At 39.4% G+C, this 288,358-nt stretch overlaps 1 protein-coding gene across 1 annotated transcript; it reads right to left on the minus strand.

The window, feature by feature from the left end:
• Positions 1-21,292: 21,292 nt before the first annotated feature.
• Positions 21,293-235,178, minus strand: DNAH5 (dynein axonemal heavy chain 5). The gene is made up of 79 exons (XM_041731659.1): positions 235,155-235,178; positions 234,893-235,027; positions 229,863-229,947; positions 226,814-226,974; positions 225,442-225,663; positions 223,731-223,868; positions 222,809-222,985; positions 221,748-221,861; positions 220,514-220,621; positions 217,587-217,709; positions 216,827-217,042; positions 213,387-213,494; positions 207,646-207,731; positions 206,539-206,860; positions 205,421-205,627; positions 199,637-199,808; positions 196,877-197,022; positions 194,487-194,652; positions 191,574-191,813; positions 189,844-190,034; positions 189,672-189,756; positions 186,310-186,443; positions 181,970-182,171; positions 180,988-181,223; positions 177,285-177,503; positions 176,185-176,247; positions 175,659-175,897; positions 174,269-174,509; positions 171,657-171,856; positions 168,830-168,983; positions 166,587-166,750; positions 163,381-163,537; positions 159,921-160,133; positions 158,905-159,129; positions 157,356-157,528; positions 150,185-150,363; positions 149,616-149,803; positions 149,085-149,279; positions 145,190-145,324; positions 144,246-144,353; positions 142,577-142,730; positions 141,300-141,446; positions 138,658-138,899; positions 135,050-135,226; positions 134,432-134,633; positions 133,226-133,368; positions 132,471-132,605; positions 117,582-117,704; positions 117,180-117,393; positions 115,653-115,876; positions 113,668-113,866; positions 104,256-104,428; positions 99,556-99,686; positions 95,592-95,745; positions 93,941-94,208; positions 88,003-88,234; positions 86,746-86,860; positions 86,325-86,501; positions 83,298-83,501; positions 80,629-80,808; positions 76,723-76,860; positions 64,280-64,415; positions 63,410-63,726; positions 62,683-62,838; positions 61,585-61,767; positions 54,293-54,536; positions 52,994-53,108; positions 52,315-52,505; positions 49,178-49,299; positions 47,250-47,399; positions 42,806-43,051; positions 39,559-39,778; positions 38,207-38,412; positions 37,402-37,605; positions 34,720-34,935; positions 32,918-33,130; positions 30,127-30,279; positions 29,478-29,709; positions 21,293-22,176 (listed from the first exon to the last, which is right to left on the minus strand). The coding sequence occupies exons 1-79, from the start codon at positions 235,176-235,178 to the stop codon at positions 22,025-22,027; spliced, it is 13,839 nt and encodes a 4,612-aa protein (XP_041587593.1). The 3' UTR covers positions 21,293-22,024.
• Positions 235,179-288,358: the final 53,180 nt, after the last annotated feature.

Consider the following 288,358-nt stretch of genomic DNA (forward strand, 5'->3'; position numbering starts at 1 on the left):
GAGTGCTTAGAACCCAGAACCTGAATCCCAGGCTGGTGCTTCACACAGTATCTACTGTATCCCTGGTCCTTATATTTGGGCTTACTATTTATCCTATGAAAGAAATGATTCATATTATATTGTGGATTAACATCATTCCTTACTTCAACTACTTGATTTATTAGATGCTAAAAATGGAATATATGATCTGGGACAAATCTGGGGGAAAATGTATTAATGCATAATCAATAACCACAAATTTAATAGCCTAAAACAATACCTACTAATTGTCTATAGTTTCTATACATAGTTTCTGAGGTCAGGAGTCAAAGCACAACTTAGCTATGTCTTCTGTTGTTGTTGTTTTTTTAACATTTTTTATTTATTTATTCATGAGAGACACAGAGAAAGAGAGGCAGAGACACGGGCAGAGACACAGGCAGAGGGAGAAGCAGGCTCCATGCAGGGAGCCCGATGTGGGACTCGATCCCGGGACTCTAGGATCACGCCCTGAGCTGAATGCAGCACTACTAAACCGCCGATCCACCCAGGCTGCCCAGTTATGTCTTCTGACTCAGAATCTCCCAAGGCTAAAATCAAGATGCTGTCTGGCTGTGGTCTCATCAGGTTCAACTGGGGAAGGATCTGCTTCCATACACTTCTCAGTTTGTTGGTAGAGTTCATTTCCTTGTAGCTAGCTATAGGATGAAAGGCCTCATTTTCTTGTTTTATAGGACAGACTGCTCTCAGCTCCTAAAGACTTCTTGGAGTTTCTTGTCATGTGGGTTTCCCTAACAAGGTAGCTCACTCCATCCATGGCAGCTTGCTTCTTCAAAGCCAGCAAGACTCCACAAGACAGTTTCATGTAAGACCACCACAGAATCATGTACATGTGATCACAAACATCCCATCTTCTTTGCCACATTCTACTGGTTGGAATCAAATAATGTGTTCCACCCACATATAAGAGAATACCAGGAGGCAGGGATCTTGAAGGCCACCCTAGAATCTTTCCCCCACAAAAGAGATCTAAAAATACCAAACTCACATTCATATCCAACTTGCATTTAAAAAGCAGAAAAGCACCCACATGTATAATTTTGCCTTGAAAATGTAAGTATGTTTATATTTAATTTAATATAAAACAACACCTAAGTAGTAGCTGCTGGTAACCTTCCACAAATGGAACAGCTCCAGTGAAGGGTTCCAAAGTAAAGGGACCTCTGGCCAGTAATCATCAAAAACCATAAGAATGGGGTTGTGAATGCTCTTCAGGGACAGATGATAGATGTGGAAGAGGAAAGCTTACTTCAAACAGCTACAAGATAGGAAAAAAAAAAAAAAAGAACAAAACAAATCTACTTGCATGAGCCCTATAGACACATGACTATTTTGAGTTTTAAAACTAATTCTTCCATAGGAAGTACCTCCAAATACTTATTGCTATAGTATACCACATTTTTCAATGCCCATTTCAATTGTTTTGATTGCATTTTAAAATAATATACATTTGAGAAGCTTCTACTATGAGCCAGACAGTTACAGTTTTGTCAACTTATTTGTCCTCCATTAAATCTTGGAATTCATGGACTTGGATTTGACCATAGATAGCACTAGAACAGATGCAGGGAATGTTTTATTAATGCAAATAAGCAATGTGCAGTTGTTTCCTATATTGAGAGAGTTTGACTATGGCAATATGTGAGGGCAATTTTGCGGGCTCTAAAGATGAGTTACAACTAATTAAGCATTGACTCGGCCATGTTAGCATACTGCCAAATTGATAATCTATATTCAATAAATGTCATTTAATCTCCAAATAACCTTGTAAGTCACAGTATTACCCTTACTTTATAGATGAGGAAACCGATGGTTAGAAGTTAGGTAACCAGCCCACGGTTAAGCAGATAATGAGCAGGACTGTTCTAACTTTATACCTGGTGCTATTTCCATCATAGGATATCTACCTAATATTTGTATTTTAAATTAATTTCTTATGTCTAAAAATATGTAAAGGAATTATCTTTGTTTCTAACAGATATGATTTGCTGGAATTGGTTAAAAATCATATATATATATGTCTATTTTAAGTTGAGTGTGAGTGTGTACTTCACAATTATATCTTTTTAAATAACCCATGGATCGAAAGATGAATGGATAAAGAAGATGTGGTTTATGTATACAATGGAATATTATTCAGCCATTAGAAACGACAAATACCCACCATTTGCTTCGATATGGATGGACCTGGAGGGTATTATGCTGAGTGAAGTAAGTCAATCGGAGAAGGACAAACAGTGTATGTTCTCATTCATTTGGGGAATATAAATAATAGTGAAAGGGAATATAAGGGAAGGGAGACGAAATGTGTGGGAAATATCAGAAAGGGAGACAGAACATAAAGACTCCTGACTCTGGGAAACGAACTAGGGGTGGTGGAAGGGGAGGAGGGCAGGGGGTGGGGGTGAATGGGTGACCGTCAATGAGGGGGTCACTTGACGGGATGAGCACTGGGTGTCATTCTGTATGTCGGTAAATTGAACACCAATAAAAAATTAATTTATTAAAAAAAACTGATTTTAGCCATGAAAAAAGAAAAAGAAATGAATATATAAAAAACAAATGTCCTTGGCTATCCAAATATTTCCAGGACACTGGTCTGCTGGGATGGGAGGTTTCAAGTTGAGCTCTTGGCTACTAGGATTCACAGACTGATTCCTTGGGGGTTGTGAGAGTCAATCCAAAGGGCTACCTAGAAAAGTTATAGAGCTTTCATGACATGGAGTGCATTGTAGCAAATAGTAGAGTGATCTGTCCTCCATTTGCTCTGTGTGTACAGATGGCGGTTTGGATTTCAAAAATGATATCCATTAAAATCAGCTGAGGAATGATAAATTATTCAATAGTTTCTGTGAAATAGATTCAAAAAATAGCTCTATTTCACACCAAAACCAAGTTCTTATCACATTAAATGTAACTGTAAACACATAAAAAATATTATACACTTGTATCATAAAAAGGCCTCCTTAGCATATCACTTAACATGTGTGTGCACACACACACCACACACATGCACAAACTGTGGAGATATTCTGTTGTTCTTGTCAATGATCCTTCCTTCCTTTTTTTAGTAAGAGAAAACTTCTGATGCTTTCAGGAACCATTCCTTCCTATTGCTTGGTGCCCATGACTCACCACCCTACCTTCCAGTGCTAGATCAAAACCAAAACTGACCCATCAGAGCCACATCCTTCACGCCACTTCACATTCATGAGGATGTAAACTGAGCCTTCCAAAGACTTTGCTGGAATTCTTGGGAGAAAGATTCCCTCTTTGGGGTCTTGGGAACTAAAAATATAGTAAGTCTTATTCTGCTACAGGAGTGAAGGGAGAGGGGGAAGAGAGAAGGGTTCAAAGCAGGAAAGAAGGAGAGCAGGAAAGATAAGGAAGGGAATGAAATATGAGAGAGAAAAAGGGAAAGGCAATGATCAAGAATCCTCTCTATGCAACATACCTTTGAAATAAATGTTCTAGCCTTGGGATGGTGTTTGAGCCCCCAAATTATTTTGAATTATGGAACAGAAAGGAATTTCCAATTTTCAAGGGTTGAATTGCTTTAAATAGCTATATCCAATTTTTCCATATCGGGAAGTCCCTCAAAATGAAGGCAGAAAAATGGACCACTGATGGGAATGAAAAATACTTACATTAAGAAAGGAAGCTGAGTGTGTGTGTTTTCTATTCTGCTATATCCTATACAGGAGTCTAGCTAAGAACTCTCTTCATTTCCCATCATCACTCTCTATTGAAATTCATGGACTTTAAGGGAACTTTTAAAGATAATGAGGAGGATGTGATTTATTATTATTTAGAGAACTTTAATGATCAGAGAAACCAAGACCTTATGCTAGCATAAAATACTTAACATCGCATTCTGTAGTTACCAAAACAGCTGCACAATTATGTCAACTAATTTCTACTTAATCCATTGTTGGAATAATTTATTTATGAAGATTAACTTGAATAGCACTGCAATCAGTAGGAGAACTGGGATGGGGGAGAGCATAAATAACATAAATAAATAATGAAGTGAAATAATAAATGAGAAGAGACTATGGAAACAAGTTAGTGTTCGGTGTTCTCCCTTCATATGAGAGAAGAATACAAAGGATCTCATGTTCAAATGTCCCTGAAATGTGGAATGGGGTGAGACCCTGGGTTTCAGGGAATGCTGTATTTTACACCAACTAACCACTGTCCTCAAACATATTCTGTCCACATTCTTGTCCCTGCCTTTTTTGCCAGTATTTGTGGAAGGATCTATCATTTTCTAGTCATTTTAACAACCTCATTCAGGTAACTGCCAATAGCACTTACTCTGCACTTTTCACATGTCCAGGTGGAAGAACAGCCATTAAAGGAAGCTCTCATTTGTCTTTTCTGCCTCCCTCATTACTTCTGGAGTATCACTTGTCCAGTACTGCCTGTGAGTACTGCCTCTGGGTAAGTTGATTCTGGGATAACGTTTTAGCAAAGCTATGTGAGGACACACCAGAAACTTCATTCCCCAACCAGCTTTATTTGTAAAAAAGTTGAAAAAATGATATATTTTTAAAATACCTCTGTCCAACTTTTGAATCAGTCCATCAGTTAATTCAGACAGAAATCAGACAAGGAGGAGAGAAAGTAAGTGTTGTCTTCTTGAATCCCAATGATTCAGTCACTAGATTCAGGGCCTAATACTATATCTAATTCAAAATTTCTCTTCTTCTTTCACTCAGGCTTGACTCATTATCCACATGCCTCCAATGTGGACTGCTCTCCTCTCCTCTATTCGCTAGGCAATGACCTCTTTCCTGATTTCTGTGATAGCCCTACTCAACTCTCCTTCCTCACACCCTACGGTTCTCTCATCTCAGGTAGCTGCTGTCTTGGGTAGGTTCTTCCAAGATGGCTTGAGCACAGTCACCCATCATGAGAGGCAATATGGCAGCCAGACTCACAGTATTTCATTCACTATCCACATGACCTTGAGTAAGTTTCAGTGACCCACTTATAAAATGGAAAAGATAAAATACCAATATCATGTGGTTGCTTTGAGCTTAAATGAACTAATATACCTTGATATATATATATATATATATATATATATATATATATATATATATATATATGTATTTGGAACAGAGCATGAAGAATTGCACATCTAAGTATAAAAGCCATGCAGATATTGGTGACAACTAATTAAGAAGAGCTGGTAGTTCCATGATAGTGCAACAAATAAAATGGAAGAGCACAGAAGGTTAACAAAGAAAGCCAAGGAAAGAGACAGCAAAGGAGAACTCAAGGGTCTCAGCTCTGGATGTTGGAAAGACTGTGTACAAAGACTGCACCCACTGAGGAGCAACCAGAGCAGGATGTGGGATAAACTTGAAAGTATTCCCTAAGCCACAGAGAGAAGCCTCAGCAAAGAACAGAAGCCTTATTGGCTCAAGAGATGTACAAGGCTCTACATGTGACCAAATACTGACTAAAAAAATAAAAGACGACTTCTAGGAAGCTTAAATTAAAATTAAATGGCACTCATTCTTGGTGATCTGAAAAGCTGTGTGCATGTTCAGGACTGCACCAACCAAGCCATACATATATACAACCAGCAAATCCTACCAGGCTGGGCAGCACAAGCACAGCCTTAGTCCAATGACTCAGGAGCTGACTCAACAACTACCTTAGGCAGCTACACTGAAAGACAAAAACAAGGAGAAAAAAATCGAAGCAGGGACTTCAGAGCCTACACACGCCCAGCAAATAGACTTCACAGAATGTATTCAGCCAAGTCTCTTTTTTTTTCTTTTTTGTATATTTTTTATTGGAGTTTGATTTGCCAACATATAGTATAACACCCAGTGCTCATCCCACCAAGTGGCCTCCTCAGTGCCCATCACACAGTCACCCCATCCCCCTGTCCACCTCCCCTTCCATTACCCCTTGTTCGTTTCCCAGAGTCAGGATTCTCTCATGTTCTGTCTCGCTCTCTCATATTTCCCACTCAGTTTGCCTCCTTTCCCCTATATTCCCTTTCACTATTTCTTATATTCCCCATATAGTGAAACCATACACTGTTTGTCCTTCTCCAATTGTCTTACTTCACTCAGCATAATACCCTCCAGGTCCATCCATGTCAAAGCAAATGGTGGGTATTTGTCGTTTCTAATGGCTGAGTAATATTCCACTGTGTATATAGACCACATCTTCTTTATCCATTCATCTGCCAATGGACATCAAGGCTCCTTCCACAGTTTGGCCACCGTGGACATTGCTGCTATGAACATTGGGGTGCAGGTGTCCCGGCGTTTCATTGCATCTGAGTCTTTGGGGTAAATCCCCAGCAGTGCAATTGCTGGGTCATAGGGCAGGTCTATTTTTAACTCTTTGAGGAACCTCCACACAGTTTTCCAGAGTGGCTGCACCAGTTCACATTCCCATCAACAGTGCAAGAGGGTTCCCCTTTCTCCACATCCTCTCCAACATTTGTGGTTTTCTGTCTTGTTAATTTTCACCATTCTCACTGGTGTGAGGTGGTATCTCATTGTGGTTTTAATTTGTATTTCCCTGATGGCAAGTGATGTGAAGCATTTTCTCATGTGTTTGTTGGCCATGTCTATGTCTTCGTCTGTGAAATTTCTGTTCATGTCTTCTGCCCATTTCATGATTGGATTGTTTGTTTCTTGGGTGTTGAGTTTAATAAGTTCTTTATAAATCTTGGATGCTAGCCCTTTATCTGATAGGCCATTTGCAAATATTCCATTCTCACATTCTGCAGGTTGTCTTTTATTTTTGTTGACCACTTCTTTTACTGTGCAGAAGCTTTTAATCTTGATGAAGTCCCAATAATTAAAAAAAAAGAAAGAAATCAAAGCCAGAGTTTATTGAGCTATTAGCAGCCAAGAATCATCTGATAAACTGCAAGAAAGGTTGGGCTTCACACTGCATGTAAGATGGGATTTAGGCCAGTTTTAACTGAATCTTCAGGGACAAGGTAAAAACCAGCCAGGTTGCAACTCTTATTATAAATTCAAAAATGGATAATTCAACTATTGCCCAAATTGTACTAAAAGCTTAATGGAAAAAGAACTGGGTCCTAGTTGCACTTTCTAAACTTGATACATGGCTTCAAAATACATCTGAACAATGAGTTGCAGAGCATATGGATTCATACTGCATGCCTCAAATAAACGTTGTGTGTTCTTTTTCCTTTTGGGGTGATTTAATTCACATCACATTTTTGCATAGGGGAATAGGAGGAAGGTGAACTTATAACCATTATTTCTGCTGTAAGATCATTTCCCCATCTTTCAATATGAATCTTCTCACCAGTGGGAAAGGATTCCAAACTGCTTGGCTGTAGACTCACTTCATAATACATCAAAGCCTCAGCTCGACCCCAGCAGAGAGACATTTCAGAAGGACCTGTCATTCTCATCATCAGCAATGTCTCCAAAAATTGTGTACTCATTTTGTTCAATGTGAACACTTTTGTGTAAAAGATAACCCCTTTTCAACAAGGATTCTTATAAAGAAGAAACTCTGTGAATAGTAAACAACTGTATGTCAATGAAGAGTGAGCTGAAGCCACAGGAATGTTTTTGATTGAAGAGAATTTCATCATCAGGGATTTGATATTTTTAATGTACTGTTGCAACTGTCTTCTTTTCCTCTATCACAATGTAAGAACAGCCTTTCTCTTGAATGAGATTTCCTAAAACTATTCTTCCTAGAGTTAACAAGCAACCTGTGGCCAAGACTCAGCAAGGCCAAAGAATGTTCTAAGAAATGAGCCGTGTAGGCTCTTTGACCCTGAATGAACCTGAAGATCAAGGAGTAACAGAGAAAGGGTTTGGGTCTGAGCTGCATTTCAAGGCAAGCTGATAAGGAATAATTCAGATTAATGCAGGCGATACGGACTGAATCCTGAGCACCCAGAGGAATGAACATGAACACTGCAGTCAGAAGCACTCCACTATTCACTGGCCATGTAACCTTGGCCCGTGGCAAAGTTAATTTCTTGGCACCTCTATTTTCTCTTATGTAAAAGGAAGATAGGATTTTTTAACCTCATAAGATTGTTCTGGGCATAAATGAGACACTGGGTAAAACACCTATATACTAACTTGGCAGATAGAGGTTTTTCCGGGTGAATAAAATATATCTAAAATAAAATGTTTACAAATAAAGATTGAAAATTCCTCTTGAGTATTTGTTAAGAACACTGTTTTTGTTAATAAACATGATGTGGAGAATTCATGGCCATAATTTATGATTGGAAGGAGGTTTGCAATGAAAACCATTTTTGATGCTTAAAGGACAGCAAAGGGAACACTCATGTCACCTAGAAGCATCACACCTAATATCACTTCCTGAGAAGCTATTAATTTAAATCATTAAACCCAAAGTTGTTGAGAGACAGAAAATGCCACAGAGCCCTTGTAAGTTTGTTCATAGACCACAAGTAAGTTCCCACCCTCTTGTGTAGTGTCTGCTAGTCCATTTTTTTCATCTATGCAAATAAACAGGAGGCAGATGGCAAGGGTTATATCCCTGTTCTGATTCTAATTGGCACTTTCATTTTCTGCAAAATAAAAGTCACTTCATTAACCAATGCTCAAGCAATTGACTAACTGCTCCTTTCAGCAAGTCTAGAGAATTTATCTAGGATGATACTATATAGAAATGCTGTTTTCAGGGAGCCCCACAGGGCTATATTGAGTAACTGACTAGCCTGGAGGAGCCTGGAGTACACTAGAAACTCTTGGGACTTATAAGAGCTGCCAGAAAGTAGGTTTCCTTGTGTTTCTAATGAGTCAACAGCCATTGTTTGCTGTATGAAGAGGCAGGAAATCAGATAGGGTTAATGGTACCAAGTAGGAAAAGCCGATCTGGCCTAGATTATAGGATCCACCCCTGCTAGCTAAGTGGCTTTGAGCAAATTACCCAAACTTTCTTTTTTTTTTTTCCCAAACTTTCTTAATCTTGTGTTCATCATCTGTGAAACAGGTGCTGACAATAATGCCTACAATAATAATGATGAACGTTAAATACATTAATATGCAAAGAACTTTCTTAAGCCTTAATGTTCAGACAAATCAGTAGGAATCTTGCTAAAGTGAAGATCTTGACTGAGCAGATGTGATCATGCATTTCTAATGGGCTCCCAAGAATTTCAGTGCTGCTGGTGCTAGCACAATCTTTCTAGGAGTCAGTCTTTAAAGATGTTGTCTTGGGCCTGGCGCATTATAAATATTCAGTAAATATTTACTTTATGATGATGATTTTTATCCATTAAAAATCCCAAATCAAAGAATTCTGCATACTGGCCCTCCTTTCAGCTATGGAATGCCTTGAACTCTCTACTAACCCTCAGGAACAGTGATGTTCAAGAAAAGTTTACATACAGTAAAATAACATTGGGGCAGTAGGCTAAATACTTCACACCTGTGTTCAGATTTGACTTCATAAGGAAAAGCAGTCTTTGCAGATATGAGTCAATTTAGAATTCTGAAATGAGGTTATCCTGAACTATCTGAGTGAGCCCTAAATGCCATTGCAAGTGCCTTCATAAGAAAGTGACTGAGGGAAATTAGATGCACATACAGAGGAAAAGGTGGTATAAGAAAAAGGCAGAGAGAGGTGCCTCGGTGGCTTGGTCAGCTAAGCATCTGACTCTTGATTTTAGTGCAAGTCATGATCTCAGGATCATTTCGAGGATCAACCTCTGCATTTGTGAGGAGTCTGCTTGGGATGCTCTCTCTCCCTATCCCACTGCCTCTCCCCTTGAGCAAGCTCTCTCTCTCTCAAATAAATAAATAAATCTTTAAAAAGAAGGAAACAAACAAACAAGCAAGCAAGCAGATAGTGGAATGAGGTGGCCAAAAGCCAAGGAAAGCTGGCAGCCACCAAAAGCAGGAAAAGGCAAACAAGGATCCTCCCCTAGAGCTTCCAGGGGGAACACAGTCCTGCTGACACCTTGATTTTGGATGTCTGGCCTCCAGAACCATGAGAAACCATATTTCCTTTGTTTTAAGCTGCCAAGTTTGTAATACTTTGTTACAGCATTCATAGGAAATGAACACAACTGGTTTAGGTGTTCATATATACAAGCAAAGTTCCAAATACCTCAAAAGCTAAGCATTTTACAAGGTAAATTATTTTTTCTTTACTTACAGAAACAACCTGACCATCAGAAAAAGCCAAAAGAGACTGAGGTATTAACAATGAGTTTTATTTTAGGGAATTAGAAAAACTCTATATTCTGCTCTTATGTAAAATACAGAAATTTTTGAAGAAAGTTGCCCCAATTCTAAGCATGACAAAATACCAGATAAACCATAAAATTATAACTTTTATGAAATAGACACCTAAAACTGAAGAGACATTTGTGTCTTCACTGGCCTACACTAATCTTTCACCATTCCAGAAACATTTACAGAATTTTCAGTGAAGCATTTCTGTAGTGCAGGGGGTGGTTGACTCAGAAGGCATCTGATACCTTCAATGCCCCCCAGGCCCTGGAAGAGGCAGGATTCAGTTGAATTCAGTCTTTCGCATCAGAGAGTACCAGGTTTTATCAGAAAGCACCCTGCCTGGGTTACTTGGCTATCACAAATTTAACCATATATAAAAAGGAGTTTTAAAGAAAAACCCAACAACCCAGAATTCTATACACAATGAAAAAAAATAGTTGAAACAGGGACTTTTCTGGACAATAAATGCTAGAATATACCAGCAGAAATGTTCTTCAAAAAGTCCTCAAAGATGTTCATCAAGCAAAAGAAGTCTGATGGCAGATGCAAACTTAGATCTATAGAAAGAAGAGTGAGACAATGGAAAAGGTAAACATAAAAAGATATTTCTGGTTTTAATCATTCTAAAACACAGTAAGACAAAAAGAGTTACAATGAATGATGGAGCCTCTAACACCAGTAAAAGTGAAATGGGTAACAAGAAAGGATGGAAAGGAGGGACCATATGTTTCTTACACACAAATAATGTAATTTAAAAGCAGACCGTGATAAGCAAAAATATATTTTGTAAATTCTTCTATAAGAAGAACTGCACTACACACTTGTTAAAAACAGCAAGGAAGACTTTTTCAAGACTACAGCAATAGGGGAAAGAGATTGAATTCAACTCCATTGGAACAAAAGGCAGGAGGATTTTTAAAAACTGGGGTGAGCCAATGGAAAAGTCCTAGAGGACACTGAGAATGGCTCATCAATGTACTTGGGCCATATGAGTTTGCCAATTGTTGCCTGTTGAAGTTACACTCCCGCTTCCCACAGAGACCCTACTTTTCTTGAGGGTCGTGTTTCAAAGGGATGGCTCCCAGGTCCTTGAGAAAGACTGATATCTCAAAGGGGCAGAGATAGGACTTATAATTACAAGTTTTCTAAATAAGCAGTCTATGAAAAGGGAGATCCAGAGGCCCAGAGTCAGGAAGAAGCCTGCACAATATTTCCTTCAAACTCCAGAAACAGTAAGGCCAACTGGGCATTGGTCACTCCAGAAATCCTCCAAACCAAGAGAAAAAACAAATGACCTTGAACTAATAAGCCAATATTAGAGATCAAATGGGATCCTAAACAATACTCAATACAAAAGCAGGCAGAAAAAAGAGAAATGGAATAAGTAGAAAGCAAGTAGTAAGATGGTAGGTTTTAATCAAACCATATCAATAATTACATGAAATATAAATGGTCAGTACACCCCAATTAAAAGAGGTTATATGATTATACTAAAAAGAAGATTGGGGCACCTGGGTGGCTCAGTCAGTTAAGTGTCTGCCTCGCTCAGGTCATGATCCCAGGGTCCTGGGATGGGATCCCACAAAGGGCTCCTTCCTCAGCAGGAAGTCTGTTTCTCCCTCCCCCTGCCCCTCTGTCCCTTCCCCTGCTGTGCTCTCTCACATGCTGGCTCTCTCTCTTTCTCATGGGTAAATAAAAGTGTTTTAAAAAATAAAAATAAATAAAAAGAAGATTGAATTAGGGGCTTCCAGGTGGCTGAATTGGCTAAGCCTCCAACTCTTGATTTTTGGTTTAGGTTGTCATCTCAGGGTCATGAGATCCAGCTAGAGCAGGCTCTGCACTTATCACAGAGTCTGCTTGAGATTCTTTCCTCCTCTCTCTCCCTCCCCCTCTGCTACTTTCCCTCACTCACTTTCTCTCTCTTTCTAAAATAAATAAATAAATAAATAAATAAATAAATAAATAAATAAAATCTTTACAAAGAACATTCTCTCCTTCTGCCCCTCCCCCGCCCACTTTTGCACATACTCTCTCCCTTCCTCTAAAAGAACAAAACCAAAAAAAAAAAAAAAAAAGACTGAATTATATAAGAAGCTCACTTTAAAAATAAAGACAAGATAGGACAAAAAGAAAGAAAATAGAAGGATAGAAAAACACAATCAAAAGAAATCTGGAATGGGAATATTAATATCAAAGAAACATCAGAAGAAGGAATATTACCCACAGTAAAGAAAAATATTACATAATAATGAAGGCGTCAACTCACCGTGAAGACACAGTGATCCTAACCATGTATGTATGTAAGGACAGTGCTTCAGAATCCATCAAGAAATGTGTGGTATCATGTCAGCAGCACTGGTACCATCTGGGAGCTTGCTAGATGCAGAGCCTCAGGCCCCAGCCCTGCTGGTTAAAATCTGCATTTATAACAAGATCCCCACATGGTTTTAGAGCATTTTAAAACCTAAGAACACTGATAGAGAGCATCAGGCCATCAGGCCACGCTTCCAATAGAGAATAAATGCTCAGGTAGTGTATTTTCATAGCAGTTCTCAGCACAGGCATGAAAAAATGCTAACTCTGTGAGGTGATGGATACATTGATTAACCTGATTGTGACTGTGTCACAATGTGTACAAATAACTCTTTAAGTTTTACTCCTTGAATATATATAATTTTTAATCGCCAATTACTCCTCAGCAAAGCTGAAAAACAATTAAAATCTATATTATTCCACAAACTGTTCAATGTAAATACAAATAAGATAAAACAATTCAATGAACCTATTAACAATTTAGCCAAATAATTACAATTTTTAAAAATTCTTTAGAAAAGAATCTTTTTTGCCTCATGGGTTCATAGAGGATACAGAATTTAGCAAAAATGTTTTATAATAAAGATTTGAAAGTTGGAGACTAAAAGTATTAATATGAAAAACATTTAAAAGTATGAGAAACATTCTAAAATCATGTTTTAAAGGTACTTTTAATCATCACAACTCTCTAGTTAGGTAATTGCTCCAAGCTGTTCGAACCACAAGTACAGGTTTCCCATTGCTTTATTGATGAGCATCAATAGTCTGTAGTTGTTTACACTTTCAAGTAGTCATTCTGGTTCCATGCTGCTTTAATGGGAGGCCCTGGCCCTTCCCCTAGATATTTTGATTTTATTAGACTGTAGCGAAGCCCTGGTAGCTACAGTTTTTTAAAGGTCCCCAAATGACTCTAATGTACAGCCAGGGTTAAAAAAAAAAATCTTTATTTTAACAAATTAAGAGTTTTGGAGGTTTTTTTTGAGAGAAAATGCATGTGCGTCAATGTGCATGAGTGGGGGTAGAGGCAGAAGGAGAAAGAGGATCATTAAGCAGGCTCCACACCCAGCACAGAGCCTGATGTGGGGGCTCAATATCACCACCCTGAGATCATGACCTGAGCCAAAATCTAGAGTCAGATGCTCAACTGACTGAGCCTCCCAGGCACCCTGCAAATTATGGTCTTTTAAAAAATACACAAAACTAATAACTTTGATTGCAACCCAGTATCTGTTGTTCATTTTACTTCTCCATTTTGTCATTTCACCACGGTTGGTAAATGAAAAAAAGAATCTGTCGCACTAGTCCAGACAAGCACAAAGAAATAGTATCGTTGACTACAGCGTAACAGCATCAGACATCAGCATTTAATGGCACAATAGTATACACACTTTGTGTACTTATGACACACCATGCAGAGAGAAACTGTAGAGATTACAAAGCTTTGCTTCGGATTTACTTACAAACACATGCACAGCAAAACAATATGGATTAAGGAAATCAGTTCCCTTTTAAGTTGAAAACAAGGAGGAAATGGCATTGATGGAGTTAAAGTTGGGCTTATTGGCTTATGTAGAAGGATGGCACCTGCTGACCATCAGGATCACCACCTTAGAATGTACTCAGGCCAGGAAGCAGCAGCCTGCTCCACTCCTCCTTATGCAAATTGACCTATAACAGGTAGGGGAGAGGAAATCTTCTTTGCTGAGCATTCCTGTCCTGGGCACTTTCTGGTTGTCTGTCACTATTGTCCCTTGCAACAGCCCCTACGACCTACAGCATGGAAGCTACTGTGTACCCATTTTGCAGATGGGGAAACACTACCTCAGAAATGCTAATCAACTCCACCAATTTATCCAGCTAATAAGTGGTAGACTCAATCTGTGGGTCTGAACCAATCTGTGGGCTCCAAATGCTCCTCTTTCTCTGGGCACCCTGATATCTTCCAGGCATCAGAGTGGTGGTCAAGAAAGAATGTGCCCCTGTCCTGTGCATTTTAGGATGTTCAGTAGAATCCCTGGCCTCTGCCTCCCAGATGCCAGCAGCACCCATCCACCAATGGTAACAACCAAAATGTCTCCAGACTTCACCAAACGCCCCATGGGGGACCCAAGTTACCCTTGGTTAACAACCCTTGCCCCAGATACAGATGGCCGACACATGGAAATATGCTCAACATCACTCATCATCAGGGAAATGCAAATCAAAACCACAATGAGATATCACCCACACCTGTCAGAATGACTAAAATAAAAAACACAAGAAAGAACAAGTGTTGGTGAAGATGTGGAGAAAAAAGAACCCCCATGCACTGTTGGTGGGAATGCAAACGGGTGCAGCCACTCTGGCAAAGAGTATGGAGGGCCCTCAAAAAGTTAAAAATAGAGAGAGAGAGACAAACCATAAGAGATCCTTAAATCTAGAAAACAAACTGTGGGTTACTGGAGGGGAGGTGGGGGGAGAGGATAACTAGGGAAAGGGCATTTAGGAGGGCATGTGATGGAATGAGCACTGGGTGTGATATGCAACTGATGAATCATTAAATTCTACCCTTGAAACTTAAAAAAAAGAAAAGAAAGAAAGAAAGAAAGAAAGAAAGAAAGAAAGAAAGAAAGAAAGAAAGAAAGAAGAAAGAAAGAAAGAAAGAAAGAAAAACAGAAAGAGAGAAAGAAAGAAAGAAAACAAAAAAAGAAAGAAAAGAAAAGAAAGAAAGAAAAAGAAAAAGAAAGAAAGAAAGAAAGAAAGAAAGAAAGAAAGAAAGAAAGAAAGAAAGAAAGAAAGAAAGAGCCCAGGCAGCCAGCTGGGGACAGGGAATTTCTCAGAGAAGAAATTTTCCAGGCAGGATCTCCAGAAGCTAGTTATTCACACTCCTATTCCTATTATGCCCCAGAGGATGACAGCCACTACAAGGTGATCTGAACTGGGCAAGTAGATGGTAAAGGTGGGAAAACTAGAACCTTCTGCTGAGCAGGGGTGGAAGTAAGGCCTTGATATGGGGGTGTGGGTATTAGGATCCTCACTTCGAACTCTGACTTCTTCCCATGAATGTTTTATCACAGACTAGGCTCTGTGCCGATGATTAGTGTTATTACTATGTATAAAGATGCTCAGAGTTAACAGAGCCTTTAGTGAGCTGGTTGGAGCCCAAGTAATATGACCAAATGGAGCGACTGATCAGGACAGGAGATTCCAGGTTTACACCTGTCATCCCAGGGTGCCATTTGTTTTTCACATTCCTGAAGTTCTCATTTTAAAACAAAATAGTAGTAATAATAATCCTATTGAATTAGGCCAGGATAGGTTTGAACCTCCAGTTTCTGTCATGGTCTCATGCATGAGATGCAGTTGTCCTTTTAACATGGGATTAAATTTGAAAGACAACCTGTACTATTTGGGGGTTCAACCATGCCCCACATTTTAAAGATGTTTCCATGAAAACTTTGGCTGTGTTTCCTGAAGGAGAAAAGAACAGTCCAGGCCTGTGAAGTATCACATGCAAAGGTCTCTATAAGTCTAGGTCTCTATCTAAATGTAAGGGTCCTCCAAGGGTGGCTCATATTTCACTATTTGCTAGAATAGCAAAACAAGTTTCAGTGGGGCATACAAATGATCGGTTTTCAAATGATAAGACACTAAAATATTTTATAAGCTCTTTTTCCAGAGGTCTCCAGGGATTTGCTTTAAGTATTTGCACAAATAAGTTATAAATGGATACATCACAGGAGACTCAGTGGAGCAAGGAGGAGGCTCCACAGAATGAATTTTAAACTGCGTCCACACTAAAGGGGAGTGCTCACTATCAGCCAGAGCACAGGCTTTGCTTCTTAATCCTTTACAAATCTCTCCATTCTGTGACTTTCCAGGTAGACTCTTGGTTGGGCGTCCTTCATCACATTTAATCTTTCTCTCTTCTCAAGTACTCATGAACATGGTATGTGGCCTTATTAAAATCGACTCCTGCACAAGTCATGGGGAAAACTTAATTGGCTTTCCAGGCAACTCTCTTTGTGATTACATTTAATACGAATGTTATGCATATTAGCCTGAGTGAAGAAATACATGAAGAAAGGTATTAACAGTAATCATAAAACCTTACCAGAGCAGGGGCAGAGCATGGTGCTGCACAATATGTCTTTGCTCTACCCACATGATACACAGCAAGGAGCAATAATGTGCGGCCCAATGAAAAATGGCATTTGGCATGCAAATTAAAGACAGAACAAGGCTCCCAATCTTGGCCCTGTACGCACCCAATATAAACTCAAACCTGGAAACAATTAAGCTTGCCTATAAATCCAGAGCCTTGGGAAACTAAATGGAGCCCTAAATCAAAGAAGAAACAAAGAAGGCATAGGAAGAAGACTCATTAGCCAAATTCACACAGTGGTTTGATGAGTGTTGCTAAGAGGTAGGAGCTGATAGGACTTTTATAAAATCTCAGATCTACCCTTTAAGGCACCGAAATTATAATGTTAGATCTTTAACATTTTGTAACGAAAACTCTAAAGTCCAGGGGGTAAAGAAAGCTATTTTTTAAAGGCTCTTTAACTCGTCCATCGTCTTGATCACCAGAATTACAACTAATAATTGCATTCTAACAGTGTCTGAAAATAAATCTGACCCTCCTTCTTATTCATCACCCCACCCCACTCAGGATACTTCTTCTCACCCTCAGATCCCTTCCTTCCCACCAAATCTCTACATTTTCATTTCTTCTCATCCAAATGAGAGTAGGATCCAACCCATAAATACTGTCTATTGGGCTGCTCTGCTGTATGTCTTTCCAGGCTGAAGAACAGAACCAGGAAAGCCTCTGGGGTGCAGATTGAGCCAGCAACACATTCTGCTCTTACATCAATCAGGTTCATTGTATTTCAAGTGCAACACAGAATGACACTCACAATTTACAATAAGTGAGAATGTGTTCATGGATTCAGGGCCTTAGCCAACCTCATCGCTAATTCCAAAGCTGACCATTGAGTTCTCTCCTATTTTTCACTGTGGAGGTAGGTATGTGTGGACTCTTAAAATGCATATGTTGGGTACAAATGTCAGTCAATTGCCCAGGATGCATAAACTTCAAAAATTAGTACAACTACAACCCAGCAATTGTACTACTGGGTATTTACACCAAAGATACAGATGTAGGGAAACACTGGGACACCTGCACCCCAATGCTCATAGCAGCAATGTCCACAACAGCCAAACTATGGAAAGAGCCAAGCTGTCTTTTGACAGATGAATGAATAAAGAAGATGTGGTCTATAAATACAATGTAATATCACTCAGCCATCAGAAAGATGCATACCTACCATTTACATCGACGTGGATGGAGCTGGAAGGTATTATGCTGGGTGAAGTAAGTCAGTTGGAGAAGGACAATCATCATATGGTTTCACTCACATGTGGAATATAAGAAATAATGAAAGGGACCATAGGCGAAGGGGGAGAACTGAGTGGGGAAAAATTAGAGAGGAAGACAAATCATGAGAGACTCCTGACTTTGGGAAACAAACAAAAGGTTGTGGAAGGGGAGGTGGGTGGGGAGATGGGGTAACTGGGCAATGGGCACTAAGGAGGGCACATGATGTGATGAGAACTGGGTGCATGTTGGCAAATTGAATTTGAATAAATTTTTTTAAAAAATTACTATGACAAAATGCTACAAAAATTATAAGCCAAAACTACTATATTTCCTCATGTTTTCATCATCTACTGATTTGCTTATTGGTCTTCCAAAGCATTTATCCAATCTTGAGGACCATATTTTAAATACATGTACACCATTTGTTTACCCTTAAGAGGAATTCTTTTGATGGATTGTTGGGGGCTACTCATCAACAGTCTTAAGTCACACAATATAATTCTTAACAATCACTCTGAGTACTTGCAAGAGAAAAGTGTTTAAAATTTAAAAATAATTATGCATCTCACTGAGGCCTGACACAGGAAAAAAATATGTTGCAGATTCGGGGTTGGGAGGGGAAATTATATCTTTAAGAGAAAACTGCTCATGTATATATTTTATTACTTTCATCATTACTAATGATGTTTGTGTAAACTACAACTACAAATGCGTAAACTACATTATCAGTATACATTAACATACCTATTTTTTTTATAATTCTACACCTTTGAACAAATATGTATACTGGTAAAGATATGGCTGTGCCTTTTGTCTATATTGGAGAATCCTGCAAGCCACTTACCATCTGTGGTTTGCCTCATCCTGTCTCCTTTTTTTTTTTTTTTTTTAATTTTTATTTATTTATGATAGTCACAGAGAGAGAGAGAGAGGCAGAGACACAGGCGAAGGGAGAAGCAGGCTCCATGCACCGGGAGCCCGATATGGGATTCGATCCCGGGTCTCCAGGATCGCGCCCTGGGCCAAAGGCAGGCGCCAAACCGCTGCGCCACCCAGGGATCCCGATCCTGTCTCCTAATGTCAAACTCTTTACAAGACTTTTCCATCACAAATAGCATTTAACATTAGGAAATACTTCTAACTCCAGTGACTTAGAAACACATGATTTCCATTGGCCACTACTCTGTAGCTGGCAGCAGTCAAGCAAGGTTTGAAATTCCATTAGGAAGCAGCCCTTCTCACGCCTCTCACTCCAGGCTGGGTTTCCTGTCACCCTTCCTGGGCTCACTTTCTCTTATGAGGGAGCAAGAGAAGGCTCCCCAGTCCATGCAGGTCTGAGATGTTTTCCTTGTCCTTCAGATCTAAATTTAGAGGTCACCTCTACAGAGCGCCCTTCCTTACAGCCCAAATTAGGTCTCTGCAGGGAAAGAGTATCCATGATTGAGAGGTTGCTTAAGAACACCTGGGCCATAGCTTTGCCATCCACCGATGGGGACCTGACCTCACTGATGCTGAATTGGTACGATGCTTGTCAACACTCCCTTAAAGAGAAGCTCAAATAAAATGGAGATAAGTGGAAAGGTGATGTAAAGCCCCATGCATAACAGGACAGTTCTAATGTGGCAAAGTGGGGTTTTTTTGTCTCAATTCTGGAAGGATTTTATACATGCATAGAATGAGCCACTGGCAGCTTAACACGGGGGACCAGGAAAAGCCAGACAGCAGCTGCTATGGCTCAGGGGAGCTCCTTGCTGCTGTTATGCTTTGTGTCCTTCGTTAAAAATAAATGGGGACGCTGTCGTGTGGCTTCTGCCTACTAATCCGTGACACCTGAATGGCTGTGGTCTCCTTCATGCTTCTCACTCCTAGCATCCAGCAGTTTCCTTTGTAACACTACACTCCCCATCTTCATACCTCCTACGTATCTCACACTCATGTCACATAATACATTCATACACTGAGATCAAATAAAGTTACATACTTGAATAGTCGCTTATTTTCTGTGTCTAGTCCTCTTAAGCAAAGTCCGTGAATCGGGGAATGTGAGCATTTTTCTCACCATCATTCCACCACTGCTTGCGCCAGAGTGCCTGACACACAGGAGTCAGACACACTTAACTAATTTTCTAAGTAGATCAATGTTGAGATGATAACAAAGACTCTGCAATGGTACCAGGACACTGGGTGTTGTTTCCTCCTCAGCCAAGCAGTGGGCAACTATCCCCATCACCAGGAAGAGTCAATAAGTTGGTCCTCTCTTGCCCCACTTCCTGATTCAGTAGAAGCTGAGAATCTTTCCATAGGTGGGAGCTACAGGGTAAGAGATGGAGGTGAGGTAGAAAGGTGCTTCCCTGGCTCTCCACTCCTTCAGTGACATTTCTCATTGAATCAGTACCTAAAAATTTCTAGTTGTTTCCATGGTGTCCTTTTGTACATATACACCAACAGGATATTTCACAAAAGTAGATAAATTAGACATTTTCAAATAACTTTATAAGAAACCTAGTTTTGAAGGCTTATTTCTGGATACTCAATGGCACTTGCCCCCTGGCTAAGAAATAGCAGTTACAATTCAGACATTCATTAACAACTTTTTATTAATTCACATCATTTCTACATTTTCATTATTTGTTCTTCAAAATAAAATGATTGTTTTAGCATAATTCACACAATCAACTGATATATGTTAATTCAGACCAAAAGAAGCTGTTCAAATGAAAACAGTCTTGTCCAAGACTAATAGGTGTCACATGAAGCCCTCAGTCCCAGCTCTGACCACAATTAACAAAAAATGATTCTTGTCATAGAGAAAAGTTTAGTGAGAAAGACCCACACCTGTCTCCTTGCAGCCCTTCCTAGAAAATGCTTTATCACCAGAAACACGAAGTTAGGCAGACACGAAGTTAAGCAAATGTTTGTAGACCCCAATTCTAATTTAATGCTGACCAAGCTTTTCATTCAGTAAGTTATAGATGAAGCAGTTCATAATTTATAACCAGGATTTACAATAAAAATATGTGAAAAGTTCCACATATAGTATTTTCTTCATTGATAAAAGCTGATATTTTCTGAGGTATATCTTTCACTTCATAGTACAACGTGTTTACTGTTTCCATGTTAAGAAAGCTTCGATCCTGTTTTTCACAGCTGCCTCACATCCTCTAACTTCCTTACGTATATAGACTTAATATTGAACATGTAAAGCACTCCCACTGTTTCTGTTATTAAATACATTTTGATATATAAATTATTTCAACTTTTTAAATTGTTCTCTTGGTATAGATTTCCAGGAGAGAAGATAAGGATCGAAGCATGTGAATATTTTTATGGCTCTTTCTGTGTTTGGATATTTAACTATTTTACAAAAAGGATGGGTTGATTTCCATCACTCTAGGACTCTCAAAGCATATCACTTTCATAAAGACCTCATCAAAATTCACTTTAAGTTTCAATTTTTTATTATAAAAAATATCAGTATCTCTTTCTTAATTATCAGTGGGGTTGAACATTATTCTACATGTTTATTCTACAGGATCACATGAATTGTCTATTTATCTATTCACATTTTTAGCCCATTCTTCTGTTTCTTTCCATTTTTTAAAAGGTCTTCCCAAGGGCTGCTTGAGCCATGAAAACAAATCTGACCTAAATGCAAAAGGCCTTAGAAGCAAAATCAGCACAAACCTGCCATGTTACTGTAGAGAACAGGGTTGTCACCAGAACCACATTAGCAGAAAAATAATCCTTTGAAGGAAATGTCTGCTTGACCTACTCAGTCTTTAGAGCTGAAGGCATTACTGTGGATTTGAGGGCCACACTTCATTAGGAAGTTGTAAAATTTGCTTTTAAATCATCAAATAACTTTTCAACAAACACAGTGATTGGTCATTAAGGATAAAGCAGGTTATATGTAATTACGCATCCAACTAAAGAGTAGGGAAAACCTACAGAGCTCATTCACTGCATGATCTGATTATACATTCATTGTTCAGCACTCATAGACAAATAAAGGTTAGGGTAATTTGGATCCTGCATTTTCTGAGGTTTTGGGTAGGGAACACATCCCATGTTACTTGATATCACAGAGAAGGGCAACCCCACGGAGCACCCAGTGTTCCGGGAGCTGGGTCGTCCTGAGGTCCACGGCGGCGATGTAGTTCAAGTCCATTCGGACTGGCTTCTTGTAAATGGGGCAGGAATAAAACCGAGAGTCTCTTAAAGCTACAAAAAAAATCATAAAAAAAAATTTTGGTGAATTTCTAAATTAAGCAGCCCAAACAGAGAGCAGAGTCAAATTTGTGCATTCTAAAGATCACTCCAAAGTTTGGCTAGAATGAGAGAAATTCTTCCTGAGGTAAGTCAGTCTCTAGATGTGAAGCAGACACACCTGCAGGTTTCTAGGAAGTGACAAAACAGCCAGGCATCTTCAGGTTCATCCCATTGGCCTCTTGTCCCATGTCCTTGAGAGTAACCCCTGCCCACGTGAAATGACTATGAACTTCCCACTGCTTCCTTTCCACCCATCAATTCAATATGGCCCCTCCACCCTTTCTCCTTTACTTCCCACCAAACCTTGTGCATGCACACCCTCTCCATTTTTCTCTCATCGCTTGCCTTTGGCACAAGGCATCTGTCACTTTTAATGTCCAGCACCAATGCTCACCACTATTATTTCAGCATATTAGGATTATGATTTCAAAATCCTGCCTTCAACCCTCTGTACCATAGTCTAAACCACATTTGAAATCACAGGACAGAGGACATTGCCTATCCCTATCAGGGGTGGTAAGTTATCCACGTGTGCAGAGGAAGAGAAGTAGCTGGGAAGCAGAGAGCCATGACACAGTTCAGCTCCCTGAGATACAATCAACCTTTTTGGAGTAGATCAATACATGGAGTTCCCAAAACTATATATGCAACAAAAGGCAACCCCTGTATGTTCATCTATCAAAGACCCTTTCTAATGCATTCATCCCTACCAAAGGCTCACTTTCTCTCCAGTTTTGGAAACCCCGTGTCAGGGATGAATCCAGGTCTTAGGGGTCCTTATACAAGGCAGAGGGGCAACGGGCTTCAAGAAAAAGAATAAAAATTTACACATACTAAATTAGGCTTTGGAAGAAGCCTCTGCATTGAGTAGCTTGGAGGTTCAGCTTCCTCAGCTTCTCATTCAATCTACACCACCTGCGCAGTTTATCTGCACATCTCCTAGTATCTGGCGCAGGAAGCAGTACATTATCTCTTCTCTCCCAGTTGTAAATTATCTCAGCACAAACATGGGGTCTGCACCCATCCTTGCACTCCCCTACAAGACCAATATTATAAATGACCGCCACATAAGCATTCAGACAAAAACACATTTAACTAAGAGGAGAACTTTGCTTCGGTGAACTCGTGTGACATGTGTGGACACTGAAACAGGAAACAGCAACTCTCAATTCTCTACATGCAGTGTTGACATAGTGCTGAAATTATTTCCCAAAACTAACTTGCTCAAGAATCCATCTTTTTCCTTCAAATTCCAAAAGCAAGCCACCTTTGAAAGTTAAGATCTCATTTTTTGGCCCAATAAAATCTCCTATCTGCTCTGCCATGTGTTTTTATATCTCCACTGTGATTCATTTTATTGGAAGAAGTTAAACACTTGAATATGATGATATTATACATTAAGTTTCAATATAAAGCAAATATTCTAAAGGAGTGGTTCTTAACCAAGGATCATTTTACTCTTGGGGGACATTTGCTACTATCTGGAGACTTTTGTGGTTTACCACAACAGTGAGACTGCTACTGGCATCTAGTGGGTAGAGTCCAGAGATGCTGCCAACATGCTATAATGCACAGGACAGCCCCTCCCAAAAGAGGACATTTGGACCAAAAATACCAATAATATCAAGGTCAGGGAACCCTACTCTAAAATAGACTCATACATAGCTTACAGTACTTTAGAACTATATGTTCACTTAATCCCACAAAATTACTCATTAGAACCAATTGAAATTAAACTAACATCTAATTTTTTGTGACATCTAATTTTTAAGTCTAGGTGTTATTTTTTAAATTACCATGGGAATATCATTAGTAATAATTATTAGGCAGTGCATTCATGGAGTGTAGTTAATATGAACATTCTGACTGATCTAATTAAATAATCCTGGGATCTGTAAATATATAATAAATGTTAAATATTGTTCTTCTTGATGCAAGTTTGACTAACATCCTAAATCTTTAAGTCACCCATTGTAGTCTCACATTTGGTGCAAATGTAATTATAAGATGTATGCAATAATTAATAGATGTAATTATAATAATTACACCTCGAGAAGCATTTGACCACTTAGATTTTAATTCCAAAAGAAAAGATGAATTGGGGGTAAAAATAGCATTCTTTTCAATAAGCAGGTAAAAAACAACTCTCGGATATATTTATCCAATTTTATTCATTTGTAGTTGCTGTAGAACCAAAGGTGCCCATGCCAAATCACAGCACCCAGCAAACTTCTGCAGTAGGATTAGAAGACACTGAACATACCATTTCATAGTCAAAGTGCTGACAGACGCTAAATAACCACATAAACAGATGATTCAAAACCATTAGCCCTAGTTAGACAAAGAAATTTGAAGATAAAACCAAACATGCTAGGTAGGTAAAGCTAATCAGCTAAACATATTTAAAGCTTTAGGGTCCCAGAAGGAGGAGCAGAGACAAGAAGCTGTCTAAATTGGTGAACTCTATACTTTAGGATCTGAAAAGCTTGAATAAAACACCTTTTTTTTTTTTTTTTTGAATAAAACACCTTAAGGGAGTTTCATTTTCTGACTCTTTCACTTCCCTCTCTAGCCTACATTTTTCATCCAAGTTCTAGTATATCATTACATCAGATGTTCTTTCCAATATCCAAAATAATCTAGTTACATAGAGATTCCCTATATAACCTTTAAATCATCCTTTTAATTTAACTCCTCTTTGCAAAAAACATTTAAGTGATTAAATGGTGCACTCATGTATTTCTTTTAATCCTTCAACAAACATGTGAGTGAATATATTAATAATAGCAATTGATTTATTGTATGATATGTTAGACACTGTCGGCTTAATGCCCTTCACAATCCTATGGGATGGGTACCATTATTAAATCCACGTTGCAGGTGAGAAAACTGGAACATAACAAGGTGAGCTTGTTATGTAGGTGATAAGAATCAAACCTGGCCAGAATGGGTCAAGAGCCTATGATCCTTAATCTCATCAATAGTCAGAATGTAAATGTGTGTGTGCCTCTATGTCTTTGCAGGAGGATGTGAAAATGTAGTGGAGATAACTAGATGACTGACTTCAACTTATAGCATATTTGAGACTCCTCTAAAGCCACATGACTAATTACTGTAGTGATAAAACCAGAAGTGCAACTCAAATATCCAGGTTCCTGATCTTTTACCTAAGCACATGGTCACCCACCCCCACCCCACCATCTGGCAGGAGAGGTGGCCAGCAAGCCTGCAGAATGCAGAGGAGGCCACAGGGAATAAGCACTCTCATCCAAATAGGGCAGAGTCTGTGTCTCCTTCACCAAGTATCTGAGAAAAATAAACTCATGACTTCGAAATGCAAAGAAGCTATCCTCATTTTTAATTTAGGCTTTGTTTTGAGGCTTCATCTCAGACTCCCCAGAGACTCACTAAATGCATAGTCTTAAGTAGAAGACTAACCATAGGAATTCCCAGAGGTTTGCATTCATCCCACATTCTGATAACAGTCTTGGTAGCTGGAAATCATAGGCAAATTTCATACATCTCTATACCTTAATCTCCCCACCCAAAAATAGGGATGATATATCTTACAGAGTTGTTGTAAAGATTAAACAAATTAATATATGTGAATGCAATAATCCTTGAAATGCAATAGACACCCGAGATGTATTACATTTCTTCTCTCTCTCTCCGTACACACACATGCATACACATACGCGTGCACAAATATATATGCACCTTTACCTTTTTACTGAAACAAACCCCTCAGTTTCACATTCCCCATGACTTTAAATGAGTCCCAGGTTTATAAACTGAAGGCGGATTAAATTTCAAGGAGCTCAAAAGTCAGGAGGCCTCTACCTCCTCGTCACAGCATAGGGCTATTCTCACCCCCAACCCACATCTGCACAGTGTTGCATCAGGGTGGGTCATAGGGCATTCTTAGAAAACACCTTTTCTCCTCATTAGCTGCACAGAGCCTGAGATCCTTCTCACCCTACTGAGTGCCCAAAGGTACATATAAATCTTGCTTCGTTCCTCCAAATGTTCCAATCCCCATTTTCCCATCACATTGGCTATAGTACTGAAGTTCATGTAGAAGCACCACCTATACAGTAATCTAATAAGGAGACATATCTTTCCTATGTCACCTCTTTTCAACTGCCTTTGAGAGTAGGAAAGCTAAAGTTGATGTGGGAGGCTTTGCCTTTTGGGTGAATTCCATACTATTTGGGTGACTTTCTTATGATGTCCTAAGAATCTAGGGACACATTATCCAATTTTTAAAGTTAAAATAAATATCTAGGGATGCCTGGGTGGCTCAGCAGTTAAAGCATCTGCCTTTGGCTCAGGTTGTGATCCTGGAGTCCTGGGATTGAGTCCCACATCAGGCTCCCTGCAGGGAGCCTGCTTCTCCCTCCACCTGTGTGTCTGCCTCTCCCTCTCTCTGTCTCTCTCATGAATAAATAAATAAAATCCTTAAAAATAAATGAATGAATAAATAAATAAATAAATAAAATATCTAGACTTCTTTTTTTTAAAAACAAACTGGTTTTATATGGAAACTAAATGGGAGGAAGATTTTTCTTTTACTTTATAAGGGAAATGTTTTTGCAACATGTTGACTAGACCCAATGATATGATAAAGCAAAAATTCTACAACATTATTTTGGTTTAAAGAACACTTAATGATTATTGCTGTAAAATAACCACCACCCTAGGTCTTCACAGCACCCTAAGAACCAGTAAAGCTGAAGCCCCAGGCAGCTTGCTTGCCTAGGCTTAGCCAGACACATTTATCCCACCAGATTCAGTTGGGGTTTGCCGAGTAACACTATGTGTTAAGAACTGTGTGGGGCACCTTTCTGTTTCTTTCCTGATGCCCATCTCTCCATAGACTCCTCTTCCTTCAAGCACAGCATATCCATTGCTACTCAAGCCTCTGCATCCTCACCTTTGCTCCTGGATATTAGCAGAGCTGCCTTCTGTCACCTGGATCTCAGCTCAATATTCTCTTCTCAGTGAGCCTCTTTCCAAACCCCTGAAAACTATCCATTCTCTAGCATAGCACATGTGTGTTTTCCCCATAGAAAAGAATGATCTGAAACCAAATGTTCATTTACTGTCAATTCTCATTTTCACGGGGCTAATGTATACGAAGTCTCTATGAACACTGAATTAGCAACTACCAAACCACTGCCCCAAGGGTTTTGAAATACAGGGCAGATTTCCTACAAGCCTCTGGTCCCAACATTTTCATCCATCCCTCAATACATAACATTATTGTAGGTGTGTTTTTGTTTAAAGATATCGTCTAAAAAAAAATACCTTCTTAATCTATATCATTGATTCATTCACATTGGACTCAGGACACTTTAACTCAGGCCTCAGTGAAACTTGTGTTAGACACATGTTTTCTCCATAAGGCACATCACAGCCTTCTCCTGCTGAGGAACCCCAGACAGCACTTCAACACATGCACTTAGGCCACTTTAAACAGCAAACAGTACAAAAATGTGAAAAATGTAATCCTATAAAGACCACGGAAAGGACACCTGTTTACAGTACAAGAGTCAAGCAAACAGCAGGGTATCCCCTCAAGCACCTCAAGTGGGAATCAGCCTGTTGGGTGAATCATATCTTTTGCTGTTTTGTGTATGCCTGCAAGGAACTGTGCCATAGCATGGATTCGGGAATTACAGACAAAGGTTAGAATTCCTAAGTACAGAATCCACGAGTAACAAGGACTAACTCTATTTGCTTCTTTTTTGCTGCCCGTAATCCTTACACTGGGATCCTCAAGAATGGGCACTCGCCTGGTCTTTCCTCACTGCTGCATCCCCAGCACCAGAGTGGCATGGCAGATGGTCAATACCAGACACATACTCACCAAATGACCGAGTGAGCTCATGCTACTTCCCTCTGCCAAGAAAAGTCTATCTCCAGCTCCTGTCACACTCATTCTTAGCATCATAGCACATCTCAAAAGCGATCTCCACAAACCTTGCAGGCATTGTTATGTACTCCTTCTCAGCTCCCAGAGCATCCTGAGTGTATCTCTATCTTGCCATGTATCAAATTCTACTTTAATTATTAGTTTACTTGCCAGTCTCCCTAATCCCTTATGGGCATGATCTGCCCATCATCATCATCATCGTTGTGTCCTTTGTACCTAAGATAGTGGCTGCATGTATCAGGCATCCAGAAAATATTTGCTTAAAAAATAAATATTCATAGTTTATAAACTCTCTTCCCTTGACCCATATTTTCCCAAATGTGCTATTTATCTAAGAGACAGGGATACTAGAAGCTGTCTTTCAAAGAGGAAATGGTCTATTCTTTACTTATTTAAAGAAAAAATCTATTGTGTTTCTGTCACCAAGTCAGTACTTCCAAGGAAGTCCTTGGGATCCACCATCACAGCCACCTCCAGAGTGCATGGCTTATAGCAAATATTTCACCACATATATGTACATGTACATCAAATCATCATGTTGTATACCTTAAGTATATGTAATTTTTATTTAAAAAAATTTTTTAAATGAGATGGACAGGGAAGTCCCACATGTGCCGAAAGTTGGTTATTGCAGAGGAGATATTAGCTCGGGGAAATGTAATAGCAAAAGCCTTCAGAACAGGCCAACAGTGGTAACCCATTTAGATATTCTTAGACTTGTAAAATAGAACTTTGTCAAAGTGGAATAGTATGTATGCTTCATAGACATGCTATTGTGCTCACAGGCTGAAATATGAATCCAACATTTTACCATTAGTTGCTAGATTAAGCCAAATGTCCCTGAATTCAGCCTGGCTTTCATAACCTGGCTTAAATCTCCAAGATGGTAGAGTGGGCATCTCCTGTAGGCCCTGTGCAGTCCTGCCACCACTTGTCCAACCTTCTGGGCCCCATCCAGGCTCTGCCCCTGAGACCCAGCCCCTGATCACTTCTTCCCACTCCTACCCACCATCTTTTCCCACTATCTATTAACTATTCCAAACACTTGCTTCTTATCTCATCAGCTAATGTTTCATGAGTATCTATATATTTTTTACCTGCTTTAGTAGATAGCAAGAATGATCTAGAACCATTGTCTCCCTGCTAACCCTCAAAACATGCCTAGCAGTCAACAAGCACTCATTAAACATGGGCGTGAATATGAAGGCTGATAAAATAAAATCCTCATGACATGATAACAAAAATAATGAGATCTTATATTTATAACATTATCCAACCTGATAATGCCAGCCATCCCTGAATGCACAAGACAACTTACTGTTGTTTTCTGCATAAATCCTTATGACAGGCATCAGCTCAAACAGCACTTTTGGTTTGGATTCAATGAGTTTCATGTTCCTCTTGTCCCAACCAGCTCCTTCAAGATACAAGCCATAGACGTAGACACCTTCTGTGGGAGGGGCAGAAATGTCATCCTTCATCCACTTGGTGACTTCGTTGCAAAGCATCATATTGTCCAAGGCCCAGCCTTTGTTGGCACGAGTTATTTCCTGCTCAGGACAAAAACAAGAGGAAAGGACAAGGGGAGCGATTACAGGCTCATCTTAACATAAAGAGTGTGAAAGTGATGAAAGTGTAATCCCAAATTACCCTAATTCAGAGGAAGTAGTAAAAAGTAGTAAAAAGATTCTCTCATAAACAATACCCATGTCCTAATTTAACCATCTGTTCTCTACAAAGAAAGACCAAGTTATACCAAGTATAAAAATAACAAATAAATGCTCTAAAATTCAAGCTAGCAGCCTGAGAACAAGTTGTTGGATTTACTTTCAGGACGATGTAACTGCTGGTGTCAAAAAGGACAGCCATTCTCTGTCTTGTTATAGTCTTTAAAAACTATACTGATAGAAGAAAATCTTGTAGAAGAAAATCATAATAATACAACAGGTGTAAATCAGAACTATTACCTGGCGCATTGCAGTTAAAAATCCTTGGGGGTTAAAGAAGCCTGTCATCCAGAAGCAGTGGGGTCGGCCATTGAAAACCCAAGAGGTAAACTGGCAGTTTCTTTCTAGAAGTTCAGTAAACCAGAAACCCAATGTACTTGAAACCCATGATGCCTGAAATGCATTCATCGAAATAATTAATATAGGCTTACTTCTGTTTGTAACCAGCTATGTTCACAGAAATAAGTTACAAAATCCCATATTCATGTTTAGAATTTAAAAAGTCCCTAAAATATGAATTTCTCTTGGGTTCTGACATTTCAGTTTTCAAATGATTCTTCTTCCTCCTGATATGAAGATACAATAGAATCGTCTAATCATCACAATGAATTCCAGATCAATCTCGCCCTCAGTATGCCGGTCAAAATGTCTGATGTCAACAGAATCACCTTCCACATACAAATACACTCACTATTGGGACCCCTGGGTTGCTGAGGGGTTGGGTATCTGCCTTCAGCTTAGGGTGTGATCCTGGAGTCCCAGGATTGAGTCCCACATCGGGCTCCCTGCATGGAGCCTGCTTCTCCCTCTGCCTGTGTCTCTGCCTCTCTCTCTCTTTCTCTCTCTCTCTCTCTCTCTCTGAGTCTCTCATGAATAAATAGGTAAAATCTTTTAAAAAAATAAAAAAATAAAAAAATAAATATATATACATATATATGTATATATATATATATACACACACACACACTCACTACCAATTCTGCTATAAAGCAATTAAAACAGCTAATTTAAAAAATTAAAACAGCTAATTAGAATTAAATTTCATAGGTTTCAACTATTTCTCCTTAGATCACATTTTTTCCCTTAGGTTACATTTTTAATAGATACACTATAAAACAGGGTCTTTCTTTACACAAATGTGCTTACGGTCTCTTTAAAATATATTCTGTGGATGACAAATCATAGAAGCCTTTCTCCACTTCTCATTTTTAATGAGGCAAACAACCATTATTTTCTGAAGTTCTTGTCTCTTAGAATGAACTTTTATTTCCTCTGATGAAGGAGCAGAAATTGAAACACAGGTCTTTTACCACAAACAAATAAGTTGCACTCATTGCCTGTATTAGTCTGCCTGATTTCACACGTGGTACTTCTATTACTACAATTGGCACGGGGTGCCTGGGAGGCTCAGCAGTTGAGTGTCAGCCTTCGGCCTAGGTCGTGATCCTGGAGACCCAGAATCGAGTCCCACATCGGGCTCCCCGCAGGCAGCCTGCTTCTCCCTCTGCCTGTGTCTCTGCCTCTGTGTGTCTCTCATGAATGAATAAATAAAATCTTAAAAAAAATACAATTGGCATGGATATGTCATTAGTGTTAGCAGGAACTGTACTGGGTAGGTATCTCCAAATCATATTTTGTAACATTTTACTGTAATTGGAATACTTTATGTATGAATAAATGCAGTGATCAACCTGTGTGGATATGCTGCTTAAATTTCAAATTCTTAAGAATTAATTTGCCTATTTTTCAAGAAACAGTGAGATTCCAAATACTGATAAGCTGAATAGAATAAAAACCTGTAGAAAAAAATCATAATTTTAAAATTAGGTAACTCATTTGATCCTATCTTTATGGATGTGTTAACTAGAAGAGATGTATTTATACTGCATTTAATCTGAGGGTACGGGAACCATTAATGTGAGGGTCCCCCCTGGCAAGGATCCCTGTTCTAGAGCCTTCCAGGTACTGACCAAGCTGAGTGAGCTGGTTGGGTGGGGAATGAACCTGCAATGGCTAGTGACCAGGTAAGTTCTCCCTCTGTCACTGGCAACAAGAAAGGTCAATCCAGACAGAAAATTCGCTGGCTTTAGGAATGAATTGGTAAGGAGAGGATGGAATCTGGTCAAAGCTGACCTTGGGTTTCTAAAGCCCTGGGTGAGATAACAGAGTCTCAGTGCTAAATGAGTCTCTTCCAGGAGGCTGGCAGTTCTAACTGTTATGTCTCACCTTCCCATTTACCTGAATAGCCTTCGAAAGGCCAAGACTCCAGTCACCACATGACCCAATCCCATCTCTACATGCTGCTTTCCCTGGCCCAGCCCCAGCTGTCCGTCCTCTGAGGTCCTCCCACTACACCCCAGATCTTCAAAATTCCCCACAATGCATGAACTGCTGGACAAAGATACTTTGGTACTCCTTTTACTTCTCCAAGTAGACAAGTATTTGTCAAAGGCATATCTGTCATTTAGCACAAAAACCACCACATGACCAGGAAGCATACTGGTAAGTCCTTATCTTTGTACCTGGAGGTATAGACACTCTCATATCTACAGACAAAGCAATGAAAAATACTTCTCTTTGGTGTGATTTTTGCAGTGTGTGTGTGTGTGTGTGTGTGTGTGTGTGTGTGTGTGTCTAGGAACACTTCCTTCTATAAAACTGACATCACAGGCTTTTAAGTTCAAAAGCTTGGTTTTAAATTCTGGTCTTCTGCCTTCTTAGGTGTGTGATCTGGGAAAAGACTTAGTGTCTTCCAATCTCATGTTTCTCACCTGCAAAATGAGGGCAATAAAATGCAAAGATTTAAATGAAATAATGCATGTAAATGGCTTCGTAGAGTGCCTGATACGTGGGAGATGCTAAATAGTCTCCTTCCCTACCTAAAAGCTAAAAATACAGGCCTACAAGGGGATTGATCCCTAAACAAAAGAGCCCTTTTATGTAAATCATGCTAGCCTGCTTTCCACTCACCAATCACTACTGTTCACAATAATAAACTGATGAGGTAGGATAAGAGCTGCCTTAAACATACTTTCTTCCACCGAGCAGGAATTCTGGCATCAAACATGCAATTCAGTGCATCTCCTAGATCTTCATTCATGATGATGGTGCCATCAATAGCAAGTTTTAGCTCAGTCAGGGTGCTGCGGACCAGGCTAAGTAGCTTCTGCATTCTGTCTATCTCCTGCCTGAGGAAAATGTTCATTGGCTGGAACGGCCCCATCTTCTGTAGCCTCTCTTTCACCTGCCATGGAGACATTCAGCACGTGTTAAAAATGTGACAGCTGCTAATATTTATGTAACTGGTACCCTAGGGCTGCTAAAAAGGTCCCCACTTTTACAATTCTGTTGATGGTAAGCTTTTATTTTTTTTTCACTGCCAGAAAACAAAGAAGAAATATAAAAGGAAACATCTGTTAGCGGACCAGCAGATTTTGCATCCCAGGTGGGAGAATAGGCAGCCATTCATTCACAGAGGAACATGAACACATGACCACAGCCACATAGCCTTCCAAACAGCAACTGTGCTCATCGGGAAATGTTCATTACCTGCCAGTCTAAGACACACAGACATGCACAAAAGCAGACAGGTATATGTACACAACCATCTTGCTGGCTGCTTCAAAAGACTAGACTCCTGTTTTGAAAGCTTCCTGTTTTTTCCATCAAAGCACCCATCCATTCAACCACCAACCAACTCACCCACCCACCCATCCATCCATCCGTTTGCATCCTACAAGTATTTATTGAGAATCTTCTATGGATCAGCAACCCTGCTAAGGCAGCACTGACAAAGTCAGCCAAAGAAAGGGGACTCTCCTAAACCCCCTTACTTACCATGTTTTTTATGTAACTGCTATTATATTTTTAGATATTCTTATTGCTTCATAAATATTTCAACCACTGTTAGATATGGATGACCTCTTTCCTGATACTATAATGAAAGGTGCTTATGAAAGCTGATAGTAGATTGATTTTCTCCAAGTAAGTGCTCAGTTTTTTCAAGGAGAAATTATTCCCTTGGTAATAAGTCCTTGAGTTCAGTTTACAGCACTAGCAATCAAAATGGTCTGCTTTGTGGAAAATAATAAGATGCTAAAGAAACAAAATGCTGCAGTTTTCTTTTTTGAAAACCAGGTTTAAAAAAGGGCAATATATAAAGAAACATGGGGTTCTATGACAAAAGTGTTACACAGTTAGTCTGGGACATTTGCTAAGACTACTTGGAAAGTAAATCAGTCCCTGGTGCTTTTTCCAACATTTTAAAATGTTTTCAGGGTAAATCTTTTCACTAACATTTGCTAAACTGTCTAAAAAATTAACTTTCCTAATCATGAATTTTTCTTAGAAATTATTTACATATTAAAAAGACAAATCAATTTTCAAAACCCATGAAGCTGTAGAGTTAATGATATAAATACAGACCCCTTGAAATTAGGTAGGCCTGAATTTTAAGATGTGCATTAAATCACACAATATTTTTTAAATGATCAGGTGCTTTACTCTAAAAATATATTACTTTCCTTTGAACAAATGACAATGTGAAGTACATCAAAGGAAAGTTCTAGAAAAACAATCCTAAGCCATCTGTACACACTTATAACCTTGTTATGAACATGAACATTCCTGTCAGGTGTCTTTATTGTTTACATTCCAAAAATTATCACATTTATAGATTTAAAAACTTCTTTTTCTGGTTCTTCAGGAAGTTAGTTTTTTAATAATTTTTAATTTCAGAAAAATCAGTTTTTGTCCTATTTCCTTACTCCTTTGCTCCCCCAAGTGAACAGACACATCCACAGTTGACAGCCTGTCTGAATGTCATCAACTCACTTCAAATGGGCCATAGCCTGGGGGCAGCTTTTCCAGCATATCATCAGCCAGCCGGGCCACCACAGCCTCCCGGGTCTCATCCCCTCCACTAGAGCTGTCCTTGGGTTGGATGCTGAGGATGGTGTCCAGCACGTCCTTGGCCAGCTTACTCTGGTAGGTAATATCGGCATTGGGATGCAGTCCAAACACTTCGGGGCTGTCGTAGGTGGGCAAACTCTGAACAACAAATACCCCAGGTAAGCCCAGATTGCTGACATTAGCACCAGTTAAATTCTATTGTCTTAGGAAACAAACATTTTTATTAAGATAAATAATGTAGCATTGTGTGCCAACTATACTCAAATTTAAAAATAAATTGGGATCCCTGGGTGGCGCAGCGGTTTGGCGCCTGCCTTTGGCCCAGGGCGCAATCCTGGAGATCCGGGATCGAATCCCACGTCGGGCTCCCGGTGCATGGAGCCTGCTTCTCCCTCTGCCTGTGTCTCTGCCTCTCTCTCTCACTGTGTTCCTATCATAAATAAATAAAAATTTAAAAAAAAATAAAAAATAAAAATAAATAGATAACAAAAAATAATCCTCCCTCCACCAAAAAGATAACTATTTACATGGTATGTCTTTTTTGTGTCACGCTGCAATCTCAATGATTCCTCCAGAAAAGAATAAAAGGTTGGCTTGAAATAAGATGAACACCAAGAAACATAATAAGTTCATGGTTCCTTAACATCTGTACCTCAAGCAAATTTAATCAAAGAGACATGGTCTTATTTTAGAATACATGAAATAGAAGGGGAGGTATGGATTAGTATTTTGTTTTCTGAAGTTGATTTAATTCAAACCAATCATTTTAATTGTGGAGGCCAAGAAAATTAAGGCCATTCCACTTTAAGTTCAACGTTAGCACACGTCCAGTCATTCCAGGCCCCTGAGAAGAAAGAAAGAAGAAAAGAAGAAGAAGAAGAAGAAGAAAGAAGAAGAAGAAGAAGAAGAAGAAGAAGAAGAAGAAGAAGAAGAAGAAGAAGAAGAAGAAGAAGAAGAAGAAGAAGAAGAAGAAGAAGAAGAAGAAGAAGAAGAAGAAGAAGAAGAAGAAGAAGAGCTGAAATTTACATTACTTCAGTTACAGGAAGAAAACAGTTTACAGCTTAACGTCCTAGAAAGCCCCATATCAGAATGAGAACAGAGCTCAATGCCCTTGAAAGCCCCATATCAGAATGTAAACAGAACTTGAAAAATTCCTCCACCCCTTCTGGAGGTCCCCTAGACCAGCCCATAAAAGTAAGCTGAAACCCCCCTGAGGGTCCAAGTCCCTGCTCCGCTGTGTCAGGTATACTTGGACCCAAGCTAGAGCTTGTAAATAAACCCTTGTGTGTTTGCATCGTTGTCGGCTCCTTGGTGGTTTCTCGGATTCACAATCTTGGGCACAACATTAATAAATGTGGTATAACTAATGACTACTATGTTTTTAAAGTACCAGAAAATTAAAGCCCAAAGAAGGGAGCCAAAGAGTACAGTGGGAACTGTACTCTCCAAGGAGAAAGATGGAGACTAGGAAAAGAGGCATATTGAAACAACCAAGTCCGAGAGAAATGCAGACATCAAGAGACAATCGGAAGCAGAACAAGCAGGCAAAGAACACAGCTATTTGAAAGAAAAAAATGCACCTAAATTTGACATTTGTTTCTATGTGTGAATTGCATCTTAAACTTTATTATTGCCTCACATTTTTCCTGCAATATCTCCTTCCTTATTTTATTCCTTTTAATATAATGTCTTCTTATGAACAACCTCAGGTTCATTGTGAAATGAGGTATATGTAAATAAATACATGTACAGGCACATCTAAATTTATATCTTCAGAGGCACTTTCCTATTCAGTGCTAATGATTTAAAGACATATGTAGTACAGTTAAGACAAATATATTTGTTGATCTGAATTAATAAAATTGTAGAGGTGGTAATATATGATAAACTCATTGCATTTATATATCACAGAACCTCTATACTGATAAAACTAGCCCTTTGGGGCCTCTGGGCTTTTGTTTGTTCACTGTGAGATAAATCTCAGAGGCAAAAGAAATTTCTAAATAATGATCTAATGAGTTCAAGGTACAGAGACAGAAAATGTAGTTATCTTGAAACACAAATCAGATCTTTTCCCCAAAATTTCCTGTCAAAATCTATCTTATTCCTTCCTAGAGCAGCACTTCTCAGCCAGGGCTGATTTTGACCCCAGGGGATGTTTGGCAACGTCTGGAAACATTTTTGGTTGTCACAACTGGAGGCGGGGGGGATGCTGCTGACATCTAGATCTAGTAGGGTCAGGGATGCTGCTAACCATTCTATACACAGCCCCCCCACCACCAAGAAGAATCCTGCCCAGAATGTCACTGGTGCCCAGATTGAGGAAGGAAGCTCCTATGCAAAGTGGATTCCAGAAAAATACTCATATTCCCAAAGAATATTCCTCACTGAAGTATAAAAGAGAAAGCAGGGTGTGAAGTCAAACAAAACACACACTCTGAAAAACCTTTTAATCATTAGGTGAATATAAACATAGGAATAAAGCAAATACGTATCACCATTAAAATTTATTTTAAAAGCAGTATTTGCAGTGTAAATAAATATCAAAATCATCAATAGGCTGTAGATATTTTCTCTATGCATAAAATTCTGAAGTTGACAAACCTGGATATATTGAAGGTAGTTATCCACTGTGTTGCATTTTGGAATATTATATCCTTGGTAAAAGCTGAAATCTGATCCAAACATATTTTCACTGAACCAGACCTTAGCAAATGTGTTCAGCAACCTCTTATCGTAGTCATCCGTGACTCTGCCCCCATACTGAATCTCCCCTATCATGTAGCGGATGGTGGTCCAGGAGACACCCTGTGGAAATTTACAGAATAGTTGCATAGAACTGACTACTGGCTCATCCTGATTTTCCCCACCAAGCAACATCTGCATATTCATGGTCACCAATGTCATTCATTCATTCATTCTTCATCAGTAATGTTAAAAGTGCAGGAAGTAAATGACAAAGACAAACTTGAGGATTACCCAAAGCTCCTCCTCATGATTTGAAATAGACCTTTTTGGTGCATTCATAGCTTTCATACTTTAATTTCAATCAAAAAAAGATAGTTTTTGAGAATATTGTGGCAGCTTTTTAAAATGCACATGCTTCAACAGTACTCTAGACTTTCATTTTCATTTTTTAAGATTTTAAAAAACAAGTTTTCTTACCTATCCGCCCCCCCTCCCCCCAATAGACTCTGTTGTCTTATATGTAATTTCAACTTGGCTGTGAGAAATTAAAAGTTTATTTTTTTCATGTGAAATGCAGAGAGGCAAGTGTGACCAGGTTGCCATGACTTTGCAAACACAGATCATCACTCGCACAGAACCAATCCCAAAGCTGGGCAGCTGCATGAGCTTGACGACCCCTGCCCACAGTTGCCAGCAGCACAAGGCGGCACACACACAGTACCTTTTTGACATCCATGTCATCTAAGTGGTTTTGGACGAACTGCACAGTGGCATTAAAATCGGCTTGATTAAATTCATAGGGGATGTTCCACCCCAGAGGACCAAACTTCCTCCTCTCCTGGACTGTGGAGTGCAGAAAAGCCACAGCATACAGCATGGGCTTCCACTGGGAGGCAGTATTCACATCCAGCAGGTCTTGGCTCACACCTGTTGTGGTCAGTGGGGTGAAAAACTGTATCATCATTCATACACCTTTATTTTTTTTATTACATTTATGTTACTGATTATTTTTGTAAATTCCTGAGAGTAAAATTCACTTATCTTGAATTCATTTTATCACATTCACATGGCAATTATAATTTAACTTGGGTGTCCAGAGGGTATTTCTCTCTGAAATATCTCCAAAGAGATTGGGGGAGGTAGTTGGGGGCTGGCTAACATGGGTCAAGTTCCTGACAATCTGACAAGATACTGTGGGGATAAACTACAGGTGCAAGAAGGATGGCAGTAAAATAAATATAATCACTAAAATACTAGTATTGTAAATACTAATATTTGTATTATTATTTAATATCTAATAATTTAATAATATATTATTTAATATAATGCTATTATAAATATTATTACTAAAACTACTAATTATAATTACTTTTTATTATTATTATTATTTAGAGCATGTACTCAGGTTGCAATGGGCTTCTGTATATACTACTAACAATTTATTATTAATTAAAACTCTGTATCAAAGCCCACCACAAGCTGAGTATATTCCCCAAATAATAATTATAATTACTATATATGTGTATAGATTATATTATATATAAAATTGTATATTTTTTATTTAGAAATTTTTTACTGCCCTCATCCTTCCACATTTATTTTACCCCCACATTACCTTGTAGCTTGACAGAAATTTGAGCCTTGTTGGCAACACAATAAAAATTAGTTTGTTCAGATGGCTTCTTGTAATGGAAGCAGGTCATAACTTTAATTCAGCCTCTCCTCTTGGAAGAGGCTACTGGCCAACTTTAGGTATAGAGTGTGAAGATCATAAATGATAAAATTATGTTAAACATAAAAAGGCAGGTGTCTAGCTGGAGAACAGCATAGGCCAAAACAAAGCAATATGGAGAAAATAGGAAAAACACAAGGTGGATAATGGTGAGCTCTGATGCCCTAAGGCCACCAGAACACATTCCATGTGGAACATGACGAAGTGGCATCCAATCCCCATCATGTTAAATAACAGTACAATTTGCTATAACTCTATCCTTGCTGTTTTTATAATTTCTTTAACACAACAAATTTAAGTATGAAAAACTCCTGTAAACTTCGAAGTATTCCTCAACTCACCACCATATGTTCTTTTCAGTCCTGCCCGGAGGCCCTGTGGAGGCTCATTGGCAAATTTAATGGCCATCTGAAGGAGTGTAATGGGAAAGTGCCTATGAACTTCGGTGGTCATCCAGAGGCGAAAAGCATCATGTACAGTCTCAGTTTCTATAATTATGTCCATTAGCTCATCCATGAAATCGAGCCCCAAATGGCAGTTCTGCAGAAGTGCCCATCCTCCCTAAGTCAACAACAAGTAAATGGAAATGAGACTATCGTGTTTCACCCAGAGATTTAAATTAATACATTCTTCAGGAAGTAAGTAATTAAAATTTAACAGAGATGCACACTAACCACTAAATTCATCCAGGTCGAATCTCTGGATACAATAACATTTAGTTGAGATAAATAATAAGCCCTATCTTTTGTATAAAACATTTTATGAGCGTAAGAATATTCCTTATATAAAGCAACAGAGGCAATATTTTAGATCATGTTGTAATAATTTACTCAATATCTAATCTACGGAATATTCTTACTAAAATGAAAGATAATATCCACATCATAATCTATAGCTGTTTTTTTGACTCTGTAACTTTGGCTCATTTAGATTTGACTGGTGCAGCCTGAGTTATTTCTCTTTCCAAGAAACAAATCAAGCACCAAATCTAAAATCTTAGTATAACACGGATCACTGCGAAATTTCATATATCCCGTTTTATTTTCTTGAGTACAGAGCACTGCTGAATGAGTAATTTTTTGTTCCTTGAAAAATTCAATTGGCACCTTTCACAATTCAAACAAAAAAATTAAATATAAAACAACCACCACATAAAGGATTGAGCCACCCTCTGTCACCCCGCATGCTAGAGAATCTGAAGTGAGAAGTTTGCTATTTTAATCCTCCCCCTGGAAACTATTGGCTGAGGTTGTTTCTGTGAGATTACCACATTCTGTATTAAGAATGTGTCCTTCTTACTGAGTAGATCATCCATGTTGTTATTCTTGTGTAATTGGTTCATTCTGTCATATTGCCTCAAATCTTGCTTTTTTATTAAGATTTTATTTGGGGGGCATCTGAGTGGCTCAGTGGTTGAGCGTATGATCTCAGGTCCTGTGATCAAGTCCTGCATCAAGCTCCCCACAGAGACCCTGCTTCTCCCTCTGCCTGTGTCTCTACCTCTCTCTCTCTGTGTCTCTCATGAATAAATAAATAAAATCTTAAAAATATGTATTTTTTTATTTTTTAAGTACTCTCTACACTCAATGTGGGGCTTGAACCCACAATCCCAAGATCAAGACTTGCAGACTGTTACTGACTGAGCCACCTAGGTGCCCCACCTCAAACCTTACTTAAAAAACTTTTAAAAACTATTATCTCTGAAAAGTTATTAGCATGTTAATACTAAGAATTTTTTCTTTTACTTGAATTACTAAACTGCTAATTTAGTAGTTTACTAAATTATCCATAAACTGAGGGCTAAAATTATTCCATTTATACTCTAATTTAGTTGCCTGAAACTATAATTATTTAACAGTTATTTATTTTAAATTAGAGTTAAATAAGTGTCCTGTAATTGTTGGTGTTTTTGTTCTAAGCCCAGTAATATGCAGAGGGAGGAAAAGAGGAAGTGAAAAGAGGGAGGGAAGAGAGGGGAGGCGGCCAAGAGGAGGGAGAAGCCAGGGTGGAAGCTCACCAAGCCCTCATGTCAGACCAGACCTATTCTTTTTAAGATTTTATGTATGAGAGAGAGAGTTAAAAAGAGCATGAGCAGGGGGAGGCGCAGATGGAGAGGGGTAGAGGGAATCCCAAGCAGATACCAATCTGAGTGCAGAGCCCAACTTGGGGCTCAATTCCAGGACCCTGAGATCATGACTGAGCCAAAATCAAGAGTCGGCCACTTAACCAATTGAGCCACCCAGGTGTCCCTTTCAGAGTGGCATTCTTAAGTAGAGATGCATATTTTCTTCTCTGGACACACTTCAGTCCACCCCTGCTGCTCTCCCAGCTGCCTATGAAGTGCTTAGACATGGCACACATGTGAGCTCTATCACAACCATCCCCAAAGCAGGGAGCAGGGCATAATTTTGGAATAAAAGAGCCACAAGATAAATGTGGAGGTTCTACGACCCAATGGGCTCAGTTCTAGACCAGGGGAAACCATGATATGGCACAATAGTGAGGTTCTAGAATCAGTAGCCAGGACCTAGAACCCAGTGGTTTCATGGTGGGCCTAGTAGTTGGAGGTTGGGGGTGGCATGAAGACAGCCAAATTTATCTTCAGCAGAGGGAATTCCCCAGAGGGCACAGAAGGAATCTTGAGGTAGGAGCGGAGAGTTCAGATGTAGGGAAGGAGGGTCTGATCTCAAAAAAAAAAAAAGGCCAGAAAAGCATCTAGACCAAGATTGCATATTCTCCAGCAGCAATGAGAAGCCAAGTGGTTCTCCCTCCCTGGCCAAAGTGCAAGGGAAAAGGGAAAAAGGGGTGAAGGGATCCTCTAGACAGAGTTGGACACTCCTAAGAGAGCTAGACCAGAGTAAACACATGAGTGCCTGTCCAGGAGATGGAATTCTAGAGATGAAATGGAACACCACTTCTGCATTAAGCTAATTTAAGTCCCTGAAAGTACCCTAGTTCTGGACTTGACTATCCCTTTAGCAAGATTATCATGTGGTTTCCAGTACTTTGTGGTCCCCAGGTGAGGCCTGAGAATGGCACGCTCTGCACACTATAGAATTTGCAAGCCACAAAGGGCTCTAGGAGCCCCAGCCTGGAAGGTAAAAGCCAGGTTTCCTAAAATCTCTGGTACCACCACAGGGTAATGGCAGATTCCTGGCCTCTGGGATTTGGGCCAGGCCAGAGGACTGCAGGGCACAGATTATACATTCTGGAACTCAAGAAAGACATGGTGTGGTGGATTCTGGAGTGTTGGAGATTCCAAGACAGAGCTGGAAGCATGCAGAGGGGCTAGAATGTATGACAGAGGGGGTGGGGCTGTAGACTCCCCTGAGTGTTTGGGATCTATGCAAACCAGTTGGGAAATAAGATGTTCTGATGGGGTTGGTTTTCTATAGGTCAAGGTTCAACAGAAAAAATGAGATCTGTTTTTCCATGGAAATTTTCTAGTAGATATTGAACTTTCCCCTGGTAAGTGAACAGCATGCAGCATGTAAATTAAAACTCTTAATGATTCATAAATTCTTTTCTGCATTGCTATTCTATAACCTATAATAGCAACATAATATAAAAGTTGACATTTGGCCTCACATTCGTCATAGTCTGCTGTAAAAGCTTGCGCACATGGACCTCCTGGCCCTGGCCCATGGACACATAATGGGTTTCTATTTTTAATCTCTTCCCCAAAGCAATGATGGAATCTGTGGGATCTGAGCCCATAGAGAGAAGACAGATGAGTGGTGTCCGTGGATCAGATTCCTCCCATGTCTTTTCCAAGTCCAGGATAACTCCTTCTGTGTAGCGCTCTCCCATGGAGTCCATGATGTATTTGCGGGCCTGCCAAAAACAGTACAGGAGTCACCAAAACGATTCTAACTCCGTCATGTGTATGATCCAGTGTGGCTTCCAAAATTCATTTTTGTAGATTATCTCAATGATGTCCCTAGTAACTCTGCCAAGGAAATAGGACAGAGACATTCTTCTTGTACATCTCCACTCTATAGATGGAGAGGCTATATTATTTGCCAACACACAATCACACAGTTCAAAGACCAGAACCCAAGTTGGCCAACTCCTAGTCTGGAACCTGTTTATATACACTGGCTACTTCTTAGTACAAAATTTAAAATATCAGGAAACTATTATTTAGGATACTTTAAGGGAAATGTATATGCATTCTAATAATCAAATAAGCAGCACAATGCCTGCTGGATTTAATGGATACTTAATAGATAATTATTGAATGACTTCTTATTGAATGAAATATATTAGATTTTTCCTGAATGAATTATTGTTTTAAAGATTTAGTCCATAATTGTTCTCTTAATCATGAGATTAAGAGATTAATCATAAGATTAATGTCATGATCCCTCCCCATTTTTGGCTTATCTTTGTTACTGTTAATTTTATTTTCATTAAAATATATGCTCACAATATTGCAGTTATAATATAATATACAATTATAATAAGTATAATATAGTATATAATATAGTATAATATAGTATTATTATAATATAGCAATTATAGTATTATACAGTATAGTATAATATATAGTATTATATAATATAGTATTATAGTATAATATAGTAATATTGCAAATGTAATATAGTATTATAATATTGTACAATTATAATAATTGTTAACTATATTATCAACCATATGAAAGTATTTCAAGTAACAACATAGTCCTTTTTCAAACAAAGTAAAATAGTTATGCTCAACAAAATCCTGTTGTGAGTATGACCTGTGGTCCATATTCTCCCCCTGGTAAAAACTGGGTTTCCTCAAAGAATAGTTTCCTATTCTGTTTTCTTCTCCTACCCCATGGAGGTAAAACCCAAGTTTCTCTCCCCAGTGAGATCCCCAGAAGAACTGCTCTCACATAATAAGCAGAGCCCAGATGTGGGTACCACATGACTCCTAACCCTTCCAGGGGCTAGGCAAGGGAGCCTTGGTGAAGTTGGCCTTGGAAGAATCCTACTTCCATTCCCAGAGAAACATAAAACAGGTGTAGGCAGGGTTTCCCTTAAATCAGAGAGGCTTCAGATAAACCTGGACCAAAGTGAGGGTGGTGCTGGTTAAACTGTTTTAACCAGTTTGACTTTGACTTAAAAACATCCAAAGTTTTATTTCAGTCAGTAATTACAGTCAGTCATACAGTAATTCATACAGTAATACAGAGTAATACAGTAAGCCTGTATTACTCTTCCTCCATTTTGAGTATCCAGCTAGGTGCTATGCACTCTCAAAGTGATTGTCACGCCCCAGGTCTCTGAGCTTAAAAACTGGGATGATGTTCCCACTCACGTTTGCCCCCTTTGCAGGCTAGAGTGGGAAGGCAGTAGCTATAAGAGACTCATCTAAATGGTCTTTGGATGACAAGTGGGATTTATCTAAACAAAGATGACAGGTCGGAGAGCCAGAGCGGTGAGCATTCCATGGAGAGAGCACATATGCAGAGACCTTGAAACAGAAAGAGCAGGTTAGCAGTAGGGGACAGAAGGATACCAGCGGAACTCAGGTAAGATTCAGTTGTGGACACTCAGCCTTCTGCATACTTCATTGGCATGAATGGAAATAGAGCGCCACACTGCCACAGGTTACTTTTCACATACCCCTGAAGAGTGTTTTTGTCCCAATATCTGATTCCAATGAAATAGGCTCAATCTCTGAGTCTGGGTAAAAAATAAACAAACTGTTGGGCTGGCTGAGAGACAGGGGCACCCAAAATGGCGGACATCTCAAATTGGGTCAAAATGGCTGATCTTCCCGCCAAGGCAGCCGTGACCACCACTCATCTCCCGTGAATCGAAGCCTAGATGGGAAAACAAAACTTTCCATCCGGGACTTTCCAGCCAGGGACCACCCCCGTCGGCTGTACTATCCCCACCGCCAGCCAATCACCTAGGGACACGGTGTTCCCTTGCCTCATTTGGAAGGGGACCCACCGGACCCAGACCCCTAACCAATAGGGCTTAAAACCCCACACCCCCAACCCCGCGACTTCCCTGACTCGGGCCACCTCTCCGAGTCACGCAACCTCGCCCGGGAGCGCTCCCCGTTAAAGCACTCTCGAACCTACTGCCTGGCTCTGCCATTTTTTTATTTCTCTGCCGTTCATTTGGAAAAAACCTAACACAAACCTCTGCACCTGTTCTGACCCTTTTTGCTGAGTGTTTTTGAGACACAAATGTGTATGAGGCATGAGATAACTTCTGGGAGGGCACTGTTTTGGCAACCAGGCAGCTCAATGTCTCCTGGCAGTGATGCTCAGCCAAAATACTAAGAACAAGCCTGATGCTACTTATGGGGAACGTGGACTGAATGTAACCACACTGTAGACCTTCTAATATGCTTCCCAAGAAGATGCCTGCTTGAAAATCACAAAAGGAATGTAATGCAAGTAGAAGAATTTCAGGAGAGGATATTTTTCCAAAGGGGCCTTGTAGATCTTAAGACTTGGGTGTAATCATAATAGCCACAGGAAGCCATTGAAAGACTTTATAAAAAGCAAGGAATAGCATAATCATATTTCCATTTCTTCTGGAGTATATAGAATTGACTAGAGTAGACAAGAGGAACAAAAGGAGATCCTAGTCAGGAAGCCATGGCTATAGTCAGTCTACGCTGACAGAAGCCAGCATGAAGACAACGAGGTTACAAAAGAGCTTTGTAGACTTAAATTCAGCACAGAACCACATAAAGTGTTACATTGGGGGAAGAAAAAGGAAGGAAGGGAGTAGATGGAGAGAGATAGAGGGGAGAAAGGAAGGGGAGAAGAGAGGGACGGAGGGAAGGAGGAAGAGAGGGAGGCAGAGAGAAGGAGGGAGGAAGGAAGAAAAAAGAAAGAAAAGAAAAGAAAAAAAAAGAAAAGAAAAGAAAGAAAGAGAAAGAAAGAAAGAAAAAGAAAGAGAAAGAAAGAAAGAAAGAAAAAGAAAGAGAAAGAAAGAAAGAAAGAAAGAAAGAAAGAAAGAAAAGAAAAGAAAGAAAGAAAAAGGAAAAACTACTTGAATCTTCTACATTGTCCTTAAGGCAACAATTTGACAATTCTTTTGGGCAGAATAAAAGTAATGAAGTTGAGAAGAAAAACTGAGGAAAGAGTGATTGCAGTTGCCCTGCCTTGCAAAACTCATTTTTCTTTTCTCAATAAATCATTGAATCTAGTTGTTTTCATGATTCCTTGGTACGTACATGGACTTGGAGGTGGTTATTCCATGTTTTTAACACTCCCTCTGGAGACTGAAGAGAGAATTTCCTACATTCTATTATAAACCCAGGGTATTGTGACTCTTTGGTTTGTCTGGAGAAGCCCCTAAAGAATCAACCTGCCTGAATATTCAAGCTAAACTTTTCGTTGTGAAGGCAGGACAAGTCTTATTAGTAGTGACATTTCCATGACAGTAGACCAGAGATTAAAGGTCTTTGAAAAGATGGATCTTCTGGAGGCAGGATTCACATTTAAACCATATGCAAAATTCAAAGAGCTTTAGGCCAACTCTTGCATCAAGGGTTTTCTGGGGTTGTAACTGTAGATTTGGGAATACTGTGCCTCCCTCTCTTTCTAGGGTTTTCACATCCTTTCTATTTAAAGAAATATAATTTTACTATTAAAACATGGTATGGAAGAGTAATACATTACCTTTATGCTATACCTACAAGCTGACCTTAAAAACATGGCTTTCTCATTCACTCCTGTACCATTTAGACCAAAGAAGACTATTAAATCACTTAGCCCAAATATACCCCTCACTACATTTGTTTACTTTTCCATTTTTTCACGTAGGTATTGCCAGAAAATTACATAGAAGCCTCCAAAAAATTCTCACTGGGATTAAATTTTTTAATATTTCTTTAAATTTAGAATGAAATTCTCCTTTAAAATATTCTCCTAGGAGCATCTGGCTGGCTCAGTCTGTGGACCCTTGATCTCAGAATAGTAGTAGCTTCAAACCCCACAACAGGGGTAGAGATTATTTAAAAATAATAAAAAGTCTTTTAAAAATATCCTCCTATTTTTCTAATATGAGCTTTTTACCTGGGCAATGGTTCTGTCAGGACACCAGGATCTAATAAGGAGAAGACGTCTAAAGCAGTCAAGAGATTTATCATAGGCATTTGGAAGGGGTTCCTCCTCAGGGTTTTCCTTATCAAACCAAATTTTCCACATCTTCTCATTTCTTGATATCTACAGATACCAGGGGATAAGAATTGCATCACAGCACAGAAAAATCTTTCAGCAATAGTTCATGGATATTTTTCATCAAATCTTCTGACTATTCTAGACACGTGTGAACCATATCCCTTGACTTCTTTTTAAATTTTATATTCCCATACCAAAATGTATGACAGTCTAAAATCAAATGTGATTTGCTTTAAAGACAGTCTGTATTAATGCTAGCTTACAGCTAGCTTTTGAAGCAGGGAGAATCTTGAGTTGTTTAATTTCTTCGAATGCCTTTGTGGTAACACATTTGTAAGAAATAAAGAAATCAATGAAAACTCATTTTCATTATTTAAGGAAATCTTATTTGCTTTATGAAATCCTTTCATGATCAGGAACAAATTAACTCACTTATTCACGTATGTTTTCTCATTTCCTGGGACCACTCCTGGCACAGAAGAAGACATTTAATATATGCTTATTATTGAACAAAAAGCTTTTTGGTCAATACCCTATTAATCTAGAGTAATTTGAAATATACGACTTAACATCATCATCAAATAAGAAATGACACACATGCTTCTGTTAGGCAATTGATAAAGGGGAAGAGAATACAGTCCATTATCCTTTGGAGCTTAAAAAAATCAAACAGAGACAAGCATTCGCATTCCATGGGCAATCATCCGCAAAACAGAGAACAAACAAATAATGTCTGCAGATAATATAATCCTATGTTCTCTGGTATATCGCCTTTGATTAAAACCCTGAGTTTATTTCTTGGAGGCCTAATCAAAGGGAAAAAACAGTCCAGATCTATATTTAGAAAGTATTGTGTAGGAATAAAAAGGAATAACCTCCCTCAATCATGAAAGACTCCATGATGTAGAGGGGTTTGGGGCCTAAGAATTGCCAGAAGACAGCAACTTCAGTAACAAGTTATCAGCTGGGGAAAGGTCACTATTAGTCATCTCACAGGAGAACACACTAGAGTGCATTAAACCCCTCAAATGAAAGTTATTTAACCCAAAAGAATGGTTTAAATTATATGGCAGAAACAATACAGATTACCAGGCATAAGCCAAAACATACAAGTAGAGGTGAACATTGGGCTTCCAGTCAACATAAACTGGGAAAGTCAAGAACCATCCTTACTGCATGTTTTGGTCATAAAAAGTCTATAGCTTGTGACTGAATAAAGCCCCCTTGATCCCAGTGTGACTTCTCTCTGGTCACCTGATTTTCAAAAATCTGTTTCCTGGTTTGTCTCAATTCAGCTCTCCAGATCCAATTTCCATTAACCCAGCACATACAAAATTCATCAAGAACTAGCTGGTTATGTCAGGACAATAACTTGTATAGATAAGGGGCCAAGTATTGGCATTCAACTTATGCCAGCCACCTGGCTAAGGTGGACAAGAGAGGAGGAAAATGAGAACAAGTGGCAAGGAAAGGGTATCTAGCATTTAGAGGCTGGCTGTTCATATTTCTTTTCATTTAATCTCCAGAAAGAAGGCAAAACATCTTAAATATGTCTAGTGATTTCATTAAATCTATCAGTATTCCCACTTGGGGATCTCCAATTGGTGATACTAACACATGGCACAGAGTAGCACTAGTTAAATGTGGGTGGAGCAGGCTTTATCAGAGGGTGAGTGAGCGGGAAGAAAGCCAAGCAGAGGTAATACTATGGCAAGAGTGACAACGTTAAGTACTCTTTTTCTCCTACAAATATTGTAGCTGGTGATAAATCAGGAAACTGTTCCCTGTGACACTGTCATCAGCTTATTCAAAGCACAAGTTACCTGATCAAGGACATCTGAAAACTGTTTAAGTTTGCTGAGTTCTACCAAATTGAGCCACGTCATGTCCAGGATCCATTTAGATGGTTTAGGAGGACAAGCTTTAAGGTCCAAGGAGGCACCTCCTTTAAAATTAAACATATAAAAAGTTACTAGATTTTTCTTTAATTCAAAAACAACCCATTTATATATAAAAACTATTTCTCACACTTCTAATTATTTTACTACTTTGACATTCTTTTAAAGATTTTATTTATTATTCTGAGAAAGAGAGAGAGAGAGAGAGAAAAGAGAGAGAGAGAACATAGCGCACAGGCAGGGGGAGGGGCAGAGGGACAAGCAGATTCCTGGCTGAACAAGGATCCCCAGGATCCTAAGATCATGACCAGAGCCAAAGGCAGATGCTTAACTGACTGAACCACCCAGGCATCCCACCAACTTATCATTGTTTAGGCCCAGAAACATGTTACAGTAATGAACAAGCTTTAAAACTGAATAAAGGAACAGAGGATTTTAGAAAAGCACATTTAAGAATCAGAAAACATAGGTGTGGGCCAAGGGAATGCTGGATTCCGTTCTAGCTCTATGTGGCCAAGGTCTTGTACAATGCAGTTCATCTGTCTGGGTCTCTGTTTCCAAATATGTACACTGGGCATAGTGAAGCCTAGGTATTGTGATGATGATAAAATGACAAAAATACATAAAACACACAAAATAAGATCAAGACCATAGCAAAGGGTCACTAAATGAGCAGCTACTGTCAATATTAAGAACTGCTCAATGTTGGCACAAGCTCTTTTTAGGAGAGAATTTATCTAGAAACGTCAGCAGCATTACACGTGTTTAAAGGGTTCTCTTCTATAAACAGTGTATTATTTATAACCATTTTGAGCACACCCAAGGATTTTGTACTGTATCACTTATTTTTTTGTCAATCTAACCACAGCAAACATTTCCATTGGGTCATGACTCTTACCTTGCTGGTGCTGATTTACCTCAAGCTTGTATAACTCACATAACTCTCAAGGCACCATGAAATAAATGACACCTTAACATGTTATTGTTGCCCACCTCTGAAAAACTTAATGCGTAAACAATCATAATTTAAGTCAAAAAAAGAGTTAGAAAGTCTTTATAGGATGAAATATACTGTTTAATAAATACCATCTATTAAAATATTTCAGGGAAAATATGCTCTAAGCATAATTCTTAAAAGGATGTAACCAATTCATTTGGCTAACTTTAAAATCCTTTTTTGAACAGAGCAGGTCATGAACAAATAATAATACTCAAGATAATTATTGAACCAATCCCTACTTTAACTAGGCACCATGGACCTCACTAAATTACTCTTTTGCCAAATCCATCTTAGTATATTTCCAACAAGGCAAGTATGGCCTTGAAGCAATCTCGAAAAGATTATTAAGTCCCCAAATCAAAACAGATTCCTTTAATGGCAGGGAAAAGCTAAAGACCTAAGGACAATGGTATTGTGTTGAAAACTGTCAGACCAATTTCCATGGAACCTGTCCATTTTCCAACAAACTCAAAAGAATAAGATAATCACCAGAGAGTTAGGGAGAAGCTATTTATGGGAAGGAAGGGGTGTTCCTTACAACCAAAGCATTATTTATCATTTAGTAGAGGGTAAATGTGTTATGAATATCTTGCCTGCCTCCAAAGTGTACGATGGCCCACAGAGAATGATTGTAATGGGCTGGGGGCAGACATATTCTTGGATAGTATGGCACCAGATTAAATGTACTTCTGATGAATGAACAGTTGGAATAGGTAAATTCAAAATAAATTCTTGAGGTGATTGAGAGTTATGTTATTCCCTTCATTCTCTAAAGCCTTACTTTGGGAAAAAGTAAGTTTGAATTTTTACCATAAAAATGATATTCTCTTACAATGAAAAATCTATACAAGTGATAACACAATTTTAAACTGGTATAGCTTAAGCAGATTTAGAAAGTCATCTGGGCTCATCCCATTCCATCTTAACGATGAGCAAATTAAAAGGACGGTATCCAGACACAAAAAAACAAGTGATTTTAAAGTCCTTGCAGAAGGAGCTCACCCACTGGGTAGCTCTCAGCAACATCACCAGCAATGAGCAATCTTACAACATAACTGCCTTGCAAAGCTTCCTCTGACACTGTGTTTCATAAAGCAGCATTATAAAACTGTTGAATGCCAAAAGCCCACAAAAACCAGTCCAGGGAATCCCTGGGTGGCTTAGCGGTTGAGTGTCAGTCTTCAGCCCAGGGCGTGATCCTGGGGTCCCGGGATCGAGTCCCATATCAGGCTCCCTGCATGGAGCCTGCTTTTCCCTCTGCCTGTGTCTCTGCCTCTCTCTGTATGTGTCTCTCATGAATAAATAAATAAAATCTTAAAAAAAAAAAAAAAGAAAAGAAACGTATGATAGATAAAGCCATTTAGACCTCAGCATCATTTTCACAATTAAATATTTTTTTGTCCAGACATTCAAGAATGTGACAGCAAAATTGTTTCCTAGCCTTCTCTGGGCTGTACTGTGCAGTGGCACAAGGGCCCTGCCCATGAGCAATGCTTCAATAGATACGGAATAAATAGAATAAATATCCACAGGCTGAGCTGAGCTGCACAATCACCCGCCCATGGCTCCAGCCTGCATCCTACTAGATACCATCTCCTCTTCCTTTGACAGCCCCCCTCTGCCCATGTGTGCCCAGGGCCAGTGTCCCAGCCCCTCCAGGCCTTTGTTCACCTGTCCAACTCTCTGGGAGGCCCCCTTCATTAGATATCCCATTAGATATTCCCTTTAAAGTTTTAACTGCTCCTACTGACTCTGCACACCCTATAACTCCCCATCCACCTTACCCCACTCTGTTTTTCCAGGGTACCCACTAGCTTCTCAAGTACTAAGTAATTTATTTATTGTTTTATTATATGCCACAAGTGCCTGCTCTGGGCTTGGCACACAGTATGCTCTCAATAAATATTCATGCAATAAATGAACAAATAAAATATTTCACATGTCTGCAATCTTCAATGAAATGCAAGGAAACTGTTACAGCCAGAGAAAAAATACTGCCTAGGACCTTCAAGTAATTCCTACAGCTGGACCTGTGTACCACACTTTCCATTGGTATATTGACCTTTAATGAGAGTGAGAAACTCTTCATGCTTGACTTGGTTCCTCTGGATGTCGATCTTCAGGGTAAGTAGCAAGGTGAACAGGAATTTGTGCTCCTCATACAACCCTCGGGCTGTGTACTTATAAACCTCATAAGTCATATGCTCAATGATATTAGCAATCCTCTTGCTTGTAATTGGGCTCTTGACAGATCTGGAGGAGAGAACATTTAAATTAGGCTTATCTCACTACCTTTTTCCATTGTCCATAAAAATTGTCTTTAAAGCAGAACAGGTAACTTTGGAGGGGTCAGTTCTTTCTTACACATAAGAATAAGCATCCTAAATCTAAAATAACAAGCATCGTCTCAACATAAAATAACATAACAAAATCCTCAATGTTGTCTAAATCAATTTTACCCGCAGGGTATTATCACTCACAACAATGTCTTGGGAATTTTCTTGTTTAACAGAAATACATGAAACCAAAGGAATCAATCAATGGATGAATAGTTGGTAGAGCTGTTTCTGAGCATAAAATGACATATCAGAATGATTTGTTAACACACTGGTAATTACACTAAACTTAGATTAAAAAAAAAAAAAGACCCAGTAGAAAAAAGAAAAGAAGTTATAAATATAATGTTATTATTCTAGCCCACATATATAAAGTTCAACTTGGCTTCCTGAGCACAGACATACCTGGCTAAGGAAAGGTCAAACAAGCCAAGAAACTGGCGGAGCGAAGTCTGATACATTTCGTTAACCAAGCGCATCTCGGTGATGAGGAAGTAGAGTATGCTGCCCCGTGTTGCCACTGAAAGAGGAAGAGCAAGGCTGCATGTGCTACGAGGGTGGAAAATAAATGACCCATGCACAGATCTGCCTATACTCTAAATGAAAACAAGTTTTATTTTTGATTTACCAATGACCATCTACCAGCCCCGGGAGTCTAGAACAAGGCTCATTATATATACTTAATTCTTATTTATAAGCTTTGTACAAGCAGTCTGCTATTTGTGTTTATCACGTGATATTCTCCATTTGAGAACTTCCAGTATCCTTATAAATACTTTTTTACTATATTTTTTCATAGATAGGAAGGTAATTAATGGGATAGAAGAAGCTACACCTAGCAAATTGTGTGGGCATTTTAAGGACCTCATTCTCTTCTTTTTTAAAGATTTTATTTATTTACTTGAGAGAGAGAGAAAGAGCAAGAGGAGAGGGGGGAAGCAAAGGGAGAAGCAGGCTCCCCACCAAGCAGGGAGCTGCATGTTGGGCTCAATCCCAGGACCCTGGAATCATGACCTGAGCCAAAGGCAGATGCTTAACTGACTGAGCCACCCAGATGTCCCTATGGGACTCATTCTTAAGCTCCATGAAGAAGCTTCAACTAAGCTCGGCCTCAGGTTTGCAAAATAAGGCATGGCAAAGATGATGTTCCTGACTCTCTACCAGCAAACCATACTGTTTTGATTATTTTTCCAGAAAGAATGATACATTTCTAAAGGAAACTGAATTCTTTCAGCAGGTCCCTCTTGTAACCAATGAACAACACTGATTTGCAAATTGGTGAGTATGACTAAAGGACTCCCATGAGACCAAAGAACTACCTTCCTAATACAGATTGCCAACGGACAACTGGCTTACTGTTACCAAATGATAAAGAACTAGTGAACAGCCCACAAACACAGTTAATTCCTCAGATTTCAAAGTGGCATTCAGAAGTTCTTTAAAAATTCTCCCTGCTTTCTAATTTAAAAATAAGTTCATAGGAACATTAAAGAAATTACAACTCACATGAATTATAAGCACCCAGGACACTTACACCCTTATAAAATTTCCTCATCTCAAAGCAATGCCACAAAATGTGAATGGCCATCCCACTTTGTACAACCATTTGCATTAACATCCTTCCTTCTTTCAATTTCTCTGATTTTCAGGGGTTTTTTCTCACTTCATTTTCCTGTGACATTTATCTTTCATTACCAAACTCACCAGGTCTGTATTCCTCCCGGGCTGAGTTAATTTGAATTTCTGTCTCAGCTGAAATTTCCAGCTTCTGTGTCACCTCTTCTGCAGTCTTTTTTGTGTTACTCAGCACAACAATGAGACTCTCATCTTCCACCAGGGACCCCTGGGTACTCGTCAGCCTGTAAAGCAAATTATCTTCCAGCTCTTTCATCCTTCTTTTGTTTGCAGTTACATCTTCCATGAGATGAGTTCTCTCTTTCTCCAATTCCTGTTAATTTGCATAAATATATTTTCTTCCTTAATTAACTACTATTGTTTGGCCATTCCTTAAAAAGCTAACCTATAGGGCTGCTCTCAAGCTCCTGCATTATAGTTATCATACTTGGTGGCAGGAAATACATCAAAATAAGAAGAGGAGAATTAATGGATGGAAGAAGAACATGAATTTTGCTAAAAACACTACCAATATCCCCTCCAGCATCTATTTCTTTCTTAAAGTTAAATCATTTTAGGTGACTTTTGTGATATATTTAAGCTTGTTTTGAAGGAGAAATATATTTGAAAGGATAGTAAAATACTTTTGAAGATACATATAGATCTTTCAGATTAAACGCATTTTTTGTTTAGTTTCTTGTTTATAAGACCTCTGTTCTTGTTTGAATGTGATTATTTTCAACTTGCTAGTTGAAATAGTATCTAATTCTCTGAAAAGCAAGTGTTCGAAAAGTTAGGCAAACAGCCTGCACAGCTGTGGCAGGTACATTTAAATTAGAAACTCTTCTTGGCCTGAAAGGTGCCGTTCTCTCCATGAGAAGTGAAGTTCTAGGTCTTTCCTGAAGGATCTTTATAGATAGCTGGGGAAAGAATGGTTTTGGAAGATTATTATCCTTACTGGCTACTTCTTCCTCATAGTAGTTTGGAGAGGGAGAGTCCATGGTACAGAAGGGGAAAAAGATGGGATTGGTGAGGGTGGGGAAGGAAGAATGGCCATGACCCAGAACAAGCCAAAGGCAGCCCGAAACCCAGAGGCTAAGACCACAGAGGCAATGCTTCTGGCTCCAAATCAAACTGTTTTTTTTTTTTAATATTTTTTTAAATTTTTATTTATTTATGATAGTCACAGAGAGATAGAGAGAGGCAGAGACACAGGCAGAGGGAGAAGCAGGCTCCATGTACCGGGAGCCCGACGTGGGATTCGATCCCGGGTCTCCAGGATCACGCTCTGGGCCAAAGGCAGGCGCCAAACCGCTGCGCCACCCAGGGATCCCCCAACTCAAACTGTTATGTGAAAGTCAAATCATTTCATGAGCAGCTCTAATTTTGAAGCTAGCAAAAGAATCAAAACTGGAAAGGATAGTGAGTTAGACAGTATTTAAATATTTGGAAAGAAAGATATGCATTCATGAGTTTGCTTGAAAAGCTTTTTAAATCTAGTGTCCACTGACAAGGTACCTATGCATAGCTGCATTAATGAATGATACACACTTTGGTATAAACACAATATGGGGAAACTAGGGTTAAATGCAGCTGACTTGAGCACAAAATCACAGGAATATGTTATATATGATTCTATGAGCCTCAGTTTCCTTACCTGTGAGGTGGATATAAAAACAGCTTGGAGAGTGATTGTCAGGACATAACTAGTAAAGCAGCTACAACAGTAAGTGAATCATTATAGCTGTTCAAAACATGCCTGTCCCCTCTTGTCCCCTCCCTTGATTCATTCCAAGCATGGATTTTTCAGAAGCACTGCATTGCTTATTTGGAAAATAAGCAGTTTGAAAAATAAAATTATAGGTTGGCAGAAAATAAATCATACTTTAGAATTTCACATATCATTACAAAAGTGTAATAAAGTGGCTGCAAAGGGATAAAAGAGGAGAACTTTCTAATCTTGCACTTAGGCTAAGGATGCATGCTTTCATGCCTGAGGGGACGATCCTGTGGCCGTCAAATCCAAAAACTGCACCCAGTCTTATGGATTCTTCCAGCACAAAAGTTTTTCCTCCATCCATATCTTCCAAACCTATAGCTACTGCCCTGATTTAGGCTTTAGTTATTCTTCATGGACTATTCTAACCATAAGTGGTCTCCCCGCTGCCATCACCCCCTTTTCTGCTCTTAGGCATTCAGGGATCTCTCTCAGTTGTTTTGAAAGGTCTGAAATTCTCAACATAGTTTGCAAGACTTATTACAACCTACATTTCCAACCCCATATCCACTTGAGAACTATAGAATCAGTACTAAAATCATGCCCCCATGGTGCTTATGAAAACCATTATTCACAAAATAAACAGTTAACACAATGTAGACAAAGGGGCAAATTAACCAAGTCCTGATTTTTAAAATGGCAAGTAAAAGCCTGAACATCAAAAAAAAAAAAAAAATGCTTGAACATCACTGAGATAGTTTTGGTCAATTTAATATCATTGTTAACACTAATACATTTGTCAATTAAAGTAACTGCCTATATTCCTAAAGGATTAAAATGAGGCTACGAAGCACATTTTCCCCAAAGTTTGAGGTTGATAAAATAATATCCCCTAAAATAAACAGTACAATTCAGAGTAATTTGAAATTATGAAAGCAATCTGCATAATAAATAGTAGGTAAATGACCAAACACTACAATGATATAAGAATTATGGAAAAAAATTATGGAAAAAAGTTATTCCTGAAGGAAAATAGAACAACTATCATTTGCTTTTCTTTTTTTATCCTTTTTTAAAGAATTTATTTATTTACTTGAGAGAGAGGACATGAGGAGGGGGAGTGGCAGAGGGAGAGGGAGAAGCAGACTCCCCGCTGAGCAGGGAGCCAGACATGGGGTTCAATCCCAAGACCCCAGTACCATTACCTGAGCCAAAGGCAGACACTTAACCAACTAAGCCACTCAAGTACCCCCACTACTTGCTTTTCATTCAGGATTTTTAAATGGAAACATATTTTGGAATAATTTTAGGTGTATGTTCATTTGTATGGCTGATTTAAATGTGGTTCTGTTGAACTATGGATTTAGGTCCCCCAATATATAAGAAGATAGTACCTTTTGAAATAATAAGGAGCAAAATTAATCAAAATCATTTTGTCTATAAGCATTTTTCCCATCAAAGGGATTAACTCAACACACATACACCACACACACACAGGTAAACATTTGTCCCATGTACTCAATTTACTAAGGCTGCCATGTAAATGTTTTACATGAACTGCAATAATATGAAGAGTATCACCAAAGTGAGTAAGAAAGTACAATAGTGATTCAGGACAATTTTAGGGAACATAGTATTTATTAATTAAATGATCAAAAATTAAGTGATTCCACAAAGACGCAAAAGACAACTAAAATTATCTGTAAAATTAAACTGCATCTGTCACCATGGTTTTGAAATCAGTAAGAGGGAACAGATGACAGAAAGCCTTTCAGAGTTCTCATTTCTAAAGGATCACCCAGGCTTTCCTTCCCAAATGTTCCTTCTCTTCTGTACCTTACATTGGTAATTAAAATAGAAAGATTAAACAAGAGAATTCAGATTTATTGTTTCCCTGTACTAGTGAGCTGGTGACAATGACATCTATTTAAGGGTCTTCATTAAACTATTTCTCCTGTCAGTTCCACTGAGTTTGGGTGCTTCCACTTCCAAAGGAAATCACATACCTGTTGGCTTATCTGGGATTTTGTTTTTTGTTTTTTTCAAGATTTTATTTATTTATTTACTCATGAAAGACACACAGAGAGAGGCAGAGACACAGACAGAGAGAGAAGCAGGCCCCCTGCAGGGAGCCTGATGCAGGACTCTATCCCAGGATCCTAGGATCACTACCTGAGCCAAAGGCAGACACTCAACCACTTAGCCACCCAGGTGGCACCCTGGTCTGGGATTTTGAACAAGGTGACCCCTAAAGTCTTGTATTGTGTGGCCAGTAGAATCTGCTACCCTCTATTAGTATTTTTTTCCTAATAGTATATAACTCACTTGAGTTTCTGTCTTGTTCTCTGGGATCAAGGTAAGAGTGAACCTAGGAAATTTGTTTTTTTAAAAGGATAGTTACCGATCTACTGGTTTGCTGTCAAACCAGTCTTGATACCTCAACTTCTGTGACAACAGCAGGCTGCCTACAGCTACTCACAGTAACATCAGGTTAACAATTGAATAGGGCCTTCATATCACCTTGAACAGCTCACACATTTAAAATGACTGCTTTGATGGACTCTTGTCTCACATTTAGATCTTTCATCCATTTTGAGTTTATCTTTGTGTATGGTGAAAGAGGTGTATGGTCTAGTTTCATTCTTCTGCATGTGGATGTCCAATTTTCCCAGCACCATTTATTGAAGAGACTGTCTTTCTTCCAGTGGATAGTCTTTCCTGCTTTGTCGAATATTAGTTGACTAAAGTTGAGGGTCCACTTCTGGATTCTCTATTCTGTTCTGTTGATCTATGCGTCTGTTTTTGTGCCAGTACCACACAGTCTTGATGACCACAGCTTTGTAGTACAACCTGAAATCTGGCATTGTGATGTCCCCATATATGGTTTTCTTTTTTAAAATTCCCCTGGCTATTCGGGGTCTTTTCTGATTCCACACAAATCTTAAAATAATTTGTTCTAACTCTCTGAAGAAAGTCCATGGTATTTTGATAGGGATTGCATTAAACATGTAAACTGCCCTGGGTAACATTGACATTTTCACAATATTAATTCTTCCAATCCATGAGCGTGGAATATTTTTTCATCTCTTTGCGTCTTCCTCAATTTCTTTCAGAAGTGTTCTGTAGTTATTAGGGTATAGATCCCCTACCTCTTTGGTTAGGTTTATTCCTAGGTATCTTATGTTTTTGGGTGCAATTGTAAATGGGATTGACTCCTTAATTTCTCTTTCTTCAGTCTCATTATTAGTGTATAGAAATGCCGCTGGCTTCTGGGCATTGATTTTGTATCCTACCACACTGCCGAATTGCTGTATGAGTTCTAGCAATCTTGGACTTGGCCACAGCAACTTCTTGCAACATACATCAATGAAGGCAAGAGAAACAATAGCAAAAATGAACTATTGGGACTTCATCAAGATAAGAAGCTTCTGCACAGCAAAGGATACAGTCAACAAAACTAAAAGACAACCTACAGAATGGGAGAAGATATTTGCAAATTACATATCAGATAAAGGGCTAGTATCCAAGATCAATAAAGAACTTATTAAACTCAACAGCAAAGACACAACCAATCCAATCATGAAATGGGCAAAAGACATGAACAGAAATCTCACAGAGGAAGACAGAGACATGGCCAACAAGCACATGAGAAAATGCTCTGCATCATTGGCCATCAGGGAAATACAAATCAAAACCACAATGAGATACCACCTCACACCAGTGAGAATGATGAAAATTAACAAGACAGGAAACCACAAATGTTGGAGAGGATGCGGAGAAAGAGAAACCCTCTTGCACTGCTGGTGGGAATGTGAACTGGTACAACCACTCTGGAAAACTGTGTGGAGGTTCCTCAAAGAGTTAAAAACAGATCTGCCCTACGACCCAGCAATTGCACTGCTGGGGATTTACCCCAAAGATACAGATGCAATGAAATGCTGGGACACCTGCACCCCAGTGTTTTAGCAGCAATGTCCACAATAGCCAAACTGTGGAAGGAGCCTTGGTGTCCATCGAAAGATGAATGGATAAAGAAGATGTGGTCTATGTACACAATGGAATATTACTCAGCCACTAGAAATGACAAATACCCACCATTTGCTTCAACGTGGATGGAACTGGAGGGTATTATGCTGAGTGAAATAAGTCAATCAGAGAAGGACAAACATATATGGTCTCATGCATTTAGGGAATATAAAAAATAGTGAAAGGGAATAAAGGGGAAAGGAGAGAAAATGAGTGGGAAATAACAGAAAGGGAGACAAAACATGAAAGACTCCTAACTCTGGGAAATGAACAAGGGTTAGCGGGAGGTGGGCAGGGGGTTGGGGTGACTGAGTGACGGGCACTGAGGGGGGCACTTGACAGGATGAGCACGGGGTGATATGCTATATGTTGGCAAACTGAACTCCAATAAAAAGAAATTTAAAAATAAATAAATAAACAATAAATAAATAAATAAATAAATAAATAAATAAATAAATAAATAAAATGACTGCTTTGGAGCACACAGAAAAGTATAAAGTCCATTAGAAATCTGCCTTCCCTGCATTCTTATGCTCTGAGGTTTCTATTCATTTTTCAAAGCAAACAAACCTGAGAGTCCAGCAGGCTGTACAGCCAAGCACTCGTGAGACCAGACCCCATGTGTTAACAAGGCTCCTCACTGCCCGTATCTCAAGACACGGGACAGCTTCTGAATTTATGGATTCAAAGAAGAATGGCCTTTCCCTGGCATCATAAGTTACTATTCCGAGCCACATCTCTCAAGGAGAATTGACAGCCCAGTCAAGATTTAATTCATCCTGACTGTAGAGGCTCACCCTTTGTTTCAGCTTATGTGTAAGGGAATTAGATGTTTTCCAATACTAACTTCTTACTGTTGGGGTCTTTCCTGCTTCCAATACCCATCCTTGGTTCAATAACATTTTATATTGATGTAGTCTATATAATAATCACCTAAGAAGAGATCAGAGTCAGAAAGACTATATTATCCCAGAAGTCAAAGGAACACTTTTTTTTTTTCAATCTATAGGCTCTTTTCAAATGGGTTACTTAACTTCCAGAAAGTATCAGAGATTAACTTAGACCCACTTGTCACACCCAGGCTAAGATGATTCAGCAATGTGAGTAAAGTCAGGACTATGGTGGAAAGATGAGATATTACAAGAGAAAAGGCTGCTAACTGGAAATATACAATGAAAATCCATCAAAATTAAATCCAACAGCTCATTTCTTGCACGAGACCTTGCGTTAGAGGAAAGAAAATACAGATTACATGTTGTATAATAATGTGGTTCAGGGTAAGAGGCCCCTCTAATATCATAAGAGTGTGAGGGTCATGTTCCATAGGAACATACTTTTTCTGAGAATTATCTACCATGAGCCTGGAATGGATTCTGATTATGAGGCAACAGTTAAGCAATAATTTTCTCAAGACACACAAGGTACTTTTCCAGAGAGTAAGAAGAAGCCCTACCTGGGATCCATATTGGCTTTTCAAGGCTGTTCAGTCTTTTCAAAGGGGCTTAAAGTACTCCTCACTTCATCTTACACTTCTGTTTAAAGAGGGACTTCAATTCTATTACAGCTTTTATCATATTATTTTCATCAACGAAAGAATTGCAACACAATGCAGAAAAGGAGGTAGTCACACTGCACTTACATGTTTCTCTGTGAGGATGACTCTCCCCAGTAACTGATCTTCCAGACCTTTCATGGTGACAGTGAAGTCAATGATAGAGGTCCGAGCACTTATTTCAGGCGTGTAAACTGGATTGGGCAGCTTCGTGGTGATGTAGAGTCTGAAGCCATCCATCACATCTACTTCCTTATCACTGACTTTCACCTTTATTATGAAAATAATGTTAAAAGTAATAAAACAAAAAACAAACAAAAAAAACAAAAAAAAAAAACAAAAAAAATAAAAGTAATAAAACAATATACACCCTACTGTGTCCTTTGCACAGGATCAAGCATTGCTTTAAGTAATTATATAACTGGAGATCTTTGTATACTGAAAAAGAAGTGGTCATCAGGTGTTCAAATGGCTTCAAAACCACTAGGATGAAAGGAAGGGAGATGGGTAGGAAGGAAGAGAGGGAGAAAGTTCAATGTATGCCACTATATACCACAAATGTAGAATTTAGCACCAAAATTGGTGCAATCATACCACAGAAGTGAGATGGATTACCCAACCAAAATTTGGTGCAGAGGTCAAGACTGATGGCATCACACATGCACCAAAAGGGTATGAAAAGGTTTATTATTCACATAATGAGATTTCTTGTGAGATTAAAGTAGGCCCCTGACCAGGTCCCAAAAATTGATTGAGACAATAGGGAAAAGCAGCTATTTTAGGGTTTTATAGTGATGAGGGCTAAGATAAAGATTTCCACACAGGGCATGAACAGAGGATTGCATGGTTTGAATATCCCACCAATGCCAAAAGAGAGAGACCCAGGTTTTCTTATCAGCTTGCCCAGATTTGGGACAGAAGAGGGGAGGATCATGATGGATTTTGAAAGATGTCCACAGTAAATCATCAAAATGGAGTCAGACTCCATCACCCACGAGAAGTAGATATTTCTAAAAGGACTGCTCTTGAAAACTTTAATCCCAACTCAGGAAGTAGAGAAGAGAAAAACAAATGCCTCTTGCCACTGACTCGAATTTCAGTTGCTGCCTAGTGAGAAAATCTCATCTATGTGACATTTATCTGGCCTGGTGGTTCTGCACATTATTATCAATAGGTTTAACCTACCTTAAAGGTAGACCCAGTCTTAATGAAGTTCCTCTCCAAAACATTATCCAGTGCTGGATCTAGTTCCTCCCCAACATCTTCAATAAGTAAGGGCCTTCCAAGAGAAAGACTGTCCTCCAGGTGGCTTCTGAAGTACTTGTGATTTAGAGATGTGATCTAGAAACAAGATCCAAAGATTGCTGTTGACAATATCATGATGCAATGCACAGAGATGACAACATTACATGGTGCCTGAGCATTCTGTCACAGGACACAAATACAGAGATCTTTAGAGATCTTTATTTAAAACCCATACTTGGTGAGATTGTGCAGAAAGCTTAAACTGTTTCCATCCTTTTCCTTAGCTGACTATTATTCCCCAGTGCAACTTATCTTCTCACCGCCACCACTTTTGTGATAAATAATAATGGAATAACCATGAAGTATCCTTGTAAAGGGCTATACACTTACTGTCATACAACTTGACCCTGCTCTGTTCATCAAGAAGGGATTTAGGCTTTAACAGAGGAAAATTTGAAACCTTCAAAAGACAGCATTAGTAGAGATCCATATGAATGTAAATGCAATTTTTAGAAAAGATTTTAATATTAGAATTTAGGATTTCATCTATTACTGCTCTAAGATTACAATCTCTATAATTTTCAAATGTTTGTTTATTCTTGGATTCTTGGTCATCTGGGGCCATAAAACTTGACCAGTAGCATAAATATATTCAAACACAAATTACCTGCAGTTCATTCTGGCTTTCTTTATTTTTAATCCAGATCTTCCCTTGAGTCTGTGGATCAATTAACAAAGGATAGCGAGATGCCTTTGTAACAATAATTCCATTCTGAATGGATAGGTCATCATTTGGCAGACCTTGGAGGTTCCATTCACTAATAGTAGGAGCATCAATCAACATCTCATTGAGATTTAGATTGTTTCCAAATGGGATTTCCCTGACTTTCATTTCCTTCTGCCAGTCATATAGCATCAGGTTGCGAAACTCTTGGTTAAATGGACCAGAATAAGATAGAAAAGCTGTAGCCAATAATACATCCCCTAAAACAGAAAACAAACACCACTGAAATACTTTATAATCAGCCTTCTAATTGTGCAGAATATTAATCATTTTTTAAAGGCAACCACTCTTTTAAACTAATTTCCAAAAACCAAACTGCAACTACATGTTGCTGTGTCTTGGTGAAAAAATAGCAGTCCATTGTTAAATAGGGTCCAAATGGTCCACCAAGTAATACCTGCTAGTAGTCAACCACTAGGTTATTTTGACTCTGGTCGGATGTGAGAGTATAACTTTGAACGTAAGAGATACAAAACCTAAGAAGACAGAGCTTCCATTTCCAGTGATGTTGATCAACATAACCATTCTCTAAGAGGAGAATTCAAAGGTGACCTGATAGGTCATTAATATATCTAATAAGGGCTACATAGATGCCAGACCAATATTTATCCTTCTGAAATATCTTGACACACACACAAACACAAAGGAATTTGAAGGACTAGATAGTTGGTTTGTATTCTAATAAAAGTTTCAGTTTGCTAAATTCCCTAACATTGTCAACACACAATCTGACTAATAAAGGCACCTACACACCTACAAGTCTTTTTGTTTGTGCGGCAAACTCTTTACTTTGTTCTGTCCATCTTTCTTTCTCTCCTGCCAAGCCACCGATCAGTGTGGAGGCAGTCTGCATCTTCCGTCTGCACCGCTCCGCATCTTCAAGCAAGGTCTAAAAAAGGGCCAGAATCAAAAGAAAACTTCTGTTCAGAAAAATACAGCCTCCAGCTGAAGAATATAATTTTAAACCGTTATATATTATCTGCCCTTCTGAGACCTAGGAGCCATTTATCTCACAGGAAGCCTAAGATTTAATTTCTGTGTGCCTGTGTCAAAGCCCATCTCTTAAATCTTCATGTGGGGTCCTGAGCCAACAGGTCACACTCTCCCCAGGTGTTAATAATTAAGAGATAATAGAAATCTGCATTTATGACTTTCCTATAAGGAAAAATAGAAATAAAATACAAACATATTACTAATATACACACAAAAAAGTAATACAATACATACCCTTACTTGAAAATCAGGATTCAGGAGGGGCAAGATGGGGGAAGAGCAGGGTCCCCAAGTCACCTGTCCCCGCCAAATTACCTAGATACCTTCAAATCATCCTGAAAATCTACGAATTCGGCCTGAGATTTAAAGAGAGACCAGCTGGAACGCTACAGTGAGAAGAGTTCGCGCTTCTATCAAGGCAGGAAGACGGGGAAAAAGAAATAAAGAAACAAAAGGCCTCCAAAGGGGAGGGGCCCGCGAGGAGACGGGCTGAGGCCGGGGCCGAGTGTCCCCAGGACAGGAGAGCCCCGTCCCGGAGGAGCAGGAGCTGCACCAACCTTCCCGGGCGGAAAGGGGCCAGCAGGGAGTTAGAGCAGGACCCAGGAGGGCGGGGATGCCCTCGGGCTCCCGGGGACACTAACAGGCACCTGCGCCCCGGGAGAGTGCCCCGAGCTCCCTAAGGGCTGCAGCGCTCGGCGGGACCCGGAGCAGCTCGGAGGGGCTCGGGCGGCGGCTCCGCGGAGGGGGCTGCGGGGCTCCGGGAGCGCGAATCCAACAGCGCAGGCCCCGGGGCACAGGGTGCCGGGACACAGCCCAGGATCCGGCCTCCCCCGGGACAGGCAGAGGCCGGGAGGGCCCAGGACAGCGAGGACGCTCCTGCCCCGAGCTGAGCAGATCAGCGGCCCCGCCCCGGAGCCTCCAGGCCCTGCAGACGGAGAGCCCCGGAGCTACTGCGGGGGCTGAATCCAGGGCTGCAGAGCTGGCCCCGCCGCTGCGGTTGTTCCTCCCGGGGCCTCACGGGGTGAACAACCCCCACTGAGCCCTGCACCAGGCATGGGGCAGAGCAGCACCCCAAGTGCTAACACCTGAGAATCAGCACAGCAGGCCCCTCCCCCAGAAGACCAGCGAGACGGACCGGTTCCAGGGGAAGTCAAGGGATTTACATTATTCAGAATCAGAAGATGCTCCCACGTGTTGTTTTTTTGGTTGTTTTTTGTTGTTGTTCTTGTTTTTGTTTTTGTTTTGCTTTTTGATTTGTTTGCTTTCCACAACTTCTTTTTTCCTTTCTTTTTTTTTCTTTTTTATTTCCTTTTTTCTTTTTTCTTTTTCTCTTTTCTTTCCTTCTCTCTCTCTCTTTTTCTCCTTTTCCCAACACAACTTGTTTTTGGCCACTCTGCACTGAGCAAAATGACTAGAAGGAAAACCTCACCTCAAAAGAAAGAATCAGAGACAGTCCTCTCTCCCACAGAGTTACAAAATCTGGATTACAATTCAATGTCAGAAAGCCAATTCAGAAGCACTATTATAAAGCTACCGGTGGCTCTAGAAAAAAGCATAAAGGACTAAAGAGACTTCATGAATGCAGAATTTAGATCCAATCAGGCAGAAATTAAAAACCAATTGAATGAGATGCAGTCCAAACTAGAAGTCCTAACCACGACGGTTAACGAAGTGGAAGAACAAGTGAGTGACATAGAAGACAAGGTGATGGCAAAGAGGGAAACTGAGGAAAAAAGAGACAGACAATTAAAAGACCATGAAGATAGATTAAGGGAAATAAACGGCCGCCTGAGGAAGAAAAACCTACGTTTAATTGGGGTTCCCAAGGTGCCGAAAGGGACAGACGGCCAGAATAAGTATTTGAACAAATCATACCTGAAAACTTTCCTAATCTGGGAAGGGAAACAGGCATTCAGATCCAGGAAATAGAGAGATCCCCCCCTAAAATCAATAAAAACCGTTCAACACCTCGACATTTAATAGTGAAGCTTGAAAATTCCAAAGATAAAGAGAAGATCCTGAAAGCAGCAAGAGACAAGAAATCCCTGACTTTTATGGGGAGGAGTATTAGGGTAACAGCAGACATCTCCACAGAGACCTGGCAGGCCAGAAAGGGCTGTCAGGGTATATTCAGGGTCCTAAATGAGAAGAACATGCAACCAAGAATACTTTATCCAGCAAGGCTTTCATTCAGAATGGAAGGAGAGATAAAGAGCTTCCAAGACAGGCAGGAACTGAAAGAATATGTGACCTCCAAACCAGCTCTGCAAGAAATTTTAAGGGGGACACTTAAAATTCCCCTTTAAGAAGAAGTTCAGTGGAACAATTCACAAAAACAGGACTGAATAGATATCATGATGACCCTAAACTCATATCTATCAATAGTAACTCTGAACGTGAACGGGCTTAATGACCCCATCAAAAGGCGCAGGGTTTCAGACTGGATAAAAAAGCAGGACCCATCTATTTGCTGTCTGCAAGAGACTCATTTTAGACAGAAGGACACCTACAGCCTGAAAATAAAAGGTTGGAGAACCATTTACCATTCAAATGGCCCTGAAAAGCAAGGGTAGCCATCCTTATATCAGATAAACTAAAATTTACCCCGAAGACTGTAGTGAGAGATGAAGAGGGACACTATATCATACTTAAAGGATCTATCCAACAAGAGGACTTAACAATCCTCAATATATATGCCCCGAATGTGGGAGCTGCCAAATATATCAATTAATAACCAAAGTTAAGATATATTTAGATAATAATACACTTATATTGGTGACTACAATCTAGTGTTTTCTACACTTGATAGGTCTTCTAAACACAACATCTCCAAAGACACAAGAGTTTTAAATGATACACTGGACCAGATGGATTTCACAGATATCTACAGAACTTTACATCCAAACTCAACTGAATACACATTCTTCTCAAGTGCACATGGAACTTTCTCCAGAATAGACCACATACTGGGTCACAAATCAGGTCTGAACCGATACTAAAAGATCGGGATAGTCCCCTGTATATTCTCAGACCATAATGCCGTGAAATTAGAACTTAATCACAACAAGAAGTTTGGAAGGACCACAAACACGTGGAGGTTAAGGACCATCCTGCTAAAAGATGAAAAGGTCAACCAGGAAATTAAGGAAGAATTGAGAAGATTCATGGAAACTAATGAGAATGAAGATACAACCGTTCAAAATCTTTGGGACGCAGCAAAAGCAGTCCTGAGGGGGAAATACAGCGCAATACAAGCATCCATTCAAAAACTGGAAAGAACTCAAATTCAAAAGCTCACCTTACACATAAAGGAACTAGAGAAAAAGCAACAAATAGACCCCACCCCCAGCAGAAGAAGAGAGTTAATTAAAATTCGAGCAGAACTCAATGATATCGAGACCAAAAGAACTGTGGAACAGATCAACAGAACCAGGAGTTGGTTCTTTGAAAGAATTAATAAGATGGATAAACCATTAGCCAACCTTATTAAAAAGAAGAGAGAGAAGACTCAAATTAATAAAATCATGAATGAGAAAGGAGAGACCACTACCAACACCAAGGAAATACAAACGATTCTAAAAACATATTATGAACAGCTGTATGCCAATAAATTAGGAAATCTAGAAGAAATGGATGCATTCCTGGAAAGCCACAAACTACCAAAACTGGAGCAGGAGAAATAGAAAACCTGAACAGGCCAATAACCAGGGAGGAAATTGAAGCAGTCATCAAAAAACTCCCAAGACACAAGAGTCCAGGGCCAGATGGCTTCCCAGGGGAATTCTATCAAACGTTTAAAGAAGAAACCATACCTATTCTACTAAAGCTGTTTGGAAAGATAGAAAGAGATGGAGTACTTCCAAATTCGTTCTATGAGGCCAGCATCACCTTAATTCCAAAACCAGACAAAGACCCCACCAAAAAGGAGAATTACAGACCAATATCCCTGATGAACATGGATGCAAAAATTCTCAACAAGATACTAGCCAATAGGATCCAACAACACATTAAGAAAATCATTCACCATGACCAAGTAGGATTTATCTCCGGGACACAAGGCTGGTTCAACACTCGTAAAACCATCAATGTGATTCATCATATCAGCAAGAGAAAAACCAAGAACCATATGATCCTCTCATTAGATGCAGAGAAAGCATTTGACAAAATACAGCATCCATTCCTGATCAAAACTCTTCAGAGTGTTGGGATAGAGGGAACTTTCCTCGACATCTTAAAAGCCATTTATGAAAAGCCCACAGCAAATATCATTCTCAATGGGGAAGCACTGGGAGCCTTTCCCCTAAGATCAGGAACAAGACAGGGATGTCCACTCTCACCACTGCTGTTCAACATAGTTCTGGAAGTCCTCGCCTCAGCAATCAGACAACAAAAAGACATTAAAGGCATTCATATTGGCAAAGAAGAAGTCAAACTCTCCCTCTTCGCCAATGACATGATACTCTACATAGAAAACCCAAAAGCCTCCACCCCAAGATTCGTAGAACTCATACAGCAATTTGGTAGCATGGCAGGATACAAAATCAATGCCCAGAAATCAATGGCATTTCTATACACTAACAATGAGACTGAAGAAAGAGAAATTAAGGAGTCAATCCCATTTACAATTGCACCCAAAAGCACAAGATACCTAGGAATAAAACTAACCAAAGAGGTAAAGGATCTATACCCTAAAAACTATAGAACACTTCTGAAGGAAATTGAGGAAGACACAAAGAGATGGAAAAATATTCTATGCTCATGGATTGGCAGAATTAACATTGTTAAAATGTCAATGTTACCCAGGGCAGTTTACATGTTTAAGGCAATCCCTATCAAAATACTATGGACTTTCTTCAGAGAGTCAGAATAAATTATTTTTTTTAATTAACTTTTATTGGTGTTCAATTTACCAACATACAGAAAAACACCCAGTGCTCATCCCGTCAAGTGTCCACCTCAGTGCCCGTCACCCATTCCCCTCCAACACCCGCCCTCCTCCCCTTCCACCACCCCTAGTTCGTTTCCCCTAGTTAGAGTCTTTATGTTCTGTCTCCCTTCCTGATATTTCCCAACATTTCTTTTCCCTTCCTTTATATTCCCTTTCACTATTATTCATATTCCCCAAATGAATGAGAACATACACTGTTTGTCCTTCTCCGATTGACTTATTTCACTCAGCATAATACCCTCCAGTTCCATCCACGTTGAAGCAAATGGTGGGTATTTGTCGTTTCTAATTGCTGAGGAATATTCCATTGTATACATAAACCACATCTTCTTTATCCATTCATCTTTCGATGGACACTGAGGCTCCTTCCACAGTTTGGCTATTGTGGACATTGCTGCTAGAAACATCGGGGTGCAGGTGTCCCAACGTTTCATTGCATCTGAATCTTTGGGGTAAATCCCCAACAGTGCAATTGCTGGGTCGTAGGGCAGGTCTATTTTTAACTCTTTGAGGAACCTCCACACAGTTTTCCAGAGTGGCTGCACCAGTTGACATTCCCACCAACAGGCCCTTTCTGGCCTGCCACGTCTCTGTGGAGAGGTCTGCTGTTACCCTAATATTCCTCCCCATAAAAGTCAGGGACATTTTTTCTCTTGCTGCTTTAAGGATCTTCTCCTTATCTTTGGAATTTGCAAACTTCACTATTAAATGTCGAGGTGTTGAACGGTATTTGTTGATTTTAGGGGGGGATCTCTCTATTTCCTGGATCTGAATGCCTGTTTCCCTTCCCAGATTAGGAACGTTTTCAGCTAGGATTTGTTCAAATACATATTCTGGCCCTCTGTCCCTTTCGGCGCCCTCAGGAACCCCAATTAAACGTAGGTTTTTCTTCCTCAGGCTGTCATTTATTTCCCTTAATCTATCCTCATGATCTTTTAATTGCTTGTGTCTTTTTTCCTCAGTTTCCCTCTTTGCCATCAACTTGTCTTCTATTTCACTCACTCGTTCTTCCACCTCGTTAACCCTCGTCGTTAGGACTTCTAGCTTGGATTGCATCTCATTTAATTGATTTTTAATTTCTGCCTGATTGGATCTAAATTCTGCAGTCATAAAGTCTCTTGAGTCCTTTATGGTTTTTTCTAGAGCCACCAGTAGCTGTAAAATAGTGCTTCTGAATTGGCTTTCTGACATTGAATTGTAATCCATATTTTGTAACTCTGTGGGAGAGTGGGCTGTTTCTGATTCTTTTTTTTGAGGTGAGGTTTTCCTTCTAGTCATTTTGCTCAGTGCAGAGTGGCCAAAAACAATTTGTATTGGGAAAAGGAGAAAAAGAGATAGAAGGAAAGAAAAGAGAAAAAGAAAAAAGAGAAAGAAGAAAAAAAGGGGAAAAAGAGAAGAAACAGAAAGAAAAAGAAAGAAAGGAGAAAAAAGAAAAAAATAAGGGGGGGTGGGGGAAGCAATCAGAAATCAAGAAGAAAGAGAGAAAAAAAAAGCACAAAAAAAAAAAAAAAAACACGGGGGAGTATCTTCCGATTCTGTGTACTTTTAAGTCCCTTGACTTCCCTTGGAACTGGTCCGTGTCGCTGGTCTTCTGGGGGAGGGGCCTGCTGTGCTGATTCTCAGGTGTTAGCACTTGGGGGAGCTGCTCTGCCCCTGCCTGGTGCAGGGCTCGGTGGGGGTTGTTCACCCCGTGAGGCCCCGGGAGGAAGCCACAGTGGCGGGGGCAGCTCTGGGACCCTGGAGTCAACTCCCGCAGTAGCTCCGGGGCTCTTCGTCTGCAGGGCCTGGGGGCTCCCGGGCGGGGCCGCTGATCTGCTCAGTTCCAGGCAGGAGCGTCCTCGCTGTCCTGGGCCCTCCCGGCCTCTGCCTGTCCCGGGGGAGGCCGGATCCTGGGCTGTGTCCCGGCGCCCTGTGCTCCGCGGCCTGCGCTGTTGGATTCGCGCTCCCGCCCCGCAGCCCCCTCCGCGGAGCCGCCGCCCGAGCCCCTCCGAGCTGCTCCGGGTCCCGCCGAGCGCTGCAGCCCTTAGGGAGCTCGGCGCATCTCCCGGGGCGCAGGTGCCTGTTAGTGTCCCAGGGAGCCCGAGGGCGTCCCGCCTTTCTGGGGATCCTGCTCCAATTCCCCGGGAGCCTTTCCGCGGGGAAGGTTGGTGCAGCTCCTGCTCCTCCGGGACGGGGCTCTCCTGTCCTGGGGACACTCGCCCCGGCCTCGGCCCGGCTCCTCACGGGGCCCCTCCCCCTTGGAGGCCTTTTGTTTCTTTATTTCTTTTTCCCCGTCTTCCTACCTTGATAGAAGCCGAACTCTTCTCAGTGTAGCGTTCCAGCTGGTCTCTCTTTAAATCTCAGGCCGAATTCGTAGATTTTCAGGATGATTGGATGGTTTTCTAGGTAATTTGTTGAGGACAGGTGACTTGGAGACCCTGCTCTGCCCCCATCTTGCCCCTTCCCCAGAACAAATTATTTTAAGATTTGTGTGGAATCAGAAAAGACCCCGAATAGCCAGGGAATTTTAAAAAAGAAAACCATATCTGGGGGCATCACAAGCCAGATTTCAGGTTGTACTACCAAGCTGTGGTCATCAAGACTGTGTGGTACTGGCACAAAAACAGACACATAGATCAATGCAATAGAACAGAGAACCCAGAAGTGGACCCTGATCTTTATGGTCAACTAATATTCGATAAAGGAGGAAAGACTATCCACTGGAAAAATACAGTCTCTTCAATAAATGGTGCTGGGAAAATTGGACATCCACATGCAGAAGAATGAAACTGGACCACTCTCTTTCACCATACACAAAGATAAACTCAAAATGGATGAGAGATCTAAATGTGAGACAAGATTCCATCAAAATCCTAGAGGAGAACACAGGCAACACCCTTTTTGAACTTGGCCACAGTAACTTCTTGCAAGATACATCCACGAAGGCAAAAGAAACAAAAGCAAAAATGAACTATTGGGACTTCATCAAGATAAGAAGCTTTTGCACAGCAAAGGATACAGTCAACAAAACTCAAAGGCAACCTACAGAATGGGAGAAGATATTTGCAAATTACATATCAGATAAAGGGCTAGTTTCCAATATCTATAAAGAACTTATTAAACTCAACACCAAAGAAACAAACAATCCAATCATGAAATGGGCAAAAGACATGAACAGAAATCTCACAAGAGGAAGACATGGACATGGCCAACATGCACATGAGAAAATGCTCTGCATCACTTGCCATCAGGGAAATACAAATCAAAACCTCAATTAGATACCACCTCACACCAGTGAGGATGGGGAAAATTAACAAGGCAGGAAACCACAAGTGTTGGAGAGGATGGGGAGAAAAGGGAACCCTCTTACACTGTTGGTGGGAATGTGAACTGGTGCAGCCACTCTGGAAAACTGTGTGGAGGTTCCTTAAAGAGTTAAAAATAGACCTGCCCTAGGACCCAGCAATCGCACTGTTGGGGATTTACCCCAAAGATACAGATGCAATGAAACGCTGGGACACCTGCACCCCGATGTTTCTAGCAGCAATGTCCACAATAGCCAAACTGTGGAAGGAGCCTCGTTGTCCATCGAAAGATGAATGGATAAAGAAGATGTGGTCTATGTATACAATGGAATATTCCTCAGCAATTAGAAACGACAAATACCCACCATTTGCTTCAACGTGGATGGAACTGGAGGGTATTATGCTGAGTAAAGTAAGTCAATCGGAGAAGGACAAACATTATATGGTCTCATTCATTTGGGGAATATGAATAATAGTGAAAGGGAATATAAGGGAAGGGTGAAGAAATTTGTGGGAAATATCAGAAAGGGAGACAGAACATAAAGAACTCTGGGAAAGGAACTAGGGGTGGTGGAAGGGGAGGAGGGCAGGGGGTGGGGGTGAATGGGTGACGGGCACTGAGGGGGGCACTTGACGGGATGAGCACTGGGTGTTATTCTGTATGTTGGCAAATTGAACACCATAAAAAATAAATTTATTATATAAAAAAAGAAAATCAGGATTCTCTCTCATGTTAAAGTTCTAGCATCATTAATGCTTTATCTAAGTCCACATCTCCTTTTACTTTAGGTGAAGCTTTAGATTATCTTCAGTTTGTTCTGTTCTGAGGCTTTCTCACAAATCCCAGTGACACCTGACTCAGCTGGTCCCTCTCTGGTGCTCTGTGTGTCAGTAAAATACCTTGAACCAGGCTTCCATACACTGTTACCATTCAATGTTCCATTCTTAAAAACTCATAATCTTCTTTCTCTTTAAGACAACTGCCAATGCTACTTGTAGAAACTTATATGTATGAAATAATAGTGGGGACAGATGAAGATTTAGCTACAGGACCAGTCACAGGAGGTTCATTTATAACATACGTATATGTTACACATAATGCATAATTATGTTATATCTGCTAAATGTCTAATACTAGAGGAATATTTAAATAAATTATGGCATACCAGTGAATAAGAATACTCTGTAGCCATTAAAAATTGTCTTGTAAAAATTTTTATAACCAAGAAAGATATTCATAATATATTACTAAGTTGAAAATTCAATTTAAAACAGTATGTATTAAATTATATTATATATTCAAATGTTATACTTTACACATATTTTCAAATATACATAAATCAAGGAAAATGTTCAGATAGGAAATGATAAAGAGCAAATATTTTTAGTGTTCATTTCCAGGATTCCCTAAGGTACACGAACTGCTTTTGTAATTATAACACAATACCGTGTTTTTCAAAAGCAAGATATTTATTATAGTTTGTTCTCTGGGATTCTATTTTCCTTTCCCCCTAGACTTAGTGAAGGAAACCTAAAAGCCCAGCAGAGGTATACTCCTACATCTATATTGCCCATATTTATTTATTTGTTTGTTTCTCCCCAAGGAGAAAAATGCCAGCTGGGAAGAATATTATAAATAATTTATTTCTGCCTACCTTTGAAACAAACTTTTCATGTAAAAGACATTTTTAAGATTAAGTTTTCTTCCCAAAATTCCCCATCTCCACTCTCAATTGGCCAAATAAGAAAATGGCCAGGGCCCTCCTCTCTGGCTTTTTTTTTTGGGGGGGGGGGTAGCTCACACTTCTTTAGGGGATGTAAGTAGCAGGAAGGGAGAGGAGATTTCTGAGAGTGCAGGAGCCAGGAGCAGCTCTACCCTCTAAGCCTGGCTGGGGCAGTGAGCAGACTTCCCTGGGTTCCTGGGGCAGTGCCCCGGCCCACTCTCTGTAGTGTTCCCAAGAGTGTAACTAGATGTCCAGAAGGATGAGGGAAGTTGACCCCCATGAAGGCACTGCCCTGTAGAAGAACAGGGCACACACTCCTTCAGGGGACAGCACAGACCTGGTTCATGAGATTAGGCGTCCGACTGTGATGAACTGGATTCAAGGCCCTTCCCCTACCCATCCTCTGTAAGTCCTCTGTAAGCCCCCTGGACTCCCATGGAGTTCATTAGGGGAAAGGAGCCACAAAGTGACTAAAGGTCAGGTTCAATGCCAGCACATTAGAAGCAGATGGACTCACAGGTAGATTTCGTGTTAATTTTAAAAAAACTTGACATTTGTGGAAACAAGTGTTGAAGTCAGAGCCATACCTTTACAGTAGCACCTCTTGTATGGTCCTAACAAGCAGTAGATGCTCAAAACCAAAAAAGCATATTGTATGAACTAATGCAAAAATGTTACAATTCAAACATGGTAACATGAGGCTTAAAATATTTTCAGTATATTCAGTAGCGCCTCCAAATATAAGTGAGTGTCCACCACGGTAAATAATTATCACACCTTCCTCGTAGTTTCTAAAGTAGACTTTCAAATTGCAATGCTGATTTTCTCTTTATATGATGATAACTGAATCTCAAAGAGTATAATTAATAAACCCAAATAGGTGTTATACAATTACTTCCCTAAAATTTCTAAAAGGCTCTTATTTTGCTTTCAGGAGTTGAAGTATCACACATTTTGCACAGAGTAAAACTGAAGTGTTCATCTAGGTTCTCTTGTTGGGACTCCCATAAGAAACTGGGCTATCACAGCAGGAATCTCAATCATGACCAATGAAGACAAAATGGGCAGGAGGAAAGTCCACAAAATCAAGGAAAGAACAGAGTGAATCTATCTCTTATTTACCAAACACAGGATTTACCAGAGGCAAATACAGATTTTGTAGCACCAGAAGCTTATATAATGTGTGGGGTCCATCTACTTCAAGAAAATCATTAGAGATTTACAAATACAAAACTCCCAAGTAAATGAGTATATAGATCGAAAGGGAAAAAATCATGACAAAGTCCTGGTGACTTAAAAACTCAGGTACCTTTCCTCTGAAATTTCTAAGTATTTTATCTGAATGCTTATACACAAATGCATGCCAATCATAACCTGGTTTCCCTCCCCCTAAAACACCCTACAAGCCCCAGGAACCCTAGCACCTAGGAGCCTGTGCACATGAGGAGCTCTGAAGCCTAAGCTACACTGGCCTGTTTTAAAGCTTCCTGGATATCCAAAAGGAAAGAAGTCCCAGTGGAGCTGGAGTAATTGGTATAAATAAGATAAATAACCTATAGCCCAGTAGATCAGAAATGTATGAACCCAGATTCTGAAAGATTCTACAGCTGCTATTTTGTAGACTAAGTTGAGAAGACTGTAGATGGTTATTGTCATCAGATGCAACCATGTGGCCAGTCACATTAGTCCAGCAGAGAGGCCTGAAGTGAACACCAGAAGGCCAAGGTCTAGTTCAGACTGTTCAGCCCTATGATGAGGAGCCACCCCCTGGACTTCTTCTTTCTCCAAAAGGACTATAAAATATATAAATTTCTTCTTTCTCCAAAAGGACTATAAAATATATAAAATATAGTATATTTTTATATATAAAAATATTCACCTTGCTTACCTTGCAAGATTATTTCAAAGATTTAATAAGATAAAGTAGGAGACATGATTTGAAAAACATAACAAAATGTGCTACATGGCAGGCTGTTTTTGCCACCATCAATAAGAGGACTCAGATATGTTCCAGAATGCCTCCTACCTTAGCTGACCATCCCAACCTCTCACCAAGGTCCTTAGTATGTGTTAGAAACAAACTCTAGGGTTTAGTGAAGGATTATGTGCTGTTTATGTACTATGTATACATTAAATCAATCCCTGCTGAGAACCAACCTCTTGGAAAAAGAAAGCATCAAAGGAAGGAAGGGTCTACTATAGGTATGTTGGTGTATGATAGTCCATTCCATGCCAGAGAACAGTTACCTGCTTTTCGGTCATGGCCTGTTCATATTCAGCCTGCACCACATCAAGCTCTGCTTGCTTGTCATCCAGCTCAGCCTGGGCCTTCTGCAGATCCTGCATGGCCAAGATGTAGCGATTCTCCTGTACCACCAAGTTGGCCTGCACAGGACATACGCACGGTGAATAATGCGTGTGTGCAAACCAAACAGCCAGCATTTCAGAGTCTGAGACCTCAGCAATATTTATACCTGTTTTCTGTTCTACCTCTGGAGTCTCTTCAAGTTGCATTAAGTCAAGGTCAAATCTTAACGTGGACTTGATATAAATGTTTATAAGCAGAAAATTATAATACATTCAAAGTCAGCACATTTTTTCCAAAAAGCACCAGATAGTAAATATTTTAGACATTTTGAGTCAAGGGGCAAAATCAAGGCTATTTTATTCAGGTACTTATCTAAAAACCATTTAAAATAAATGAAAAAACTCTTATTTTACAAAACATACACATAGAGGTTGTGAGCTAGATTTGGCCTGTGGGCCAGAGTTTGCTGGTCCTTAGATCAGAGCACTGCAGTATTAAATGCCCATGGGTAAATTATGGAACACTGTAATATTATTGTAGAAAAAGAAAAAACTGAATATTGAGAACTCTCTGCCTAGTAAAACTCATCACTATTGATAAGGATATTAAAACAAGATAAAGAATAGAAATAGTATATACTGCATGTAAAATGCAGATTTTGTGAGTTGTGGTGATCTTGATGTTGTTCTTGTAGTCTTCATATATTGTTTGCCTTCCATAAACGAACTGATGCCTTGAACTGTGATTTTTTAAAAAAAATATTTTATTTATTTATTCATAAGAGACACAGAGAGAAAGAGAGGCAGAGACACAGGCAGAGGGAGAAGCAGGCTCCATGCAGGGAGCCTGATGTGGGACTCGATCCCAGGTCTCCTGGATCATGCTCTGGGCTGAAGGCAGGTGCTAAACTGCTGAGCCACCTGGGCTGCCCTTGAACTGTGATTAATTAAAAATATTTGTTTTCAGGAAGTTACTAAATTTGACTCAAGAGATGTATTCAAAAGCAGTATTAGCAAAAGATAAGATGTAGAAAACAGTCCATGCTTATAAGAATTTAGATGCTTTAAGGGGATCCCTGGGTGGCACAGTGGTTTGGCGCCTGCCTTTGGCCCAGGGCGCGATCCTGGAGACCCGGGATCGAATCCCACGTCGGGCTCCCAATGCATGGAGCCTGCTTCTCCCTCTGCCTGTGTCTCTGCCTCTCTCTCTCTCTCTCTCTCTCTCTCTGTGAACTATCATAAATAAATTAAAAAATTTAAAAAAAAGGAATTTAGATGCTTTAAACAATTTTTTGGAGTCAAAATTTTCCTTTTTAAATCTCTAAATTGTTAAAATTGTTTTAATGGGGATAATCCACTATTAGGGCCACATTCTTTCTGGAGTGTTTCAGAAGAAAAGATTATCTTGAAAAAAATTTTTGAAATAAATTATTTTCCCGTCTGAAAACCTCAGGCTCCCAAGTTTGGGCAGAATAATCCTTTAAAGGAAAGTCAAAGTTCCATAACTTACTAGAACCACTGATAGGCAAAACTACAGTTTAAAAAAGATCTAACTCTTGGGACATATTCTTGTCAGGTCTGCTCTATACTGCACCTGTTGCCATGGCTTAAACATAAAAGAAAAGCAAGGTAATGATGCCAAACAACTCACTGAAGCAGTAAACTAATGTCAAATGATCACAGCCCCAGAGATTTTGAATATTTTCTAGAATTTTACTCAGAAAAAATAAATTAAAAGAAAATTTAATGAAGCTCTAAAAAGTTGCTAACCAAAAAGTACAGAATCCCTTCCAGTCTGCAGCTCCATGCAGATCACTTACACTCTGTGAGCTTCCGTTTATCCATGAAGATATTGAAAATCTACCTCCTACAGTGTGTGTGTGAGAGAGGATTAAATAAGATAACATGTAAATACCCACAGCTGGTGCCTGGCCTACAACAAGAATTACATAAATAATAGCTGTTTTTGTCCGAGTATAATATTTAAGTTTCTACTGTTACGAATGTTCTGTTTATAGGGACTGATATTTACTGGTTTTCACAGTTTTCAAGGAGAAATATCATTATCATTAACTTGAATGGAGTCTGAATTGTTATTAGCCGATATTTAAGTTTATTCACTACTAGATGTCACTGGGTCCATTGACTGGGATTGCCGGAAGAAGCACAGCTCCTTGGTGTCCCCATCACTGCTTAGTGTTGAGGAGGTTCCACCTGGAGTGTAAGAAGTGTCCTTAAACTGTCCTCATTCAGAAGCAGGAGCTGGCCAGAGAAGTCCCTCCAGGAATATATGAAATGAGGGGCCTTGGTCAGTGATGCTTCATACTAATGTACGCAGAGGTGCCCAGTGATAATCTGCACTCTCTCTATTTCACCTTCTCCTTAAGCAGGGAGTATGCAGACTCTCTCTAATTGCACTCATTTTCATGCCTGAACATTCCGAGAGACCTGACACATTCTAGGCTCCCAGAGGCTGGGAGCTGAGAGGCTGGGTCCTGATCACTTCCAGGACCAACTTCTCAGAAAGAAAGGTGGAGGTTCTAGGAGTAAGTAAAAGGTTCCCCCTTCTGACAGTGTTCTCTCTTCACTTCCAACTGCAGGATCATGTTGTCGTATGACCGTGGGGGGGGGGGGGGGGGGGCTAAAATGTCCTGGAAAATCCCAGAGGAAGGGATTTTCTTGTTCTTATGTAAACCTTGATCAGAATGGCCATTATTTGGTACTGATTTCAGCTCATTTTATTTAAAATAATTACAACAAAATAAAAGCTACCCATCATAAATTCAACAGTAATTCCCTTAAAAACACTATATGCTTACTCACTAGAAACATTTGCAAAAGATGTCCTGTATTTTTCATTTGATAGGGTAGTTATAATTCAGGCAATATCAGAATGCCCATTTTGAGCTATGCTGGAGTCTTCAATGGTCCCAGAATTCATCATATCGACAGCATGACATCAATTATTTGCTCTCAAATTCTCTAAACTAAATGAGTCATTGTTCCTTTAAGTTCCCTTAGGACCCCAAGGGGCTTCAGCCCCTGAATAAATGACCCAGGTATGGTAACAGTTAGAAAATAAAATGGGATTTGCAACCCTATCCATATCTTCTTTCCACTTATGATTATTTTTATCATGATTATTAAACTCCTTGGACGGCTTACAACCATAAGTGGGTTTCAGTTGATGGTTGAGAAAGATTAGACTCATACAAGAGCAAAATAATCAACCAGGCCACACGTGTGATTTTTGAGACATTGGTATGCCATTTCTAAAACATGTATTTGCCTCTCCATCTGCTGCAGACAGTCTCTGATGGTGGAGGAGTATGTGCCTATGAAGCTTAGAAATGCAATTACTCAAAGGGAAACAGGCATATTATCAAATCACATTGAAGAACAGATGACATTCAGTTTCTTTCCTGAGGAACAAAGGAAAAGAGTAAGAATACCATGTCATAACTTATAGCCCAGACTAGCCACCAATTGTGTGCAGACATAAGATTCCCTGGCAGGAGATCTTGGACATCGCCAGGAGATTCTATGCTATAGTTTTCAGTGTTTCTTTTTTCCAAGTTGACACTGTGGAAGAAAAATATCCAGGATCCCACAATGGACTTGGCATCCTTGTAAAGAGTCCATGCTTAAAGGTTCATACAACTCTGATTAGAGAGGTATTACAGAGAAGAGAAACATCCTGTGCTCAGCCTTTCTGTCACTTGCTCTCCCATGGACTTGAATACACCACCAGAGGCTAAAGGCTCCTATGCTATATGAAAAGGCAAAACTAATTGACCTAAGGGGCTTTATAGGCATGTATTGCACAGTTCTACCTAGGAGACTCACCTTCAGAGGCAACACTTCTCTGTTTATAGAAAAGAAGGCAGCCATGGCTTTGGTCCAGGAGCAAAGACCAGCTACGTTCCCACATACACGTTTAGCCGTTTCAATGTTGTAGTCTGTCATTTCAAAGTATGGATTCAAAAATTCTATCACTTCTTCATTTATTGTGTCTTTTGGGAATTGCTATGAAAGAAAAGAGTATAATTAAGTCAAAATACTTTTTTCCACAAAGTCATACTCACATTATGTCATTGAAATTACTGAACAACGAGGAAGGGATGCATGATATCACATTTTGCTGATATTTCAGGATATTGGGCTAAAGTCATGAAAGTGAAAACAGGGCAAGCAGTGATAGCAAAGAAGTCAGAGCTTACTTTAGCTTCTGTGAATAAGAGATACCAACCCTAAATAAATGTTCTGGGACCCAGGAAAAGAGTAAATTATTTAGGTGATGAATACTAAGATGGTTACATTTTCATGTCATTAATCCTAAATAGGTGAATTGTATAAGCCCATAAAATCAATAATGGAAAACAAATATACTCAGGTATATTCAGCCTAAGGACAAAATATATTTAGCATTTAGCAGCAACTAAATGCTTAATACATTTAAACAGAGGTTCTATTAAACTCATCTGAAATATAAAGGTTACAACCTAGACATTAGGCTCTGAGGGCAATAATAAATTTAATTTAATCATAAAATTATCCAGAATATGAGAGAACTGTTATCTTCTGAAGGGATAAAACTTAGAAATAGTAGCAGAAGTGGATTAAGAACACTTTTTTACATCAACAGAAGACTGGCCAAACAACAAAACTGGGCCCCCTCAAGCAATGTTCGCTCATCTTAAAGATAATCAGATGTTCTCCAAGTGGAAAGGAATGCAGCACCTAAATAAAAGCTTTCACAGAACATACACAAGGTAGGGTGGAATACACACTATCATTGAGAAATCTTCCAGTACTAGTTTCTTTTATGACACTAGAGAAATAGTGAAGCCAGAAGAATATTTGGGAACAATGGAAAGACAGTGGTGACAAAAGACAAATGGCAAGAGAGCTTCCAAGAGCAATGGTTGTGCCACCAGGTACATAGGATGGGAACCTAGAGTAACCCATCAGTATCCTATGTGAAATCTGATTCCACTGTCATGTTTTTCTGAGAAAACCTCTTCAGTCTCCTCTATCACCACTGCCATTCCACATGCACTCAATCAGTGCCACACACACTCAGAGTGTCACCTCCCCTCCATTCATCGACTGATGAATGGATAAAGAAGCTGTGGTATATATACACAATCTATTATTACTCAGCCATCAAAAAAGAATGAAATCTGGCCATTTGCAAGGACATGGATAGAACTAGAGGGTATTACTCTAAGTGAAACAAGTAAATCAGAGAAAGGCAAATACCATATGATTTTACTCATATGTGGAATTTAAGAGACAAAACAGATGAACATAGGGAAAGGAAGGAAAAATAAAATAAGAGGAAAACAGAGAGGGAGACAAACCATAAGAGACTCTTCATCATAGGAAACAAACTGAGAGTTGCTGTAAGAGAGGTGCATGGGGGGATGGGGTAACTGGGTGATGGGCATTAAGGAGGGCATGTGACATGATGAGCACTGGCTATTATATGCAACTGATGAATCACTAAATTTTACCCCTGAAACTAATAATACACTCTAAGTTAACTAAATTGAATTTAAATAAAAATATTTTTTAAAAAAGATGTAGAACAACTTACTGCTGGCAGATGTGTAAACTGACACAGCTATTTTTGAAAACTCTTTGGCACTCTATATAAAGCTGTTTAAATGTATAGAGATGGTAGCTACACTTGTGATGAGCATAGCACAATGTACAGAATTGTCTGATCACTATTGCACACCTGAAAAACATGTAACATGTGTCAACTATACTCCAATCAAAGAAAACTTACAGCTATTAAAAAAATGTAAAATCAAAGACCCAGAAATCCCATTCCAGAGTACAGAGCCAACTGAAATGCAAATACACCCACCAAATGACCTATAGACCAACTATCATAGTAGCTTTATTTACAATAGCCAAAAACTGGTAACAACCCAAAAATCCATCAACAGTCCAATGGACAAATAAATTGAAATGTATTTCAGGATTTCACACTGTGGTTGTTCATACAAGCTCATGAGGAAACATTGCTAAATTTTCAGGAATTCTGTACACTGCTTGTTAAATAGAACTGTTATTAAGAATTTATATAAACTTAGTTAAATAAATTTCCCTTAAAATAAAAATAATGCATAGTAAAATAAACACTTTCTATTATTTTACTACACTTTACCATCTATGTTTTGAGGTCATCTATATCTATTGTATCTACAAGGTGGTACATACCTTATATTCGACTATGTACCTCTCCCCAGCCCTACATTCAGCAAGATCATTTTGGTAGCTTGAAATTGGCCATTGTGGGGATATTTACACCGTGGAAATTGGCAAACACTATAAATCTCCCAATACAGAGAATTTTTATATGTGATTATACCTCAATAAAGATGGTAAAAAAATTTTGTATATTTGTGCAATAAATTCTTTTCTGAAATTTATTCTACTAAAGGGTTCAGACACTCTAATGAAGTCTGAGTCCCCTCTCAGTCCATCATTATTGAGCTACCAACCTGTAAATTCTGTAAAAAGTTTCCTGCAGTCATGAGTTTTAAAGATTCCTGCCAGGAAGGGATTGTACAGCTTTTTTCCAGGTCAATTTTCACTGCATTAACTTTCCTTTGAAACAGGAGCAGCACACAATCCATGATCCTCATGATGAGGTGAGGGGGTCGGCCCAACGTGCGGACAGTGGCGATGTCTGAAGGCTTGATGGTCTGTGAGATGAGAGGAGGTCATCATCCAATCTCAGAAAAGAAAGTGTGAACAAACCTATAATCTCTAAGTGCTATTTTGACAGAGGAAAGCAAGCATTTTTGAGTTAGATTCAGAGTCATAATGTTTAGATGCATAGTTAATCCCAAAGAAACACATGTCCTAAAAAGTTCAAACTTTTACAATTCAAACTGACAGCAAGAGGAGACAGTGAGGGAAATGCTGGTGAGTAGCTAAGGAGCTGTGACTTCTTTAAAAACATACAGACCACTCTGTGTCAGAAAAAAAAAGAAAGTGTGATCTGAAAGAAAAAGAATACTCAGCACTCAGGGAGCTACAAGGATTTCTCAACTCTAGTATGTGCAGTGCTTTCTACTCATTAGTTATATGGGTCAAGAATCTGCCTCTTTAGCATCCCCCCAGATTTGTCACAATGGGCTGACACCGGCAGGTAGCCCCAGGGCTGACAGATTGAATAATTAGAGGTTTCTGAGCTGGGAAATTACCTTTAAATTGATGGAACTTAAGCAATACAAATTTCAAGAACTCAGATAAGTCCTGTCCCATTCTGAGAGATTGGAGTATGGAGATTCTGAGACAGTAAATTACTTAATAGTCACATAGAATGATTGCGGTTACTGATAACTGCTCTATCTCTTACACTGTGGAATAATTTTTAGAAAAATACTAAGTATAATAATCTGATACAGTCCTATTTCTAGGACAAATCATGTACACTAATCTCTTCCAGATCTTTTTTTTTAAGATTTTATTTATTTATTTATTTATTTGAGAGAGAGAGACAGAGAGAGAGTGCAAACATGATCTAAGATGCCATATGCTCAGTTTCCATGATGCCATTAGGTATCATGAGCTCAGTAAAGGTTCAGAAGTGTCTTTACACTATCAATATATTATCTCTGTTGATCAGAGACTCTTAGTCTAAAGCCAAGATGCCCCCCAAAAAGAAAGGGAGTGGGTGGGGTTCAGGATCTTGAAGAGATCTGCACTCCCATGTTCACTGTAGCATTATTTATAATAGCCAAGATATAGACACAATCTAAATATCCACCAATGGATGAGTGGATAAAGAAATGCAAGAGATAGATGATAGATAGATGACAGATAGATAGATAGATAGATAGATAGATAGATATAGATAGATAGTGTGTATGCATGTGCAAGTGTGTGTGTCTTTCTGTGTGTGTGTGAGTGCCTATGTACAATGGAATATTATTCAGTCTTTAAAAGAAAAAAAAAAAGGAAATCATGCCATTTGAAACAACATGGACAGACCTAGGGGCCATTTTGCCAAGTAAAATAAACCAAATACAGGAAAACAAATACTATATGATTCCATTTATATGGAACCTAAAACAGTCAAGATTCATAGAAGCAGAGAATAGAACAGTGGTTGTCAGGTCTGGCAGGAGGAGGAAGTGGGGAGCTGATGGTCAAGAGGTACAGATTTTCAGTTATACAGAATAAATAAATTCTGAACAGCTACTACATGGCACAGTGCCTATAGTTAATACTGTATTATATATTCAAATTTGTCAAGAGGGCAGATTTTAGATATGATGTTAAATGTTTTTACCACATAAAACAGCAACAATAATATTAAAGGGAGCAGTGTGGGGAGGGGGGATCTTTGGGAGGTGATGGACATGTCAATGGATTTGAAGGTGGGGATGGTTTCACGGGTATAAACTTAATTCCCAAACTCTCAGGTTGTATACATTACACATGTACAGCTTTTTACATGACAGTCATACATTGATAAATTAGTTTTTTTTAAAGGGGCAGATGAGGAGCCCACAAACTCAAGAGAGACTGAAGACCCATTCGGGGATAAAGAAGCACAGTGTAGCCAGAGAAAGAAGAAACAGAGGAACAGAAAGTAAAGATATATCCCAGTAAGAGTAGTGTGGAAAGTTGGAGAGATATAGGAGACAATGGCAATATCTTTATTGTCTCAAAAGAGTAGACATTCATATCTGTATATTGCTCAGGAAGCTTAAAGACTCAACTTGGATCAAAAAGATTGAGAAGTGTTTTAGGCGCTGAGCTTACAATAAAGTTTAAAAAATTACATTATCAAGTAATGAGGCATGCTCAGTTGAGGTTCTAGAACCTGAATTAGCCATGGACAGAGCACCAAGGCTTCATTTCTCCAGCCAGGAATGAATAACATACAACAATAGATGAGCAAGACTGAAGAATAAGTAATCTAAAACTGAGTCCAAAGAATCTTACATTGAGTCTTCAGCATTTGACTAGCCCTATAAGTTCTGGCCCATTTCATTAAACTCATATTTTCTCAGAATCCAACCTTCTTTCTAATTTCCCTCTTCCTGTTCTTGTCACATGATTGCGTTGAACAACTGTCAGAGCCTGCTCGAAACCCTCCATTAACAAGCCACATTAGTATTTGGATACTAATTCATAGATACACTCAGAGAACACCATACTTTCCAGACCTACTCCAGCATCCTCAATGAACAAATAGGGAAATGTTATCTTAGAAATTCTATGTGACATTCCCAATGTCACTAGTGACAGAGGGAAAAGAGAACCCAGAACTCCTGACCATCAATATATGACATTGCCCATCATTCATGAGTGAAGAAAATGAGATGTGAAGTAGCAAGTGCAAAATCTATAAAGACCTACTAACATCTCCCTGCAGGAAATATTACTTGCAATTGTTCCAGTGAAGAGACCTTTGGTCTGAAGCAGTAGAATATTTCCTTGCTGTTACTCATCTCGTCTTTGTCCTCATCCTAGACACTGAACTTGACATCTCTCCTATCACATAGATTTACCTGCAGGGCTGCTTCTGCTTCTTCTAATGCTGGTTTTGCTGCTTCCAGTTTTTCTTCAGCAATGGCTTTATCTTTAGAGATGCTGTCCACAATGGCTTGGGCTTTGTCCTTCACCTTCTGTACCTCAGCCTTGACCTTTTCGGCAGCCTGTGCCTTCATTGTCACTTCTTTTAAGACCTAATTCAATATAAAACAAACAAACAAAAAAAACATACCTTGTCAATCTGAAAGATAAACGTTTTTCCTTGATTTATTGATTTTGCCCACTTATAAAATATTTCACAATAAAATTAAGAGTACTGCATTCTCTTGGAAATAATTTATATTTTCATGGTTACAATGTAGTCAATATGCATACGTCATTAACACTTATTACTAGGAATTTAAAACAAATACGGCACATGCACAAGTGCCCACACACCGTGTCAGCTTTATCATTGGCCACTTGAAGCTCCTTTTCTTTCACTTCCAGTTCTTTGCTCAGGGCTGCAACAGACTCTGAGGCCTCTTTTAGCTTTTCCAATCCAGTATTCATTCTAGGATTGAAAATCCAAGTAAGCCATATTAAAATTTGTTGTATTCAGCCACATTTTCCAAGCACTGATTCATTAATAAAGATAGTAATAGTTCTATTTGAAGAATGAGCATATGTGCAAATAGCAATCCAAGAGGGCTTGACAAAAAGAAATATACACCCAGAGTTGATGCCAGACGGAACACATTTGAAAGTTTTTCATAGACCACACGTGGGAGCATGACCCCGTTATGACACTGCATAGCATAACGATGCATCGAAGAACGATGGTGGGTCTAGAATCTGTATCATGCAGGATTCACGCTTAATGAAGTTTAATTAAATGACAATAGACTTCAATGCTTGAAGCCCTATCATAGAAGAAGGAAAATAAATAACTACTGTTTAAAAAAAAAAAGACAATTAAGTTAAAAGAAGAAAGATTGGGATCAAGGAAAGAAACAAATTTGAAGTCGTTAGAACAACGTATGAAGAGACCACTGACTATCTGGACCTGAGATGATGTGACCTCAAAGACTGGAGCTCACAGAGTCAGTCAGCACAATCTCCCACCCAGGGACCCTTAGGGAGCAGCTCTGGCTGGTTCTGGCCATATGCAGGCAGGAGCTCTAAGTGTTCATAAAAGAGCAGGGCAGAGCAGCGAAACCTAGAACAGCCTCCAGGGTAGTAGGGTATTCACCATGCAGTGAAAATTAGCATCGGCCAGATTCTCCTACTCTAGACCCCAGAAAAGTGGGAGAGAAGAGGGAGGCGGGAAGTATTTCTACCATTATGTCATTCATATTGCCCACATAAAACACTGGGCAATATTTAATTCTACTGGGCAAGAATAAAGCTTCTAGCAATCATGGAATAATCCTTTGAATAGACTTGAGAGGAGGGTGTCTTAGACTCAGCACTGTTGGCATTTGGGACTGGATGATTCTTTGCTGTGGGGGGCTACCTCCTATACTGGAGGATATTTAACAGCATCCCTGATCTCTGTTCATCTGATGCCAGTAGCACCCCTTCCCAGCCCCTACCACCTAAGTTGTAACAAACAAAAATGCTCCTAGTCACTGTAAAATGCTTCCTAGGAGCAAATTTTCCCCCAGTTAACAGCCACTGCTTTAAAATAATTTTATATCTGAACTTCACACTCACCTGTTGGCCAGAGTGTGCACTTCCACATGCTTTTCTCTGTATGTGCACTTATAGCCCTGAATAAAAGAGAGGTATGACTTGGGAGTCACATGAGTAGAGCGTCGGAATCTCTGGAAATAATCAACACACTTCTCAGCTACCCCATCCTGGAAGGAGCCCATGCACTGGACCACTTCCTTCTTGGTTTCCAAACTGCAGTCAATATCATAGGAAGACAGGAAGTGTTCAGACACTAGAACGAATAAAGATGGCAATGGGTGAAATATGAACATGAATTACCATTTGAAAAGTTAACTGGCTATTATTGAAGGATTTAGACATTTCTTGGGAGTACACACCATTTTTATAGCCCCATTGGGTACATATCTGTCAGCATTTTTGGCCCCAAGCCTATGACTTCAACAATTTTATTTTCCCTTTCATGTTTAAAACTAGAACAGAGCTCAACACTACCATCAGTCTTTGTTTTCTGGTATTTATGCAAGGAAGTCTCTTCTGCACGGCTGCAGGTTCTGGTAAGCAGCCAGCCTGTTCTATGCTTTACATAAGGACCAAAGTGGTACAAATAACTTAGAAATCAGTGCCCACCTGGTACTCGTATTTAACAAGCCCATTTATTTTTAAACGCAGAACCTGTCATACCCTTTATCCCCCCAGGTTCTGATTACATTTGGTATGGGAAGGTTTGTCACTACATTTTTGTATGCCTGGGCCATCTTGTTCTCAAAAGTGGCAGCTGGCCATCGGCAGTCAGTTCTAATTTACAGCGTCCTTTAAAAATGTTTGGGTAAAAACCTCCTGTTGGAGACCTTTATCTTCCCACCCTTTATCTGGTGCCAATCATGGGACCAATTCTAAGGCAGCATTTCCTATTATAGGAATAGGTCATAAAGTCAGAGCTAATCAATCACCACATACACATCACACATCTGCTGCATGTCTGCCCCTGTGATGGGGCCATGGAGTGAGACTGGTGTGAAACTTGGTCTCAACTCTAAAGAATTTACAAAGGTTGTAAATGATACAGTTAAAAATTATCATAACCAGGGAAGCCTGGGTGGCTCAGTGGTTGAGGGTCTGCCTTCAGCTCAGGGTGTGATTCTGGGATCCAGGACTGAGTCCCACATCAGGCTCCCTGCATGGAGCCTGTTTCTCCCTCTGCCTGTGTCTCTGTCTCTCTTTCTGTGTGTCTCTCATGAATAAATAAATAAAATATTTTTTAAAAATAAATAAATAAATAAATAAATAAAATGATCATAACCAGCTAAGGATTTCCTTGAAAAGTACTGAAAGTACTGAATAATGTACATAAGGGTTGCAAACAGAAATACAGCCAATAAAAACGGAAGGAAAGTGAAGGAATCAAACCTATCAGGTGACAGTTGGGAAAATAAAAATGATCAGTAACTGATCATTGAATTAAGTTCTTAAAGCAGTAATTGTGGGGAAGTATTTATTTATATCTATGTAAATAATAGGTACCATTCATCAGCTTGGTTATGAACATAGTTTACCACATACACTGAAAGGCAATAAAGACTCAGAAGTCATATTTTCTCATGAGTTAAGCAACCTCTACAAAGAACATTTTAAATTCCAGGGAGTTTAAGTCAAGGCACTGGAAACATAAGAATAATCCTTGCCTATGAAAAAGTTTTTGTAGGTATTAACTCCAACAGCTGCAATATTCACCATGTGCAGGCATGATACTAAGTGCTTTACCTGGCATTATGGTGTATCCTCAGGAAGTTCCCACTTTCTGAAAATTCCCTTGTATTTACTATATAATGATTTTTTTCTTCTTATATGATCAGAGAGTATAAAAAACGGTGACTTTCTTAATGTAGCAAGTGTTCTTTTTCTCTTTCCAAAAAAGTCAGAGAATAAAAACAGGGTGGATTCAAACATATTTTCCCAAAGACTCCAATCTCTGGTGCAAGAAAGTTTATGAAAAGTCAGTTTGCTTTCACCTGGGGGGGGCCACACCTGCTAAGACTCAAGGAAGAGGCCATGGAAAACTCTTCCAAGGTCATCTTCATTATCTAATCACCAAAGCAGTAATGCCAGTTTTGGGACCCACCTTCAGAATGATGCCTGGGGTTGGTGTGGAGTATATTTTGATAATGTGTGTTCATGTCACCTGATGGAAATGAAATGAGGTATGTGTGGGAGAGAGAGAATGCTGGCCTCAGTCCCTGAATTTTGGTTCCTTGAATTTCTACTTCATTTAAAGAACTGAAGTCACAAAGTGAAAAAGGTGTATTAGTTGCCTTTCCAGCCATCTCTTCTCTGCTACTAAAAGAATCTCTATTTTGCTCAGGGTAACAATCTGTCCAACTAAAATCCTTTGATTCCCCAGACTCTCTTATAAGTAGGGGTGACCTGGTTCAATCCAATGACATGTAGACAAAAGTTCTTAGGGAAGAATGTTGTCCTGAAATAAAAGGCAAACTTCATGGTGCATCAACAAACATGATGCCTAGGGATGCAGCAGCTACCCAGTGCCTGTAAGAGTAAGAGCCACATCCTGAGATGACAGCAAGACAGAAGGAATAAGATCCCACAATGGCATCATCCTGGACTGCACAGCTCTACATTTTCTTGGTAGCCGCAGAAAGGTGAGCAACAGCTCACTCAGAAGCTGTTTGAGCAACTACTTCTCTGGTTTTCTCTTTTTTCTTTAAATGTTTCATCAAAAGACTTAGTCAATTTTAATTCACATATATAATAAACTCACATTTTTTTCCAAAAGCACTTTAGTTATTAAAATACTACAAAATCTAGGATTAGCCTTCTGAGCATCTTTAAGCCAGAAAATAATAACAGTAACAACAATCCAAAAAATAAACTAAGAAAATAATCTAATTTATAATAGCATCAAAAAGAATAAAATGCATAGGAATAAACTCTACCAAAGGATATGAAAGACTTGCAACACTAAAACTATAAAATACAAATGAAAGAAATTAAACACAAATATATTGAAAGACATCATGTATTTATAATTTGGAAGAATTATTATTTTTTAAAAGCCCAGAAAACCTCAAATGGCCAAAGCAATTTTGAGAAAGAACAAAGCTGGAGGCATCCCACTTCCTGATTTCAAAATGTATTACAAGGTCACACTAATCAAAACAGTATGGTACTGGCATTACTAGTAGGCATATAGACCAAAGAAACAGAAGAAAGTCCAGAAATAAACACAAACATATACAGTCAACTGAGGCTGCCAATAACACATATAATGGGGAAAGGATAGTCTCTTTTACTAAATGGTGCTGGGAAAACACGATATCTATGTGCCAAAGAATGAAACTGGAGCCTTGTCTTACACCATACACAAAAAAATCAAACCAAAATAGATTAAAGACCTAAACGTAAGACCTGAAACCATAAAATTTACTTACATAATAGGTAAGCTCCTGACTTTGATCTTGGCAATCACCAAAAGCACAGGCAACAAAAGCAAAAACAAAGTGGGACTACATCAAACTAAAAAAAAATCTTCTATGTAGCAAGGGAAGCAACTAACAAATGAACAAGTAGCTTATGGAATGGGAGAAAATATTTGCAAACCATACCTCTGATAAAGGATTAATATACAAAATAAAGAACTCCTACAACTCAATAGCAAAAAACAAAACAAAAAAAAGTAATCTGATTAAAATGGGCAAAGGAATTGAAAAGAGCAATCTCCAGAGAAGATATACAAATGGACAACAGGTATATAAAAAAAACATCACTAATCATCAGGAAAATGCAAATCAAAATTGCAGTGAGATTTCACTTCACACCAGTTACAATGACTGTTATAAAAAAATTTTAAAAAAGACCCCCACCCCCAATAACAAGTGTCATCAAGGGTATGGGGAAAAGGGAACCCATGTGCACTATTAGTGGGAATGCAAACTGGTGCAGCCACGTGGGAAACAGTGTGAGGGTTCCTTAAAAAATTAAAATACAGGGGCACCTGGGTGGCACAGTTGGTTCAGCATCTGACTCTTGGTTTCAGCTCAAGTCATGATCTCAGGGTTGTAGGATCAAGCTCCATGTAGGGCTCCATGCTCAGCATGGAGTCTGCTCAAGATTCTCTTTCCCTCTGTCTCTGCCCCTCCCCCTGCTCACACATTCTCTCTCTTCCTCTCTCTCTAAAAATAAATAAATAAAATCTTAATAAAATAATAAAATAAAAATAAAAATAGAATTATCATATGATCCAACAATTTCACTTCCAGGCACATATACCTGGAAAGAAATATCACTATCTCAAAGACATAATCTGTGCTCCCATGTTCACTGCAGCATCATTTATAGTAGCCAAGACATGGACAATGAGACTTGAAAGAAAAGGGAGGCCCTGTGAGAAATTAACTAAGAAAAGATCAATACAGCCTTTGTCCTGTAATAGAAGAGATGATTGAAATAGACACCTAGCAGCAAGGGCTCTGTATTTAAATTAAATCATCTTAATTACAGTATATTACAATGTTTGTCGCCTGAAATTGTTATTTTACTGTTCATAATAATAACTTAGATGATACTCCACAAAATACTTCCACGTTAATTATCATATTTCATAGTTAACTTTAATATACCTCTTAAATTCTGTCATTTGCGTTCTCATTTATACCCTACTTTAAGGAATTTTAAGGTTTTACCTTAGTTGTATTTACATTTTGATAGGACTTAAAATTTTAAATCACTGGTCTTTTCTCAAACCTTAAAAGACAAAAGAGAAAACTGTACATGTGTACTTCAAGTCTGTAAAAATAGTCTGTGTTGAAAAGCCACAGATTGGAAAACCATTATCGTCAACAGCAGTATGGAGAGAACAGTGGCTAAGAATATATACATATACATAATAAACCTGGGTTCTAGCCCCGGTATTGATCCTAATGGCTTCTTACACCTCTGACTATTCCCTCAGCTTCATTGTCCCCAGTGTCTCCATCTATAAAGGGTTTATAGGTTGTTCTAAGCTAATCAGTTGTTTTTCACAGTGGATATTGCAAGACTGGAGACCCAGAGGTGGGCATGGCACAGATGTGGGCTGAGAGGGCAGCTCCAGAAGGCTTCCTCACCTTCACTTGTCGCTGTTTTATCTATTAGGGCCACCTGCAAGGTTTTACTGAGAAATGGGACTCTTCTTAATTATTATTAAAACATTATCAGACAAAAAGTTTGAAAACCACTGCCCTGAACCAGGGTGCTGCTGAGGGTCTGATACAACTGGTAAGGAGTGACACCTAAAGATCCCTACCATTTAAAAGATCCACAGATAATTTCTCACCAAAAGCTGAAAAAACAAAAACTAAATTATGTCTAACATCTCTTCTACTACTCCTGTGTTCAATTTCATTTAGAGTGAGAGAGGCATTCATGTTTCTGGAGGATGGAAGCAGCAAGGACCCAAGTCACAGAACACTCTCACTAACCCTTTTCAAGGACAGGAACCATCAGAGGATTGCTGGATAAGGTTTTCTTCTTTGATTTCCAGCACTGCAGCCACAATAACAAAATGTCCAAGAGACATCTGGCTTTAACTACTCTGAGGTTAACCAAGCCACTTTGAAAAGAACACAAATGCTATCAAAGCAATTAAAACCTCACTGGCTTCCTGGGACATCTTGGAACATGTCTGGATATCCAACTGAGACAAAGCCTTCAAACATCCCAGAAAAGACTAGAATCACTGGAAATTAATCCAAGGGAGTACAAGATTGAAGACAATTGTCTAATAACCACACTCTGGGAAAAATTAGCTACCTAATGTGAAAGAACACCATCATCTTGCAAAAAATCCTCAAATACTGGACAAAGTCTTTTGGCTCAATCCAGTACAGAAATAGTAAATAGTACAGAATGTAAATAACACACAGACATCCATACACACACACTGTTAGCCAAAAACTCTGACAAAAATTTCCACCACACTAACCAGCAACCAAGGCATCCTTAGGCCATCGGCTGAACCAGTCAATAGTGCATCCTGAAAGAAGGGCAGGAAACTTCAAAGCTTGATTTCGAAATTTCTCCCCCACAGGTGAAAAGCAGAGTACAATGTGAAGGTTCTGTCGGACTCGATTCATGAAGTAGTCATGCAGGTTCTCATTGGTAGGAGGGTGCCTGGGGTATTCTTTTTTCATGACTGATATGAGGTCACTATTAATTTCATCAATTTCATCACGAGCAAATAGGTTGGAGACCTTCAAAAAAAGTGCAGATATTCAAATTCAGTACAGGCATATGAAAACAGATCAAAATATATAACTCAATACATGATATTTTTCCTTCGTTTGTGTTCTCAAACTCACCTTTAGAAAATTAACCAGTCTTCATGACACAAACAAATGGAAAGATATTCCATGCTTACAGACTGAGAGAACCAATATTGTTAAAATGTCCATTTTAACATTCCTAAAGCTACGTTTGGATTCAATGCAATCCCTATCAAAATACCACAGTATTTTTCACAGAACTAGAACAAATAATCCTAAAATTTGTATGGAACCATAAAAGATCCAGAATAGCCAAAGCAACCTTGAAAAAGAAGAACAAAGCTGGACACATCACAATCTCACATTTCAAGATATACTACAGGGATCCCTGGGTGGCGCAGCGGTTTGGCGCCTGCCTTTGGCCCAGGGCGCGATCCTGGAGACCCGGGATCGAATCCCATGTCGGGCTCCCGGTGCATGGAGCCTGCTTCTCCCTCTGCCTTTATCTCTGCCTTGTCTCTGCCTCTCTCTATATATACGACTATCATAAATAAATAATAAAAAAAAAAAATTTTAATTTTAAGATATACTACAGAGTGTAACAATTAAAACAGTATGGTACTGACACAAAAACAGACCTAAAGATCAATGGAACAGAATAGAAAGCACAGAAATAAACCCACACTCACATGTTCAATTAATCTATGACAAAGGAATCAAGAATATATAAATGGGGAAAAGACCATTTCTTCAGTAAATGGTGCTGAAAAAACTGGACAGCTACATACAAAAGAATGAAAGTGAACTGCTATCTCATACCATACACAAAAATAAACTAAAAGTGGATTAATATCTAAATGTAAGACTTGAAGCCATAAAACTCCTAGAAGAAAACATAGGCAGTAATTTCTCTAACATCAACCATAGAAACATTTTTTTCTAGATGTGTCTTCTCAGGCAAGGTATTTTTCTAGATGTCTCTTCTCAGGCAAGGGAAACAAAAGCCAAAATACTATTGGGACTACAAAAAAAAAAAAAAAAAAGTTTTTGCACATCCTTTTGAAAAAAATTAACCAAAGTCCTCAAGATAAAATACCCCGTATTTTAAATACACAAATAATATACACATGATCCTATTATTAACTGCAAAGTCATAGCCTTCTAAGGGGTAAATGGACATACTGAAAATCCAATCAGCTCAGTTTGATTCTCTAAAACCCAATTTTTCTATTGCTTTATCTAGCAATTCTTCCTGCTAATTTCCTAACCCCCTATAATAGCACTAGCTCAAAAAATCTAATGTAAGGAAATAGCTCTAAAGTTGGAGGGAATCTGAAGAGTCAAAATGCATGAAGATAAATGAGCTCCTACCTCACCCGATGATAAAACATTGTTCATATATTCCAAAAATGACTCATCCTTAATCTCATTGTCTGTAAAGATGAAAGTGATTCCTTTGCCTTGCTGCCCTGCTGTTCTATACAAAATCTTCAAGTCTTCCACCAGATTTGATGTGTTGTAGGATCTAAAGAAATATTATCATTGTGTCATTAGCTAAACTATTTTGATGGGGAGGAAAGATCCTTGTAACAGTGCTTTATGCCATTTGGTTAATTAAAAGAAATACTGATGCTGTTTCATCAAATTAGAATTTTATTGTATGTAATGTTACTAGTTCATTATATTTCTTTACAAAAATGAAATTTATTTTTTAAAAATTTCTTTCACTTTCTTATAGCTATTCCTTTGAGAGTAATAGAGGTACATCTTGGTAAAAATTTCGGTACTCCACTACTCACGAAAGTTAAGAAATGTTTTCTTTATTGAGGTATAACTGACATATAACATTATCTTAATTTCAGGTGCACAACATAATATTCCTATACTTGTATATATTGCAAAATGATCACCAAAATAAGTCTAGTTAACATCTAGTCAAGTGACATTACATTTACCAGCAAATATGAAACTGATTTTTAAGCTCCACATTTTATTAACTATTATAACTAATTTTTTGACACACAAACCAAAAATCTGGAGGGAAAAGTCAACCTGGAACCAAAATACCATTTTTACCACAACTAAATGTCATCTGAATGCATAGGTTTCATTTTGAAAATATTTGTTGGTAATGCTAATACAAAAGTCAAATTGGAATGTTTACTATGCACCCATTTGCAATTGGTATTTTAGAAGATACCTCATAGGTTAATCTAACTTAAAACACTTCAAGCCCGGGATCCCTGGGTGGCTCAGCGGTTTGGCGCCTGCCTTTGGCCCAGGGCACGATCCTGGAGTCCCGGGATCGAGTCCCACGTCGGGCTCCCGGCATGGAGCCTGCTTCTCCCTCCTCCTGTGTCTCTGCCTCTCTCTATATATATATCTATCATAAATAAATACATCTTTAAAAAAAACTTTAAAAAAAAAAAAAAACACTTCAAGCCCTAATTATATACAGTGAGGAAGATGCCCTATTGCAAATGGTGCCCTCTTCCAAGAGCACCTGGCTGGCTTGGTCAGAAGAGCATATGACACTAGATCTCCAGGTTGTAAAGTAGAAGCCCCATGTTGAGTGTAGGGGTTATTTAAAAATAAAATCTTCTAAAACATAAAATAAAATAAATCTTAAAAAAAAACACAAATGATGCCCTCTCATCCCCCAACACAATTATTTTCATTGCATCCTTGCATTACAAGTAGGAGTTTTCTGAGCAATTGGTATGCTATAGAACAGTTGGAAACATGAAATATCCCACTTTAAATCTTCTTTCACTATCAAAAGCAATCTTTAGTGGAAGTCAGTCTACAGTCATGAAATATTAGGCCCCAGTACAGTAGCCTATCACCACCAAAAGTAAAAATAAAGATATTCCAATCCTGGAGATTCAGACTTACTAAATTATTATTTGAATTTTATGTCATTAAATAAACTCAGAGTTCAGAGCACAAGAGCCATAGGCCTTCTAATTTTTTTTAAGCTACTAAATATTTAACTTCTATACTCTGTGCTTTTTGATCATCTAAAACCTAATCCTAGAACCAGAAATCCTACCACCATGTATCAATATTTTAAGAAAATGCCTAGAGAAGTATGATCTGAGAGACTAGAAAAGAATTTCAAGGATGCTGTCTCCCATTAGAGAGAGAGGGACAGAGACAGAGACAGAGACAGAGAGACAGAGAAAGGAAGTGACCTCACCTCATCTACTCCTGGCTTGGGAAAACTTTCAGCCCAGTCCCCTGGATCAAGGGCCCATTGCCTCAAATAATGGCCTGAGCCCCTTTAACAAATGGCCATGCCTCCCAAATGTGCAGCTCTTGCTTCTTGATTCTTGGCCACAAAGTAAGATGGCCTTTGAAGGTGTGAGAAGGCAAAGGCCTTGGCCCTCATATGCATCAGTAATGGAGCATTCCCACTATGACATGCAGACAAACTAATCTATCCCAGAGACAGGGGCTGCAAGTTATTTCTCCTGAGGCGGTGTACTACAGTGAAAGTCAAGCCACACCAGACACCAGAAACACTGCGGTCAATTCCCTGGTAGATCTGAGACATCAGACAAGTGATAGCTTCTGAGTCTTAGCTATAAGATGCCTTGCTAACCCATAAGGCCCCTTTGAAGACCAAACTAGCCTACGCATGGAAAAGCACTTTGGAAACCGTAAGGCTTCTTAGAAATATTAGGAACAAAAATATGAGAGTCCAGTCTCTTTCCCATATACACTATCTTTTGCCTAACTTTGCTTCCCTCCACAAACTAGAAGAACCATAGACAAGTCATTAGAATTGTTTCTTCCTGTCCTAGTACTCGAAAAACAAACTCTTTGTTTGGATTTACTCTTTTGGATTTACTCTTCAAGCAGAAGCCTAAAATTCAGACCAAACAAAGTATGACAACAACTTGAATACCTGGATCTTAAACCCAGCATGAATAATTTTCAATTCTTCTCCTACCAGGTATCTATGGACCTGCATCAGGAACAGAGGGAGGGATGCTTTGCCCTACTGAACCAAGGCAAAGCTCTAGAGCAAAGCCCAACAGGCAAGACTTCCTGCTCCCACACCTACAAGTTAACCTTTACAATTTTTCAGCCTGACTAAACTTCCTAAACTGGCCTCTTGCCTCTCAATTTGGTTAATCCTGAAATTCAGTTCAGCCTCTCTGAATCACCCCTTCTTATCTCTTCGCACTGACTCTTTGCTTTCTTGTTCCACCCTCACTACACACATATGACCAAGGACAACTGTCCCGGGGTTCCCTACCTTGGTGAGTGTATACATCAGTTGGCTAGCGTCCCAAGCCAGAGCTAGGATAGACCACGTCCAAAAGTTCAACTTGCCAGTGATCCTGAGTCTGTCCTTTTTTCTCCATTCGTTTTCTGTACATACAAACCCACAGGCCTTCCCTAGCAGTAACTCAACAATGGTGTCCTGCTCTAGGATAAAGTCCAAATTCCATATCACACCTTCAAAGGCCTCCATTCCTATTCCTTCTATTCCTTTCCCACTTGCTATCTTACGCTGCACATCCAGCCATATTTAACTTCTTCTAGGGCCTCAAGGTGACTTCATATGTGCTGACACTTTTGCCTGGAACATCCTTCACCTCGCCTCTTCTCTGAGACAATTCCTATTTGTACTCAGGTCTCAGTTTAAAAATCTTTTCCTCCAGGAAGTCTTTTTGGACCATCTCCCAGACTAGGTCGGGAGTTCTGCCCTCATGTTACAACAGGAGCTGGTCTTCATTTATTTCTTTTCCAGGAGACAGCACATATGTGTGACCCCTTCCTGAATGAATTGCTCAGCTGTCTGACCCCGCCCCCGACTATGGGAAGCTCTTTGATGACACGAGCCAAGTTCCCTTTGCTCATCATGTACTTTCCAATACCTAGCCAGTGCCTGAATATAGTTGGTGTTCAATAAATATTTCTAAGTGAACGAATGAGCAAATCAATATAAATTTTCCATCTACTTTCTAGTTTATTAACATTCTTGAAATCTGAATTAACATTTATTAGGGATAAATTTCTTCTGAAATATACCAAGAGGAATACACATAATACATTTTTTATAATAATGTATAGTGTATAACATAAAAACAGGGAGGCAGCCATTCACTACAATAAGAGGCTGAAGTGCTTCAAAAGCAAATTATTAATGTGAAAATTTCATGATCTATAATAAAGGTTGAAAGGGGACGATGATAAGTCAACATTTAGGAAGGAAAATGATTGATTCTTTATGTATAAGAAAAATGCATTCATAAGTTCAAGTGGCCTCTGAAAACCCGCTATCAAAATCCACTTTAGGTTAATTAAAGCAAAAGCTTATTACCTTGTCAGAGTGATCTGGAAGGAGGTATAGCCAGCAATGAACGAAGCTAACCTTGTCAGGCTCTGCTTTCCTGATCCACCCACTCCAACCAGGAGGGCATTTCCCCGGGGCGTGCCAATGACACGTGAGATCTAGAATGTGGAATGGAAAAGGCACATATTGGTGTTCAATGTGTAAATATTCCATTTTTTCCTGTTTATGCGCCATAAGCATTTGGGAAGATGTAAGTGTCTCAGGATCAAAATGGACAGATATACTGGCTGGATGAAGGAGGGCATTTCTGAAAGACTGGTGTTTGTTGTTGGGAGATGCCTTTGGGAAATTAGAGACCAGTACCAAGAAGCCAGACCAAGCCACCTCTGTGGCCTGCTCTGGGTTTTAAAAGAGAGAAATAGGGATACCTGGGTGGCTCAATGGTGAAGCCTCTGCCTTTGGCTCAGGGTGTGATCCCAGTCCTGGGATCGAGTCTCACATCAGGTTCCCTGCAGGGAGCCTGTGTCTCCCTCTGTCTATGTCTCTGACTCTCTATCTCTCCATTCCTTATGAATAAATTAATAAAATATTTTTAAAAATAAAGGGGATTTGAAGGTTTTCTTTTAGGTTCCCAACCTAATGCAGTGGGACAGGAAAGAGACCACAATTTCAAGACAGAACACACAGTTGATTAGAATATCCTCTCCCCATTTGAAAAATGACAGAGTTTTTTGGTTGTTGTTTTTTTCTTTTTATGACAGAGAGCTGAAATCAAAGAGAAGACACTTCCCAAAATGTGGCACAGATGATGGAATTTTTAAAAAGAAGAAAAGGAGGAGGAGGAACAAAACAAGCATAAATGCCCTCCTGTTATTTGGCACAGAGAGTGAGACCTAAGGAATCTACCAAGAAGCGATTATGGGTGGGCCAGTCAGTAGCCCCAGACTATTTCAAGTCCCCCTTGTGGTAGAAGTCCATGTTTCTTTAGCTTTATTGTTACTGAGAACTGCTTATACCACCCAACTTCCAACCCCCACCTAGAGGGGATTCAGTGTAGAATTCTCCTTGATGCTTTCTCCTCCGTACATGATAATGATTTCTCTTTCCCTCCTAACTGCAGTTTGAGCCTGGGGAATTGCTGTGATACTCACTTTTCTGTAGACTAATGACAGAGAGTGAGACAGGGCTGAGAAGGGTCACTTCTCTGTGGCTGATGGAAGCTTCCTGGGGTAACCCAGGCTCTGTAGTCTGCCAGCATGTCAGTAAACATCCTTTCTCAGGATTACCTCCTCTGGCAGGGGCTATTCCCCTGTTGGGACTATTCTTTTATTTCTTCTTATCAAGATATAATAAAGTGTTAGGACTACTCTTAGCTTCTAGATTATTCTCCCCAATTTAGTGTGAGCCTGGGAAATGGAGACCATTTTCTTGTCTCTGTTGTGGATCTGAGAACCTGTGGAATAGGTGGGTGATGCACCCATATTTCCAAGCACCTGCTCATCCTGCCTATGTGATCTCCAATGTTGTTGTAGGCAGGGAAGGAACAGTCCTGGCAAGAATTTTTTTGCCAATGTCTATTCATATTATTTCCCTTGTATTCCTTCAAGAGGCACAGATAAGACAGGTAAGAAGCTACCAAAAGCCACACTAGAATCTTCTTTATCTTTCCTTGGATAATGTTTTTCAAAATATATAGCTTTTGTCATAACCACTTCCTTTCATTGGTATTGATGAATATATTAAGGATTTAAATAATTGTTGTTAATTAATTAGGTATTGGTACCTTCACCCTACATCTTTTTCTTAAACTAGAAATTTTCCATTTCTATTATTAAAATTAAAATTTTAATTAAAATTAAAATATTAAATTAAAATTTAAATTTTATTTAAATTATTAAAATTTTCCATTCCCAGTTTCTAGCACATGGTAAATGCTTAAACCATATACAACAAATGAGCATGAACAAAACAAGTAGGCAGCTCTAAAGGGGGCTCAAAAACTCCTAAGTAATCACAAACAAATGAAATGAGAAAACACAGTCAAGAGACTTTCAAACGGGACTATTCTATACAGATTATGAGATGGAAACATTCATTTTTCAATTCCTCTAGCAAATATTTTAAAAATTAATAATGCTATTAATTATGCTCACATGCCAGGTGAGCATGCCAGTAGAGGAGAGACACCTATTAACAGAAATGTGGTGATGCACATTCCATGGTCAATATGGAAACAGTGTTGCTGGGTAGAGGCAAGTCTTAGCTGTGGAGCTGGAGTGTGATCTGGATCTTGAAAGATAACTAGAGGTCTCTCAAACAAAGAAGGGGGCATACCAGGAAGCACTGAGCTACATTTTAGGAAGAAATGGGATGAACAACATCCAAGTATCAACAAAAGGCTTGAGGTATCCCTATAGACGTGGGAACTTCAGTGCTATGTACAGAAATATCAGGTGATGAGGCAGCAAAGGGTTGTTTAGGGCCACACTAGGGACTTGGTTAAATTCCAAACCTATTTATCAAGTATCTCAAGTGTGCCTATTCTTTATCCATGAATACTGAGGTGAATAATTTGGGTGCCCACACTCACAGAGCTTATTGCCCAGTAGGGAAGACAAACGCACACAACGATAACTTCCACACAACATAGCACCGCTGGGAAGGCATATTGGTGAAGTGCTCTGGAAGCAGGGTGGGTTTCATTATGGGTAGCTGATTTTTCTGGATTATATGCTAAACAGAGCACAAGCCACAGGCTAGAGTGCTAGCAGGGGCTAGACCACCAAAAACCACACACCATGGTTTGAATCTTTACCAAGGAGGCAAAAGAGCTATCCCAGAGATACTCTCTGTTTTGAAAGACAATCATCATTTTAATGAAGAAAGAAACCAAGAAATATGCCTGGTCTCACATCACATCCCATTTTGCTGCAGTTTTCATCTTAATTCTGTCTCTTGGCTTCTGTCATGTCTTATAACTAGATTACATATTTCAAGGATAGTATCCCCATCACACAGTTTGGACGTACCGTCCACAGGAAACAGGAGAGTAGAAGAGACAGTCCGCATAAGAGGCCATGAGGAATGCAGCAGTATGTTAGCTCAAAAACTCCAGTCATGAATTCCTCAGCCAATTTTGGAGCAGACACAAGAGGCTGAGACGGAAATTGAGGAAAAACAGTCAAAGACCCTATGCTGAGTCATGCCTCAAATGTCAAGTCCCCACATGATGAAGAAATGGTCATCACTCCTCTGTACATGAACATGGAAGCAAGAGAGTTCTAGAGAACTTCCTCAAACATAAGACTAATATAAATAGTCTCACCTTCAATGTGAGCCATTATGAAATCCTAGGCCAATCAAATTCTGTCTCCAAAAGACATTACTTGTAAAGTTGCCTTTGGTATTATTTTCTTCTCTTTCTTCTTCTTTTTAATCATGAAATATGAGAGAATTCCTATCATTATTTCTATTTGGAAGAACATTTGTGCTCACAATTCAGTACAGATGTCTCTGGGAATCCAGAATGCCCAAGCTCTATGCCCTCCTGCAGGGGAGACTCGTGACCACAACAGCCTCTCTGTCTTCCTCCCCCTCCCTGACATATTCCAGCCTTCCCCAGCCTTTTCCACTTTCAGAGGGAGGGTCGAATAGATGACCTCTAAATTCAGTAAGTATGAGAGGTGACAATTTGTAATTAGGAGATTTTTCCTCAAGGTTAAACCTAAGTAATGGAAGACAGCCTCAAGCTGTCCTCTTTCTAACTAAAAGTAAGTAGTCTGGAAAAGTAATTGACATCAACGGAGTGAGAACATCAACAACAGATTTTAAAATGGCATTATCTTCCTCCACAGATAAATTACATCACATAAGTTATCAAGTAACTGACTTCTAGCCTTTGAGAGTCAATTATCCTATGAATAGATACTGGAATGCCTCCTGTGACAAAGTAGAAAGGAAAATGTACTTTGCTGGTGGATTTCATGCTAACAGAATTTTCACCCAGCTCAAAGTCAATGGTTTATGCATTCTTTTTAAATTATCATTTCTAAGTGTGGTAAAATATATAGAACATAAAATTTACCATCTTAACCCTTAAGTGTATATATTTCAATGGCATTCAGGATTTTCACATTGTTGTGCAACCACCAACAATAACCATCTCCAAAACTCTTCATCTTGCAAAAATGAAACTCTGTACCATTAAACACTCCTCATTCTCCCTACTTTCAAGCCCCTGACAATCACCATCCTACTTTCCACCTATGAATTTGACTATACTAGGTACCTCAGGTATTTGGAATCATAACAGTATCTATCCTTTTGTCACTGGCTTCTTTCACTGAGCATAATGTCTTCAAAGTTTATGCGCTATTTTTTCACATAATACAAAAAATGAGCAGACTTTTTGCCTGTGCTTTGAACTCAGATGCCAACTACAATCATTCTATGTGGTGAAAACACTGAGCTGGAAGCTGTACAGCAACACTGAATAAAATTATACCACACATTTCAAGTACCCATGCTCTGATATTCAGGCTGATTTTCAACCTATAGGTGTGACATGTTGCATTCAGTTTAGAAATTAAATTGGAATATAGCACTGAGTTTATTTTCAAACCGAATACTCTTCCAGGAGATAAAAATGAAAGAGAAGGGAAAAAAATTCTGGTGTGAAGCCAAGTTTCTGTCACTTTGGGGTAGTGTCACTGGGTATGGCCACTGACCTTGACTAAGTGAACCATGGCATCCTCAAAGAATACCAAATCCATGCCAGTGCCACGGATGCTCTCATTATATAGCTGCAGGAACATATTCAAACGCTCCCTTAGGTGATCAAAAGATTCAACTGCCTCATAAATTTTAGGCATTTCAGCATCAGCCTCCTCGGATGTTTCACCTGGGATGGGGGGGAAAAGAATCAATAAAGTTTCTTCAAATTGCTGGGCTTTACTAGTTCATTCAACCTAAATTAATATACTCATAGCTTGACAATTTAACACTTAATAACACCACTGTTCATCCAAATGCCATATTACATATTTTAAGAAAAGAAAAGAAAAGGAAAGGAAAGGAAAGGAAAGAAAAGAAAAGAAAGAAAAGAAAAGAAAAGAAAAGAAAAGAAAAGAAAAGAAAAGAAAAGAAAAGAAAAGAAAAGAAAAGAAAAGAAAAGCAGAGGCCGCCCCTGGGTGGCTCAATTGGTTGAGCATCTGACTCTTAATTTCAGCTTGGGCCATGATCTTAGGGTCATGGGATCGAGACCCAGGTGGGCTCTAGGCTTAACAGGGAGTCTGCTTGAGATTCTCTCCTTCACCCTCTGCCCCTTGCCCCACTCACATGCACTCTCTCTCAAAATAAATAAATAAATCATAAAAAAAAGAAAGCAAACAATAATAAAAACATTGGAATTTTTGTTATCCTACCCAGTCCTAGTTCTTTCCTGTCTAGAAAGAGCCAATTCTAAATAATGCCATATAAATTAAATTTAATCCAAATCCATAATTGAATATTGGCATTTCTAGGAAACTTCTTAATGGTCAAAATGAAGGTCAAAAGAGGGATTTAATGTCAAAATCATCTAGAGAAGTCAAGACTTAAGATTTTTCAATAAGAAAAAAAGGAAAAAGTCATTGCACTTGCTCAGGAAATACTTATGAATCAGGAATTTCAGGTTAATGGTGAAGACAGAAGTGAATTTTAGAGAATGGAGGTAGTTGAGAATTAAGTTGACAAAATTAGAGAGTACCATCCTTCCTGATCTAAGATGCTACATTTTAAAAACTTATTTATGATTTCCTAAATAAACATACTGAATTATGTTACTGGAAAAATATATATTAAAATCAATATACTTTTTTTAAAAATTAGAAACACATATTATACCAACTTAACACTTTCCCATCTTTTTTTTTAAGATTTTATTTATTTATTTATTTATTTATTTTTTTTAATTAACTTTTATTGGTGTTTAATTTACCAACATACAGAAAAACACCCAGTGCTCATCCCGTCAAGTGTCCACCTCAGTGCCCGTCACCCATTCCCCTCCAACACCCGCCCTCCTCCCCTTCCACCACCCCTAGTTCGTTTCCCCGAGTTAGGAGTCTTTATGTTCTGTCTCCCTTCCTGATATTTCCCAACATTTCTTTTCCCTTCCTTTATATTCCCTTTCACTATTATTCATATTCCCCAAATGAATGAGAACATACACTGTTTGTCCTTCTCCAATTGACTTATTTCACTCAGCATAATACCCTCCAGTTCCATCCACGTTGAAGCAAATGGTGGGTATTTGTCGTTTCTAATTGCTGAGTAATATTCCATTGTATACATAAACCACATCTTCTTTATCCATTCATCTTTCGATGGACACCGAGGCTCCTTCCACAGTTTGGCTATTGTGGCCATTGCTGATAGAAACATCGGGGTGCAGGTGTCCCGACGTTTCATTGCATCTGAATCTTTGGGGTAAATCCCCAACAGTGCAATTGCTGGGTCGTAGGGCAGGTCTATTTTTAACTCTTTGAGGAACCTCCACACAGTTTTCCAGAGTGGCTGCACCAGTTCACATTCCCACCAACAGTGTAAGAGGGTTCCCTTTTCTCCGCATCCTCTCCAACATTTGTGGTTTCCTGCCTTGTTAATTTTCCCCATTCTCACTGGTGTGAGGTGGTATCTCATTGTGGTTTTGATTTGTATTTCCCTGATGGCAAGTGATGCAGAGCATTTTCTCATGTGCATGTTGGCCATGTCCATGTCTTCCTCTGTGAGATTTCTCTTCATGTCTTTTGCCCATTTCATGATTGGATTGTTTGTTTCTTTGGTGTTGAGTTTAATAAGTTCTTTATAGATTTTGGAAACTAGCCCTTTATCTGATATGTCATTTGCAAATATCTTCTCCCATTCTGTAGGTTGTCTTTTAGTTTTCTTGACTGTATCCTTTGCTGTGCAAAAGCTTCTTATCTTGATGAAGTCCCAATAGTTCATTTTTGCTTTTGTTTCTTTTGCCTTCGTGGATGTATCTTGCAAGAAGTTACTGTGGCCAAGTTCAAAAAGGGTGTTGCCTGTGTTCTCCTCTAGGATTTTGATGGAATCTTGTCTCACATTTAGATCTCTCATCCATTTTGAGTTTATCTTTGTGTATGGTGAAAGAGAGTGGTCCAGTTTCATTCTTCTGCATGTGGATGTCCAATTTTCCCAGCACCATTTATTGAAGAGACTGTCTTTCTTCCAATGGATAGTCTTTCCTCCTTTATCGAATATTAGATGGCCGTACATTTCAGGGTCCACTTCTGGGTTCTCTATTCTGTTCCATTGATCTATGTGTCTGTTTTTGTGCCAGTACCACACTGTCTTGATGACCACAGCTTTGTAATACAACCTGAAATCTGGCATTGTGATGCCCCCAGCTAAGGTTTTCTTTTTTAATATTCCCCTGGCTATTCGGGGTCTTTTCTGATTCCACACAAATCTTAAAATAATTTGTTCTAACTCTCTGAAGAAAGTCCATGGTATTTTGATAGGGATTGCATTAAACGTATAAATTGCCCTGGGTAACATTGACATTTTTACAATATTAATTCTGCCAATCCATGAGCATGGAATATTTTTCCATCTCTTTGTGTCTTCCTCAATTTCTTTCAGAAGTGTTCTATAGTTTTTAGGGTATAGATCTTTTACCTCTTTGGTTAGGTTTATTCCTAGGTATCTTATGCTTTTGGGTGCAATTGTAAATGGGATTGACTCCTTAATTTCTCTTTCTTCAGTCTCATTGTTAGTGTATAGAAATGCCATTGATTTCTGGGCATTGATTTTGTATCCTGCCACGCTACCAAATTGCTGTATGAGTTCTAGCAATCTGGGGGTGGAGGCTTTTGGGTTTTCTATGTAGAGTATCATGTCATCGGCGAAGAGGGAGAGTTTGACTTCTTCTTTGCCAATTTGAATGCCTTTAATGTCTTTTTGTTGTCTGATTGCTGAGGCGAGGACTTCCAGAACTATGTTGAACAGCAGTGGTGAGAGTGGACATCCCTGTCTTGTTCCTGATCTTAGGGGAAAGGCTCCCAGTGCTTCCCCATTGAGAATGATATTTGCTGTGGGCTTTTCGTAGATGGCTTTTAAGATGTCGAGGAAACTTCCCTCTATCCCAACACTCTGAAGGGTTTTGATCAGGAATGGATGCTGTATTTTGTCAAGTGCTTTCTCTGCATCTAATGAGAGTATCATATGGTTCTTGGTTTTTCTCTTGCTGATATGATGAATCACATTGATGGTTTTACGAGTGTTGAACCAGCCTTGTGTCCCAGGGATAAATCCTACTTGGTCATGGTGAATAATTTTCTTAATGTGTTGTTGGATCCTATTGGCTAGTATCTTGTTGAGAATTTTTGCATCCATGTTCATCAGGGATATTGGTCTGTAATTCTCCTTTTTGGTGGGGTCTTTGTCTGGTTTCGGAATTAAGGTGATGCTGGCCTCATAGAACGAATTTGGAAGTACTCCATCTCTTTCTATCTTTCCAAACAGCTTTAGTAGAATAGGTATGATTTCTTCTTTAAACGTTTGATAGAATTCCCCTGGGAAGCCATCTGGCCCTGGACTCTTGTGTCTTGGGAGGTTTTTGATGACTGCTTCGATTTCCTCCCTGGTTATTGGCCTGTTCAGGTTTTCTATTTCTTCCTGCTCCAGTTTTGGTAGTTTGTGGCTTTCCAGGAATGCGTCCATTTCTTCTAGATTTCCTAATTTATTGGCGTACAGCTGTTCATAATATGTTTTTAAAATCGTTTGTATTTCCTTGGTGTTGGTAGTGATGTCCCCTTTCTCATTCATGATTTTATTAATTTGAGTCTTCTCTCTCTTCTTTTTAATAAGGTTGGCTAATGGTTTATCTATCTTATTAATTCTTTCAAAGAACCAACTCCTGGTTCTGTTGATCTGTTCCACAGTTCTTTTGGTCTCGATATCATTGAGTTCTGCTCGAATTTTAATTAACTCTCTTCTTCTGCTGGGGGTGGGGTCTATTTGTTGCTTTTTCTCTAGTTCCTTTATGTGTAAGGTGAGCTTTTGAATTTGAGATCTTTCCAGTTTTTGAATGTATGCTTGTATTGCGATGTATTTCCCCCTCAGGACTGCTTTTGCTGCATCCCAAAGATTTTGAACGGTTGTATCTTCATTTTCATTAGTTTCCATGAATCTTTTTAATTCTTCCTTAATTTCCTGGTTGACCTTTTCATCTTTTAGCAGGATGGTCCTTAACCTCCACGTGTTTGTGGTCCTTCCATATTTCTTGTTGTGATTAAGTTCTAATTTCAAGGCATTATGGTCTGAGAATATACAGGGGACTATCCCGATCTTTTGGTATCGGTTCAGACCCGATTTGTGACCCAGTATGTGGTCTATTCTGGAGAAAGTTCCATGTGCACTTGAGAAGAATGTGTATTCAGTTGAGTTTGGATGTAAAGTTCTGTAGATATCTGTGAAATCCATCTGGTCCAGTGTATCATTTAAAGCTCTCGTTTCTTTGGAGATGTTGTGCTTAGAAGACCTATCCAGGGTAGAAAGAGCTAGATTGAAGTCACCAAGTATAAGTGTATTATTATCAAGATATTTCTTGAGTTTGGTTATTAATTGGTTTAAATATTTGGCAGCTCCCACATTCGGGGCATATATATTGAGGAGTGTTAAGTCCTCTTGTTGGATAGATCCTTTGAGTATGAGATAGTGTCCCTCTTCATCTCTCACTATAGTCTTCGGGGTAAATTTTAATTTATCTGATATAAGGATGGCAACCCCTGCTTTCTTTTGAGGACCATTTGAATGGTAAATGGTTCTCCAACCTTTTATTTTCAGGTTGTAGGTGTCCTTCTGTCTAAAATGAGTCTCTTGTAGACAGCAAATAGATGGGTCCTGCTTTTTTATCCAGTCTGAAACCCTGCGCCTTTTGATGGGGTCATTAAGCCCGTTCACATTCAGAGTTACTATTGATAGATATGAGTTTAGTGTCATCATATCTATTCAGTCCTTGTTTTTGTGAATTGTTCCACTGAACTTCTTCTTAAAGGGGAATTTTAAGAGTCCCCCTTAAAATTTCTTGCAGAGCTGGTTTGGAGGTTACATATTCTTTCAGTTCCTGCCTGTCTTGGAAGCTCTTTATCTCTCCTTCCATTTTGAATGAAAGCCTTGCGGGGTAAAGTATTCTTGGTTGCATGTTCTTTTCATTTAGGACCCTGAATATATCCTGCCAGCCCTTTCTGGCCTGCCAGGTCTCTGTGGAGAGGTCTGCTGTTACCCTAATATTCCTCCCCATAAAAGTCAGGGACATTTTTTCTCTTGCTGCTTTAAGGATCTTCTCCTTATCTTTGGAATTTGCAAGCTTCACTATTAAATGTCGAGGTGTTGAACGGTTTTTGTTGATTTTAGGGGGGGATCTCTCTATTTCCTGGATCTGAATGCCTGTTTCCCTTCCCAGATTCGGAAAGTTTTCAGCTAGGATTTGTTCAAATACATATTCTGGCCCTCTGTCCCTTTCCACGCCCTCAGGAACCCCAATTAAACGTAGGTTTTTCTTCCTCAGGCTATCATTTATTTCCCTTAATCTATCCTCATGGTCTTTTAATTGCCTGTCTCTTTTTTCCTCAGTTTCCCTCTTTGCCATCAACTTGTCTTCTATGTCACTCACTCGTTCTTCCACCTCGTCAAGCCTCGTCGTTAGGACTTCTAGCTTGGATTGCATCTCATTTAATTGATTTTTAATTTCTGCCTGATTAGATCTAAATTCTGCAGTCATGAAGTCTCTTGAGTCCTTTATGGTTTTTTCTAGAGCCACCAGTAGCTGTAAAATAGTGCTTCTGAATTGGCTTTCTGACATTGAATTGTAATCCATATTTTGTAACTCTGTGGGAGAGTGGGCTGTTTCTGATTCTTTTTTTTGAGGGGTTTTCCTTCTAGTCATTTTGCTTAGTGCAGAGTGGCCAAAAACAAGTTGTATTGGGAAAAGGAGAAAAAGAGAGAGAAGGAAAGAAAAGAGAAAAAGAAAAAAGAGAAAGAAGAAAAAAATAGGGGAAAAAGAGAAGAAAAAGAATGAAAAAGAAAGAAAGGAGAAAAAAGAAAAAGGGGGGGGTGGGGGAAGCAATCAGAAATCAAGAAGAAAGAGAGAAAAAAAAAAGCACAAAACAAAACAAAACAAAACAAAACAAAAACAAAAACAAAAAAACAAAAAACAAAAAAAACCACGGGGGAGTATCTTCCGATTCTGTGTAGTTTAAGTCCCTTGACTTCCCTTGGAACTGGTCCGTGTCGCTGGTCTTCTGGGGGAGGGGCCTGCTGTGCTGATTCTCAGGTGTTAGCACTTGGGGGAGCTGCTCTGCCCCTGCCTGGTGCAGGGCTCAGTGGGGGTTGTTCACCCCGTGAGGCCCCGGGAGGAAGCCACAGTGGCGGGGGCAGCTCTGGGACCCTGGATCCAGCTCCCGCAGTAGCTCCGGGGCTCTCCGTCTGCAGGGCCTGGGGGCTCCGGGGCGGGGCCGCTGATCTGCTCAGTTCCAGGCAGGAGCGTCCTTGCTGTCCTGGGCCCTCCCGGCCTCTGCCTGTCCCGGGGGAGGCCGGATCCTGGGCTGTGTCCCGGCGCCCTGTGCTCCGGGGCCTGCGCTGTTGGATTCGCGCTCCCGCCCCGCAGCCCCCTCCGCGGAGCCGCCGCCCGAGCCTCTCCGAGCTGTTCCCGGAGCCGCGCAGCCCCCTCCGCGCGGAGCTTCTTCCTCTGCGCGAGCCGCCGCCGCCGAGCTGTTCCCGGAGCCGCGCAGCCCCCTCCGCGGAGCCGCCGCCCGAGCCTCTCCGAGCTGTTCCCGGAGCCGCGCCGCCCCCTCCGCGGAGCTTCTTCCTCCGCCCGAGCCGCCGCCGCCGAGCTGTTCCCGGAGCCCCGCAGCCCCCTCCGCAGAGCCGCCGCCCGAGCCCCTCCGAGCTGCTCCGGGCCCCGCCGAGCGCTGCAGCCCTTAGGGAGCTCGGCGCACTCTCCCGGGCGCAGTTCCTCTGTTACTGTCCCAGGGAGCCCGAGGGCGTCCCCGCCTTTCTGGGGATCCTGCTCCAATTCCCGGGGAGCCCCTTTCCGCGGGGAAGGTCGGTGCAGCTCCTGCTGCTCCGGGACGGGGCTCTCCTGTCCTGGGGACACTCGCCCCGGCCTCAGCCCGGCTCCTTGGGGCCCCTCCCCCTTGGAGGCCTTTTGTGTCTTTATTTCTTTTTCCCCGTCTTCCTACCTTGATAGAAGCGCGAACTCTTCTCACTGTAGCGTTCCAGCTGGTCTCTCTTTAAATCTCAGGCCGAATTCGTAGGTTTTCAGGATGATTGGATGGTTTTCTAGGTAATTTGCTGAGGACAGGTGACCTGGAGACCCTACTCCTCCGCCATCTTGCCCCTCCCGCAAGATTTTATTTATTTATTCATCAGAGACACAGAGAGAGGACAGGCAGAGACACATGCAGGGAGCCCGACATGGGACTCGATCCTGGGTCTCCAGGGCCACACCCTGGGCTGAAGGCAGTGCTAAACCACTGAGCCACCCAGGCTGCCCCAACACTTTTCCATCTTTGACTATAAAGCATAATGCCAAACTGGGCATGTAGAAGTTTACTATCAGTTAACATTAGTAACTGGAAAAAAAATGACATGTGAGTCGAATATGCCAATAACAACTTAGAAATTCACTAAATACTAGATGAGTGAGCAGATCTTCCAAATCTAACAGTATCTAATTATTTTCAATTGACTCTATCCTACTATAATAGCATATTAACCTCTTTATGACAAAGCAAGAAAACTGATTTAACATAATCGTGAAGATTGGCTTATTTGCAAAGTTCTCACTAATTGAATTTCAATAGTCACTTCGCTGTTTCATAAATGTTCAACTCAAGCTTTGGGAAACGAAGTGCTTTGAAGTTTTAAAAAAAAAAAAAAAAAAACAAGGTTATGTGTTCACCTCCAATGCAACCACCCTGCAAAAACACAGCAGTTATGTCTTGCTCCTTGAAAACCATAATCTAATTATTAGCCTTCTGAGTTAGAGGAAATAAAACACATAAATTCTAATTACTTATCCTTCTGAATTAGAGGAAATGAGATACATAAATTCTAATTTTAAATGCTCTTACGCTTACAGGATTTTTGTATGCATGTGACCTCATTTAAAATAAAATGTGTCAGCTTCTTTCTGTTGAAGGATCCCTCCAACTGCATAGCCAGCAGTAAACCTCCTTTTGCAACTACTGCTCAGAAATTTTTGATAGATCATATACATCCTTATCAAATTGAAAAAGAAGTCGTGTGGTCATTTTCAACCATTTAGTAGATATAAATTGCATGTATTTAAATATGCTCTTTTAAATATGGAAATTAACTTAAAATTCACCCTCAGAATTAAATTTAGATATAATTAAATAAAAGAAAATATTCTTCTTAAGCTCAGTTATTTCTGAGGGAAAAAAAGTAATTGGAGTACTACTTCTTTTCATAAGAAGAAAAGCAATATATGTCTCCATTTTTCATAGAACCATAACCACGAAAGCTTGCATCCACATCACCCATCTCTTTCCAATTATATTCAATGGCCTTCTCAGAGATCTAAGGTTTTCCTATTTTTAACACTCAGGATGACTCAATCATCATCACCATTATTTTTGCTACCTTTCATTTGGCAGACTGCCAAGAGTAGACAACTCTAGATATTTCATTTATTTTAATTAATATTTCATTATTATTTCATTTACTCCCTACACTGCCCCATAACGCACATATTAATATTTCCATTTTCATAAATGAGAATGAGGTTCAAGAAAGTTCAGAGTTGCCCAGCTTTTGTGTGGTAGATTCTCTCCTCAAACCTACCACTGTGTGACAGCTAGAAGTCCTGGACTCTTTCTTCTATCGTGTCCTGCATCCCAAATCTATCTTAATATGCAAGAATAATATGCATAAAAAATCGTTAATCTCTGAACTCCATGCGTAGCCACTCAGTCTATATTCACTGAGCACCTACTATGTCCCCAGCTTGTTTCTGTGAAGTTTACTAGACAGAAATTCAACCTCCCTAAACTGAGCCTTCTGTCTTCAGGTTTCCTTTTGGGGAATTTCAAATTCTGCTCAACAGTTTACCTGTAGCTTCAGGCACATCCCTTAAGAAATCCACAAAATAAGCATCAGTTCCACAATCCACCAAGAGTTTCTTCTCTTCACCAAACTCCTCCTCCACCAAACTTACTAAAGCCTTATCAAACCAGATCACATCGTTGGGCACTGTGAAACGATCAGCTATCACACGTTTACACTCATGCTTCCATAGCCTTAACAGTTCCTGTCAAAAACATAATTAAAATGTGTTATTCGTTTCTATTTGCCACAGTTGAGAATCAAGTTGACAAAATTAGAGGGTACCATCCTTCCTGATCTAAGATGCTACATTTTAAAAACTTGAGGTAAAAACATACTTAACTTCATTTCAGATTGGTCTCATGCAAGTATATCAGATAGAGAGTAGTGTCTATTCATCTTCAGTCTTTAAAACGAAAATATCCATAGACAAATGACTAAAACCACTCTGATGAACCAACAAGGTAATAGTCTACATAAACACCTTAAGTCTGTGAAAAATTAATCTGCTTGGATAAGACATCTACATTCACGTGGCCAGAGCATAATATACAATGTAGTATATAAATAATTCTCATGTATACAACTGAGATATTACAAAGGTATATTTACTTTGCACAATGTGAAGGAAATTTGTGACAAAAATCTGCATTATCTGAACAAAGCAATCATCTAGTCTACATAATCCAAGGTGCAAAGTTAACTGGAAGTTGAAGAAATTAATTGCTCAATACACCTGTTTGTATAGCAAGCTCACTTGATTTGAAAGACTGGTGGAAATTTCTTCACTTGCTATCATTTTGCATGTTAGGAGCTTTTTAAGCCATTTGATTGCTAATGATAAAATGCTAGTTGGTTACCAAAACATAAAAGGAATTTAGTAAAAACATATTCAATGATTCAGTTAATTAAGACAGACTTCATTATAACACCAATTGCTAGAACTATTCATGGTGATTTAAAGAAAGCATCAAAAAGTGGCCACTCAAAAAAATAATATTGGAGACATGCATTCTGCCTTGACATTAATTTGTCAACAAATTTGTGGGGGAAAAAATCAAGATAAAATGTTCCTTGCTGCTAAAATGGCTCTCTGTTCTCTGTCACAAGGAGAGTGAGTTTTCCCCAAAATGTCTTGTCTTGGAGTCAGCCAGTGTGGTTACCTACTTTTAGGGCAAAGTTGGGGGTTTTTTTATAGTCACTATTTGATATGCCTCGTGATAGTCTGGTGGATACCTCAACTGTCCCTCTCTGGTTATGTGGACACATCCCTAAAACTCACTTACTTACCTCCTCACTTCCATAAAAACCTACAAGAGAAGCCAATGTTACCGAAGCCAGAGCACAGGGGCCATGCTTTGGGAGAAAAAACATACTGGATTTTTCCATAATCCAGTTTGAAGGGAATTCTTTTAACACTAGGAACTGTTATATTCAAGTGTGGGTACAGATGCTCATTTTTCAGCCAAATAAACTTTTCACTTTTCTGCCTCTCTTCAATTATACCAATATATGTAATTCTTTTAGTGCATCCAGTTACTTAGAAAGTTGAGGATGATTAACAATAAAATGGTCTCTCCAATTTTGAATGTTTATAAAGATATTACTTTTTTAAAGTTAAAATCTCAAGTTTAAAATATGAAAACTATTAGATAATAAAATCAATAGTGATTCTTCCCATTACTTAGTATGAGGAAAATATCTTATAATAGGAACATAAGATCAATTGTTTCTTTTATTCCATTCATTAGAAAATAACTATGTATACTATTTCCTTAAACATGAATTTATTTGGAATTTTTAAAAGAAATTTTCTGACATACTTCATACTTTTCCCTTACTTATGTTAGTTGAAAAGCAGCAAAAAAAAGAATATCCATGCTAAAACATCCCAAAATATTTCATCATTCCACTAAGAATTACATTATGAATAATATTTAGGGCATAGAATAAATAACAAAGCCATTTGTTTCCCTTCACACATCACTTACATCTGAATCTTTGATAACCTCTGAGGTGGCGTTCAGCATGCCCTGCCAGATCCTGGAAAGATCTCGAAGGTTAAATACGTAATGGAATTTTGCAGGTGTAGGAAGCATTTTAATCTTGGTCATCTGCCACAGTCGGCGTGTCAGAGGGACGAGTTTCATCACTGAATCTCTCACTTCTTCTGAGAAACCCCTCTGAGAACAGTAGTAGCCTCTCCCAATAACACCTGAAAAAGGAAAAAAGTCATAAGGTTTTGAGTGATGGTTCAAGTCAGTGAAATTAAATGAAAACTATTATAACATAGTTTGCACAAATATTATACACATTTATTAGATGGCCACATACCAAAGAAATTTATATTAATGTTCCCTTATTTTTTTAAATCTAAAAAATAGGTACAGGTTCAAATAAGTTAGTATTTGAATACTAAAAAGTTGATCAAGAAATACTGCTCAAAGCTCTAGCTGAACAAATCCAATAATATTAAGTGGGTGAACGTGAAATATATGATGTTGCCTTATAAAGATATAACCAAAAGGGAGGTGTCACAAACACTTAAGATTTCTTCATTCTGTTGTTGCCTCTCCATGCATTATAAAATACTTTAATTTACTTTATATGTAAAACTTTCCAGGCAAAAAAAGAATAATTAAAATTGATAATAGTCATTTTTTCTGGTCCATTGTACTTTTCGCAGGTTTAGATCATTCACATATCATTTGGCTTCAAAACTTCTGCCCACTGCCACCATCAAAGGCAAATACTGTCATATTCCACTAGCCCAGGGTGGTGAGATGACATTTTAGTCTGCCAGAAATTAATTAAGATAATCCTCTAATGAGTTTTCTCTCAGAAGTTTCAGAAATGGTAAATGAATACTTAACACAATGCGTACATAACTTTACACTCTTTTTCTGCAAAGAGTACTACAAAATCAACTCTAAACTCTTTCATTACTCAAGTGATCATAGTTATCTGCTGGGCTAGTGTTTCCTAAATGATATTATTTCTGAAATGCTACATATTTAATCAATCAATAATTTATTACAATCCTGTAAATTGCCCTGAAGATCAGACTCTGGCTAAATCGCTGCTATAGGCAAAATTATTTCTTTGGCCAAAATCATTATGTGGCTTGATTAAAGTATCAGCTACATAAACTTTTGGCATGGTATTCTATCAATCTAGACCTCTATAGGTATATCCATAAGGAAACACTCTCATCATCTCCCTGTTCATTTAATGTTTAACCTCCTTAAGAAGCTAGCAACAGTTACTTTAAGAAAAATAAAGGTACTAAAAGATCTGTCAATATAAATTCAGGTGCCAATATAAAATATTATATATTTTTATATATAATAAATCCTTATAGAAGCAAATTCCTGATATAAACACAACTTGAGAGTGATGAGGGTAAAAGACTAAGGAGCCACCCAGTGCCCCTTCTATTTGATTTCCAGGTGGATATTTTCTCATTGGAATGCAAGCAGGTATTCTTTCCTACCCAAGCCCCACTGACACCATTTTACCAAAGATCTTGTCCATGGAAGCATCAGAAGGCAATGAACAGTTAAATATAGAGAACTGCCTCTTGAGTCTTTGTGGTATATCATTGCGTCCACCCCCAGGATGGATCATGGCTGCCAAAAACTGGACGTCCACAATGCTGGTAAATTCCCCAGGCTTCTCTAGGTTATAAAATCCATTCTGTTCCATCAGCTGTCGTACTATCTCATTAGTAACCTAAGAAAGACAACCTTCAGAATTAAAAGGTCACTCCATTACATCCCAGAAATTAATCCTTGAGTGTTCTCAATAATGGACTTCGTTGGAATTGAGAAACTACATATTAAAAATGTGAAAAAATATTCACTCATCAGAGAGTAAATCAATGTTGAATTGAAATGAAGTGCACAATAGGATCAATATACCTGATCTCCCCACTCATTGACTATTGGCATATTTATATCATCAATAAAAATAGTCATCTTCTTTCCTGCAGGAGGGCCATATGTTGTACCCATGCGTTTATCCACATAGCTCTCTATTGTTCTCTGTGAAACAAGAAAGCCAACAGAAAGATCTGTGAAAACATCCTCTAAGACACAATAAATGATTTTTTAAATCTGGGAATACTGGAATTGATAGAAATTACTCACAAACACCCCAAATCTCTTTTTAATTCTGGAAACTGGGGCATGAAGTACCTATATTATCTTGCATAATGTTAACCTTTGAAAATCTGCTTTAATTTAGGAGTAAATGGAATTCTAATTACTGTACATTTTGAGCGGGATAAAACTCTTTGTTCCATTTCTACAGATTTTTGTCTCATTATTTCTACATTGATGGCACTATATCCCCTAGTCCCACTATTTAAAGAACAATTTAACCCTTCTGAAAGTTTCCCTGTAAATCAGGGACAAAATTAAAAAGGGCTACTATCTAAGAAGCTTCTTAGGTCTGTACTCTGAGCCACACAGACTACCACCACCTGAAGACTGTGTGTTCTCCATTGAGAAGGCTGTCAATGGGCTTTTGTAGCCAAACACAATCCAGATCCAGTGCTTTGGGGTACATGCAATCCCAGTGAATCACCTCTCATCCCCTGAGACAAAACTGCAAACTATGTCAATGTGTGTGTCTCTCTCATCTCTCCATGCCCAGCTTAGGTGGTAAAGAAGACTACACGGTGCTCTATTAAGACAAACAAACAAACAAAAAACTTTCCTAGGAATATGAAAAAGAATTTTAAAATTGATTAAACTAATGTAACATTATATGTCAACTATTACTCAATTTAAATTTTCTTTAAATTTAAATTTAAATTTCCATCAGCTTTTCACTGATGGAAAGAGTGTTGGAAGAGGTAAGGGGAACATGAGGAGGGACCCAGACTATTGATCATGGTATGAGAGTACCCATGCATTCAAAACGCATGAACTGAGTCACCGAAGCTAGTGCCACAAAAAAAAAAAAAAAAGAGAGAGAGAGAGAGAGAGAGAGAGAGAGAGAGCAAGAGAGAGAAAAGGCTTCACTGTTCTCACGTCCTGGAAACTCAGTCTTACAGATTTCATTCCATTCCTACCACTATAGCAATCTACTGATTCATGATTTTAAGTCATGTTAAAGATGAAATGTAGAAGAAAGCAGAGGTATATTGCAATAAAATGGATTCTCCTATCCAAAGAAGCTTAGTTATTTCATGATAAAGAGCAATCAGTTTAAAATGACTTTAGTAATCCAAGATACAACCACAAAATAAGGCCAACATATAAACAAAAATATATATATTTGTCTTTGGAAATCTCACAGTTGATAATTTCAAGTTGTAATTTTCCATCACCATTCTAATGAATAATGGCAAGATACAAGAAATTTTTTCATTATTTCCAAATATAAAGATATATAAATATATCCTCACTCATTCAATTACAAAATAAATCTATCATGACAACAGTACAATGTCAAAAAGAATTTCCTATTCCCCTGACATAAAAGCAAACTGTTTAATGCACAAGGCTACATTTAGCTCTGCTTTTGAATAAATTTAAATGCATAAGGAAATTAATAATCTGACACCTCCCTATGGCAAGCTAGAGCCTTCCAGAGATTCCCTTGTCTATTAATGAGGCACATGAAGATTTTCTGTCTTAGGGGCCATCTAAGAGCTAAAAGGTCATAGGTGGAAAAGATGGGATAATATAAAATAATAGCCCCATACCTGCACTTGCATCCCTGTCATTGTGACCCTATTTTTTTTTCAAAATAACAGGAAATTACCAGTAAGCTATATATCTTATAAAAGAACTAAGTTGACAAAAACAAAAACAAGGGAGGGAGTAAAATGAAATAGCTTGTGATCCTGGAGTGGAGACCTTTCTGTTTTTAGAATTGCCGCCCATTAAATCATTATCTAATGCATAATTTGGAGAAACCTCCTAAAGCCCTGAAACACAATAACTGCAGGTTCTACTCCATCATAGAGCTATTGGGAAATGTTCGGGAAAACCATATACATGACTGGTCTCTCCAGCAGGACTTCCCCACGTGAAGTCCATAGCATCACAAATCAACATATCCAGACATAAATACCTCTTGCCCCAAAGTCTGCACCCTCTCCACATGTCAGGGAATGGCACCCATGGCCCAACTGCCCCATTCAAAATTCCCCCATCCAACATCGATACATCCTTTCTTTTATAATTTCAATATTGCTATTGAATATATCTCCTCCTCCCTGAAAAATCAATTTTACGCCCGAGGATAGTTATTTGTCTTTCTCATGGGGATTAATGTCACAACCTCTTAAACTGTGTGCCACTACCCCCCGCCTCTGCTTCCTCCAGGCAGTCCTGGTAAACTTGTTAAAAAATCATATACACTGTCTAGTCTATACTGTGTGTTACAATTTTATCTACGATTTTTTGTCTCCCCCCTAAAAAAAATGGTCTAGTGAACTAACAATCATCTTTGTCATGTTCCACCACCCACATTCTCTCTGATCTCCTTCATCTGGGGGAGACCACCAACCACTATTTGGGTGACATAATCACAGTCCAGTTAACAAAAATAGGTATATTTGTTTATCTGAGTATTGCCTGTCTCCCCATTAGAAGGTAAAGAGAGAAGGTGCCTTCTTTATCTTGCTCATCACTGCATTGTCAGTATCTAGAAAGGTATCTGGCACAGTGTACTTATTTGTAAATACTTGATACGCGGGGGACTGGGTGCTCAAGTCATTTACCTTCTCTCTCTTCCGTTCCTTCCTCAAACTACATCTACTAAGCCAACATCAGTTCTGCTCCCTGATCGCAATATGAATCCATCTTCATGCTGCTTCCATTCTGCCTTGTGTTACTTGGTGCAGCCCAACCGCCCTCCCCTCCCAGGTCTCTCTGATGACCCCTGTGTCTCTCCCATCTTGCCCTCCACTCTGCAGCCAGAATGAGCCTTCTGAAGGGGCAGTACAACCCTGCACAACACCCCTGGTTCCCCAGGACATCTGAGGAACTCCATGGTGTCCCTGCTTACACCTCTAGCCTCACCCATAAGTACTCCTTAGTCTCTCTGTTCTGGCTCCTCGTGGTCTTAATTCACTCATATTCAGTTAACAATAAAACACACACCATAAAGTGATGCTCAGCTCACAGGCTAATGTTCATTACCAGATCCTTATTTACATATTCCTAGAGTAGCCATTTCTGAGCCAAAAAACCTCTCACAATTAGCATCAGCCAAACACAATTTGTCAAATATTGAGTCAGATGAATGATCCTCCATAAATGTCGCTTCTCTCAACTCAGCTATTGATGAAAATAAAATTGAAGTCTCTAGCTGGGCCCTGATTTATGCTGGTCTCTGAGGATAAACAAAAACTCTACTCTGGGGGCAGGGGGAGGGGGATGGCAGAGGAGTAGGGTCCCCAACTCACCCGGCCACACCAACAGACCTGGATTATGTTCAAATCATCCTGAAAACCTACAAACTCAACCTGAGAGCCAAGCTTGAGAAAAGGCTGGACGCGCCCAGCGGGGCCTGGGGAGAAGCTCAGGTGGCAGCTCTGAGCAGGAGGTGCTGCGCCCTGCTGCCCTCGGGAGCCCCGTTCCTGGGAGCTTGGGTCCAGCGGAGCAGGCCCCGATCCCAGGGCGCCGGGACACGGCCCATCATCCTGCGCTCCCCTGAGGATGGGCAGGGGCGGGGAGGACTCAGGACAGCGAGGGCGCTCCCCTCACCAGGCATCCCCAGCTGTGCAGGTCAGCGCCCTCTGCTCTGTTAGCACCTAGGCCAGCGCGGACTGGGAGCTGCGGTGGTTACTGGGGGAGCTGACTCCAGGGTGAGAGAGCTGGCCACTGCTAGTGGTGGTGTTCCTCCTGGTGTCACCCTGCCCTGGGGGGGCTGGGCCCCAGGGGACAGAGGCCTCACGGGGTCAGCAGCTCCCACTGAGCCGGCACCCGGTGGGGGGGCAGCAGGGAGAGCTCCCCAGGTGCACACACCTGAGGATCAGCACAGCAGGCCCTCCCCCAGAGACCAGCTGGAGGTCAGGGGAAGAGCAAGTTCTGGACCAAGCAACGTTGGAAAGCTCCAGGGGAAGTTGACAGATTTACAGTGTATATAACCAAATGGTACCCCTCCTTTTATTTTTTTCTTCTTGTTTCCAGTAAAACTCCTTTGTAGCCACTATGCACAGAGCAAAATGACTAGAAAGAGGAACTCACCACAAAAGAATCAGACACAGTACTCTGCCACAGAGTTACAGAATTTGGATTACAATTCAATGTCAGAAAGCCAATTCAGAAGCACAATTATAAAGCTACTGGTGGCTCTGGAAAAAAAAGCATAAAGGATTCAAGAGACTTCATGACTGCAGAATTTAGATCTAATCAGGCTGAAATCAAAAATCAATTAAATGAGATGGAATCCAAACTGGAGGTCCTAACGACGAGGGTTAATGAGGTAGAAAAAAGAATGAGCAACATAGAAGACAAGATGATGGCAAGGAAGGAAGCTGAGTAAAAAAGAGAAAAACAATTAAAAGACCATGAGGAAAGGTTAAGGAAATAAATGACAACCTCAGAAGGAAAAATCTACATGCAATTGGGGTTCCAGAGGGTGCCGAAAGGGACAGAGGACCAGAAAGCATATTTGAACAAATCATAGCTGAGAACTTCCCTAACATAGGGAGGGAAACAGGCATTCAGATCCAGGAGATAGATAGGTCCCCCACTAAAATCAATAAAAACCGTTCAACAACCTGACACTTAATAGTGAAACTTGCAAATTCCAAAGATAAAAAGAAAATCCTTAAAGCAGCAATAGACAAGAGATCCCTAACTTATATGGGGAGAAATATCAGATTAACAGCAGACCTCTCCACAGAGACAGGGCAAGCCAGAAAGGGCTGGCAGGATATATTCAGGGTCCTAAATGAGAAGAACATGCAACCAAGAATACTTTAGCTAGCAAGGCTCTCATTCAGAATAGAAGGAGAGATAAAGAGCTTCCAAGATAGGCAGAAACTGAAAGAATATATGACCACCAAGCCAGCTCTGCAAGAAATATTCAGGAGGACCATGTAAATGAAAGAGGACGACCAAAGAAATAATCCACAAAAAAAAAGGACTGAATAGGTATTATGATGACACTAAATTCGTATCTTTCAATAGTAACTCTAAACGTAAAGGAGCTTAATGATCTCATCAAAAGACGCAGGGTTTCAGATTGGATAAAAAGCAAGACCCAGGGATCCCTGGGTGGCGCAGCGGTTTGGCGCCTGCCTTTGGCCCAGGGCGCGATCCTGAAGACCCGGGATCGAATCCCACGTCAGGCTCCCGGTGCATGGAGCCCGCTTCTCCCTCTGCCTATGTCTCTGCCTCTCTCTCTCTCTCTCTGTATGACTATCATAAATAAATAATAAATAAAAAAAAATTTAAAAAAAAAAAAAAGCAAGACCCACCTATTTGCTGTCTACAAGAGACTCATTTTAGACCTAAGGACACCTACAGCCTGAAAATGAAAGGGGGGAGAGCCATTTACCATTCATATGGTCCTCAAAAGAAAGCAGGGGTAGCAATCCTTATATCAGATAAATTAAAGTTTATCCCAAAGACTGTAGTAAGAGATGAAGAGGGACACTATATCATACTTAAAGGATCTATCCAACAAGAGGACCTAACAATCATGAATATTTATGCTCCTAATGTGGGAGCTGCCAAGTATATCAATCAATTAGTAACCAAAGTAAAGATATACTAGATAATAATACACTAGTAGTAGGAGACTTCAACACGGCGCTTCTGCAAATGACAGATCTTCTAAGCACAACATCTCCAAACAAACAACAGTTTTAAATGATACACTGGACCAGATGGATTTCACAGATATTTACAGAACTTTACATCCAAACACAACTGAATACATTCTTCTCAAGTGCACATAGAACTTTCCACAGAATAGACCACATACTGGGTCACAAATAGGGTCTCAACCGATACCAAAAGGTTGGGATTGTCCCTTGCATATTTTCAGACCATAATGCTTTGAAACTAGAACTAAATCACAAGAAGAATTTTGAAGGAACTCAAGCATGTGGAGGTTAAAGAGCATCCTGCTTAAAAATGAAAGGGTCAACCAGGAAATTAGAGAAGAATTAAAAAGATTCGTGCAAACTAATGAGAATGAAGACAACCCTTCAAAATCTTTGGGATACAGCAAAAGCAGTCCTGAGGGGGAAATACATAGCAATACAAGCATCCCTCAAAATTTGGAAAAAACTCAAATACACAAGCTAACCTCACACCTAAAGGAACTGTAGAAAGAACAGCAAATAAAACCTACACCAAGCAGATGAGAGTTAGTAAAGATTCGAGCAGAACTCAATGAAATAGAGACCAGAAGAACTGTAGAACAGATCAACAAAGCCAGGAGTTGGTTCTTTAAAAGAATTAATAAGATAGATAAACCATTAGCCAGCCTTATTAAAAACAAAAGAGAAAAGACTCAAATTTATAAAATCATGAATGAAAACGGAGAGATCACCACCAACACCAGAAAATGCAAACGATTTTAAAAACATATTATGAGCAGCTATATGCCAATAAATTAGGCAATCTAGAAAAAATGGATGCATTTCTGGAAAACCACAAACTATCGAAACTGGAACAGGAAGAAATAAAAAACCTGAACAGGTCAATAACCAGGGAGGAAATTGAAGCAGTCATCAAAAACCTCCCAAGACACAAAGTCCAGGGCCAATGGCTTCCCGGGGGAATTCTATCAAACGTTAAAAGAAGAACAATACCTATTCTACCAAAGCTCTTCTAAAAGCTAGAAAGATATGGAGTACTTCCAAACTTGTTCTATGAGGACAGCATCACCTTAATTCCAAAGACAGACAAAGATGCCACCATATAGGAGAATTATAGACCAACATCCTGACGAACACAGATGCAAAAATTCTCAATAAGATACTAGCCAATAGGATCCAATAATACATTAAGAAGATTATTCACCATGATCAAGTGGGATTTATCCCTGGGATGCAAGGCTGGTTCAACACTCATAAAACAATCAACGTGATAGATCACATCAACAAGCGAAAAAGCAAGAACCATATGATCCTCTCAATAGATGCAGAGAAAGCATTTGACAAAATACAGCATCCATTCCTGATCACAACTCTTCAGAGTGTAGAGAGAGAGAGAACATTCCTCAGCACCTTAAAAGCCATCTATGAAAAGCCCACAGCAAATATCAAACACTGGGAGCCTTTCCCCTAAGATCAGGAACACAACAGGGATGTCCACTCTCACCACTGCTATTCAACATAGTACTAGAAGTCCTAGCCTCAGCAATCAGACAACGAAAAGAAATAAAAGGCATTCAAATTGGTAAAGAAGAAGTCAAACTCTCCCTCTTTGCTGATGACATGATACCGTATGTAGAAAATTCAAAAGACTCCACCCCAAGATTGCTAGATCTCATACAGCAATTTGGCAGCGTGGCAGGATACAAAATCAATGCACAGAAATCAGTGGCATTTCTATACACTAACAATGAGACTGAAGAAAAAGAAATTAAGGAGTCAATCCCATTTATAATTGCACCCAAAAGCATAAGATACCTAGGAATAAACCTAACCAAAGAGGTAAAGGATCTTTACCCTAAAAACTATAGAACACTTCTGAAAGAAATTGAGGAAGAGATGGAAAGAGATGGAAAAATATTCCATACTCATGGATTGGAAGAATTAATATTGTGAAAACGTCAATGCTACTCAGGGCAATTTACACATTTAATGCAATCCCTATCAAAATACCATGGACTTTCTTCAGAGAGTTGGAACAAATTAACTTAAGGTTTCTGTGGAATCAGAAAAGACCCTAAATAGCCAGGGAATATTAAAAAAGAAAACCAGAGCGGTGGGCATCACAATGCCAGACTTCAGGTTGTACTACAAAGCTGTGGTCATCAAGACAGTGTGGTACTGGCACAAAAACAGACACATAGATCAATGGAACAGAATAGAGAACCCAGAAGTGGACCCTGAACTGTATGGTCAACTAATATTCGATAAAGGAGGACTATCCACTGGAAAAAAGACAGTCTCTTCAATAAATGGTGCTGGAAAATTGGACATCCACATGCAGAAGAATGAAACTAGACCAGTCTCTTACACAAAGATAAACTCAAAATGGATGGAAGATCTAAATGTGAGACAAGAATTCATCAAAATCCTAGAGGAGAACACAGGCAACACCCTTTTTGAACTCGGCCACAGTAACTTCTTGCAAGATACATCAATGAAGGCAAGGGAAACAAAAGCAAAAATGAACTATTGGGATTTCATCAAGATAAAAAGCTTTTGCACAGCAAAGGATACAGTCAACAAAACTAAAAGACAACCTACAGAATGGGAGAAGATATTTGCAAATGACATATCAGATAAAGGACTAGTTTCCAAGATCTATAAAGAACTTACTAAACTCAACAGCAAAGAAACAAACAATCAAATCATGAAATGGGCAAAAAACATGAACAGAAATCTCACAGGGGAAGACATAGACATGGCCAACAAGCACACGAGAAAATGCTCTGCATCACTTGCCATCAGGGAAATACAAATCAAAACCACAATGAGATACCACCTCCCACAAGTGAGAATGGGGAACATTAACAAAGCAGGAAACCACAAATGCTGGAGAGGATGTGGAGAAAGGGGAACCCTCTTGCATTGTTGGTGGGAATGTGAACTGGTGCGGCCACTCTGGAAAACTGTGTGGAGGTTCCTCAAAGAGTAAAAAATAGATCTGCCCTATGACCCAGCAATTGCACTGCTGGGGATTTATCCCAAAGATACAGATGCAGTGAAATGCTGGGACACCTACACTCCAATGTTCACAGCAGGAATGTCCACGGTGGTCAAACTGTGGAAGGAGCCTCAGTGTCCATCGAAAGATGAATGGATAAAGAAGCTGTGGTATATGTATACAATGGAATATTCCTCAGCCATTAGAAACGACAAATACCCACCATTTGCTTTGACATGGATGGACCTGGAGGGTATTATGCTGAGTGAAGTAAGTCAATCGGAGAAGGACAAACATTATATGGTCTCATTCATTTGGGGAATATAAAAAATAGTGAAAAGAAATAAAGGGGAAAGGAGAGAAAATGAGTGGGAAATATGAGAGAGGGTGACAGAACATGAGAGACTCTTGACTTTGGGAAATGAACTAGGGGTGGTGTAAAGGGAGGTGGGTGGGGGGATGGCGTGACTGGGTGACAGGCACTGAGGGGGGCACTTGGTGGGATGAGCACTGGGTGTTATGCTATATGTTGGCAAATTGAACTCCAACAAAAAAAATATATATACCAAAAAATAACTTTACTCTGAAATTGGAGAATGGTAGTCGGCATGACATCATTTTAAGCATACTATAGGCTCTAGAAAAGATTCTAACCTTCTTGTCTACCTATCTCACACCCACTTCACATATCAACCCCACTTGTGACAGTGGAATTTTATTTTATTTTATTTTATTTTTTTTTAAGTTTTATTTTATTTTATTTTTTTTTTATTTTTTTTTTAATTTTTTATTTATTTATGATAGTCACAGAGAGAGAGAGAGAGAGGCAGAGACACAGGCGGAGGGAGAAGCAGGCTCCATGCACCGGGAGCCCGATGTGGGATTCGATCCCGGGTCTCCAGGATCGCGCCCTGGGCCAAAGGCAGGCGCCAAACCGCTGCGCCACCCAGGGATCCCCTGACAGTGGAATTTTAAGAAATAAAAACTATAAATGTAGAAATCCAGGCAGATGTGGGAATGAAATTATGGAAAGCTGCCCTCATACATTCTAAGGTAGGAGCCCCAAAATTAGAGATAACCTATTTTCTGAGTTAATACATAATTTAGTCTCTGTAATTCCTAAAAAATATAATATTAACATAATATACATATGGAATTTCCTCAAGTAATGTCAACTCTTTCATTACATTGATTTCTGTACCCCCTAAAGGAACTACTCCCTTCCTCCTCTGGACCCTACAACACTTAAATTACACCATAACTAGCATTTATCATATCAGTTATACTTGGTTATGTACATGTCTTTTTCCCCAACCAGAAGAAGGAACACTGCTATTGAAGGGACATTGACAAGGTCATGTACAGTTGAGGATGTTGTGCACTGCCCAACTTTGGGGTTTACCATTCACACAACTGTCTCTGTGAATAGGACATATCAAAAATCTCCATAACCTGATGGTCACAAGTGGAGTGGGAATATATACAAAGATAGGGATAAGATATATATTATACATATGTATGTGTGCATATACAGAAGATAGTATTATCCATAAATAATAGATTTGAAAGCACTTGATGAGGTTAATGTATAATAAAAATAAAAAATATTATCTCTATATATCAGCATTTAAGTCATTTTCACACATATTACATCCAATTACATTGAAATATAAAATATGCTTAATTTTAGGCTTCTATATATCCACTATGCAGCTAAAAGATAAAAATGGAGAGCCTATGTTCTTTATTAAGACATCTACTGCCTAAGTAAGATCTTCCCCTTATATTAAAAGCCACTAAAACCAAATGAAAAGTCTTACATCATTAGTAAAGTTTAAAATGCTCAACAGCATGTTGTTTAAAAAGTAGAATATCTAAAACAGCATAAAAATACAATAACATGTAACTAGAAGCTAAAAATAAAACAAGTGCTCTAAGTGATAAAGAAAATCTATTGGAAGGAAGCACATGGGTGAACTGGAAAAGCGTAGAACATATGGGAATCTGGTTTCTCATTAGGTTCTGGTACCAACTAATTGTGTGAACACAAATAAGGATTTCAATCTCCCTCCACCTAAGTACATTAATAATAACAGTAAAATCTGACACTTTTAGAGAACTTTACCATGGAAAAATACTTTCACATATAATCTCTTATGATTCTTCTCTGGAAACTAGTCTTCATACTATGCTCTGAGGAGTAAAAACAATTTTGTTCAATCATAGGGCCCCCTAAAGGAAGCAAGGATAAAGTTGGGAAGGATTTCAGGAGCCCAGCTCCAATCCCACAAAAGCAAATCTATAGTTACCTCTCTGATAGTTTAGTCTTCTGCCTAAGATTTCATTTGGAAAAGTGGTTCTGAGTCTAACAAAAAATGTAGAATTTCTTTCTAGGCTCTATGATTCTCATTTAAAAAAAAAAATCTATTGCTATGCAACCATTTGTAAGATGGTTATATTCAAAACACTTTACAATTATTTTTAGATAAATCTTTACAGAAGTAAAGAAACTTTCTTCTTACCTTTCAATATTGTTTATATTTTTAAAGACATGTACAGATTACTTTCAAAACTAGGGGAAAAAACCTTAAAATAATATTTGTTATGGAAAAAAATTGAGATCTCTTTCTTAAAAGACCAACTGAATTCCCTTAGCCAAGAAAATAAGATGACCATACAATTTTTGCCCAAACTACACACTTTTGATAGTGACAGGGATGCCATTATTTATTAGTCCAAGACAATGGAAGTAAGCTAGACTGTCCCAGACAAAGAGGGACATACTACAGTCAGTCGTCCTATTGACCAAAAAAAAAAAAAAAGTGAATGTGGCCCCATGGGGAAAACAAAAGAAATCCAAATGAAAACAACTGTCAAAAAACAGACGTGTACCCTCAACCAGACTATGTGCCATCATGGTACCACAGAAGGGATGCACAGTATCAGTCTTTTCATCTACAATTTCAGTTTCATTTGGATCCAGATAAGTGGGAAATCTCAAGACAAACATTCATCTCCATCAGAACTTACTTCAGCATGAATGGCTGAGAATTACAGTGAGAGAGTCTAGCTTAATAGAAAGCTTGGGTACTCGGCAGTCCAAACAGGCACTAAACAGAGTACATGATCCTATGATGCTTCTGAGCAGAAAAAACAGTGAGGTGGTGGTGCTACCATGACACCAGCATAGGAGGGAACTGGGTTAATGTAGTTGTGAATCAGACAATGGGATCCTAAAGAATACAGATATTTGTGTTTTGAAAGTCTGCTTTATTATCCTAATTATTATATTTCAATGTGGTATGACTTCTAGAAATTTACTATATAGCTTATAAATTTTTATTTCAACAAATAAGTTGCTTTCTATATAAAATACACCTTTTTCCAGGAAATTAATAACTGCCTCATGTTAAAAAGACATAGCCTACAGATCTTTACTACCTTAAAGGACTAAACAACACAACAAATTACTAATAAAAATACAGTGACAAGGTGTTAGATACTAAATAATTTGGCTAGCCTTTGTCCCTGGTTCCCAGGAGGGAGCCTTTAAACACGGGAATTTCCTGAGTTATTGAATTTTCTTTGTTATTCATTGTGGGTCCCTCAGACTACCTTGCCAGAAAGACCAAGTATGTGATCTGAGGGTCAGGAGATTTAAACCACTTGGTATCAACTGACTTTTTAGGAGGGGAGGGTGGTCGGGGATTGAGTTCAATCACATGGCCAACAATTCAATCAAGCATGCCTCTGTAGGGATCCCTGGGTGGTGCAGCGGTTTGGCCCCTGCCTTTGGCCCAGGGCGCAATCCTGGAGACCCGGGATCGAATCCCACGTCGGGCTCCCGGTGCATGGAGCCTGCTTCTCCCTCTGCCTGTGTCTCTGCCTCTCTCTCTCTCTGTGACTATTATAAATAAATAAAAATTTAGAAAAAAAAAAGCATGCCTCTGTAATGAAACCCAGTGAAAACTTTGGATATTATAGTTCAGATGAGCTTCCTGGTTGAGGATATACACGGACGTGCCTGGAGGATAATGCATTCTGAGGACAGAATATTTATAGTTGGGAACCTCCCAACCATTGCCTTAATGCAACTCTTTTTTTGAGTGACCCAGATTCCTATCTTTTATTATGAAACCATAATCATTAGCATAGCACTTTCCTAAATTCTGAGAGTCATTCTGGTGAATTATGGAAACAGAGAGAGTCACAGAAACTGCTCAATTTCTAGCCAGTTCTTCAGAAGTGCTGGTGGCCTAGAAACTCAGGCACATGGCTGATATCTGAAGTGAAGGAAGTCTTGTGGGGGGACCAAGCCCTTTACCTATGAAGTCTTTAGTACATCTGGGTAGAACTACCAGAACTGCATTACAACCCTAAAGATTTAATCTAGTCTCAAGAAATGTGAATAGCTAGATAATCACCCAACATAATGGGGGGAAAAAATCATACTTTAATTTGAGGTTTTAAAACCTGCATTTTTATTTTATTTATTATTTTTTAACAAAGTTAAAATTATAACTTTTAAGATGTTCTCCTAAAGTAAAACTAACAAGAGTTCTTTAAAGTGAAACAATATCAAGGGAATGTACCTAATGTTAGTAACAAAAGAATGTGTATAATGTTAGCATCTTTCCAGCCTAAGATAATTTAGTGTGCTATTCCCCAAACACAAAAATACCACAGCTGAGTCTCTGCAATTTGAGGTTGACCTTCCATTCAGACCCTCCCTCCCATCACCACACTGTAAACGCCATTCATTTGATAGCTAGCCAGTATTGGAAATTCCATCTCTAATAGAGGAGCCTTATATAGTTGACAGTCTTATTTAGAAACTTTATCAATGGTCTTAGTTTATTGGCACTCTGCAGTCACCAATTATATTAAGTGATAAAAAGTCATGATTTAGCCAAGCTGTCAACAATTTTCATTGCTCTTTGATATTTTAATTTCAATAGCTAAAGAACAACAAAGTTAATCAAGAACAAAGTTCTTTGGGTTGGAATTCTGCTAAAAAAAATCCTCCTTCCATTTTCAATTTATGAAATGTGTCCTTTTTATTAATGTGTTAATGTTCTAGCAGACAAGAGAGGTCATTTGAAAACAACTGAACATGAATTAACACACAGGATTCCCTGCCCAGTGTCAATAGGGTTTTAAGAAATTTAAAAACAAAAGCAACCAACCAGTCTACCACTGCAAACCCAGGTCATTCCTAGTATTTCCACTGACAAATGCAAAGCAAATTTGAGGGATTTTTTAAAATATACCTCAATGAGATAATAGGATAAAATCTTCAACGGGCTAACCTAACCCTAAGATTTATTCCTGCAATTGCTAATGGGAGCCATTGTGGAATGTTAAGTCAAGGAACAACAAGATAAACTGGCAATATCCAAAATGGAGATTGGAAGAGGAATGAAGGCAAGGTCGGAAGAGAATTAGACTCGGACCAGTTGGGGCTCTTTCCAGGATAATTCCCTGGTGTGGATCATGAGGACAAGAATTATGTAGAGGTGGACAGGGAGAACAAAAATGAAGAAGGGGATGTGAAAAGTATTTCTTTAGCAACGTTAACAGCCCTTGATTCAAGAGAAACCCATTAAAGATGACCAGATGACCAGCGTGTCTATTCTAAAGCTTAGAATAGTGAAATGCACATAGGAAAACAGGTAGTAGGGAGAGAAAGGCGGTTTGGATAGAGGAATAAATAATACTCCTTTAAGTTTGGGATTTTACATGTTCACAAGCTTTGCCAGATATTTTAAACAGTACTGAGGCTTTTAACACCCTATATAAGCTTTTTATTTCTCCACAATTTAAGATTATACAGTATAATTTAACTAGGGAGAGATTCTACTACAGGTGAATAATGGAAGGTGTATGTAGGGATTTATCATGGCTGGGAAGGTACAGATGAAGTCTATGGGCACGCACAGAAAAGTAAAGAGAGCTGAGCCGCCAACGTTGATCACAAACTTGACTTAATGAGCGATACCAAAGAGCCAGTACCTGAAACATCAGTGGGGTGGTGGCAGAAGAAAAATTCAGACTCTTGATCATGTGACTTTCAGAATTGTACTTTGACATAAACCCTTTGATAATGACTGTCTTGGCTGTTCCTTGTTCTCCAATTAACAGCACAGCCTAAAATAGAAGTTGAGAAACAAATCCAAGGAATGCAATAATATGATTATCAGCTAAATTGTGTGCCTCTCCCCGCCAACGCCAACAAAAATTCACATTTTGAAGCCCCAACCCCTAGTACCTCAGAAAGTGATTGTATTTGCAGACAGGATCTTTAAAGAGATGATGAGGTTAAAATGAGGCCATTTGGGTGGGCCACCTGCAAGCCAATGATAGAGGCCACAGAAGGAACTAAGCCAGCACTTTAATCTTGGACTCTAAGCCTCCAGAACTGGTGGGAAAGAAATGTCTGTTATCTAAGCCAGTCACTCTGTGGTGATTTATTATGGCAGCCCCAGCAAACTAACACAATCATAAGAAGAGAAGGATTCTCTTTGAAAAAACAAGTCAAAATTCACTTTCTCTCCACTAATGGGAAAGAAATAATTACTTGATTATGAATCTGGAATATTCAACTCTGACACTGTTACTGTAATAATAAAAAGAAGTATACTAATGTGGGTGATACTTTCATTTGTTCTAAACAGCAACCCAAGACATTCTAGGATAAACACAAGGTACCTTGTGTTCAAGTGACATTTTAAAATATGTTACTGTTAATACAAGTCAAAGAGCCACACCTTGCTCTGTTTAGCGATGGTTTTAATTAGAAAGTCAGTCCTCACGTTCTCAACATTTGGCACCAGGATGGAGCTGTATTCTGGGGTGACGTCAGATGGATACATATATTCCTCAATACATGTGTTCCAGTGTGTCCATTTACCTGAGGTGAACAGAAAACATTTACATCTTCATATGCCTATGAATAATCTAATTCCTAACTAGAACAAGCAGACGCTCTTGACATCTCATGAAGGCCTCCTTCAAAAACTCCCCATAAAATGCAGACCAGTAGACCGATAGATGCAAGTAGTATTTAATTATGTGTTAGCTGAGTCAAAATTTCCCAAGGAACAATTGCAAAGTGATATTACTAGTGAATATTAAGAAGTATCTTGAAATTTTCTTTTTAAATATGTCAGTTTTCAACAATGTCTGTGTAAAAATTAAGAATACAGTGATAGTAGTATCTAACTAAAACCATTTAAAATATCTAATCTCACAGCTTTTCATTACACACTTCCTTGATTATAAACCAAAAATAAAAGATATATAAATATTGTGTATATACATATATGTATATATATGCCTTGTATGTATGTACTTTATGTATGTACAACTAAATAAATTGAGGTATATATAGCTAGATATAAGTGTATAGATAAAATATTTGGTAAAAATATACTTCACACTTTGTAATTTTTATGTAAATTGCTGATTATATTATATAAATGACTGAAACAGATCCTTTGGGAGATTTTTCTCTAATCTTTTTAAGATTGATTTATCTATTTTAGAAAGAGAGCATGAGTGGGGGGGTGGTCCAGGAAGAGAGAGAGGGAGAGAATCCTCAAGTAGACTTTCCACTAAGCGTGGAGGCCAATTCAGGGCTCTGTCACAGGACCCTGAGATCATGACTTGAGCTAAAATCAAGAGTCAGACACTAAACCAACTGAGCCGCCCAGGGCACCCTCCAGTTTGTTTTTAATTCATTAAAAGTTCAGGAAACAATATACCTAACAAGGGGAAGATACGCATTCAGATCACAAATGAAATAAAATTTCAAAACAGAAACAATTAGGTTTCTTCACACATGAAAATATCCATTTTAATTTTAGAGCCAAGTGTTTTAACTACCATTCAGAAAAATAAAATTTATTTAAATATTAGCCAGTGAAAAAAACTGTTCCCATCTGTTGTGTATGGATGGCAGCAAGGCTCCTCACCAGTGGATGTGACATAATAGTCAAACATGGTGTCCTCGGGCCCCTCTAGAGGCGGCAAATCCAAGGTCAGTGCTTGCTGAGCACGTAGCCACTGGTCCACCCAACGCCGGCCCTCCAGTTCCAGCAGGGCACCAATGCTCCACATCAGGGAGAAGATATACAGTCTCTCCAGGTGCTCTGCTGTGACCTCCACACCTTGCTCCTAGCACAAAAGAAACTTTTTGTCTTAATACTGGATTCTCGAACTGACATTTTACTTTGAGGTTTCAATGAAAATAACAAAGATGTAAAAGGCACAATACTTTTCCCCAGGACAAGAACAAGGGAAAAATGAAAGAAACTGGGAACAAATACAGTATTGATCTCAAGAAATATCAGGCAGGTCTCCAAAATAAATCTGGATGCTTATTGGATGACTGTGAACTTGCCACTAAATTACAAACCCAAGGCTTACCTGGTGAAAAAGGAATGAAAAAAAAATGCAAAAGATGCAGGTGCACATTTGAAAAATCCTCCCTCCACCTACAGGTCTAACAAAACCAATTTCAAATATTGTACTTTCTGCCCAACATAGCTCTGTTAAGAAAGAAACTTCTAGAAAGTTTTTGAGCAATTTACCTTTGGAGGGATCAGCCCTTGAAGCATGTTAATGCTCTGCATGATTACAAAAGCCTCAAGCATCTCCATCTTGTATTCTAAGTTCTGGATACTGAAGCGATACAGATCGGGAAAAGACTTGCTGTAGAGCTGACGAAGAATTTCAGCTTCTTGAGGCGAGCGTTTCTTAAGGAAACCCTGTTCATTTACAGATTAATCCATTAATAAATTTATTGGCACACCAGGAGAATGGCCATTTTTGAACAATTTTTTAAAATATTTTTAATGATAATACTGCACATAGGATTGCCAGGCCTTGCCAATGAAAGCTAATGCTTTCATGCATTAATTCATATAATGCTCAAAATAACACTGTGAAGTAGAAGTTATTATTATCCACCTTTATAGATGGAAAACTAAGGTCCAAATCGTTGAAGTAATATATCCAGGATCCTACAGCTGGTGGGTGCCAAGGCCAGAATTCAAACCCACACATTCTGTTACCACCCTACACATGTGCTCAGGTCTTGAAGTTAATATAAAGAAAAAGTCTTTGGCTGTTAATTAAAATATACTAGAGCTACCCTACAATCAAGCAATTGCACTACTAGGTATTTACCCCAAAGATACAAATGTAGTGATCTGAAGGGGCACTGGCCCCGCAATGTTTATGGCAGCAACATCCACAACAGCCAAACTATGGAAGAGCCCAGATGTCTACCAACAGATGAATGGATAAAGAAGATGTGGTATATAAACAACAGGGTTCTACTCAGCCATCAAAAAAAAAAGATATCTTGCCATTTGCAACGTTGTGGATGGAATTAGAGGATCTTACGCTAAGCAAAATAACTCAATCAGAGAAAGACAACTATCATGATCTCATTCATATGTGGAGTTTAAGAAACAAAACAGGATCATAGAGGAAGCAGGAAAAAAATAAAACAAAACAAAATCGAGAGGGAAAAAAACCATAAAAGGCTCTTTTAAAAAAAAAAAAAGATTTATTTATTGGTTCATGAGAGACAGAGAGAAAGGCAGAGGCAGAGGCAGGCTCCATGCAGGGAGCCTGAAGCGGGACTCAATTCCAGACCCCGAGATCATGCCCTGAGCCAAAGGCAGACGCTCAACATCTGAGCCACCCAGGCATCCCTATAAAAGATTCTTAATCATAGGAAACAAACTGAGAGTCACGGGAGGGGATGTGGGTGGGGGGATGGGGTAACGGGGTGATGAGCATTAAGGAAGGCACATGATGTAATGAGCACCAGGTGTTATATAAGACTGATGAATCACTGAACTCTACTTCTGAAACCAATAATACGTTATATGTTAATTGAGTTTAAATAAAATAAAAATTAATTAAAACACCTAAGTAAATAAATAAATAAAACATACTAGAAGAAAATGAGGAGGCATATATAGAGAAATAACTCAAGAAAGCAAAATAAAAGATGAACAAAGGAAACCCATACCCACATTGTTTTAAATGGGAAACAAAGATTTTCAAGTTAGTTGTTTCCTTTTACTTCTTCTAATTTAATTAACAACCAGTGAATAAAAATATCAAAGAATGTTCCAGAAAATGGAAAATTTAGTCATTTGGGGAACTCACTATTAGAAAAAGGCATGTGATCTCTAACAAAATACCACGTAACGCACAATATACTCCAAAGCTGAAGCAAGTTCCCTTGGCCTCAAGAGGTCAGCTCATTCTTAGACTGAACAGAAGCAATAAAATGTTGATTCCAAATTATTCATCAATTCCTGAATTTATCAGGCTGCCATAGCAATAAAAACAGAACATAGCACTTCCAAGTTGATGGAACCAAAAAGAACGTCATACACAGGGCCAAGTCATCAGCTTGGCTCCTAGGAGCTGATAATTTCCCATGAACCCAGCTTTTCCACCCATCTGTTCTAATAACTCCAGAGAGCTTCCTTGCACTGCTCTCAATACTTCCAGTCTGATTCTTTGTGAGTCCTGCTTCTTGCTAACCATTCATAAGAAGAAACTGCATTATTTAAAAGCATATTTAAAAATTAGGTAGGAGGTGCCTGGGTGGCTTAGTCAGTGGAGTGTCTGACCGTTAGCTCAGGTCTTGATCTCAGGGACATGAATTCAAGCCCTGTATTTGGCTCCACGCTGGGTATGGAGCCTACTTAAAAATAAAATAAATAAAATAAAATAAAATAAAAATAAAAAAATAAAATAAAAACCTTAGTAGTAATACAGCATTAATGTAAGAACCTTATTCAGTCTCAACAGAGAACATAATAGAAGCTTCTTTCACAAATAGTAAAGTTTAAATAATCATTAGCTAGTCATGTAAAAGTATTTTTAAAAAGCCTTTGTGAATGTGAAGTATTTGAGGAAAATCACATAAATACTTTTTTACTTGGAGCTTGTCACTGATTCTGTGATTACCAAATCTGAATCTATTGTGATGCTTTTAAAAACAAAAACCAACTCCTGAACCACACCCTACCCAGAGATTCTACTTTGGTAGGATTGGGGTATGACCCAATCATCTGTATTTTAAAGAACTATCATTGATGATTATTACACAGCCAGAGTTCAGACCCCTTGCTCTGTATTCTCCTTAATGGATGGATAATTTGATTATGAAATCTGAAATCTTTAGAAGCATGTTTAGTGACATACCCATTTATATGTAAGTATAATTTTGCTATATAATCCTCTCTTTTTTCATATGTTCACACTTTACCAAACTTAAACCCTTTTGCAACCCAGATTTCTGTAAGTTCTGAGAAGATATTATTAAAAGTTAGGGTATATTTTCATAGACAAAAAGAAGCACAAAAACTTAATGACAATATAAACATCTACTTAATTTAAATTATGATTTTATAAGTTTTCAATCAAAATCATCTCCAAAAAAAATTATGTAAATAAAATAGTAAATTTGTTCAACTATGTAAAAAAAGATTTCACAGATGGCTTATCTAATAAGCATTTTGCCTTATATTATAGCATTTATTTAGTAAAATATCTAAGTATACAAATTAACTATAATCTGATTATAATCAATACACCCTTGAATGTACTGGTGGTAAGAAAATAATATACCTTTTCATGAATTGGAAATATTATCTGAAATATTATTTCTAAGAACAAATGTAAGACAAATACTATGACTACTGAATCTCATAAAAATTCCTTATATGTAATTTTTCGCCTATGTGCAATTTTAATAAATTGTTCCCTTCAAGCTAATATTCTACGATGATTGTTCCCAAACTTTATGTGAATGAGTATCTTTTAAAAATGTCATGAATTCCCAAAGTGATAAAATTAAATTTTACTTATTCACAGTCTGATGGAATTATTGATTCAGCTAGGACTGGCAATTACTCCGCAACACACAGTGGAAATCACAGTTCTAAAGAGATGAGAAGAGCCCTGAAGAAATCTGAAAGAAAGCTAAAGAAGGCTGTAAGGGACAATCAGGGCTTTAACATCAAAGAACAAGCAAGAAACAGCCATAAACATTAGCAATGAAATGCAATTACATGACAGGTCTGCAGAAAAATCAGCATGTGCTCTACAGGAATGCTAAAGATCTGTTTTCCTCTTTCAGTGTACAAAACAAAGACCCCACTCATACCTCTAGAATAGGACTCCAATCTAGGATAGAAGAACTCATGAAAACCATTCCATTTCTTGAGACAGTAGCGGGTGAAGCATTGTCAATGTTATGGGGTTCAAAAATGATCTTGCAGTTCGGAGCCATGGGAATCCGATCACCATTGGCAAGGGTTAGAGTTTTATTATCATCCAAAACAGAATTCAGATTTTCAATCCAGATGGCGTCTACTGGACCATCAAGAACTATCCAGATATGCTCCCCTAGAATATCCCACCAAAGGTGGGGGGAAAACATACATATACGTATATACATATACACATAACTACTATACTTGAAGAAGTATTATAATGATGTAATTTTCATTAATTTTAAATAAAACTCTGATAGAAATTATTATCTTATATTATCATATAGAACTTTTCTAGTTCTTCATATACCAGTTTTTTAAAGCACATAATCAAAGCAATAAGTCATTTGCTCATTGAACAAATATTCTTTGAGCACCTTCTAAGTATAAGCACTGTTCTAGGGTCTGGGGATATTGAGGTAAATAAGACAATGTCCTGCCTTCACAGAGCTTACCTTCTAAGTGGTAGAAATGATAAACCAATAAGCAAAGAAATATGTTAGATAAGAAAAATTAAGTAGGATAAGAGGATGGTGCATTGTTTTAGGTGAAGTAATCAAATTTCAGGAGAATGATGTAAAGATCTAGAGGTAGAATCTTCCAGGCAGTAAGAATAGCAAGTGCAAAGTTCTCAAAGTGAGTATAAGCACAGGGTGCTTCAGAAAGAGTAAGAAGTTGAACCTAGTAAGCAAGAAGAGGAGAAGAAGAAGAGAAATGTGAGTACAGTCAGAAAGACAAGCAGAACCATAGAATGGACTGGCTTGCACATGTTACATTTGAGATGTCTCACAGACATCCCACAGTGTTGTTGAGCTAGAGATTTAAGGGAGAGGTCAGGGTTGAACATTAAAATGTAGAAGCCATCAGCTTAGAGATGGCATTTAAAACTATGGACTGGAGATGTTTCTTCTAGATAGGAAAAGTAGGCAGAAACAGGAGGTCTGAGGACAGAGCCACTTAATGCTCAGACTTCTGGTAGTTGTCTTTGCTGGCTCCTCCCTCTGGGAGACCCCTCATCAGGAGGCAGAAGTAGAAGGAGAGCCAGCAGGTAAAGTTTCCCAGAAGTCAAGTGATGGAAGAGTATCAAGGAGAGTGATCAATGGTGCCAGATACTACCAGAGCCCAACTAGCCTGAGAACTGACCATTTATATCTGATGTGCCAGAGGTCATGACTGTCCTTTAAAAGAGCAGTTTTGGGAGGACAATTGGGGACAAAAGCTGATGGAGGTTGCTTCAGAGATATGGAAGTAAAGAAAGTGACAAACATCAACAGAATACCATCAACGGGAATGCCATCATCAATTTAGGTATTTGGTTTAATAGTTCCTTTTAACTTCTTAACCTCTAGTTTCTCTTTATTGACACTATGACCAAGTTTGTAACTCTAATTTTTATTTATTGTGCAATGCCTGTAATATATTCTATGTCAAATAAACTGCTTTGAAAATCTTAATTATGCTCATTTGACTTGAATTTAAGTAAAATGATGCCAGAGTCACTTAGAAAAGGCCTATTGCCTTCTTTAAGGAGGGGAAATAAACCACCTCTCTGAGCTCCTATTCTTGGGAGCATTGGACACTGGATTTGTGCTGACACGGGATTACTGAAACAAGTCAGACACAAATTTTATTTATTTCCACTAAAACAACAATTTCTAACATGAGCACACTTTAGAAATTCTATGTTTTCGTGTCTCTTTTGACAACCGATGTTAGGTTGATGAGCTCCATTCCCTAAATGAGAACTTGGGTGGCAACGCCTTAAACATTTTTCAGTAGAAAGTGTTCCAAAGCAGAGACTCCTAAAGAAATACCCCAATATCTTGTCCTCCCATATCCTACTTTCTCTCTGCAAGTGCATTCACTCACTCATTCAGGAGTGAGAAAATATGGGAAGAAAGTTAATATCACCTTTTCCATCTGAGCTTATATTCTAAGAACATTGGGTTCAATTTCCAGACTCCGTAAGTAAGAGAGTATTCAGAGTGAACTGCTAGCCATTAACACGTTTGTTCATAGGACGACCAAACACCAGTGTACATCTACACAGAATAACTTGTTAGTTCAATAAAGACTTCATTTTTGATATATGTGATTTTCTCCCCAAAGAAGCCTATTTCCTCCTGTGATTTTTATAGGCAAATCAGTTTTCTAAAAATAGGCTGCACTTAAATAAAAGTAACATTTTTAAAAGATTCAGTGAAATAGTTATAGTAAAATCCATTTATTCAACAGTATCAATTTTCCTTAACAGCTTTTTCTTTCTATTTTTTTCTAAGATATCACAGGCATACAGAAATATTTACTCAAAAGGAAAATAATTTCTGTTGTGACAACAACAACAAAAGGTGGAAGAGGGGTATTTTAAATGTCTAATCAATATTTTCAATATGTCAGCACTGACAAATATACTGATTAAGGGCTTCTTATTCTTGGCTAAGATGTTATAGGGAGAATATGTTCTACCAATTCTAAATGGGCACCAAGGATTTTATTTAGAATGATGTATCAAAAATAATCCTCTATCCTCTACCTTTTTTAGCCTTTAATGTTTTCCTCCATAGGGTTGAAAATATCCCATCAGTCCAGTCATTTGTGGCCACATCAAGCCGACCAAACATCTGTGGGGCCGTAATCGCTTTGGGATTCATCCTCAGTTCCCGATGTGGTTTTCCACAATCTGTACCAAATAAATGCAAATTTTAAACAACTCCGATATAGAGTGGCCCATGTTAAGTAACACTGAACTAATTTGCAATGTACCACTAGCAAGTGTTCAAGATATGAAAAATGCAAAGTTACACTGAGAATATATGTATTACTTCATTCCGAGTTATCATAGTTAATACTGTTATATTTTACGGACTCACATTCTTTCGCTTTTATCCTTCTGTAAAAGAAAATTACATGAAATATAATGGGGAAAAAGATATGAACAAATTAATATATCCTGGAAGTTCTTAAAATTTCACAGCTCGAAAGTCTTTTGAATTATGGTGTACTGGATTAAGTCTGGTCTCTGAAATATCACCCAGAAGATGCCTCATTCTCCCCTCACTGGCTTCAATTTGCTGAGATATGTTCTTGTGTTTGGGGATGTTTATATAGCTTTAAAATGATATGTTTTCTCAAATTATGCTTAATAATACTTTTGTTGTTATGTGGCTGCCTTCTGTTAACAATAAACTACAAATGCACCTGGTAAAATGACTTGAGCAAAATGAGTACTAAATATTAAACAATAGTGATACATTATGTATAACATGTCTAAATTATGTAACCCAATGCCATCACAGGTTTTGGAGAAGTTCTGTGCAAAGATGAATTCATCATAAGACTATTTGCTGTTGATGAACCTGTTCTTGGTTTTAACATGTAGCTCAGTCAGCTCATGAAACCCAGTGCATTGATATTGACTGAGTTGGTGGTTGTGAAAATTGCTCTGTATTTGCCCTAGGGTCCTGCACATGTTGGATTTAGTCTTGGTGTCTTTAGCTATGGAGCAAAGTGAATTCTCTACATCAAGACTCCACCAGGAGGTCTTCACACTGAGAAAGAACTGTGCTCTCAGCTATCACTTACCTTGCCAAAACTGAAAGCTTACACCTGCTGGACTTATGTGGTTTTTTCCCCTCTAGTTCATTATAATAATACATTATCTCTAAAATGTACCTAATAATCAGTAAAGCAGCATTCCCTCCTGCAAATATACTAACGTAGCTAATGTTTGTGTCCCTCTTGGAGTATGCAGAGGTGTCGCAACTATTTAAATGTGTTTTCCAGAGCAACACAGCTTGGCTGCCCTCTTACCTGCCATGGCTTTCATCAAGGTGTGGATGCAGGTGGTTTTTCCTGCACCACTAGGCCCCAGGGTCATCATCCCATGCCGCACTCTCTGTGTCTCAAACAGCTGGATGACTTTGAGTTTCCAAGGAGGATGGTTGATGAGACCAGCTTCTTCAACCTGAAAACATGCAAGCCCCACATTGGGCCACATCAACAACAATCTGAATTTACTGTTGTAATCAAAATATGCACGGATGTCGAGTCCGGGGTAGAGGAATGGGAGTTATTGTTTGTTGGGTATGGAGTTTCAGTTTAGGAAGGTGAAAAAAATTCTGAAGATGGATGGTGATGATGTCTTGTACAATAATGTGAATGCACTAAATGCCACTGAACGGTACACGTAAAAATGGCTAAAATGGTAAATTTTATGTTATGTATTTTACCATGATAAAAAATATATTGCTGGGGCAATACATTTGGTAGGCTCAGTTGGTGGATTATGCAACTTTTGGTCTCAAGGTTGTCAGTTCGAGTCCCACATATGTCATGGAGTTTGCTTAAATTAGATTATTACTTGTAAAGTTACATGGGGATTTGAGCCCAAGAAACTCAGCAACATGGTCCATGCTCTTAACCATCATGCAATGCTTAAACACACTATAAATGATGCCTTTATTTTTACTTAAATAATTGTTGGATAATAATCATGGATCATTTTAGGCTCTGTATATATGCTCTTCAGATTTTTCACATGCTACAAATTATGCCGTTAATTGCCCTATAAATTACTTTATGCTAAGCTTTTTAGATAATGCTACAATTAATTCAGCCATATGATGAAGAAACCACTTGCAAAATGAATTATCACTCTTACCTGATTAGGAGATTAAGATTTTTTTAAATATTTTATGTATTTATTTCAGAGGGTAGAGGGGCAGAGGGAGAGGGAGAGAGAGAATCTCAAGCAGACTCCTGTCTAGCATGGACGGCTTGATAGCATGACTCCAAAACCATGACCTGAGCCAAAATCAAGAGGCAGATGCTTAACCAACTGAGTGACCCAGGTGCCATGGAGATTAAGAGTTTTATGTATTGGTTTTTTTAAAGGAAAATATCCATTAAATACTACCATATTTGATTTTTGTCAACAAATATCTTCAAAGAATTGAAATGTATTTTATAAATATGAGCTAATCACCATTTTTATATAATGTGGTGAATCCCCTAGGGCCTAAGGAAGAAACCACAAGTGATCCTGGGCCTGGGGAAGAAGAATGACAGTTGAGGATTCATATGAGATCATTGTGAATGACAATCAGGGGCAGAGACCAAAGCAATGTGGAAACACCAGGGCCACAGGCAAAGCCAAGCCGAGCAAGGCAAGGCAGCCAGCTGAGGCCTCCTTGTCATATTTCATTTCAGAATCTCATGTGAAATGGTTTCCATCAACAAGGGGACCCCTAGCATGTGGCCAACTAGACATGTTGTTGTTCGATGGTGGGAGACTGCCTGGCTCAAGACTGCCTGACACAGCTCTGTCAGTGGTGTGTAATGGCCTCTCCTAACACAATAGCCACAGCGTTGGGTGTTGTTCTTAGAACTCACATATTTGGAACACATCAGCTCCACTTGATTCTCATGAAATTCAGATGAAGAGACTACATAGTATTGGATGCCCTGAGAAATACATTACCTGTCTACTAATTGCCATTTCCAGTTCAGGGTAATCTGCTTTGTCCAGAAGAATATTTGGGAAGAGATCTTCAATCAAACTCAAAAATAAGGGTTCATCCTCATCAATCTAAAAGAAGAAAGAAAGGGAAATCAGACTAACTATTCTGGCACAATCAGAGCAATGTACAGATAAACTGAAAATGCTAAACATACCAAATTATTTTACCATAACTGTTAATAAATAAAATACCACCTTCACTGAAGTTGAGGAATATTTTCCTTGTGTTGCCCATAAGTTAAAAATTCTTTTTAGAAAAGGGGGAGGGTAGAAAAGGGAGGAAGAAGAGGAAAGTGAGGAAGGAAGCAGATGAAAGGAAAATACTGCCTATACAACAATCTTCCAGTAAAATAACCAGTTTGGGGAGTTACCATTAACCTAAAATTTATAATTTAAATTTTAAAAAATAATAATTTAAATAAGAGATAGTAACAAAGTCATAAATTGGAATTTGCTTTGTGTTTTATTTTAAAATAAAAAAATATATCATTCTGTCACCCTGTACATAGATTCACTGATCCCAAACAACTGTGAAATGGATGAGTGTGACATTATTACACACTGTTCAATTTACATATAATTTCCTGCCAGACTCTACAGACGTTAAAGAAGGTGAGATTTCAGCTCTAAAACCCAAAAATATTTCAAGTTATTCAGAAACTTAGCATGTGGATTTTTAAAAATCCATTTCAATCCTATGGAAATAGGCATATGTTAGACTAGATATGAATTACCACAAAAATAGCTTCTGAATAAGTCTCATTTAAAGTTATGCTCTCCTACACTTTAGCTGATAATTATTCATTTTAAATGAGTATTTTAAATAAATATTTCTAAATCTCATTTGCACTTACTTAGCTGAACTGATATTAAGTGGGTGCAACATTTCCATCTGTGAATCTTACCAGTTTAGAAAGATTCATGTCTCGTAGAACACGCATGACGATCACTGATTCTGTATCTGTGGGGTTGGCTCTTTTTGCCGCTCCTAGGGTTCGCAAAACTGACAGAATGTTCCGCAGACCAAAATCATAATGCACCTGAAGCATGTGAGGTACACCAGGCTTATTTTCAATATTAACTTACCCATGAAAACTACAAAGTTGACAAAAGAACTATTCACAATAATGAATAAATGCTAATTTTCCTTTAGAAAAAACTGCACAGCTAGTGAAGCAATAAATTTTTATCAATATATTTTGGAGAAAATAGAGAATATCCAAAAGAGTTCTCTCATGTATGATCATTAATTTCAGCCCTTAGATCAGAACTAATAAATATATCTTGACAGGGAGAAAGGAATAAATTTCCTCTTGGAGTATACGCACCCCTTGAGCCTCTTCTTAATCAGTCATCCTAAGAAAAATTTCCTCATATTTCTAAAGCTAAAATTCTGAACCAGGTGTATATACATTTATATACTGATAGGTAAAAAGACAAACGTATTAAGGAGGAAGACAGTAGCCATATTCTAGAATTACATAGATCTGGGAAGAATAAGGACATATTAGAAAGCCAAGTCCTTAGCTTTGTTATTCCCTAGATATATATTTAAAACCTCAATCACATATAAAGTGAATAATTAAAAACGAATTATCTAACTGCTATAAATTTTTTAAAGATTTTATTTATTTACAGAGAGACCTTGCAAGTGGAGAGACGGGTAGAGGGAGAGGGAGAGAGAGATCTCCAGCTGACTCCACGTTGAGCACAGAGCCTGACACAGGGCTCGATCCCACAACCCTGAGATCATGACCTGAGCTGAAATCAAGAGTCAGACTGTCAATAAACTGAGCCACCCTAGTGCTCCAAATTAACCAACCACTATAGAAAATAGTATGGCAGTTGCTCAAAAAATTGAAAATAGAACTATTATATGATCCAGAAATCATACTTCTGGGTATATAGCCAAATAACTGAAAGCAGGATCTCAAAGACATATTTGCACACCCATGTTCACAGCAACAGTATTCACAATAGCCAAGAAGTGGAAGCATCTCAAATGCCCATGGATGGATGAATGGAAAAACAAAATGTGGTATATACATACAGTGGAATGTCATTCAGTCATAAAAAGGAACCAAACCCTGTCACATCCTACACCATGGATGAACTTTGAGGTTCATGCTAAGCAAAATAAGCCAATCAAAATAGACAAATGCTATATGATCCCACTTATATGAGGTATCTAAAGTAGTAAAATGCATAGAAACAAGAAGTAGAATGGTAGTTACCAGAGACTGAGGGGAATAGTAAGAGAGGAATTGCTGTTTAATGGGTATAGAGGTGCAGTTTTGCAAGAGGAAAATGTTATGTAAATCTGTTTCATAGCACTGTGAATATACTTAACACTACTGAATTGTACACTTGGAAATGGCTAAGATGGTAAATTTAATGTTAGATATGTTTTACCAGATTTAAAAAAAAAAAACAATTATCTGCTAAGGTAACTGAAGCAGTATGCATCACTTCATACTCATCATTTGGAGGATGGAGCACATAAAAAGATTCAGATTGAGTTCCTGTCTTCAAGGAGTTTAAATTCTAACAGAGGTAACATGATAAAAATGTGAGCTAACTCACCAAAAAGTAACAACGATGTGAAAGTAGTGGTGTGTGGAATTAATTAAGGAAAACTTCTCAGAACTGGACTCAGTTAAATCTGTGGGCATGAAGTAAGATTCACAGAATGTTCACCCAGAGATCAGCACGGGCCAACTGTTTTGCACACATTGACTCATTTCATCTGACAATGACCCCATGAGCAGGGCTGTGGGTGTGAAGGAAATAGAAATGAAATAGTAGAGAAGAAGAAGGCAGGACTCAGTGATGTGCCAATTTTCTGCATGCAAGAAACAGCATGGAAAAATACTTCTTTGATAGAGGGAAAAAGAAGAATGGGTGAGTAAAGGCTGCAATAAGTAGAAGAAACAAAGAATATTTTTGATGAGAATGTAATTTAATTGAGGCTGGGGGTATAAAAAATAATCTAGAGTCAAAGAAGTTTGGAATGGAGGCCAGAGTGAAAGACAGATCAAAATGTTCTATATATGTTAGGAGGTTTTATTTGTGTTATAGTTTTATGCTTATTGCATGTATTATTATTTAGCATATGCTTTTAGTAATTTTTATTTCTATGTCCCAGTGATCTGTGACATGATCCCAACTCATGGTGTTTGTGTCTTTGTATGATAGTTTTCCCTTGAGTGTGGTAGGACCTATGATTTAATCAATCTAATACAGCAAAGGTAACAGGTCGCATGTGATTGTATGTACGTAATTCTGTGGTCACATCACTTAAGGTTTGTGATAGTAAATTTATGTGTCAGTTTGGGCCACAGGATGCCTTGGTCCTCATTAAACATGATTTTGAATGTGTCTCTAAAGGAAGTTTCTGGAAGAGATTAGCATTTGAACTGGTGGACAGAATCAAGAAGATGGCCCTCCCCAGTGTGGGTGGGCACCATCCAATCAGCGAGGACCTGAATAAAACAAAAAGGAAGAGGAAGGTTGGATTCATTCACTCTGCCCTACTCCTGGACTGGGATATCAACCTTCTCCTGTCCTCAATGTTCCCAGTTGTCTGGCCTTCAGACTTGGACTAGAATCTATACTGTCATTCCTTCAAACTACACCACCATCTTTCCTGGTTTTCAGCTCACAGACAACAGATCATGGGACTTCTCTACCTACATAACTGTGTGAGCCAATCCCTTATAATAAATTTCTTTATAGCATATATATATATGCATATATCCTATTGGCCCTATTTCTCTGGAGAATCCTAATATGAGACTGTTGCATTCATCCTGCTGGAATCTCTTTCGCTTGCTGACGTTGAGAAGGCAAGTGGCCATGTTGGGGAATCCCATGTAGCAAAGAACAGCATGCAGCCTGCAGGAACTGACCATGGCCTTCTCCAGCTGACAGCCGGCAAGAAACTAAATCCCTCAGTCTTACAACCTCAAGAACAGAATTCTGCCAAAAACCTGAGTGAGCTTAGAAGTAAATCCTCCCCTGGTCAAGCACGTAGCCAACACTTCATTGAAGCCTTGTTACACTCTGAGCAGAGGACCCAGCCACGATGTACCAGGACTCTTGACCCACAGAAACCACGAAATAATAAACTGTGTATTATTTTAAATTTGTGGTACCATGTCATATAGCAACAGATAACTAATGCAAAAGTAATATATGATGAATTTCATACCTCTTAATTGCAAAACTGCATGATTTCAGAATCTGCTACTCTAAATAGTACAGGAAACTAGCATAGAAGTTACAATAAAAGTTATGATAGATGAATCACTGAACTCTATCTCTGAAGCTAGTAATACACTATATGTTAATTGAATTTAAATTATAAAAATAAGATAAATAAAATTTTAAAAACTTACAATGGATATAACAGACTATTAGCAAGGCATGGCCCAATATATGAGGAAGCTTAGAAGTGAGAAGAGCAATGATTGAGAGGTTCCTGAAAACTCTGAGGACACACAACACATACTATGATTAACATACAAGTGGGAGAAAGAACAAATATTTATAATTCTTTGGCTCTTAAGTCAGTTCAGGAAGTACTTATTTCATTTCTATGTGGCAAAAATTAATTTATTTAAATACACTTAAAAAACTATCCACATAAAATTAATTTTGTAATGATATAACTTTCTACTTTGTATCAATAAGGTAATCTGCCAGCAGCCCCAGTCTACAATGTTTTAAAAAGAGCACATTTCACCAAATAGAAAAACTAAGTATATATGTAAGTTCAGAAAGACTTTCAGAACATCACACCTGCTTAGAAAGCTGCTCCTCACACAGCTTGTAGAGGGTGAAAAACTTCCTGGCCAAAACAACATTGTCAATGAAGCCACAACTGGCCAACTTCACCCTTATGATAATCTGTCGGTCAGGCACCATCATGGCCACAGAGCGGAAATTAATCTTCAGGTTTTCGGGGAGCTCCTGCCGCCCAGCATAGCCAGGATTCTATACAGCAAACAAAACCCACAGATGAATGACATGGTCATGGGGTGACTTACTCACATCAGTGTGACAGTAAAAGAAAGATTCATTATGTACACGCAACAAATCCAGGCTGACAACCAGAGAACTCATTTACATACCTTACTCTCCTTTTAACTGGAGAGAGTACATCACAAGTTATTAATATGAGCTTTGTTTAACACCAAAGGCTTTCACACAGTAGTTAAAATTACCATCCCAATCTCCATTCATGAAAAAGAAGTGCCCTAAGACAAGGGAAATGCATGAAAGCTGCAATAAGAAGGCTGAAATTCAGCAGCTCTTCTTCTGGTTCCTTACCATGGTCAGGAAAAGTCCAAATTCAGGGTTCATAGTCACATTATCTCCATCGGTAAAAATAAAAGACTTTTTCCTCTCCTTTTTACATGTCAGAATAATGGAAATTTGCTGGGCTGCCACTGACAGAACTGGCAAATCAATACGGTTAAATTCATCAAAACAACCCCAGGATCCAGACTGTGCCAGTCCTTCGAAGGGAAATTTAATAGAAAATCCATTTAGTATATCATTTCAAAAAGCCAAGGAAAAGGGCATTTTGCAGCTGCCAAGACAAGCCAGAGATAAGTCAGTTCAAAAATTGAACAAATAGATGATGCACAAAATGCCCCCAAAATTATTCACAATGTGGTACTTCATCTGTAAATAGCCAACCTGCAGGGATAAAGAAACATTACAAAGCAGGTGATGGTGACATTTGATCCCCCCAAACATTGGTAAGATGCAGGTTTTCCAAAAAGTTGTCTGAAGTTGAGATATGACACTAAAATGTAGCCAATTGTTGAAAAATAAATCTTTAGACATTCCACCTTAGCTTAAATTTTTCATCAAATAAAAACTATAACCCTCACCTTTAAAAATCCGTCCAAGTCCTCGGAAATCCATCTGATCAGAACAATTGAAAACCACGACATATTTTCCAAGGCATCGTCCCATATCTTTAGTAGTTTCTGTTTTCCCTGTCCCTGCGGGTCCAGCGGGAGCTCCTCCCATGCTCATTCCCAGAGCTTGAGCCAGTGTGATGTAACACCTTGAGAAATAAAGACATCACTAGAACCATACCACCAGCACCCAGAAGACACTTCTGAGACATCACAGTAAAATGAAACCTGCACAAGATTTTTAAATGGGAAGTTCAAGCCATTGTCCCTACAAAACATTTTCCAAACTGCACCCTTAAGCTATGCTTCCCTTATGGATATTAACATGTGTAAAGGAAAAAGAGGAGATGGTCTATGGCCAAGTAAGTTTGAAAATTGTTAAAAAGGTTCAGTGAGCTTTCTCAGGAGAATGTACAATGAGATTCTCCACGTATGAAAAAATAGTACACAGCATTTCCAAAACCTATTTGGCAACCTTTTCATAAAAACCTACCAATCTTTAAAGAATAGTATACCATGGAAAGATTTGGAACCATTAGAATAATCCACTTTTGGAGTGTCTCAGTGGCACAGTCAGTTAAGCATCTGACTCTTGGTTTCGGCTCAGGGCATGATCTTAGGGTTGTAAGATCACACATCAGGCTCCATGATCATCACAGAGTCTGCTTGGGATTTTCTCTCACCCTCTCCCTCTGCCCCTCCCTGCCTCAAATAATCTTTTTAAAAAATACTAATCCAAAAAAAAAAAAAAATACTAATCCTCTTTTGAATCTAAGAGTCAATAATTTGATGATCACATGAGATTTGAATCACACATTGCTAAATAATCATGTCTTCAATCTATTTCTAGGAGCAAATACTATACCTACACATACCTTCTACTGTCCTTTCTGCATGATATTAGTGAATAAAAGACTTTGGTAAGAAAATACAAAAGTGCCTGGGAAGGAAAAACTAACCTGATAACTCGCTAATAAATTACTCGATTCCCCAGCGTCACTTGAGTTGTCAAAGGAGGTAATCTATAAGTGATGCAGTTTAGGGATTTCCTATGGCTAAACTATATAAAGCATTCATCTGGGCATGAAAAAATTTCAGAGGATATAAAGCGATTGTCCATCGTGAAGGGTGGAAATAAACAGCAAGTACACCTACTGGAGGTCCTCTAAAATCTGTATTTTATTGGAAGTGGGTTCCTTAAAATACAGGCCAATAAATGACTTGGCCCTGAATGTATACAGAGCCTGGATATGGAGAAAATAATGTAGGTGTACTCAGGAGGACACCTAAGCTCACTTTGATTTTTGCTTTTTAATTCAAGGTTTTATTTCTCACCTTGTACTTATGTTATCCCTGGCAGAGCAGTCTCTGTAATAACAGTTAGTGTGATGTGCTCCACCTACAGTATCTCACGTAAGCTCAGGGAACCTTGCAGGGAAGCTACTGGTGTTTTTCCCATTTTACAGACAAGGGGAAAGGCTCACAGAGATGGAATTACTTTTCTTGGGATTGTGGTGGAAGAGCCGAGAATCGATTGAGCTTTCCCATCCAACTGCAAGCCCTCATGCTGCTCGGCTCTAGAACATGTCCACCCTGCCAGGGTAAGGAAAACATCTCTAGGAACCCTGCCACCCGGCTATTCTGTCTTGCAAACCCTCCTTACAACTGGGTTTATATTTCAACTGAAGCAGGAGCAAGTTTTTAAGTTGCCTTAAAGAAATCATCCTATTTACATGAAAACTAAGTGGGCAAGCCAGGTGCTTTATCCTTTCTCCACTGGGTGTGGCTTCAGCCCAGCTGCTTTGCTGGCACCCAGACTCCTCTCGGACTTGCTTTTCAGAGAAATCTTTGCCAATTTTAAAAATGTCACCATTCGGGAATAGGGTTTGGACTAAATCAGCCATGTGATTTGGTGGCTGTTGTGCAGCTTTATTTCTGCACCAGACTGCCATAAGGTCTCTGTTCTTAGGAACTGTGTCATGATCTCAGGATTGTAAGATCACACATTGGGTTCCACGATCATCCAACTTCCTGCCTAAACCCTAGCCACTTATACCCTATGAATGCTTATTAAATAAATGTCTTGTGCCAGTCCAGCCATACAGTCTTCTCGCATCCCAACAGCTACTGGAGTAAGACATGCACAATGTGGGGGGTGCCTGGCTGGGTCAGTAGGTAGAGCATGCCACTCCTGATCTCAGGATTGTGAGTTCAAGCCCAAAATTGGGCATGCAGCCTACTTAAAAAATAAATGAAATAAAATAAAAATGTATTCCTTCTTGTCTATCATATCAAGAGATTCAAGAAAAAAGAGAGAGAGAAATGTACAATGTGACCATCCTGCTAAACCAACAATGACCAGCCCCATGACGCAGGTCTTATTATCGCACTCAATATAACCAAATCCATCACCAACATTCCCAGCACCCTACATGTACTTCATCACATGTAAACCAGCAGTGCTTTCAGCACTGCTATTCCTAAACAGTATTAATTCTAAAATGTTAAAACTAAAGCAAAAACAAAAACAAACAAAAAACCTCCTAAGGCAATGATGGTACACACATCATGAACTTATTTTTCTTTTGTTTCTTTTCTTTGGTTTAGTTATAGACTCTGATTATGAACATGCTTAAGGAGAAACAAAAGGAAACATTGATTAAGAATGTGGGGATCCCTGGGTGGCGCAGCGGTTTGGCGCCTGCCTTTGGCCCAGGGCGCGATCCTGGAGACCCGGGATCGAATCCCACATCAGGCTCCCGGTGCATGGAGCCTGCTTCTCCCTCCGCCTGTGTCTCTGCCTCTCTCTCTCTCTCTCTGTGACTATCATAAATAAATAAAAAATTAAAAAAAAAAAAAAAAAAAGAATGTGTTATTGATGAGTAAGAAAAACCACAATCATAGCAACGATAATAATGACTAACATTTACTGGGTGCCAGGCCCTGGGTATTCCAAAAGGAGAGAATCAGAGAGATTAGGTATCTTGGCCAAGACTATCCAGCTGTTGAGGGCAGCATCCAGCAATCAATATTCAAGTGTGACTCATGGAAGAGAAATGTGCATATTGTTTAGACCCATCTACATTTCTTAATAAGCTGATGAGAAGCTTCTACCAGCCTTTGACCTCTGCTGCCCTCTGCCTGAGTGACAGTGTAGTAAGAATGACTTCTGTCTTGTCCGCTTTTGCAGAGAGGAAGGACTGGTCATGAAAAACACCATGAGCTTTCAGAGAATGATGCCATTTGTTTTTAGTTAATTAGGACAACTATTTTATCATCCGGAATATCGGCAGCTCCATTCACCTGATGCCAAGCTTCCCAGAGCCTAAAGCTACCAATGTTGTTGAATTTCCACAGGGCAATCAGCAAAAGACTGACAAGATGTCAATGCCTCTGGTCTTAATTTTAGTGAGGAATTCTTCTGTAAAAGGGCAACAAATCTTGCAGTAGAATCCCAGTGACTGACAGAAAAAAAATAGTGAATCAATTCTCCCATGATCAAGATAAAGAAAAATAAGCAAATGAACGTTTAGGGGGAGACAGGCCAAGACAAACTTTGGAATCACTTCTATTTATATACTTACACCTACTTTGCTTTTAATGTTCTCAAGTTTTTTTGATACAGAAAGATGGACAAGACGATGAACATAGTGAAAGAATTTAGCTGCAGAGAAGTTTGTAGAACCTGATACCCGTATGTAAAAATTAAAAAGAATTTTGACGTACAAGCAATAGAAATTTCTAGAAGGAAAGGGAATAAGTTGCTTGTTGTTTTTTAAAAACTGGGGGAAAAATTGACTCTTATACTTTCACTGTATGTCCTTTCGTACTATTTAAATTTTTCACCACAAAGATGTGACTCTGAAAATAAACATTTCTTTCATTCATTCCGAAAATTCTTATTTAGCACCTATAATGTGACAGCACTATTCAAGGAGCAGTAAATATATCACATCATGGGAAGTCCACGGCAGTGCTTTAGCTGACATCTTAAAGGAACGAAACAAGTTATTTAAAAATAGGGCACAGAAATAATAAAGCTGGTTGGGAGGGCTACGGAAGTGGGGATCACTGCTTCATGTGGCAGGTATGAAGACCCCTCTGAGGTGACATTTAAGCAGAGCCTGGAAGGAGGTGAGGAAGCAAGCTAACTATGTCTGTGCTGAAGGGAAAAAGAGTTCAGGTCAAGGGGACAGCAAATGCAAGGGCCCTGAAGCAAGAGTGTGCTGTCCAAGGAACAGCCAAGGAGCAAGTGGCTAGAGTAAAATGAGGAAAAAGAAACAGAAAAATAGCTGCAGTCAGATCGTGCAGGTTACTGTTGAGGATACTGGTGCTTATTTTGGGTGAGATGCAAAGATAGTGGCGGGAGAGAGACAACCTCTTTGTCCATCTTTTTATGATGACAGAACATAACTGTTACTGAAGATAGACTATAGGGGGCAATGACAAGTGTAGGGAGGCTGGTTAAAAGACCATTGCAAAAATCCAGGCTAGAGATTATGGTGGCTCAGACCAGTATGACAACAGCAAAGAGGTGAAAAGTGGTCACATCCTAGATGAATTTTGAAGATGGTGCTGAGCAAACTTGACAGTAGATGGGATGATAAAGCAAGAGAAAAACAGGAAGGCATCAAGGATGTTCCAAGGATTGTGGCTTGAGCAATTGAAGGATGGAATCACCACTCGTTAAGATGGGGAAGACTACAGGAAGGCAGGTTGGTGGGGGATGATCAAACACAGTAAGTGCAAATTCCCTGTATGTGTCCAAGAAAACACCTTGCGCAGGTGTTTGTGTCTGGAGTTCTGGGGGAAAGCCCTGGTCGGGTGCAGACTGGGGGAGTCTACATATAGATGACACCTAAAGCCACATGAGATCACCTGAGCAGTGAGTATAGATGGACAAGAGTCCTAGTGGTCCTCTGTTTAGACCAGAAAGATAAAGAGGAACCAGAAGAAGGAGTACAAAAGGACAACAGGAAGAGTACAAAAGGTCAGAGAGTGTGGTGTCCTGAAGCTTTATAAAGAAAGTGGATCAAAAAGAAGAGTATGCTCACCTGTGCAAACCTGGGCTCTCTGGTGGGCCAGGAGAGATGAGAATGAGAAATGACTAGTGCACCAAGCAGCATGAAAACCTGCGTGGCACTGTCCCAGAGAGGGGAGACAGTGTGAGAGGCAGCATAACAGCCCCCCGAGAGATCCACGTTCTCATCCCGGAAACCTCCAAATAGGTTTCCTCAAATGACTAATGGGACTTTGCAGCTATAATGTCAAATGTCTTGGATTACCTGTTGAGCCCAATGTAATCTCACAAGTTCTTCAGAGGGGAAGAGGGAGGCAGAAAACTTGGTCAGACACAGGACCTAAGACAGAGGGGGGTGTTGCAACCCACTGCTGCTGCTGTGAAGATGGAGGACAGGGAACAGCCCTGGGCTGACAGTCAGCAAGAAAACTAGCTGCAGGCCCTGCACTGCCAAGAAAGCAATTCTGCCAACAACAGGAGGGGTTTCTGCCTCAGGGACTCCAGGAGAACCCTGTTGACACCTGATGTTGGCCCAAGAAGACGGGTGTCAGACTTCTAACACACAGACTGTAAAACCAATCGTGTTCTTTGACCTTCCAAACTTGTGGTGATCTGTTATGGGGTCAATAGAAAACTAATACAGAGCCTAACTAGAGTGAATTAAAAATAAAATGGGTGAAGAAGAATAGGTGCTTTTGAGGAGTTCTAATGGGATTGCAGAAATGGAAAAAAAAAAAAAAAAAACGGAGGGTTCGCCATAGGATTTTTCTTTCTGGTAGCAATTACAGTAGCTTTGTAAGTTGATGAGAATGATCCAGCCAGAAGTAGAAACTGATGATGTTCCCAGAGAGGAAACCACTGTGGGTGGAGATGTGGCTTTGGAGGAGGGCAGCACAGACCATCCATTCGGAGAGCCGACTAAACCAGGGCAGGCACTTTAGCAGACCCATGAGTGGAGACTGAGAGCACACCTTCCCCACCAAACAGGAAATGTGGTCTTCACTAGCAAAGGAGGGAGGGGAGTGCTGGGGGTCTGAGAGGACAGAAGGTGTAAATAGACTGCCTGAGCCACAAGTATTTCAAGGAATTTGTCACATTTTATGATTATCCACCTCTCCATGTCAAAACAAAGAGAAACACTTTCAAAAGGAGGTCCAAGGCACCCAACATAAATCATCTTCAATCCAGGCATAAGGACTAGAAAGACGATGAAGAAGAGGAAAGTGACAATAAAGTCTCTCCAGTGAAAGCATTTCATTTAGCATCATGAGTGAGTAGAAGGAGCAATCAAGCAGCACAGGATTAATGGGGTTATTGTGTCAAATTTTTATGTTTTGTCTGATAACACTTTTAATCCAATAGCCCAGAGTTTCATTTCAAGAAAATGGATGATATTCAGCTTCAGCTTCTACTTAAGCCAAATACTGATTTTTACACTCAGCCATTTTGTCAAAATAAGTATTCAGTGCCTCCCTGAACAGAGCATATACACAATTAGCTGATGCCAAAAAGTTCACAAGGGACTAAGAGAATTACAGACTATGAGCCGTGGGAGGGCTATTGGAGACAGCCTCGTTCATCTTACAGATGAGGAAACTGAGTCTTGGGAAGGTGCAAGGCGCTTCTGGCTAGCACAGTTACTGTATAACAGACAGGAAAATTAAGAGCACCAGATGTCCAGGCCAATGTGCTCCCCATCACTTTTCACCTGTATTGATATTCAATTTCTTTCCTGCTAAAAAATCATCTTAAGTGTCTCTAATAAAAGCAGGTGCCATGGTCCCCAAAGCAGCCCTCAAAGGCCAATGGTGATTTGCACCTATTGACACGTGGCAATCAATTCCTTTTCTTGCCCATTTGATGTCCATTGAGGTCACTGAAACTTCACCTCTCTATGACTGAAAACAGAGGAAGCAAAGCATTGTAGTCACAATCCCAAATTCCAAGCAGAGACCCATGTGTAAAGCTAAAAATACTGAATTTCAAAGACTTTGGCATAAAAGAGCCTCTAAACCCTAAAGAGACATTATGCAGAAATCCCCTGAGTAACTCAAGAGAATAAAAATGTTGGGGAGGGGCCAGAGGGAGAGAGGTTGTGGAATCACAGAACCCCTCCATCACCTGTCTGTAAGTGGAGTTATGACAAGCCTGTCAGTGCAGCCTAGAAATTCATTCTGGTATATGAAAGCTACATCTGTGATGTGGATCATCATCTTGTCAGAATCTTCGTTAAAATAAAATCTGCACTGTTTCAGCCACTCAAAGTCTGTAGGGCTCTTGATATGCATGTGACACTGAAATGCAAAAGATATATGTTAAAGCTGAGATGAGAACCACTCATTAAATATGCACATTAGCATTTATGTAGATTATAATGGGATGCAAATGGAACTCAGAGACTACCCAACTGGTTTGGTGATGCCAACTACATCACCATCCGATCCATTCATCTACTGATCACAGAAGGGACACTTTAGAAGATACAGGAATAGAAAAATTCAAGAGAAATTCCTAATTGAGCCCACCAATTTAAAGAGCAGCACATATTTTAATAGTAAGATAATTCACTTCTCAAGTTGCACCCTTAAATGCCCCAGCCCTAATCATAAAAAGTACAATCTACGAAAAACATATTTTGGCATACAAAGACAGATGAAACACTCTCATTAGGAAAAAGGCATCTCTTATGATTATGACAAAATACACTTTGGGGTTTTTTTAATCCATTCATTATTTTTCCTTAAGATTTGCAGCAGGCCAAAATGTCTAACTTCTAAATGGCAGGTTATTGCCCAGCAATGCTTTTTGCCTGAAATTTTTAACCAAAATTTTAAGCTCTTTTCATCATTTTTCTTTGACAAATAATAAATCTAAAATTATCTGGAGCCCTTTATTTCTTAGAGAGGCAAACAGTGTGCTTACCTGTTAAGAGAGGAGATTAGACCTCAGCAGCCTGAAAGAGCTGCTCTTCTTCTCAGCACATCAGAACCAATCTTTTATGATCTTTTTTACGTAATGGGGTAAGACACGATCCAGCAAATTATTATGAAAATAAGAGCTTCTTGCCTCTTATCTAATGTTCTATTTTAGAGTAGAGGACAAATTTCATTTCTTTTCATACTTTCTGTTTTCTATAGCCTCTAAACTCTGTTCCCTCTTTACAGGCAAAAATCTGCATGACACCTGAATGTCACCAACCCACATTAGGAAAGGCCATTTGCAATCAATGATATAAAATCTAGCAAAACAAGTTAAAGATAGGATTTATCAAAAGCCTTTGGAAAAGCACAAAGCCACTCCACTAGCAGTGTTATTTATTTTTCTCTAACAAGAAACTGGTAATCCTTAACTACTAACTAACAGGTGCACAGGACAAATGAAAGCTTTTTCAAGATACTACATGGCAGCTTGGTGTTAAAAATGGTCACATAAAGAATTTTAAAGATAAGGTCTAATTGCTCAATAACATCTTAGCAGAAATCATCAAAAAGTGACTGAAATCTCAGTTAAAAACTGAAAAAGAAAATCTGACAATGTCTCATCATGAAGATGATTCTGCCTCAATCTAATCTTTTCTTTGAATTCACTCAAACCAATTCCAGTGGGTAAACACAGATAGTACCTAGTATCTGCTCTTCTATATATGCCATAGCATTTATAAAGCATTTACCAGGTTATCGAAGATATCCCTTTGGTGCACATGAATAGTAATCAAAGTCTCATATTTGACCCGTTCCATGGAACTCAGATCTTTTGTTGTGATGCCTATCAATGTGTTCAATAGCTCCAGAAAAGACTGATTGGTTTTCTGCATGATTTTTTTATCATATTTGGCATTTCTGAGGGCTTCTTCTGAATCCCGTGTCCATATCATTTGAATTCCCAATAATCCAACCTTATGGAAACAAAAAAGGCTTTATAATGTGTATGGCATATTAATTTATTTAAATAGAAATTACAATACAGTAAATAATTGTGATTATTATGCAAATTTAAGGCCATCCTTGATTACATCAACTTGGTTCATTATTTGGAAACCTATAGAAATTCTACTCATACTGTACCTACATACAACATGTGTCCACAATTTTTCCCTTGTAATATTAAATCATTTACTCTTAAAGACATGTTTCTGTGTTAGATAGACTTTAAGTTACTGGAAGGGAAAGAATATGTCTTCAACCTGTTTTCCTCAAACAAACACAAGATTTACACCTGGTAGATACTCACAAAATCTTTTATTGATCATAATGGCTAAGAAAACATCACTTTCTGTATCCTAATGCTAAAATATATTTCTCATCCTCTGGCAAAGCATACACTCAGTACTTCTTTATGATTTATTTAGTAAAGGGATTCAGCAGGAAAAGAACCTTTTAAGTTAAAGAAAATATAAAGAAAACATATATATTTATATATAAAACACACACACACACACACATATATATACACACACACACACACACACACACACTATTTGGTTACATATATATGTATATATGTATATGTATATAATCAAATTATCTGTAGCTGAAACCTTTAAGCGTGTCTATAGTAAATCCTTATGAAAATCTTAATTCTGGTCCAGACTTAAATTATAGCTAGTTGTGTAGCTTACAACAGACAATGTATGAGATCTAAAATGACTATTTTGTAGAAAATACTTTCCAGTTTCAATACACTGACCTGAGCAGGGAAGGAAGAAAGAAATTCAATCAGCTGGAAACCTGTTTCTTGAATATTTGCAGCTGCCTGGCGAATCACAAGATGTAATGAGGACTGAGACTCCTCCAAGAGAGAATTAAGCCAAATTTCCACATTACCCTCTGCCATCACAGGTTTATCCAATTCAATAGTCTCACCCTCTCGAGAGGAGATTGACAGAATGCGATCATAGATCTATGGCAGAAGCCAAAAAAAAAACAGGCATATTCACATAAAGAATGAATTCCTCCACTGCCCTCTTGTCAATGTTATCCATCCCAAAGGAAGTTGAGCTATAGATTATAAAATAAAAAGCAAAATATGATATAAAATCAATTTCAAACTGACATAAAGAAGTTGCCCATGAAATCTAAAAGGGAATACTAAAATACTAAATCAATTCCAAATAGTCTATCTTGAGGGGGGAAAGCTTGTTTTCTAAGACAAGTACTCAATACAAAGGTGATGATCAAGAAAAAGTCTTGTTTCCCCAAATGAAATACTATAAGAGCCTGTCATCCACATCACAAGCTTACCAAGATGACACGAGTAATGACCAGGTCACTATGATCAATGCAAACACCTTACCAGGCAAGTCCAATTCTGTAGTAAATGCTGTGCTCCTTACAGGAGCTCCTGGTGGCACATAACATTTTCTAACTCAAGCCCAGCTCCTCATCTGGTCCTCTCACCTCAGTTTCCATGCAGCATGGCCTCATGAGAATAGCACACTACCTACTAAATACAGGTTCAAATGGTGCTTTGCCATTCATTAACCACACAATGGTGGAGGACACATCTGAGACTAAATTTCCTGCTTCTAACTAATCAATTAAACACCATGCCTGTCCTGCTTCCCTACCCACTTCACAGGCTGTTCATGACAAGTAAATAAAATAAAGCAAACTATCGACTAAATACAAATGCTTGTTGCCACTATTGTTCTTTTGTAAGTGGAATATTGGTCCCTTGGGCTCCAATGTAGGACTGTATTAATGAACCCCCCTTAGTTATAGATAGACACGGTCTATCTTCTGCTAAGACTGAAGTTCCACAGCCTGTCACTTACATGGTCCCTTTCCAAGTCCTGAATATAAATTTATATTTACAATTTTACAAGAGTTAGGACCCACAAAAACAGGACCTGCCCCTGGTTGCAGAAACATTATGGTAAAAACAAATGGCCAAAAAAGCAATGCTATTTATTTTAAGTAATTGCTATGAACAGTGGCTAAAAATGAGGTTTAATTTATCCTTACTGCACAATGAGACAGTGAGATGCTTCACTCTAGAACATGAAGTCCTAGTGCAGAAGGATTTGAGCAAAAACATCAGTGAGAAATTCCTGTAATTCAGTCACTCTTATAATGCACACATCCAGGGTATCTACAAGAAACAATGATTTTAGGGATGCCTGGGTGGCTCAGTGATTGAGTCTTTGACTCAGGTCATGTTCCTGGGGTCCAGGTATCAAGTCCCACATTAAGCTCCCCAAAATGAGCCTGTTTCTCCCTCTGCCTGTGTCTCTGCCTCTGTGTCTCTCTCATGAATAAGTAAAATCTTTAAAAAAAAGAAAAAAAAGAAAAGAAACGGTGATTTTAAACCACTAAGTCTGTACTGTCCTCCCTTCACTTCTATCTGCCCTCCTTTGTCAGAGCTTTGTTGTAGCAGCTCAGCCTTTTCCATCCTGACTGTGCAATCACTTCTGACACTGGTTTCCATGCCCCCTCCTTCTAGTCTTCCTCCAATACTGAGCCAGAGAATCTTTCTGAGACACAAATCAGGTCACTTCCCTGTGTAAAAACCTCCCATACCTTCTGTCACAAGTAGAATTCTGTAGCGTGATGTACTTGGCCTTTTGGCACATGTCTCCTTCTCCCCCTTTTCCCTATGCTCACCACTGCCTATTAAATGCATAGCCCCAAAATACATTTTGCAGTCTTAAGCCCCAGGACCTGTGAATGGGACCTTACTTGGAAACAGGGTCTTTGTAGATGTCATTAAGATGAAGCTGGACCCTAATCCAGAAACTGGTGTTTTTATAAGAAGGCAATTTAGACACACAGGAAGAACATATGAAGACAAAAGCAGATATCAAAGTCACACGTGTATAAGCCAAGCAATATCCCCAGTTGCCAACTGCCCCAGAACCTCAGAGAGAAGTATGAAATAAATTCTCCTTCAGTAGGACCCAACCTTGCCAACATCTTAGTTCAGACTTCCAGCCTCCAGAACTGTGAGAGAATGAATTTCTGCTGTCAATCCAGAGCAACCCTAGCAAATCAATATCCCCCACCCACACTTCTGACAACTGGCTGCCCACATCTTGAGACCCTGGTGCCTCTCTTCCTTCTGAGCGTGCCCCACTTCTCCACCTGCCTGGCTGTGTTCCACCTAGCTTCAAAACATCAGTTCAAGGACCATGTTCTGTGCCTGAAGCCTTCCCTGATAGCATCTCCATGCACTTCATGCATAATACAAGCACAGCAAATCAGTAATTATTAACTTTAATTGTCAAATTTCAGATGAGTGCTGTGCTGCATTAAAAAATGACTTCAGTATGGATCATGATAAAGTCTTCCTTGGAACCAGGACTAGCACCACACCTGGCACATACCCAGGGGCGGGAACTTATAAATCCCTGGCTTTTGACTGCTTGTGATGCAGAGGCCCACTACTGCACCAACTGCACTCTAGACAGACCCCACCAGAGCATGGTCCCCTGAGGGGTGGTGTTCTTGTGTCACGCACGCCATGGGGCACATGGCAGTTGCTCAACAAGTGCAGACCGCATGCTCGGATGAATACATGAACAGCACTCAGGGTCTACAGGAAGCCCTGGGGGACGACTGAACACATTCAAATAGAAGGGTCACTCTCAGGGAACTGGCTCAAGGGTTGAATTGGGCAGCAGCTCCTGGCAGCTGTGCAAATGGAGCCATCCCCGCATAGAATGGGCTTCTCTTGGGTCCCCCACAAGTCCACAAGTCTAGAAACTTGTTGGAGGCATTTTAAAAGAAAGGTTTTGATCAAGCATGATGAGAAACAGGGAAGACGATCATGCCAGAAACTTCTGACACTTGACTCCAACAATCAAGTCATAGAGGCAATTCTGATGAGTGAAGGCACTCTTTCCTGAACAACTGGTTTCTTTGGTTTGTCAAATTTCTAAACAGCTAACTTGGCACGCAAAGCCATGAATGCCACTGACGATGCATTTCTAATCATCTTTAAACTATTTGTTATTCAAGTTTACACTTTGGATATTAAGAAATCACACAATCCTGAAGGCAAAATGGGCTCAGAAGCATTTTTTTAATCACTGGCTGCCAGTGAACAGACAGGGAAAGTAACCCTTTGTAAACACCTGAGAACTACTTCATAAAGACAATGCAGGATTAAGAGATGGCAACTGCTGGCCAGCAGTTAGAATCAGGCAAACCTTTTCGTGGAACTTGACAGTTTTGATGTTGTCAAACACATTCACCAGATGGGCTTGTATCGTGTGTGTGTCTGATGCCTGCCCCAGAATCTCCAGGAGTGCCGGGTCTGACACAAAGAAAAACCGGGGAAAGCAAAGTCGTTTTTTCTCCAAGTATCTAAGTGGGGAGAAGAAAAGACAACCTTTACTGGGGCACCTGGGTGGTTCAGCGGTTGAGCGTCTGCTTTCAGCGTCTGCTCCCGGGCAGGGGGTCCTGGGATCGAGTCCCACATCGGGCTCCCCGCAGGGAACCTGTTTCTCCCTCTGCCTGTGTCTCTGCCTCTCCCTCTGTGTGTCTCATGAATGAATGAATAAATAAAATCTTAAAAAAAAAAAAAAAAAGACAAACTTTACAAACACACAAAGCAGGCCTTTCTATAAATAAATTTATCTGGATGGGGAAAGGGGGAAAAGATCTTGAAACAACCTAATTTCCCCACATACTGTTGTGCTTTTGTTTTGTTTTCTTACTGATCTTGCCAAGGAGCATTCCATATTCTGATGAAAACCAAAATTTTTTCCCAGGATTGGTAGGAGAATTTCTTCATTTTTCATTAGTGTAATGTATACATCTGACTTCATCTGCAAAATCTGGTACTTTCTTTGTGAAGGACAGAAACAATTACACACAGGGAGTTTTGGGTGTTCTGGTTTTGCTTGCAAGCTTGGCACCGTGACAGCGAAAGGCTACATATCATTCTTGGAATTGTATCCTGAAGAATGCAGCGAATCCATCATTGAAGCCGAAGCAAAATCCAGCTCTGAATAACCTGTGTGGAAGGGCTCTCGTACTGCTCTCTGCTCCAAGAATTACTGAAACCCAGCAATGTTCCCATCACTGCCCTGCTTTCAACTGTGCTTTTGCATCTAAATTTGTTTATTTTGTGATTCCTTATGTTATGGATATATTTTTTCTGTTATTTTCAGATCAATTCCTCTGTAACTTCATTTTCTTGCATACTTCAATACAAATATTGCAGTTTTCATTGCATTTTCTTTTTTAAATCATATCAGAAATCCTTTTAAAACTTTCTCTTCTTTTTAAATTTCTATTCCTTCCTTGTCATGTATATTACTGTTTGTTTCCTATGTAAAATTATGGCGGAAATAGTCTCACTGCATAGAGGCAGATTCTCTTCATAGGAAGGTAGAGTTTCTACAGTCTTACTTTTATGCTCACAGTGTTTTATGTTGTTTGTTTTAGCTTTCTACTTTCCTTATTCTACACAGGCCAATTTCATTTTAAATATCCCAATCCATCTTATTCATAGAAGCTTGATCTTTACTCTTTATTGAAAATAGAGAATTTCTTATTCCTTATTCTTATTAAGAATAAAAATTCTCACCAGCCCCCCCCCTTACCTGTTGCCCTGTCACAGTCTGATTCTTATGAGGAACCAGGTAAGGTTGTCCACCCGGTTAGACAAAGATGAAAGGAGGCGTGTGGAATGTGACAACCAAACCTCTGTGATAGAGTAGACAAAAGTTTATTTCTGACCTGTCTGAAGTCCCTTCCTTTTTTTTCTTCTCAAGTCCCTTCCTATTGATGCAGATCCTCATCAGCTGGGAAGAGAGTTATCTTCCATAAACATTAATACTCAAGTGTTGATATCAGGACTACACAGTTGGTCCCATAACCTCTCAGAAGCAGAATCAGAAGCCAAGAAAAGCTCAGTAAAAACTGTGGATAATTTCAGAGCAACTTTTTCCTCCAAGGAGTTATAAAATAATGTTGAAATGCCAAGTGATAAAGCATGGGAAAAAATGAAAAAGAAGAGAGGAAGGAGCATGTTTGTGTGCATGAGCAAGATCTATAGTGACAGGTGGGAGAGGAGGAAGTGAAGAAACATAACAAATCCAGCTGCAGGTAGACCACCAATATGACTCTTTAGCAAGTTTCTCAGGGGCAACTGAGTCCTGTGTGATGTCCCCGTGATTCGTGCCCCTCAGCCTTTTCAATGTGAAGAGCCCTGAGAGCATGGAATATTTCTATCCTTTTCCTCTTTCCCTCTGGCCTGAGGCTGGTGGGAGACTGGATGGCCATCAAGTCAGGTCTCCATTCAAGAACTTTAGAAGTGCTGCAACACAACTGGTTGTGCTAAATAATCATTAAAGTTAAAAAGGATGACACCTCATCAACCATTCGAGAACAAAAATCCTTTTGTCAAATGTCCTTCAATAGTCACTTGACTTCATTCAACAATTTTATAAAGCATATTAAATCATTCATAGTTTTTTTCTAAAAATTATTTTGGAGGATTTGCTTGCTAGTGGTTTTGTTGTACACTGGAAACTAATATAATGTTGTATGTCAATTATACTTCAATAAAAATAAATTATAAATGGAAGCATGTGTAGTTAACTGTTTTTACAATATTACTATTTAACATATTTCTGCTCACATGATTTAATCCTGACTAGCCAAAAGAAAAGAAAAATATCTCTTACTCTTGGAATTCACCCAGCCTCCACATACGTGTGTGTGTGTGTGTATACACTGAGAGATATATGAAGCTCCCATTTCTGTATAATCTTGACTACATGTGTACATTATTACATTGTTCATATCATTCTGACTCATATGATGAAATATTTTGCCTCTTCAGATGTTTGTCCAAGAAGGAAATCAGAAAAGTATGTGTACTAATTTCAAAAAGCAAGGGCTGGGGATCCCTGGGTGGCGCAGGAGTTTAGCGCCTGCCTTTGGCCCAGGGCGCGATCCTGGAGACCCAGGATCGAATCCCATGTCGGGCTCCCGGTGCATGGAGCCTGCTTCTCCCTCTGCCTATGTCTCTGCCTCTCTCTCTCTCTCTCTCTCTCTCTCTCTCTCTGTGTGTGTGTGTGTGTGTGTGTGACTATCATAAATAAAAAAATTTTTTTTTAATTAAAAGAAAAAAAAGCAAGGGTTGTATGAGAATGTTTGCAAGATCTGGTCCCAGTGATGGAAGAAGCTCTAAGTCCTATTCCAACATCATAACAAACCCAGCAAGGGCTTGCAGAAAATATGAGTCTATGAGTCGCCGAACTACCAGTCTTATCTGTACAACAACATCACACATGAACTAAGTTTTAGCAAAAGAAAATCAATGTGGTTAATGCTATTTAGTCCCTCTGGTCCTTTCATCTCTAGGATGCTAAGAGAGCCTCCATAGGGCCAGTTAACTTACCCAGTGAGAGATTTCTGGCACATTTCCAACTGGTCCAGCAAGTGTGGTAACAGCTGCCCCATGGTCTCATCTCCAACACAACACTGAACCACATTTGGCATTTCATGAGCCCGGGTCATAATCTTCACCCAAGATTTATCGATATTGGAAAAGCGCTTGGCTTCCTATAAGAACAAGATAACAGAGCACACTTGTACGCATTTGTGATCTCAAAGACAGAGCATCTCACATACCTTCCACTGAGGCCAGATTTCTGACCAGTCTGGATACCCCAATTATACATGCATGAATTGTCAGACATGTTCTCTTTCAATTCCTCTTCTGTACCATCCCACCTCCTTTCTTAAATGAGATATACCCATTTTGTTAACTAAAAAGAGACAGATACAGAAATGGAAATACAATATGAGACAGCTTGAGAGAGAAGAGCACTCCCAAGCTTTTTTGACAGTCATCGCTAAATAAAGTGAATTTTATGTTTTTTCAAGTTTTCTACTCTGAGCATTGAACTCTTTGCATATCTAGAAAACAAAATAAACAATTAAAAATAAGATACAAAATGTGGGGTACCTGGGCAGTGCAGTCAGTTAAGCAACTGCTTCTTGGTTCTGGCTCAGGTCAGGATCTCAGGGTTGTCAGAACAACCATGTTAGGCTCTGCATTCAGCATAGTCTGCTTAAGACTCCCTCTCCCTCTGCCCCTCCCCACCTGCACTCACTCTCTCTCTCTCAAATAAATAAATACACAATACAAAATTACAATATAACCCTATTATTGTGATTTTTAAAGATTTTATTTATTTGGGGATCCCTAGGTGGCTCAGCGGTTTGGCACCTGCCTTTGGTCCAGGGCGTGATCCTGACCCGGGATCAAGTCCCATGTCGGGCTCCCTGCATGGAGCCTGCTTCTCCCTCTGCCTGTGTCTCTGCCTCTCTCTCTCTCTCTCTCTGTCTATTATGAATAAATAAATAAGTAAATCTTTTTTTAAAAAAGTCTAAAATTCTTTTCAAAAAAAAAAAGATTTTATTTATTTATTCATGAGAGACACAGAGGGAGAGGCAGAGACATAGGCAGAGGGAGAAGCAGGCTCCCTGTGAGGAGCCTGATGTGGGACTCAATCCCAGGACCCTGGGATCATGACCTAAGCCAAAGGCAGATGCTCAACCACTGAGCCACCCAGGCATCCCAAATGAAATTTTTAAACATAGATTTTTTTTTCAGAAAAGAAAAGTGTAAAATGCATGGATTACTTTGAGAGAGTAGAAATAATTTTTGTTTTCTTTCCTAAGATTTTCTATAGTTTACCAATAAGCATGTACTCTCGAATATGAGAGCAAGACACCCCACCCAGTTCCTTCAATACCATATGTGAAAACTTTCCATTATTAAGTCCAATTTGGGATTCTCTTCCACCCAGAAAAAAGAAACACATGCCCAAATATAAAAGCAAAAATAAGTACTTAAAATTTCAGTATGTGGATACATTTCACCAGTAGGTGGAACATACATTGGCTAACAGATCTGTCCTCTATAATGAAACTGAAAACTCATCATGGCAAAAAGTAGGAAACCTAAGCAAAGAGAACACTCAACATAGTCGTGCTTCTAAAACTCAAGGATATCATTAAAACATTATAATTTTGCAAATGACTTAAGGTAATTAAATAAGAATCCTTGAGATTTGGTAAAAAAAAAGGTCTTTTACAAAAATTTCAAAATATGACACTCCATATTCCCATGAGATGATTAAACTTGATGAGAGAAATTTACTCCACAATCTTAAGAAGAGGGCCTTTTTGTTCTGGAGATTTTTCCTGCCTGTTTCCAGCCCTCAGTTTTCCATTACAGATATAATTGGTCTACTGTACAGCGTGGGTTGTTTTAAACTGTCGGTAGTAGAAGAACAAATTATCCTACCATTGTCGAGATAACAACTCCATAATTCTACGCTGTTCCAAACTCTACCTTCAAATTACCTGAAGAAGTATATCAATTATGCAGGCATTCATTCTTTGTTTTTTTAACCCTCTGTTTCCTACAAAACTTCAGAGTTCTATAGCATTCACACCCCTTCTTCTCCTCAATTGCTCTCTTGAAAAACAGTTCAACAGCAACAACAAAAAGTTTGGGGAGGGTGTGGCTCAATAAAAGTTGAGATATTATCACATTTTTAAAGGAATTATTAGTTATTAGATAATTCTATAAGTTAAAACCCTGATAATACCAGAAGGAAATTCTCAAACCTTGGGAAGCTGCTTGGCAATATCTCCTCCCACAAAGACAGCTTCTAGGTAAATCCACAAGTTCTGCACCATCATCCAGTTCTCAATGATGTCTGTTGAGTTGGATAGGCACTGTACCCACTTTTGAATTTGGGCTTTGAATGGCACATTGTACCTAAAATGAAAAATAGGTTCAGCATTTTGGGGGATCTTTGATGTTTTCTTTTCATTGTTGTTGTTTTCAAACTAGAAGATTTTTTTATCTAAATTTTTACCTATTTCTTTACAAATCTGATTATGTTGTTGGCTTTGTTTCTTTTAAGTTTTATTTATTTAAGTAATCTCTATACCCACCATGGTGCTTGAACTCACAACCCTGAGATCAAGCGTTGCATGCTCTCTGATTGAGCCAGCCAGGTGCATCCTGTTGCTGGCTTTTAAAATGCTACTACCAAGTGACTAATCCATCGCTATTTACTGGGCACTGCTCAACTTTTTCTTTTTTGATCCAGAGCACAGAGAGGTGGGAGACATGTCATCTGAGGAATAGACAGGCATTAGATTTGACTCCACCCAACTTCTAAAGTAATAAAATTCCAGTCATTGTTGCTACAGCCAAGAGAATAATATTCTTTCTGCTGATCTTCGGTGCCTACTCCAGGGACTCTCTCTGGTTTTTCATATAATATGGGCAATTACAGAGACCCTGGTGGAGACCAAACAACCAGTTCCATCTTCAGATATGACAATCCCTGCCATCTCTCCAGCCTCCCCTTTTCTGGGTCTCTTTCCAACTTCCCGTTCACTCATGTCCACCTACTCATGTTTGTGTGTGTCATTAGGGCTTATACTAAATTTCTCACAGCCACTTTGCAGTCTCTCCCATAGTTAATCTATCTTCCCTTTTTCTTAAGACAGAAACCAAGAGTGGTCTTGCAATGTCTTTTCTCCTTCTCTTTAGAATGAGAACCTCGTTTCTCCCTGGACACATGGCTGCCCAGTTACAACACTGAATTTCCCAGCCTCCTTTGTGCAGCAGTGTGCTGTCCCAGGACTAAGTTCCACATCAGTAGTTCTCAACCTTGGCTGTACTCTGGGATCATCCAGCAAGCATTAAAAACAACTCAGGCCTGCCTGGGTCACACCTCCAAGACACTCTGACTCAACCAGTCTGAGATGTGGTCCAGACACTGGGATGTAAGGTCCCTTGGTGTGTCTGGTATCTAGCCATGTCTGAGAACCACTCTCCTGGATGAGAAGTAAGTGGCAACACTGGATGGAAGAGGGAGTATGGAAGAGAAGAGCCACAGCTGGGAAAGACAGAAGAGTGAGCCAGACAAAGCTTGGGTCCCAGATGATGGGTGGAGCTTGTCATCAACCTGGTGCTTCTTTTATGTGAGAGCCACACAAACTTCAGTCTGATGCAAGCAATGTTGTATGTGGTGCTTCTGTTATTTGCAGACAAAATCCTAACTGATTACACTACTTATCATTGTTCTCCCTCTTTTTCTTCTCCCTATTGATGCATTTCAACAGACTGTGGAATTGAAATCTTCTCAAATATTAGTCATATTAGTGAATAAAATTTTCATTTCCATACTCTTAATTGTTAAACAGACTGTTTTAATATTCCACATATTTCTGGGTGTGTTTTTTTATTTATGCTTTTCACTAGGATGCAGTTCCACAGCAATGGAGGTTTGTGTTTTATTCACTCTTCTATCCATAACACCTAGAAGAGCACAAGGCACATAGTAGGTGTTCAATAAATTTGTATTGAACATTGTGTTCCTCACACAATTCTTGTCTGTGGATTCAATGCCATTAGTAAGGATAGTTGACCAATCGCTAACATAGATCACTTCTACTTAATTTATATGTGTACATTTTCTACCTCTCTTATTTTCTATCTGTCCTTCATTCTACTTGGATATGAATCACAACCAAATTCATTAAAACTGTCAAATCCTAAGCAGCTCAGAGTAAAGGTTATCAATGGTCTAAATATCTAAGATCTAATTTTATATTACATATAAAACCAAGTAACCAAGTAAATGTGAAGAGGAGAAATTTTTATCTAAATAGTATTAAGGGGTTATTAATCCTTTCATTAAAATTATCAATACACATATACACGAAAAAAGGAGTGACATTTGAAAGAATGCAATAAACTCATATCTCAACGATACTCACATGCTACCTATTACCATATATTTGAAAAGATGCTGGAAAACAAAAAATTATTTCAGAAAGAGCAAAGGGAAGCAATGAACCAAGGAAATGTTAAGTTCATGAGTCTAAGACTCACGTGTCCAAAGTGTGATGGCTTTGCTGTTAACTGTCAAACAGAAATGTGGGACTAGAACCATTATGTGCTGTTTTACTTCTCTTTATGAATTAAGTTCATTCTCCATCTTAATCTGTCATCTCATTAAAGTATGTACACAACTAAGAGTTTCTAGTCCACAGATGTTGGCACAACGATTTCCCAAACAGAACGATTATTCTGAAACTCAGCCTAATTTGCCCTGGACTCCAGAGCCTGTCGAGCTGTCAGCTGTGCAGTGAGGCTTGTCAGCAGCGAAGTTGAAACGTTCTGCAAGATCTAAGCGGCTAATTACATGTTACATTACTTTGTCCAGTTGATGGTCTCAGACACATCCCACAAATAGAGGATAATGAAATAAAAACAGGATTATACATGACGTGCCAAAGGCTAAAATTAAAACAAGGATGTTTAACATTAAGTAAATCATATGGGGGCTATTGCTGCATTTTAAAAATGAATTGCCCTTAAAATGTTTGTTACAAGGGTTCCCGAATCTCAGGGGAAAGATGGACTTCCTACCTGTTGCTCAAAAGGGAACCCAGCAACATCAAGCTGTCCTCCATGCTGGCAATGATTTCTGAAGTGCTGTCTCCCCGCAAGAGGAGTTCTCCACGGGTCTTAAAGCTGCCAAAGGTGAATGCTTTGCTGTCCCACTCATTGGTCACCTGCTTCAGCTTCTGTTCAATGTCCCTCTCTTTCATTGCACTGATACAGATGTCCTATGAAAATTGTAAGCTCTAGTTTTATCACTTGAAAGTCACACATCCTTCTTGAACAGTCTAGATTCAGCAAAGGTCCTAGCCTCACTATTTGCTTCATCTGTATCTATAAACACTTTTTTTCCAGCTGTAAATGCAATATAATAAATGGTATATGTGTATATAGATATACAATTAGGGAAAGAGATGAAGATAGAGATATTACTAAACAACAGAACTTTAATTTGTAAAATTTCCTACCACACTCTTCGAGAAAGAAAGATGACAGAAAAGACATGCAACAATGGAATGCTGTTCAGCCATGAGAAAGAAGGACATCCTGCATTAGCGACAACATGGATGGACCTTTAGGGCATTAGGATAAGTGAGATAAGTCTGACAGAAACAAATACTCTATGATATCCCTTATATGTGGAATCTGAAAAACCTAACTCAGAAAACAAGAGTGGAATGGTGGTGACCAGAGGCTGGCAGAGGGGGACGGAGACAGACGTTTAACGGTACATACTTGCAACCAATAGATGAATAAATCCTGGAGATGGACTATACACAACAAAACTATATTATATATATTAAACTTTCTAACAGACTAGAACTTAACTGTTACCACCACTAGAAGAAATGATAATTATGTGGCGCGACAGAGGTATTAGCTAACACCACGATGACAATCATGTGGCGATATAAGTGTATCGTGTCAATATATATACACCTTAAACTTACACAATATACACACATATATACACACATATACACAATATATACACCTTAAACTTACACAATGCTATATGTCAATTTTTATCTCCATTTGGATAAAAAACAGGTAATGTAATAACCTTTTAAATTTTGAAACTCTAATCAAAGACTCAAAATTTAATATGTCTCTGATTTAATTCTAGAGCTAAATCAATGCAGTATGATTTCTGCACCTGATTTTCCCAGGCTCCTCTGCAGCCATTTATTCCTGGGCCATTAGTCAAGCCCTGTCCTTGCCCTCTTTCCATCTCATAGTGTGCCTGCTCTCTGGGTAAGCTCATCTACACCCACAAAGTCTGTACCCTTTCGTGTCTCCAGGTAAAACCCACATCCATTTGCCTACTGGGCTTCTATGCTTGGATCTACAGGGAATCCCAAACACATTCTGTGAAATATCAGACCCATGCCCCAAATCAAGTTCTTTGTATCTTGTCTTTCATCTAAGTCCCTTCCAATAATTTCCTATCTCAGTGATAAGCACCATCATTCACCAAGATCTCTCAGCAGGAAATCTAGGGCTCCTCTTTAGCCCCGCCCTTTTTTTCTCCTACTATGTTCCCTCCCTCACCAAATTCTACCTAGCTTTGCCTTCTAAAAATCTCCTCAATCTTTCCCCCTCTCTTCAGTTTCACTACCTGCCCCCTCATCCAACACACCATTATCTCTTGTCTGAGATATTCTTTTTTTTTTTTAGAATTTAATAATCTTTTTATTGACTATATTCCATTTATTTATATCTGTAGGCCTTCCATTCCTATGGCTTTTTCATTCCATAACTGGAAGCCTGTATCTCCCATTCCCCTTCACCCATTTTGCCCACCCTGGGACCTCCACCCCTCTGGAAACCACCAGTTTGTTTTCTGTATTTTTAGGTCTGATTCTGCTTTTTTTTTTTTAAGATTTTATTTATTTATTTTTTTTAATAAATTAATTTTTGTCTGAGATATTCTTATAACCCCCTCCTTGACTTTCTCATCATTCTCATTGGCCCATCCCCTAATCCTTTCTCCACACAGTTACCACAGTGATCCTTACAAAATTCAAATCCAACCATGTCATCTCTGCTCAAAAGAGATCTCTCAGACACCTCCCCACTGGTCCAAAGACCAAAACTGGTAACACACACTTGCCATGCTGACATTCCTCTGGTTTCCCAAACACACCTCAGACCCTTCACACCTGCTGCTCCACCTGCCTGATACTATCTTCTTTGCACTTTCCAAGCTCCTCCCTGCCTCACCACACAAGCACATGAATGACCCCTGGCAGTCATAAGCATGTACCCCCATGACTTTATCAACTCCCAACCCCTAAACAGGTTAAGCCTATTACTGTAGGCCGTCATAGAGCAGATACTTTTGCTTCAATGGTATTTACCATATTTTATAACTATACCTTTATACGTATAATTATTTCACTACACAAATTATGTAATGACCTATGAATGCAGAAATGCATCTTTATGTCCCCAGCATTTAACACAAAACCTGTCATATAAAAATTTGATGAAGGAATGAAGAGCTGAATACCTAGAAAAGTTTTAATGTCTTTAGAATGGTTTACTGATCCCATAATCCGTAATGTAGGAATACTATCAAAAGAAATCCCATGAGATCTTCCAATGCGCCACCACATCATACTTTCTATCAACTGTACCTCTATTTCATCTTTGTATTTTAGAAGAGGGGCCTCCATGATATTTCTTAACTTAAAGGTTTCTTTCCCCACATCCATAGTATGCCCAGTGAGAGCAGCTATAGCTTTCCAGTGCCTCTCCATCATGGCCTTACTGGCCATGTGCTCCAGGAGCGGACAACATTCACTGAAATCATCAATGGTCTTCTTCAGATCCAAGAAAGCCTGCCAGTCTTTCAAGGCCCGGGGCAGTTTCCGACACCTGTAAAGTAAAGCCACCATGAGTGGTGATTCAAAGATGAGCCTGGACGTATCCCATCCAAGACTGTCTGCTAGCATTTCCATCAGAAATGGTCATTTTGCAAATACCCACCATTTGCTTCAACGTGGATGGAACTGGAGGGTATTATGCTGAGTGAAATAAGTCAATCGGAGAAGGACAAACATTATATGTTCTCATTCATTTGGGGAATATAAATAATAGTGAAAGGGAATAGAAGGGAAGGGAGAAGTGGGTAGGAAATATCAGAAAGGGAGACAGAACATAAAGACTCCTGACTCTGGGAAACGAACTAGGGGTGGTGGAAGGGGAGGAGGGCGGTGGGTGGGGGTGAATGGGTGATGGGCACTGAGGGGGGCACTTGACGGGATGAGCACTGGGTGTTATTCTGTATGTTGGCAAATTGAACACCAATAAAAAATAAATTTATTATTTTAAAAAAATGGTCATTTTAAATACCTACCACATTTTCATGACTCACAGGATATCTGTTATGTTATATTAATTTAACATACTATTAACATAACGTTAATATAACACACTATTCTACATTATAGAAAATTGCTCCTCTCAATCAGGAAAGATTTTTTTTCAATTACCTCATAAAAATTAACTAGAAAAAACGGCATTATTTTAAAAGATAGAGGTGCCTCCCAGTTAAATTCAAGTCTACAAACATGTATTAAGAGGCTTCTAAGTACAAAGCACAACAGAGCATACCAGGCTGTCAAACAAAAAAAAAAATAACAAATGACCCTCTATTTTCTTTGGGTTCACTACTTAAAGGATATAGAAAAATCAGAGGACTCTTGTTTTTATTACAGGAAGTCATCTCACATAAACTTCAAATGTTGGTAAGTGTAATATAAATACAGATCAGCTCCCTCCAAGATGCAGAAAAGCCCCTGACCATATTCATCCAGGTTTAAAGGATGTGCTTGTCTCACCTCGCACACACAGGGGTAATTAATAAATAGTGTCTGACAAGGGTGATGTCAATAGACAATGGCAATGCAGCACAATGTGCTTTCAAAACATCAAAGGGTGAGAAGAGAATTTGACAGCCTATCAAAAAAAAGAAAGCATTTGAGATTCAATAGCTCTGGGCATGCTAAACATTTAATTTCTCACCTGTTCTGGAATTCTAAAAGTTCATTGTTGATTTTTTCAATATTCACTTCGGACCAAAGGATATCATGATAGCTATTTACAGTTTCTATGACGCTGTTGTACAGAGTGTATATTTTCTGCAAAAGATTTAATTGCTTCTTTATTTCAAGAAGCTGAGGATACTGAGTAACTGGCAGACCAAAAAGCTCCTCTCCTCCAGTATAGGTGATGTATTTCCGATAGATATTATCAAACTGATTCTAAAGAAAACATAAGTGAAAACTCATCAAGATGATTTACACATGAATAAACATGTAAATTTTTAAAAACTGGCAAATAAGCAAGCATGTATGATCTCTGAGCACATGCAAGTAAGAATAGTAAATAACTATAGCTAGTTACATAGAAACTAACTCTAATTATAATCATCCCAACTCACATTTTTTTTAAACATTCCACAATAGGCCTTTCCATATTAAGGAAATAAATGTATGGGCCTAAAATACATTTTGGTCATTTAGAAGGTCATAGAAATTAAAAAGATTACCTGAAACATGATAAGCCTATCACTGGCTTCCTGGGGTTTCAAGCCACTAGCCATTGGACCATTCTGAAACAAAAAGTTAAATATACAATAGAATGAAATGTTGCTTATGGATTTTATGAGCTCAAAGTATTTGCATGTCAAAGTTAGCTCTCAGGCATGTCACATAAATGATAGAAAACTTCATTTTTTAACTGTAGAAAAGGACTCAGGAAAGTGACTCGTTTGGAAATATTTTTCAAGTCTAAAAAATACCACAACTTCTAAATAATACCACAACCTCTCAATTTCAAGAAATTTTTAAAATTAAAAATAAGTACTATTCATCTCTTAGGTGACACAGGCAAAGAAAAGTCACTAAGCACTCTATATGAAGCACATATAACATCTGGCTTTGAATTCAACACTAATGCCATGAAACTCAGATTTTACCATTCTCATATCAACTTGTGAAGTGACCTATAATCTTGACATTCCCAACAGGTTTTCCTACATTAGAACACCTTCAATAAGTGGATTTCTGTGCTTTTTCTTCCATGAAGTTAGTGCAGGAATCCAATCTCATAAGTTTATTAACTTTGTGGTTTGGTGTGTTTTTCCTACACAATAGGTACAAACCATACCCTTTATTCTACATATTTCCACTCTGTAGTATATTATAATTGGCTAGAAATGGGTCTTATTATACAACATTCCCAGTAGAAGAGTTGGCACTAAAACTCGTAAATGAGTGACAAAAACATGAACTCCATCTGTCTCATCCACCTTTGTGCCTTCAGCACCAAGGGCAGCGCCTGGCTCACGCCAGGTACCCTGTGGTGTTTGTGGAACTAAGGAGAGCTGTCGAGGGAGGGCTATACTAATCATATGCGAATAGTATTTGTCTGCACAAATTTAGAAAGCTATCAAACAACTTCAGGAACAGAACAGTCATATAATATGGACAGTGCTTTTAAATTCCTCATTTCTTAGACTGCCCTCATAAAAATAAAATGCCCATTCCTAGAGAATTTCATTAAACTTGATGTACAATCTTTAAACACTTTGCATGTTCCATTCCCAGACTTCCCAAAAAATACAAACAAAAAAAGCTAGAGTTGTACCAAATCATAGTCCAAGTAGAACTGGTAACAGTCCTGGAGGAAGATCTCCATGGTGCTAATAAGTTCCTTCCTGAAACTGGGCTGCAGGGAGACTAATTCATTCTGAACTTCACTGGCACGTGCCAGAAGCTTCTCCCAAGAATAACGCAGAGTATCAACTTTGTCCATCTCTTCCTTCGCTATCAGAAGCCCATATTTGTTAAGCAGGGCATAGGATTCCTACACAAAAGAAGGAAAATTTAATTTCTGGCAGTCAAATGCATAAATCTATACATTTATTTATTAAAGCATTTATTGAAGTGTTGGAATGGAAAATATCCACATGTTAGGGAAACGGCCCGGAGAGTTCTACTATTCTTCTTGCAAACTCTGAAAACTTAAATGACCAACTAAGCCCCTAAGCTTTGGTTTCCTCATCTGTAAAATGGGAGAATTCCCTGACTGCTTCACATGATTTTTGCGAATATCAAAAAATAGCATTTTAAGTGAATTTCAAAAACTATAAAAATTATAAATCATTATACAAATAAAAGGTATTTTTACTTAGGCTCCTTAATTGTATTTTAAGACTGAAATTATATCAAGTAAATGAAAATAAAGTAGTCTAACTGCTAATATTAGGATAACAAAATAAATCAGGGTTTTAACTCTATTCCATCTCATTTTGTTGGTAAGAGGTTCCAATACTAAGACACATGAGGGAACTCATGCATTGAAGCCTGAGCCAAGTCACTACCTTCAAGATGAAAAATCCTAGATGACTCTCTTGGCTAATAGATTAAAATTGGCTTTCATGAAAAAGGATTTTCCCTAAATATCCCTACCCTGATCTCCCACCATTAGTTCTCCCTATACAGGTAGTTGAATACCTAATCATTAATTCGGGGAAGAGGCTATTGATTTGGGTACACCTAACCCAGTGCCTTTCTCCATCTTTCTTCTTTCTCCTTGAATGCATTCCTCTGGTCTGCATCCCAGTACCAATCAAGCAAAGTGGGGAAACAGAGGGTCCTGCAGCTTTCCAATGCTGCCTCTGATTTGTGAGTAGGTTCAAGAATTCTGGGATATAGTATTCACAAGCTCATGGTGTGTCTGTACAAATTTGGGTGATAATGGGAATACGGGAGTTGTATATATACCAAGCCATGTCTTCCAAGTAAGTTCTACCAGGAATGAAGTTGTATTTTGATGTTGACGACAGTTGGGTGTTTGTTTGATCTTGACTACCAGACTATAGTTTGGTCTGAATTCACAGACAGGGGCAAACAGGGGTGTCAGTTACTGGGCCTCCTCTTCAAACTCCCAGCAATGCTCCTGGTTCTACATAAAGCAGGGACTCTTCACCTTATGTTTCAATTCCCAAGAAGGGCACAGAGTACCATATGATTTTCTTGATTCAATATAGCAACAGTGCAAACACATGGTCATCTGCCTCATTATCATGGTAATTTAAAATTTTCTAAAATTCAAAGAGGGATGCAGAAAATGTGAGATTAGTGTACAATCCTCACCATCAGAAATTTAAGTCCATACATTTAAGTTACAGTGTAATAAAAAGATATTTCTTCTGGAATTATTTTAATGCTACAATTATACTGATCTCATTTAAAAGAATAGCACAGTAAACCATTCCTGAGTAAACATATTCATATAGAAGAGAAAATATGAAACAGTACAATTAAAAAAGTAATGTGGGGCAGCCCAGGTGGCTCAGCAGTTTAGCTCCGCACTCAGGCTAGAGTGTGATCCTGGGCATCCGGTATCGAGTCCCGTGTCGGGCTCCCTGCATGGAGCCTGCTTCTCCCTCTGCCTGGGTCTCTGCCTTTGTGTGTGTGTGTGTGTGTGTGTGTGTGTGTGTGTGTCTCATGAATAAATAAAATCTTTAAAAAAAAGTAATGTGTAATGCTAATCAAACTGCATCACTTCCTTGCCCCTCAGTTTCCTATGTTAAAGTAGGTGTTTGGGGATGCCTGGGTTGCTCAGTGGTTGGGTGTCTGCCTTTGGCTCAGGGCATGATCCTGGAGTCCCGGGATCCCTGCATGGAGCTTGCTTCTCTCCCCGCCTGTGTCTCTGCCTCTCTCTCTGTGTCTCTCATGAATAAATAAAATCTTTTAAAAAAATAAATAAAGTAGGTGTCTGATAAAGATTAAATGAGTCAATACAACATTAATACATGAATGAACACTATTAGTGCCTCCAGGGACCAAGCCACCCTAAAATGCGCCACTTTGCCACATTGATTATTCTAAATAAGAGTCGCTTAAGAAACTTTTTGCTAATGCAAAAAGAACACTCTGACCCCTCCCCTACTTTTTCTCTAGAGAGCAGAAAATAAACCTTCCATGTGAAAGGTATCCTCTCTGAACCAGGAGGTCGAGAGACAGCCTAATACCAGAGATAGGACCTTTAGAGCTGAGAAGGCTGTATAAACAACCCTTGCTACTTTTTCAACTACCAAAGCCCAAATTCCCTTTAGAATCCCTTACTAATTAATTGAAGCTCCCAAAGTTAAGTTTTCTTTGAACTGTCAATTCCTTGCTCATTTCTTTTTTTTTCCTTTTTTTATAATAAATTTATTTTTTATTGGTGTTCACTTTACCAACATACAGAATAACACCCAGTGCTCATCCTGTCAAGTGCCCCCCTCAGTGCCCGTCACCCACTCACCCCCACCCCCACCCCTTCCTCCGCTTTCACCACCCCCAGTTCATTTCCCAGAGTTAGGAGTCTTTATGTTCTGTCTCCCTTTCTGATATTTCCCACACATTTCTTCTCCCTTCCCTTATATTCCCTTTCACTATTATTTATATTCCCCAAATGAATGAGAACATATAATGTTTGTCCTTCTCTGATTGACTTACTTCACTCAGCATAATACCCTCCAGTTCCATCCACGTTGAAGCAAATGGTGGGTATTTGTCATTTCTAACGGCTGAGTAATATTCCATTGTATACATAAACCACATTTCTTTAGGTATCAATTTCATTATTGGGCTCTGTGCATATATAATAAAACTTTGGTTTTTCTCCTATTGATCTGTCACATATCAATTTAATTCTTAAGCCAACTAGAAGACATTGAAGAGTAGAGGAAGAATTTTTCCTCCCCTACAGCTCCATCCAGGTTCTGTTTACCAGCTGGTATTCCCATTCCAACTGCTACAAGTGCTGTCTATGGGGATCATAGCTGCCTCTTTCCCTGCAAAAACTGTCCTCAGCTAAATGGGAGCTTCCTCATGGGGAGATTATAGCCAATGACCAACTGACTTGGGGGTATAAAGGGCAGTCCTCCTTACCTCAAGGTAGGACCAACTGTGCAGTATAGCTCATGCTCCACAGCACCCCATGGAATCAAGTAGAAATCAATCTACAGCCAAGATCACATTCTCACTTAGCTACCCAACACCTGAATCAACCTCATCATTTCTGCTTCCCTCACCTCCTTCTCCTATGGGAACTCATCAATAGATCACTTGTGCAGAAACCCTCACCCCAGGTTCTGCAGTTAGGAATCTTAGATGCCATGTAAAGGACCAGAAGAGGCCCACTGAAAGTACCCTATAAGGTTCTGTATCATCATTACTGAAATTGTTCTTAGGTTAAGCATCCATTTGTAACTATAGTCCAGACCTAGTCAATATTTTAGCTAATATCACTCAACATGTGGAGATATTTCCATAATGAATAAATGATTATCTGTTACCTCAATAGGTCCTACTTGAAAGTCAATGGAGATTTGTTGCTCCCTGATTTCTTTCAGTGCTGCCATAGCAATCCGAATATCATCTAAGTCTTTAATCTGACGATTCAGTTTCTTATTGAATTCTTCAACGAGTGTAAAAATTTTTTCCATCTCACTCCTATATTTTTTGTTACAGTGACGGCCAATGACAACCATCCAGGCCTTTGTCTCAGCAGTCAGAGTGAACTTCAAGTCAGCTATAAAACCCAATTGTCCACAGATCAGTTTGAAAAACTTGCACGGGGCAGCCCTGGTGGTGCAGCGGTTTAATTTAGCGCCGCCTGCAGCCCAGGGCGTGATCCTGGAGACCCTGGATCGAGTCCCACGTCAGGCTCTCTGTATGATGCCTGCTTCTCCCTCTGCCTCTGTCTCTGCCTCTCTCTCTCTCTCTCTGTCTCTATGAATAAATAAATAAAATCTTAAAAAAAACTTGCATGTATGAAAAGATAGAATGCTATTGTTCACCAATTATAAATACTTTGCAACTTACAGCCCTGTAGTGCATAAGAAAATCAAACTGGAAAAAAATTAGATTTTCCTACTCATTATATATTCATTCATTTTATAAAGCTTGTTGTACAACAATTTGGAACATATTTTGAAATGCTAAAAAAAGGACATTATCAAAATCATTAGCGATAAGCCTCAAATGCTTATAATTATTTATTAAAGGAAAAGTAAATTTTAATTCCAAATACAACATGCTCATCCTCTTTCTCTGAATTAGCATTTATTTGCAATGTTTAGCAGCAAAGGGTTCAAAATAGTCCTATAATCATGCAGAAGGGAATTAAAAACAAATATACAAATTGGTCTTAAAACTTGAAGCCCAAAAGAAAGTCAATCTTAAAGATAGCTAGAACTCTCTGGAATACTAATATAGGTAAGGAGACAGAACAATACTATTGAATTTTTATGATTGCCTGAGAGAAAATGAACCAACCTGTGTATAGAGCAATGGCACCCACACAGATGCATTCTGCTTCGGCATTAATTTCCTGCTCTAGCTTTTGGAAATAGAGAATCTGAGATTCAAATTCAGAAAGCAAGGGGGTTTTTGTAATAAACATCATAACCATTTCTTCTTTCTCTTTTTGCCAAATATGATTGTAGCGTTTGAAGCAATTCATAGATGTAATAACTTCCTAGAATACAAATAACAGATTTGTGTTGAGAGGAAAGATGTGGAAATGGCATCATGGTATAAGCGAATATTGCTCAATTGCTGGTGGTTCCCACGGATTTATCAAAATCTTTAATTAGTGAGCTGTATAAATAGTTAGAAATGCCACAGAACTAGAACTAGATTCATTATGGACATGTAAGTCAAACACAGTAACAACAAAACCGTAGCCAAAAGGAGAGAGGGATAGTTTCTAGAAACTAGGAAAACCAGAAAAAGAGAGACCATGACGAGTCCAGAAAGACTCTTTTGGACAAGAGCCTCTTGATTGTAGCTGGCCTTTCATTCAGAAATCACAGCTCAAAATCACAGCTTGCTGTGGAAAAATCACTCTGAGGTCATTCTCTTCCCTGCCATCCAGCATCAGACCTCCCCCATGACTCTCTCACTGTCTCCCCATGACTTCTCAAATCTATTGGAAGACTCAATGGTAATCTATTAATTTGTTTCCTAAGGTCAGAGGGTGGAGATAAGATCTGGAGGGGCAAACAGAAAATATCCAGCATCAAATTCCATTGAAGATTACATGAAATCACATAAAATGTATAAATCCATTGGATTAGGATTGACACCTGTACAATATTAAGTCTTCCTATCCTAGAACACAGTAAACATTTCCAAATCTTCTAATTTTTTTAATTACCTGTTAAGTAGTACAGGAATCTTCATAGAGACCTCACACACTCTTTATCACATACGTTCCTCAGTATTTTTCAATAATATGATCATTGTAAACGAGATCTTTATCTATTTTTATAACTGGCTATGGATGGCATATAAGTTTTTTTAAATTATTTTTTAATAAATAGTCCTGTTTACTATGAAGTGTGCTTCTGTGAGATGAACTGGCTCACTCACATTTGGTAACTAATGTCAAAATGATGAGGAGGTCACATCAAATGCTATTTTTCCCAGCACTTTGTTCTGTACCAGCTAAAACAGCCAGCCATGGAGGGGCACAATCTCGTGTGCCACAGCCCTTCCACTTTTTCCTTGGGGGCCTATTTAGTCACCACTTTGTTTTAAGAATGTTCTTTGCACAGTCCAACCTGATCTTTCTATATTTTATCCTTGTTTCCATTACTCAGCAGTTTAAACTGTTTCTGACACTCATCTTTTACCAAGTTTCTTTCACCTTTTGATAATAAAGCTCTTTACTTACTATACCATTATTTTTTATTTATTTTTTTTTACTATACCATTATTAAATGGGTTAGTATTTTACCATGATTGTCATTGTTTTTGTAACTACTCTGGTTAACAAATTTTTCTAGGTTTTTTTTTAATTTTATTTATTTATTCATGAGAGACACAGAGAGAAAGAGGGAAACAGAGACATAGGCAGAGAGAGAAGCAGGCTCCACGCAGGGAGCCCGATATGGGACTCGATCCCAGGACTCCAGGATCATGCCCTGGGCTAAAGGCAGACACTTAACCACTGAGACACCCAGGTGTCCCAATTTCCTAGATTTTGACGGTCTGCCTCAAACCTGCTTTTCTCATAATCCATGTTATGTTAAATATGCAACTTTGCAAAGCAAGACTTTCAGGAATATGTTTTTTACATTACAGTAAAAATGCCTATAATTATCTTTCAACTAACAACTAATTGAACTCTTGTTGGGTCATATTTTTTTCAGATTAGCCTCTCAGTTTTACATGACAGAAAATCATTATCATCTACAAATAATTAAAGATTTGGCTCCTCACTTCTAATGTTTATATCTGTTGAGAATCAACTTTTTCTATTGGCTTAAATTTCAGAGTTACACCTACATGAGAAAAAAAATTTTAAAGTGAGATAGCATTTAAAATGCCATTATTTGGAAAAATAGAGCAATACAAACAACATTCTAAATGGCTCAATCACTTAATTATACCAACTCGCGCCAAATCAAGCAGCTTTACCCCAATACTCCACACACAGCTAAAAATGTACCCCCCAGCTTCAGGTTTAATAGCTATTGAGACTTCCCACTCATTAAAATGTGCAAAGCTAAGCCTGCCACTACTTATCCCAACCAAACTGATCCCCTGGCATGGGCTGAGATGTTGACATGCATACGCAGAATGAATTGCAACAGCATGTAGACATTCACAAGCGTACAATGTCTTGGAGGATGAATCACAGATTATCAATGACGTCTGAATCTGGTAGAAATCCCAGAATTCTGAGCTCTTTTGACATCCCAGACTTTATAATATCAAGAAAACACCGAGGTGACTAAGTTTTAGACTCTCATTTATCTTTTCTGACAGTGTCACTCTTTATTAAATTGGGTATTTTTTAAGTGAAGGTAGCTTAGAGCTTCAAGGAAGAATTGCCTGAACTGCATGTGTAGAACTCTTATGCTTAAGTCATTTTTACTGCCAAGGTTATTTAGATGGTTCAGTCCAGCTCATCTTTCCAAGCAGGCACTGTTGTAAATTGATGGCTAGCCTATGGATCTGCCAAATGCAGGTCAGGCTTACATTCTGATCCAATCAGCTATGGCAAGAAGGAAAGGACGGGATCATAGGATTTTCCGTGGTTGAGGCAGAATCACTCAGAAGGGTCCTGGGCTGTGGAGGGCTGGCCATGTCTAATATGATGACTAAGTGTGTATTTATTCTTCCAGAAACAATCTGTCCATCTCGTCAATCCAGGAAAAGTACTTCAAGTTATTCTAAGTGCCTAAGATTTGCACATTTCCTTCATATGATATAAAAGCAAATGCAACAAAATAACACAGATAAGCACTGTGTTGCCAGCAGTATGCTAATTTCAACTACTATGTCTTACCCTTCGATTTTCATGATTATGGCTACTTATATTCAGAGAAAGTAATGAGCTTCATTATTGATTTATTTTATTGTATTTTCCATGATTACTGCAACATTTGAAAATATATCTGAATGTTTATTATCCTCATTGAATACTTACATTTATCATTTACATGGAGCTTGATAAATTAAGCATTAGATAAATATTTGTTATATTGAATTATGTGAACACTGTCCCTACGATAAAACTAAATATAGGACCTTCAATATATTAAGAAAGGAAAATTGAAAATGCATAAATGCAAAAGCTTCCAGTTCCCTTAGGAACACGTTAAAATTAAACTTATTAATATTTCTTCACATGGTTAGAGCAATGGCAGCTTTCCAAAATGTTTTCAGACAAATGAAGCTCACTCTATCAGAACTGACTAACAGAAAAGATGTATTTGCTGAGTGACAACTATTCCCTCAACACTTGGAGACATTTTTAAAGAGTCAACAGGTCTTAGGGACAATGTGAATATAGATTGTTTTTAAGTAGAAATTAATGTCAGGGTTTTGAATCCTTCTGACAAGAACCGATTTGCCTGAACAATAAAAAGAGCTGAGAGAACAGGCTGGAAGAAAAGTTAACTGGAATTTACACTATTTGCTCTGTCCTTTGTATTACCTTATTTCCATGTGGCAATACACAGAAATTTTATCTGATACTTTATGAGATTTACCTGACTATACAAATATGAAAAACTGAGTATAAATCTTATTCTCTTTGAAATGATACTAGCCAGCACTGGTAGCAGTCTGACTTGTGCTTTGAAACATATCAAATTCTGGGGCACCTGGATGGCTCAGTCGGTTAAGCATCTGCCTTCAGCTCAGGTCATGATCCCCAGGTCCTGGGATGGAGCCCTGCATTGGGCTTCCTGCTCAGTGGGGAGATTGCTCCTCCCTCTTTTTCTGCTGGTCCCTCTGCTTGTGCTCACTCTCTTTCTGTCTCTCTCTCTGTCAAATAAATAAATAAAATCTTTTTTAAAAAAAGAAACATATCAATTTTTTTAGTGATTGGGTTTATTTGTATTAAATCGGTAAATACATAGGTTTAAAGCATTAGAACAAAATATAAAACATAGGAATAACAGTTATTTGTCACCTTGTAATCTAGGAAGAAAAGTCTTTAGTTAGACATTTGCTGAGCACATTCCAGAATCCACAGCTCCTCAGTGAAGGCACAGAAAGACCCAGGCTATGAGTAGGACAAACTTGTGACATTCATCCTCACACAGGTACATATTGTGGAGCAAATATGGCAAACCTCGTGACAAATCCTCTTGGCATACCTTTTTAGTGGAGTTGATGACTGTGCTAAGCACGGAGACTAATTTTACAATCTCTTTGTTGTCAGACACATTCTTATAATAGTTCCTGATCTGTACAGGAATAGGTAAGTTTACAGATGCTATCTCAAAGGTATCTAAAAGTAAAAACAAAGGAGAAAGAGAAAAGTTTATATCAACAGCATAGGGAACATGCTTTAAAAAGATGAGGGGATTTCTGTAAGGAAGACATGTCTGTAAAGTAAGGACCTCCGACAGTCTGCTTCTTTGTAAAAGCAATTGAAAATAGGGAAAATTTGTCACTATCAATTTTTTCAGGACTCTGGACATGAACCAAAGCTTGCAACAAGCCAAGCAGTACTCCTTTATTCAAGAAAAAAAATGCTAAGGGCAGCCTGGGTGGCTCAGCAGTTTAGCACGACCTTCAGCCCAGGGCCTGATCCTGGAGTCCCGGGATCCATCCCACATTGGGCTCCCTGCATGGAGCCTGCTTCTCCCTCAGCCTGGGTCTCTGCCTTTCTCTGTCTCTCTCTCTCTGTGTGTGTGTCTCTCTTGAATAAATAAATAAAAACCTTTAAAAGAAAAAAATGCTAAAATCTTAGTAACAATAGTGAGTTTTGAGGTGTTTTTAACTTTCAAAGGCCCACTGCCCCCTCACTGACAACATGGTGGCTTTCAGAAACACAGCCACAGCCTAGCCATCACCAGAGAGGCCAGAGTGCATTCAGAGCTCCTCAAGAAGGCTCAGAAAATTGTCACTACTTGATGCATCAGGAAGTTCTCTGGAAAAGCCCCAGAGTTTATTGTTACTTCACCTGACTCAGAACTCACTGAGAAAAATAAAATCCCTATCACCAAGGCATTTGTAAAAAAAAAACCATCAACTACAATTAACTTCACAGATGACTGAGACAATGATATTACTTGAGGCAAACAAGAGGTTGATCAAAAAATTAAAGATCTGGGGAATGAGATATCCACAGAGGGCATTCTATCCCCTGGAGTTCTAGAAAGTCATGCATCTGTACAGAGCTATCCATATGCCCAGGAAAGACCTAAAATGCCCCAATCTTTGACTTGAGCCTTGAACAATCAAGTGAATAAAAGCTATGGCAGGACTGAAAATTTCCTGAGTTCTCAGAGTGCTCCAGCACACATACCATCCCTAGGCAAAGGGTGTAAGACTTATCCATTCAAAGGATTAAGGAAATCTCTATGCAATCATTAGCTGACCTTCAAACTATCCAACCAGAAACTACAGTGGTGCATACCACAAGAAAGGCAAATTTTCCGGAATTAGTCCAGGAAAGTCAATAAAGTCAATAATGAAACAGAAACAACAGACTCTGGGGAGAAGACAAGCAGATTTTCAGGGTTGCCACATTATATTCTTTAAAATATCAAGTTTTCAGAGCACCTGGGTGGCTTGATACATGAAGCATCTGACTTGGGCTCAGGTCATGATCTCAGAGTCCTGGGATCGAGCCCCATTGCTTCTTCCTCTCCCACTGCCCCTCCCCCTGGCTCATGCTCTCTCGCTCTCTCTCTCTCTCTTTCTCATAAATAAATTAAATAAATAAATCTTTATAAATCTTTATAAATAAATATCAAGTTTTCAACAAAAATTAAAATGATGAGTTATGCAAAGGTACAGGAGGAAACCAGTGCCCACACACAACACCAACAGCAGTCAATAGAAACTGTACATGAGAAAACCCAACTATTGGAATTACTAGACCAAATTTATATCAGCTGTTATAAATATGTTCAGAGAACCGCTGAAAACCGGATCTAAAAAATTAAGGGAAAGTGTGAGGGTCATGTCACAAAATAGAGAATACTAGTAAAGAAACAGAAATACAAAAGAGTCAAATGCAAATTCTAAGGTTGAGAACATAAATGGAATGAGAATTCACAAGAGGAGCTCAACAGACTTCAGTCTCTAGAAAGAAAATCAGTAACCTTGAAGATAATTTTCTTCAGATAGAAAAACAAAATTATTATTATGAGGTATGTCCTCTTTTTAAATATCCGTGTTTAGGGATCCCTGGGTGGCGCAGCGGTTTGGCGCCTGCCTTTGGCCCAGGGCGCAATCCTGGAGACCCGGGATCGAATCCCACATCAGGCTCCTGGTGCATGGAGCCTGCTTCTCCCTCCGCCTGTGTCTCTGCCTCTCTCTCTCTCTCTCTCTCTCTGTGACTATCATAAATAAATTAAATAAATAAATAAATAAATAAATATCCGTGTTTAAGGTTACAAATTTCCCTCTAAGTGCTGTTTTAACTGCATTTCATAAATTTTGGCAATTTGTTAAAACTTTGTCATAACAAAATTATATATACAACTTTTCATCAAACATTTTTTCTTCTCAATTTCAGATATAATTCATGATTGAACATATTTTGAGCTTAGAAAATTCTGAATTATAAACTAGTCTAGGATGTAAAGCAGTGTTTCCAAATAACATAAAAAATTGGAATTAACATAATAACATATGCCTTTGTGGCTTAAATAAATAATATTGTAAGTTGTGGACCAAGTGTTTTGAGCTATCTTTATCCTCCTCCATAACAGACTGTTGGTTTTTTTTAAGATTTTGTTTTATTTACTCATGAGAGATACAGAGTGAGAGAGAGAGGCAGAGACACAGGCAGAGGGAGAAGCAGGCTCCATGCAGGGAGCCTGACGTGGGACTCGATCCAGGGTCTCCAGGATCACACCATGGGCTGCAGGCAGCACTAACTGCTGCGCCACCGGGGCTGCCCCATAACAGACTGTTTTAAAGCAGAACCTCTTCAGTTCTCCTCAGGGTTAGCTGATTTATCACACAGGGGTAATGAACAATAAGTGAATGAGATCTGCCTTTTGCAGGTTTTCCTTAGAATGAGTTTGAAGGACTCAAGGTTAACATTTAATGTCATTAGCAACTTAGCATATGTTCTCTAATTTTACAGAGTATAAGTGAAAACCATAGGATATACAGCAAACATCACAACATGTTAGCATAACAGGACACAGTATGGGTTAAAATACAAAATATCTCTTAAATGTCAGAAAATATTCATTGTGATAAGTTTTTCTTTAAACTGTGAGACTGAAGTCCTTATTATACCCCCATTCCTATCGTCACACTGGACCAGAAATCAGTGAGGCAGCCACATCTGTGATGTATACACTATAGATACACAATTTATAATAGTGATAATAAAATACATGGATTTTTAATTTATATTCATTTAAAACTGGCTCGCAGATTAATATTCTAATCAACACTGATGTAAGAATTGCATGGAGGGAAAATACATTTTAACTCCCTCAGTGTTGGTTTTCAACGACTGGTTAAAAAGAACCAAAGGAACACTCACCATGAGGTTCATTTTCTTCCATTTCAATCTCAGAATCACTGTCATTATCCTGCAAAGCAGTCATTTTCCTTTCCTCCATCTTTTTCTACAAAGTGAAAAGATATTTTTCAGCTCGGATCCATCCATAAAAGAAGTAGCTTCCATGTGAAATGATTCCTTCATCCATACCCACCTTGGACAACAGCTCACTGCTCCATTGTCTGACCCCCTTAGTGACATGGACTATGCACTCCACAGCTTTGTTCAGCGTCTGCTGTATGTCTTCCAGGGCAGGGGCCATGGCAATGTTGGGAATGGCCAGAGTGATGCTCGCCCGGAAAATGGGCAGGCTGTTCTGCTTGATTTTGGATGTACTCTTACTGTCTGAATTAACATAACAGAGGGAAGCCTTACTATTTTTTGTCTTTTTACTTAAAATGGAGTTTATTTCATTTTAAGCTGGGAAAAAATTAAGGTACTTAGAACAATACATAATAGGTATATAATCAGACAAATATTTGAGGAATGGATGAAAAGTAATGGAGAAATATGTTTTGCTCAATACAACAGCAGTTCAGCGGGACCCAACACATTTTCTGCTGATCCAATCTACTGATACACCCTCCTTAAAAGGCCACCCACTATGTAGAATCTGGCTTAATTATGTAAACTGTTATCTAAAAAACTGAAAATGATGCTGTCCATATACCAGCATGCCAACAAATTAGTTAAATGTAGTTAAATGTAGAAGCGAGGCATGAAGAATAAGAAAGCTGTCAGAAAAAGCCAAAGTCAGAACAAATAACCAGTTTGGAATTTCAAATAAAACATATGCCTTTTCTACCACAGTGTGTTTAATCCAAACTGGGAGCAGTTAGAGTGGAGAAGAAATAAATGTAACTCAACTCACCATTTATATCCAAGTGGCTTTTAAAGTTGCATATACATATAAGTATTGGTAGAGGCATAGATATACGTGTAGATTGTGTGTGTGTGTGTGTGTGTGTGTGTGTGTGTATAACTCTATACAGTTGGAAATACCTATAATATATAAAGCTGGGAAAGACATGTGATTTAATATTCAGCATATCAACCAATGCTTGGTAAGTTCTAATAACATCCCCGTGTTAAATAAAAGAACATTCTTCTATTCCAAAGAGAAACAAAAGATAGTAAGCCATGCTACCAATCAAAAAATTCCTTCGGTGTATCCACTTTTACTCATCTACTTTTAATTAAGTAATAGAGATGCTTCCTTTGAATACCAATATTCAAAATAAATAAAAAGGATTTATCACTCTATTATTTTTCTATTTTGATTAATAATGTATTTTAATTTTTAATTTAAAATTTAATTTCAGGGACACCTAGGTGGCTCAGCGGGTAAGTGTCTGCCTTAGCCTCAGGGCGTGATCCTGGAGTCCCAGGATCGAGTCCCACATTGGGCTCCCTACATGGAGCCTGCTTCTCCCTCTTCCTGTGTCTCCTATGTTTCTGCCCTTCTCTCTCTCTGTCTGTCTCATGAATAAATAAATAAAATCTTTGAAAAAAATAAAATTTAATTTCAGAATGTCTCTAGATTTGATTAATTTGAGGGGCTCATCTGGGAAACACAACACCTATTTCTGAGTTGTGCAGAGGAGAAGATGATTGTATTAGGAATGAAAAAACTGGCTGGAAAGTACTAAATTGACACAAAAAATAGTAAAGAAATGTTCTGCTTTGGAGAATATGGATTAATCAGATATACTTCATAGAATTGCTGGAATAATCAAGGTTCATAACGTATAATCTTAGAAGGAGGCTCTCAATAAATGGTGGTTTTTAAAAATATTTTAAAATAACAGGAATACACACACACACACACATACAAGCAGCAACCATGCCTGGCCTGCCAGTAGGAAAACTGTATTGAATTATTACCCAGGAAGTTCATTGTATTAGAGGAATGAATACGCCTGCGGATGGCCTCTAGTGCATTCCTTGTAACTTTCAGAAGTGCATCCACGTTTTGGTGGTTGAAATGGGAGAGCAACCCACAGGCTTCCTCCTCTAACATTTCCATCTCCTTCTTCTTTCTCAGGATTGTCGGCAAAGGTAGGAGGCCTGCTGGGGCTCTCAGGGGTGATGTCAAGGTGTCAGACTTTCCTCCTTCTCTCTTTGCTGTTAGGAGATGAGAAAATTGAGAGAGATGGGAAAAAACAGAACCATCTACTGCAATTAAAGAGAAAAAAAACTAAGATAATTACATGCAAGTTTAATAATACTCAGACATCAGATTTCCTAGAAAGCAAGCCCATCAAAGAATAGGAAGAGGAAACTAGGGTACCGGATGGGCCAAAAGAGGCCTCTCCTCCTCAATGTGAGGAAACAGGAGGAGAGGCAGGAGCTAGGGCTGTAAAAGCAAGATCAGACCTCAGGGACCTGGGTTCTGATGTTCTCTCTTCCATCAATAGCCATAAAGTCTTGGGAGAAGTACTTTCCTTCTCTGCCTCTCAAGTCTTCATCTGTCCCACAAAAGCTTTGCTTTAGTATAGACAGATGTACTCCAATGGTAATTCCAACCCATCATCAATCCTACTCTACTGATAAGGAAAATAATGGGATGACTGTTGTTCAACATAGTACTAGAAGTCCTAGCCTCAGCAATCAGACAACAAAAAGAAATAAAAGGTATTCAAATTGGCAAAAAAGAAGTCAAACTCTCCCTCTTTGCAGATGACATAATACAGTATATAGAGAACCCAAAATACTTGTCCCCAAAATTGCTAGAACTCATACAGCAATTCAGCAATGTGGCAGGATACAAAATTTGCACAGAAATCAGTTGCATTTCTACACACTAACAATGAGACAGAAGAAAAAGAAATTAAGGAGTCAATTCCATTTATAGCCACACCAAAAACCATTAAGATACCTAGGAAGGAATACCTAACCAAAGAGGTAAAGGATCTGTACTCTAATAAATACAAAACACTTAGGAAAGAAATTAAGGAAGACACAAAGGGATGAGAAAACATTCTATGCTTGAGGATTGGAAGAATAAATATTGTGAAAATATCAATGTTACCCAGAGCAATTTATACATTCAGTGCAATCCTTGTCAAAATAGCATGGACTTTCTTCACAGAGTTGGAACAAATAATCCCAAGAAAAGACCCTGAGTAGCCAAAGGAATGTTAAAAAAAAAAAAAAAAAAAAAAAAAAAAAAAAACCAAAGCTGTGGTCATCACAATGCCTGACTTCAAGCTGTATTACAAAGCTATGATCATCAAGACAATGTGGTACTGTCACAAAAACAAACACATAGATCAGAACAGTATAGAGAACCCAGAAATGGGCCCTCAACTCTATGGTCAACTCATCTTTAACAAAGCAGGAAAGAATATCCAATGGGAAAAAACTCTTCAATAAATGGTGTTGGGAAAATCGAACAGTCACATGCAGAAGAATGAAACTGGACCACTGTCTTACACCAAACACAAAGCTAAACTCAAAATGGATGAAATATCTAAATGTGAAACAGGAATCTATTGAAATCCAAGAGAAAAATACAGGCAGCACCCTTTTTGATGTCAGCCACAGCAACTTCTTGCAAGACACATCTATAAAGGCAAGGGAAACAAAAGCAATAATGAACTACTGGGACTTCATCAAAATAAAAGGCTTCTGTGCAGCAAAGGAAACAGTCAACAACACTAAAAGACAACATACAAAATGGGGGAAGACATTTGCAAATAAAATATCAGATAAAGGACTAGTATCCAAGATCTATAAAGAACTTATCAAACTAAACATCCAAAAAACAAACAATCCAGTCAAGAAATGGGCAGAGGACATGAAAAGAAATTTCACCAGAGAAGACATACACATGCCCAACAAGCACATGAGAAAATGCTCCGCATCACTTGCCATCAGGGAAATACAATGAGATACCACCTCACACCAGTGAGAATGGTGAAAATTAACAAGACAGGAAATAACAAATGTTGGAGAGGATGTGAAGAAAGGGGAGCCATCTTGCACTACTGGTGGGAATACAAGCTGGTGCAGCCACTCTGGAAAACTGTGTGGAAGTTCCTGAAGAAGTTAAAAAATAGAGCTACCCTACAACCCAGCAATTGCACTGCTGGGGATTTACCCCAAAGATACAGAAGTAGTGAAATGACAGGACACCTGCACCCCAATGTTCATAGCAGCAATGTACAATGGCCAAACTGTGAAAAGGGTTGAGGTGTCCTTCAACAGATGAATGGATAAAGAAGATGTGGTCTATATATACAATGGAATATCACTCAGCTATCAGAAAGGACGAATACCCACCATTTGCTTTGACGTGGATAGTACTGGAGGGTATTATGCTGAGTGAAATAAGTCAATTACAGAAAGACAATTATCATCTGGTTTCACTCACATGTGGAATATAAGAACTAATAAAAGGGACCATAAGGGAAGGGGGGTAACTGAGTGGGGAAAAATTAGAGAGGAAGACAAATCATGAGAGACTCCTGACTCTGGGAAAGAAACAAAGGGTTGCTGGAAAGAAGGTGGGTGGGGGAATGGGGTGACTGGGCAATGGGCACTAAGGAGGGCATGTAATGTGATGAGCACTCAGTGTTATATTCTATGTTGGCAAATTGAATTTAAATAAAATTTTAAAAATAATAGGATGAATGGCAATATGCTCAGAATTATAATTTTGAATTTATAAATGTCCTTATAAACCTAGGAGAGTGTTTACAGAAGTGTGAAATTAATCACTATGTAGAAAATGAAATTTTAGTTTTCAGTAATGTCCTAAAAAAAATAAGACCCTTCCATGACCCCATCTCTTACCTGAACTTTCAGTTTTTGAATCAGCCCTATTCGCATCAGATACTTTGTCACTTTCTTCTTTGGATAGAACTTCCCCATCCAGCAACATATTTATTAGCTCATTCACTGCTTCCTCCACTAATGAGCTTTTAAAATTTAATATCTGAGCACCCTTTACACAAAGGTCCTACCAAAAAAAAAAAAAATTACCAGGGTGTCATATGTCTAGCTCTTGAGACCGTATCAGTAACAGTAATAAGGCCATAGATTCAGTGTCTAGATGGGATTTTAGCCTCCAACGATGTTTGGCCCCACAAGTCACACAAACCCAGAGCAGGAATCCCATAAAAGAATGCATCAAACATAGGAAACCAACTGGAACCCCACAGGTAGACCAAAATTACACTTAACTTCTCAAACAGTGGGGGAAATACCTCCAAAAGTTTATTAGCAGCCTCTCTTTGCATGAAGTGTCCTTTATTTCACATCAATCTGCCCTAGCTAGGCTTCCTTCTCTCCTCACCTTTGGCAACAAGCCACATCCAGCCTCTAATTAATTTCAGAGATTCCTCTCCCCTCCCATGAGATTCTATGTTTCTCAAGAATGAGATTTAACAAACATGAACTAATATGATTGGGCCACTGTGATTGATTCTGTAGAGACAGAGAGACAGATAATGGATGAATGGATGGATGGATGGATGGATGGATGGATGGATGGATGAATGGATAGACAGGTTTAGATAGAGACAGATGATGTAGACAGTCAGTGATTTACCACTTAGTTGGACAATAAGCCCATGCAATAATAGACTCTGTTAGTTGGTCACAGTCTCCAGTTCCTTTCCAACTCCTACAATTACTCATTTTTAGACTCTTCTAATGTCCTCATGGACCATCTACTCCAAACATCAGCTTCATGGCTCATTTACTTCCTCATCACCAATAATTTTGACCTCTACTCCACTGCTCCAGGGCACATGACATTTTGATAAAAATTAACATAGGAACATTCTGATGTGTCCTGAAATAAACTATTAAACTCCTTTATCATCAAATAAAGTACAAAATAAGAACTTCACTCCCAACTCAGAATTTCACCTAACTATCAACCTCCATCCCTAGCCTTGAGACAATTATGAAAAAAAGGCAGGTCAGAGACTGGGTAAGGGATGGGATAGGGTTAGCACCATCCAGTAACAAGTATAGATTCTGACACCAAAATCCCTGGGTTCAAATCCTAGCTTTGCATGATTCTGGAAAATCTCTGTTTCCCAATCTGAAAAGTGGTGATTATGGTAAAACCTACCTATGTTGTGGGAGTATTTCATAAGGTAACATATGTAAAATACTAGAATAGTGACTGGTAAATACTCAGAAAGTATTTGTTTTTATTATTGGTCAGCAAATCACACAGAATCATAAGATCTACATTTGCCAAGCTTGCTCATCTCATTCCATAGAAACCAGCTCTTTGTTCTCTAAGAGATCGCTAATATTTTTTAAAGTCTGGATCTTAAATCCCCTCACTCTACACACCATTGCCTAACAACATGGCTTCTCACTTCAACCATTCTTTTGTCAAAATCTTCACTTCCATCACTCTCTCAGCCTTCCACTGCCCCACCCAGGAGAAGCCCAACCCACATGAACCAGGTAACCAACCCTCTCCACTTGCATGCACAGGTCAAGGCAATGCAGGTGCCTTGTACTGGGAATCCGTGGTCCCCAAATTCAGTCAGGCCCCTAATGCTCCCAGGAATTATTCTACATGACTATAGTCACGTTCCTCTACCAGGCCCCATAACAGCTGTATCCTCAAATCCTGTGTCCTCAAATCTTTACACCATCCTCTCCCACATACTCAGCTAATGACCTTGATTCCTATAGCACAAAGCAAATGACACATGGAATCACCCAACTCCCTGACCCAATGTCCTCCCCCCAGAAAAAAAAAAATCATGACCAATGAGCAGGGGCACTAGGGGAGATTGGGGTCTAGACACAGTTCATGAATCTGAGAAAAGGAAGAAACTGGAATTTCTAAAATGTAGACATTTAATTTTGTTTACCTAATAGTAATTTAATGTAAACTGAAGATTACCCCATATGCAGGAAAGAGTTACAATGACAGGCTGACTGCTATTCTGCTTGCCAGGTTGGTCTCTGGCTGGTGTCTGGGGGCCTGGATGTCGGGAAGGTTCCCAAGGCTCCTCAGCTGGTCAGACTGGCTCACTGTGTCTATACCGCCTGCACAAACAGTGCGGTTAAAGCTGCATATCTGTCTTCCTTCTGGGTATCTGGAATTTGGGTCATTTTAGGCAGAGGGTGCCTCCCTCTCCCTCTGCTCCTCCCCACCTCTTACACTCTCTCTCAAAAAAAATTAATAAAAGCATCCATTTCCTAATAACCTTTGTCATTTGAAGGAACTCTGCGCAGGTAAGTGGCTCCTCCTGGGGCAGCTGGCAAAGTGGCGTGCTGCTCATTTCTTCCAGAACAGCATCAATGCGGAACTCCATCAGATCATTGACTCTGTCAAGCAGCAATTCCAGGTCCTCTTTGGAAAAAATAAAAGTGAATGAAAGAGATTAAGCATTTTGTTTTTTTTTTTTTTAAATGCACATGACTGGAGCACCTGGGTCGCAGTTGGTTAAGCCTCCGACTCTTGGTTTTGGCTCAGGTAGTGATCTCAGGGTCATGAGCTGAAGCCTCCTCCAGGCTCTGCTTGAGATTCTCTCTCACCCTCCCCCACTGCCCCTCCCCACCCCCTGCTCTCATGCATGCTCTCTCTCTCTCTCTCTCTCTCTCTCTCTCTCAACTAAATCTCTTTTTAAAAATGCACACAACTAAACTACAGTAGTGAAACCAGGATTAAAGTCGCTCCAGACTGCTATTTCTCACTAGGTTTTTGCACACACTGTCCTTCCTCTAACTGACTTCCAGCTCTGACTCTCTCCACCTGCCTCACTCTGACTCAGACTTAAAGAGCTGGCTTGAATGCAGCTCCTGCAGGAGGCTTACTGGGAATCTGCACGTATTTCCAGGGGCCTCCTCCTCCTTCACTGGCACTGACCCCCGAGCATCCTTCCAACACCACATGTACCATACTGCCTACTTGTCATGTGTCTTTTCTCCTTCTGGAATTCCTCTTTGTCATCCTTGCTTCTTCAACACAGCTCTGTGCCTATTCCACAGGAGGTATTCAACAGATATTCTTTTTTTAAGATTTTTTTTCATTTATTTGAGAATGAGAGAGAGAGAGAGTGCAAGAGAGAGCATGAGCTGGGGGAGAGGCAGATGGAGAGGGAGAGGCAGACTCCAGCTGAGCAGGGAGCCCGATGCAGAGCTCGATCCCAGAACCCCAAGATCATGACCTGAGCCGAAGGCAGACGCCTAACCAGCGGAGCTACCCAGGTGCCCCTTCAACAGATATTCTTTTTTAAGATTTTATTTTTAAGTAATCTCCATACCCAATGTGGGGCTCAAACTCAACAACCTCGAGATAAAGAGTCACATGCTCTGCCAACTGAGCCAGCCAGGCACCCCAACAGATATTATTGATGTGAAATTCCCTCGAGTTTTCTTTTACAGTTACTATCATAAGGTACATTTTTTAAAGTTGTGCTAAAGTAATATTGAACACTAAGTTCCATAGACAGAAAGGTCAATTCTAGAGGAAATTAACACTTTTACATCAAAAGTAGGAATGACGGTTAATAAAGCTCCATCTAAGGAGCTATATTAAGCTATAATACAGCTTCAACAGATAAAGTGAATTCTTTTTTTTTCCTGCTATTGCTTTTGTCTGGGGAATGAAATTAAAATTGAATGCAGAGAAGTCCATGCTATATACTCATGATGTATCAAAGATGTTATACACTCCCTTAAATACATACCTTTGCTTTCTAAAGAATAAGGCCCTAAAGGTTTTCAATCATTTCTGAGCTAAAACCAAAATACCTAAAAGTTCTGCCTGGTAACCTTATTTCCTACTAAAAGAGAGCCAATACATTAGTGCGTATACGTGCTGAATATAATTCTTTAGAGTTTCTGAAGGACATCTGTGATCTACCCGCCCCCCAAGATGTCCATGTCTTACTCCCCTGTGAATGCTACATGATATGGCAAAGGGGACTTTGCATGATCAAGTTAAGGATCTTGAGTTGTAGTAACTGTCCTAAATTATCTAGGTGGGAATTATCTACACTAGGTGGGGCCAGTGTAGCCATAGGAGTCTTTATAAGAGGGAGGCAGGAAAGTTAGAAGACAATGTGCCCATGGAAGCAGAGAAACAGAGAGAAAGAGATTTAAGAATACTATGCTGCTGGCTTTGAGGACAGAGTGACCATGAGCCAAAGATTGTATGGGGACTCTGGTTGCCGGAAAGAATTCTCCCCCAAGGCCTCCACAAGGAACTATCTCAGCTGATAATTTAATTTTTAACTCCCTAAGAGTCATTTTGGGACTCTTCTCAATCTGACATCAATTGTTTGACATCAATCTCAAATCTGTCACTTAAATCACAAAAAGAAAAGAGAATCAAAGAACTAAAGAGAACTTTTTTAGAAATTAGGTCCTGTCTCCAACTAGCATAGTAATAAAACTTCCAAATGTAAACATTCCAATCCTAATATTCTCTAGGGAGAAGAGTACTAAAATCTACCTTAGTAGCCACCTCATTTGGTTGTGAAAACTCGTACTATGAAGTTTTGATACCTTTTATAAATACCTCCTTCTAGAATGTTAGCCTCTTTCCTCCTGTTCTGGTTCCCAGGGAGATGTATTTTGGAAAGACTATTGGTTTAGAGGCAAGGGAACTGGGTTCTAAACTCACTCTTTCTGCTTGCATCTCTACCACATTAGAATTCACTCAGAATTTTGGGATCAGTTTTCCAACTTTACCCTGACCATCTTATATAAAGTCTAGTGTCCAAAAATAAGTATAATTTTTAAATGTAGGTTATCTCTGGGGACAAAATTAAAAAGTGAGTATGTATAGTTTCCAGGAAATGAATGAGTTCATGTAGTTTGGTAAAATTTCCTAGGGAACAGCTTATGAAAAACACTCCCATTTCATTATTTATATCACAGTATCTAGAAGAAATTATACAATAGACATTAAGAACTCAGCCTTTCAAAATGAGAAATAATAACCATTCAGACAGACTTACTGATCTTTGCAAAAGCATTTTTTAAGTATGTTTCAATGTTCAGTGAAGCCCAAGTGATTGCAGCCAGGCCAGGTTGGAGAGCTTCATCCACTTTCGCCAAATGAGGAACCATCAGCTGCTCAATGGTGGGAGGCATTTTTGACTTCACTCTCTGATACTCAGCCAGCATCATCTACAATGAAATGGAGGTTAAATGATCAATTAATATTGTACTTTTAATATCTGTTTTTAAAAAAAAAAAATCTGTTTTTTATCCAAAAGCTTGACTTCTATTTAGAGTCCAGCTGTAGGGCTCCAATAGCAGCCTGGCAGGTAAAGTGGCCAAAACAAAACCAGAATAGAGCAGATGAGAAATATCTCCATAAGTATAAATTCCTAATCCAATATAAAACAGCTAAAGAAAAGAAAAAACTTAGAGTAGGAGCTTCTCACCCTTTACCCAGTTTGAAAGGGGAGAAGTATCCTAAGGTCAAGTGACTTTTCTAAACCAAGTTACCAATACATTAGCCAATACATCCTGAGGCTCACTCATTCCACTTTGTACACTGGCACCATGCACAGCCTGCTCCTCCAGGCACCTTCTGTGGAACATACTCATCACCCAAAGTACTGGGGTCACCAGAAGTCTGCCTCAACCTATTGCTGAAATCATAGGCTGAGCTTTGATGTAAGACCCAAAGCATACAAGGAGTCAGGAACCAGCGTTGATGTTAAGTGTCATGGCTTTAGGTACCACCCATATGCCAAAGACAACCAAATTCACGTCTCAGCCCAGATCCCACTCCTAAAGTCTAGATTCATATATGATGAAAGTCTATTTAGTTATTGCCAACTGAATATATAAAAGACATTTCAAATTCAGCATATCCAAAACTGAAAGTTTGTTTTTCCCCAAAATCTTCCCTGCTCACAGCATTCTCTATCCCATCCAGTGGTGGCTCCTGTCTTGCGCACCCACAGGTAATCCATCAGGATATCTTGTTTGCTCCATATTCAAAAGATCTGTATCTCACCTACTTACCATATGCACTGCTCCCACCATTGCTGACTTTCCTCTAAATTATTGTAATGGTCTACCATTGTCTCCCTGCTACCACTAGTGCCTCCTACAGTCTATGTTCATTTAGCAGCAAAGATCATTTCAAAATGTAAATCAGATTATTTAACTCTTCTGCTTACATGACCACATGCATTACCATCTCATGTAGGGCTATAATTTCTTATGTGTGTCCGCAAAGATCTACCCAGGCTGGTCCCCATTACTTCTCTGATCTTATCTGTAATCATTCTTCTCATCTCTTACCTACTCCTGCCCTACTACCTTCCTTACTGGCCCCCAGCCTCAGGGCCCTTGCATCCCCTTCAAATAATTACTCAAATGCCATCTTCTCAATTAGGCCTATTCTGAATGCCTATTTAAATTTATAAACCGTCACCAAAACCACCAACACACTCTATCCTCTTTGTTCTGCTCTATTTTTTCCACATGCCTATCACTTTCTAATAGACTATGTAACTATGTTCATTATTTGCTGTCTTACCCAACTAGAATAAAAGGACAAGAGTTTCTATAAAAACAAGAATTTTGTCTGCTTTGTTCAATGCATCTGAAACAGTGCCTGGTATGTAGGAGATGATCAATCAATATTTCCCTAATATATTAATTAGTTGTTATCAGGAGCATTTGTGATTAGAAACTCATAGATTCTGCTCCTATATGGAAATTCACTTGTTGTGTAATATTGAACTGTGTCAGTATTTTGTTCATATGTTACCATTTTAAATAAGACTTCCAGCCTTTTTTGGTAATGTTAGTATTAACAATAATTAATTATAAGAAAGTAACTTTAACACGCTTCTCAAAGACCATTGTTTTTAGGTCCGTATTTGTAATGTGCATGTTGATATTACTTTGTCATTAAATCAATGTTTACCCAAATGTTCTCCCTGAAATACTAGCCCTAAAAGATTTTTTTTAAAGATTTTGTAAAAAAAAATAAATAAATAAATAAATAAAATAAATAAAGATTTTGTTCATTTATTCATGAGAAACACAGAAAGGGAGAGAGGCAGGGACACAGGCAGAGGGAGAAGCAGGCTCCATGCAGGGAGCCCAACGCGGTACTCGATCCCGGGACTCCAGGACCACACCCTGGGCCGAAGGCAAGCACCAAACCACTGAGCCACCAAGGGATCCCTGCCCTAAAAGATTCTATAGGAAAAATGATCCCTGGACGGATAAGTTTGGAAAACACTGTATACACTATCTTCCCTCTTGTACAATCACAATCAATATTAATGATTCTGAGAAAACTGCAAGAAGGAAGTAAGAAGCCCAACAGACTTCTGTGAATTTTGTTAAACCCAACACTTCCCAAATGGACCACATAATCCTTTCTTCATATAACAAAAACTTTCCCATAATTTCTCTATATTCTTTCAATTTCCATGAAAGCCACTTCAGGAAAGCCTATGTTGGGGTGGTTCTATTAGCGGCTACCTACACATTTGCTGACGCATTTGTCCACAGCTTATCTTTTTTCAATGTCCATCACTTATTCTATCTGGGAAGCAAATCAGCAGGCCTTCTATTTCTCCCCTTAATCCATTAACCCCATGAGATATTGTTCATTTTATAGATAAGAAACTGAGGCTCAGAAGTGGTATCCAGATAATGGTTTATATCCAGATCAAATTGGACATAGAATCTATACTCCTATTAGTCTATGCGGGCTCATTTCTTTTTGAACTATATTCCAAGGAAAAGATGAAGAAACCAGTCTCTCAGCTACTTTAGTGTGTCTGTGGAAGCCTAAGAGCTCTGTTAAATATTCAGCACCATGGGATGTCTGGGTGACTCAGTGGTTGAGCATCTGCCTTTCACTCAGGTCGTGATTCCAGGGTCCTGGGATCGAGTCCTGCATTGGGCTCCCTGTAGGAGTCTGCTTCTTCCTCTGCCTTTCTCTGTGTCTCTCATGAATAAATAAATAAAATCTTTTAAAAAATATTCAGCACAGTAACTCTGGAACATCGGAGATGGTCCCCCAAACCTGCCAAAAGATCTGCTGTTACCAGCTACTCGTGTTGGGTAGGGACCTTTTTCACTCTTTCAACCTCCAAGATATAATAAATGTCAACCAGATGACAATTTACTTGCTTGAATTGTCATTTATAACTGCAGTGGTTTTAAAACATTTTTTGACCCGCCTTCCTCCATGGTGTAGGATCTATGTCCTCTCTCCTTGAATCTGGGTGGACTTATGGAAACCAATTGATTACAACAGAAGTGATGCTAAGACATATGAAGCTATCCTAAAAGCCATGCAACTTCCTATGTGTTCACTGTAATGTACCCTCTTAAACTCTGAATTCCCATATAATAAATTCTACTACCCTGAGGCCTCCATACTGAAAGACCACACATAGATGCTCTAGTCTTTAATCCCACCTGAGTGAAACTTCTGGCTATACCTATCAAAGACCCAGACAAGAGAATGAAATCACTTTGGACCTTCCAGAACCAACATCTGCAAGCTAATCTAAATGACTTTAGTCAATACCACAAGGAACAGAAGAATCACCTAGCCAAGGCTTGCTTAAACTCTACACCCACAAAATCATGAGATATAAGAAATAGTTGTTCTAAGCCACTACATTTTGAGGTTGGTTGTTACCATGCAACAGATAACTGAAATAATAAATAATAAATAAATAACAAATCTATGGACAAAATTATATTCTGATAAATATTATTTCTTAGTAAAAATACTATTTTCTTTGCAAATATGTAAATTGACTACATGGTTTCCCTAATAGGCAAGAAAGTCTAAAAAGAAATCCTAACATGCTGACCAGTATTTGATGGGTCTACATTTGAGGAATGTCAATCCACTGGCAACATTAGCTTTTTAATATAACATAAAAGAGTGGAAAACAGTAGACTACAAGTCTGGGCTCAGGTCCTACTTCGGATACTTACTAGATATAAAACCTTGGCTAAGTCATTTAACTTTTCTGAACAATGGTTTTGTCATAAGATAATATAATAGTATTCTATCCCCATTACGTAACATGGTTGTGAAAAAAATCACATGGAATAATGAACAAGAAAATGGTTAAAATGTAAGGCATTACGCAAAGGCATGGCTTTATTGGCCTTATCCTGTGAAGTTAGCCACTATAAAATTGTTAACAATGGTTTCCATGTTGTCAAATATCATGGCTGCATCTCTGCACTCATCTTGCACATCCTTCGAGTTGCATTTGTCACTGGTGATCACTCTCTCCCACACAACAATTTCCTTGAGCTTTCCTCCCACCTCAATGACCAATCATTAATTTTATTTGCATACGTGTCCCCCTTTATCAGACCTGTTAATATTGGGGCAACCCAGAGCTTAGCCTAGGCCCTCTACTCTATCTTTATTCTCTTCCTTGGAGATCTCACCAAGGAAAATTACTTTAAATACCAACTATGTTTCACTTTTGTTTGTTTTAGTAATCTCTACACCCAATGTGGGGCTCAAACTCATGATCCCAATATCAAGAATTGCATGACCATGGGGCACCTAAGTGGCTTAGTCAGTTGAGCATCCAATTTCTGGTTTGAGTCAGGTGCTGATCTCATGAGTCCTGGTTCTGGTCCTGCATCCAGCCCTGTGCTTAATGGGATTTTCTCTCAACATCAGCAGCTTCCTCTTCTTATGATCTCTCTATCTCTCTCTCTCTCTCTCTCTCAAAGAAATAAATAATTTTTTTTTAAAAATAGTTGTAAATAAATAAATAAATAAATAAATAAATAAATAACTAGTTGCATATTCTTCTGACTGAGCCAGCCAAGTGCCCCTCAATACCAACTATATTTTTAGAACTCTCAAATCTATGCCTTCCACTTTGACTTTTCCACTTAACTCTTTCATGGATAACACCTTCATTTAGATATCTAAAAGTCACCTTACACTTCAGATGGAAATTATTGATTCAATCCTGTCCTCCAAAATATACTAGATCCAGTCTGTAAATGGAACTTTCATTCTGGGCCACTGCATATTACTGAGCAAGTGGACAGAAAATGACCTATGGAGTGATACACAATTGTGCTACTTTAGTAAATCCAAAATTCAGTTTGAGTCACTCACATCAAACACAAAGAAATCATCCTTGAGTTCCCTCAGAACCTGCCTGTTAACATTCTCCTCTAATCCACTGATCTACTACTTAGCTGCCATCCTACTTCAAGCCACCATTATCTCCAACCTCAACCAGTACACCTTGCACGTAGCCTTCACACGGACACTCTGATCTCCCTAAAATCTATTCTCTACCCAGCAGCAAGAACAATTTTTATTATTAAAAAAAAAAATCATGCCAGGGCACCTGGGGTAGCTCAATGATTGAGTGTCTGCCTTCAGCTCAGGTCATGACCCCAAGGTACTGAGATCGAATCTTAGATTAGGTTCCCCGCCAGGGGCTTGCTTCTCCTTCTGCCTAGGTCTCTGCTTCTCTTTGTGACTCTCATGAATAAATAAATAAAATCTTTTTTAAAAAATCATGCCTTTTTCTCCTGCTCCAATTCCTACAGTGGCTTCCTGGTGCATTCAAACCTGTTCCTAGGTTTACGAGATCAGTGATGACCTAGCTTTTGCCAACCCTCCAGTCTCATTCCTTCTCAATCTCCACTCCAGTCATTCTGGGTACTTGCTACCCCTCAACAGTGACATATCACCAGATTTTTTTAATACAAACTGGGGCTAGCCAGAAAAGGGGAAAATTAAAGGACCATACCTTCACGTTACTGAAGTTCTTTTTGTATACATCCCGTTTCTGGAACAGGGCAGCTGCAAATGGTGAAACTTCTAGCCCCATCTGTGACATGCACTCTGTTTCTCTAAATAAGGTTAATATCTGAGGATCAAAGTTTACAAACAATTCCCCCATGCATGGAGACTTCACCAATAAAGATGCCTCAAGTCCTATGTGAATTTCTTCAATCTGTGTGAAGAGATCAACATTTTTACTAGTAGAAAATTCAATGCCTCCGTAGGGTATCTAGTTCAGTCATTTCTGGGAATGACAATCAGGAAGTATTTGAGGATTTGAGCTTTTCAAATTAAAGACAACACTCTTCTTCTAAGATCATTTTCAGAAAACGGCCTTCAGGGTCTCAGCAGTGATGCAATGCAGTTGTGACTCACACCTGACAGATACGGGGACACTGCAATAGTGGTGGCTTCTCAAAAGCCATTTAGCTCTCCAAAACCTTCATGCCTACTCCATTATTTTTCCTAATAAAAGTTTCATAAAATCTATTAAACTCAGTTTTCAGTTATTTAGAAAAACAATGAATACCAGTATGGAGACATCTCTGTTATTGGCTCAGGCACCAAAAGCTGAACCAGGAAAATGAGATTTCATTTTAGAGGCCCTGTATGGCTGAATTTTATCCTCCAAAATACTTCCTGCCAATCTATAAAAAGATACAAGCATTGGTAGGGTATGAAGTACAATTTGATGAACATAGTATAACCAAAGAAAAATTGTTTAACAGAGACATACTAGTATTTACTGACACATTACAGAACTTAATGGATAGAAAAAAGACAGAAATCCTAATCAATGAGGTAAAAGAATCAATAAACTGGATCTTCTTTCTCCCTTGGGAGTCTGTAAATTAAACAAAAATGAGTTTCTGTTAACTGGCTTATAATTTTTTTAAATTAATCATTTTTCTTCATGAATATATTATATTCTTTGACTGGTTACCTATATTCAACCAAACCTGTCCTATGAAATACCCACAAATCCAACTTTCTACAGGAATAAAACTGTCTAATGCTAGCAGAGGGTTTCCCACTGAGTTGACAATGAAGACATTTTTGAAGAGCACATATGGAGAGACTCACTTGTTCAAGCCACGCCCTGTGGTAGAGAACCTCAAACTCCAGGAGGACTTTGGCCACCCTGTTGTAACTGCGAATCACAGGCTTGGCTTCAGCCGTCTGTAGCACAGTTGGGTGCTGCTGGAAAAGCTGCATTGGTTGCTGAATCCTGTGGAAGAGCTGACGAGCCCACAGAATCTTCCCGGCAATGGGAGGCTGATCTCGAGCCAAAGGAGGATCGCATTTCTGCTTTGTATACAGCTTGGAGATCATATCAATGTCAGCCCCATAGTTTGCAAGAATATGCCGATATTTGTCATCGATACCAAGATTAGGTATATTCAATCTGATTTTTTAAAAAAAGTGAATGGTTTGAATTAATGAGAAGATATCTAGCAAGCTCCTTTATTAAGATTTATTTTAAAACATAGAGTAATGGAGGGGAGCCTGGGTGGCTCAGTTGGTTGGTTAAGTATCTGACTGACTCTTGGTTTTGGCTCAGGTCATGATCAGGCTCCATGCTCAGCATGGAGTCTGCTTGTCCCTCTCCCTCTGTTCCTCCCCTACCTCTCAATCTCTCTCTCTCTCTCTCTCTCTTAAATAAATAAAATCTTTTTTAAAAATATGGTAATGGAAAGAATGAGATATTTGGCATTTTTAAAAAAACAAAATAGTATCAATCCATCCACTGTACCTCAATAAAGTGGTTTTAAAAAATAGTATCGTGGTGCCTGGCTGGCTCTCAGTCAGTAGAGTATGCAACTCTTGATATCAGGGTCATGAGTTCAAGCCCCATGTTGGCCATTGAACTTATTTTTTTTTTAAAAAATAGTATCAATCCTTAAAATCTAGGCAAAATCATTAACCTGGTATGAATTTTTTCAAATTACTTAAACATTAAGTAATATTATGATAGGTAGTCACAAGGTACTTCAAAGCTAACAGGCAATGAAACAAACGCCTAATCATCTGAAAAACTTAAAAACAGAGACCCTGTTACGCAGAATTACAAGAAAGGATTTTCTTTCCATTAGAATATGAAAAAATAATTAACAATAATAAAATAAGCTAAACTATGTTCATATGACCCCAGTTTTAGAAGCTAGAACAGAATTTGTTTCAAATTTTTACCTTTCAAATTTCTTTAACATCCTTAGAGCTTGATTTGTGTTTTGAATCCTTTCAAATGTAACATCCATGAACTTCTGCAACTCATTCTAAAATAGAATGAAGTCTAATTGTAAACAATGAATTCAGATTGAGAAAAGTCCCATTCTTAAAAAATTTTTAGGGTATACATTTTTTTTTTATCAAAGTATAATTGACATACAATGTCACTTAGTTTCAGGTACAACACATTGATTTGACAATACTACACATTACTCAGTGCTCAGCACATAAGTGTAGTCACAACAGCTGTCACCATAAACTATTATAATATTATTGAGGAAGAAGTCCTATTGAGCAGCAAGACAAAAGAGCCCCCCATTCTCTATGAACACATACAATATAACAGAAAATATAACAGAAAATTTAATATTCACCCAAGCTTGAAATATAAATGCCCAGAAGCCAGAAGAAAGAGGGACTTGAAAGCCAGAGTAGTCACAGGAGTTGGCACCTTGGCAGGCTCCATGGGTTTGGGTCAGATAAAGGGCCAGGGGGTTAGCACTGGGGTTTTATCACAATGTGGGCAGAGAAGCTGTGAGGTCCTAATACTCTCAACAGAGTATTTGCAGAGAGCCATTGCCCTTGAAATGCAGCCCAGTCCAAGCAGTGATTATGTCCGCAAGATGGGGAAAGCAGCAGTAGGGCTTGCCACCTGCCTAGAGACATGAAGGGATGAAACAGGCTGCCTCAATCGTGATCCCACACTTCCCCTGTAAAGGTCCATGCAGCAACTATTTTCAGCTTTGTGGAGCAGCTATCTTTCACAACTACTCATTCACCACTATGTGCAGAGGCAGCCATAGATAAGCTATAAACAAAGAGGCAGGGCAGGATTTGGCCTTTGGGCATAGTTTGCTGACCCCTGCCCTAAAGCAAATGAAATCCTATGTCTGTGCCACACCTACATGAGCGGTCTGAGTTTAGACTACACATGAGATGAGAGGGTCTAACCTAAGAAATTAAGATAACAGCTAGTCTGGAATGGCAAAACCACTGGGGTCCCAGCAGGAGGAATGCAAAGCCACTCTACAGAAACATGTCCAGAGCCCATGGCTGTAAGACCACTACAGAAAAATAAATTAGTAAATAACTCCTGAGAATTTCAAAAGGAATAACTTAAATATCAAAATTTTAAGAAATATCTTTCATAAAGCTGTCAAATCTACTTTCCAAAATGATCTTCATTATGGTTCCTGCAAACCTTACATATCTTACACTATTGTACAAATCTGCCCCCTCAAAAAAAATTACACCAAAAAATAAAGCATGTGATTTATTCTTTGTTCACTGTGAGATTTGGTACAGTTGTCACTAAAATCTAAATTGAGTTAATCAAAGACATAAAAATTATTTCATTATTTTCTGTCTTATATTCAAGATAAAGTTCCAATCAGTCCTTTTTTTCTCAATTTTACCAGACCAAAGTTTTGAGCCTCTACAATTAAAGGGGTCATTAGCTTACATTGTGATAGAACTGGGAAGCCAGTTGCACATGCAGTAAGAATAATACCAAGATCAGCTTGATTGTACACAAGTAGTTTGACAAGACAACCAGTTGGAAATATCCAGGACACACTGGAAACACTCAATACTTGAAGAGACACTGCTACCTGGGGGCAAATAGGAATGCTCTCTGCCCCACTCAGCAAAACCTCAAAGTTGAAGGATCACTACACTTACGGCAACGTATTCTTGTTCTCAATACTTGTCATTATTCCCACTACAACTATATATGAATACTCTTTATATACTATATATATAATTTATAAGATAGATTAAAAACAGAGACCCTGTTATGGGTCACATAGACAGATAGATAGATAGATAGATAGATAGATAGATAGATAGATAGATAGACAGATGTTACTTCTTCTGCAAAGACCACATGCTAGGATTGAAAAACTGTCCCGCACTGAAGAACAGTATGGCTGGCCTACCTAAATAAACACTCAAATGTTGTCAGTATGTGAACAACAACAAGAAGAAACTTGTATAAACCATGCACAACTAGACAACAATGCTTTGCAATGCTTATATTCCCTTCCTCAAACTTCAAACAGTAGCAACTTTACTGAGCCCTAATACCTGTACGAGGTTTTCCTTGCTTTTCTACCCTGTGGCTTTTCTACCCTTTAGCACAAAGGCCTGTGCTAAACTCTGTATGAACATCTAAGAACTTATATTCATCTTCTTTTCCCTTCCTTGGGCCATTGTTATAGTCTTGTAGAGTCTGGCCATGGAATCTTCATACTAGTCCTCTTATTAGTCCTGGGCTCTCAAGTTCTACTCAATTTTTTCTTATCTCAGCTTGGCATCTCAACAACTTGTCCTTTACTAAATACTGCCTCACTCTGCATGCTGGAATCAGTATGCTTCTAGACTTCCACTGCTCCCCTGGTTCCAAGGCATTCCCTCTCTTGGACCAGTGAGCACTAGCACAAACTCACCCTGGATAGGATCCAGGCTCTGAGCACTGGACACAACCTTGATCCAAGGCACTCATGTACCACCATCTCTCCATGCCCTCCAGTCCTTATCTTGAAGACACCACAGTTACTGGTCCCCGCCCTCCCTTCTCTCCAAGGTTCATCACTCCAACTCCCAACTCCAACAAGAGGTGTGGAGAGGTCAGTATTTCCCCCCTGATTTTATAGAAACAAGGACTGAATTCATGAGAGTAGGTAAGTAATTTAAAGGAGAAAGGGGCTGGATAAAGAAAGAGAATGGATGGGCGCTTGGCTGGCTCAATCGGTAGAGTATGTGATTTTTGATCTCAGAGTTGTGAGTTCAAGCCCTGCACTGGGTGTAGAGATTACTTAAAAATAAGAATTTTTAAAAAGAAAGGCGCCTAGGTGGCTCAGTCAGTTAAGCAGCCAACCCTTGATTTCAGCACAGGGCATGATCTCAGGGTCGTGAGATTGAGCCCTGCATTGGACTCCATGTTCAATGGGGAGTATGCTTCTCTCTCTTCCTTTCCCTCTGCCCCTCCCTAACACTTGTGTGTGCACTCTTTCTCTCTAAAATAAATGAATAAATCCTTTTTTTAAAAAGGGAGGGGGCGTCTGGGTGGCTCAATCAGGTAAGTGTCTGCCTTCAGCTCAAGTCGTGATTTCCAGATCTGGGGATTAAGCTGCACATCTGGCTTCCTGCTCAGGCTGCTTCTCTCTCTCCCTCTCCCTCTACCCCACTTCACATTCTCTCTCTCTCTCTCTCTCTCAATAAATAAATAAATAAATAAATAAATAAATAAATAAATAAAATCTAAAGAGAGAGAGAGAGAGAATGTTGAAAGGGACAAAGAAGTCAAAGAAAAAGCAATCTTCCAACCAGAGACAAGTAGACCATGTTTGAGGTGTAAGACGAGATAAACAATACTGTTGAATTAGAAAAAAAAAAAGATTAGTGCAAATAGGGTAAGTATCTACAACTAATGCTTTAAAATCAGACTGAAGGGCATTTATAAAATTATATTCTTGGTATTATACAAAGTGGGCACAGTTTTTTTTTTATTGGAGTTCAATTTGTCAACATATAACATAACACCCAGTGCTCATCCCGTCAAGTGCCCCCCTCAGTGCCCATCACCCAGTCACCCCAACCCCCCACACACTTCCCTTTCCCCCATCCCTTGTTCGTTTCTCAGAGTTAGGAGTCTCTCATGTTCTGTCACCCTCCAAAGTGGGCACAGTCTTGACAAGGTCTCCCCATTCCTCTTACATCCCCCATCCATGTACTTCGACAACATGTTGTTATAGCAACAGGTGTAGCCTCCTCTCTGAAGCCTTTGCTAACCCCAGCCAAGCAGAAGGTAGGGTTGTTCTCCTAGGCTCACATCGTACCCTCATGGGCTCCTGCAATTATGCCCTGTATTACAGGCCTGTCCTCCCTGTAAGTTTCCTTAGGACTTCTTTGGAATATGTCCCTTTATCTTTGAATCCTCACTTCCAGGCATAAGATCAGAATATTATACTGTTATAGTTGGTCATTTTAGCCACTACTTTTCCTTTTTTTTAAATGATGTACTCATTATTCTAACATGTATGTATTTGTATTTTAATCATATCACATGTCTATCTCTGACTGTGAGCTCTGAGGGCAAATCTAGATGATTTATTTCTGTATTTATAACACTCAGCATAAAGGTGTTCCCCATCTACCTCTATCCCACACACAAGCTACTAAAGTACCATGTGACCTGGAGCTTCTGGGAAACACAGAGGGAGCAGAGAATCAGGACTACCACTGCCCATCAGTTTCCAAAAAGAGATCAAGATCCACCATCCTTATGTCTGAATCACCCCCCAAAAAAGTCACTGCATAAATTATCATAGGCACTACACTTTCCCATCAACTGAAACATGTCTCCTAGCATAATAGTTAAAAACTTGAATCCTAGGGCCAGTCTGCCTGTATTTAATCCTGACTCTACCAATTGTTATCCCTGTGACTTTGGGCAAGTCATGTAACCTCTCTGTGCCTTTTTCTTCCTCTGCAAAAGAGGGCAATAACAGCACCCACTTTACAAAATGATTGTGATTATTAAGTGGTTAATACCCATAAAGTGCTTAGGATAGTAACATACAGAATGAGCTAATTTTATTGTGATTTCTTTTATCACTGAACTCACTCCCTCAGAGCTCTTTATCCTTAAAGTATAGAAATTGACTTCAAATCAAATATTTTGGAAAAGAAGTAACAAAATGGTCATTTTCCTTTTATAATCAGAAGGGCATAGGATGAAAAAGTCTGCATATGAACTACAGTACACACTTATGAGGTCATTCCCTCCCTTACTCTCCCTGATTCTCCTCCTCTTAATGACAAACATCCCCAACATCCCCACAACAGAGGTCCCAACCCCACCACATAACCCACATGTCACAGGCCCAGGGCTAGACACTCCACTAACTAGCCAACCCAACCCTTTCCTTATGGATTTGAAGCTGAAGTTAGTCCTAATATACGTTCTCAGAAGTTGCTAATGGCCACTCATTGCCCAATGGACTGGAAGTCAAGATGTCTGGTCTGCAGTGAGTGGGGGTGGGGGACTAGGGCAGAAAGAAAAGAGAGCCTACAGACCAAGAAGGGCCCGAGTGCTGAATGGGTCCTGATACCACTGTTTCTAAGGTGAGCTGCAACCCTGCCTTTGCAATCTGCCAGACAGTTGGTATAAAGTAACAATGGGCCACCTGGGTGGCTCAGTGGTTGAGTGTCTGTCTGCCTTCCGCTCAAGGCATGATCCCAGGGTCCATCCTAGGATTGAGTCCCACATTGGGCTCCCTGCGTGGAGCCTGCTTATGTCTCTGCCTGTGTCTCTGCCTCTCTCTCTGTGTCTCTCATGAATAAATAAATAAAATCTTTTAATAAATAAAGTAACAAACAAATGGGAGCAAATTTCTATATTCTAATAACCCCACATTTCAAAAGAAAATGAAAGTTAATTTTCTAAGAACTAAGATGGAAGACATGCAGAAGTCTGTGATTACAGATCATTATCCAAAGCTATATTTATGACCCTTTAATCCATAAAAAAGAGCCTTCAATTATTTATGTGAAATCACAAAATGCAGGCTGCAGTTATGATCGGTCACCTCTGTGATGAAGATGCCTCTCCCTTCTGAATGGTTAATGATTAGCAGCATTATACAGAATGGAAAAAATAAACACACAACTGTCAACAGGCATTTTATTATATGACTTACATGAAGGTCACAAGTCTGCTTGCAAAACTCTTCATAATCCTGGTCAAAATCCATTTTCCGCTGGTCTAAGAAATTATATTCCTTTTTCTTTATGGTGGCAACCATACTCTAAAATGTTATGAAAGATGTAAGACAATATTTAAATATTCTTGCATTACTTTATTAAATATGATCTTTAAAAGTAAAACCTGTATAATCATTCCCCAAAAATCAACTTAAAAGGAGCCCTATTTAATTATTCACATTGCTTAATGTTTATCAGAGGCAATATAATGTTGCCTACTGCATTCAGACAAATCATTTAGAAAGCATTTTCATGAGGTTTTACATATTCCTAAAGAAAAATGTAAAATAAAACCAAATCTGAAAAGTAGAATATTTTCTCTAGAATTTTTTACTAATGACATCAGATATATATATGTATATATATGTGTATATATATATATATATATATATATATATATATATATATATATATAAAAGCCTAGAGTAGAATTTACTAGAACATTTTTCATTGAAAAGTTTGAGTCTTCTCAGAAAATAAATAACACTAACAGAACCCAAACAGCCTGGGAAGAAAATAGTTGTAATATCTGGAGATAAAAAACTATCTTCCAGGCCTTGCATGTCTTAAATAAAACATCAAACCACAATCTGCCATTTCAAGAATCTCCAGAATTAACTGCTTCCTCCCACCCTGCAAAGCCACAATTTATAACTAAAAAGTACAAATCAGGCAATTCGTCTCCTTGAGAATACTATTATCCTACGTTTTGTTTGCTCAGAATAATGAGTTATCATGCTCTATGATCATTCTTAACCAGTACTAAGCCATTCTCAAACTCAGGTGCCCACATTGTTGACACAGGCATATAATTTTTATGAAGAAAGTTGAGCCTCCTTCCATCATCTCTTCTTCAAAGTCATTTCCATTTAAACATCAATTCAAATCTCTCAATAGACAAAATTGTGTAAACTGCATAACTTCCAGAATCAAGTTTACTAATTACATTTAGTGCTGTATAACTACAAAATTCGTTCTATGTAGACACTGTATCCATATAATGCCACCCATCATGTTATGTGCAATTTATAAAAGAGGCACAGAAAAGCTGCATTCCTACATCTTCATGTGGCAAAAAAAAGATTTGGGGCCTTTGGAAAATTCAACTCTATGATTGGATTCAAAGGTCACTTAAGAATATTAAGTTAATAAACTAATTAATAATGACATTAAATCAACTAATCAAACTTGATCTAGTAAATCATTTACTTGACAGATATTTATTGCACACCCATTATATGCTAGTGAACCCTGAAGACACAGAAAGAAATGGAGCAGATGTCCCTGCCCTCAGAGAACTTCCATGCTCAATAGGGGAGAGGGGTCAGAACCTATGTAGAGCACAAATAAATGAACAGGATAATTTCACACTGTGATAAAATGAGCAATGTGACATACAATGGTTGAGAGGAACAGAGGTCAAGGAAAACCTAACTGAAAGGGTCATTTAAATGAAGTTCTGGAAGCCAAGAAGGAATAACCATGTGATAACACAGAAACAGAACTTTCTAGGAAAAAAAGCTCTATAAGCCCTAAGGTGGACTGAACTGAACTGACCTGTGCCTGAAGAATATAAAGGACAGACAGGAGAGGCAGGCAAGGAGGTGGGAGGGGTGGACAGGACCTTGATAGCTAAGCCAGGAGCCTGAGTTTCATCTCCACGGTCACCATTTTGAATTTCTAACATTGGTACTAACACAAAAATCTCACTTGACGCTTTCATGCACCATCCACATTTTATTTCACTACCCTCTAGTAAATCTGTTTTATTCCTTATTTCACTTTAGATTTTCAAAGCAATTTCTCTTTTCAGTATTTCAATCAGGTTAAAACAGTCTTTATCTGCATTTAGATGTATAGTTCAACTTCTCCTTCAAAAATAAACTCTGAAATATGGTCGAAAGTTATTTTTTCATTAAGAATAGAAAATAAATAAATTCCAAACTAAAAGTAAATTAACATATTATGTCTTTGTCTTGCAAAAACTGTTGGTTTCATATATAGATTATCCACCCAGTAGGTAATACCCAGCCCACCTAAAATGTTTCCTGCTATATAACAAATATATTTCTTCTTTTCCTAAAATCTGGTCTACTCAGGAAATGAAAAAGATTCCTGATATTAGCCTAAACTGTTAGAGTACAAAAACCAACATGAGGCAATAAGTTATATGATCCTTTTCAAATTCAAGTACAAAAAAAAAAATTAGCTTTTAATATTACTGTCCCCAAACAAGAGAAACTTGACTATATCTAGATGAAGAATCTAAAACCCATTCTGTTTGTAAAATTTTTTAAAACTTTAAAACATTATTAGATCATTGTGCCCACATAAAAACTGGGATCCCTGGGTGGCGCAGCGGTTTGGCACCTGCCTTTGGCCCAGGGCGCGATCCTGGAGACCTGGGGTCAAATCCCACATCGGGCTCCCGGTGCATGGAGCCTGCTTCTCCCTCCGCCTGTCTCTCTCTCTCTCTCTCTCTCTCTCTCTCTCTCTCTCTGTGACTATCATAAATAAATTAAAAAAAATTTAAAAAAAAAAAAAAAAAACTAAGGTGAGTTATACATATGCCCTTATAAGATAAAGCAGTTAAAAATCAAAATAATGAGGAATGGTTGGGCTAAATTAAAATCTCGTCCCTTTTATTTTGTTAACATAGATCCAAATAAAATGCTTAAATGCAGCCACAATCAGATGCGCTTAGAACTTTGTGTCAGCTAGTGCCTGACACATAGTATATGCTTCATTAAATATTTCTTGCATGAATAAATGAAGTAGTAAGTTATATTTAAACATTTTTCTTGTGCTACTATTGAAAATACTCTTACTAATGATGATTAACTTTAGACTATTGAGAAGTCATTCTCATAATCACATACCTGAAAAGAACATATTAGCACCATTACACAATTCTCAAATAGATTTAATTTCTTTATTGTTCAAGGACCATGGAGTTTCCATCTAACATTACCGACCTTTTATTTGAATCATTCTAAATATAGATTATTTATGCAAAATATTACAGTTTTAGTTATGGAGAAGGGTAGCAAATTTAGTTTTAAAGTACAGAACCTCGGGACACCTGGGTGGCTGGTCAGTGGAACACGCGACTCTTGATCAGTCTCCCACTAGGTGTAGAGATTATTTTTAAAAAATTAAAATCTTTAGGGATGCCTGGGTGGCTCAGTCAGTTAAGCATCTGTCTTTGACTCAGGTCATGATCTCAGGGTCCTGGGGTTGAGCCCCATGTCTGGCTCCCTGCTCAGCAGGGAGTCTACTTCTCCCTCTCCTTCTGCTCTGCCCCCACTCATGCTCTCTCTCTTTCATTCTCTTTCTCTCTCTCTTAAATAAATAAATATAAAATAAAGAACAGAACCTGGTATCTAGTGACCATGTCTTCCAGTCCTTCAATTTTAGAATCTTGCAGGACTGAGTATGTCCTGAAGGTTGTAAAGATGTCTATTATCTTGGCAAGACGTCGGTGGAAAGTTTCAAATTTTCCAAAAATATACATCTCACTAAATTCAAATTGCTTTTCACTTGGATCTTGTTTAAGTTTTTGTTTCATCTTATGAAAGCAATGTTGATATTCCTTAAAATTAAAAACCAAAGTATTAGAAAAGGAATGTAACACAGGTACCAACCTTATCCTTTTAAGTGGAGGCAGCCACAAATTCAGGATGGAATGGCAAACCCTTTAGTACATACCTATTCTTCAGCTGGGAATGTCATCATTTCCCAACTCCCAATTTAGCAAATTCTCAATTATTCATGTTCTAACTCAAAGGCACAGCCTTTCCACTTGGTCCCCCTGTGTCAGCAGTAGCCTCACTCTGTGTCTAGCTCTCCATTCGCCCATAAGAACCTAAAGAGACTACAGCATCTTTGTATCTCTGGTACTGAGGATGGCATCGGAACATAACAGGCCTCCCAAATGGTAGAATAAGTGAATAAATTTTGAGAGCAGATTTATTAACATTCAATTTTCTTAACAATAAAGAATTACTGTTTTATGAAAAGAATTACTTTTGAGCAACTAATAATGTGGTCATCGCCAAGTGACTTAAGATGCATCAGCATAAGCAATGTAAAAATAATAAAACATTATCTAAATATGTTATTAAGCTGATCATTACCTGCTTCAGCTTAATTGCAGATAATATTTTCTCCATCACAACATCCTGCGGCTGGCTCCAGATGGAAGCAGTTCCATTGTTGGTAATATAGGCTTTACACGCAGATATCATCTGATTGGTCACCTGGAATTTCCCAATAAAATGGTTTCAGGTACATAAAACAGCCATCAGTCATAAACTGGACTAGAGGGCCCTAGACTCCTCTCCCTCTCAGAGTGTACAATCTGCGTACTTGACACTAGGTTTCTTTTTTCCCATCATAACTGTGACCAAGCACTAACCTTGCTCTGCCTCAGCCTTACTGAGGTATAACTGACAAACAAAAATTGTATATACTTAAGATGTACAACATAATGCTTGATATTCATATACAGAGCGAAATGATTACCACAAACATGTTAACACATCTACTACTGCACAGTTACCATTGTGCGTGTGTGTTGAGAAGACTTAGATCTGTTCTCTTAGCAACTTTTGAGTACACAATACAGTATTATTAACTATACTCATTATGTTGTGCATTAGATCCCCAGAATTTATTCATCTTAAAACAGAAAGTTGTAGCTTTTGACAGTATTTCCCCATTTCTCATACTCTCTAACCCCTGGCAATCACACTTCTATTCTCTACTTCCATTTGTTTGACATTTTTTAGATTCCAATCTCTGTCAAAATCATTTATAAATTCAGAGTTGGAAGCACTACAACAAATCAACAGTTCAGGCCGCCTTGTGTATGCAGGATGAACTTAACCAACCAGGAAAGGATTCACTCCCTATCTAAAAGCTACTGAAGGGGCACTTGGGGGCTCAGTTGGTTAAGTGTCTGCCTTTCAGGTCAGGTCATGATCCCAGGGTCCTGGGATTAAGCCTCACATCAGGCTCCCAACTCAGCAGGGAGTCTGCTTCTCTTTTCCCTTTGCCCCTTGTCCTGCTCCTACCCTCTCTCTCACTCTAATAAATAAAAATGAAATCTTTTTTAAAAAAAAGAAAAAAAATGTCAAAAAGAGAAGCAACAGAGAGTCAAGCTGACATCTGTAACCACTAATGTTTTATCCATCCCTCCAAACTGTAAAAAAAAAAAAAAAGAAAGAAAAAGAAAAGAAAACAGAAACAAAACACCTCTTCAGAATCTTCTTGTGATTTTTGTATAAATGAAAAGGAGAATCAGTGACTATACAATATGCATGGAATGACATGGTGTCTGGGACGTGTAGTGCAAAGCTCAGGAGCAGATGTGAATCAAGATGGACGGTGTACGGACAGAACCTGGCTGGCAGGTACATGGGAGTTTGGTGTACAAGTCTCTTTTCTTTTGTACTTGCCTCAAAATTTCCATAATGAAAGGTTTTTCAAAATTAGATAAATGATGGTTTCACAATTTTGTTCAAAAACAAACTTTGCAGATAATATGCACGAAGCCTGGAGTGATAACACAAATTGGTTTTTGAGTCTCCTACTCAGGGAATAGCCCTTGTGACCCTAACATGTCCTTATAACGTGGGAAGAATTGGAGCAAAAGTCTAGTGGATTCCCCTCCTTTTTCTACGTGAAGCGCCTGAGAGTGGAGGAAAGGAGGTCTCCAGTCCAGCTCCTAGGGTGAAGCCCTCCCCCAGGAAGAGCCACACCTCGTACTATGTTAGCATCCACAACACAAGTCCTGATGAGGCAAAAAATGACTCTATTGTAATACAACACTTAAAATTTTCACCTTGAGTTAAAAATAGACCTGCCCTACGACCCAGCAATTGCACTGTTGGGGATTTACCCCAAAGATTCAGATGCAATGAAACGTCGGGACACCTGCACCCCGATGTTTCTATCAGCAATGGCCACAATAGCCAAACGGTGGAAGGAGCCTCGGTGTCCATCGAAAGATGAATGGATAAAGAAGATGTGGTTTATGTATACAATGGAATATTACTCAGCAATTAGAAACGACAAATACCCACCATTTGCTTCAACGTGGATGGAACTGGAGGGTATTATGCTGAGTGAAATAAGTCAATCGGAGAAGGACAAACAGTGTATGTTCTCATTCATTTGGGGAATATGAATAATAGTGAAAGGGAATATAAAGGAAGGGAAAAGAAATGTTGGGAAATATCAGGAAGGGAGACAGAACATAAAGACTCCTAACTCGGGGAAACGAACTAGGGGTGGTGGAAGGGGAGGAGGGCGGGTGTTGGAGGGGAATGGGTGACGGGCACTGAGGTGGACACTTGACGGGATGAGCACTGGGTGTTTTTCTGTATGTTGGTAAATTAAACACCAATAAAAGTTAATTTAAAAAAAAAAAATTTTCACCTTGGCAATGAAAGTCATTTACTTCTTAGAGATTGTTCAAAATGGGAAAGGCAACAGAGCTCACCATAAACAGTTACAAGTTAGGACATAAGGTTTATATATCACTGTTTCTTTGGCAGAGTCATTATAATTGCTTTATGGATTACTGAAACATTGCAAGTGGCTTTTATTATCATGATTACTGTTCTAATAACACCAAGTAAACAACTGTGGCATCGAATAAATTTGGAAAAGTGGCACATAAAACAGGTGAAAGTCAGTTAAATATAATTTTTCTTAATTGAAATTTATCCAATAGTAATAAATACTGTGCTAAATAACATAGGGAAGAAATTCCAAAGAAAATCTTTTTTAATTTTTATTATATAAATAATACAATATTTATTACTTTAATTACTTCGGAAAATAATGTTTTATGATTTGTGAGAATCAGTCTCACAAATACAGTTAATTCTATCTCTGTTGAGAGATTAAAATTTTTTCTTCAAAAGTAGGATACACAGACACTGAATTATGCCAATGGGTAATTTCTAACTTATTAAAAAATTAACCACTGCAAAAAATATATAAGTGACCAAAACTATATATATAAGTAACCATGGATTCTATACTATGCACTTACCTTTACAAACAGAGATGTGATCTTCTCAGAGGTGTTGTAGTAATGAGAGATACTATAGATCATTTTAATTGCATTTATAAGTGTAGGAATAGCATCAATCATGGATATCTGGAAGACACCATGAAGTTTTCAAAGAAACAAATATCAAATTCAGCAAAATTCTAATAGTCTATCATTCAATCTTCATTAGAATAAAATTAGCTAGGAGATTTTTATTTAAATTCTTAAAATATTAACTAACACTACTTACTAATGAACTACTAACGAACACTTACTACTGAAATATTAACACTTCACATAAATGTAATTAAAGGCCATTTTATTTGTAATATTTATTTATTTGCACTTAATCAAATTTTGTTTCAATGCAAGAAACATTAACTTTCTGTTAATGATAAGGTTAACGGTTAATTTTGTAATTAATAAAAGCAGGCACTTCCTAAAGTTAAAAGATAAAACACCAGCTGATAACTCTTCCCACACTTCTCTGAGTATCATCCAGAATGTCAACTAAAATACTTAATGGAAACTGAAATATGCAATAAAGGTTTTTAAAATATAATACCGCATATCCATCTGAAATAGGATGGATGGATAGATAGATAGATAGATAGATAGATATAGATGATAGATGGATAGAGATAGATCTAGATAGATAATAGAGACAGATGTAGATAGATATAGACAAATCCAGATAGTTAATAGATATAAAGATAGATGGATAGATAGATAGATCTAGACAAATCTAGATAGATAGACATGTGTAGACCCTCGAGCAATGCAGAGGTTAGGGGCACCAACCCCCATGTAGTTGAAAACTCAGGCATAACTTCTGATTCCCCAAAAACTTAACTATTAATAGCCTAGTCTCAACCAGAAACCTTACCAATAAGATAAAAAGTTGATCAACACATATTTTGCATGTTATGTGTATTATATACTATATTCTTACAATAAAGTAAGCCAGAGAAAAGAAAATGATTAAGAAAGATAAAATACATTTACAGCGTTGTACTATACTTATTGAAAAAATCCACGTGTAAGCAGACCTATGCAGTCCAAACCCATGTTGCTCAAGGGTAAACTGTATACATATATAATTTTCTTGAGAGTAGAAGGAAGTTTCAAAGACTTTTCCAACAAACTGTAAGATTAATTAACCAAGCTCCACACTCAAGTCAGCCAGTGCCAAAGGGTCACCCATAGACGAAGCAAGTAGAGATCTTTAACTCACAGGGTCAGTACTGTACAAGCGGACACAGCATTTTTCAAGTGTGTACAAATATTTGACATTGTCCTTGGCTTCATTAGCCGCATCAGTAACTCGAATATCCACCTCCCGCCAAGTCTAAGCACAAGACAGGAATGCAATGTTAATGCACTGATTATAGAAGAATTTCCAATATAACAGCTGCTAAAAGTCGCCACAAGACCCTTGTGTCAGACTTTTAGTTTATTCTATGCATCTGGCATAAAAATGAACCCACAGGAGTGAGGGGTAGGGCCACATTGAAGAGCAATGTGAATTTTTTGGCTGAAGTTTTAAAAGGCTCTCTTCAAGACCTTCTCCTATAAAATCTACTCAGTATCTAAGACAGAGCATCAAGAGGGCAGCAGTTCTATTTGAATCCACACCTTCTCTCCTCCACCAGCTCCTAGATCCATTTTGCACCTCATTCCCATATTTTTTATGGTAAAGAACTGAAGGAAGCCTCCAGCCAATAGCCAGCTAGCAGCTGAACCCCACAAGTAACTTGGAGGCATGTCCTCCTCGGAGTGAGCCTCAGAGGAGCCTACACTCTGACCACAACCCCAGGAGAGATGCTGAGTCAGAGTCCCATCAGCTGAGCTGTACCCAAACCCCTGACCCACAGGCTGTGACATAATACATGCTTGCAGTTTTAAGTTGCTAAGTTATAGGGTAACTTATTATGCAGGGATATAAATATTCTAGGGCTTGAAAAAAGGCATATTCAAAGTAATTTCTTGTTTTACTACCCCTACTTGGTCCAAATTCAAAATATATATATAACCACGATTTTATGTTACATCTTAATTACATGCAATGCTCTCTATTAATATATATACTTGCATGTACACCAGCCAACAAATACTATTGATTCAAAGGTTATTTCCACAGTATTCAGGATTATTAAAGGGCCATATTATCTGATCTTAAAGTTTGTTCATAAAGGTATAATAACACTTTTCTGTGCCCAGTTACTCTATGACATGACAATGCACACAGAGAATCTGCATTCCCATGTCTCTAGGCAAAAAGAAATGGCTGATGACCTTGAGAAGCTTCGACCTCGCTGCAGCCAGCACTGCCAACACAGCCTTCACATCTGGGCTTTTCAATTGATCCAAAAGGTAATTAAATTTGGACAGTCTTTTTTTCCAGTGCTCCAGCTCTGCTCGTGGCCCAAGATCATCTGCTTCCCTACGCAGCTGGTTGTTCTCAGCAAGGACCTGAAAATGCACAACAGAGCCATGAACCACTGACTCAGGCTGGCAGTATGAAAGGTAAACATAGGCTAATAATAATAATAATAATAATAATAATAATAGAAACCAATTATGCTATCTTAAACATGATGCATTTTTATTCATTTGAACACTTTGAATGACAGCCTTTTACTTATATCCATTTTTGAAGTTTTAACAAAAACTTAGTTGACTTGCTCCAACTAAAAACTCCTTATTTAAAAAGCTTTAATGAACTTTTGGAGGACCTGATCTCAGAAAGTTCCCTTGACTATCCACTTACTGTATAATCTTGGAGCAATATAACCTTGGAGAGCCCTCATGCCGTAAGTTGGTTCATTCTCAATGTGCTTACTTTTGGATTACATGGTCACTTTAGGATTTTTCTTGAGAATATTTTTTTAAGTGAAGTCTCAAGCTCCTTTCTGGAAGGCACACTGATTAGAAAACTGCTTGTGCTTCTACAGAGGTCCTCTCTCAAGTAAAATACACCTTGAGAAAACTGGCAAAGTAGTCTTGTTACGTAAGTATTTACTGTCATTTCCTCTCATCTCTTCCGATTCTTCCTCTCTCTTCTTAACTAATGACTATAAATTAAATCATATTGAACTTCTCACATTTTTAGGGGCTTATGGCTAAATACTCAGGCAAATGGGAATGGCATACAATATACTGTCTTCCATTGATTACTTCAGTAGCATGGCATCTGAAACTGATTTCTAGAGATTACCTGTTCTGTCTGTCTGATCCATATTCTCATACAACCTTCTATTTTCTCCAAAGTCTCAGGGTTATTAGCTAGAGTCAAGTAGTCTATTGGTTCCTTCAGGGTTTTCAGATCAAATATGTCACACTTTTGAAGGTTCACCTAATTAAAATGAAAGTTAAAATAATAAGATGATGCTAATTTTAACACACACACACACACACACACACACACACACACGAGTTCTGGTTGACCCCCAGGCTTAGATGGATCTTAAGGTTTTCTGGGACGCCTCGGTGGTCAGTCCATTAAGCATCTGCCTTCAGCTCAGGTCATGATTCCCGAGTCCCAGGATGGAGTCCCTCATCAGGCTCCCTGCTCAGTGGGGAGCCTCCTTCCTCCTCTCCCTCTGCTGCTGTCTTGCTCTTTCTCACTCTCTCTCAAATAAATAAATAAATAAAATCTTTACCAAAAAAGGACCTTAAGGTTTTCTCTAGACTACCTGGTTCTCTGAAGAAAGATCCCTAGAGGTATAGTGCGAAACCTAACGCTCAATCCTCCCTACGATTGAGCACACCAATGGAGATGATAGAGGCAGATTTTGGGTTAAAAAAAAAAAAGGAGAGAATCATCATAACATCATAAAATTTGGGAATTAATAAGGAACTTAGAAATTAAAGAGTCAACTCACAAAAACCAAAGAATATGGAGAAGACTGAGGGAAATTTATTGGAGGGAAGGTAATTTCTAAGCCATTACATTCTCCCTCTGTGCTTCCCCCTGCTCATTCTCTCCCTCTCAAAGAAATAAATAAAATCTTTTTTAAAAAATACACTGTCACTGGTATCATAGGCTACATCTCTCTGTCTCCCATACATGCCTGATCTGGGCTATCGTCCATCACGGTTTTGCATCCAGCACCCTCTGCCCCAAGGAATCAGTAGTAACACAAGCTTACTAGAGATCGCACAAATTTTATGGAAGCTAAATCACATACACAATTGCACATTTGCCAAACTTATTCTTAAAGGCCCTTGGTCACAGGCTGAACCACAGGACCCAGTCAGTCTACTCCAGATATGTCAACTCCTCTCTCCTTTCTCTCTGGTCTTCAGGATTTCCTCCATCCCTACCCACCACCCACTCCACACACGCATGTGCACACACACACACACACACACACACACACACACACCACTCTGGTTCCAAATTCCTTTCCTTCTGGGATGCAGAGCAATGCTACAATCATTTAATACACTTCTGTTTGCAGTCAAACATTTGATATGACTGAATAAAACCTACTATCACGGCCAAACCATGATCAAGGAACCCCTAATGCATTAATCACTCCAAACTGTAAGAATTTAAATCTTGTCACCACTACCTCTTGAAGAAGCAATAAAAGTGCCCACAAAATTTTTTCAAGATTTTCCAGGCAGCAGAATTAAGACCATCTAAGAGAAGCATTACTAATATACTTGTATGTTGATTTGTTCACCATCCGATAATTTTTGAAGGAATAACTTATCTGTTCTTACCCTCTCCTTCATTTTTTTAAATTTTTATTTATCTATTCATGAGACACACAGAAAGAGAGACATAGGCAGAGACATAGGCAGAGGGAGAAGCAGGCCCTATGCAGGGAGTCCGATGTGGGACTCAATCCCAGGACCCCAGGATCAGGCCCTGGGCTGAAGGCGGCACGAAACCGCTGAGCCACCTGGGCTGCCCTTACCTTCTCCTTCAAACTCTCCTGTGCACCGGACAGGACGCTCACAAAGCCTTCCAGAGAGCTCAAGAACTCCTGTTGAATACTGGATGCTTCCTGAAGACCCTCGAGCTCGCTCCAGCCATGACTGGTGGCCCTGAGAGCAGGAATGAAGATGTCTGACAGCAAACGCCTCATGCTATTGAGCAGGCCCCCATCCGTGGTATCTAACATATTAAAGCTCACCTCCTGGAAAACAGGAGTAGATCCTCTACTGTAAAAATTATCTACAATTGCAGCATAGCTACTAAGTCACTTCTGAATGTTGTTCATCAATCAAATATCCTGTAGAAATAAATGAAGACAAACCAAATGAGAAAAGCAAAAGCTCTGAGCTTGCTATAGCGAGTCGGTCACCATCGCCAGCATTTCTGCAGACACTCAAAAGCAGGCAGGGGAGTGGGAAAGCTTTCCAGTGGAGAAAAGGAACAGCTTCAGGTGAGTGGAAGCTGGAGGTGGCTATTAGAAGCAGGCATCCTGTGTGATTGGTTAAGGGGTGTATACTTGGCTTTCTCTGATTGGTCCCAGGGAAGTATGCAGGGGGTACAGACAAAGTTAAAGAGGACAATAGTCATAAACCAAGTCCTGGCCATGCTGGCCAATCATTAGAGCAATTCTTGCTTAGCTTCCTTGCTGGCTTCCTGCAAGTCTGACATTGCAGGCCAGCTACCTGGGTTGTCTCGTAGATAAGGGGATTGGTTTTCTGGGAGGTTGCTGCCAGCTGTAGGTCAAAATTCTGTTTCATATATGGTCTGGCCTTTATCTGTTTGTATATTCAGTCTCTCAGTCCAGTAAATTACTTTTTTGGTACCCTTGTTAAGACATAAGCTTTATACCATTCTAAATCGCAATCATCAAACTAAAAGCATGAAATAAACAGAACACAAGATATTACTGGTTGATTTGCTCCAAGCAGATAATGCGCTCACTGAGGACAGAGGAGATTTACACCTTACTTTGTACCAAAAATAAAATTATATATCCATTAATTATTATAAATCTTACTTTAAATACATGCAATTTGCCATCAAATAAATAATGTATGAGGAATTATTTTTAAAAGGAAATACTTCACTGTTTTACACACACATACATACATGCATGCACATGTACACATATGATACCAACTTTTGTTAATAAACTGAATATTAAGTCCTCTTATCCAGCAAGTTTAAAGGAAATATCTTCTTGTTTGCTGTGAATGCTTTTAGAAATACTTCTTTGAAAGTAGTTTTAGATAGCTAAGAAACACAGTGGTTACCTCTACAAGGAAGGATTTTTTTGTAGAATCTATGTGATTTTTGGTAATTTGGGGTAAAGGACTGCTCTAGCCTCTTACCCGATGGATGTTCTCAGGGGTGATGGCTCTGGAAGGGTCAGTCCTGATGAAGAACACACATACTCCAGTAAGAGCAACATCTTTTCCCTCAGTCACGAACACTTTAGGTTTTTTAATCTTCTCAGAAAGAGGGTTTACTCCCCCTGGAGAGCCAAGCTGTCCTACAAATACAAAAGAATTTTAGTTTCAGAAATACTCCTTATAGACCACATGGTTGCCTCTTGGAATGAAGTTGCCTTATTAAAATATGTCATGTTGACTCATCCATGTGCCCTGGAAGGTCCACTGCCTGGACAATCTCTAGCAGATGCCCTGAAGGGATCTAAAAGGAGCTGACTCATTCCAGATCACAGGTTCATTTCAAAATTGTTGCTCCAGAAAAAAAAAAAAAAAAACAAACAGGAATGAAAGGCACAGGAATAAGAGTTTGGTCGAAAGTAGATTCTTGCTGAGGGCACAAAAGTCATTTCCATTCACAATAGACCACAATAGAGCCAATGAGAAGGGGTGAGGGAGGAGACAATACCTATTGCACATGCTCTGTGTCAGTTCCCTGTTCGGTAACTTGTTCACGACTTTAAGGTCGCTACAACCCTAAAGACAGCTGTGACTTGCCCGGGTCACAGCTAACAGGTGGCAGAGCCAAGATCAGAAACCAGGTCAGACTATAAAAGTTCTCAGTATGGTGCTAGAATCAGGACACTGTAGAACCAGGAGAGCATCATGATGAATGGTGTAAGCTCTAGAGCCAGACTCCCAGGGCTTGAGTCTCATGCTGCCCTTCCTGGCCATGTGACCTTGGTCAAGTTATTTAATCTTTCTATGCCTCAGTTTTATCATCTGAAAAATGCAAATAATAATAATACTAGATCCTGGCATCTGGACTTACTGTGAGGATTAAGGGAGTTAATACCCGTGAAGACCTGGAGCACCTGGATGGTTCAGTAGTTGAGCATCTGCCTTTGGCTCAGGGTGTGATTCCAGGGTCCTGGGATCGAGTCCCGCATCGGGTTCCCCAAAGGGAGCCTGCTTCTCCCTCTGCCTATGTCTCTGCCTCTCTCTGTGTCTCTTGTGAATAAATAAATAAAATCTTTTAAAAAATACACGTGAAGACTTTAGAAAAGCACATACAAATAGTCACTCACTAAGCATTCTCGTTATTATTATTTGAAAATTAATTTTTGGTCATCTAAGCACACAACTCATTGAGTGGATCATTTAAATATACAGAGCTAGTCCACTGTACTCTTCTCTTCCCACAAAAGTTTTAACTCTCCAAATGAATCGGTAGCTCAAGCAAGATTATTGGAGGATAAGAGAGGGACCTGAAGAAGGATGTGGACTGGAAGTTGAATCCTAAAATCCTAGGATTAAAACTTCTTGAAGGAACCCTCTCCTAGGCTCTCCCCCCATGGTGCTGGGCTAGAGACTTGGACTGGAGCTTTAACAGTGAATGCGTGCAATAAAGATAACCAGCAGATATCTCTCATCGGGAGGTCAACACATCACCATGGGATGTGCAGCCACCAGATGAATGGCCAACTCTGGAGAATCCACCTAGAGCAAAGACCCAGAGGATCAAGGTCAGCCAACTTGAGACAGTGTCAGTCAAGTAAAAGCTTTCCTGTCATCTCTTCCCTCTTGTCCCTGCCCTACTTCAAACCTGACACGGCCAGAAACTGTAGTTAACACAATGTAGACAGAAGCAGAAGGATAAGTTAAAGAAGCAGAAGAGGACCATATGCTTCTCTCCTACTGCAAATATTGACCTTCAGAGGTCCCTGCTGGGTGGAAGGAAGTCAGAGGAGTGAAGAAGATTTCACTTTAGATCAATTAATTTTGATCAACTGGATTTTTTTTCTGAATTGAGATAGTACTTGTAATGTTAAAAAACTGTAGGAATTTTTCTTACCTAAGAATATCCAGAAAAGTCATGGAATGGTCTGAATTTAACCCAAGGTCAAAAGATTAAAGCCAGTCCCACTGAAAAGGTTTAGAGGGAGAGTGTGAAACAAAAATAAACTTGCATTATGTTTACATCCCACGAACCATTCTTGTTCAATGTCAGATCTACACACGAAGGTACACTTCACCTGGTGCACATTTCATAGATGAACTCAACATTTCATCTGACTTTATGTTTTGCTAACTGGGATAGAATTAGAAACTTCTGTTTTATTTCGATTTTTTACTCAAAGTATAATGAACTTTCTGACCACATAATATCAAATGAATAATTCTAGGAAAATGCCAATCACTTAGAGTACGCATGCATACTTTTCCCAGCTTTTAAATGAAAAAGCATAGCCATACTATATGCCAATAGCAATAACTATTTTCCCTTTCTTCAAAAAGGTCATAAAAGGATGAGCATAATATTTTTGAGCATAATATTTTAATATAATCATAATATTTTTGTTTATGCCCCTAGTTTGGCTTTAAAATTATATGAATCCACATAAACGTAGAATGGGATATGCCAGTTGAATACACACAAAGATTCACAAGTTTTTCTTAAGTGAAAATAACTAAACTTGTCATTCCATATTATTCATTTGAATCATAGTCAGTAGAAGGTAAACATAATGTGGTATTTAGCTAGAAAACTCATTATGCTCATTGGCAACAATTCCTATGTTAAAAATAAATGGTGTCTATATAGAAAAGAAGCAGATGCCCATAGAAAATTCTAGAACATAACTGCATAGAATGAACTACATGGAAGAAAAAGAAATCTCAAAATGTAAAGTACTTCATTATTCCTCAATTACCAGCACAGTCTTAAATAGAAACCAAAATATCTTAAATAAAGCTAGAATCACCAGGCTAGACACCCATCATTATCTGTCCCCTTTCCTTGAGAGGAAAATGGAACCTGGGCCTCACCTACTACCTCACCTACTACACCTCACCTCGGCCCATTTGTCCCATCTGCCAAGGTGGAAGTATAAGAGACCCCGTCAGCTCCAAGACTGACCTTATGCTTCATGCCATCCTCAGATGAATCTAGCAACACATTTGTGGGTTACATCACACCAAGATTGGATACCTGTTTCTGCTACCTCCACGTCCTGATAATAAAATATAAGGTGTCGGAAACCTCCAGCAGCAAAAAGCTGATCAATTCTTTCAATCTGTGAAAAAGAAAAGGTAAGGTCGCAACTTCATGCTGAATTAGAAACCATACTTAAATCAGCATTTACTCTGATCTTTCTTTTTCATCTAATAGAAACCATAGAAAAGGCATAATTATTTTTTCAACATAAAAAACAATGAGAAAGTAAATGCTTCACCATAATAAAAATGTAATTCAATGAAGGAATTCAATTAATCATGAAAATATTTGCTACCTATACACATCTGAAAAGAGACTGTCCCTCCATTTTTCCTAATTTCCTAAAGTGCTGAGCTGTTGAAAGCGGATAAAGAGAGAAGAGTGTTTTGTTTCCACTCAATCAGAAAGAGAACATACCTTTCAAGACCCAGTCTAATGCACTAGAGATAATATTAAATTGTAATCATCACTGAAAAATGCCAGAAAAACACACATTTATGGCACACTCCATCCAGTTCTTTCCAGTTTTTGAATAGATGCTTGTATTACGATGTATTTCCCCCTCAGGACTGCTTTTGCTGCATCCCAAAGATTTTGAACTGTTGTATCTTCATTCTCATTAGTTTCCATGAATCTTTTTAATTCTTCCTTAATTTCCTGGTTGACCCTTTCATCTTTTAGCAGGATGGTCCTTAACCTCCACGTGTTTGAGGTCCTTCCAAACTTCTTGTTGTGATTTAGTTCTAATTTCAAGGCATTATGGTCTGCGAATATGCGGGGGACGATCCCAATCTTTTTTGATTTGTGACCCAGTATGTGGTCTATTCTGGAAAAGGTTCCATGTGCACTTGAGAAGAATGTGTATTCAGTTGTGTTTGGACGTAAAGTTCTGTAGATATCTGTGAAATCCATCTGGTCCAGTGTATCATTTAAAGCTCTTGTTTCTTTGGAGATGTTGTGCTTAGAAGACCTATCGAGGGTAGAAAGAGCTAGATTGAAGTCACCAAGAATAAGTGTATTATTATCTAAGTATTTCTTCACTTTGGTTATTAATTGGTATAAATATTTGGCAGCTCCCACATTCGGGGCATATATATTGAGGATTGTTAAGTCCTCTTGTTGGATAGATCCTTTGAGTATGAGATAGTGTCCCTCTTCATCTCTCACTACAGTCTTCGGGGTAAATTTTAGTTTATCTGATATAAGGATGGCTACCCCTGCTTTCTTTTGAGGACCAGTTGAATGGTAAATGGTTCTCCAACCTTTTATTTTCAGGTTGTAGGTGTCCTTCTGACTCTTGTAATGAGTCAGAAAATGAGTCTCTTGTAGACAGCAAATAGATGGGTCCTGCTTTTTTATCCAGTCTGAAACCCTGCGCCTTTTGATGGGTCATTAAGCACATTCACGTTCAGAGTTACTATTGACAGATATGAGTTTAGGGTCATCATGATATCTATTCAGTCCTTGTTTTTGTGGATTGTTCCACTGGACTTCTTCTTAAAGGGGAATTTTAAGAGTCCCCCTTAAAATTTCTTGCAGAGCTGGTTTGGAGGTCACATATTCTTCCAGTTCCTGCCTGTCTTGGGAGCTCTTTATCTCTTCTTCCATTCTGAATGAGAGCCTTGCTGGATAAAGTATTCTTGGTTGCATGTTCTTCTCATTTAGGACCCTGAATATATCCTGCCAGCCCTTACTGGCCTGGCAGAGGTTCCAGGTCTCTGGGACCCAGGTCTCTGTGGAGAGGTCTGCTGTTACCCTGGCCTGGCAGAGGTCCCAGGTCTGGCCCCAGGTCTCTGTGGAGAGGTCTGCTGTTACCCTAATGCTCCTCCCCATAAAGGTCAGGGATTTCTTGTCTCTTGCTGCTTTGAGGTGTTGTGCCGAAGACGGCGAATCCGAGAAACCGCCAAGGAGCCAACACCAATGCAATCACACGAGGGTTTTTTTTTTTTTAAGGATTTTATTTATTTATTCATGAGAGACACACAGAAAGAGGCAACACGAGAGTTTATTTACAAGCTCGAGCCTGGGTCCAAGTACACCCGACGCAGCGGAGCAAGGACTTGGACCCCGACACTAAGAGGTGTAGCAGCTTTATAGGGGCCAGTGGCCCATGGAATATGCAGAAAGTTGCACAGTCATGCTGGTCCGCTGAGCCAGATTTCTGATTAGGGTGTGTCCTGGTCTTTGATTAGGACGGGGCAGTGCCCTAAGTAATAAGCAGGTCAGCACAAGGCGGGTGCAGCCCAAAATAGAGCCAGTCCTGCTCTGCTTGTCCAGGGGTAGGGGATTTTGTTCAATTTCCTGGGTCTCACAAAGGATCTTCTCTTTACGTTTGGAATTTGCAAGCTTCACTATTAAATGTCGAGGTGTTGAACGGTTTTTATTGATTTCAGGGGGGGATCTCTCTATTTCCTGGATCTGAATGCCTGTTTCCCTTCCCAGATTAGTAAAGTTTTCAGCTAGAATTTGTTCAAATACATATTCTGGCCCTATGTCCCTTTCGGCGCCCTCGGGAACCCCAATTAAACGTAGGTTTTTCTTCCTCAGGCTGTCGTTTATTTCCCTTAATCTGTCTTCTTGGTCTCTTAATTGTCTGTCTCTTTTTTCCTCAGTTTCCCTCTTTGCCATCAACTTATCTTCTATGTCACTCACTTGTTCTTCCACCTCGTTAACCGTCGTCATTAGGACTTCTAGTTTGGATTGCATCTCATTCGATTGATTTTTAATTTCTGCCTGATTGGATCTAAATTGTGCAGTCATGAAGTCTCTGAGTCCTTTATGCTTTTTTCTAGAGCCACCAATAGCTGTTATAATAGTGCTTCTGAATTGGCTTTCTGACATTGAATTGTAATCCAGATTTTGTAACTGTGGGAGAGAGGGCTGTTTCTGATTCTTTCTTTTGAGGTGAGGTTTTCCTTCTAGTCATTTTGCTCAGTGCAGAGTGGCCAAAAACAAGTTGTATTGGGAAAAGGAGAAAAAGAGAGGAGAGAAAGAAGGAAAGAAAAGAGAAAAAGAAAAAAGGAAGAAAAAGAGAGAAAAAAGAGGAAAAAAGAGAAAGAAAAAGAAAGAAAGGGAAAAAAAACGGTGGGGGAAGCAAACAAATAAAAAAAAAAAAACCACGGGGGAGTATCTTCTGATTCTGTATACTTTAAGTCCCTTGACTTCCCCTGGAACTGGTCCGTGTCGCTGGTCTTCTGGGGGAGGGGCCTGTTGTGCTGATTATCAGGTGTTAGCCCTTGGGGGAGCTGCTCTGTCCCTGCCTGGTGCAGGGCTCAGTGGGGGTTGTTCACCCCGTGAGGCCCCAGGAGGAACAACCACAGTGGCGGGGGCAGCTCTGCAGCCCTGGAGTCAGCTCCCGCAGTAGCTCCGGGGCTCTCCGTCTGCAGGGCCTGGAGGCTCCGGGGCGGGGCCACTGATCTGCTCAGCTCGGGGCAGGAGCGTCCTTGCTGTCCTGGGCCCTCCCGGCCTCTGCCTGTCCCCGGGGCGCAGGTGCCTGTTAGTGTCCCCGGGAGCCCGAGGGCATCCCCGCCCTCCTGGGTCCTGCTCCACCTCCCTGCGGGCCCCTTTCCACCCGGGAAGGTTGGTGCAGCTCCCGCTTCTCCGGGTCGGGGCTCTCCTGTCCTGGGGACACTCGCCCCGGCCTCAGCCCGGCTCCTCGCGGGGCCCCTCCCCCTTGGAGGACTTTTGTTTCTTTATTTCTTTTTCCCCCGTCTTCCTACCTGATAGAAGCACGAACTCTTCTCACTGTAGCATTCCAGCTGGTCTCTCTTTAAATCTCAGGCCAAATTCGTAGATTTTCAGGATGATTTTAATGTTATCTAGCTAATTTGGTGGGGACAGGTGATTTGGGGACCCTACTCTTCCACCGTCTTGCCCCTCCCTCCTCCCGGCACACTCCATCCAACAGCAGTCTAGAACTTAGTCCATAAGCCTCACTATACAAGAGGTCTGCCAACTGGCCTACTATGAAAGCACTTTTTCTAAAATCATTGACATAGTTTTAAATTCAAATTGGAAGAAAAAGGATAAAATCTACATGCCCATTAGGATGGCTAATGTCCAAAAACAAAACAAAACAAAACAAAAATAAATATGGTGAAATTGGAACCCTTGTGTCCTGTTGGTGAGAATGTAAAAATGGTATAGTCACTATACCACTAAAAAACATTACCAATAGTGTGCACTCCTCTCAACAGAAAGGACTCATCCTCTCCCTCTCTTTCTATTTTTATGCCTAAAAAGACAAACAAGCAAACGAAAACAACACAGCAAAAACAAAACCCTTCAGCAACCATCATAGGATGCTTCCTCGGTACTCAGGAATTCTATCCTCCCATATTTTGTTTTTGCTTTTGTTTTTTAAGAATTATTTATTTATTTATGATAGACAAAGAATGAGAGAGAGGGAGAGGCAGAATGTGTCACAGGCAGAGGGAGAAGCAGGCTCCATGCCGGGAGCCCGATGTGGGACTCGATCCCGGGACTCTAGGATCGCGCCCTGGGCCAAAGGCAGGCGCTAAACCGCTTAGCCACCCAGGGATCTCCTATCCTCCCATATTTTGATCTTGCCCCTCCAAATTCAAATCATACCCCAGATTTTGGAGGGAAATCGTGACAGAAAATGGAAGTCAAGCTCAAGAACAAAAGAAACCATATTCAGTTGCCAAACCAAAGTCAAAGCCAGGAAGCTATGGCACCATTCAATCACTCAGGTTAGGACAAAATAAATGCAAAACACGATAAATCAGAAGCTGAGAGAAGATTCTATTCTCCTAACTCAGGTTTTAAGATGGCGCCTGAACCCAGCTTCACTGGATTCAGAAACATGCAGATATTGAATGTTCAACATGAACATCTGGAGAGCCTTAAAGTCAATCTGTCACCACCTATACAGTTGGAATGGAGTCTTGCCCATGTTAAAACATACATCCTCCTCTACAGCCCAGCACACATCTTGCTATAGAACAAAGTCAATAGACTCTCTGTGCTTTCCATAAGTCAGTGAGAACTCAAATGTATCTCACCTGATTCCCCTCAAGAATGGCATCTTCCACTTCAGTTTTGTCCAGGTCTATGCAGGAAGCTACAATCGCAAATAAGTAGTCATGCCTACCATCCAAACATGCCCGTTTGGCTTCCTTCTCTTCTTTCAGTCTTTGCTATAAGAAAGGAATAAAAATGTTAGTGGCAGCCGCTGTTCTCAAATGGATTCATTTTATAATAATTTCATGTGATGGTTGCTTTATCAAGTCTTGAGTATTCGAATAACAGACATTTTAATGGTACCAGTTTTTTTGTACTATCTTCCATTTTTAGAAATAATGTTGTTCTATCATGAAAATAAGATGTGCTCGTTGTTTTTAAAATTGTATAACACAGAGAAGCTAAAAGAAAAAAAGAAAAATTATCTGCCATCCAGAAGTTATTACTGCAATTATTTTGTTCTAAATCTTTACAGATTTATTTCTATGCATATATAAACATTCAACAGACACACACAAAAAGAGATCCCCATTCTTTTGTAAACATTCCCTAAACCTTTAAAGTAACATTCTCCTACCTTACCTCCTACCTTTATTGTATGCCTACAGATTCATATCTGGTCTTGAAATTGATTTCTGAATACCACTGCTTACTTTTAAACTGATTATTAATTATAATACTAAGATATGTTCAATATAAACAATGTGGGCAGTATGAAGCACATCCTTCCATATATACTATGCTCATACAAATATATGCAAACATATACACATATCTCTATATTATACTGTAAAATTTTTCATGCATTTTTCCTTAATAATACACCACAGACCTTTTTCTACTTTAATCCAAGCGATTCCTAGCTGTGTGATAGCTATAAAATATTCAACAATATGGATATACCATAATTTATTCAACCATTTGCCATTGGTAGACATTCAGCCTCCAATTCATTTCTTGAATTAAGTACATTACCTTTAATGTCAACCATCAGCACCAGGAAGAGGAGTTATTAAACCCCAAATAGGTACCAGGACTGTAGAGGCAAATGCTACCCAGTGACCTCAAAAAATCTCATAGCTACTTGGCAGGATATGAACAGAAAATGTAAATATGACAGGATGGTAACGACAGTTGCCACAGGAACATCAGATAAATGCAGGGGCATTTATGGGTCTTCAGAGTAGTTGCAAAAAGGAGATTCCCTACTCCAGCCTGGGGCTGAGGAGAGGTAGAGGTAGCAATGACAGGAAAAGTTCCAGGAAGAGGTGGCTTGACCCTAGAGTTGAAGGACAGTTGGCCACACTCCCTGAAGAGAGCCATTTCTGCACATGCAAAGGCCAAGAGGCATAGGAAAGAATAGCACATTGTAGAAACAAGGTAGCCAGGATGGCTGAACTAAAAAGAACTAGAAAGACATAATGAGAAATGAGAAAGCAATCTGATTACAAAACACCTTGTGGGCCACATTAGGAAATTTAAATGTTATCTGAAGTCCATGGAGGATCACTGATGAGTTTCAAATCAGGAGATGTTAGCTGTCCATGCTGCATCAAAAAATCAATCTTTCCACCTAACTCTGGGAAATGAACAAAGGGTAGTGGAAAGGGAGGTGGGCGGGGGGTTGGGGTGACTGGGGTGATGGGCACTGAGGGGGGCACTTGGCGGGATGAGCACTGGGTGTATGCTAAATGTTAGCAAATTGAACTCCAATAAAAAAAATTTTTTTAAATTAGTCTTTCTGTCAGCAGTGCAGAATGTGGATTAAAGTGATGCAAGCCTAGAGGCAGGAAAGCCAGTCAAGTGGATTATGGCAGCATTCCCAGAGCCCAGGACGAACAGATTGTTGGGAATGCATCTCTGAAACTCAAGGGGAAATTGCATTGTAGATACAGATGTAGATACAGGTTCTCAATGCAGCACAATTTATTTTATGGGACAGATCTTTCTCATTGTGAGGGTTAGCATACTGTCAAGCATTTAGCAGCACCATTGGTCTCTTCCTTCTAGATGTCAGTAACTCCCTTGTACTGAGTTGTAAGAATGACAAATGTCTCCAGGCATTGCCAAATGCAAAGTGCAACAAAATCACTTCCTGCTGAGAATCACTGATATGACACTGACAGAGACAATCAAGACAAAAACTACAATGTAATGGTATCTTTGGGGGTTGTGCAGTGCAGAACCTGCACAGTTATGCTATCAGCCCTTCCATCCAGCAGGTGGTATGTGTATTCTACTTATTCAATAAATACTTATCAAGTGAATAAATGAAACTTTAAATCATGAGTACAGATGTGATCTTCTAAGAAAGAAATGGAGGATGAAAAGCAAAAAGGGAAGAAACTCGGGGAGTACCAATATGCCAAGAGCAAAGAGGGAAAGAAGAGCAAATAACGGAGGATAAGGGACAGACAGACAAAAAGGGACAGAGCACAACCAGTAAACCATGGGGCCAAGCAGCACTAATGCTGTAAAGGAGTGGTTGGTAGGTTAGGATATCCTTAGTAACTAATTGTGTGTTTGCAAGATGGGCTGCATCATCCCACAGCTCTTTTGTATATAACCATGCCATGATCTCCCCTCCCCTTGAATATGGCTGGCCCTATGACCAGTTTTCACCAAAACAATGTGCAGAAAAGTAAGACTACAAACCTGTCTAGACTAATCCTTAGGAGATCTTCAGTTTCTGCCTTTGTGCTTAGGAATGCCCCCTGGGAACCCAACCACCATGCTGTGAGAAGTTCAAACCACACTGGGAGACCACATTGAAGAAAAACCAAGACATTCTGGTCAACAGCCCCAGACAACCTAGTCAAACCCCAGAACCAACTTTCCTCCATGTGAGTCAGCTATCTTGGACATTCCAACCTAGTCAAGCCTACAGATGACTGAAACTCACCCCTATGCCACATGAAGCAGAACAACCACCAGTTAGGCCCAATCACCTATATACTCAAGAGAGATAATAATAGATCATGGTTGCTGGTGTGAGTCATTATGTTCCGGTGTGGTTTGTTATGCAGCAATACATAACAGAGTAATCCTTGTAGGATAATTTCACTGATTGGACAGAAAGCAAATGGATGTAGGCTTGAAAAAAAGATGATCGAGAAAAGAGAAGTACAAAGATACTGAATATAAACTATTCTTTCCAGAAACTTGACTATAAAGGAAAGAAGTATGGTACTAGTAGACAGAGGGAAATTTACAATCAAGAAAGAATTTTGGGGGGTGCCTGGGTGTCTCAGTTGGCTAAGAATTCAACTCTTGATTTCAGCTCTGATCATAATCTTAGGATCATGAGATGGAGCCCCACATTGGGCTTCATGCTGGGTGTGGAGACTCTTTCCCTCCTTCTGCCTCTGTTCCTCCTCCCCCCTCCACACTCCTCACATGTGCTCTCTCTCTAAAAAAAGAAAAAGAATTTTTAAAGACACAAAAAGAACTTAAAAAACAGTGAAGAGGAAAAAGTTGGGGATTCAGAGGGATTGAAAGGCCATCCCTGGACCCATTCAATTAACATTTGTTTTCCAGACTTGAAGGGACTGTTTAAAAGAATTAGGGGTGGAGGGAGAAATTAAGGTTTAAAAAAAATAAATATACCTATTTTCTTGCCATTTCTCTCTAAAGAGATACAGAGTCCAGATACAAAGTATATGTTCCATAAACATCATATGGAAGTAAATTTAAATCTCTTTTCAAATGTGGCTAAAACAAGGATGATGTCCTGTTGTTTCAACTGTTTTCTTCCTTCTTGGCAGGGAGGAATAAAATGTTTTTCAAAGGGAACTCTCAGGGTCTGTACTAAATGGCTTTAGCAGCTTGAGAACATGGTAGGCAACCAGGGGAGCCAGGAATCAGGCATCAAAACAAGATGGCCAATGCTGGGTGGCGACAAAGAAAGAAAAGAACTAGAAAACCAGAAGAGTCTGCATGTGAAACCACTGAAGGCTTCCAAAGAATAGAGAGACTGAAATAAGACTCTACCATGGCAACACATTCTCTATGACCTGATTTTGTAAGACTCCAAAGGAAAAATATATATTCTAGTAAAGGAAAGAAAAGATTGGTCTCTAAAACAGAATGCTAATTATTCTATTTTTACTTAAGTATCACATAGGAAGAAAAATTTCAAACTAGTGTCATGTGTACAAAGCGAATTATCAAAGTGTTTTTAAAGTAAATGTTTTCAGGGCTACACTAAAAAGCATGCTAAGCAACAAATATGTTCTTGCATAAACTGATTGTTCTATCTCCTAAAGACCAGTAATATGAAGCAAACAGCCGTAGTCACATAGAGGAAAGACCACATGTTTGTCAATCTCAACTCTCACCGCCTTACCCTAAGGTATCCTGCTACAATGAGGGAATTGGTTTTTTCACTACCACAAGAAGTCAATAGCACCAAACAAATATTTAGTGACCAGACTAGAGCACTGTCAGCCCATAAACTTAAACCTACAGCTTTGTGGCTGCTAGGGAATGGCAGCAACCAGCAAGGCAGATGACTGGCTGTCTGGAGGTGACTGTCCTGGTAGCCTTTGAAACATGGAGGACACTTGGAAAAGGAAGGTGGTAGCGGATGGTAACAGCAAGAGGTGGACAATGAAACATTTTTTTAAGAATCATATTAAAATTGTTTTGTGTTGCGTGAGCAAGCACCAACAGATAGGCATGGGGAGGCACCAGGAAAGAAGGCACCATTCAAGAAGGTTCAAAGAATTCTAGAAAGTAGTGAAACACTTCTGCAATTTGCTGACAAGGCATGTTGCTGCCACCATGGAAGAAAAGGGTAATTAACATGCTAGCTCACAAGAAACAAGTGCTGCTTTCAAGGCCACCAATTTCATGTGGACAAATGAGCCTTGGTTGTCAGAGTCCTAGGTTCCAGTCTTGGCTCTGCCACTTGCACATGTCAGCCAGTCTCTCCAACTTCAGTTTCTGTAACTCCAGACTCAAAGCATTAGCCTCACAGACCGCCAAGCACCATTCCTTCTCTATCATCAGAGCTCCTCCTCGTTGGTTCAAAAGTTAACACAAACAAGAGATTTGAGGTTTTAAACTACGAATCCCAACAAAGACCCAATGCATATGCTTTCTTAATAAAGCTCTATGACAGTGTCTCATGGCAAACCTACCCATCCAATTTTTTTTTAACATAGTAACTTTTGCCTTTAACTCTATAGTTAAGCACAAGTCTGCATGCTTGTATACATGAGACCACACACATTCCATTTTGGATGCAGGTTGACATTCCCCACCTCTGTGAGACCTTACTCTCCTCTGTAAAATGAAGATAACAAGTCCAAACTTAAAAGGTATTTGTGAAGCTTAAATTGGAGGAGTCTTAAGATAACACTAAGTCAACCAGCACTTAAATTAAAATGGCATGACCAAAGCATTGACCCTGGACATCAAAATTCAGGAGGAATAAAACTTTTCAATAATAATTTTTTAATTGTATAAATGTTTAAACTCCTTAGAAAGCCCAGCCCTGTCGGCAGGTTTATCTCAGACCCAGGTCTACCCCACTGATAACACTGACAGCCAGAAGTAAATGTCAGGTCTAGGAGCCCCTTTGTGGCTGAACAGGAACATCCTTTTCCCCAACCCTCTCAAATGTGTCAGAGAACATTTTGCTATTATTCCTGATGGCATTGCTAGCTATGGCTCTGCTAGCCATCATTCACTTACTATGCCTAGGTTTCATTGTCTCAAAAGCCCTATAAAACAGACATTACTATCTCCACACAAGGAGACTGAGACTATGGACCATTAACAATTTCCCAAGAGCACACAGTCAAGTGGCAGGGCTGGGAATCAAGCCCTGTTGTGTTTGTAGGCTCAGGCCAAGACCTGGTTGTCCCAGGCAACTAAGAGCTTTGTAGCCATTCAAACTGATATTCCATAAACACTTTTTCTTTAAATTTTCACTCAAGGATTACCTAGGGGGATACCTGGGTGGCTCAGTGGTTGAGCGCCTGCCTTCAGCCCAGGGCATTATCCTAGAGTCCCGGGATCAAGTCCCACATCAGGCTCCTTTCAACAGGGAGCCTGCTACTCTCTCTACCTGTGTCTCTGCCTCTGTGTGTGTGTGTGTCTCCCAAGAATAAATAAATAAAATCTTTTGAAAAGCGGGGGGCACTTGGGTAGCTCAGCAGTTGAGCATCTGCCTTTGGTTCAGGGCGTGATCCTGGGGTTCCAGGATCGAGTTCCACATCAGGCTTCCTGTATGGAGCCTGCTTCTCCCTCTGCCTGTGTTTCTGCCTCTTTCTCTCTCTTTCTCTCTATGTCTCTCTCTCTCTCTCATCGATAAATGGATAAAATCTTAAAAAAAAAAAAGGATTACCTAGGGCACTCTTGATGTGGGGGTCCCCATGTACACTGCATGGGTTATAAAAAGAGCTGTACAGGGGGTAGAAACTAGGGTTAATTAGCACCGTTTTCTGAGTTACATCAGAGACATCTTAGTGCCAAGTATGGACTGGTGTCCAGTCGGCTTTCAGCTGACATGCCCTGTGTCCAGTTCTCTCATCACACTCCTGTGTTTCAGCAAATGGTAACCACCCATTCTCAACTCCTAAAAGTGCCTAGAAGGTGGGCTCCCTGCTTGGGCACCCAACTAGGCTGGAATCCATGCCTTCCCCACTGTTGCTGCATTTGCCTGAACAACCTCACTTTTATCTAGGTCATACTGTATACACCAGGTCTTCATAGGATGCCTTTGCACAGCAAAGAGCACTTCAGCAAAGTGGTTTCTAGAAGGGAAAGACACTCCACGATGGCTAATCCCACCCACAGCAAAGTATATGGGTGTGGGATGGTTCTGCAGCCAAAAAGTATTTCTTTGTTTAAAAAAATACATATATCAGTGAGGATGACAGAACATGAGAGACTCCTAACTCTGAGAAACGAACAAGGGGTGGTGGAAAGGGAAGTGGGCGGGGGGTTGGGGTGACTGGGTAATGGGCACTGAGGGGGGCACTTGATGGGATGAGCACTGGGTCATATGCTATATGTTGGCAAATCGAACTCCAATAAAAAAAAAAAGTTTTTCCAGGTGACATGATAAGCCTCGTTGCAGGTCTGAATGTGAGAAAGAGATCTTATCTTAATGAGAGGCAGTTGTATATCTTTGAATGAATGCATTTCTATTTTCTTGATTTGGGTGTATTGTTCTTTTATGTATACAGATGCATACAGCAATGAAACAAACATGGTAGAGGACAGTATAATCTAGATTAAAATCCTCACTGGAGATAACCGTAAATATTGTGAGTCTATGAATTACAGGTGAAACTCTTTATCTTGAATCACCAAAGTAAATAACTCAATCTCAAGTCCACAGATAATTCATCACTTGTACCACAGTACCAAAGAGGCCAAAGGCAGGGTTTGATCAGGCCAGTTAGCCTCACATTACATCGTTTTCCCCAACTGTGGATGAATCAAGGCAAATCCATGAGCGGAAGAAGAAATTACTCAAAGCATATGCCCAACTGAAATGCCTCATTATTGGTAATCTGCCACATGTATAACCTGGTCATTCTTATTTTTTGAGGGTTCAAATAAAATAAATATCAACTGACTCTCATCATTCCCTCAAGAGTATCAGCTCCACAGAGAGAGATGTTTCCTATTTTAATTTTTGCAATATCCCCAGTGCCTAGAACAGTACCTTGCACATAGTAGAGCCTTAATGGTCTAATGAGTAGAAAAATTAACCAAATTAATCATTTACAAGTCACTCTCAAGTAATTAAGGGCTGGAACACATTATTCTAGTGCAGCCTGAGCCCATGATTAAAGGCTCAGAATTCCATCAATGCTGCTGTGTCTAGGCATAAACCACTGCACAAAATTCTACCTATGGATTTCTGGCTATGATGATAACTCTCCCTCAATTTATAGCAAATATAACTAAGCTCACTTAGCATACATCCTACTTAAATTGAATTGTGAAAACTGAGGGAAGTGCTTCTCCTGCTCACTTCCACGTAGAGACCTCTCCATACCAGTCAATCCACTTTCCATATCTTCCAAAAAAGAAAAGCCTTCCTCTTTGTCTTCCAGCATTTTCACTCTAACCCACAGGGCCCCCTATCCTCTGGGAGAGACCTCTGTGGAGCTTCCCAGAGCATCCAAACCTGCTCTGTGGTGGGGGGGAGACCCAAAGCCTAGTAACTCTCCACTCCTGACTATACTTTTCACATGCCTTTTCTTACCCCTTCCTGGTGAAGGGCCACCCACACAGAGGATGCACGACACCTCCTTCTCACATGAAGAGCCCTTCAGCAAAGTGGTTTCTAGAAAGGAAAGACACTTCATGATGGCTATTCCCACTTACAGCCGGTGCTATGGTGAAGCCCTCCTTTATTCAACAAGAACTACGCTCCCCTCCATTGCAAAGAGATAGCACTTAAGACCTGAGAAGGTCCCATCAATCTTCTTGTCCTGTAAGTAAGTTCTGGAATTTGTCTATTTTCTCTGAAGTTCTCAGGGCTCCCAAATCTCCCCATTAGTCACCCCGCTATGTGTCATTCTTTCCAAGCTAGTAAAAGATCCCCTCTTAACCTTTTACTGCATGTGGATTTTTCGCCCAAATCAATCCAAACCTGCTGGACGGAGGTTCCCAATCACCACAACCTCCTGTGCACCCAACATTCCATCATCCACCTTCTAACCTCCGGTCTGTTTTCTGCACACCAAAGTCTGGGCTCTGAGTGAAGCTTTGAGTGGACCTGCACATGGCCACAAATTCTGTCTTCCCTCCCACCCCACAGTGGATTTACCCCAAATCAGGAATGCCTCTCTTGTGGAATTCCACAGGGCCATATAAATCAAGGAGCCATATAATTTCACCCACAAGCTAAAATACATATGATGCCACCATTCATTCTACGTATGGCATAGGAATGAAATTCAAGAATCCCCGTACTCGTCACAATAGACCAGAGTGCTTATAGCTGGCTGCTATTAGAATCATGGGGAATTTTAAAATCCAATACCTGGGAGGCTCAGTCGGTTAAGTGTCTGCCTTTCAGCTCAGGTCGTGGTCCAAGGATCCTGGGATGGAGCCCCGCATCAGGCTCTTGCTCAGCAGGGAGTCTGCTTCTCCCTCTGCCTCTGCCCCCTCCCCTGCTTGTGTGTTCTCTTTCTCAAATAAATAAATAAAATATATTTTTTAAGAATTTAAAATACCGATGCCCCTCCCTCAAAACTCTACCTTATCTTGTCCCAAGGGGGGCCTGAGCACTGGTGTTTCTCTTGTCCCAAGGGGGGCCTGAGCACTGGTGTTTTTCAAGAGCTCCCCTGGCGATTCTAACACGCAGCCCGGCCTGAGAACACTGCTCCAAAGGAAATTATTCTGTGAATTGATCATGATTGATGAGCATGACCAGGCACTCACCTGGTCGTGGGGAACTTAACAGAGAAAGTCGAGGGGCATAAATTTGGGATCCCTCCAATTCTAGATCTCCTTTTCCTTTTCCTTCCAGCATTATGCAAAAACAAACAGAACTAGTTTCAGCTTTAAACTTCATGACTCCCCAGCTAAATCCTAGAGCCACTGGCCTCTCCCAGGCCACAAGAGAATTACTTCCACATTGTATATTGTATTGTGTATGTGAAATGTGTTCACCCACCAAACATGCCTGGACCTGATGAACAGTGGACACTGAGACTTGTTTGGCTGTTTTGTCAGAGGAGAACAAAACCCACACCCTTTATGCTTTCAAAAGATATTTGAGAGCAAAGGTTCTTTTCTGTCTTGGTTTCTACCCATGCACTCCCAAGGGAACAACAGTGGCCTCCCTGCAGAGTTTCTCAGCAGGGGAAGGCACTGTGCCTCCCCCAAAGGGCATGCCCTCTCTCTTCCCCCTCAGTCTTTATGCCCCCGGGAATCACTGTTTAGGGAAGCCTAGCAATCTGAAATTCGATGAACAATATTCCCTAGCAACAACGTATACAGGGCAAAACATGAACAATGCATATCCTGCAGCTAGGAAAGAACTATTCTCCATTTTAAAATCAGCTTTGCAATTAGGTGAATTCAAGTCAAGAGGACTGTCGTACATCTTTAAATTTTCTTCTAAAAGTCAACAAAGTCAATCAGCAAAATCACATATTTCAGTTTAATTTTCGAGAAGGAAAAGAAAACAGAATCCGTAAGTCTGGAACTTGTCCATTATACACTTGTAAGTTCATACTAAACACGGTTCATCCATGAGAAAAGAGCAGAAAGGCAGACATATCCAAGCCATATTTTTGTAAATAAGTGAGTGTATACAGAATTATTTCAGGTTTTTTCATGGAAAACATTTGTTTATTATACAACAGAAAGGATGTATGGCTTCACTTTTCTAAACCCAGGAGCTTATGGTACTTTTGGTTATCATTTATATGTATAATCTGGATAAAGTCAATTATTTTATCACAATAACCTAGTTATAAGATAGCATCATTGCGGTAATAGTTCCAGACCAAGGTTCTAGACATGAGACTTATAGTTTTTATGTTAAATAGCTTTGGAATCTTTGTCATTATCTTAGGTCACAAAGTTATAATTTAATAAACTCCCATACCAGTATACTATACAGAAAATGTGTAATTATGTACACGATACACTGCAATCTTATTGAATTCTGTTAATCTCCTCCTCCAGTGAATAGAGCCAGCACCCAAAATATATAAACAAAACCCCCAAAAACCTTACTCCCAAATGGTAGCTCGTGGCAAAGAAGAAATAATTCATTAAACCATACATGGCCAAGACACAAAATCATTGATCTTATGTTTTAGACTTGGTAGTAAGGTACAGGAAAAATATTGAGACATGTGAAAAGCTTAATTTGTTCACTTTATTAACTAAGCATAAAATTCAGGCCTATCCGTACTGGCTCTGTGCTGAACTGGGAAGCCCATCATCCCTGTCTTTTGGGAACTCACAACCTAGTGAGGGAAGGGGATATGTACACAAATGTCACTTCCCTGCAGTGGTCTGACAAGGGTGCTAGCAAATGCAGAAGCAAAGTGCTGGGAAGGCTTCTCAGAGGAGGTGCTGTTGGCACGTGATCTTAAAGAATGAGTGTTTGCAGGCAAACAAGTTCCACAGCTCAGCTGGAAAATGTGACGCTGGACAGGATGTATCCGAATTGTGGTGCTGGGGAAGTGGAGGGTAGCTGATGGCCGAGTGCTGAGCACTGCAGAGACAGCAGCCCTGATGTTTTGGGGTGAAACAGCAGGTTGCAGGGCCAGACAGAATCATCTGGGCTGTTGGGGATACACAGCAGATCCAGAGACCCAGCCCTGAGGAAGCACAGGTTAATGTTGAGAACAGAGTCCCAGAGCAAACTCTACTTTCTTCTGACATCAACTGGTAGGGGAAGAGGTTCCAAATCCCTCTCTGCATTTGCATGAGAAAAACTGCTGAGCTGACCGAGATGCTGGGGAAGCTTATTCATCAATGTGACTCCAAAGGCACATTCATGCATCTCCAGATCTGTGACCTCATTTCCAGGCCATAGAATAGGAGGAAGGATTCCAGAGAGCCTAGAAAACTTGTGGCCCAGAGTCTGCCTTGACTAATTCCCAACACCAATGAAAGCTTCCAGGTCTGAAAGAATGCAAAGTCACTAAAACACCCTGAAGGCTTTTCTCCCCCTCCAAGTATCCCCACAACTAGTTACTTTTGGGGCAACAGTGTGCACAAAAGCTGAAAGATAACGGTCCCTTTTTTTGGATTTGAAATATCAACATGTAGCATTATGAATTCTCCAAAAATTGGTATCAAACACGTTTCTCACAAAGTCATCAGAATACAACTTTGAATTGTTTGTAGGTATTTTTCCACACAGGCATGAAACATAATCCAAGACCCATGTGCAAGTTTCCAGACAACAGCCCCTTACCGTTAAAATGCGGGTGATGCTCTGCTTCCAGAGCTGTCTCCTACCGATCCGAAACATCACTGAGGTCTATTGAGTGGATGCAGAGCTCTTCCTGAATGATCCTCTGACTCAGGGAGGACTCCCTGAACTCCCTACTCCTCATCCAACAGGCTTTCAAGCAAAAACTGCTCTAAAGGACCAGAAGTTCACCCTCACTTTCTACTTGGCATGTTTTAGTCACCATATGCACAGAATTAAAATTACAAGGGAACCTATACTATTCAGGAGTTCTGTCTAGAGTCTCTCCCCCTGGGCCTCTGCTCTGTTCCAAAGGCTGTGTTGTTAGGGCAATACTGTTTACATCCTTAGAGTTTAATCGGGCCTCTCAGGCATGTTTACCAACCAATCAAAGCATCAGAACTGCTCGGTTACAACACTCCTGATGTTCATTTAATTCTAGATGCTGACCAACAGTAAGCCTGGAGTTAATAGAGATATTTGAATAATTTCTTTGAACAGTGAAAAACTTTAAACCATATCAAAATAGAAAGCAGAGAAAGCCACTCTGAGTGAATTGCTCAAGTCAAGAAATTCAGGATTACTTTGCCTCAACAACTGTGTGAGCACGATTAACTGCCAGCATTGTGACTAATCGTGACTAATTGTCAGATAGGCTAATTGTAACCCAAAGGAGCTGCTTTCTCCCCATAAAAAACAGAAGCCTATTTCATATGCAAATAGCAAATGATGTCCATAAATTACTTTGCTCACCCAGTTGCACATACAAATAAACCGAGGTAATTTATTCTATGTGACTAAACATCTTGATCATCCTTACTGGGAAGACATGAATCGGAAACCATGGCCAGCATGATCTGAGGGATCTAATATGTATGAAATTTCTCAGCGAGATGAATAAAAAGCAGGACACTTAAGGTTGGGGATGTTAAATCTAGTCTTCGGAACTCAAATCCCACAGATAAGCAGGACATAGGGGACTCATCCTGCTAATTAATCTCATAAGACTGACTAGAGGGGCACCTGCGTGGCTCAGTGGTTGAGCATCTGCCTTTGGCTCAGATCGTGATCCCAGGTCCTGGGATAGAGTCCCACATCGGGCTCCCCACAGGGACCCTGCTTCTCCCTCTGCCTGTGTCTCTGCCTCTGTGTCTCCCATGAATAAATAAACAAAATCTTTTTTTAAAAAAGAAGACTGACTGGAAAGCAAAGATGCCAATTCGCTTTTTAAAACACCTACTGCTAATCTGGAGGCTAATCTGGTATCTGAATTTAGGAGATTCACCGAGTCAACACCAACACTAGCATGAGTCCTCCATGTGTATGGTTAATACAAAAGACAACACTCCGACCTGAATATTATTTAGTAAGCCAAAAACTAGAGGATAGCAAGTTAAAAGTTTGTTTATAGGACATTTTCAATCAACCTCTGGGTATTGGTGAGCGGCCATTTCCTGGTCTAATTGTGAATGAAGATGGTATCTAGACTACAAGCCATTCTCTTCTGTGGGATGTTAAAAGGTCACCAACAAATAGCAGTATTTTCTCATCCCCCGTGTTCAGCATCTTAGTATTAGTCTCAAGAATCCTCAGCCAACACATGACCTCTGGACAGAGGTTATACTTCATTCTAAGTCTGCTTATCTTTCATTAGTTACATTACATGGGGCTTCCCTAATGATGTGTCAGGCACTGTCCTCATTCCAGCAACCATTTACATTATCTCTTTGGGGAGAGTTCCTTTATAGAAAAATTTCCACAGACGGCTGATGGCATTCATTTTGTGTTTCACAGGCCTAACCATGGCTCTCTCGAGGTTTCATGGTAAACTGCAAAGTCTTCCAACCTCTATGGCTGAATTTCAACCCCCTTTGGGCAAGGCAGAGGCAGGTATCTTAAGGGATCCCCTCAAATGAAGGAGGCAAAGCACAAGCCTGAATCTACTTCTGACCATCTGCCCCTCACTGTTGGCCTGAAATAAAATTGATTTCTGGTTGCTGGAGGAGAGTTATTGAACATGACTTGGAGAGAGATTCAAGAGGGTTTCTGTAGGAGTGGTTACTGCCAGGCAACAGTGGACAAGACTCTTCCTACAGGAACTCTTAGGCCTGGGTCTCTCCAGCCCTATCTGGGCAGACAACACACTCTTCTAGACTGAGAATACTGGCCATAAACAAATCTTAAATCACACATAATGAGAAAAGAAGAGTGGACAATTGGTCTCACAGAGGCAGGAGATTTCATCCAGAAATCCAAGTACCTTCAAGGCAAGGTTTAAAGTTCTACTTTCTTGAAACCTGGGTAACTCATTGGTTGAGCGTCTGCCTTTGGCTCAGGTCATGGTCCTGGGGTCCTGGGATCAAGTCCCACATTGGCTCCTTGAATGGAGCCTGCTTCTCCCTCTGCCTATGTCTCTGTCTCTTGCTCTCTGTCTCTCATGAATAAATAAATAAATCTTTTAAAAATAAATTAATTTCCACTTTCATTCATTCATTTATTCATTCATTCAACAAACACCTGTGAGTGCCTTACATGGGGTGAGGCAACTATACAACATGCGAAACATAGAGCAGCTAATTAAAACACACTTAATCAAACAGTAAAAAAATTAATTGTGACATGCGTAATTATTTTATGGAACATTCAAACATAAAATGCTGCTAATTAAACTTAAATGCAACCTCAATTTTAAGATGCATTCTGAATCCACAGATATTAAGATGTGAAAATGTACATCTCAGAATCAGTGAACAACCATCATTCTTGCCTTGAGGGATGATATTAAATAACATAACAACAAATATATAATTATAAATAATATATAATTACAAATGGTGAAACATGCCTTAAAAAGCAAAGAAGGTACAAGCTTCAGGTGGATCTGTATTCTGTTTTTTCTTTTGGGGAGGGGGTTGTTAGCTTGTTGGGTTTTTTTGTGTGCATTTTTTTTAAAGATTTTTTATTCATTTGTTCATGACAGACTCACAGAGAGAGAGAGAGAGTGGGGCAGAGACACAGGCAGAGGGAGAAGCAGGCTGCATGCAGGGAGCCTGACGCGGGACTCGATCCTGGGTCTCCAGGATCACACCTCCCGCAGAAGGTGGCGCTAAACCGCTGGGCCACCAGGGCTGCCCTAGCTTGTTTTTTGTTGTTGTTGTTGTTGTTGTTGTTGTTGTTGTTGGAGTTCGCTTTCCCAAAATATAGTATAACACCCAGTGCTCATCCAAACAATAGACCCCCTCAGTGCCCATCACCCAGTCACCCAATCTTCCCACCCACCTCCCCTTCCACCACCCCTTTTTCGTTTCCCGGAGTTAGGAGTCGCTCATGGTTTGCCTCCCCCTCTGATTTTTTCCACTCGGTTCCCCTCCTTTCTCCTAGAATCCCTTTCACTATTTCTTATATTCCCCACATGAGTGACACCATATAATGATTGTCCTTCTCCAACTGACTTACTTCGCTCAGCATAATACCCTCCAGTTCCATCCATGTGGTGAGCATTCCTCCTTTCTGATGCCTGAGTAATATTCCACTGTATATATAGACCACATCTTCATTTTCCATTCATCACTGGATGGACACCGAGGCCCCTTCAACAGTTTGGCTATTGTGAACATTGCTGCTGTGAACATTGGGGTGCAGGTGTCCCGGCATTCACTGCATCTGTATCTTTGGGGTAAATCCTCAGCAGTGCAATTGCTGGGTTGTAGGGTAGCTCTATTTTTAACCCATTGAGGAACCTCCACACAGTTTTCCAGAGTGGCTGCCCAGTTCACATTCCCACCAACTGTGCAAAAGAGTTCCTCTTTCTCCACATCCTCTCCAACATTTGTGGTTTCCTGTCTTGTTAATTTTCACCATTTTCAACTGTTGAGAAGTGGTATCTCATTGTGGATTTGATTTGTATTTCCCTGATGGCAAGTGATGAGGAGCATTTTCTCATGTTCTTGTTGACCATGTGTACGTCTTCTTTGGTGCAATTTCTGTTCATGTCTTTTGCCCATTTCATGATTGGATTGTTTCTTTGCAGTTGAGTTTAATAAGTTCTTTATAGACCTTGGAAACTAGCCCTTTATCTGATATATCATTTGCAAATATCTTCTCCCATTCTGTAGGTTGTCTTTTAGTTTTGTTGACTGTTTCTTTGGCTGTGCAAAAGCTTCTATCTTGATGAAGTCCCAATAGTTTTTTGTTTTGTTTTGTTTTTTTCTTTTTTTTGCTTTTGTTTCCCTTGCCCTCCTAGATGTATCTTGCAAGAAGTTGCCATGGCCAAGTTCAAAAAGGGTGTTGCCTGGGTTCTCCTCTAGGATTTTGATGGATTCTTTCCTCACATTTAGATCTTCCATCCATTTTGAGTTTATCTTTGTGTCTGGTGTAAGAGAATGGTCTAGTTTCCTTCTTCTGCACGTGGCTGTCCAATTTTCCCAGCACCATTTATTGAAGAGACTGTCCTTTTTCCAGTGGAGAGTCTGTCCGGCTTTGTCAAATATTAGTTGACCATAGAGTTGAGCGCCCATTTCTCTATTCTGTTCCATTGATCAATGTGTCTGTTTTTGTGCCAGTACCACACTGTCTTAATGATCACAGCTTTGTAGTACAACTTGAAATCCGGCATTGTGATGTCCCCGGCTCTGGTTTTCTTTTTCAATATTCCCCTGGGTATTTGGGGTCTTTTCTGATTCCACACAAATCTTAAGATGATTTGTTCCAACTCTCTGAAGAAAGTCCATGGTATTTTGATAACAATTGCACTGAACATGTAAATTGCCCTGGGTAGCATAGACATTTTCACAATATTAATTCTTCTAATCCATGAGGCATGGGATGTTTTTCCACCTCTCTGTGTCTTAATCAGTTTCCTTCAGAAGTGTTCTATAGTTTTTAGGGTATAGATCCTTGACCTCTTTGGTGAGGTTTATTCCTAGGTATCTTGTGCTTTTGGGTGCCATTGTAAATGGGACTGACTCCTTAATTTCTCTTTCTTCAGTTTTATTGTTAGTGTATAGAAATACCACTGATTTCTGGGCATTGATTTTGTATCCTGCCACGCTACCAAATTGCTGTATGAGTTCTAGCAATCTTGGGGTGGAGGCTTTTGGGCTTTCCAGGTACACTATCATGTCATCTGTGAAGAGGAAGAGTTTGACTTTTTCTTGGCCAATTTGAATGCCTTTTATTTCTTTTTGTTGCCTAATTGCTGAGGCTAGGACTTCCAATACTATGTTGAATAACAGTGGTGAGAGTGGACATCCCTGTCATGTTCGTGATCTTAGGGGCAAGGCTCCCAGTGCTTCCCCATTGAGAATGATATTCACTGTGGGCTTTTTGTAGATGGTTTTTAAGATGCCAAGTAATGTTCCCTCTATCCCTACATGATGATTTTTTTTTCTTTTTATTTTTTCTTTTTATTTTTTTTAAAGATTTATTTATTTATTCATTCATTCAGAGAGAGAGAGAGGCAGAGACACAGGCAGAGGGAGAAGCGGGCTCCATGCAGGAAGCCCGACGCAGGACTCGATCTGGGGTCTCCAGGATCACGCCCTGGGCTGCAGGCGGTGCTAAACCGCTGCGCCACCGGGGCTGCCCCTCAATTTCTTTTTAATAGCGTCTGACATTTATTGTAAAGAAGGAAAAGACGTTTGTCCAGGTAGTGTGGAAGGGCTGGGCAGAGTGCAGGGGTTAATTATTGTGTTGAACAAAAGGCACACATCAGAGAGCTGCGAATTGAGAACGGAACCTGCGCAAAAGGCACAGGTCCACAGGAGAAGGAAAACGAGTGACTGGACCCGACTGCCAGGCACCCCTGGGACCTGGTGGCCATCTGGCAGGAGCAGAAGAAGTCTCTGGGAAGAGGGGGGGGGGAACGGGTCTCACTGGAGGCGAGACTCACTTTTCCATGCACTATTCACCTGGTTGAGTACCAGAATGGAGAGGAAGAATGCTGGAGGCAGATGAAGATGGAAGAGACTGGAAAGGATGTGGCCAGTGCGGAGGCTTGACCTCATCTCCTGTACTTGGCTTCGCTCTGACATGCTGTTCTCCCACACTCTTGCCCTGTTTTCTCCGTCATCAGCTGGCCAGCTCTCACCAGGGGCCAAGCCAAGAGGAGGCAACCGCAGGTGCCCTTGTAGCCGCCTCCAGTGTTGGCAACCGAAGCCTGCCCCTGCCAGGTCCCATGCCCGGTGGGGCTGCGAGGTTTTGATCAGTAATGGATGCTGCGTTTTGTCAAATGCTTTCTCTGCATCTATTGAGAGGATCATATGATTCTTGTTTTTCTCCTGTTGATGTGCTCTATCACATTGATTGCCTTACAAGTGTTGAACCAACCTTGCATCCTGGGGGTAAATCCCACTTGGTCATGGTGAATAATTCTCTTAATGTACTATTGGATCCTATTGGCTAGTATCTTGTTGAGAATTTTTACATCTGTGTTCTTCAGGGATATTAGTCAATAATTCTCCTTTTTGGTGGGGTCTTTGTCTAGTTTTGGAATCAGGGCGATGCTGGCCTCATAAAATGAGTTTAGAAGTATTCCATCCCTTTCTATCCTTTGGAACAGCATTAGAAGAATAGGTATTATTTCTTATTTAAATGTTTGATAGAATACCTCTGGGGTGGTCATCCTCTGGGAAGCCCTCTGGCCCTGGACTTTTGTGTCCTGGGGTGGTTTTGATGATTGCTTCAATTTCCTCACTGGTTATTGGTGAGTTTTTTCCAATTTTTTGAGGGAGGCTTGTATTGCGATTATTTCCCTATTAGGATCAGTTTTGCTGTATCCCAAAGATTTTGAACGGTTGTATCTTCATTTTCATTAGTTTCCATAAATCTTTTTTAATTTTTCTCAATTTTCCTGGTTGACCCTTTCATCTTTTAGCAGGGTGCTCTTTAACCTCCACGTGTTTGAGTTTCTTCCCGATTTCTTCTTGTGATAGAGTACTAGTTTCAAAGCACTGTAGTCTGAAAATATGCAGGGGACAAACCCAATCTTTTAGTATCAGTTGAGATCTGATTTGTGACCCAGTTAAGTGGTCGATTATGGAGAAATTCAATGTGAGAATGTGTAGTCAGTTGTGTTTGGATGCAAAGTTCTGTATATATCTGTGAAATCCATCTGGTCCAGTGTGTCATTTAAGGCCCTTGTTTTTTTTTATATATTTTATTTATTTACTCATGAGAGACACAGAGAGAGAGAGAGGCAGAGAGGGAGAAGGAGGCTCCCTGCAAGGAACTCGATGTGGGACTTGATCCTGGATCCCAGAATAATGCACTGGGCCAAAGGCAGATTCCCAACCGCTGAGCTACCCAGGCATCCCAAGGCCCTTGTTTCTTTGGTTTTGTTGTGCTTAGAATACCCATGTTGATGTCTCCTACTATTAATGTATTAATATCTAAGTATCTCTTTACTTTGGTTATTATTTGTTTGATATACTTGGCGGCTCCCACATCAGGGGCATAAATATTCACGATTGTTAGTTCTTCTCATTGGGTAGATCCTTTAAGTATGATATAGTGTCCCTCTTCATCTCTTACTACAGCCTTTGGGATAAACTTTAATTTCTCTGATATAAGAATTGCTACCCCAGCTTTCTTTTGAGGACCATCTGAATGGTAAATGGCTCTCCACCCCTTCATTTTCAGTCTGGAGGTGTCCTTAGGTCTAAAATGAGTCTCTCTTGTAGACAGCAAGTAGATGGGTCTCACTTTTTTATCCAGTCTGAAACCCTGTGTCTTTTAATGGGATCATTTATCCCATTCACGTTCAGAGTTACTACTCAAAGATATGAATTTAGTGTCATCATAATACCTATTCAGTACCTGTTTTTGTGGATTATTTCTTTGAGCTTCCTCTTTCTTTTACAGGGTCCCCCTGAATATTTCTTGCAGAGCTGGTTTGGTGGTCACATATTCTTTCAGTTTCTGCCTATCTTGGAAGCTCTTTATCTCTCCTATTCTGATGAGAGCCTTGCTGGATAGAGTATGCGTGGCTGCATATTCTTCTCATTTGGGACCCTGAATATATCCTGCCAGCCCTTTCTGGCCTGCCAGGTCTCTGTGGAGAGGTCTGCTGTTAATCTGATATTCCTCCCCATATAAATTAAGAATCTCTTGTCTCTCACTGCTTTAAGGATTTTTTCTTTATCTTTGGAATTTGCAAGTTTCACTATTAAATCAAGGTGTTGAATGGTTTTTACTGATTTGGAGGGGGGACCTCTCTATCTCCTGGATCTAAATGCCTGTTTCCCTCCCCAAATTAGGGATGCTCACAGCTATGATTTGTTCAAATATGCTTTCTGGTCCTCTGTCTCTTTTGGCGCCCTCTGGAACCCCAATTACACGTAATTTTTTCCTTCTGAGGCTGTCATTTATTTCCCTTAACCTTTCCTCATGGTCTTTTGTTTTGCTCTTTTTTCCTCAGCTTCCTTCCTTGCCATAAACTTGTCTTCTATGTCACTCACTCTTTCTTCCACCTCATTAACCCTCATTGTTAGGACCTCCAGTTTCGACTACATCTCATTTAATTCATTTTTAATTTTGACCTGATTAGATCTAAATTCTGCAGTCATGAAGTCTCTTGAATCCTTTATGCTTTTTTCCAGAGCCACCAGTAGCTTTATAATTGTGCTTCTGGATTCACTTTCTGACATCAAATTTTAATCCAAATTCTGTAACTCTGTGGCAAAGAGTACTGTTTTTGATTCTTTCTTTTGTGGTAAGTTCTTCTTTCTAGTCATTTTGCTCAGTGCAGAGTGGCTGTATGAACAGGCTGTGTCAAGAATATCAACCACAACCTAAGTAAATTTCACCTAGATGACTCTGACAATGTCAGAGACCAGAAAATGAAAACAAAGATCAGAACAAAATAAAAGGACCACTAAAGTGAAAAACTTTAAAGTAGTAAAAAATAAAAGGCCAGAATTCCAAAAAAGAAGGAAAAAGAAGAAAAAAAAAGAAGAGGAAAAAAGAAAAAGAGAGAGAAGAAAAAAAGGGTGGGGGACTGGGAGATGGTGGTGGTAAGGAAATGGTAGTGTAGGGAGAATGTAGTCTACCTGAGGGTCCTAGAAGGTGATCGTCTTGGTTCTGAGTGTATTAAGTCCTATATGTTAGAAGATGCTCAGTCCCAAATTTATATACACCAGCAATACTTGTAGAGAGCCCCAACCCTGACCACCAAAACATAAACGAGATAAAGAGGGGGGCCACAATGGGAATGAAGAGAGAATATAACCTCATAGAATGAACTAGCACGATGTGCCACTTGGTTCTGGGTGCATGCTGGTCATGTGTTAGAAGGTACTAACTTCCAACATTGTAAAACCAAATGAGGCAGAAAAAAAACAAAAAACAAAAACCCATATCTTGTATATCTACCAAAATTAAATTGAATGTGTTGAAGGGAATCCAGAAGTGAAAAATATATCTAAGACATGCATTTGTAGAAATATGAAAGTCAAAAAGGAAGAAACTTAAACATGAAGAGCTGGTAAAATATTGTAGGTAAGGTGGGAAAAGAGAAAATATATTGGAAAATTTTAGACTGATATAAAAACAAGTTGTAATAGAAAAAGGAAAAAAAATAATTTTAAAAGGGGGGGTGACCCTGTAGGGTTTTTTTTTTTTTAAGATTTTATTTATTCATAAGAGACACAGAGACACACAGAGAGGCAGAGACACTGGCAGAGGGAGAACAGGCTCCCTGCAGGGAGCCTCATGCAGGACTCAATCCCGGGACTCCAGGATCAGGCTCTGAGCCAAAGGCAGAGGCTCAACTGCTGAGCCCCCCGGCATCCCTCTCTGGTACTCTATAGTGTAAATCCCTCAAATTCCCCTGGAGCTTTCCAGCGCTGCTCGGTCCAGAACTTGCTCTTCCCCTGTCGTTCCAGCTGGTCTCTGGGGGAGGGGCCTACTGTGCTCCCAGGTGTATGCACCTGAGGGAGCCCCCCCACCCCGCCAGTGCCGGGCTCAGTGGGAGCTGCTGACCCCATGAGGCCTCTGTCCCCTGGGGCCCTAACCCCCCAAGCGCAGGGAGACACCTAGAGGAACACCACCACCACCAGCTGGCCACACCACCACTGACTGCGGCCAGCTCCCCAGCCCTGGAGTCAGCTCCCCAGTAACCACCGCAGCTCCCAGTCTGCACTGACCTAGGTGCTCCCAGGGCGGGGGGCGCTGACCTGCACAGCTGGGGGCGCCCGGCGGCAGGAGCGTCCTTGCCGTCCTGGGCCCCACCCGTCCCGGGGGGAGCGCAGGATGGGGGGCTGTGTCCCCGGCGCCCTGGGATCCCAGGCCTGTGCCGCTGGACCTGCACTCCCAGGAACAGGGCTCAGCGCCCACCCCGCTCCCGGAGCCCCCTCCTGACCCACCAGCTTCTCCCCGAGGTCCCTCCGGCACGCTCCAGCCCTTTACCGAGACCGGCCGCAGTGTGGGTGCACTTACCCCAGAGGACCCTCCTGTCCTAGTGACCTCGGGAATGGAGGCGTCCCTGCCCCTTCTGGGATCCTGCCCAAGTTCCCTGCTGAGGTTTTTCCTTCCAGGAAGAATCAGTGCGGATTTTTTTTTTTTTCAGTGCGGATTTTTAAAGTTCCCGAGTCTCCAGGGCAGGCTTCCCTGTCCCGAGGCTCCCCCGCCCCAAATTAGCGCGGCTCCTGGCGGGGCCCCTCTCCCATTTATTTCTTTTTTATTTTTTCCCACCTTGTTAGAAGCGAAAACCCTTCTCTCTGTAGCATCCAGCTGTCCTCCCTTTAAGTCTCAGGTCGAGTTCACAGGTGGTCAGGATGGTTTGCAAGTTATCCAGGTGAGTTGTGGGCCCACTCTTACGCCATCTGGCCCCGCCTCTGGATCTGTATTCTGAATTATTACCATGTTATGCTTACATTCCTGAACTCTCCATCCCTAAATTATGAAGAGTCACCTACTTTGGGCCTTGCGCCTGGCGTGTACAACCTATGACATGTGATGATACACAAGAGTGCAAGCACTGAGGCTAGACATACCAGGACTTAAATCCCAGCTCTGTCCTCTTCAAGCAAGAGAACATCAAAACGTTTCCTAAGTTGTACACAGGAAATAAACCCACTTGCCCAAGAAACTTGTGATGATTTAATTATATATAAAATTCCTGGATCCTCACAGGCACTTAATAAATGAAAACTATAGCTATATTTTTTCTTTGCAAAAATGTTAGAGTGACAATTAATGATAATATCCAAGTAGGGGACAAATTCCCAAGGAATTTAGTCCACAAATTCCAGTCTATCACTGCTTGGAAATTTTGGTCTTGATTTCTGAATGTGTCCCAAGAAAGAATGGATCCAAGTTTTATCAGTTACCATCTACACATTTTTTACAGATTTCCATCTCTAAGAATGTGTTACTGAGGCCAGCAGAATCAATCGCATTAATCAGTTTAACGGCCTTGTAAACAATGATACAGCAGGCAGCATATAAAAATGGCAAATGAGTTCAGTGGGATGAGAAAGTACATTTTTATCCATCCTGAGTTGCACCTTTATTGCACTTTTTACCCTATTGAAATTGGGTGCGTCTGACGGGCAGTCTTATAATTGCCATTGGCCAGCAACCATCACGACATAGTGGTCATTAGGAGTTTGTGCAGACTCAGTTGTCACTCTGAGTTAGCTTGACAGGGCCACGGCAGCACTTTGGTGTTAATAAACTGCTAGAGACACATTTGAGGAAGGAATGTATGTCCTGGCTGTTTTCTGAAAATCTTCCACTGACACCTTCTGGGAAGATCAAGAAAACACCAGCATCACAACACAGAATGAGTGACAGTGGGTGGAAAGAATCCAGAAGAGTCACACCCTGAATATGAAAAAGTTTTAGAAATTTCTTAGCCAATTCATTGCACTTATTTTTGTATGGATGCAGAAAAGTGATATATGATTTGTTTAATCTATGTTTAAGTAAGTCTAAAAGAGCTTTTTCAATTAAAATAAAATTCCAGAAAAGCAATACATCCTAGTTGAATTGACAGCTGTTTTCCTATCTTACTGGTGAATGAAACAGTGATATGTCTTGTATCCAAATTGGAAAAGGTAGGTTGGAATTCAAAAGAGAGCCTGTCTTGTGCTACAGTTGTGAGGAAGTATGACTGATTTCTCTCTGAAAAGTATGTGTAGGCTGAACCATAGGTGTCAGTCTAATGTAGCTGACCCTAGCAGGCATTCAGGAGTCACTGAAAAGTATATTGTTTAGAGTCCTATTTAAGAAAGCTATGCTAGAGTTGCATGCAGGAAGGGTTAGGATGGAGAAAGATTGAAGTTAATATCCGGGGCATGAGGAAATACAGGATTTGATAGAGGGATAGAAGCAGGGGGTCACCCAAGCTACTCAAAAAGCAAACATACAAGCTAAATAAAAAGAGACAAGTCCTCTTGTCCCGGCTTCACTTTGCTACCCCTAATCTATTTCTGTATAGAAATCCTTGTTGAAGAAGAGAAAACACAGACAGATGGAACTTGACAGTTGGTGATGGAGGAAAGAAGACCCAGGTGTCAAAGATGGGTTCCATTTTGTCAAGCTCAGGTAAAGTGAAGAATCATAATAACTCAAACAGGAATGGAGGAATCTAGAGAGACATTTTGGAGACTACATGACTAAAGAAATGTAAACAAAGCACTAATTCTTGCTTTTCCTGCAGATATTTTCATCTTGAAAACATGAAATCTGTATCTGCAAAACCAAAACATCCAATACTTTTTTCTTGATTCTATCATAATTTAAAAAATCATAACAGAGGAAAAAACTCGTAATAAAAAGGGACTAAAAATATATTCATTCAATAATCACTTGAGCTGCCTCCCCTCAGAGAGAAATGAGTTTAAAAGTTTCAAATGAAGTTAAAGCCCTGCAAGTGGGCTGGTGGTTTTGTCCCCACTTCCCTGAGTTGAAATTGTGCAGCAAAAGCTAAGATGCAGATGTTTACCGAAAGCCTCATCATCTGCCAAAGCTCAAAAAAGAGGAAGTGAGGAAAGGCAGGAAAAATCCCAGAGGAGATTTTTGAGTCTAAAAGAGCAGAAGATACAAAAAGCTGATACATTTAGAGTCAAGCATACACTATACAGAGCATCCAAGTTCTGCAGGCAGAGCCTGGAAGAGGAGGGATGCTCTGCGCTAAATGCACCTGCCAGATGTTGTTCTGTACAGTGCCTCTCAAGTGGAAAGTGTAAGAATTAGGAACTTTTGGCACCAGAAGAGGGGTATGCCAAAGGAAAGAGAATCTCAGGAACTTCCTTCTGCCATTTTTTGTCTCTTCCTTGGTGACACTTCCACTTAGGTCCATAGAAGTAGTGTTGTCCTGGCATTGGGAAGCCACACTTCTGACCTGACTCCCACATATCAGTTGGTTGGATGACATTAATAAACCACCAGCCACACTGGCTACCTTTTCCCCATAAACCACATGAGGCAGGTAGCCAGAATATCTTGTAGGCACCATCCAGCTCCAAAGAAAATGCATGGCCTAAGTAAGTGATCTCTGCCACTTGGACCCCATGCATACAGCATGGGTAAAGTTACCAGAATGTTATCTTACTATGAATTCTTCATGTACAATCTTATAATAATCTCATATAAAACACTGGAAAAATTCTGATATCGCTGGAGTCCTCTGAAATGAGTTTGATCACTTGAACACTGCCATGCTAAAACATCTTTGATAATAATTGGTTTTCCCCATAGGAATTTTTTTCCATTCTAGATGCGAAAGTTTGAACAAATGAGGCTCACTGGAGTATGATACTTGTTCCTTGTATATAAATGCTGCAGTGTTTTACAAGATTCTTCTCCCAAACCTACACCAAGGTTCAGGAACTCTAAGTCAATATATGGAAATCAAGTTTTAGGTGCATATCCATAGAGTTCCTTATGGTAGTCCTTCTAGCTTTGGGCTTTTGGGTTGGCTGCTCAGCATGTTATAATTTTTCATATTGAGACTTTCCAGACTATATTGTCCAGATTAGTTACACCAGTCAGTTTTTGTTTAGGACCAAAATTTCAGCATCACATCACATACAACTGAGAAAAATAACATTTCTCTAATCAGACTCTGTTTATAGATATAATCTAAATGATAATCAACAGCTTGGGAATGGTCCTATACCTTAATTACTTGTTCTTTCAGAAATTCAAGGACCAAGCAAATATAAGACCAGTATTAATTACAGAGATAGGAAGAGAACCCTTACTAATGTGATAATTCTTGTGTTGTGAAAGCAGTAGGGGTGCTATTTGCTGTTATGTTACCTTTTAGTTGCTACTGTTCCACCTGGGCATCCTAAGGTGCCAAGGCATGGGCAGTTTTCCAAATATAAAACAACAGAAACTCCAACCCATGGTCCCTCTTTTTTTGTTCTGATTTAGTTTACCAGGTATCTATTTAGCAGAAAACTATATTTCATTACATAAGTCACTGCCCATACCAAGAGCTGGTCTCTGGCATCAAAGATGTCTGGGAGCAATAAATAATACTGAGAAATTCTTCACCTCACATCCACCTGCTCCTGCTGACTCCCACCAGCAGACACATAGGGTTCTGCAGGAGCTCATGACTATAGCTGCAGAAATGAGGCTAAGGGGCCCAGATCTCACTGGGGGATCATTTTGAGGGTATCTGCTGTTATCATAGTTGTGCTTACTTTTGTTTAACAGAGAAAGAGAAAGTAGAGTTAGGTTCATCAACAAACATTAAAAAAAAAAAAAGCTCCTCACTTAATACTGCACTCAGTTCCTGTTTTGCTCTTCTCTGTTGTCAAAATATTGTAACGTGGTAACCTCAAAATCTTGTTCCTTTCCTATAGAAACATTTAAAGAGAAAAGTGAATCAGATATCATTCAGTATAAAAATCAAGTCCTGATATTAGAAATTATTAGTTGATTCACTCAAGAGGCATCATCTTCTAAAGGCAACAAAGAATAACTCCAGCCCAGGTTTCAAACATCCTCCCATCAAAAGCATTTTAATTTAACTGCTGTGCTAGAGCAATTTCCCAACTTATGATAGTTTGACTTTGCAAAGCTCTGCTTACTATGATTTTTATCATAAATATAAACCCATGAAAATAACCACAATATATTCATAAACATGCTAACCAGTGGTGCACTCATGACCATACCAAGGAGCCTAGTGGCAAAATGAGATGTACTAGCTGGTATGGCCAAAACGTTTTGACTCCAAGAATGTGATCAGATGCAGAAAATCCATGCATCTGAAACCAAGCAGTCACTTCCGGAAAGAATGTTTTGCCCCACTTTGAAAAGCTTAAGGATAAATTTGGGAAGACATCAAAGAAAAATTGTCCTGCCAGAGCTAAGAATGAATTGACCACCTCAGAAAGAGAGCAGTTGGCAGATAAGAGTTCCAGGGGAACCTCAGATGCTTTGCTTCGGGTGACCCCTGACCACCACTACAAACTCCTAAAGACCAGGGATGGATCTGTCTTGTATAACTATATTTCAGGTCTTCACACTGCTCATCAGGTGAAAGAAGAACAGTCTGATTTCTAACCTCATCCATGAGCTAAGTATGTCTTTAAACCCCAAACTATCCACTGTTACAAATGAATTACTCTGCTACCAACAAAGCAAAATTTATACTGCCATAGAAAACAAAAATAACCCAAAGTATTCACCTGTTGCTGTATTCTACATTTTGCCTTTCTTAAAGACCATGACATAATTTATAATAAACACCATTACTACCTATAGATTTCAGAAGGAAAATTTCAAATACCAGTGTTTCTCTCCACAGTAAAAATGCTAAAATGCTGGTTCAAAGAGAAACATCAAGTCTATTACTGCGTATGTAAAGAATAAAATCATTTTTATTGCTAACAAAACTAAATTATATAAACATTCTGCAAACCAAATGTTCTTTCAAAGCTTCTTTAAGGATGTTTCAGTGCTTACTTCTTACCAAAACCAGCACCACAACTTTCCTGACAGCAGAGATAAAAGGGCCAAATTAATATTAACATATACAAATATTTCCTATCATAAGCACATTTAACAACACTTCATAATGCAACAGCTAGTTTTTGCTTTGTAAGGAAATGCCAGCTTCCTGATTTTCTATTATTAACTCTTCCACTAAAAACTATCAACACTGGAACTTGTATTCAAAGATAGCCCTCAGGTACTTTCAAATATCCAAATGAGCTGGTACAGTTAATTATATAAATCAACTTCCATTGACTGAAGTGAATCCCATTATCATGGGGATATAAATATACTAGGTATGAAAACACAAGGGCCAGGATAAGGCAAGATTTTTGAAAATGTAGCCCTTACCTGGTGATTTAGTACTTGACATGAAATTAATCTGAACCATTACTTCCCTGGGATTGTTTTAACTTTCAAATATTATGCCATCAAAAATGTGGGAAGGTTCCTATTTCAATAAGAACCAAAGGTAACAAAGAAAGACCCTAGGGATCAAATCTGGTGGTATAATTCCTTTTCTAGGTGGTAAGGAAGTTAGTTAATTCCCTATTGTATGTGTGATTTAAGAAGTGTTATATATTTTTAAGGAAATGTTTTAGTATAGCTCATTAATCTCACCAAAGTCAACAACCATTATATTTATTGAGCTTCTCTGATATGCCTAGGACAATGTTATTCAAATATATGAAGTTTACAATCTAGCAAAAGAGATAAAACTATAAGTAGTCAACAATAAAAGTACTAAATTGTAAGAACCTATCAAAGTACGTAGAATCCAGGTGGCTCTATAAAGCTCATGAGCCAATGTATATAAAATACCTTTAATTTGCAATTAGATTTAAAACTTAGGAAAACACTTTTAATAAAACTCAGTTTTGAAACTAGTTTAAATCACTTTTTAAAAAGGTCAGTGGATGGAACTGGAGAGTATTATGCTAGGTGAAGTAAGTGAATCAGAGAAGGACAATCATCATATGGTGTCACTCATACAGGGAATATAAGAAATAGTGAAAGGGATTATAAGGGAAAGGAGGGGAACTGAGTGGGAAAAATTAAAGAGGGAGACAAACCATGAGAGACTCCTAACTCTGCAAAACGAACAACGGGTGGTGGAAAGGGAGATGGGCAGGGAGGTGGGGGTGACTGGGTGACAAGGCACTGAGGGGGGCACTTGATGGGATGAGCACTGGGTGTTATGCTATATGTTGGCAAGTTGAACTTCAATAAAAACAAATTAAAAACAAAAATCTGAATGCCAATTGCTGAAAATACCAGAAAGTTTCTCACAGCTAAATATATGGTTTTTGGTGTCCTCAAGAGTAGTTTTTGAGTACAGAAAATTCTACTCAGAGCTTTTCTTTAGTTTCTAACATAAAATGCAATTCTTTCTTTCTTAAATTTTTAAACTAAATGAATCTTTCTTAAATTTTTAACTTTCTTAATTTTTTAAATTAAGAAATCTTTCTTAAATTTTTAAACTAAATGAATCAATTTGCTATTTACAAATCTAATAAACTTATTTTAAGGGTGCTTTCAAATAAATAGGTTGGAGCAATAGCACACACAAAAAAAAGGGAAAAATTAAAAAGCTAAATAAAGACTGTACTATTTTCCTTCCATAACTTAAGAAAATAAGGAAAAATAGGTTTCTGAAGGAAGGGTCCTAAAAGTGAGCTACAGCAGGCCAGGGGGAAAAAATGCTTCTTTTCTGCTTTTTCACTCTTTTCCTTCCCCTTTCCCAAAGCAAACGGTGAACATCTGAATCTGCTCCAATGGAAAATTCTAGAACAGTGTCTCCCTGCTCCCTGCACACCACCCTACAGCACTATATCACTGTTACTTCCTGGGGTGGGGGGGGGGGGCACTCCACCTTCTATATCCTGGTCTCCCTCATTCTCCCAAAACCTCCCCATGGGCTTCAGACTACCTCCTTCCTTATGGGAAAGCCTTTAAGGGAAAATCATCTCCCAACCAAATAATCTCACACATTCTCCTCCACATCATTACCAGTGTCCTCACCATTTATAACATTATTCTGAAACAAATTAGGACCCAAACCATCAACCCTGAGGGCAATGTAGACTGAGGGGGCCCAGCGTGGTGAGTGGGTTTCCCTGTCAAAGAAGGGAAGGAAGAAAACACAAAGTGCCCAATTGCTCATCACATTATAATAACAAAGTGGGAGAAAAACCAAAGTTTAAGGTGTTAATTCATTGAGAGATCTAGAGCAATAGAAGAAAATCTATTGCTTTTCTAATCCAGGAAATACACAGAGATGAAAACAGCACTCTCCTAAGAGAAAATGTTAAGGCAATTACCACCTAAAGGAGGACAGTTGAAGGCAATTTTTCTCCAAACTGTTATCCCCATTCGGGAATTGCATTTCTCTCTCTCTCTCTCTCTCTCTCTCTAAAGAAAATTAACGAAATGGAAAACATTTTTAGGGATCCCTGGGTGGTGCAGTGGTTTGGTGCCTGCCTTTGGCCCAGGGCGCGATCCTGGAGACCTGGGATTGAATCCCACGTCGGGCTCCCTGCATAGAGCCTGCTTCTCCCTCTGCCTGTGTCTCTGCCTCTCTCTCTCTCTCTCTCTCTCCCCATGTATGACTATCATAAATAAATAAATTTTTTTTAAAAAAAGGAAAAGAAAAAAAAGGAAAACATTTTTAAATCACAGCAGTTTATTCTATAGAAAGTCTTCCAAATGGTAAGCATTTAGAGTTCATTTTTCCCTTAATTAGTTCTATCCAACTCTTGTGCAGATTAAATCTTGTTAACCTCAGTTCAAAACTCTTATTTAAATATTAAAATTTCATTCTAATATATATTCTAATATATAGGGGAAGAGAGAAACTTGCCAATAGTGTGCAACATTGAATAAAGAGCCTCAAGCCACCTCTTCCTCTTCCCTACAAACACCCCATGGAGCGAGGACTCAACTGGTCATCCACTGGTGCCAATGGGGGTATTAGTGTGACTCCAGACTTCCTTCAGAATCTGTCTGAAACACACTCCCCCTCCGCCTGTGCAGGCTGAAGTCCCATGCATATGTCAAGAATCTGTTCCTATGTTCCTTCCGCTATGTTCTTCCAGAATCTTAGGAGTCCCTTCTCTGAAATTCTATTGCTCATTCCTTGAATCTAAGCATTTTCGTCTTGAATAATAATGACATTTTAGAAATACAATTTGTACTAGGACTTTTTTGAATAAGACAATTAGCACAGTATCTGACACATAATAGGTATTTACAAAATATATAGGAAGGGATCATTTTTTAAATCACTTCTACTTTAATAACCAAAATGATATTTATTTTGCTATCTCTATTTTTTAATCCTCTTGAAGATATCCTTTTTCATGCCATTTCTGTTCTCATTTTTAATTTGTTGATATAGGTAGTGATCATGGTGTCTAGGGTGTGCAGTACAAGGAATCATTGAGTATAAAAAGCAAATTCCCGCCACTCCTGTGTCACTTTGTCTAGTCTGTGCCATTAGTTGAATAGAGGATGTCCACTGGCTTATTCTGCATTTCCATTCTCCTCTATTAGCCTACACTAAAGCATGAGAGATACACTATGATCAACTTTCACATTTTTTCTTGCATCAGAATATAAGCCGGTGCTCTTCGTTATCATTTTACTGAGCGATTATCAAATGGAATAGAATTGCAAACTGGAATTTTGTGAACTGAATCATTTATGTGAATGAATTTCAGTATACCAAGCATAAACTTACTTATGACCATTGCTCTGAGCGATCAGCTAAGGTTTACAAACATTTCCTTACAGGGGACTGTTGTTGCCATATTATTTGTAGTGTGGAATGTCAAAATGGTAAACTCTACTATTAATAATGGATCTGTGGACTTATGAAAGGAGCACAGTGCCTGCAATCAACAGTCTTAGGTTTATCTGGCTTTTTACTTTTCTTTTTAGAAAGAAATCCTTAGAATTCCAGTTACAAGACTTAGAGCATTTCAATTTTATGCCCTATAAAATCTTAAGTTTGGAGGTTAATAAAATGAGATTAATCCAGATTTACTACATGTTGACTTCTTTTCTTTTTTCATCTCAAACACAGTATGTTAAATGATGCACAGTCTACACTACAGAAGGATTCTGGAAACAGCTTACTACTAGTGGAGGTTAGCTGCCATCCAGTGGCTGGAAATATAACTCACTTGCCAGAAGAGCTAAGAAAATGTACTGTGGACCCATATTTCATGATTACAAGGGCCACCAATAATTTACATTTACTGTCTCCAATTTAAAAAAAAAACCAGAATGATAGGGAAATTGTAGAATTCTTTAATGCAGAGAAGCCAAAATCTCCTCTTTTGTAACTCTAAGCCATAAGAAACTTATCTTCACTTCTTACCCTTTCAAAAATCCCCAATTCAGAAACTTTGCCCACCTATATCATATGAATGAAACTAAATGAAATAATTATAAAGGACAAAATAGAGCTGTGTGAAGATGGCACATTGGAAAGGTAAAAAAAAAAAAACTTTTATATCAATCTCTAAAGAAGAAAAGCATGTAATATATCCATATAGTGATCCCAATATTGAAAGTTACATAGTGAATTCACCTTGAATGATTTTAATAATTTTCTGTTATATAAAATGTAACACCACTCTCTCACTTAAACTCCTTAACCTATTCTAATATGAACATTTTTAAATGGTTCTTGCTGCTTTATCTTTAAAATAGTGCACATTTATTGTGGAAAATATAAAAAAGTAAAAATAAGTATCAACAAAATCTGAGCACTATTAACATATATTCTGGAAGTCTGCTTTCTAAGAGAAATGTCCTGGCTCTCCCATCTCCCATTATCTTAAAAAAATAAATTTAAAAAATATGTATATATACATATGTATTCACACATACATATACCTCTCTTTATAACATAAAAAATGTTCATATTATTCAATATCCCCCAAAATATGATTTAATGGTTATATATCATATTAATTAGATAGATCTTGACTTATTTAGCCAATTCTTTCTTAACTTTTAGATGGGTTCATTTTTCACTATTATTTTTTTTTAATTTTTATTTATTTATGATAGTCACAGAGAGAGAGAGAGAGAGAATGGCAGAGACACAGGCAGAGGGAGAAGCAGGCTCCATGAACCGGGAGCCCAACGTGGGACTCGATCCCGGGTCCTCAGGATCGCGCCCTGGGCCAAAGGCAGGCGCCAAACCGCTGCGCCACCCAGGGATCCCCATTTTTCACTATTATAAGCACTATAAAGAATATTTCTGTATACAAATCCTGGTATAGATCTCTGCTTATTTATTTCAATAAACTATTAGAAAAAATATTCACTAAAAATTATACTCTTTAGTTCCCATGAGAAGTGTATTTATTTCATCTTTGCCTACGTGATAGATGGAAAATGATAACTCACTGTAACCCTACTGCTAATATAACTTGCAAATATTTAGCAATAACCAGGCTGAACATTTTTTAAATATTTATTGGACATTTGGTGTGGGGACAGGGTATGTGTTTGTGAATTTCCTATTTTTCTCCTGGTGATTTTCTTTCTGTTGATTTATAATTGCTCTAAGACTGGATAAAGATACAGCCCATATACAGAAAATGAATAGCTGCTTCAATATTACTATATTCTACAGAGTAGAATTAAAGACTAAAGCCTTAAAGATTTGGACCAAGACAGACACTTCATTTTTATAAAAGCTATAATCCACTACAAGTATATAGTAGCTATGTGCTAAAAAAAAAAAAAAAAAATACTAACATAAAATAAAGAAAGCCAATTAGAGGGATGCCTGGGTGGCTCAGCGGTTAAGTGTCTGTCTGCCTTCAGCTCAGGGTGTGATCCAGGAGTCCCGAGATTGAGTCCCGCACTGGGCTCCTTGCATGGAGCCTGCTGCTTCCTCTGCCTATGTCTCTGCCTCTCTCTCTCTCTCTCTCTGTTGCTCAGGAATAAATAAAAATTTTTTTTAAAAAAGACACCCTGGGGATCCCTGGGTGGCACAGCGGTTTAGCGCCTGCCTTTGGCCCAGGGCGCGATCCTGGAGACCCGGGATCGAATCCCACGTTGGGCTCCCGGTGCATGGAGCCTGCTTCTCCCTCTGCCTGTGTCTCTGCCTCTCTCTCTCTCTCTCTCTCTCTCTCTCTCTCTCTGTGATTATCATAAATAAATAAAAATAAAAAAATAAAATAAAATAAATAAAAAATAAAAATAAATAAAAAGACACCCTGTTAGAAATACAGGCAACACTCAGGGGTTTAGCACTGCCTTCAGCCTAGGGTGTGATCATGGAGATCTAGGATCGAGTCCCAATTCAGGCTCCCTGCATGGAGCCTGCTTCTCCCTCTGACTGTGTCTCTGCCTCTCTCTCTCCCTCTGTGTCTCTCATAAATTTAAAAAAAAAATTAATAAATAAAAGGATGTTCTAAACAATGCATTCATAGATGTATATTAAACCTTCTACTCCCGCAAGGGATGCCTGGGTAGCTGTTAGGTTGCTGCCTTCGGCTCAGGTCATGATCCCAAGGCCCTGGGATCCAGTCCTGCATTGGTGGGTTGGTCCTTGCTCAGTGGGGAGCCTGCTTCTCCCTCTGCCTGCCACTCCCCGTTTGTGCACGCTCTCTTTCTCTCTGAAAAATCAATATTTTTTTTTAAATTTATACTTATATACTCTTTATACTTATATACTCTTATACTTATATATATAAATATATATATATTATATTTATATTTATATTTATATATACTTATAGTCCCCAAATAATACTATTCTTTTATAGTGCCACAGATGGCTAACAAAACTAACTGGACCAAAGAAACCTTAATACACTGCAAAGAACAAAAATCAAACAAGTCACAATCTCTTATAATAATGTCATATACTGGAAATTAATCATGAAGGAACTGTATGAGCCTCAACTGCTTTAAAGTTTAAAAGAATTTTGGAGCACCTGGCTGGTTCAGTGAGTAGAGCATGCAAGTCTTGATCTCAGGGTTATAAGTCTGAGACCCACAGTGGGTGTAGCTATTACTTAAAAATTAAAAAATCTTTTAAAAACACAGTTTAGAACAATTTCTTTTAAATTAATACTGGAGGGAAGCCTGAGTGGCTCAGCAGTTGAGCGCTTGCCTTTGGCTCAGGGTGTGATCCCGGAGTCCCGGGATCCAGTCCTGCATTGGGATCCCTTCATGGAGCCTGCTTCTCCCTCTGCTTGTATCTCTGCCTCTCTCTGTGTGTCTCTCATGAATGAATGAATGAATAAATAAATGAAATCTTTTTTAAAAATAATAAAATAAATTACTACTGGAGAGGTGCCTGGGTGGCTCAGTCAGTTAAGAATCTGCCTTCAACTCAGGTCATGATCCCAGTGTCCTGGGATCGAGCTCCAGGTTGGGCTCCCCGATGAGGAGGGAGCCTGCTTCTCCCACTGCCTCTGCCCTTCCCCTTGCTTATGCTCTCTTTCTCTCTCTCAAATAAAATCTTTAAAAAAAAATTACTACTGGATCCTCGCAGAACTCCAAATTGCAAATACAAGCCATCTACAACATAATAATAAATCCTGCTAAAGACTCAAGAGGACTGATAGAGAAAAAGAGAGGGACACATGTGGATTCACTCCCAGGGTCCTGAGAACAGCAAGCAGAAAGGGCTGGAAGAGGGGTGTCCCAAATCAGGCTGAGTTAGCCAAATCACCCTTGAGGGGCTCTGGCCCTGGAGGCTTTGAGTGCAAGTATTTCAGGAACAGCCCAGCACCCAAGATGACAACACTCAGGTCAATTTCATGGCCTCCCAGATGCTCAAGGTGTCAGGCAGCCCACGGACACCGTGTCGGACCTGGCCCCCGGGCAGAGTGGCATGGATGACATGAAGCTTTTGGAACAACGAGCAGGGCAGCTGGTGGCTAAAGCTGAGCGGGATCAGCCCTCACGGGCCCAGAGCAAGATCCTGTTTGTGAGGAGCGATGCATCCCAGGAGGAGCTGGCTGAGCTGGAATAACAGGCCAACCCCGAGGAGATTGAGCTGGGCGAGGATGAGGATGAGGACGAGATGGCCCTGGAGCCCAACGAGGTGCGGCTGGAGCAGCAGAGTGTGCCAGCCGCCGTGTTCGGGAGTCTGAAAGAGGAATGACGTGACCCCTGATGGCCCTTGTGCACCCCCGCCCTTCCTCCAATACAGCCTGTATTTGTAAAAAAAAAAAAAAAAAAAAAAAGGCACCTGTAGCACCCCAAGTGCTTAAGAGAAGGGATGGGGCACAAAGGTGGGTCCAGGGCAGAGAAAACAGATGGGAACTAAAGGTGGTACTGCTACTGAAGATCCCCTTCTTAATTCCTTACCTGGTTCCTAGGGCCTCTGTCTGGAATTCTAGGTATGTCCCATCAAGATTCTTCAAGGCCCTCTCCCAGGAAAGGAATCCCAATCTGGACTCAATCCATGCTACACTTGAGTTTGAGGCTCAGAGTAGCAAATAAGTGCCCAGGTGAAGAATCATAGAAAGGTAAAATGACTTGTCCAAAGCCTGAAGATAGAGTGTCCACGTTCATAACACAGCATTTTAAGTCCTCTCTTAAAGTTGCTTCTCTCATTCTATTAATCCTTGACTCACAACTTAACTCCTCCAAGAAGGATGCCCTGATTGACACTATCTCCTGACCCTGAGTATTGTAAATAAAAGTTAATCATCAGAACTCTTATTATTTGTTCATATGATTTTGTTATCTGTTCACATATTTGTTTTGAATTCAAAGTAGGTGCCAATGTGTAGATACTTTTATGTAAAAGATAAGCATCTGAATTATTGTGTGTAAACTCAGTTTCAGAAATCAAATTTTCACATTTATATGTCATAATTTTAGTTTTATGCAGAAAAAAGTGACTAGAAGAAATAATGAAAAATCATGTTTTAATCTCCTGGAAAACAATGTATCTAATAAAACATTCAATGTGTTTAAATTTTAATATTTTTTAACTTTTTTAAGGTGGTTTTTTATTTTTTGGATTGCAAAGAACGGAAAAACCTTTATTTTTTTTTAAACCTTTTATTTATTTATTCGAGAGACAGCGAGCATGCACAAGCGGGGTAGAGGGAGAAAACCTTCAACCAGACTCCCCACTGAGCACAGAGCCTGATGCAGGGCTCAACCCCATGGCTCCTAAGTTCACAACCTGAGCCAAAACCAAAAGTCAGACGCTCAACTGACTGAGCCTGAAGACAGAGTGTCTCCCCAAGAACACGCACCCCAAGAACAGAAAAACACTTATGAACACAGGTGTTAAAGAGAAACTGCAATTGACACTTGTTGGAACGGGTGAGGCAGATGTTATTCAAGCTATTCAAGAGAGAATTCTGTATAGAATTGGGCCTAACTCCAAATATAAGACAAGCGTGGGGGGTGAAGGGTGATTACAGCCAATAGGCAGGACTCAATGGATAGAAAATTACTAAGAGGACTTTATGAGAAATCAAGGGTAGGTACAGTGCCTTAGCAGGATTCTTGTAAAAACTGGGCTTGATGGCCAAGGACAAGGCAAGTCAACAAGAGGGCTCCGGAGCCTGATCAACATCTGGTCGAGGAGGGAGTCCCTGTCACAGGCAATGGGAGCTTAAGGATAAATAAGCAGGCAGACCTGGGTGGCTCAGTGATTGACCTTCTGCCTTTGGCTCAGGTCATAATCCTGGTGTCCTGGGATCAAGTCCCACACTGGGGGACTGCAGGGAGCCTGCTTCTACGTGTGCCTGTGTCTCTGCCTCTCTCTCTGTGTCTCTCATGAATAAATAAATAAAATTTTTAAAAAATAAATGAATAAGCAAATGAAAAACTGTCTTGGTGGTGGCTCAGCCAGCCTCACTGAGAGAAGTGCCACATCCATCCTACCCTACAGCAGAGGCCTCACGGGGTCAGCAGCTCCCCCAGGTGCACACACCTGAAAATCAGCACAGTAACCCCTCCCCCAGAGACCAGCTGGAAGGACACAGGAAGAGCAAGTTCTGGACCGAGCAGTGCTGGAAAGCTCCAGCGCAGGTCGAGAGATTTACAGTATAGAGAACTAGGGGGTACCCATTTTTTTTTTTTGGTCCTTTTTCCATTACAACTCATTCTTATATCAGACTAAAATTTTCCAATATTTTTTCTCTTTTCCCACCTTACCTACAATACTTTACCAGCTCTTCATGTTTAAGTTTCTTCCTTTTTGACTTTCATATTTCTACAAATGCATGTCTTAAATATATTTTCCACTTCTGGATTCCCTTCGATGTATTCAATTTAATTGTGGTAGATATACAAGATATGGGTTTTTGTTTTTTGTTTTTTTCTGCCTCATTTGGTTTTACAATGTTGGAAGTTAGTACCTTCTAACACATGACCAGCATGCACCCAGAACCAAGTGGCACATCGTGCTAGTTCATTCTATGAGGTTATATTCTCCCTTCATTCCCATTCTGGCCCCCCTCTTTATCTCGTTTATGTTTTGGTGGTCAGGGTTGGGGCTCTCTATAAGTATTGCTGGTGTATATAAATTTGGGACTGAGAATCTTCTAACATACAGAACTTAATACACTCAGAACCAAGACGATCACCCTCTAGGACCCTCAGGTAGAGTACATTCTCCCTCCACTATCATTTCCTCACCACCACCATCCCCCAATTTTTTTTTCTCTCTTTCCTTTTCTTTCTTTTTTTTTTTTTCTGTAACTTATTCTTTGTTTTTGGTTTTTGGCTTTTTATTTTTACAACTTTGTATTGAAATTTGTTTTCCATTTTAGTGGTCCTTTTGTTTTATTTTGTTCTATTCTTTTCGTTTGTTTGTTTTCTGGTCTCTGACCTCTTTGGAATTATCTAGGGTGTATATTACCTAGGTCATGGTTCATATTTTTTACTCCACCCATTCATACAGCCACTTTGCACTGAGCAAAGCAACTAGAAGGAAGAATTCACCACAAAAGAAAGAATGAGAAACAATGCTCTTTGACACGGAGTTAAAGAATTTGGATTTAAATATGATGTCAGAAATTCAATCCAGAAGTACAATTATAAAGCTACTACTGGTTGCGCTGGAAAAATGTATAATGGACTCTAGAGACTTCATTACTACAGAATTGAGATCCAATCAGGTCAAAATTAAAAATAGATTAACTGAGATACAATCCAAACTGAATGTCCTAACAGCTAGAGCTAATGAGGTGGAAGAGAGAGTGAGTGACATAGAAGACAAGTTGATGGTAAGGAAGGAAGCTGAGGAAAGAGAGAAACACAATTAAGAGACCATGAGGAAAGGTTAAGGGAAATAAATGATAGCCTCAGAAGGAAAAATCTATGCATAATTGGGGTTCCAGAAGAGGCTGAGAGGGGACCACAAAGTATATTTGAAGATATAAATTTAAATCATAGCTGAGAAGTTCCCTAATTTGGAGAGGGAAACAGGCATTCAGATCCAGGAGATAGAGAGGACCCTCCCAAAATCAATAAAACCTGTTCAACACCTGGACATTTAATAGTGAAACTTGCAAATTCCAAAGATAAAGAAAAAAATCCTTAAAGCAGCAATAGACAAGAGATGCCTAACTTATATGGGAAGAAATATCAGATTAACAGCAGACCTCTCCACAGAGACCTGGCAAGCCAGAAAGAGCTGGCAGGATATATTCAGGGTCCTAAATGAGAAGAACATGCAGCCAAGAATACTCTATCCAGCAAGGCTCTCATCAGAATAGAAGGAGAGATAAAGAGTTTCCAAGATAGGCAGAAACTGAAAGAATATGTGACCACCAAACCAGCTCTGCAAGAAATATTCAGGGGGACCCTGTAAAAAAAGGGGAAGCCCAAAGAAATAATCCACAAAAACAGGAACTGAATAGGTATTATGATGATGCTAAATTCATATCTTTGAGTAGTAACTCTGAACGTGAATGGGATAAATGATCCTATCAAAAGACACAGGGTTTCAGACTGGATAAAAAAGCGAGACCCATCTACTTGCTGCTGTCTACAAGACAGACTCATTTTAGACCTAAGGACATCTACAGCCTGAAAATGAAAGGTTGGAGAACCATTTACCATTCATATGGTCCTCAGAAGAAAGCTGGGGTAACAATCCTCATATTAGATAAATTACAGTTTATCCCATCAACTGTAGTGAGAGATGAAGAAGGATACTATAGCATACTTAAAGGATCTACACAACAAGAAGAACTAACAATCATGAATATTTATACCGCTAATGTGGAAGCCACCAAGTATATCAAACAAATAATAACCAAAGTAAAGAGATACTTAGATAATAATACACTAATAGAAGGAGACTTCAACATGGCACTTTCTGCAAATTACAGATCTTCTAAGCACAACATCACCAACGGAATAAGGGCCTTAAATGACACACTGGACCAAATAGATTTCACAGATATGTACAGAACTTTCCATCCGATCACAACTGACTACATTCTTCTCAAGTGCACATGAAACTGTCTCCAGAGTAGACCACTTACTGGGTCACAAATCAGGTCTCAACCGCTACCAAAAGATTGTGATTGTCCCCTTCATATTTTCAGACCACAATGCTTTGAAACTAGAATTCGATCACAAGAAGAAATTGGGAAGAAACTCAAACACATAGAGGTTAAAGAGCATCCTACTAAAAGATGAATAGGTCAACCAGAAAATTAGAGAAGAATTAAAAAGATTCATGGAAACTAATGAAAATGAAGATACAACCATTCAAAATTTTTGGATACAGCAGAATTGATCTTAATAGGAAAATATATCACAATACAAGCCTCCCTCAAAAAAATTGGAAAAAACTCAAAGACACAAGCTAACCTCACACCTAAAGGAACTGGAGAAAGAACAACAAGTAAAGCCTACACCAAGCAGAAGAAGAGAGATGATAATAAAGATTCAAGGAGAACTCCATGAAATACAGACCAGAAGAACTATAGAACAGATTAACAAAACCAGGAGCTGGTTCTTTGAAAGAATTAACAAGATAGGTAAACCATTAGCCAGCCTTATCAAAAAGAAAACAGAAAAGATAAGCCAACAAATTAGGCAATCTAGAAGAAATGGTTGCATTTCTGGAAAACCACAAACTACCAAAACTGGAACAGGAAGAAATAGAAAACCTCAACAGGCCAATAACAGCGAGGAAATTGAAGCAGTCATCAAAAGCCTCTAAGACACAAAAGTTCAGGGACCGATCGCTTCTCAGGGGAACTCTATCAAACATTTAAAGAAGAAATAATGCCTATTCTATTAAAGTTGTTTTAAAAGATAGAAAGGGAGGAAATACTTCCAAAATCGTTTTATGAGGCCAGCATCACCTTAATTCCAAAACCAAAGAGCTCACCAAAAAGGACAAATATAGACCAATATCTTTGATGAACACAGATGAAAAAACTATTACCAATACAACCCAACAATACATTAAGAGAATTATTCACCATGACCAAATAGGATTTACCCCCAGGATGCAAGGTTGGTTCAACACTCATAAAACAATCAACATGATAGATCATATCAACAAGAGAAAAAAACAAGAATCCTATGATCCTCTCAATAGATGCAGAGAAAGCATTTGACAAAATACAGCATCCATTCCTGATCAAAACTCTTCAACATGTAGGGATAAAGGGAACATTTCCATCTTAAAAGCCATTTATGAAAAGTCCACAGCAAACATCATTCTCAAGGGGAAACACTGGGAGCCTTTCCCCTAAGATCAGGAACAAGACAGGGATGTCCACTCTCACCACTGCTATTCAACATAGTACTAGAAGTCCTAGCCTCAGCAATCAGAAAACAAAAAGAAATAAAAGGCATTCAAATTGGCCAAGAAAAAGTCAAACTCTCCCTCTTCACAGATGACATGGTAGTGTACCTGGAAAGCCCAAAAGACTCCACCCCAAGATTGCTAGAACTCATACAGCAATTCGACAGTGTGGCAAGATACAAAATCAATGCCCAGAAATCAGTGGTATTTCTATACACTAACAATAAAACTGAAGAAAGAGAAATTAAGGAGTCAATCCCATTTACAATGGCACCCAAAAGCACAAGATACCTAGGAATAAACCTCACCAAAGAGGTCAAGGATCTATACCCTAAAAACTACACAGCACTTCTGAAGGAAACTGAGTAAGACACAGAGAGATGGAAAAACAACCCATGCCTCATGGATTAGAAGAATTAATATTGTGAAAATGTCTATGCTACCCAGGGCAATTTACATGTTCAGTGCAATTGTTATCAAAATACCATGGACTTTCTTCAGAGAGTTGGAACAAATCATCTTAAGATTTGTGTGGAATCAGAAAAGACCCCAAATACCCAGGGGAATATTGAAAAAGAAAACCAGAGCCGGGGACATCACAATGCCGGATTTCAAGTTGTACTACAAAGCTGTGATCATCAAGACAGTGTGGTACTGGCACAAAAACAGACACATCGATCAATGGAACAGAATAGAGAAATGGGCGCTCAACTCTATGGTCAACTAATATTTGACAAAGCTGGACAGACTCTCCACTGGAAAAAGGACAGTCTCTTCAATAAATGGTGCTGGGAAAATTGAACAGCCACGTGCAGAAGAAGGAAACTAGACCATTCTCTTACACCAGACACAAAGATAAACTCAAAATGGATGGAAGATCTAAATGTGAGGAAAGAATCCATCAAAATCCTAGAGGAGAACCCAGGCAACACCCTTTTTGAACTTGGCCATGGCAACTTCTTGCAAGATACATCTAGGAAGGCATGGGAAACAAAAGCAAAAAAAAAAAAAAACTATTGAGACTTAATCAGGATAAAAAGCTTCTGCACAGCAAAAGAAACAGTCAACAAAACTAAAAGAAAACCTACAGAATGGGAGAAGATATTCGCAAATGACATATCAGGTAAAGGGTTAGTATCCAAGGTCTATAAAGAACTTATTAAACTCAACACCAAAGAAACAAACAATCCAATCATGAAATGGGCAAAAGACATGAACAGAAATTGCACCAAAGAAGACGTACACATGGTCAACAAGAACATGAGAAAATGCTCATCACTTGCCATCAGGGAAATACAAATCAAAACCACAATGAGATACCACCTCACACCAGTGAGGATGGGGAAAATTAACAAGGCAGAAAACCACAAATGTTGGAGAGGATGTGGAGAAAGGGGAACCCTCCTGCACTGTTGGTGGGAATGTGAACTGGTGCAGCCACTCTGGAAAACTGTGTGGAGGTTCCTCAAAGAGCTAAAAATAGACCTGCCCTACGACCCAGCAATTGCACTGTTGGGGATTTACCCCAAAGATTCAGATGCAATGAAACGCCGGGACACCTGCACCCCGATGTTTCTAGCAACAATGTCCACAATAGCCAAACTGTGGAAGGAGCCTCGGTGTCCATCAAAAGATGAATGGATAAAGAGGATGTGGTCTATGTATACAATGGAATATTACTCAGCCATTAGAAACGACAAATACCCACCATTTGCTTCGACATGGAGGGTATTATGCTGAGTGAAGTAAGTCAATCGGAGAAGGACAAACATTATTTGTTCTCATTCATTTGGGGAATATAAATAATAGTGAAAGGGAATATAAGGGAAGGGAGAAGAAATGTGTGGGAAATATCAGAAAGGGAGACAGAACATGAGAGACTCCTAACTCTGGGAAACAAACAACGGTTGGTGAAAAAGGAGGTGGGCGGGGGGGTGGGGGTGACTGGGTGATGGGCACTGAGGGGGGCACTTGATGGGATGAGCACTGGGTGTTATGCAATATGTTGGCAAACTGAACTCCAATTTTTAAAAATATATGTAAAAATAAATACATACATACATACATCCCCCATGAAATAGAACCAGTGCTCCTTAAAGAAGTAACTAATTCCTTAAAGTACAGCAGGAAATGTACAAGAATGGCCTGAAACATCTTCACACTAGAAGGCAAAGAAGCTGCTATAAAAGACAACGGGTGTTATACCAAAGGATACGGGAGCCAACCTGAAGGGACTCCCATGGACCAAAGAGGAAATGAAATGTAAGCAATAAAAGACAAAATGACTGCAAGAGATTTAAACTGAAAATATATAAGATTCATGATTTCAAAGAAAAACAAAAAAACATTTTGGTCACTTCTGGAGGTTGCAATGGCACCAACTTACTTTGAAAACTGATAAAGGAAAAAAAAATCATTGTTCCTGCTTTTCCAGAACAGACTGCATTCCACAACAATCAGTTTATAAAAGAGTTGTTTTTAGAAAACAATTCTAGTTTTATTTTTATGTTTTTTAAGACCAACATGGGGCCTGAAGTCACATCCCTGAGATCAAGACCTAAACCAAGATCAAGAGTTAACATGATGCTTAACTGAGTAGCCACCCAGCACCCCTGGAGAGATCTTGTTTAATTCTTATGGCAAATTATTATGGAAAACAAGTTAGTACTTTTTTGCCATTTTTTTCCTCCAAGCACTCTTTATTTTTATTATTTTTGTATATTTTTTATTGGAGTTCAATATACCAACATATACCATACATACCAACATATAGCATAACATCCAGTGTTCACCCCATGAAGTACTCCTCAGTGCCCATCACCCAGTCACCCCATCCCCCCACCCTCCTCCCCTTCCACTACCCCTTGTTCGTTTCCCAGAGTTAGGAGTCTCTCATGGTTTGTCACCCTCTCTGATATTTCCCACTCACTCATTTTCTCTCCTTTCCCCTATAATCCCTTTCACTATTGCACTGCTGGGGATTTACCCCCAAAGATACAGATGCAGTGAAACGCTGGGACACCTGCACCCCAATGTTCACAGCAGCAATGTCCACAATAGCCCAACTGTGCAAGGAGCCTTGATGTCCTTCAACAGATGATGGATAAAGAAGATGTGGTCTATACATACACTGGAATATTCCTCAGCCATCAGAAAGGACGGATACCCACCATTCCCTTCGATGTGGATGGAATTGGAGGGTATTATGCTGAGTGAAGTAAGCCAATCAGAGGACAATAATCATATGCTTTCATTTTTTGTGTTTAGGATGGATCTTAGATTTGCACAAAACCTTTACTGCATTTTGAATTGCTTAATTCTTCTGTATATGGTTAAGCCACTAATTCGAGACATAGATAGAGCCACTTCTTTTTCAATGTATTTCCCATTTTAGGAATTAGTTTTTAAGAAAATTCATACTGGGACACCTAGGGTGGCTCAGTCAGTTAAGCATCTGCCTTCAGCTCAGACCATGATCCTAGGATCCTGGGATGAAGCCCCACATCAGGCTCCCTGCTCAGTGAGGTGCCTGCTTCTCCCCCTTCCTCTGTCCCTCTCCCCCCACTTGTGCTCTATTTCTCAAAGAAATAAAACCTTTTAAAATTTTTTTGACATTACTTTTTTTAATGTTCAAACAAGAATAGCATGGAGGGGCACCTGGGGGGCTCAGTAGGTTGAGTGACTGATTTCTCTCAGGTCAAGATCTCAGGGTTGTGAGATGGAGCACCAAGTTGCACTGGGGAGTGGAGTCTACTTGGGATTCTCTCTCTCCCTCTCCCTCTGCCCCTCCCTCACCACCCCCCACCCCAGCTGATCTGCCTGTACTCCCTCTCTTTCTCTCTAAAAAAATGGGGGGGGGACAGAAATAAGTACTAAAGATATTGAGAAGTTATTATTGGATGGATATAATACTGTAAACGTTTTTTAAGTCTTTATTTACTAAAGCTACATACTCCACTGCCCAGCAGCCAGGTGCTAGGGTTGGGAGCTAAAGCGAGAGTCTGGCCATCTTCAAGCTCTGGGCCATGGTGGCCACCCTAGGAGCAGTGGTGGAACAACCCCATTAGGCTACAGATGAAAGGCTGGGGTTGGCTGGCCCTGCTTCTAGGGGCCCTGCTGGGAGCTGCCTAGTCTCAGAGGAACCAGCATCTACACTGAGGAGGCTGCAGGGCCCTAGTGGATGACCTACAGTGGGAAACCACCCAGGTGGATCCCAAGAAGACCATTTAGATGGGCTCTTTCCAAATCAACCAAAATGAAAGCCAATCAGTAGTGAAGGTCCCTAGGCTTGCTCAGAGGCTCATCTCACAGAGCTGCTAGAGGAGGTGCATGACTGAATAAAGGAGTATGGAGAACAGACTGACACTTCCACCCACTGCAAGACTATGTGTATGTAGTGGGCCAGAATGGAGAACCCAAAGAACTGGACCTACAGGCCATCTGAATTGATTCAGACATTGGGTGCACTCACAAGTTTGCATGTGAGAACACTGTGGAGGAAGAAGAGGATGAACTCATTGAATTCTTTTCCCAAGAGGCTGACAATGTGAAAGATAATCTTCGTAGTAGGCAAACAAATCTGTGTGACCATGTATCTATCACTCAATGAGCTATGAACCACTGGAGCAGCCCAGACCGATGGATCACCCCCAGGAGGGGAAGGGGATGGCAATGCCTTGTATGTTATGCTCTTACTGAAATGAACTGAGAAATTATGAAACCAAAAATTAAATAGATAGATAGATAGATAGATAGATAGATAGATGATTGATAGATAGATAGATAGATAGATAGATAGATAATAGGTAGATAGATAGATAGATAGATAGATAGATAGATAGATAGATGATAGATAGAGAGCTATGTCCTGATGTATCTGTAGGTTAAACAATCTGATGTTTGGTATTTGCTTTAAAATTCTCCAGCCACAGGGCACTGGGTGGTTCAGTCTGTTGGGTGTCTGGCTCTCGATTTCAGCTCAGGTCATGGTCTCAGGGTCATGAGATTGAGCCCCATGTGGATTCTGCACTCAGCTCAGAGTCTGGGATTCTCTCTCCCCCTCTCTCTCTGCCCCTCCCCCTCCAGCTACAACATCAACGGAAATGAATAAATGAAACAATTCTCCAAAACTGTCAGAGAATGTGCTTAACTGTTGAGGTAGGTGATGGGTAAACACGGAGGTTCCCTTAGAGGATTGTCTACTTTCGTATATTCTTGAAATTTTCCATAATAAAAAACTAAAAATTTTTCAATGGTTTATAGCATTTAAAGCTCCACACAGTACAAGCAGGATAAGGCCTAAGAGGAGTGACAGCATGGTGTGAATACTGTGAATTGAACAGACACCACATTGTTTTGTTGCTCTGGGGCTCCGGGCTTTCTTCTCACTCCTAACCCCAAACCTCCTCCCTTTACATCCTTTCACACCATCTGCTCTAGTAGTGCCACAATGTCCAAAACACACTGTGGGGTTCCAATTTTGCTATTTTGTGAAAAATGTCCTGCGCCTTGTTGACTTGTTAAGTTCCTAATCTTTGCTTCCAGCTTTCTTAGGACTCCCCCATGTCCACAGCAAAGCTTTCCAGAATGTCATTCCCAACTCTCCATCACTACCCTCTACCATCCTCGCATAGGGCACAATGCAGTGTAATCACTATGTTCCCATGATTCATCTCCTCTCCTAGAATGAGCCCTTCAAGTATTTATTGTTGGGGATATTAATAATATTTAATAACCCATACACTAATAAAAATATATGAATGTAAAAATCAGTTCTTACATCCCATTTATCCTCTAAATAAGCTAAGCTACATATATTATAAAACAACTAACAAAATCTTATGTTCTAGCACATGTCAGCTTGAAATACATGGCTGGTCTAAGATATTGTGTGACATGGAGAACTACATAGAGCTCTTCCAAGAAATCTCCTCTGTTAATTTCACAGTCATAGTATGGCATAGTCTTGGAGAATTTCTCTTTAATATCAGCTATATTTGTCATGGGGCTGGACATTCACCCAGTTCCTACTAAATTAAGAGCAAATTCATTCAAAATTTTTCTGGTCCTTACAATATTGAGATTTTTTACATATTCAAAATCCCCAGTGACAACATTATCATTCAGCCCCCAAAAATGACCACATCCTAATCCCATAAACCTATATATATATATTAACTTACATAGAAAAGGGAACTTTGCAAATATGAATAAATTAGGGACTTGGAGAGGGGGAGATTATTCTGAATATGAAGTGGGCCCCATATAAACTGCACCTGGGTGGCAGTCAATTAAGCGTCCAATTCTTGGCTTCAGCTCAGGTGGTGATCTCAGCATCATGGGATTGAGTCCTACATAAGGCTCTGTGCTCAAAGTGCAGGCTGCTGGAGATTATCTCCCTCCCTCTCCCATTCATACACTCATGAGCTCTCTCTCTAATAAATAAAATCTTGGGGTACCCACATGGCTCAGTCAGTTGAGCATCTGACTCTTGGTCTCAGCTCAGTCATGGTCTCCGGGTGGTGGGATCAAGCCTCATGTCCAGCTCCGTGCTAGGCACAGAGTCTGCTTGGGGTTCTCTCTCCCTCCTCTGCCCTCTCAAATAAACAAATAAGTCTTTTAAAAAATAAAATAATATTTTTAAACACAGAAACAGAAAGGGCAGGGTGGTCAGTGAGAAAGAAGCAAATGTGGTGGAAGAAGGAATGTTAGTGTGGTGCAAAGAGATACCATGAGCCAAGAATGCCAGTGACCTCAGGAAAAGAAATGGATTGAACTGTAGAGGCTCCAGAAGGAATGCCTGTCAAAACCCTGATTTTAGCCCAGTGAAACTGACTTTGGACTTCTGACTTACAAGACTGTGTAAAAATAAAGTTGTTTTAAGTCACCAAGTTTGTGCATTTATTATAGCAGCAATAGAAAACTAATACACAAGTAAGTCATCAAGGGTGTTTGTTGGCATGTCATATTTAAAATCAAACACAGCCATTCAGGTTCCATGAGTGATGTTTCACTCATGCGGTTAAGACCAGTGCAGGGATCTGCTTCTGCAGATGTGCCCTTGAGGGCCAGGAGCCTGAGCAAGCAGTGGACAATACTCCCATCTACCCTACTTTGTGGATTAATAAAGATCTGGTGTGGATTTGTAATAGAAAAAAAATTCAGCGCAGGGGCTTTGGTATAAAGCATCCTCCCCGGGATCCCTGGGTGGCGCAGCGGTTTGGCGCCTGCCTTTGGCCCAGGGCGCGATCCTGGAGAGCCGGGATCGAATCCCACATCGGGCTCCCGGTGCATGGAGCCTGCTTCTCCCTCTGCCTGTGTCTCTGCCTCTCTCTCTCTCTCTCTGTGACTATCATAAATAAATAAATAAATAAATAAATAAATAAATAAATAAATAAATAAATAATTTTAAAAAAAAAAAAAGCATCCTCCCCATGCTTCAGCTTCCTCCTTTGTAGAACAAGTGGGAGAGGAGAGCACACTAATTATAGTACCCAAACAAATCTTCTTTCAGAACATGGTGGACCCAGAGCAATGCTATATGTATTACCCCCGCTTTCTTATAGCCAAAGTCCACAGGAGAACACAATTTCTGCAAGAGCACACAACCACTTCATGGGCCCATTTGCATTTGCCCATTGGGGCATTTGCCCATTGGGGTACCAGTGCCACCATCACTGTTTACTGACTGCTTCTGAGCCCACTTGGCCAGGAGGAGACACATGGATGCCCCAAGAAGCCACAGTAAGCTGGTTTAGGCAGGCAGGAGGTGTGTAGGGACTAGGGGATCCCTATGGCAGGCTGTAAGGAGACTTCCCAGGGCTGGGGAGTATGAGTGGAGTAGACCAACCCTCTGGAGTCCACAGGAGGGGGTAGATAGCAGGCATCCAAGAAGCAGAACTGTAGGGACACTGAGGGTCTTACACACACACACACAAAGAGCAGATGGTAGCCCACAGCTCTGTGCCAGGCATTTGTCCTTAAGTTGCTGACAAACTGAGAAAGTTCAAGGATTCCAAGAAAGGGGACATAGTGGCCAAGGCAACAATGGGGCCCATGGGGATCCTGAGGCAGGGTTTATTTACATATGAAATGAAGGTACTCAACCTTCTAATAATTATTTTGGCTGTACCAGCTCGTGCTTGCTCATTTCGGCCTTACATAAAATTCTATTTTGCATACTGTAGCAGATATCAAAGACTGGCTCATTCAAGAGCCATGTCAATCCACTTCTAGTATTTGCTTGTAGAATTTTTATTCGTTTATATTTACTTTTTATTGAATGTACTTGACACATAACATTGAGTTAATTGAAGGTATACAACATGTTCATTTCATGTATCTATGGTAGTGATTGCTGTTATAGCAAAAAATGCCCCTCTATCACATTAAATAATGATCAATTCCTTTTAATGTTTGGAAAAACTTCAGTCTTTTAGCTAGTTTTATGATTATAGTACAATATTGTTGTCTATATTCACTAATATAATGCTATAAGTGTGCATTAGATCTCTAGGGCTTATTTACTACTTGTTCTAAGTTTGTACTCTTAAATAACATCTGTCCTATCCCCCAGCCTCCATCCCCTAGTAACCATTTTCTCTCTGTTTCTAGGAGTTTGAAATTTTTTTTTTAGATCCCACATATGAGTGATATCATATGGTATTTTTCTCTGACTTAATATAATGTCCTCAAGGTCCATCCATGTTTTGGCAAGTAGCAGGATTTGTTTCTTTCTCAAGTTGAATAATATTCCATTGCATATATACCACATTTTCTTGCTTTTCTGCATTGTAGTAACCTGAATGCTAAAAATTACATTTCTCAGACCTCTCTGAAGCTCTCTTGTAGCTAGAGTCCCATACGTAACATAGGTTTTCCATTTAGACATACTTGTGTGAGAACTTAAACTAGGCTTTGGGGCAAGGTAGGGTATGTGGCATCCATTTCACTAGTGGCCACATCAACTATGACAAAGGTGACAGATCCTGGAGCCCAACCAGGATAGCAGCTCACTTGTCAAGGAGAAGCCACATTTCCCACCGTGGCCCAGTTCTGTAGTATGGTTTTGGAAGATCAGCCTAGGGTTTATTCAAAACTTCCAAAAAAAAAAAAAAAAAAACTTCCAATGATTCAGTATAATAGCTGTACCCCTAATAGAGTCCTTTGCACTTTAAAAAACTAAAGTAGGGATCCCCGGGTGGCTCAGCAGTTTGGTGCCTGCCTTCAGCTCAGGGCGTGGTCCTGGAGTCCCAGGATCGAGTCCCACGTCGGGCTCCTTGCATGGAGCCTGCTTCTCCCTCTGCCTGTGTCTCTGCCTCTCTCTCTGTATGTCTCTCATGAATAAATAAATAAAATCTTAAAAAATAAATAAACAACTAAAGTAGATACTAATGCCTGTAACTGAGAGCAACAACCAAGTAAATGGTACCAGAAGTAAATTCAGAGAACAGCTCCCCACAGGAACGTGGAATTTGAGCTTGGCTTGTATCCAAATGCCTTCAAACACCGGGACACTGACAGTCATGGCCCGTGGGGGCAAGTCAGTTGCTTAAGCTGTCATTTTCGATTGTCTGAAATGAAGCTGACATTGAAGCCCCACGGACTTAGAAACTCCAAGGTCACCTGCAATTGCCAATTATGGGGAACATGAAGAATGCAGGTCTGCAGGTGGCAGCCACCAAGCAGTATAACTATGCATAGGGTAAAGAGAGCCCCAGACCTTTGGGAATTACTGAATCTAGCTCTGGGCCAGGAGAGCATGCAATGTGGGCCACCAGTTAAATGCAGGAGCATGGAGTTAGTGATAAATGATGTCTGGTACCCAGGGGGCACACACATTCATTCTGTGATTTAGTGGACAGGTGAACCCTTCCCGTGGTCATGTCCACACGCCCAAGTGTACAGTCACAAGGATACCCTTGGCTAATGGCAGAATCCCCATTCTTCAGGTACAGATTCTTCCAGAACAATCTCTATGAAAACAGAAAGCAACACCACCATCAAAAATATGACAGATGCAGGCAGCAATCCGGACCACAAATCTTTTAAAATTGTCTGTTCTACTAGGACCTATCTCAAGACTGAAGATCTCCGGGTACTAGTCTTAGTACTGTCAATACTTGGGCTAGATAATTCTTACATTGTGGAAAGCTAAGCAGCATCCCTGGCCCCTAGCAACCAGATGCCAGTAGCATAGCCTCCCCACTGTGACAATGTCTCCAAACATTGCCAAATGTCCTCTGAGGAACAAAACTGCCCATCAGTTCAGAAGTACTGAAATGATGTAAAAAAAGCTTAATCAGGGATTGATTCTAATTACAGCTGCTGTTCTAAATGGTATTCCTTGAACTAGAAAGAACCACAATTCTTGTTGATCCTCTTTGGATATGGAGGCAATTTATCCCATATTTGGGATATATCCATATCCATATTTGGATATATTGTTCCTGCCACCTGCCACATATACAGTAATGTATACGATTTCCACCTTTGAGTGGCCCAGAGGAAAACACAGCTCCATCTGATGTAAGCCTCTCTGATCTTCTGACCCAGCTTGAAGTTTCTGGGGAAGATAGGATGCTGCATGGAGCTCAGAAAACAAAATCATAACAGAGGCCTCTGGCCCACTTTGGAAATAATTCTTTTTTGAAATAGCTCCTGGCTTGCTACTGGGGTATCCACGACCTGAAATTCCCATTGTGAATCCAGTATTTTCTGATCCTTCAGGTCATAAATTCAGACTTAACATAATGAATATCCACCAGATCCTGAATGCACAGGTAAATTCTGTGAGCAAGAAGCTCACATTCCCAGTGAACCTACACCTGTGCACAATTACTTCTCTCTCAAGTCACACCTGGCACCTCTTGGGGGGCAGGTCACTTTTGCCTCTCCACCTGCGCATCATTCAATGCTTTTGATTTGACCCAACTCCTAGAACTTAAGAAATGGAATCTTACAAGATCATCTTTTCCAAATTCCTTACAGGACAAATTAAGAAACTCATTCCAAGAGAAGTTTAGTCCTTTCCCCCAAATGATAAAGACAAGTGGTAGGTAACTGGCTAGGACAAGAATTTGGGGCTCCTACTAGTGGTCTTTATGCATATTTGGTTGGTCTAAGATTCTTGAGTAAGAAGTGATACGGCATCCTCTTTCACCCCTTCCCTGACATTTGTCATACCCAGAGAGAGGAAACTTTTCAATCTGTTGCATTTCACATTGTTAAACTTCTACAAAGACAGAGGAAGCTTCACCTATGTAACCCCAAAACCCTCCCATCAGTTCAGCTCTGCTTCTTGTCTCTATCCCTAGATGGTTTACCTAGCCTTTCAGAGCTTATAGAAATTTTTCCTCAAGTCCAATGTAATCATAAGCACATTTTGTCCTAGACTTGCTTAAAACTGGCAAAAGGAAATACATTAGAATCGTAAAAAAAAAAATCTTTGTGCAAGAAATTAAAGGTAAGTCCATAATTCATGAAACATAATAACATCCATATTACAGAGATTCCAGAACAAGAAAAGAGAGAAAAGAGGGTAGAAAATTTATTTGAAGAAACAATAGCTGAAAAACTCCCTAATATGGAAAAGGAAACAGATATCCAGACCCAGGAGGCACAGTGATCCTCCCCAAAATTCAACCCAAAGAAGTCCACATCAAGACACATAGTAATTAAAATGGCAAAAAAAGTAGTGATAAATAAAAAAATTTTCAAAGCAGCAAGAGAAAAGAAGACAATTACACACAAAGGAAACCCCATAAGGCTATCAGCAGATTTTTCAGCAGAAACTTTACAGATCAAAAGGGAATGGTATGATACATTCAAAGTGCTGAAAGGGAAGACTGTGTAGTTGAGAATACT

Source organism: Vulpes lagopus, chromosome 17 (genome assembly GCF_018345385.1).
Source record: "Vulpes lagopus strain Blue_001 chromosome 17, ASM1834538v1, whole genome shotgun sequence".
In the NCBI taxonomy this organism is placed as follows: Eukaryota; Metazoa; Chordata; class Mammalia; order Carnivora; family Canidae; genus Vulpes; species Vulpes lagopus.

Bases quoted from the DNA above. Each gene is read 5' to 3' on its own strand.
- DNAH5 (XM_041731659.1), bottom strand. From the start codon at position 235,178: ATGGAAGATAGTACAAAAAAACTG. The intron at 182,172-186,309 runs GTATGCCAAGAG...TTTGTATTCTAG, and splicing joins TCATCAACTCCACTAAAAAG to GAAGTTATTACATCTATGAA. The intron at 37,606-38,206 runs GTACTGTGTGTG...AAATTTCCACAG, and splicing joins ATGACATGGATGTCAAAAAG to GGTGTCTCCTGGACCACCAT.